The sequence below is a fragment of the Podarcis filfolensis genome (genome assembly GCF_964270895.1).
Source record: "Podarcis filfolensis genome assembly, chromosome: 5".
NCBI lineage: Eukaryota > Metazoa > Chordata > Lepidosauria > Squamata > Lacertidae > Podarcis > Podarcis filfolensis.
This window is the reverse complement of record NC_139608.1, coordinates 97,081,842-97,370,199: the sequence shown is the minus strand read 5'-3', so window position 1 is coordinate 97,370,199 and position 288,358 is coordinate 97,081,842. Positions and strand designations below refer to the sequence as shown.

At 43.3% G+C, this 288,358-nt stretch overlaps 4 protein-coding genes and 1 long non-coding RNA gene across 25 annotated transcripts in view; 3 read left to right on the top strand and 2 right to left on the bottom strand.

Moving 5' to 3' along the window:
- PHF21B (PHD finger protein 21B) overlaps positions 1 to 56,883 on the top strand; it is a 176,860-nt gene extending 119,977 nt beyond the window's left edge. For 6 of the 10 annotated variants that reach the window (XM_083615695.1, XM_083615696.1, XM_083615698.1 and 3 more), the window contains 11 exons: positions 19,283 to 19,375; positions 27,316 to 27,669; positions 30,173 to 30,295; positions 36,016 to 36,067; positions 40,480 to 40,556; positions 41,792 to 41,846; positions 44,266 to 44,288; positions 45,539 to 45,697; positions 49,641 to 49,716; positions 50,423 to 50,526; positions 53,737 to 56,883. In XM_083615695.1, coding sequence (XP_083471821.1) covers positions 19,283 to 19,375; positions 27,316 to 27,669; positions 30,173 to 30,295; positions 36,016 to 36,067; positions 40,480 to 40,556; positions 41,792 to 41,846; positions 44,266 to 44,288; positions 45,539 to 45,697; positions 49,641 to 49,716; positions 50,423 to 50,526; positions 53,737 to 53,964 — 1,344 coding nt within the window. In that variant the 3' untranslated portion in view covers positions 53,965 to 56,883. Of the gene's footprint in view, positions 1 to 19,282; positions 19,376 to 27,315; positions 27,670 to 30,172; positions 30,296 to 33,427; positions 33,456 to 36,015; positions 36,068 to 40,479; positions 40,557 to 41,791; positions 41,847 to 44,186; positions 44,289 to 45,538; positions 45,698 to 49,640; positions 49,717 to 50,422; positions 50,527 to 53,736 lie in introns of those variants that run through there. The other 4 variants (XR_014548625.1, XR_014548626.1, XR_014548627.1 and 1 more) reach the window with 4 other exon arrangements.
- Positions 56,884 to 83,983: 27,100 nt separating this feature from the next.
- On the bottom strand, positions 83,984 to 125,251 carry ARHGAP8 (Rho GTPase activating protein 8). Of its 3 annotated transcripts, none has more exons than XM_083615871.1 (13): positions 124,843 to 125,251; positions 112,900 to 113,004; positions 111,479 to 111,619; positions 109,836 to 109,923; positions 109,372 to 109,503; positions 107,736 to 107,822; positions 104,124 to 104,222; positions 100,199 to 100,309; positions 98,901 to 98,974; positions 93,738 to 93,815; positions 91,871 to 91,999; positions 90,429 to 90,532; positions 83,984 to 86,397 (listed from the first exon to the last, which is right to left on the bottom strand). In XM_083615871.1, the coding sequence occupies exons 2-13, from the start codon at positions 112,943 to 112,945 to the stop codon at positions 86,206 to 86,208; spliced, it is 1,281 nt and encodes a 426-aa protein (XP_083471997.1). In that variant the 5' UTR covers positions 112,946 to 113,004; positions 124,843 to 125,251; the 3' UTR covers positions 83,984 to 86,205. The 3 variants fall into 3 exon arrangements, with proteins under 3 accessions (XP_083471997.1, XP_083471998.1, XP_083471999.1); XM_083615872.1 differs by lacking the exon at positions 124,843 to 125,251 and adding an exon at positions 123,890 to 124,024; XM_083615873.1 differs by lacking the exon at positions 91,871 to 91,999.
- Positions 125,252 to 127,955: 2,704 nt separating this feature from the next.
- On the top strand, positions 127,956 to 173,979 carry LOC310763563 (uncharacterized protein). Of its 4 annotated transcripts, XR_014548643.1 has the most exons (8): positions 127,956 to 128,573; positions 130,591 to 130,666; positions 135,790 to 135,908; positions 139,747 to 140,659; positions 158,214 to 158,392; positions 162,803 to 162,965; positions 172,378 to 172,497; positions 173,464 to 173,979. XR_014548643.1 is itself a non-coding variant. In XM_083616071.1 (7 exons), exons 5-7 carry the CDS (start codon positions 158,227 to 158,229, stop codon positions 172,439 to 172,441), a joined length of 393 nt encoding a protein of 130 aa, XP_083472197.1. In that variant the 5' UTR covers positions 127,956 to 128,573; positions 130,591 to 130,666; positions 135,790 to 135,908; positions 139,747 to 140,659; positions 157,826 to 158,226; the 3' UTR covers positions 172,442 to 172,926. The 4 variants fall into 4 exon arrangements, 1 of the variants encoding a protein (XP_083472197.1); XM_083616071.1 differs by lacking the exon at positions 173,464 to 173,979 and having other exon boundaries at positions 157,826 to 158,392; positions 172,378 to 172,926; XR_014548645.1 differs by lacking the exons at positions 158,214 to 158,392; positions 162,803 to 162,965; positions 172,378 to 172,497; positions 173,464 to 173,979 and adding an exon at positions 160,998 to 161,609.
- On the bottom strand, positions 140,922 to 211,449 carry PRR5 (proline rich 5). Of its 7 annotated transcripts, none has more exons than XM_083615911.1 (10): positions 211,284 to 211,449; positions 190,341 to 190,463; positions 178,983 to 179,096; positions 166,270 to 166,350; positions 163,439 to 163,487; positions 161,519 to 161,576; positions 160,276 to 160,367; positions 158,469 to 158,609; positions 145,359 to 145,497; positions 140,922 to 143,211 (listed from the first exon to the last, which is right to left on the bottom strand). In XM_083615911.1, exons 3-10 carry the CDS (start codon positions 179,084 to 179,086, stop codon positions 142,658 to 142,660), a joined length of 1,218 nt encoding a protein of 405 aa, XP_083472037.1. In that variant the 5' UTR covers positions 179,087 to 179,096; positions 190,341 to 190,463; positions 211,284 to 211,449; the 3' UTR covers positions 140,922 to 142,657. The 7 variants fall into 7 exon arrangements, with proteins under 7 accessions (XP_083472037.1, XP_083472034.1, XP_083472038.1 ...); XM_083615908.1 differs by having other exon boundaries at positions 178,983 to 179,223; positions 211,284 to 211,446; XM_083615912.1 differs by lacking the exon at positions 211,284 to 211,449 and adding an exon at positions 211,006 to 211,098.
- A 51,747-nt stretch (positions 211,450 to 263,196) lies between these two features.
- On the top strand, positions 263,197 to 269,708 carry LOC310763125. Its single transcript, XR_014548502.1, has 3 exons — positions 263,197 to 263,436; positions 263,873 to 263,982; positions 269,427 to 269,708. It is a non-coding gene; the product is annotated as an uncharacterized lncRNA (long non-coding RNA).
- Positions 269,709 to 288,358: the final 18,650 nt, after the last annotated feature.

Below are 288,358 nucleotides of genomic sequence, written 5' to 3'. Positions count from 1 at the left end.
AATACTCACATTAAACACATGCCCCAGACCCTATTTTCCACCTCCAAATTTGTTAGTATAAACAACCAGCTCCCTCTTCACAAGGACTTTCCTTTCCCTGCTACCCAAACTCCCACCTTCAACTTCCTGCATTTCAGTTGCTGTTAGTGTTCAATAGGCACTGAAATATCTGTTTACATAGAACCAGCACCTACCACTGTATTCCAAATTGTTTTTACCTAAATCTCCATGGATCCCATATTCACTGGGTGCCTTCTCTCTACACCATAGCATAGTTTATGTTTTCAGAATTTAAGCTGTTTGTAGATGGTGTTTCTTTGAGCTGTCCATAGACAAGTATGGTTCAAGATTGCATAATTCAGTAAGGTTGCTTAAGGAATCTGGATTTACTATATTCCTGGAAATGTCTCCTGGATTGGAATGTAATTATTTGGAATCTGCTCCCACCCAATAATTTGGTTTGGGGCTATGGAGCTCTTGACTCCCCTGTGCACGTGTCTCCATTGAATTGTATGGGGGGCCGCAGCCCCCAAAACTACTAGTGAAGAGGAAACGTAATCCTCCTGCTGAAAACCCTGAAGACTGGAGGGTTTTTTAGTAGGGAGATTTTCCCCGTTGCTAGTTTGGGGGCTGCACCCTTTTTAAATCTTCATATGCAATTCACTTGAAGACACAAATCTCCATAGCAGGATTGAAAAAGATTGTACCATGAAATCATAGAATCATCGAATCATAGAGTTGGAAGAGACCACAAGGGCCATCGAGTCCAACCCCCTGCCAAGCAGGAAACACCATCAGAGCACTCCTGACATATGGCTGTCAAGCCTCTGCTTAAAGACCTCCAAAGAAGGAGACTCCACCACACTCCTTGGCAGCAAATTCCACTGTCGAACAGCTCTTACTGTCAGGAAGTTCTTCCTAATGCTTAGGTGGAATCTTCTTTCTTGTAGTTAGGTGGAATCTTGTTGATGTGAGGAGGAATCTTCCCCACTGTAAATCCTCTTTCTCCAAGTGTCCTTTGTTGAGGGGGGGGTTGCATCTCCTGCTCCCCCCACCCCACTGCCCCCCTTTGTTTGCCTATTTACTCCACCTGAGTTGCACAAGGCTTCTTTGCAAAGAATAGTTTTCCTTTGCAGCCCACAATGTCCAGCCTGTAAAACAGCCCCTTGCAACCCAGGAGTGTTTGTGTCCCTAATTCTCAGTGCGTGGACCCAGGACAGTTCCCCTCACCTGTGCCAGGGTATTCCATTTGGAGATTCTGGAATGCAGAATTCTGTTCAAAGTTCAATTAGAGTGGACTTTGCCAGATGTTGGAATCCCAAACCAACAATGGAATGCGAACTGTTGTGCCCATCCCTATAAATTAGTGGTAGACTCCAACATCTAAGTCAGGTAAGACCTTCTCAAAATGGAATAGAAGTGTTTCTCTTTAGACAGAAGGATATTGCACTATTCTTATGGTCTCTAATGTTGTAACTCTACAATTTTCCAAAAAAATTACATTGTCCTTGGTTTTAATTAGAGTTTTCAAAGATTACAAAATGTCTTTGGTTTTTATTTATGTATCATTTATTGAGTAGATTTTATAAACCACAATCAAATAAACCCTAAAGAAGATACATGGAATTAAGTTCCCACCTTTTCAGAAGGCCTCAATACTCCTGTTTTGTTTGTTTGAAGGAGATTTTTTACACAAGAGAAGGAATTAACATACTCTCGCTTTGCTACCTTTTGTGCCTGTTACTTGGCTAATTTGCATTCAGGATCATATCATATCACCTTTTGGGACAGAAGGATAAAAATGTGCTATTAAAAGATCTGAGGCTGTGTCCATATTTGTTGAGCTGTGGCTTTTAAGTGAGGGGAAGACAGCTCTCAATCTAATAGGCAAGGAGACTGTGGTTGTTGCTGCTGCTGCTGCTGCTGCTGGGAGAACTTTGATTGCCCTTTTACTCTAGGAATGCAATGACAAACTAAAAAAAAGGGAGGTGAAGCATGTGTCAGGACTCAAATGTAACAGTATTTTCTTCATCTTTCTATGAACATTGTTATGCATCATTGTTATAGAGCACTGTTATCTGAGCAGCTCACAAGCCTCAAAGAGTGAAATACAATCGGAATGCAATATGTTCTCATTGGCTCTTAAAGGCTAAAAACAATTCCTTACTGGAATCTAAAGTGCCCCTGCGATTTAACATTTCATAGTTTAATTTACATAACATTTCCAGCAAGCTGAGAGACAAATTGACAGCGAATGTTTAGATTTTATAAGTGAAGAACTGCCGTCCTTCCCTTGTTGCTATTTGTATGAATGCTGAAGCAACCAGCCTTCACTATAGTAAATTAAGGTGGCTGTTCTTAAGACTTTGAGACATGTTGACATTACTCCAGACAGAAATGGAGAAATATTTGGCATTTTTGGTGAAAAATATAAATTAGTTATTAACATGGAAATAGGGCCTGTGTCCCAAACACTGATAACTAGACCATTTCATTTATATGGCAGAGCTTATTTGCTCAGGATTATCATTTAACTTCCTATGAACTACCCAATACCTGACTCTCCTATGGGCTGCCCTCCGGCCTTTAACTGCAGAGAAGTTCCAGCCATTGTAAGCTGGCATTCAAATTTCATCAGTGCCTGACTCCAAGAAACTATTTAATATTTATGTAAAAGTGCAAGGACATTCTTTCTGTAACTGAGAATTCCAACCTGCTGTCTACACTGACAAAGTGGAGAGGATACCTCTCCTGTGTCTGAAATTACTGGTTGTCATGGTTCTGTGTAAGTACACTGCTAGGTGAGAGTTTCAAAAGAATTAAAATCAAAAATTTAGGTCCTTTGTTGTTAAAATAACCACACTAGGTAGCAAGTCTTTGAATATTAGAATGATGTAATTTTTTGAACAATAGTTAACTGCCAAAGAAATTAATTCTAAATGTGGATTACTACTGTCCTCATGGGACGCGGGTGGCGCTGTGGGTTAAACCACAGAGTCTAGGACTGGCGGAAAGGTAAACGGTGTTTCCATGCGCTGCTCTGGTTCGCCAGAAGCGGCTTAGTCCTGCTGGCCACATGACCCGGAAGCTGTATGCCGGCTCCCTTGGCCAATAAAGCAAGATGAGCGCCGCAACCCCAGAGTCGGCCCCGACTGGACCTAATGGTCAGGGGTCCCTTTACCTTTACCTTTACTGTTCTCACAGGACAGAGTTGAATCATAAAGGAAACTTCATTCTCCAAATAGTCTATGCCCTACAATTCTTAGCAAGAAGACATTTCCAGTTAGTGATGGACAGGTTCAAAAATAATGGATTTGGAGTATGAACTTTCCAAGCTTGTAATTCAAATATATATTCCAAGGAAAAGTGTCACATCCCAAAATGTATCACTTCAAATTTCAATTGGGAATGTTATATGGTTATATGCTGATTTTTCACCTGTACCATCCAAATTCATCATACTAGACGCTCAAAGCAATGAGTCATTGCTGGCGCATGTTCAGATGATGATTAGCTTTTAAGTTTTGACTAAGCTGCCTGGCCCTGGCAAAAATGACCTACAAGAAGCAGGTATGGCAGATAGGAAGAGCAGCAGGCCTATAGGTTAGAGCAGCTTTTCTCAACCTTGGGTCCCTGTATGTTGTTGGACTACATCTCCTGTCACCCCTGACCACTGGTCCTGCTAGCTATGGATGGTAGTTGCAGTATAACAATATCCGAGGACCCAAGGTTGAGAGAGGCTGAGCTAGATTGTGTATCAAATTGGAGACTGAGAAGCAGAAACAAGGGTAATCAAAGAGAGCCCTTCAGAATCCTGCACTAGTCCTAGGGAACAAGCAACTTGCCCGAACATGCGCAGAATGTTAATTGATTCTGGAGCTCCCGCACTCCTGGCAAACCACTTTGACAGATGGGTGGGGCCTGTCAATCATCAGGTGCTCCCCTTTCCTGTGCAGCGTGGCTTAAGTACACGCAAAGGAAGAAGATCCCTGCTGATCCAAGTGGGGATTGGAGTCTCTGCCAGTCAGTGGATTGGCACCGACCTCAAGCCCTGTTTCTGGCAGGGATCAGCTCCACTTGGGAGTCATGAGTGGGAACCATTCCTGGCTGGCCTTGCATTTGGCACCAAATTTAAAGGCATCAAATACAAGTTCCACTTGCCAATCAACAATTAGGAGTGCATTTTAAGTCTCCCTCTTGTTCCTTTGCAGCCACATCTCCACTTGCCCTACAACTGACACCATATATTTATTTATATGTACTTAAATAACACTTAATATTCAGAGTATCTGGTGCACAGAAAATGGTGCTGCTGGTGTTTTTTTGAAAGAGGTGGCTGTAGCATGGGTAAAATGGGAGTGCCGCTGTCTCTGCCAGCCTTCACTATCCCACTGTGATAGAGGCCCAAGCTCTGCTGAAGTAGTTTGCAGGAAGGTCCAAAACAGGGTGTCATGGGTGTATGGCCCTGGAAGCTTCAGATCCCCAGGGTGCAAAGTGCTGGGGATCCTCGAAAGGCACGATTGGTGGCTGTGCTGGTCCATTCATCCCTGGTTCCAGTTGGGATTCCTCTGTAGGTCCAGTCTCCTTTGCATTGCCAAAGCTCCCTGTTAGTCAGATGAATTATGACATACAAATTATGTAAAATTTGACCCGCAACTAGAGACAGAGAAATAGCAAGGGATCAGGTGGCGCTGTGGTCTAAACCACTGATCCTCTTGGACTTGCTGATCAGAAGGTCGATGGTTCGAATCTGCGCAACAGGGTGAGATCCCATTGCTCTGTCCCAGCTCCTGTCCACCTAGCAGTTCGAAAGCACACCAGTGCAAGCAGATAAATAGGTACCATTGCGGCAGGAAGGTAAACGATGTTTCCGTGTGTTCTGGCACTCATCACTTTCTTCTGTGAACCAGTAGTCATGCTGGCCACATGACCCAGAAAGCTGTCTGTGGGCAGACTCCGGCTCTGTAGCCTGAAAAGCGAGAGTAACACAGCTACCCCACAGTTGATTTTGGCTGGACTTAACTGTCCAGGGGGACGCGGGTGGCGCTGTGGGTTAAACCACAGAGCCTAGGACTTGCCAATCTGAAGGTTGGGGGTTCGAATCCCCTCGACGGGGTGAGCTCCCGTTGCTCGGTCCCTGCTCCTGCCAACCTAGCAGTTTGAAAGCACATCAAAGTGCCAGTAGATAAATAGGTACCACTCTGGCAGGAAGGTAAACGGCATTTCTGTGTGCATGCTGGCCACATGATCCGGAAGCTGTACCCCGGCTCCCTCGGCCAGTAAAGCGAGATGAGCACCGCAACCCCAGAGTCGGCCACGACTGGACCTAATGGTCAGGGGTCCCTTTACCTTTTTTAACTGTCCAGGGGTCCTTTACCTTCACCTTTACAGAGAAAGAAACAAAACTGTATTCAGTGCAGTCCCTTAAAGTTCCATTTGCATGGGTTCAGAACAAAATCAGTTGGCTTTCTTAATTCAAGAGGACAGTGATTTGTGTCGGGAAGTTGCAAATACTTCCATGTTGAAATAATCTAGTATTTTTTTTTTCCTGACAGTGGTTTTAAACCACAGCTCTTGAATTAACAGTTACAGAAGTGTAAGAGTGAAGGTGGAATGGGCGTGTTTCCCCCCATGAAGCATTTTATACTCAAAAACAAAACACATACCTAAAAGGAAACCCCATAAACAGAAAGTTAGGATTTTTCTGCTCAAATGAATCCTAGGAATGGCTCTTCATTGTGTTGGTGCCAATCAAAATAACCCCCATGGAGAGCTTTGATTCACTTCAGAAAATAAAAGAGCCCTCTTTAAAATGGTAATGCACTGCAGCTGTTTCATTGTACTTGGAGGTTGTTTTATGCCTCATGTAAATTGCCAGGCTAGCATTCATGAAAATGTCAATGTTTTTAAAAGTTAGCTCTGTTTACAACTCTGGAGGCAATGACAGAAGGGGAATAAATCAACTATATGAAGACTGATTCTGGATGGCTGGAATCTCTAGTAATGCTTTTTGGTTTGTGGCAGGGTGGGGAATCTCTTGAGCATGATCCAGTCATACACATACACTTTTAGGCTGCAATCCTGTTCGTGATTGTTCAGATGTAAGCTCCAGTAAGTTTAGTGGGGCTTACTTCCAGATGAATGTGTACAGCATTACAGCCAATTGATCTGGATAGGTTTATTAATCACATTTAAATCTTTCCCACTGAAAATAACTTGTTAGATGAACCCTCCCCCACCTCTTATTAAGAGCAACAGAGAATGAGATATGCTTATCCTTATTATTCTTAGTTGAATTTATATACTGACCTATAGGGACGCGGGTGGTGCAGGGACGCGGGTGGTGCTGTGGGTAAAAGCCTCAGCGCCTAGGGCTTGCCGATCGAAAGGTCGGCGGTTCGAATCCCCGCGGCGGGGTGCGCTCCCGTTGCTCGGTCCCAGCGCCTGCCAACCTAGCAGTTCGAAAGCACCCCCAGGTGCAAGTAGATAAATAGGGACCGCTTACTGGCGGGAAGGTAAACGGCGTTTCCGTGTGCTGCGCTGGCTCGCCAGATGCAGCTTTGTCACGCTGGCCACGTGACCCGGAAGTGTCTTTGGACAGCGCTGGCCCTCGGCCTCTTAAGTGAGATGGGCGCACAACCCTAGAGTCTGTCAAGACTGGCCCGTACAGGCAGGGGTACCTTTACCTTTACCTTTTACTGACCTATACCCAGAGGTCTCAGGGCAGTTCACATAAAAAGATCACAGTATATAAAAGCAATAACCTAATAATGCCCCCCCAAAAGAGCCACATTTTAAAAGGGTATGGGATGCTGATCACGTCAACCAAAGGCCTGGTTAAAAGGAACGTTTTTGCCTGGTGCTTAAAGGTGTATAATGATGGTGCCAGGTGAACTTCCCTGGGGAGAGCATTCCACAGATGGGGAGCCACTGCAGAGAAGGCCTGTTCTCGTGTTGCCACGTTCCGGACCTCTCGAGGAGGAGGCACACGTAGGAGGGCTTCAGAAGATGATCTCAGGGTCCGAATAGGTTCATATGGAAAGAGGCGGTCTTTGAGGTATTGCGGTCCTGAGCCGTTTAGGGCTTTATAGGTCAAAACCAGCACTTTGAACTGGCCCCAGTGAAGTCAGACCAGGATTGGTTTAATATGCTCAAGACTGTCTTGCTCCGGTGAGCAACCTGGCCACTGAATTCTGCACCAGCTGAAGTTTCCGAACTGTCTTCAGAGGCAGCCCTACGTATAACACATTGCAGTAATCTAACCTTGAGGTTACCAGAGCATAGACAACAGTAGTTAGGCTATCTCTGTCCAGATAGGGGCGTAGCTGGGCCACCAGTGAAGCTGATGGAAGGCACTCGGGGCCACTGAGGCCACCTGAGCCTTGAGTGACAGCAAAGGATCCAGGAGTACCCCCAAGCTACAAACCTGATCCTTCAGGAGAAGTGTAACCCCATCAAGAGCAGGCAACCTCCCACCCATCTGGTCTAGGGTGCCTCCGTCTTATCTGGATTGAGCTTCAGTCTGTTGGCTCTCATCCAGTCCATTACCGAGGCAAGACACTGGTCCAGCACTTCCACTGCCTCATCTGCAGATGCAAAGGAGAAATAGAGCTGAGTGTCATCAGCATACTTCTGACAATGTACTCCAAACCTCCAGATAACCCCACCCAGCAGTTTCATGTAGATGTTAAACAACGTGGGGGGATAGGATTGAGCCCTGCGGAACCCCACATTGAAGGTTCCATGGGGCTGAAAAGCATTCCCCAAGTAATACCCTCTGGGAACCACCATCCAAGTAGGACTGGAACCACTGCAAAGCGGTGCCACCCACCCCTAGTTCGGAGAGTCGCTCCAGAAGGATACACAATTTTCAGAAATGAAAAGCTTTGGAATTTCCTTGGTTGCCTTAATTTTATTGAAGAAGAAGAAGGAGAAGAAGAATATTGCCCTTCATCTATAGATCTCATGGAAAAGGGAAAAAACAAATCAATGATCCCCCTCCCCTTATCCAGTAGAGGCCACCATATACCTGCTGGAGAAGGTTGTAAGGCATTTGAATGATTCATAACTGGAATATTGAACCCTGGGTGCATTTTGGGGGAATTGCAGACATTTCTACTAACTTCTAAGATTTCTTTTGAAAATAGAGGTGGAAGAAACACCAATCCTGATTCAGCAGTAGTGTGTTAAATGGCTTTGTTTCTGAAGCTCTACAATGGTGTTGAAAAACATATTTAAGTTAATTGTACAATTGTAGTGGAAAACAGACTTTGGGGCACTTGGGAGCCAAAAGGCAGTATCTAAATTATTTTATAAATAAATATAAATTACAATCTTCTGTTTAAATTTCATTTTAACACATTACTAGCTGATAAGGGGGCCAAGCTACATAGTGCATGTTATAATCCTCCATGTTTTACAATACTCTGTGCTTTTAAATTTTACTTATTTATTTTATTAAATTTACACCCCTCTTGATTGTTAAGAAAAACCTCAATGCAATTTACAAAAGGATAAAAACAATAACTTTGAGAGAGAAAACCACAACCCTGCTTTTAAACATACAAAAGTTAAAATACTAAAGCAGGTTAAAATTACCTCAGCTTTCTAAGCATCTGGGTAGGCTTGTCTAAACAATGTTTTAGCAGGCACCAAAAAGAGCACATTACTGCTTGATCTCAATAGGTAGGGAGTTCCAAAGTTTAGTGTGTGCTGACATACTAAATGATCAAGTTCTTAGAAATGCGGAACCGGTATTATGTGGCACCTGTAGTAGCATCCATTACAAATCAAAAGCAGCCTCATTAGACTATGAAACTGAGCAGGAGGAGGGTGGACATGGAAAAGCTTCAGTCTGGGAGTTGCCTTGTACAATTTACGTCACAGAACAAACCACCTGTTCCCATCATGAGGGGGGAAAGTGCATGAGCAAAAGAGCGCTACATAGGCAAGTATGATGGGGCAGACAAAATGCAGTACAGCAGTACCTTGGTTTACGAAATTAATCCATTCTGGAAGTCCGTTCTTAAACCAAAGCGTTCTTAAACCAAAGCGTGCTTTCCCATAGCAGTGGGGGACTTAATTTACAAATGGAACACACTCAACATGTTCTGCTTCTAAGGCAAATTTCAAAAACCAAAACACCTACTTCTGGGTTTGCAGCATTCTTAATCCAAGTTGTTCATAAACTAAGCTGTTCTTAAACCAAGGTACCACTGTACTGAGATGCTGGGTGATAGTTGTTCAGAGATACGTTGCCTAATTGAGGCTTGGTGGAGGCATTAAACCAGTAAAAGAGAGAGATCCCAGTGTGTTCGTTGAGAGTTTGGCAATTCTTTCATGGAAACCGATTTAGATTGTATGGTTATTGACAGCAGCATCTTTGCAGATAAAGAATGGAAGTGTAAAGTTCTGTACAATTCCTTTGTTGAGGAGAACTGTACCTCATTTGAACCACAGGGAAAATTGCATCTCTTCTGTATGCCAAGAATGGTGGTGATAAAAATGCTAACTTCAAGTACCTGAAGAAAAATGTTCAACTGTTTTCAAGGCTTATGGTGAATTGGAATCGTGACTGTGGCTATTAACCAAGCAGTTCTTTAAATATGGGAACTGACCTTTTCTTACGGTGCTCTCCAGTTTTGGTGAAGAAGTAGCTAGTGTCACTTTTAGCAAGGAAGCACATATGATCAGAATCAACCGATCCATTGAAGTTACTGAGATACCATTGTGTACAAGGGAGCAACTCCTATTCATGCTTTGAGTCACACAAGCCACACAGAGAGTTGCCTTTGACATTTTCCAGCTTCATATCTGCAAAAACATCATGGAAGCATCTTGACAAGTTGATCATAATATTTCCATCCTCGGCTCCCAAAGGGGTTTCCTGCCCATGTTCTCGGATATTGGGAATGCTACTCAAAAGCTCCTGGGGTTCTAGCCCAATCACAGAGACAGTAATGGCGGTCACAGAAGCTGTAGGGGCCACCACAGCCCCACTGGGTTGTGTGCTGCTGCCCCACTGGAATACACAAAGCCTTGAGATGAGAGCAGAGCTCCTGAGGGAGGGAGGACCTGAAACATAAACATACTATAAAGCAGTGGTTCTCAGACTTTTTTCTCTGGGCCACATTTTCAGAAGAAAAACTTGCTTGTGCCACACTGAATTTTGAAAGAAGAGGAAACCACTCCTAGCAGAGCTTCATTTATAACATAGTGCACAACTATTTTATCATATGATCACAGGACATAGAGAAATTATGAAACAATGGCTGAGCATGAATCATTCCCAAAATGTAATCACAGTTGTAACTTCGATCCCTGACGCCTTGCGACCCAAACATTTTGGCTCCCAATTGCCACAAACCCAGAAGTGAGTGTTCTGGTTTGCGAACGTTCTTTGGAAACCAAATGTCCGACGCGGCTTCCGATTGGCTGCAGGAAACGCCTACAGCCAATCGGAAGCCGCGCCTTGGTTGCCGAATGTTTTCGGAAGTCGAGCAAACTTCTGGAATGGATTCCATTCAACAACCAAGGTATGACTGTATAAACAAGCCTCTTACATATGTACGCAAACTCAATGAGAGAAGCAAGCTTGCTTTGGCCAGGTAATCTTACTTATATAGATCTAATTTGAAACAAATGAGGTCTCATCTCTTCAACACTTTCTCTTTTCTGATCTTTCATATTTGTCAGAGTTGAAAATCCCCATTCACAACAATAAGCCATGGGGAACTGTAAAAGAATAGCTAGCTGTGATGTAATTTGTGATATAATCAGCTAATGCTCCTGAAGAGAGGCGTGGATATTATACTACACTACACTGAAATGTTTAAATGTTTCTTTGATTGCCCTTGAATCTTCTTGCCACACCTTTTGATAACCACTGCTGTAAAGAATTTCAACCCTCAATAGACTCCAAATTAGTATTGGAACAACATAAATCTTAACATATAAAAAGGGTTTAAGTAGAAAGCAAACTACAGTGGTACCTCTGGATGCGAACGGGATCCGTTCGCACCCTGAGCAGAACGCAACCCACGCATGCGCGGGTCGCAATTCGCCGCGCATGCACATGATGTCATTTTGAGCGTCTGTGCGAGCAGCAAAACCTGGAAGTAACCCGTTCCATTACTTCCGGGTCGCTGCAGGACACAACCTGAAAAGATTTAACCTGAAGCTACCTTAACCTGAGGTATGACTATATACATAAGATTGAATAGTAACATGGAAACTTTCAATCCAAAAATTAGCAAATGATCGTGTTTCTATAAATTTATCAGTTTGAATTTTGCTTAATCACTCAGATTCCATAAGTCTCCATGGGTGGATCAACCTTACTCCTATGTAAGGAGTACATAGGGGAGTTGGGAACTATCACCACCAAATCAAACCTTGCCAAGAAAAGTAAGCTCACAAACTTACAGAAACATGTTCCTTTGTAAACTTTTGAAATGAAAATTTCCATAATATTTAACTTTATGTCCTGTGAAAATGCATAGTTTGCTTTTTATTTAAATCCCCGTATAAGTTATAATATAAGTAATATAAATTGAAAATCAACACACTAAAAAGTTTTTTGTCTGATGCAGATTGCTGTAGTATGTAGCAAATTTCTTTTAAATCTTTGAAAAGGCCTGGGTTAAATTCTTTTCAGAATTGGGGCCTGAACTGGTGATTTCTTTTAAGAGACATCGATATGTTAGCTAAAACTTGAAAATCATATTCACATTTGTGATAAAGAGGAGGGAAATGTGGCTTTCCATGTGTTTTTCTTCTGTGAATAAAAATAGTTGCAATGTTTGTGGAAAATAAAGCTTTCAAAACAAAGGGTGATCACTGAGTTCAGTTCCTCAAGTTTTTAAAAGTCAGCTTACATTTAAAGGTTGCATTTAGCACTTGGCATTTATATAAATCAAGCTCAAGGTTGAATTCTGTGTTCGTTGTAAAATGAATGTAGAATGGGTTTTTTTAAATAAAAAAAAACCACAACAAAACCAAACACCCTGCAATTACTTCAGTGAATATCCATTCAGGTTAAGAATTTTCATCTTTGCTGTTGCCATAGTAATCTGTTCCCCTGTCAGTACCACATTACAATCCATTCTGTTTCCAATGTTGAACATGTAGCAGACAAAAACATCTTTAAAATAGCTTTAGGTGTCTTTGCAGCAGGAAGCAGTATTTGCTTGTAGAAATGTATACATACTTTGAGAAAATGATTAGCGGTCACAACATCAGATTTTTACTACAGTTATTCATGAAAGGTAATTTTAACAATCTCATTTTATTTTTACTGTGGGGAAACACCCTCAGAGAAAGCAGATTCATATACCGGTATATATTTTCAGTAACGGGCTGATAATGAAAAAGTTTGGGAACTAACAGCCCCTTAACCGTTTGGCAGGGAACTGTTTTCTTACACCATTGCTGATTATTATTTGGTGCAGTTTGAGGAGCACACGGCTTTTTCCTTGAAATGGATTAGGTTTAAGCAAAAGAGGCACACTAAAATTTATCTACTGTTGCCTTCAGCCATGACTTGAATTTCCATCTTGTAACTGTAGAGAATACATAATCAGTACTAAGTTATTGCTCTTTTTTTGCACCTGATACTAAGTTTATTCTTGAAGTAACTGGAAATTTTAGGATGAGAAGGAATTTTTTCCATTGTATTCTGATATCTGCCTTTTTTATATGTCTGGGTACATTTTTGTATTTGCTTAAATTTTAAGAACATTCATAATTTAAAAAACTTGAACTGGGCAGTATTCAAGTGCTCAATTTTTTAATGTCTATGAACAAGTAAGCATGCTGTTGGAAAGAATAATAGAATCAAATGAGTTTTAGTTTAGTTTCGCTTTGTTACACAATATAAAACATTTCCTTTATATTCCGTATATTCAGATATTTTGAATTTTTTTAACCTGTAGTTGCAGTCATTTTAGTGTTTTTATCAACTATGGCTGTAATACTGATGTTGAATCAGCTACACTGAACTCACTGGAACTTGCTTCTAGGAAGACATGCATTGGATCACACTTTGATTTTCGTGCTTTTATGTTTTGTTAGCTGCCCTAGGAGCTGAACTTGTGTTGTGTAAATGTAATAAACAGATAAAAAACAAATTAACCTAGAGTAGCATTCTGCCATTTGTGAAGTGTTTGCTTCTTTCCCCTTTCTTTTTCTTTGAGGGATTTGCACTGACTTGAAGGAGCTGGTGCTGTCTATAGCACCAAAGTCCCTTCCTTCCAATTCCAGTACACTGATGACACCCAGCTCCGTTTCTCCTTTCCACCTACATTCAAGGACTCTGTTCTGAACCTGTGTCTGCCATCAGTAATGGGCTGGATGAAGGGGAGCCAGTTGAAACTTCAGACAAGGCAAAGGTCTCTTGGTCATTTGGAAGGCAGAACAGGGAACGGGGATTCAGCCTGGGCTGGATGGGGGAACTGACTCACATGCTGAAGACTGACTCCCATGGGCTTGCTCCTGGACCCTGAGCATGGATGCTGAGCTCTCTGCCGGGGCCAGGAGTGCATTTGCACAGGGAAAGCTAGGGTGCTAGCCTTGAGATGTCTGATTTGGGCACAGTGAAACACGCCTTTGTTTGTTTGTTTGTTTAATGTCTATCCCACCCTTCATCTAAGGATCCCAGTGCAGTTTACAATATAAAAACATAAAAATACAGTAACAAACAAAATAGTAACAAACAAAAACAATACCGCCCCCCACCCTAGTTAAAATGGCCTTAGATCAGTGATGTCCAAACTTTTTTCAAAGAGGGCCAGATTTGATGAAGTGAAGGGCCATGAGGGCCAACCAAAGGGCCAACCAAAGTTGTTAACCTTTTCTTAGGATTTTACCCCAAAGATCTTGAGCTTTTTTTAGGATTGAACTTTTTGGGATTTTACCCCAGGAAATAAACTGCCACAGGGGCTGGGTTAAACCAACCCAGACTTTGGACATGGCTGCCGGCCCTGTTCTTCATGTAAATAATTTCCTGGGGTAAAATCCCAAAAAGCCCTCAACAAGTTCAATCCTAAACTCAACAAGTTGATTGTTGAATTAGCCCAAGGCCTGGGAGAATGTTTTTGCCTAGTGCAAACGAAGGCACCCGGAAGAGCCTTCCACAAGCTCTCTAGTTACATCCCGTTTGGATTACTGTAATGCACTCTACGTTGGGCTCCCAGAAACTTCAACAGCCTCAAAGAGCTACAGTCAGACTGCTGACCAGGGCTGGTTACAGGGCATATATTTTGACTCCCTTGCCAGAAGAGCTCCACTGACTACCAGGCAGTTTCCAGGCACAATTCAAAGTGCTGGTTATGACTTATAAAGCCCCACACAGCCTAGGTCCACGCTATCTGAAAGACCATATTCCCTCATGTGTACCTGCCCAGGTTTTGAGATCTTCAGGGGAGGCCCTTTTGGCTGCTCCCAGACAAATTTGGAACTCCCTTCCTGTGGTCTTTCTTCCAGCAGGTGAAGATTTTCTTATTCCAACAGGCTTTTGGAAATCGACTGCTCCTAATGAAAGGGCTGGTGCTTGTTGTAATTGTATGGTTTTAACATATTTTATAGATAGATAGTTTTAATTATCTTGGCGTTTAATTGTTTTTAAATTATCATTTCCCCTTTATTTTTATCTGGAAGCTGCCTCAAGTTCCTGTTAGGGAAAAAGTTGAGGTATAAATAAATATATGAAAAATATAATGGCAACAACAGGAGGAGGGGAAGGAAATCATGCTACTGGCACAAGATTGTGGTTAGCAGAGGTCTAAAGGTGTAATGCAGGTTTTTAAAAAATAATATATTTAGGCAAGGCTCCAAGCTGTTAGTTTCAGCTCAGATATATTTATGTTTTGAAAAATCTTAAGTACGTCTTAAAACCAATGTATTAAAATATGTATGGGGGAAATATTTTATATATACTCCTTTTTTATAGTTTCTCAGTTTTGACACCTGCAGTTTCCAAACAGTTTCTGCTTGGGATTATTTTGATAGTGTCCTCCTACCCTCCACTCCCATTCCCCCTTCTATCTTTAAAGTGCACAGCGATGTAGACACTTCAAGGGGTCAGTATTGACTGCATGTAGGCTGCAGATAGAGAAGAGATTTGAAGTTATCTTTTGATTTTTATAGTCCTTTTTTATTAAAATGCTTAGTGCCGTAAATGTAGTAATAAGAAACTCATTTATCTTGACGAAAGTGCTGCTATAAACTATTCTGCACTCATAAAATAACCTTTTAAATTATTGTTTCTGCTGGTATCAATAAATTCATACAAAGTGCTTAAAGGTCAGGCGTTGCCAGAAAAATGTCTTTTCAGCTTGTTAATTAAAGGTTCATAAGAATGTGCACAAGTTTGCTCCCTTTGACAAATGGAGAGGAGAGGAAAAATATGCCTATTTTCAGAAATGTAAAACAGAGGTGGAATGGCAGCAAGGAATAGCAAAAAAGCCGCAGTTGATATGACTGACATGAGGGAAGTGCCTACATTATTCAGGTTGCCAGGTGGGGGTCAGGCAAGACGATGGGTGATAACACTCTCCACTTCCTTCTGGGGATGGGACATGACTTGACGTTCTGTTTGATTGCATTCAGATATTGCCAAATGCTCTCTTAACTTAAGAATGCCTGTGTAGGTGTTGTGTTCCAGACATCATATACCTTGGGCAATGATGTCTATGGAAATGGGTCAGCAGGACCGCATCTGAGAGTAGCCTGAGATCCAGTCTGAGCAAGGGCACTCCGTAGAGCACCCTGAAGAAGAGGGTCTGACACCAGATTGAGGCTGGAGGCTCAGACTTTTTAGATGATGGCGCAGGCTCACTGTGTTAGGCTGCCTTGATGGTGTTGTGTAGCCTTTTTCTGTATGCATCCCAGGAATTCTTGGGACCAGTGATGATTGAGAGTATGCTTGTATGTGTGGATGAAAGTGTGTGGGTGTAGATTGATGGAGGTATGGATATGTTAGTGCAGGGATAGCCCATGGGGTCCCAGCTCCTGTCATTCCTGACCATTGGCCATGCTGGCTGGGACTGAGGTCTCATCCTCTGATGGTTCCACTGCGGAAAAGGCATTTAGTTGATAAGAAGTTAGTTGCTTGATCTTTCTGATATATTTAGTGCGCAAGGTACTGTTGTAGGTAATGTTCAGTGTTATTGGTGTGTTTGATTTGCTTCTTTCATGATGTTATTGGAGTTTGCTGCCCAGCTCTCTCTGTTCTTTGCTATTAATAATTTTATTGAGGTACTATTGGTTTTAAATGTGCTAGCTGTCTTGAACATTGCTTATGGAAGGGTGGGGTACAAATTGTTTAAATAATAAACAAGTAAAGAAGGGGGACTGGAGGGGTTCAGTCACACCTACCCCAAAAGGGACACGCACAAATGCTGGGTGCTCACCTTCTCTCACCCCAGATGGTTCTCCTTTCATGCTGACTTTTTGCTGCTTCTCTGCCCCTTCAAAGTATTATCAACCTGTTGTGTCTGTTTTGGACAAATGTAGGACTATAGAGCTTATTATGCTTGGGGTGGGGGGGATCAACCATAGTGGTACAAAAAAGAAATAAAGGTGATTTGGACTGTGCAGTCATGGTTAGCACTACACACAGAAAAGGGTTTGTTGTGTTTGCTGTTCTACCAGCAATAAATGATGCTGTATTCCTATTTCTAGAGATAGGGTACAATTAAGTCCACATTTCCAGGTGACGCCACTCAAAAACGGACCCTGCAGGAGTTGGTGTGAAGAGCAATCCGGGTCTCATGACTTTGTAATGGTTTTCCTGAATATAATCTCTTCCTTATCCTGTGAGGGAGTGGGATTGAAAAAAGATTATATTTCAAATTTCAGCATGCAGCTTCAGTGTATATTTTCAGAGTGCTGCAGTATAAAAATGGTGGCATCTTATCCCATAATTTTAGTTTTTTAATGTTGCATTCTGGGCAACTTCAATGCAATGTGGGAGTGCATTAATTCAGAGTTCTGGCCCTTTTGTCTTTACTCTTTTTCCTTTGACCCTATGTATTGAGGACTTTTGTTTCCTCAATAAAATAAAGTGAGTTAAGCTAACACGTTGCAGCAAAAACTGCTTTGAAATTCTTATGGGAGACTAACTGTATCTGCACTCCCTGTTCCTCATGTAAATAATTTATTTAGTGCTGCCAGAATGCTGACAAATGAATTATTTTGAAAGAAATATGAAAAAACTAAATCCCAGCACACAAACTAAATCTAGTTGGCCCAGAAAGCAGCAGCACAGCTTTTCTCTGGTACTAAACTTAAGGAACATCACACCGACATTAGAACTCTGCTAGGTATCAGTTGGGTTCCGCAAAACATTTAAAATACGGGTTTAAACCCAAAAAATAAACCCTAGACAACCTTGGAAATACCATAGGAAATGCCTCCTTTACACTTACGGTAAGTCTCACCCCTCACTGAGTTGAGATCCGTAAATGAGCCTCTGAAGTAAGACTAGCTTGATACTAGAAATAGAGCTTTGGGGGTAGTGGATCCTTTTTATGGAAATCTCCCTTGTGGGAAGAACACCAAGTCCACTCCATGGATTTTTTTTTTAAACCAACAACAGCCAGTAAATACTATTGTCTTCTGTCAGGTTTTGTTACCTACTTCAAGGTATTGTTCTAACCCCTCTGTGCTTACATTGTTTTCATCAGGGGCGAGTCCGAACGTGGCGCTGTGTAGGGCATCCCATGTCCCAGGTTTCATTGGTTCTCAACTCAAAATACTCTTAGGATTGGATCAAGCCCCTGAGTCCAGTCCAGTCCTAAATGGGGCCCACACACCCCATAATATTATCTGTATCACTGTCTACCTTTTCCCAAACTTACCTCGGTGGAGAATAAAACTAGAGAGGGCTTCAGAGCGCCACTCTTCTATCAAGGTGTGAAGATTTTATTATATAGAATCCAGATACTGTAGCCAAATTAAGGCAGGTAACATTAAAAATAAAGAGAACATGGGATTTCCACTTTTGCAGCATTTCATTGTTTCAACGTGGGCTTGCATTGCCTTTGAAAAATTTAAACCATCAAGCTTTAATATTAAGAGGCTGATAAACATTAAGCATGTATCGTTTGGTACTAAAAATTTCATAACTGAAGAATACCATAATTTGTTTTCATTCTCCTGAGAGGCAGCTACAGTACTCTGAACTTCTTCAGGGAAATAAATCGACAGTGTTTTCTGAAAGCGTAGGTGACAGGACTAATGATAGCTTCATTGGAAAACACAGCCAGCACTCCTAGTCCACAGATACTAAGAGAAATGAACTTGGCAGTACAATGAAGCTGTCTGGCTGTTCCTATCCCCTTCAGCTCCCCTTTTTTATTATTTTTGGCCTCTGTGTGTGTGTTTAACAAACAAGCAAAGCTTTTTCTGTTTTATAGAGCTAACCCGTGGATGCAACTCATGATAGAACAGTTTCTAGAGTTATGAGTTGTGCCAGATAAATGCAACATGGTATTGGGGAAAGGAGGCAACTGAAGAATAGATAGAGGAGATTTGATACATTTTCTGCTTTTTATTAAAACTATTAAATATTGGTAATTTCTTCTGATCAGATGTGAAACAAGGAAAGGTGGTATGTGTCTCTTAGGGTTGCAGTACACAAAATATTTATTATGTGGATATCACTTTTGTGTTCTGTGCCATTGCATTAGGTGAATTAACACAAGTCTGTTATGTTGTACAGTGGTATCTCGGTTTACAAACTTAATCAGTTCTGGAAGTCTGTTCTGAAACCAAAACCGTTCTTAAACCGAGGCGCACTTTCCCTAATGAGGCTTCCCGCCGCCAGTGCCCTTCCATGGTGTACGGTGGTACCTCGGGTTACATACACTTCAAGTTACAGATGCTTCAGGTTACAGACTCCGCTAACCCAGAAATAGTACCTCGGGTTAAGAACTTTGCTTCAGGATGAGAACAGAAATTGTGCAGTAGGAGGCCGCATTAGCTAAAGTGGTGCTTCAGGTTAAGAACAGTTTCAGGTTAAGAACGGACTTCCAGAACGAATTAAGTTCTTAACCCGAGGTACCACTGTATTTTTATTGCTGTGACCTTCCCTGGGATCACTTGATGATAAGGGTGGAATATAATAAAATAAATATCCTTTTTATGTTCCCAACAACCCTATGAAGCAGGCCAGACCCTGAGCAGCGGTAGCTGGCCCAAAGCTGCAGTGAGACGAAAACAGGCGTGCATGACAACTCTCTCTGGACCATTTCAAATCCTGAAAATTCATTTCTTCTGGCAGGCTTTGGGAACCATTGCAGCTGTGCCGATTACAGTTCCTCAGGTGAGCTCCTTGCAGAGGTTGGCAGGACAAAGACCAGCAGTGCTACCTCAGGTAAAAATACTGTTTCCGTGAATTGTCTGCTTTTATTCATGGGCTGTGTGTTCTCATATTCAGAGAGTAAATCATTTGTTTAGGTACCAGCAAGTCAACCCACTTAATCGTCCTGGTGGCCATACACCCAAGGAAGCAAGCGTCAAACACAAATAGTCCTAGCCATAATCACAAATAGTATCTCTCTGTGTGTGTATTAAAGCAAGAAAAGTGACTGAAAGCAAACAGGGGCCAACATCATCATCATCAACAACAACAAATGTACACAACAGGCTAGCACAACAAAAATAGAAGACTGAGTATGCTTTTAAACACAGAATGAAATAAAACCCATTTGTGCCATGGGTGGGGTGAATCTTAGAGAAGAATATCATTGATAAGCAGAGGGGGGTGGCAGAATGTTTTTCCTTATTGACGTATGTCATAAAATCAATCCAAACTTCTTCCAATCTTTTACATGGTCCCTTGGAAATATGTAACTGGTTGCTCAACTTTTCTAATAAACCAAGTTCCCAAATTTTGGAATACTAAAAAGAAATGCTGCTTCCTTTCAGATCTCTCCAGAAACAAGCCAATGCTAATAACATTCATCTGTCATTCTGGAGAGGTTTGGATTTAAGTGTGCGTGTGCCCCTGAAGAAAAATTGCTTGGTATGATTGTCAAGTATCTGAGAGGCCTGCGTCCAAGCCACTTGCCAGCTGAATTTTTCCATTGTTGCACTTGGGCCAGTAAGGGGTCTTTTGGTAAATCACTGCATTTTCCTAAACTTCTGGCGGTTGTAGAGTTGAGAATGGTCAGGCCTTCCTGACTGGAAAGCCATCACTTAAGCAGCAGTTCAGTTACTATTTAATAGAAATGGCCTTACTTTTGCATTTTCTCTGTAATATGGTTGTGTGACCATTGCATCCACCTTTTCAGTAATGCCTGTAACCGCTGGAGAAACACTATGTGCTTTTAATGCTCTGCATCCTGCCAACCTAGCAGTTCGAAAGCACATCAAAATGCAAGTAGATAAATAGGTACCACTCCAGTGGGGAGGTAGTCGCCGTTTCCGTGCGCTGCTCTGGTTCGCCAGAAGCGGCTTAGTCCTGCTGGCCACATGACCCGGAAGCTGTACGCCGGCTCCCTCGGCCAATAAAGCGAGATTAGCACCGCAACCCCAGAGTCGGCCACAACTGGACCTAGTGGTCAGGGGTCCCTTTACCTTTACCTTTTTTTATCGCTGCAGAGGCAGCAGCCGTCTGGGTTTTTGGTGCTTCTTTTTCTGACCTCCTCGCCCCTCCTGGGCACATTTCTCAGCAGTAAGGGATAGTCAGACAAGACAACAAAGAGGAGGGGGAAAGCCATAAGTGTTTCATGAGGCCTCATCCTGAAAGATGCAGGTTCAATGGCAGTTCCTTTTGTGAGATAGGCAGCCTGCCACAGGAGGATTTTCAGACCCCTTTGCCACGCTTACCTGAAAACGATGCAATTTGCCCTATGCAAAGCCATGGAGATTCACGGCCAAGCAATGTCCTGCTTAGGGCCTCTGCCTCATTCTGGGCTGCAGGGGAAGTTTGGGTGCATCTCTGCACACATGGCAGGAATGTAGCTCACAACTGTCAGCATAGGCTCCCCACAATTTCAAAAATGGTGGTGAGTGGTTCAGTGATGATCAGCGCATGGCAGGCTTTAAGAGCATCATTTCTCAACCTGTGAGTTGTGACCTGCCATAGGGTGACTGGCTTTATAAGTAAACCCAAATATTAATCCCTTAACTGCTATGATTGTTTGTTTGTTTATAAACTCACATCCAATATTTCATCATGCAGGCCTCAGAGCAGCTCATTTTAATAAAATATTGCAGAAATTTAAAACATAAATTAAAGCTACAAAATTTAGAATCTCGAGAATTTAAAAGAAGAATCAGTTGGTTCTGAAAATACCTTTGGTGGAGTTTTACTAGTATTCTACTAGCCATTTCTGCATTTATAGTTCCACTGCCACTCTTAAAACTGTGGCCACTTTTGCAGCAACTTGTGCAAATACATTGAAGGTTCAGCATAGGATCAGCTCCCTAATAGCCCCTTAGTTAGCAATGGCAAGGATTGTCAGAAGGAAATGTGGGTTGCAATTAAGGTTCAGTCTTTAGAGGAGGCTGTAAGATCTTCTGTAACAATTAGTTTTGGGTTGTAGAGCCTGTTTGTATGATAACGAGCAATTCCTTTTCATAAGATGTGAAGGGAAAATATTGTGGCTAATTAGATTCCAGTCATAACATTCAAGAGTCATACAAGAGGTACATTCTTTTAACATTCAGTTAGAAGTTTTGCGCTTGTATTCAAAAGACTTGGGTCTGGACCCTTTGTAGCAACCTGAGACATCTGCATCAGTGGTTATAAAAAGCCGGACTATTTCTGTTGTAGTGCGCTTCCTATGAGTTGCCTTGCTTTGAAAATTTAACATAGGCATCTCTTTGGAGTCTTTTGAGTAATTGGTAAAACTCAACCTCTTTAGAAAAGCTTTTATATCTTTGAGGACAGTGGATGACACTGATATTGATGTTACCTGGCTTTTTGGTTCTTACCTTGTTCTGTAGGTGTGATGTTTTGCTCTAATGTGTAGATTAAGCGTGCTCACCCCCATGAGAATATATAATAGGTTGATTTTGAAAAGATAGACATTCTAATGTAAATAGATGTTGTGATAAACCATGGCTTACCACGCATAAATGGATCTCATCCACTTTGTTCTTCCCTAATAGATCTGGGGTGAAACAAACCACAGTGCCTGATTTAGTGTTAATAAATCATGGTATGTACCCAAGTTTGTACGTTCATGGTTTGATCATGGTTTGTTTGAGTAAAACAAACCACAGTCTGTGGTTTAGACAGGATCATGAGTGCAGGATCATGGTCTCATTCCTCTGCATGCTAGAAGCCCAGATAGGTAGATTCACATAAAACCATTAACTATAGTTTACTGTGATGTGTGAATTGAGCCAATTCTCTGCAGCTATACAGCACATGCCCCTCCATAGAAACAAACAAACAAACAAACAAAAGCTCAGTTTAGGAAAGCTCTGCTTCGAATGTGCTCTTTCCCGCTGGGCATCAAAATATAGATATTGTTGAGATTTTGATCATTTTCAGCTTCTGAGGCATCAAAACAAATTGAGCTACAACATACTATGTTTGAAATCATTATATACATAAATTCAATAGAGGTTTGACATCTGTCATATACTAATGAAATGATACTTTGCTTTCTCCAGAAAAGCAAAACCCACACTAATTGCATTATGTTCAGCAGTTGTAAGAACACATTTCTATTTATTGCTGTCCCTTCTCTCCCAATCCTTACGATGCCCTCCTGGGGTATATACAGTGGCAGAGCTTCATGCTCCAGAGCTAGGGGCGGAGAGCAGGCGGGGACGGGGCTGGCACGCGCCACCCAAAGGGGCGTGGGGTGTGTCCTGGAGGCGTGGCGCGCTGCCTGCGGGGCCTAGGCACCCGGCATGGAGGGGCAGCCACGATGGAACCCCACTGGGATCATGCTGCCAGGGGTGGGGTGTGCTCCCCCCGCCCCCCTCTTCCTCCACCAGTGGGTATATAGGGTGCCACTTACCATATATACTCAAGTATAAGCCGACCTGAATATAAGCCGAGGCACCTAATTTTAGCACAAAAAACTGGGAAAACTTATTGACTCAAGTATAAGCTGGTTCACCACACCACAAACCTGGTGGTGGCGGCAACGGCAGAGGAAGAACAAGCAGCCCGAAAGGGCTCCTTTCTCGGTGCTCGTCCCTCCGCCGCCTCTGCCGCTGCCTGCCTCTGCCGCTCGCAAGAGCAGGCATAGGAGTCATGGTTGGGAGAGGCGCAGCGCAGCGGCTCCTGTGCCTGCCCTTGCGAGAGGTGGGCGGCGGCAGAGGGACGAGCAGCGAAAAAGGGCTGCTTTCGGGCCGCTCATCCCTCCACCGCTGCCGCCCGCCTCACTCGTGTATAAGCCAAGGGGGGCTTTTTCAGCATAAAAATGTACTGAAAATAGGAAGGAATGTACTTCCAATAGGAAGGAAGAATTTTGACGTGAAATTAGATGTTAGGAGCGAATCAGTGTGCAAACCCAAGGGCTCTTCATTTAATGCCCATCTGTGATTTGGCATCACATCTGAACTCAGCCTGAAAGTTGATGTCAGGTAAAATTTGGGTAAAATTGTATGATTGTATCGAAAACTAATAAAATTTATTATAAAAAAGAGAAAGTTGATGTTAGTAAGAAGTATTTAATAATATGAGAGGTTACCATATAACACAATTTTATCTAGGAATAAAATTTTGTTGGATTGCCAACTTTCTGTTATCAAAGTGTTTTGGACTTGTGCATGTTGCTGTAGATACAAGCTCTCTTGGTGTGTAAGGAATATTTGTCTGACCCCCTAATTGTTGCAAATAATTTGTTCCAGGAATGGTAATGGTTGGTGCTATGTACTTAACCTGTACTTTGTATTTTATCATCATCTAGCACATTTTTGCAGTATATACTGCTTAGCATTTTTTCTGTATTTTTTTTAAAATAAAAAACTCTAATCCTTTAATTGTCTGTTTTAATGCTTAATGTTTTGCTGGAGAATGTGGAGATTAAAGCAGTGTGTGGGATAATGGTTTCTTGTTCTATGTTCTGTCAGGGGTTCATTTCTTGTGGCCTGTAGGCAACTGTTTAATTGTTTCTTTAACTTGTGCATTGGGCACAGTTAGAAAGGCAGTATTATTTTTTATTTGTAAAAATGAATTAACTTCCACATTAAGTGAGTTTGAGATTAGGTTAGGGCAGAAGCCTGTGAGGGCTACGTAATTCTGCTGAGTTATCACAAGGGGGCAGAAAAGACCCAGTGTTGCCTTAGCTTAATCCTTCATTTTGAATAAGAACACTTAATTTGGCATTGTTTAACACTGGTATGAAATCATGCTATGTACATTTAGTATACAGTGGCACATGGTGAAATGCTGTGCATTAAAACAGGCTACAACAAAAGTAACTTTAAGTCAAACCTAATTGCAACGCTCACAGTGCTTTGCTATAAATGCAGCTTAATGCAGAATTAATTGTTCTATTATCTCTAATGGAATTTTAAATTCATACTATACTGCACCGAGGCAAGGAAGTCAAAGGTTAAGGCTTCCATGCTGACTACTGAGGGCAGGATTTGATTGTTTTGCACATTCCTGATATGTCACATTTAAACTGAACTCTGCCTTTGCTCTGCACTCAGCCAAGAATTTTTGCCATCAATTTTTGTTATTTATATAGTGCTGCTTTAAGAGAGTTTCACAAGCAGAAAAGACAGGCTCTTATCTCCAGGGATCTTGGAATCTACATGTTGGCAGTAGGGAAGACAGTCAAGCGAAGGAAGGGCAGAAAGGTATAGAGGTTTGAAGAGGGAGTCTTGTTTATTAAAAGGGCAACAGGAGAGAATAAGAAAAGTCATTTAAGAGAGGAGCTGTCCGGTGGCTTTGAACAGTAGAACTGTATGAGACAAAGTTGAGAGCACGGACATAGTGGGAGATAAAATAGGAAAAACTGTGGCAAGAACTTTGGTGGTAAGGATAACACAAAATTAATAAAGAATGACAGCCCGTGGATGCCACCATCTTTTTATTTTTACCATGCCAAAACCGTTTTTGGGCGATGGGTTACTGGAATCACCTACCTGCTGTAGCGTTAGGCCACTGCAAAAAGGCCCTCCAGCTGCATGGTGGCCTGGAACATCATCTTTTGCTTATTTTCTTCAAGCTTCAGCAGCTGAAAGCTGCTTTTGCTTGCTGAAATTCAAAGCCTTTGGGGTAATGACACGGACAGCTGTTTTCAATACCAGATTATTGGGAAATGACAGGGCTGAGAGCTTTATTCCCAAAGAATGGGAGTGCAAGAACTGACAAGTGCAATATGGCAGCTGGAATGGAAGGAATAGAAGTTGAGCTAACTATGTAACACATTAAATTATTTATGCTTAATCTTGAGGCGATGCTTAACACATTGTTAATTTAGAGCCATGTTGACAGGATGGCATTAATTACACCAGTAGAAGGTATCATATCATCAGAATGCTGTCCTTGGAGACCTTCATTTTAATGTCTCATTTGTAGAATGCAGGCTGCTGCTGCTGCTGCTACTGCTGCTGCTGCTGCTACTACTACTAGGCACATTCTCAAATTTTGGCAAAGTCCCCCCCCACCTTTTTCTGGAAGGCCATCTTGCATTAAAGACTCCTAACTCCAGCGGTCTCAGAAGTGGCTTGTAACTTGCAACAAATAAAAAGTGAAATCCAGCACCCATTTACTACACTTCAAACCGAAGCAATCTGCTTTTTGTCATAAACTCATAACATGCATAAAGGAAAGATCTTTGCTTAGTATCCTTGTGGCTTAAGGGGTGGGAGAAATCCTGCAGCTGATTTGTACATTCGTGAGGATCAAGTTTTAAATTCATTCCTAGACCATACAACTTTTAAGTGGCAGGAATGGGATACAATGTCTGGATGCTTCCCCAGGTGGAAAAATCTCAATGCATTAGCAGAACCTATCAGTGAGATAAATGCAATCTTCTCTTAGATATGTTGGTTTTCTGTGGGCAAGGAAACTCTCCTCTTCCCCGCAGTGAGGAACATTCAAATTGCTTGTAGGTCAAGGCAGGAGCAGAATTGGTGCTTTCAGGAGCAATACAAACTCAAGATCTGATGGGATGAGCAGAGTTTGGAATAGGTGTATTTCTGGCTGAGCATGGGGTCAGCCAGTGCCACGCCAGCTGAAGTCACTCATCCCAGCTCAGCCAGAGATACACTGGCATATGTCCTCCATCCCAGCTCAGCAGGAGCTAATCCCGCTCTGCCGAGGCTGGGGTAAGTCATGGACAGGGAGTATTCCAGTATAGTGGAGGGAGTGGGAAAGGGCAGGAAGAGACTTACCCCTATTCTAAACTCTGTTCAGCTTAATCATATGACCCAGTGAACACAGCAGAAATTGCACTGGCAGAAAGGGTGCTGTAAGTCAAACTATTTCAAAGGCTTGTTTTTCCTCTACCAGATTTGGGGGCTCAGCCAGCAGTACCCCTGCTTCTGAACGGAACTTGGGACAGGGGTAGATTATGCCAGAATAATTTGTCCCATAGTTTGGATTGCTGTGCCCGTGAGCGATTGGAGAGGATACTGCCTGAACCATAATCTCTAAAAACCAAACTGAATGTGACACAGAGTTCCCTGTCTTGCTTCGCTTTAGTAAGATTGCTGTGGTCAATAATAGCAGCGCCTAGGTGGGTGGGTGACTTGTTATTATTAAAATTTCTATATTGCCTTTCATCCGAAGATCACAGGGCAATTTACAATATAAAAACACAAAAAATACACACTATAATAGCAAAAGCAAACATAGGTTTAAAGGCCATAGATTGCTCTTCTCCCAGGCCTTTGGCTAATAAAACAATATTTTCGTCTGGCACCTAAAGCTATGTAATGCAGGCACCAGGTGAGCCTCCCTGGGAAGAGAGTCCCACAAGCAGGGTGCCAATGCAGAAAAGGTCCGCTCTCGTTGTGTTGCCACCCTCTGGACCTCTTACAGAGGAGGTACGTGAAGAAGGGCCTCAGATGACGATTGCAGGGGCCATGGGGAAAGGCAGTCCTTGAGATATTGCAGTCTTGAGCCGTTTAAGATTTTATCTGTCAAAACCAGCGCTTTGAATTGGGCCCGGAAACTATTTGGTAGGAGAAAAGCACAGCTGAAAGGGATAGAGCACTCCTCCCCAATTTCACTTCCTGAATCAAAGTAGTAACTCTGTGCTGCTGCTGCTTTGATATTAAAAACAACCACAACCACTGCCATGGGCCCAGATCACCTGCACTATTTCTTAGGGTTTTCTTCCCTATTCTTTTAAAACTGAATTGAACATTGTCTTTTCTTCCCTGCAGGTTAGGCCAAAGACCCTGATTCCAGACAGCCTCCCTATATCTCCATGCAGAGACCAACCTTCCAAACAACCTTCTGCGTTCCAAAAGGCAACTGTAGTCAGCATCAAAAACCCCACACCCGCCCTCCCCACTGCCAATAATACTGTTAGCCATGTACAGACACCCAACAGCCAATCGCAAAGTGTCACTGAGTCTACAACAACCGTGTCAGCGCCCCTGAGCACCACAGGTGTGGCCTATGCCATCATCTCCACACACCCCAACAATGCAGCTCCTATCAACACCAGTGCCACTGTTTCAGTGGTCAATGACGGCATTAAAGTGCAACCACTCCTCATCAGCGCTGACAGCAAGGTAAGTTTCATTATTGAACTGCCGTTCTTATTGCAGGTTTACTAACTGCATGAAGAACACAGGTCTGATATATTTAGCTGCATTTCAAAAACTATGCCGTTTCCCCACCACTCTTCTAGTGCAAGTACAGGAAGCTGTGTGAACTCTTCAGGAAACACATGGAAAATAATAGCTATTTAAATTATCCATGTACTAGTGCAGGATTGGATGTTTGTTTGGGAGACAAGATGATAGAAATATCAGAGACCAGCTCTATAGCCATAGGCTTGGCTATTTGGTTCAAATGTACAGGGTGTGATGCTGCTTTGTGGGCATGGTTCCTCTGTCAGCTCAAAATGCTGCAGGCACAATAGGCAGAATTCTTCCCGGGGTCTAGATACTAAACTTAGCCATTGCATCTCTTGTGCATCATCCTTAGTCCTTCTGTAGCTCCCTTACTTTATGTACCATATATTCCCTTATGACCTTAACTGCTATAATGTTTCTTCAGAGCTCACCATCTGAGTAACTCAGTTTTGTGTCAGTTTTCCAACACAAATGTGCCTTTCTCAAGCATTTTTCTCACCTCACCTTCCTTTTAGATTTCTCTTTCTCAATACCCTTCCTTCAGCCCAATTGCCCATGGTTTCATTCTTGCAATCTGGTCTCAGTATTCACCTTTCCCTTTGTGAAGTTTAATTTCAGCTAGTCTGACAGCTTTCCTTTCTGCATTTTAAGCTAGACTGCAAAGTATTTAGTTCTCTGAGCAGCAGAACATGCTGTACCTCAACATCAGTTCAGTCAATCAGTTGCACAATGTAGATTAATATATATATAACAACAGTATCTTTTTACACAAATTTCCCTTAGGTTGTTAACATAGAAAGTCAAACTTTTTAAATCAAACAATTAATTACTTCAGTATAATGGTTGATTTTCAGTATAATGGTTGATTTTCAACTTTACACTCCTGAAGGCAGCATCAAGTAAAAGTTTAAACCAGTGAAATCAAGTAAAACTATACAACAGTAAAACAATAACAATTTCTGTATTTCCCTCCAAGGGAATAGTGGCTGATTACCAGCGAGTGAAAATACTGTTCTGCCCTGTGGTGGGACCCCATAATCAGGCCTCCTCAATAAACCTTAGTTCTCTGACAGGTCCACATGGGTATATCCAAGACCCATGCCATTTAAGTGGAAGCGACTGGAGCTCGTGAGTGCCTCACTAGACAACCATCAGACTAACTTATTCTACATTAACGGAATGCTCTGAGTTGTCTTTGAGTGCAAACCCACGATGTACACATTGCAGTAGACAAGTCAAGAAGCTACCAAAGCAGCAAGGTCCTTCTCATCAGTGTGTGCAGCTGACATGCCAGCCAAAGTTGATGACACACACTCTTGGTCATAGGCACTACATGAGCTGGCTCCTAAGCTCTGCATCTTGGGTGACTTCCAGTGATGCCCATACACTTGTTGAATGGCAATTGGCTCGGGCAATGGAACTTCCAGTCTCTCTTCTTCCCTGTCCTGCCTCCTTCTCTGTGTGCCTCCAAAAATTTATCCAGAAGGTCTCTTAATTCTCCACAGCAGATTTTGGGAGTGTTTGGGGAGCTGGAGGAGGGTGGAGAGCAACGAGAAGCCCACTTGTAGCTTCATGTTACATTGGCTCTCAACCCTTGTTTTCCATATGGAATGTGATTGCATGTAGCCATCGTGTAAACATAGAATGTGTTCCACCTTTGCTAGATGGAGGCAGGGTTTTGGTTGCTTTTTTCACCCTCATCTAGTCCATTACTGACTGTTGCACTGGTGTCTGGTGGAAAGGAAAAACAGAGCAAAGTCCCGTCTTCCTGGTGGCACCCACCTCATCACTCTAGATGACCTCTCTTAGCAGTTTTTTCATACTTGGTATAGAAGGTCCTGTTAATGCTAGAGGAGTAATAATTGTCTTTCTCAAACAGAGATAAATTTGCACTCCTGTGTAGCTCTGCTGAACTCAGTGAGACTTGCTTCTGAGTAAACAAGCAAAGGATAAACTGAAATTGTGTTGTTGTTGTGGACCATGCCATGGAATTGTGTTATTGTGGACCAGGACATAATTAATAGGCTAGAAAAAGAGGGACCTGAGAGAGATTGAGATGCTAGATTTAAAAAGGAAACTTTTCTACCATTTCCTTTTGGAATATTAAAAATCAGGCTGGAGATCCCAGTTTTGGCAACTTCTGTGTTGCGGGGAGACCACGTGGACCACAATTCTGAGACGTGCCAAGCGATTGAATCAACTAGGTGTAAGTGAACAGTCTCTGAGAACGGTGTCTCTTTCGTTTATAATATTTGTAAAGATTCTGACAAGAGAGTCTCCAGATCGTAATATGCCAGCTGTATGATTTTATTGTCTCTGCAAGAAAGTAGTTGACAAAGGAGCCCTTTATTTGAAGATTCTGTTTCTCTGTTTGAAAAATTGAATCCCTTTCAGACTGTGGAGCAATCTTCTTTTCATTCACCCATTTGTTTTGCAGGTCATCATCATTCAGCCTCAAGTTCAAACCCAAACAGAGAATAAAGTGGAGACAAAGAAAGCTCCTGAAGAGTCAGCTCAGGGACCCCCTGCTACCAAAAAGAAAAAAGAGGAAAGTCCAGAGGTTAACAAAATCTTATTTTCTTTATAAACGTGATATTTCATATACATAGAGATGCTCACAGAAGTCTCCTCAGTCCAAAGGTTAAGCTGCTGCTTTTAGAGCATACATCCCCTTATTTACTGACTGGGGGGGGGGGGGAGCTGCAACATGCTTGCCTTAGTTTTATTTATAACTTTTGCAAAATACAGTTTGTTACAAGATCCACAAAATATGCCCAGAGCACTTTGTCCTTACTAGCCTTAGTTAAGTGTTATAGTTCTGTGTAATGAAAGTAATGAAAGTGCCCATTTGATCTGTGTTTATTTACATATTTGTGTAAAACACATTTTTAAAATCCAGTGTGATTAACAATAATAATAATATTCAAATAATTTGTAAAATCAACCTAAAACATGAATACAATAACATCTACAGAACCAGAGTAATGTGCAAGACTGAGTATTAATAATCAGAAAAAGTTTGGGCAAGCAAGTATCTTTTTAGCCAGTGCCTAAAATTAATTACGTTTCCGCTTCCCTCATTTTGGAGGGGCGGCTTTTTTGCAAGCCAGGTGTCTCCACAGAAAAGGTCGTCTGGGTTGCTGAGGACCTCTTCTGAAGACCTTAGTGCGTGGGCAGGCCTGTACAGGGACTTTTAAGGTGTTTTATGAACTTGTGCAGCACCAAGGAGAATTGGCTACAAAAAAGAATAAGCAATCAGTTTCTACTTACTGTATGACAAATGGTTCATGTCACACTCTTATCGTTATAAGAAGCAAGGGGAAGCAAGTGCAAGGATAAATGCGCTTCTTTTTCATTGTTCACTGAGAATTTTCTGTAATATTGATTATTTGCAAGCCATCTCGATGGATAAGACAAGGTTGGATGAATAGCTTGCAAATGCGGACAGGAGGGTAGGACCTGATTATTAACATAATAATAATATCAAGCTTTAAGTGACGCTTTAGGTCGGAGATGCGAAACCTGTGACTCCCCACCCCATGCCAGGTGTTACCAAACTGCAGTTCCCCTCAGTCCTGATCGTTGGCCAGACTAAGTGGGGCTGATGGGAGTTGGAGCCCAACAACATTTTGATGGCTATAGGTTCCCCATGCCTGCTTCCTGTGATGTAGCCAACGTGGCTGCATACATATAGACCTGGTGTTATAACTATTAATGCCACTTCCGTTTCCCTGCAAGATGTTCCATACACCTGATTTTTAGTGTAGAGTTCACTGCAAGCTAATAAGCTTGTGGCAAAACAATTCACCTGCTCTTAGAAAACAGACCTGTAGAACTTCTTGGAAATAATACTTTTAAAATTGCAGGTAGTAAATAGTAAAATGGGACCTAATGCTATGAGATATGCAAGAGCATTTCAGAGTACTCTAGAAGATAGTAGAATTGAACCCAATTGTCATTACTCAAGTTGAATAATATTAATAGCTGTCTTTGGAACATCGCCTAGACAGAACAGACTTGTGCTCATTTTTTCCTCTGTCAGCAAAAAATACTTTACACATAAGACTTGTCCATAAAATTGGGACGACTGCATTTGTTGTCCAACACCAACAATTTATTCTTATTTTTTTCATGGAACAGTAATAGCAGAAATGACTATAATACAGGATTTATTGCTTACCGTCTTGGGTAACTCTTTGTTCTTTATGTTCTTCTGATGGCAGTGGTGGCTGACCTGTGACCCTGCCAATGGCGTTGGCCTGCAGCGCTCATAATTCCTGACCATTGGCCCTGCTGGCTGATGGGAGTTGGACTAAAACAACATCTGAAGGGGCCACAGGTTAGCCACCCTGGTCTTGTGGATTGTAAACTCTGTTCTATTATTTTCATTATTAGTAAAAATTCTTAATAGATGATGCTCAGCACTGCATGAGCAGACACCGGGGTGATCATAGGATTGTAGAGTTGGAAGGGACCCTGAGGGTCATCTAGTCCAGCCCCCTGCAATGTAGGACTTTCAACTAAAGCATCCCTGACAGATGACCATCCAACCTTTGCTTAAAAATCTCCAAGATCCAAGGGAGCTCTTAATGTGAAAAGTATTCCTGCAACATAACTTCCCTTTCCTTCTGCCACCTCCCCAGATTTGCTGCAGAGGGTCCCCCAACTCTCTGGAGTAGTTTTTTTGGGGGCATGTGGGGAGGCTGCAGGATAGAGAAGGGGAAGCTGAGTTCCACCCTCAGACAATCACAGTAAAGTATTACCCAGTGTTTATCTAGAGCTTTATGGCTGTTCAAAACACTTCATTTAGTCCTCAAAGCAACCTTCCTTCAGATGGTTGCCTGCCTTCTTACATGCACAACCTTGCTGTTTCAGCACTTCTTCCAGTTTTTACATAGCCATTCGCTGTAGATTTATACCTCTTACAGGATACTGACACTGTTGCTGTTTTGAATGGCGCATCACTGGGCCCCTTCTCAACTGCTTCACTAAAGTAAAATATTGCATTTGGTGAAGAGTTATCAAATATAAAAGAGCACACAAAAGGACATGCCTCATGTAACGTGACTCACTTAATTTAAGTCCATTAGATATATGTAATATGCTCAGCCTTGATCTTCAGTCCACACTGGTACAGAGCCTCAACACCTCTTTTTTCTGCCCACAGCAGCTATTTTTTGCTGGCATCCAAGGCACTTTTCTCCATATCTGAATACTAGCACCTCACTTTTTAAAAAACCCAAAAATGCACTGCTTATATATCATTTCCCCTTGAGTTGATGTCAAATTCTACTTACATATGTATTTCAAAATGAACTGCCCCCGATATATTCTGTTACATGATTGCTTATCTGAACATTAAAAATCTCCAAGTCTTGAGCTTTGATTTCCTGTTATTTCTGTAAACAAAGCCACTGGGGGATGAGTTGTGTGGCTGTTCATCTTGAAAGAACTGGTTGTGTTAGAGAGATACAAGTTGTTCAGTGTGGGAGACCAGAGGATTTGCATAGTACTTATGCAATCATGGTATAAATGGAACCTCAACAAACAAACACAGCCAACCTACCCATCACATGTTGCCATAACGATGCTCATCTTCACCCACCTTTCTGAAAATCAGCCTTCCCCCTCATTGTAGTTTAAGTAAGTAAACCATTTCCCTCATATTTGCCTTTGTGTTTTTGATCCCTAGACCCCTTCAGTTCATTCACTCGCATCAGGTATGAGATGTATTTTTCACTGAGATGCCATTCTTTTTTGTGTGGATCACCAGTCTGTGTTGATTTAATAGTCATTTTAAAGAATACATATTTTCTGGCCTTGCATGAAATAGCATTCCAGGGTGTGGTTGGGAGACACAACTGGAGATTAAGAAGGTATTTTAATATCAGTTTTATTTTCAAATTAGTTTTTTATTCCTTTCTGCATATTAGAGTAGAACTGATGACTTAACAGGAACAGTTCTGCTAGAAGGACCATACGGTTATCAGGCAGTGCAGACTTGGGGCATAAGCATGAGGTCTGCTTCTGTCTTGCTTTCTTTGTGCACTAAAGAAAAAGTATGTAATATAAGGCTCTGGGTTAATTTATTTTGTTCTTTGGGTAAGCTTTAGTTGATTAACATGCATTTATGCAATTAGTGTAATTAGAACTAACTGTGTAATTAGTGTAAATGCATGTAACGACAACTAGAACATATAATTACAATGTGAAATGTTGTTGTCTTTTTTTTTAAAAAAAAATCCTTATTGAACTATGCAAAGAGAGAAGTACTGCAGATTCCTTAAGGCATTTATTGATATATTTAGTATGAACAGAATTCAGAAATATAGATCAAGAAAGCTTGGCATTCAAAAGCAAAAGAATAGGTAAGCAGTAACCTTGTTTGAAAACAGCAAAGCAGCTAATGTAGGAGTTTGAGTTGGATTTGGAGGAAGACGGTGGATCCAGGGCCTCGTAGGCATCCGCCCAGGGACTGTGGTATTGCAGCCCAAGTGCTAGGTGATCCTTTAATTGGTGTAATGAATGACATTTTTATTTAATTAGGTTGTTAAGTCTTCCTTTCCCCTTGAGTAGTGGAGGGCTAGGTCCAGACCGTAGGCTGGCTCCTCTTTGGCCATTGAGAAAGATGTGCCAGGCATGTTGGGTTCTGCTGCCCCTCCGTCAAGCAAAGAAAGTGCACAAGTGGTGCTTCCTTTTGCCCCTGACTTGCAGTATCAGGTCAGGGACAAAACCCCCACCACAAAAGACAGAGACAGGCAGACACTCTGCCAAGTGTCAGCTTTACCCCCACCTGAGTTTTTTTCTGTTGTGTCATTAACCTTCCATAGAAAAATCCTTCCTCATCTGTGCTTTAATCTCACTTTATTAAAGGCACGGTGACTTGATGCAGTCAATACAGAGAGGCAGTTCTTTGGGCAATGCATGTTTGCAGAAATAGATTTTCCATAAAGTTGGTTCAAGGCAGCAAATGTTCAGATTTTGCCATGGTTATAACACCATCCTGAGTCTTTTGATTTTTGCAAAAAAAAGGTCATAGCTCTTCACACATTAATCCATAGTCCAGAACCACAGGGTATGTTCTACTGAGTCACTGAGTGCAGGTTACAATTGTTTCTCCATCTTCATTAGATGGCTGGATCAATAGGTTGGTTGCCCTTAACTGGCTGCACATTTTGCTTTATAACTTTATTTTGAGGAGGGTTAGAGACTCATTCCTCCCCCTGCCCCCAAAATGAAAGCTCAGAATCCAGAGGTCTTGCAAGTACATTAGCACCTACCTCTCAGTGACCTCGGCCACCATCTTCTTTCCCCCTCATGGACCAGTTTGTGGCCATTCGCCAGTGTTGGAACTGGTGCTTATTCTATGTACTCTGGACATAGAACCAATTTCTTTGGTATACCTTCATATGAGACGTGAGCTGTAATGTCCAAAAACAGCAAGTCAAGTTCTTGCTTTCTGAGAAGGCTCATGTTGAACTTCACCAAAAGTGCTTGTCAATTATCCAGTGACATAAATGTCTAGACTCAGATTTTCATATTCCATTCTGCAATAGAGAATATGTAAAACAAGTCTCGCTAGGGTTGCCATATGTCCTCTTTTTCATGGGTAGAGTCGTCATAGCGATCCACAGTTAAAAGTAGAAATCAGCAAATGTGTCTTCTTGTTTGCTTTTCAAAATATGGCAACCCAACAGCTGGTGGTTGGGGTGAGGTCAGATTTTTGAATGCTCCTCTTAAATAAAAATCTCTCCACACTTAATTCAATAGGCAGCAGGTTATGCTTCAGCTTTTCTCCCTGATGTGCCAGTCTTTCATGTTTCTTCATGGGTTTTTTTTTTTAGGGGGGGGGGGTTAGAATTGTCACCCCTCACATCCAGTCTGAAGCAGTTACATTCCATTTGACTACTTCATTCTGTTACATGTATAGGCCAGACTCTGTCCACTGTAATTGGGATCAGACAGAGAGTTTATTTTCCATACTGCTCACTTTTAAACATAGAAACAGGAAACCAATGAAACCGTATGCACAAATGCAGTACAGTACAAATCAAACTTTCGCAAAAACAAAACTCTGGCCCACCTGCACAGGTTTGACTTCTTTGAGGAATTCATCTGAACATAGATGTTGTGGGTTTTTTTATAGAGGACTGAAGGTCCTGAGTTATTAAAGTGTTCATGCTGTTAGTCTTCAAATGGAGGAATTTGTAAAGCCCTATGGTGCAACTGGAGTTCTTTCAGCAGTAATCAAAGTAATGTATTTTTTTATTTCTTCTCTAGAAAATTGCCTTTATGGTAGCATTAGGCCTGGTTACGACAGAATACTTGGAAGGTAAGAACGCTTTTATTACTACAAAAATGTTTTCTGTTTTGGAGGGAAAGCAACTTCTCAATGAAGGTTGGAAACTTGGACTCTTTATTATTAAAAGTGGGGGGGGACGGGACTGGTCCTCATGAAGTAAAGTATTGTGTGTTCTTTGCCAGCTGAAGATCTTGCTCTGATGTTCAGTAATGTAACTTACATATACCAACAAAATGCCATGACTGGAATGTGTAGAGTATACTGCAAAGAGCTACAGCCAAGATATACTATATAACAAATCCAAGATGGCATTTCATGTGACCGATTTTTAAAAAATAAATAAATAGCATCCATGTGTGTCAGTCAAGATCAAGACTGTTGTAAAGGGGGCTTAATCCTTTCCCCTCATACCATGATCTCAATGATACTCATTTCTCAAAGCTTCATCGGGACCATAACACAAGAAAAAGGGTGACCATTGTGATCTCGTCCCATGCTGGTGATTAAATATCCACCTCTGTCACATACTCAGCATATTGTGTAACTTCTCTTTTAAAATATCACTTACATTTTCTAGAATGTGAAGAAGCTGGGGTAATAGAGCACTTCAGAATGCAGTCATATCTTTTGTGAGGATCCCCTCCTATTGGTCTTGCTGTTTGTTTGTTTGTTTGTTTGTTTGTTTGTTTGTTTGTTTTCCCCAGAAAGGCTCAGAACTTTATAGCTGCATTTTGGAAAATGATTTCATGCCTTGATGAATGGAAATCTAAAAGCAGTTTACAGAAAGTTCTAAGTCATCAGCATCCCTAATCCTTTAATGGCAAGAGATTGAAATGGAACTTACAAAGCAACAGTTTTACCAAGAGGCTTGCGTAATACAAATCATGTAGATAATAATCCCACAACTTGCCCGTCTAATCTTTTTTTATGTCAGGAAAGTAAGAATAATAATTTAAAGCTTGAGCACCTCTGAATAATATCACTGACTATTGCTACATTGAAAATACCAGCAATCATCCAGGACAATTTTTCTCTTCTGCCAGTAGTTTATTAAGATGTTTCAGTATCAATAACAATAAATAGGAATGGGAATGGATATGGATTTTAAATATAACATTAGAACAAAGATGTTTTTTAAAATATATTCTTCCTTTAGGAGATACAAAACTATCTGGAAGTAAAGAGGCGTCTAAACTGGTTACTAGAGGGGTTGCTTTAAATGGGCAGGAGTCAGATTATCAGGTCACAGCAATTGTGGCCAAAACTCCATATGCCTTTAAATTTGTGCAAGATGCTCCTTCATATGTTGAGATATGTATAGAGATGGAAAGGCCTGGGGGAAAAAACGGAAAAATTTGAAAAAACAACAATCCATGTTCCCCCCCCCCTTTTTCCGTTTCCCCCCCCAAAGCCGTTTCCCCCCAGAAAATTTGGGAAAAACAGTTTGATATAGTTTGAATATTCAGCACACTTTTTTCTCTCCATTTTTTCTGGGGGGAAAAAGGGCTTTGGATAATTAAAAAAAACCAGGGGAAACCTTGGTTTGTTTGTTTTTCCAATTTTTCCAGTTTTTTCCCCAGGCCTTCCCATCTCTAGCTATGTATCACTGGTTCTCAAGATACCACTACCCAGTCATCAATATCAGGTGGAGAATGGGATTTCCAAGCTCATGTAGCCAGTCACTTAGTAACTCTCTAAATCCAAGATACATCAAACTTATTTAAGACCCATGGAACGGAGTAACCAAACCAAGCACCATATGAAGAAAGCGAATGCAGAAACTAAATTCACCAAGTTCTCCCCTGAAGAGGCACAAAGCATAGAAACGCTCTAGTTCTTAAAATCTGAGAGGCTTCGGGGAAACCAGAGGGACCTGCTATTTGGGCAAATCCTTTGAGACTTCACTTGTCCCTGGGAAGCCCTGACATTTCTTGCAGCAAGTCCACATTCTGTGAAATCAAGGAAACAGGCGGCAGTCGTTCAGCAGAGTCTTCAGGAGACCATCAGCACAAGCATTTCTGCTTGTCTGGTGGAACCATCTTTCCTCTCCTCGCCCCACATGCTGTCCTATGGGTTCTGCCAACCCTCTAGAGCAGCTTTGGGGGAGTTGTGGGGAGAAAAGAGGAGGGGGAAGCCCACTAGTGAAATGGGTTGGTTGAATCTGGCCACATCATGTGTTTTTCCTCACAAGGCAAGTGCTGGGGGAGACACTTGCTGGGGAGGAATTAGCAGGAAGGCGGGAGCACCTAACTTGTTGCTCACTCACTGATTCTCCCCTGCAAATGTCCCCCCCCCCCCCGTAATAAAATTTCCCCAGTCAGATTTTGAAACTGGAAGAAACCCAGCTAAGAGGAAGTGCCTAGTGGGTACATAACATCTGCACTGAAGACTTGGCAGGTGTGGGAGGCGTTTAGCACCTCCTGCCAGTTTGCCTTACAAATGTCCCCTCCATCCCTGCATTTGTATCATCATCATCATCATCATTTGTTTATACATACATACATACATACATACATACATACATACATACATACTTACCTATCCTTTTTCCCTGACAGGGGCTCAGGGAGGCTTAAAGATTTTTTTAAAAATTAGGTACTTGAACAGCAGCAGCAGCAGCTGTTGACATCTGCCAGCTGCCATACATTCTGATGACAACATGCATATGAATGCAGCTTTTGCAAGAGGGATAGCCATTGCTACCTATAGAAATCTGAACTCTTTTTGTACTTTTACAACTAGAATACACAAACACTGTGACTCCTCAAAACATGACAACTCTCCTACACACTGCTTCAAAGAAGAAAGCAAAGCAACTCCTCAAAGTTAGCCTGTGTTAATATTATATTTTAATGATGTAAGTTGGGGGCATAAATCTGGGTTTCTTCACCTTTTTCTAAGCGAGGTTTTGAACCAAATACGTCTACAAATTCAGCTTTGATATTTATAGTCTTTCTTTCCCCTTCTCTATGAGGGAAACAAAGAAAACCTGCAGTGCCTTTTGCAACAGCCGAGATACAAAACTGTGAGAAGGATGTGTTTGTTAATGGGCATAGAGGCTTGAGTGTTAATGAAGCTTTTCATTCTGACCTTGTTGTCCAAAACATTAAAAAGCTTATAACTAACTTAATAGCTCTGATCACTGAATTCTTTTGTCTGGATGCCCCTTTAATAGGATACTAGTTGGGCTCTTAGTGTGATTTGTTATTGGGGTATTGCTGGTTTTTGTTTAAAGAAACGAATCCTTGTAAGATTGCAAGCTGCTATGGCTCCAGGAATATAAGGATTGCCTTGGTAAATTAAAACAAGGATTGAAGGGCCCAGTAGGCTGTCTCCAACCATGGTTGACCAAATGCTTCTGGGTGCTCAAGAGCAGTGCCTGATGGTGAGGGCCCTCCGCTGCTGTTTACCCCAGTGTCTGGTATTCAGAGGTATATAGCCTCTGATATAGTTGTCTAGTCAGGTCTTCGCTGTCTTGTCTTCAGGAGAAGAAAAGGCTAAAGGGTAAACCCTACATAAATCTGGATTGTAGTCTCCAAGACGGTTGTATGGCGCCTTTTCTACCTCCTTCCGTCAACTCCTGCAGCCAAGCTGGTGCCAAACGTCTTCCACTGCTTTCCTTTGGACCACATCAGTGGGGCTGAGATGAGGCCTTGTTGTCTGGGTAGCCCAGGACCTCCATACACACTGCCCAGGATTGCTCCCCAGGGTGCAATATTTGGTGCTGCTAATGCAGCAGTTTGACTTCACCCCCAGAGGTGCAGTCCATTGTCTCTCGAGACAGACAGATGCCAGCAACAACAATTTAGGTATTGAGCTATGCCAGTTGTTATTAGACATCTGTGAATCTGTCTGATAATCAAAGGATTCTCATTTAGTAGCCATTATACCAGAAGTGTGGAATCTTTTTTCATCCCAAAGGCCACAGTCCTTCGTGGGTGACCTCCTGGGGGGCACAACAGCCATGGATGGGGCCAGGGACAAAAAGTGGGGAGAGCAAGAGGTGCAACACTTACCTTTGAGTGTAGGTGGCATTCCAGCCTTACAAAATGCCCACCCCTCCATCCATCTCAAGGACACAGTCTAGCCAGGCAAAAGCACTTGAGGGTGCAGAGCAGGCTGGTGAAGGGGGTGACCTGGCGGCAGGGGTGGCCCTGGGAAAGCTGCAAGGCCCAGATAAAGAAGGCTTCAGGGCCATATTTGGCTTCAGGCCTGAGGTTCCAGACTGCTGCATTAAACCATATTGTGAATTTCAGAAATAACTTCAAACACAAAATCTGACAAATTATCAGGGCCGCTGCCCAGACAAGCAGTAGAAACTAAACATAAGGTCTAAGCAGACCACAAGCCAAAAGTCATCTGACTAATGAGTTGTATCTGAAAAAAATTGTTTTCAAATGATCACACACATACAGAGATAATGTTTCATAAATTGATTACAGAAATCCAAAGCAAGCGTCAGGAGAGGAAAAGAAGAAGCACAGCCAACCCAGCCTACAGTGGGCTTTTGGAAACAGAGGTAAGTCTCTTGTCTTGTCGCTTTTTCATTCCGCTTCACTTCTGGTCCTTATTCACGTGACGCTAGAGTGACCACAGTAGTTTCCCATTACAAAATAAAAGCACGTCCCTATTACAAAACAAGACTTTAAAACAGCATAGTTGCCATGGTTTATTGTATTATGAAGCAGTTGAGAGAAACACTTACATTGTCAGTGTTTCCCTGGTTGGGAGCGTGACAGTCTGATCAGTTTCCTACTGGCTTAAATGTATAGGATAGACATGGATTTCTAAACCCAGTAGCATCTTGACATTAGCTCTGTGCATTTACCACCCACAACTCAAGCTTATTTCATGGGGAAGGAAAGGCTAAATCTATCCCACCATCTACTGTTTAGGAAAAGTGAGATTTAGGGGGGAAGGGAGACTTCATTGTTTTGATTCGCCAAGGAATGGTTCAAATTGGGATTGGCAATTGCAAGTGAAAGTAGAAAACACTTTAAAAAGCCCCCCCCCAGCCCAGTAGTTTCTGACGAATGTTGCATGTTCAATAAAGCAACCTCAATAAATGTTTCCTGTGATGCCGGTTTTATCTAATTCAGTTACAGCTAATGAACTAGTAATGGGATCACTTATTTCTTTTGTATGCGACTGACATAAATTTAATCTTAGCAGTTTTGGAGAAGTGGAAATACAAATTATGTACATTTCTTCTTTTCATGCTTCTGGCATAACATATGGTGAAATACGTTGTGGACTTTAAAAATACAATTTCGTTAAAAATCCACTTTTGAAAAGAACACATTTATGCCAGGAACTTGGGAAGATGAAGCACAAGGCACTGTTTCTTTAGGCTATTTAAAGCTGACATTTGATAATGACGTTAGCTGACATTCATTGAAATATTTATTTATAGCAGTATATATTGCCTTTTCTTTTGTAAAAGGCCCTGATTCTCACATCAGCATATATATATATTCTCTTGCATGGAATTCCTTGCTAGAAAGGGAATGCTCCTGAAGGAAGTTGTGTTTAACCCACAGATTTAACACAGAATACCACAACTGCTCCAGGAAATGTTCATTTTATTATGGGATCTCCCCAACACTCTGATATAGAATCCCCTTTTTTAAAAGTATGTATGTGCATATTATTGACACCCATGTGTGGATAGCTCCTGAACATGCCCTCTCAGTTGGACCTGGTTGTTGTTGGAAGAAATGTCTTAGTCAATGCTATTCATGTTATCTTTTGCAGAGGAAACGTCTTGCATCAAATTATTTGAACAATCCCTTGTTTCTGTCCGCAAGAGGTAAGAGCTCTGAATTATTGGAATGGAAATATAGGTTAGTACTCCACACTTGAAATAATTACAGTAAAATTGGTTTTTTAGCATCAATAAACAACAGGAAAAATAAAATTAATTTTACATTATATATCTGTATCCCCTCCAGAAGGAGTTCTGAGAGGTCAGAGGGAACACCTCCTCTTTATGACAATTTACATGAGTCAAAAAAGGGAGCTGCACTTTGTAAAATTTACCCTATTGAAGTTTAGCCCTAACTACTAGATATGTATGCCAGCTTTTCAGCTAACAAGGCAGAAATTATTTTGAGCTAAAATATATGAATATTTGAGAATTGGACTCTAGCCTATGAGAGCTCATGTCATAAAAGTTGTTGATCTTTAAGGTGCCCCAGAACACCTGCTTCCTGGGGAAAAAAATCATTCTTGCTTCACTTTTGTAAATCCATTTCTTTGGACAAGAAATTCTATTAGGTGTCTTATTGGCCAAAGTACATATATTCTGCACCTTGTTCTAGAACATGTAGGTTTGTTTAATATTTGAGCTTTTAATGCAAATTATACAGTAAATCATCCTGAAAAATTAGAAAGGAAAAAACCCCCTGAAAACTATGAAATGCACTGTATATTTAAATAATAATTTTATGTGCTCCTTAGCTTAGATAAAGCCTGAGTTTTTAAGATCTAACTTCATTCAGTCTAATGAAACTGTTACCTGTTTTGAAAATGCATATGATATTGTTGTAGTATCATAGTGGGACTGGGCTTTACAACTGACTAGTAGAAAATTATGGCTGACTACCAACACTGATGAAAATGGATGTGCCACTGCTTTGGTCTATCTACCCCAATTCTGTGCGCTCTTGACTGGAGGCAGCACTGTATGGTCTTAGGTAGAAATTTTCCCAAGCTCTGTTACCTGAAACCCTTTTAGCAAACTCATGAAAATTGAACCCAAGATTCTATGTATGCAAAGCATGCACTGTACCCATGGTATTAACAGCAGCAGCAGCAGCAACAACATCATACTGGAGTACCTAGACCAGCACAATGTTTGAGCATTGTGCAGCACTAAATAGCAAATTACTATTTACCTCTTTCTTGCTAATTTACAGGATAAACCCAGTTTTTCTGTTCAGCCGCTGAAAATATGTACACAATGCTAGTATAGTCTGCACTTCATTCCCATTTTTGCCCCAGATTAATATTGTGGTAATGGGATGCGGGTTGTGGCAATGGGACGTGGGTGGCGCTGTGGTCTAAACCACTGAGCCTTGGGCTTGCCGATCGGAAGGTCGGCGGTTCAAATCCCTGTGATGGGGTGAGCTCCCGTTGCTCGGTCCCTGCTCCTGCCAACCTAGCAGTTCGAAAGCACGTCAAAGTGCAAGTAGATAAATAGGTACCGCTCCGGCGGGAAGGTAAACGGCTTTTTCATGCACCTGCTCTGGTTTCGCCAGAAGCAGCTTAGTCATGCTGGCCACATGACCCGGAAAAACTGTCTGCGGATAAACGCCGGCTCCCTCGGCCACTTAAGCGAGATGATCGCTGCAACCCCAGAGTCGTTCACGACTGGACTTATCTGTCAGGGATCCTTTACCTTTACCTTTTTAATATTTCTAGTTTCTCGGGGCACTTGCGTACTAATATTTTTTGCAGATGATCTTCTCCCGAAATCAGAATATTGATCAGCTGCAGGTCATGTGTTCAGGGGAGTTATCCCCGTCCTGATTGTTTCTAGCTCACACAAGGGTTGCTATGAAAGACGGAACTAACATTTAAAGCATTGGTAGCTTTACATTCCAGCAGTGGGAGGTATCTCATTAATGAAGCGCTCTTGTTGCACTTCTGGTTATCCCTGCCTTAGATGTGTCCTTAGAGTAAATGTTAGTACCTCATTAAGGTGCTGCTAACCTACTTGGGAATAGGCTGGGCAAGTGTCTGTGTAGTCCTTCTCCTTCTCCTTCTCCATTACCAAACCCTTTTTCATTTGATTGGAAGGCGACTGCATATAGCCACTCATCTTTACTGACATCTCTCTAATTTCTCTTGCTGAGCTCTTTCAGGGAGAGCGTTGTCTCTGATCTTGCACAGCCCTGCCCTGTGAATGTCTTGCATGCATCACTTGAGTTCTTTGTGTGTATGGGCATGTGAGTGCAATTCACACATTCAATGTGAACAAACAAAAAGTGCCACAATCCTGAGAAGAGGAAACATACATGAAGAGGGAATGCAAAAAGCTTAGTATAAGGATAAACTAAAAAGGGGGGAGTGCATGTAGGGTTACTTGGACAGACATAGCCTGACTGATTATAACCTTCTGCTCATACATAGTATCCTTTTATCATAGCCTACCTAAAATCCCACCAAGCTGGGGATCTAAGCCCACTGCTCCTAACCTGTGTTCTGCCCTTCTTTCATAATGCTAGCCAATGAGGATCCATCTTGGCAGGTATGTTTTACCACACCTTGTATATTGCGAGGGAACAGGGTCTTCGTTTAAGCTTTTTTTTTAAAAAAAAGTATTGTGTTGTTGTCTGTCACTCTGGGCCTTTTCAGTTGTCACATACTAGAGTGTACATTTGTAAGTACTATTGTCACTGCCCCACTGCTGTCCAGGGTAGTTTTGCCAAAAATGCAGGGAGTGCAATGGTCAGAGAAATGACTGGAGGAACAATACTTGGGTTCACACGTCCTCTGTCCACTGCAAAGAACAACATTTTGTTTTTATCTGTATGCAGAATCTCCCAGGTTCCATTACTTGTCTCTCCTGGCTTTTTAAATCTAGCAGAGGGGGTCTGACTGATTTGTCCCTGCTCCCTTGAAACAGCCTAAAGACCCCTTTGACAGGAACAACTATTGACCAGTCACAAATACCCCCTTTTTGGGAAAGGTGGTGGAAAGGGTTGTGATGGAGCAGCTGCAAGCATTCTTGGATGACACAGATTATTTGGAGCCATTCCATTCTGGGTTTAGGCCTGGCCATGGAGCTGAGTCAGCCTTGGTCTTCCTCATGGATGACAATTGCAGAGAGGTGGACAGGAGAGTGCAACCTTACTCCAGATTCTTGAATTCTTCTGATACCATTGGCCATGGTATACTCCTGAACAGCCTGAAGATTCACCACTGCAGTCTAGTGATCACACATGGAAAACAAACAGACAGCAAATCGGAGAATGCTAACCTTAGATTTCAGGATCCCATCTATCAACCTAAATGATGCTTCCAGGACCACACAGTTATGTTTTTCACAATCACAGATTCTTCCACAGCACTGTACCTACAATCCTATATAGATTATGTGTGATGTTGACAACCTTCATAACACAGGCAAGTTAACATGCTGACAATATGTCCACCATAAACCAAGAGCCACTGAAGACATATCTTTAGCAAAATCAGTTCATCACCATAGAAACAAATCTCTTCAAAATAATTATTTCCCTTCTGTTTAGAATGATGTCTCCTGTCTCCAAGATTTTCATGCTCAGGAACAATGTGTAATAGTTGGGGTGGTGCTGTCAGGCTTTGATCATTGATATGAAGTAGGAGTGCTACAAATATACTAAGGTCTCATTTTCATCTATTTAACTGGACTTGTTTGGCAAAGTGGTGAGTTTATATCGCCACAGTCCACTTGTGGAGAGCTCCTTCAGTAGATCAGCTGAACAACCTGCCTCCTTATGCTTTTGTGTTTCGCAGAATGAGGTCAGCCATGATGAATATTGTTCAGCATGTAAGCGTGGTGCCAATTTGCAATCCTGTGGATCATGCCCCAGAGCCTATCACCTCAACTGCTTGGACCCTCCCTTGAAGACTGTCCCCAAAGGGGTCTGGGTCTGTCCTAAGTGCCAAGAAAAGGTGAGATGCGCCTTTTACTGTAACTATCCAAACCAGATCTGGGAGTTGAGTTGTGTACAGATACAAATTTGATGAGCTCTATAAAGGTTGACCACCAGTGCAGCTGAAATTAGTCTTCACCAAGTCCCACTAAAAGTAATGGAACTTAAATATCACTTACTTTTTATATTGATTTTTATATTGAGGAACTATGCTGGATTTAGTCCTTTTAGTTGGTACAGTATCCTCCATACCTTATTCATTTTGTAAAAAATCCTAAGTCCATTAGTATTGATTTGCCTAAGGTTACACAGTAAATTCACTATTGCTCCCTGTTCTGTAAATATCCCATTGAAGTAATTTTTGCACAGCAAATCATTCACTTTTGAGTATTCAGGGTAAGAGGAGAGATAATGTCTAAATCTAATCACCTGAGAAATCCCAGGCTGCTCATCTCCTGGAAGAACTTCCAGAAATATGGTCTATGGTGTAGTCAGTGCAACTCAGTATCAAATACCCACCATCTTTATGGTAAGTTGATTTCAATGGAAGAACTTTAAGCACATGCTTAAGTCTCTTCCAATGAAATCATTGAGTGACTTAACACCAGCTTCCTAATGATATCCTTATCCATAGTAGGACAAACTTAGCCCCCCATTCATAGAAAAATTCACTGTTATCGGTCTAATATACCCAAGAAAGCTATAACCAGCACCATTAGTATTAATATTTATATTTTTTTAAATGATATTTATTAAGAGTTTCAAAAATACAAAAAAGAGAAGAAGAAAAAAAGAAGAAAAGAAGAAAAAATACATAAAAACCAATACAACAACACAACAACAACAACAAAAAGAAAAATACAAATCCCATATTACATATCTTTATCTTTCATTTGCTTATTTCCTTGACCTCCTCACACCTCCCTTTTTGTGTTCTAGCTTAATTAGTTGTTTCAGCAAATTCTTTCCATCTTTCTCACTTTTTATTGAATAATTTATCTTAACAGTCAAACCTATTAATTAACTCAGCAAATCCTTTCCATCTTCCACCATATTCTGTTATTCAATTTGCCTTAATTTGTTTAACCTTATCTTACCGTAAAATACCTTAAAACTTAAAACTTAATACTTATGTCATTTCTACTAAAGCCAGATAGTTTCATTCCAACATTTTCCCTAATATTCATTCATTTTACACTAATTCCCAAAATAGAAATTTTTCTTTATAGACATTCTTCCAATTTTCATCCAACGTCTCTTCTTCCTGGTCTCGGGTTATGTCAGTCCTTACTGTCCATTCCATCTAGTCCATCAACCTGGTAATCTTATGTCCGAGGCTCTTAAATCTCTTCCATGCCCCTTCTGCAGATCTTCTTCTTCTTGTTTATACTTGCACTTTTCCTTGTCTTTTGTTGGTCTCTTTCTTAACTTCTTTCCTTTCTCATTGGGGAGTAGGTCTCTGGGGGATTCCAGCCGATAGTTATCTCCATCTCCCCTCATCAGACCAGCCCATTCCCCACAGTCCCACTCCCCACAGTCATCAATGTAATCCAGAAAATAATTAACAGCATATTTCAAAGTCCCTCCAAAGTTAAGAGCCTCCTCAGCTCCAGGCTCCCCCTGGCCCACTCCAAATTCAATCTTCCAAAACAGTGGCTTATGCTCCTGCAGGGCCTCGGATCTCTCCATTTGTATTACTTGAGGTGCAACCGCCACCTCCTCCATTATCATCTGCCCTTGCACTTGCCCAGTCGAACCAGTTTCCTGAGTTGGTCCCTGTATGATTTCTGTGTCAGTATTCCCTGTTTGTCCGCATTTACTGACTACACCAGTCATCAAATCCAACTTCTCATTCATCAGATCCATCTTCTCATGCAACTGCTCCAGCAAAGCATTTGTCTTACAAAAAGCAAGCACCAAGACTTCCTCCCAACACATTTTTATTCAAGGTCAGAAGACTGGTCCCACGATCTTAATCTCGCAGCTGCAAAGTCCCCTAGTAGACTGCAGCAACAATTTAACAAGCTCCCTCTAGAGGAGACAATTTCTATTTGTGTCCATCTTTTTAAAACATATCCAACCAAGGAAAGTTACTTTCATTTTTCAAATATTTTGTTTCTTTAGGATGCAAAAGGCAACATTGGAATCAGTTTGTTTCTCTTTTTTTAGCTATCTGTCAAAATGTTCCATTCACAGTCAATGAACGTCTCCAACAATTTCTGTCTCTGACACCCCGTTCCCAGGTTTGAGACGGTGGAAACTTATTTTTCTTTTACTCCCTCTCCTGCAGGCTTGAACAGTCAAAATCCCCCCCCCTTTTCTCCTGCTTCCAAGGGGGTTTTAGTGGTTATAAATGAAGGAAATTTCGACCTTTACAAATGACTTTCCAGGCTATTAGCTTACAAGGTTTTTGCTTCAGTCTATTTACAAAAAGCGGAAGGCGGACTTCCTGTTTTAAACCTTCCCGCTTCGGTGCCAAATTAGGGTGTTTCTTAATCCAATTTTCCGTTTCTACTCACGGGTACTTGTTTAGAGTCCAATTGTCCACAGGAAAAAGTCAGCGCTCTCCGGCAATGGCTATGCGGCTTCCTTCCGTGAAAGTAACAATCAGTTCGCAGCACCGCGCTTCTTACCCCACTTCGCTCCGGAGCCCCAAAATGGGTTTCCCCGCGAGTAGGGGAGGCGCTCCTGGTGCCCTGCCGAACCCCACATTCCCAGGCTTCCTCCACCTGGGATTTCTAGCGGGTCCCCACCTTCGCCGCGGCGGGAAGACCCAGTTTCCACGGAGCCAGTTCCTCCGGTCGGAGGAACTCCGCCATTCGCCGATGGCGCTAACCCGGAAGTCCTGTATTAATATTTATATTAAGCATAACACCACTTGCAAGTTAAAAATAATGCCTCCACTGATAATTTTCTCTTTTATTTATATAGTATACAGTGGTACCTCTGGATGCGAACGGGATCCATTCCGGAGCCCCGTTCGCATCCTGAGCAGAATGCAACCCGCGTCTGCACGTGCACGGGTCACAATTCACCGCTTCTGCGCATGCGCATGACGTCATTTTGAGCGTATGCGCAAGTGGCGAAACCCGGAAGTAACCTGTTCCGTTACTTCCTGGTCGCCGCGGGAGACAACCTGAAAAGATTTAACCTGAAGTGTCTTTAACCCGAGGTATGACTGTAACTGCAAAGAGAGTCATCAGTGTCAGTAATAGCCTATAGTATAAAGCAGTGCCGACAGCTCAACACTTACTCTCCTTTAAAGACAGAGCAGGTTCTACTCTAGACATAAAGAACAATTAACACAATTAACTGCATTTGATCCCCAGCACCTCATGAGGGGGGATGGACCCCAAAAGCTGTGAGACTGGAAGCATCCGTTTTTTCCTGGATTTGTGATGAGGGGACTGCAATCCCACATAGTAATTCATCATGGTTGAGGAAGACCTAAACATGAAGTTTTGGAAGACTTACACGAACCTTTAATGCATTTTTTCCAGCACTGTCATGGTACACTTGGCTATCACTAGAGGGTTAAGCCATCTTCAGTGATCATGGATGCTAAAGAAACTGCATATGCAATCATATAAATTCCCTACATTTGCTGACCAGTTCATGCAACCTTCTGTTTATATCATTTTGTGACTGTATATGTGAGCATGTGAAGAAATTTGGCGAGGTGAACCAGTCTGGTTGTATTACAGATGCCATTTGCTAGACTTACCTTGACAGAGAGTTTTGTTCTCTCTTTGTGGAAAGGCAAAATATAATTTCTAAATATATTTCCATGCTTTTCATTTTACAAATCGGCAAACTAACTACTCTTACGGAGCTATTACATAGTCCTGATATAATCAGCTTTTGAGGAATAAATTGGAGGGTGGCAATTCTAAACGATTGTATGCATTATAACATAAGTGTGCCCTTGACTTGTTTGAATCCGTTATTTCCTGAAATTGTAGGTGTTAAAGAAAGATGAAAATGTGCCATGGGCTGGAACTCTGGCGATTGTTCAGTCCTACGTTACTCATAAAACAGGTATGAACTGTAGCAATTGATTATAAGAAATGGTTTCTCAAGTGTCAGCAACTTCAAAATGGAGTCGCCTCAGGGGGTGGATTGCAAGGGTCTCGGAAATAAGGCATCATCCGAACACATCTGTACTTGTCTGATGGAAGGGTTTCCCAATTACTGTTCTAACACATCTGAATTGAGAGTTCACAAACTCGGAGGTGGACTAGGGCTGTGTGTGTGTGTGTGTTTCACATAGGAGACAAATACCGTTTTTCGTTTGTGGGTCAGAGGAGGGAATTCTCACTGTAACCTTTCTACTTGAAAGAGAGAAGGTCACAGTGAATTGAGGCCGTCTGCTAGCCCATTCATGCAACGGCATTCTAATTAGGTGGGTGCTTTCTGTTCATTGATGACTTTGCTTTTTGTCCTTAGCACATGAAAACCCCTTGAGTCCTTGAGCTCAGTGTAAAATATGCACATCCGCCACCACCCATTATGAATATTTTACTTGTGTCCTGTGACTTTTGTTGTTTTTACTGTACCTCCTTCAGACTGAGTTGTTAGCACTGTGTGCACTTGTTTATCAGCTTAACATATTTGACAGTATCACCAAATGCTTCTTCACTAGATGGGTCGAAAGGGGCCCTCCCAAGGCATCTCTTACACTCCTCTGTTACATTTTCCATCTTAACAGCCATTCATTGCCTGCTTTCTTGCCTTTGCTTCACAGTCAAAGAAGAGGAGAAGAGGAAGTTATTAAAGAGAAGCAGTGAACTGAGGGGAGAACACAGGAAGCTAGAGGAAAAAGAACACTTTCTCAATAATGCAATGAAGGTATCGTTTCTGGCTTATGGCTTATCCTGAAAAATTGCCCAGGCACTTGCTACTTTTCAAATCAAGAGAAATTAGCACAAGTGGACAAATCTGAATGTTTCTTTAAATTTCTGGACAGCAGGTCACTGAAACCTTACCTCCTTAAACTTGACCTATGGGTGTGTGACAGATGGGTGGGGCATCTCAACTGTTAAGTCACATGGCATCACAGTGGCATCAGGTGGTATTTATTTCGCCTTTGTGGTTTGAAATCCTACTGCACAGGCAGAAGATGTGTGTGGTGCTTTGCGAGCCTGACCATCAGCTGATTTGTAAGGCTTGTGTGCTCAGTGCCCAGGGAGAGCTGGGTACAAGGCTGGCAAAGCTCCATGATTGGCGCTTCCCAAGCACCAACAAGCAGCGCATCAGTGGTGCCTGAAAAGCCCCCTTTTGCCCGAGCTCTGTCTTTACCTTCCCCATAGCTGGCATCAGGTGTGGGGCAGGTGGCCATGGCTTGGCTGAACCTGCCTCATGGCCCAAATGGGGGGAGCTCCGCGAGGCTTCCCTGTCCTTGTTCCACAGAGAGTAAAGAGAACTTAAGCCCAACTACCTTTTCGTGCATGCACACGAAAGCTTATACCAAACTTAGCTGGTCTCTAAGGTGCTACTGGACAATTTTTAAATATATTTCGACTGCGTCAGACCAACACGGCTACCTACCTGAATCTTAAGCCCACTAATTTATTTGGACGCATATGGTGGATTGTGGCTACTTTCTTCTTGTGAGTAAGCGGGCCCCAGTTGGCTAAATCCAGCTGTGTTGGCTAGCAGGCTATTAGGAAGGTGTAGTGCAGCAGCTGTGCTAGTCCACCATCAAGGAAGTCATTATGCCACAGGATCATTGGCAGATTCTCTGATCTTGAACTTTTGCATCCTAGTGACTTTCTCTGAAACATGAGCTTTGCACTGGTTTACAGCCTAAGGCTGCAGTCCTGTGTGAACTTATGTGAGAGTAAGTCCTGTGGAACTCGGCGACACTTTACAGTTAAACTGCATAGGATTGTGGTGTAAATAAATCCTTGTTCTTTGGAAGGTAGACCTGAGGTCTTTTCTTCCTCCTCCCATCTTCATTGTTTGTTCTCTGTTACTCCAGTGGTCACTTGAACCTTAATCCCAAATGCTATACATTCAGCAAACCATATTCTACAACACTTTGAAAACATGTTTAAATATTTGCCCATGAACATGGGGGGAAAGTAGTATGGGGGGCCATTGTGACTTTTGCACAGATTTTCAAAGAGCTAAGCCCAAAGCACGTTCCAAAATAAAGAAGCTAAGCAGTATTACAAAGGGGACTTCAGTGTTGCAGATTCTTGCAGATAATTAATTACGAATAACACAGATTAGGAAAACGCTAAATTTCTACAATAACAGCAAACATGCTTTAAGGTAGATCAGCCCTAATATTGGAGTTGTTGTTCTTGCTCAAATGGGAATTTAGAAGGGCTACATTTATAGCATTGGTGCACCCCACAATTCAGAAGACCAGTGAGCAATGTATGAGGTTTGATCATCTGGTGTGTGTCTATATGTATTACATTTATTTTGAAAATTAGAAGTAGCATTTGCATCTGTAGCTAGTCACATTTTGTTCAACTGCTGCTCTCATTCAGGAGGGACACCCATCAATTTTTCATGACATTTAAAAGAAAATGGGAGGCAAAGTAATAATTTTTTAGAAGGCAACTTAGTGGGGTGTGTTCCTTTTAACTGTGCAGACTTAGTAATATAACCATGTACATGCCTGAGTCCATAACGGCATGGACTGAAGACTCAATAGATTCCTCTGTATGTGCGACTGTGTTATGTTAGGTAGAGAGTAGAATTAGAAAATGAAAAGGATGCATACTTCATTGTTCAGATAGAAGTTTTGGCTGTTGACTGCAGCAATGCAATTCCACATAAAGACCTCAACTGATGAGAGCAATCAAAAATATTATGCTACAAAATGGCTTGGTTCCTGAGGTTTTCATTAAATTAAAATGGAGCAATTGAGAGCCTAGATCCAATAAAATGGAGAATTAAATTAAAAAGCAATTGAATTAAGTGGGACACATAGAGACCGAAAGGTAATGGGCCCTGCACTTTGCAGTGTGAAATATTACATTGCAAAATTTTATATTAAAGTATAAAATGAAAGATAACGTATTCAAGGAAGCTTGTGGGAGATTGTGCCTGGATTGTGCCTGGAGATTGTGCCTTAGTGTTAAGAGGGGATGCCTGTATTATATTTAAAGTTAATGCGTGCAGATAATTCCCATTTTCACTGATACTACAACTTTTGTGCTCATATAACATGTAAAAGTGATGCAAGATAAGAACTTCTGTCGATGCATCCAAGAGCATGCACAGTGTAACCAGTGTTAAACTAAATAAAGTTTAAACGGAGGATATTTCTGACTGGATCTAATAACAGGAGGAATATGTTTGTCAATTACATGCACGTGTTTTCGTATGAGGGTGTCATGTCCATTTCACTTGCTAAAAATACTCCTCCTCCTCCATAAGGGTCAACCAATATTCATGCCGAAGTGTGTGGACTATATTAAATAAATTCCATTTGTATGTAAACCGACATCATCTGTTCAGTCTATCCAGACTGAAGGCACAATCTGCCACAACCTTCCTTGAATACGTTATCTTTCATTTTATACTTCAGTGTAAAATTTTGTAATGTGATATTTCCCCCTGCCCAACCCTTAGAACAGCAAGTCTCCGTGCCATATCCCTAACTGCTTCTGAAGGTCTCTTCGCTTTCAGAAGTGATTTGTCATCCGGTGTTGAGAGTAGTGGGCAAGAGAAGCGGCCTTTTGAGAAATCCCTCTGGGCATGTAGAATTAATAGTGCGGGTCTTTGGATTCCAGCCAGTGGAAATAAATAAAATCATAAATCTTTGTAGATTGTGCATTAATTCAGATTTGAGAGTGGCTTTGACTAGAATCCCCCTCTTCAATCAACATAAGCATGCATTCAGGCAGGGCTGGGGAGGGGCGAACGTATCCTTAAGCTCTACCCTTCAAGCCCCCGGCTTGCGATTCCGACAGGATGCTTCAAGGGGGGCCACGGTGCAACTCATTTATTTGAGCTTGCCCACACAAAAGCATGTTTGCAGGGAGAGTGTTTTGACACCCAATGGAATGTGTTCTTACTCTTTCTTTCCGCCTTTGACAGAAGTGCTTAGAGCGAAAAAACAGCCTATTGGCCCAGCAGAAAGGGGTTCAATCATCGCTGGAACGCCTCAAAACTCTCATTAGACTGATACAGAATGAGCAGATGATTCAGGTTACCATGACAACCACCACCACCTCCTCCCTGCTAACCGTCCCCTGGATCAAACCGTCTTCTGCCTCAGCTGCTGCCGTACACAAAGCCTTGCAGCCGACACAGGGGAACAACTGACAGGGGCTGCCTGAAAACCTGGTTTTTCTTTTTTGAAAGAAAACAAAAGGTGAACTTTAGATAGATGCAAACACAATAGCTGTGGAAACACTGCAACTGCATCGAGAAGGAGACTTGAGGGGAGGCAGGGGAACAGAAAGACTTTGTTGTCAATTTTTATTACACCAGGATGTTGGGTGAACCACCCGGTTGACTTCGTTGGTGTCATGGCAACTTTCTACAAAGCAGATCCTGCTGCAGTTTTCTATTGCTGAGATATTCTGTACTTAGGATATTCTTTCTTTCTTTTGTTGCATTGGCCTTAAAGTATTTAATGGATAAGGAAAATGAAGCGGCATATGTTGGCCAATGAGGGGAGTGCGGTGGTGGAATGGAATGGAGCATCCTTGGGGAGGGAAGGTGGACTTTAAAAAGTTCTCATTTTGAAGGGAAAATAGTTTTAAAAGCAAAGAGATAGTTAGCTAGTATGCAGGTAGTTGGTAGGGGGGTGCAGGAATGGTTAATTGGTGACAGTGAAAAATGGAATAGCTTGGAAATCAACATGGATTCCTGATATTTTTCTTTTAAATGAACAAGGTCTGCCACATTGATTCAGGTTGAACTGGACAAGGGGCTATTTGAGAAGAATTGCATTTGTGGGACACTCACAGAGCCTTCAAAATCAAATCATTTTTTCAGTATTATAGTTGAGAATTACAGATATTTAAATAAAAATGTATGAAATTAGCATTTCTAGTGAAATATTGAAGTATTTTCATGCTGATGCTTCTTGTATATGCGTTCTGAAGTATTTAAAGAGGTATGCCTGTAAAACCCCTTAATTTTGCAGGACCTTTCAACTTATTTTGCTATTGATGTATTTTTCTCATGGAGTTTTTTGTGCAAGGTTTAGCATAAACCATAATAGTGACAAATATCTTCAGCAGGTTGGATCTTTATTATTATTTTGAGCGGGGACGGGGTCAGATTTTTTTTTTAAAGAAAGAAAGCAAATAATCTTTTTTGCTGCTGCTTTTTTTTCCTGTCAAGACAGTACAAATGATATGCCAAAAAACTTTACACTTTTGTACTGCATTTTTATTGTAAAATAGGGAATGTGAAAAATGATTATTCTTTATTTTGTTTTATTTCACTTGCAGAAGTATCTGCTAAATAGTACAGGAAATAAACTGCCTCAAGGGGTTGTTTCATTTATTGGATGTATCAGGAGCTGCGGGGGAGGGGTGGGCTGTCACATTCTAAGTAATCGGTTGCTTTTTGGAAAACCTTTCCTTTTTATATTGTTTGTTGATTTTTACCACATGTGACATGTTTAGCACTAGCCTGAGAAAATACTGGAGAAACTGCTTTATTCCCCCTCCCCTCTAGCTAGTCTTCCGATGCAGCAAGCTCAGTCTGGCCCCATCCGGCCAAGCGGCCTCTGCTGGTGCCCTGAGGCCTACCTCAGAAGTTAGTGGTGGACAAACCAGTTTCCCCTTAGCATAACTTTCCCATCCTGTAACCCTGTGAGGAGCACCATATCGGATTCCAGGGGTTGGGGGATTCACTCTTGAATATTCAGGATGCAATCTTATACATGTCTACTCAAAAGCTGGTGCCATTGATTCCCATGGTACCTTTTCCTAGGTAAATTTACATAGCAGAAGTGATAACCTCTGGTTTGGGGGGCCTAATCTGGCCTCCAAGACAGTTTTTCTGCACCCCAAAGATTTTGCCAATTTTTTCAGCAGTGACAAACAGAGAGAGGGAGTGTGTGTGTGCTGGGGTGGGCAGAGCCCAACATGGAGGAGGATGCAAAAACCCCTCCCCAGGGAGGGGCAGCAGCCTCTTTCCTCAGCTGATCTGCATGGATTAGCTGAGGAGGGAGGCTGCAAGTGTGTAGGACTGCAAAGAGGCCACACTGACGGCTGGCATGCAGCCCCTGAAGGATTGGCTATGAGGAAATGTGGCCCTCGGTCACGAAGGATTAGCCAACTCTGGTGTATAGGATTTGAAGTCCTATATTACAAAGTAGCAGTGTATTTTAACAGCATTTGTTGCATTACTTTTAGTAATTCACAATTATAGCATCTTTCTCAATACTAACACAGCCTTGTTTGTTTGTTTGTTTGTTTGTTTGTTTGTTTTAAACAAATGGATTTGTGCCTTTGGCATGCATACCTAAGACGCAGACCCATTTTAAATATATATATGACAATAGCAAGTCAGCCTGTAGAACCAGCGATTTGGCCAGAAATATAAGTGCTCCTGAGAAATAATTTGAGTGGGGTCAAAACCTCAAGGAAGGGCGTAGGGTACTCTGCCCACCGGCCCTCTCTAAATGTTGCCCCTGTGTTTAAGTAGGTCTGAAGCAAGAATCCATTTCTGCATTCCACAGGTGAAGCATCTCACAATGGCCTATCACACGGTGCCAATAAATCAAGGGATTTGGCTTTTTATTAATTGATTGGGGGGTCACCCAGCACTAGGCAGCACACGGTCCCTTCAACCATTTTCACAACTCCGGGAGAAACTGTGCAGTACTATACAAATCTATTTTAATACACTTAACACTCTGTTGAACAAGATTTTTATATTCTTTTATTGACAAACAAAAGTGAACTAAGTAAAACACGGTTGTGATACATTGGTTATTGTATGCCAATTTATGCATTCGAACGTGGCTTGCAATGTAAATGTTTTCAGGTTCAATGGTTCTTTTTCTCCTTCTAAGACGAATTTAAAGAAAAGGGGAAAGCACAGAAAGTTGATTTAATGTGAAAACTTTCTGAAGTGTTTTTCTGGGACTGTTAAAAGTAGTTATTTTGGAAAAGGGACTGTCCCGTGGATAGTGTGCATAGAAAACAAAAGTGTTTGTCTTAAATATACCAATGTAGTTTACTTCTTTATGATGAATTAAAACTTGACTGACAGATTTAATACTGGTGTGGTCCCTGGAATGTACGTGCAGCTTCCAAGCACAGCCTGTGCCACCCTGAACAAGGCCAAAGTGTGTTGCTGGGGCCCCTCATTCCTGCTTCCCCTCACCATCCATGGCAACCCCCTCCAACAGTCCGCATGGGAACTCTGCCCACACGGCATCATAGGTAATAATTTCTTGTTCAATAGAAATGCCATTGTCAAGATTTGGTTCTTCATTCACCAATTTACACACCAGAATCAAAATGGTCTCAAAAATAAACTGTATGCCTTAATTTGCCCTCACATTTAATTGCAGTCAAAAATGTTGCCCGAGGGGACTTCAATCCTAAAGACAATAAAGAAAGGGATAAAAATGAAAACTCTCATTATTACAATACCTTTACATAAATCTGTGCTGCAACCACACTGTACACTCTGACAACCAGAACTGTGCACAGTATTTCATCATCACATCTCAAAAAAAGATAATGTAGCACTACAAAGGGTAACCAGAATGATCAGGGGACATTAAAGCCACTTGTCATCTCCTGGGCAAGTAGCTCGAGCAGATGTTGACTGTTCAGCTCATGAGGAGATATGACAGCCATCTTCAAATATCTCAAGGAATGTCACATGGAAGATGGCATAAGCTTGTTTTCTCCTGCTCTGGAGGCTAAGACTCAAACCAATGACTTCAAGTTACAAGAAAGAAGATTCCAGCTATACATCTGGAAGAACCTTCTGACAGTAAGAGCTGTTTGAGGGTGTAGCAGACTCCTTTGGAAGATTGCAGACTCGCCTTCCTTGGAAACTTTTAAGCAGAGGTTGGATGGCCACCTATCATTTCGTGGATGCTTAGCTGAAATTCCTGCATTGCAGGGAACTGGACTAGATGGCCCTTGTGTGCCCTTAAGAGCCAGTATGTGCCCTTAACAGCCAGTGTGGTGTAGTGGTTAAGAGCAGTGGACTCGTAATCTGGTGAACTGGGTTCGATTCTCCACATGCAACTGCTGGGTGACCTTGGACTCGTCACACTTCTCTGAAGTCTCTCAGCCCCACTCATCTCACAGAGTGTTTGTTGTGGGGGAGGAAGGGAAAGGAGAATGTTAGCCGCTTTGAGACTCCTTAGGGTAGTGATAAAGCGGGATATCAAACCCAAACTCCTCTTCTTCCAACTTCCAAGTTCAATGAGACTTAAGACACACGAAAGTAAGTTTCTGTTTTGCTATTGCAGTGTCCAGCAGCTTGAGGCACACATTCAGCAGCTAAATGTAGATTCTTTAAGGTTCCAGGAGGTTCACCAGGAGAAGCATCATGAACCAGCTCTTAACTCTCACCTTTGATAAAGAATTGCTTGCTGCTATTAGCATTCCCAGAATGAAGGGCAAGAGGATGCCCTTCCTTTTACATACTCTTTTGCCAGTTCTTTTTAATTTCAGAGTGTTGTAACTATAAGCTATGATAACCCATCACCACCCATCCTATCTGTGTATGGATTTTATCGCGGGTGGGTGGGCATCATTTATGACATCATGTCAAATTCTGCCTTGCCTCAATATTTTTTTAAAAGCAAAGAGCCTGCTGTTGTTGAGGCCTATGGAAATCTCTTTGCCGTAGAAAGAGACAGGGAGCCCATTGCAATACTCTGCGTGATGCCTTGGTGATGAATATGGACACAGGGATGTTCCGGCTTATGCTAGCCTTTCATCATCGGCAGTATGTTGCACTATGCTTCTCCTGAGGTGATTTGGGGACCCAAAAACAGCTACTGTGGTCCAAGACATCTGTGGTCCCAAATGCATCCTTTGAAAGGCAACAAACACCAGCTCTGCCCCCCTGGAAAGATTCCGCTTCGGCCGGCCACCTTCCATCCCTGTGAGGTCTTTGCTTGCTTGTTGTCAGTCAACAGAAAAATCCTGGCTGTCAGCTTTTGAATCTTTATGCGTGCTCTTCGTAAGTAAGCACTTTGGGGCAGGGACCAATCTTTTAAAAAATATTTATATTTTATTAAGGTGATTTCAGTTAAAGGAAATAAAGTGATACAGGCAATAAAAGGAGGGAAAGTGTTTATATTGCTCTGTAATGCTGACAGTGTTGTATAAATAAGGCTCCATTGCAGGAGGGGGAGGGCAGGAATTGCAAGAAAGAAATGGTTGATCCTTCAGAATTAATGTGATGACAAAACATTGCTAAAAAGATGTATTTATTGTAAATGGCAGTTTTTATTCTATGATTCTTTTCATGTCTCTGCTTACTGGTTGATTTCATCTCCCAAACAATCAGGTTGTTGAATTGCACACCTTGCAGCCCTGCCCCCAACCAGACAAGGATATGTGTGTAAAAACCTTTTTACAGCTCTTATTTTTGCCCCCACCCCAGTCTCTGAGCAGTGCAAGATTGCAGGGGTCCAGGTGCTGACTCAGGGTTCAGGTTTCCTTTGGAAATGAGATATTCAGAGGGTGAAATAGGATAAATTCTATGACCACGTTGCTGTGCAACACCTGAGAAGCTGTTGAATGCCTTTGCTTCTCTGGTTTGTTAACACATTGGAGAGGTTTGCACATTCAAGCAATGAGATGCATGTATGAAGAATCGCTAATGATGAACTACTGGGGAAAAAATCCCCACATCAAGTCAAAAATGATGCAAGTTCACCCTGAACAGAGACTCATCTGTTCTGCAGCCAACCAGCCATCATGTCAAGAGCTTCATTGCTAATTCTATAGGCAGAATGATTATTTCCTGACTTTGATAATACAGTTTTAAAAAAATAAAAAGTCTGCCTAACTTTTTACTTTCTTCTTCAGAGAGTGTGTTTACAAAAAGGGACATTATTCTGAAATGAAGCAGAAACAGCTACATCAGATGGAATAGCATTTGCTTTAATCAATTTTTCCCCACCGTGGCTGCTTTCTCCCTATGAAATGAAGCCTCAGCTCCAGGAGAGATGGATTGGTGTAAACAGAAGCCACTAGACTGCCTCTCAAGCGACTTTTAACTTAACCAGGGTGAATCCCATTAAAGCCTGAGAATGAGTTGCTTACATTAAAATTGTCATGATGAGAAACTACTTGCAAGACTTTGAAGGAACTCCCAGCAATAAATAAATAAATAAATTTAAAATTGCTTGTGTTGGGTGTTTTTGGAGTACAGAAATACATCAGGTCTTTGATCATTGGTATTCATCAGAAAGATTTTACAGTTTGTGTTTTCCTTCACTTTACCATTTCATCTATGTAATTTAGACAAAACTTTCATCTCCTTTTCAGGCTTTGACACAGAGAGTCTTTGAAAGAATTTACGAGTTTTGATATTAGACAAAGTAGCCACATGCTGTTCTGTATTCTAAACGCTGCTGTGCCAGCAATTTTATACTCCTAATGCCATCCCAAATAATGTCCAAATTATCACTTAAGGATACATAGCACTTTCTTTGATTATGCTTTAAAAATAACACCTTAAAGGATATATAGATAAAATAAAGTTATTCTTAAAAGCTCACACAACTAGAGGCCTGAAACATGCTGTGTTATATACCCAGTAAAAAACCCCAGTAGACTTACAGTGAAGTAAGGTGGATGGGAGCCAAAGAATAGCATAATTTCAATGTAGAACTAATAAGTACCTGTCAAGGCTGCCCAAGGTCCCAGCTCACAAAGGACCAACGCTGCTTTCTAATTAAATACAAAAGTCTTTATTGAAGTTCAGTTTCACTTCCAGAGCCGCAGCGCGCAGCCCCACGTCTCAACTGTCAGACCGCTGATGACCCTTCTGAATCTCCTCCCCCTGTACACCAATTTAAGACCCTCGCCTTGCTCCACCTTTTCCGCTGCTCCTTCCTCCTCTGGGTCCGCCTGCCCGCCGGGGTCTCGCCCTTCCTAGCCTCTTCTGACGCTGATTCCCCTGAGCCTTCTCCCTCCCTCCGGCGGGCTTTAGGAGCTGGTTCCCCATCCGGGTCTCCTGCTGTCCCGCGCGCCTGTACATTTGAACTTGGCGCGCGTGCCCAGCCAGCAGTTTTCCTTCTAACCGTTTCACTGCTGCTGTCACTGCTTCCCCCTTCGGGTGGGCTAGCTGCAACTGACCTCCCCTCCATTCCCCCACTCTCCGATGGAGGCGTGGTCAGCCCTGACTTACTCTCCCTCCCCTCCGGAGGAGACGCTGGCCCTGACACATGTGACTCTTCCCCCCCACTACGCTCTGGTGGGGAAACTGGTCCCGATCCTCCACTGCTGCTTTGGGGTTCCCCTCTGGCTCCTTGTTTCTGGTGCGTCCCCCCTGGGACCCCCCTTGCCCTGACCATCGGAGCCCCCTTCTGGGAATCTTCTGATTCGCTGGAGAAGCTCATGGAATCTCTCGGGCCACTGTCATAGTCCCCTACGCTTCCCTCGGATTCTTCCCCTTCGCTCTCCAATTCCTCTCTCCCCAGTGCTCCTGCTCCTGATTCCCTGACAGTACCCTTACCGTGGTACCTCGGGTTACATACGCTTCAGGTTACAGACTCCGCTTACCTGGAAGTAGTACCTCGGGTTAAGAACTTTGCTTCAGGATGAGAACAGAAATCGTGCAGCGGGAGGCCCCATTAGCTAAAGTGGCACCTCAGGTACCACTTTAAGTCACCTGCCGACGGCTTAGAAAATAGCTGCCCAATTCCCTCTAATGCCATTAGGGGGGAATGCTAAGTTAAACTGTTGTTGTCAGGACAGCTGGCCATTTTGCAGATTCACCAGGCTTCGTGAAGAATCATAGAATCATAGAATTATAGAGTTGGAAGAGACCACAAGGGCCATCGAGTCCAACCCCCTGCCAAGCAGGAAACAAGTAAGAATGTGCACTTCATCTATGAAGTGGGAGCTGTGCACATTCCTGCACATTGTACGCAATTTCTAACAGACCTTGGAGAATGTGCATATCTGAACTACATTCTGGGCATTCTCCAGCCCATTAGCTTAGTCCCCTGTGTACATTCTCTAGGTAACAGTCACATTCTCTGGCCAGCGTGCATTGTCTCCGAGAAAATGCATTTCCCCGTTTCTAGTTCAGGGATGTGCAGTCTCCCCACCTCAATTGCTTCTGACTCCCTGCTTAAGCTTACATGGCCCACAACGTATTACCCAAAAGATAAAATTTTCAGTCTCCTTTTCACCACTCGTAATTGTATCCTACAGTCATCTCCGTAGCACAAGGAGGTCTCTTGCCCTCCTACAATCCAGATGGAAATAGTACCCAGCCCCACCGAGGACACCTGGCTGCTATCAAGCTGAGGAGCGGGGGGGGGGGGTGGAGAGAAGAAGAGCACGAAGCCCCTCTGGTCCCACTCAGAACCATTTCTGTCCTTGTCCACTGCTGGCAGCTCACCTCCAAGAAAACAGCACTTGATAGAAAAGAATGGCTGTCAACTTCTCTGAGGTATTTTCAAGGCTCAAAGATTAGATGTTGGTATGTTAGAAACACTGGCTATGTACGCATAGTCCAAGCTGAATACAAAGCATGCCTTATTTTAAAAAATCATAGGTAAGCTGCATATGCAATGCGCTCTAAGCAGCAAACAACAAGATGCAGAAATTAACAGATGCAGAAAGTGGCTTATAGCCATACTGTTCTCCAAACAAGTTTCGAACATGCCTGTGCTTCCTCCACAATAACCACAAAACTGCAATCTCAACAACAATATGCTAAATCCATTAGCACAGAAACAGTAATACATAGTCGTCACGTTATACACTCCACTTAGGATGGACCGATTTAAATCAAAACGATTTAAAACCAGTTACTTAATTCAGTCCACTCAGAGTGCAATTACATAAGCAGGCAGTATGTGTTACAGTTTCTATGCAAATGGGCTTGTCATATTGTTGAATTTGCAGTTTCGTAGTTCCCCAGAGGAAGGATTGCTGTGCTGTGTCAGGAGCTAGTTAATTTACATTATTATGATCAGCATAGACAAAATATCAGTTCAAATCATTGGTTTTAATTACTTTTCCCACTGTGTAATTCACACATTTCCTAAAGAGAAATGAATACCGAAATCCTTGGATGTACAGTCCACATGTTTTGCTGAGAGACAAAAAAGGGCAATTGTGAAATTAACAGCTCATTATTTGACTCCCAAGTCCATCATACGCACTCAATGTACTCAGGCAACTCCGGGCCCCCTACACCCGGACATTTCTCCCAGCATCCCGTTTCCCACAGCATGTGGCCATCATGACTAGCAGCTATTGAACAGACAGACTGATCTCACTCAATGTGTCCCATCGCCTCTTTAAAGTCTTCCAAGTTGATTACCATCACCAAACTTTGTGGCAGGAAATAGTTTGGCTTGGCTGTGTACTGCATGAAAGGCTCCACAGGTAGGATCCACAAGGGTGAATCAGAGTAAGTAAAGGTAAAGGGACCCCCGACCATTAGGTCCAGTCGTGACCGACTCTGGGGGTGCGGTGCTCATCTCGCTTTACTGGCCGAGGGAGCCGGCGTACAGCTTCCGGGTCATGTGGCCAGCATGACTAAGCTGCTTCTGGCAAACCAGAGCAGCGCACAGAAATGCCGTTTACCTTTCCGCTGGAGTGGTACCTATTTATCTACTTGCACTTTGATGTGCTTTCGAACTGCTAGGTTGGCAGGAGCAGGGACCGAGCAACGGGAGCTCACCCCATTGCGGGGTTTCGAACCGCTGACCTTCTGATCAGCAAGTCCTAGGTTTAACCCACAGCGCCACCCGCGTCTCAAATCAGAATAAACTAAGCCCCAAATTCAGAAGTAAGGCAGTTGCTTATAAAGTTTATTTGAAATTAGTTCTAATTTCACAACACTTGGCCCCAGCTCTGACCAATACTCTGTGCTGCTGTTTGATTAACTGGATGCTTTCATATATGACATCAAGGACCAAACTGGACAGGATGTGAAGAGATGTCCTCTCACAGCTTAGGAACATAGGAAGCTGCCTTATGTTGAATTGGCCCATCTTGTCCAGTGTTTCCTATGCTGACCGGTAATGGCTCTCCAGAGTTTCAGGTGATTCTCTCCCAGCTTTACATCAATAGCATGGTTTCTGCCTGGGCTTCTAGAGGGAAGTGAGGTGCAGGTGGGGCTCATCCACCTGGGAAGGTAGCACATCTAGGAGAAGAAAGACTCTGCCCCTAAACCTCCACTGCCTTGCAGGTCATCTTTGGGAGAAGAAAAGGCTAAGGAGTAAACCCAACACAAATCCAGAGTCCCTAAGACGGTTGGATGGTGCCTTGTATGCCTCCTTGTGGCAACTCCTGCAGCCAAGCTGGTGCCAAATGTATTGCTCTCCTTTCCTTTGGACCACATCAGGGTGGTCTTGTCATCTGGACAACCCAGGACCTCCTTACACACTGCCCAGGTTTGCACCCTGGGGAGGTCACTTTGGTGCTGCAAACGCAGCATAAACAATGTGGGAGGCAGCAGTTACAAGCGACTGGTCTCTGCAGCCACAGCTGGTGTTGAGATTCTCCAGTAGTTTGACTTCACCCCTAGAGGTGCACTCCATTGTCTCTCAAGACAGACGAATGCCAAGGATGATGACAACGATGACAATAACAATCTTGAGATGCTGGGGATTGAACCTTTGGCATGCAAAGCAGATGCTCTGTCACTGAGGTATGGCTCTTCCCATAGCATTGTTGCATGTGTCTGGGGGAGGGTATCAAATGAGTAGCATCACAAGGTGAGATGCAGAGCCTTTCCTTCAGTCTGTCAGTCCTCTGGAAGGGTAGTTACTCAGTTACCTTGTTCTGGGTTGCGAGACACTCAGAAGCCATGAGGAAGTTTCTTGCTGCTTCTGAATGTGTCCCAACTGCACATGAGATGAAAGGAGGACTGTGGTCCTGGTCTGAGGGGTGGGCTCAACATCTCACCTGGTACTGATCTGGGAGGCACTAGGTATTCTATAACCCCAGCTTCTCAGTTTTCCTTTCAAACCATGTGATGGAGGTGACTCTGCTTCCTCTCCTCCCGACACTCATCCATTCTCCACAGCTGCTGCTCCCCTTGGGTCCCTTCCAGCTCTAAGACTCTATGATTCCCTCATCCCCATGCCTGATCTCCAGTTTCAGACATTGTTATGTATCAGAATATTATTATTATGAGTAGTAGTAGTAGTAGTATTAGAATTTATATACCCGGAGGTCTCAGGGCGGTCACAGAACAAAATCAAAATACAAAACCACAAAATACACACAACACCCCAATAACACCCCCCCTCCCCATATTGTGATGTTTAGCTGATGATATATCACAATGTTGAAAACCATATATCACTCAGCCTTAGTCTGTTTTTTTTTAGTTACAGATAGGTAGCCATGTTGGTCTGCCATAGTCAAAACACACAAAAAAAATTTTATTTCCAGTAGCACCTTAAAGACCAACTAAGTTAGTTCTTGGTATGAGCTTTCGTGTGCATGCACACTTCTTCAGATACACTGAAACAGAAGTTGCCAGATCCTTCTATATAGTGAGAAGGTGGGGATGGGTATTACTCAGAAGGGTGGTGGGAATGGGTGATTGGCAGATAGCTGTGATGAGCCTGTTGACGACTCTTAACGACTGCAATAGGTCTTCTGAAGAAGTGTGCATGCACACGAAAGCTCATACCAAGAACTAACTTAGTTGGTCTTTAAGGTGCTACTGGAAAGAAAAAAAAATTTTTTTGTTCTGTTTTTTTTAGTACACCTAAAATCATTTGCTTATTAGGGGCTACCCCACATTTTGCTCAAAAAATTGCTTTGCAGAGGTAACTATCTTAGAGTTATCAAAATTTTCAAAAGTAGGGGGTCCGTGGCTTGGCTTTTGAAAATTAGGGGGTCCTCAGTAGTTAGCTAATAGGGAACCACTGTGCGGGGGGACTGGGGGAAGGTGGAAGTGACCACAAATAGGGAGTTGGCTCCTGAAGCTCGCCCAGATGGTGGAGCCCATGCTGATCTCAGCACTTTCATAGTTGACATATAATGCTATTTAGTACTGAAAGTTGGCAGTTTAGGAGATTTAATAGGTGATTAATTCCCATTTCCTGCAAAGAATGAAGATATCAGCAAGTCTGAATGACTTTGAGTCTGAAGTTTGAAATATAGCATCACATCCAATATGCTATTTCAGATTTTGAGTTCGGACTCATTTAAAATTTGAGGCGCAAGATTGGAAGCAAAGCAAATTCTAGATATTGGTGGATAGTTCACAATTCAGTCCTAATTAGAAACAGCACTGATACTATAAGCACACTCAAGTAGAAAAAAGTGTGTGATTTTTAATGCTATTGGCACATAGGGATGCTTATATACCAATTAACAGTGTCATCGAAATCTCACATCAGTCAAGTCAACTGTTTCAGCTTCTGCAGTTCAGAGGTTGACTCCCAGATGTGCTGCAGTGTGGATCATTATTGGAAATATATGCCAAAGTTCACCAGGTTAACACCTGCCTGCCCAAGGTAACAGCAGCCCTCTGGACCTTGTGGGTCTATAATGACTTTCAAATGCTGTTTCAGCTCTTTGTGGAGCAAACCTGAGCAACCTATTTTTAAAATAAGAATAATGATAATTCTGCTGTGAAAATAAGCAGATATGGTTCTGGAGGTAGCACAGGGATAGAAAAGAACGAACAAGCTGAAACTTAATCCACACAAGATGGGGAAACCAGAATCTCTGAATGGAGGTTTACAAGTCATCTTGAAGGTCTCACGTTCCCTAAAAGACCAAGCTCAGAGTTTGGGAGGTTCAGGTGGTGGCAGCAGTCAGTCACGGGCCCTTTCTTTTTTTTTCTTTTCTAGAATAATATTTATTAAAGTTTCAAAGAAATTACAAAAGTAAAAAAAAAGAAAAGAAAAAATAAGAAAAAGAACAAAAAGTACAAAATACAGAAAAATAAAAACAGTTAAAAACAAATCAGTCTTTCCATCACTTATCTTTCATTTACTTATTTCCCTGACCTCCTCTCACCTCCCTTTTTTGTATTCTAGTTCAGTAGTTGTTTCAGCAAATCCTTACCCTTTCTGCTTTTATCTTAAAATTTTATCTTAATATATTATAACTTTACATTTTCACCTGTTATCAATTCCTCTTTACTTAATTCTTTATATCTTTTCTGCTAAAACCACATAGCTTAATTCCAACATCTTTCTAACATTTCTTAATTTTACAATATTTCTGTAGATAGACTTTAAATTTCTTCCACTCTTCTTCCACCGACTCTTCTCCTTGGTCTCGGATTCTGCCAGTCATCTCAGCCAGTTCCATGTAGTCCATCACCTTCATCTGCCATTCTTCCCGGGTGGGTAAATCTTGTGTTTTCCAGTACTTTGCGATAAGTATTCTTGCTGCTGTCGTAGCATACATAAAGAAAGTTCTATCCTCCTTTAACACCAACTGACCGACCATGCCCAAGAGAAAGGCCTCTGGTTTCTTTTGGAAGGTATATTTAAACACCTTTTTCATTTCATTATAAATCATCTCCCAGAAGGTCTTAATCTTTGGGCACTTGCTGTTAAGACCAAGTCATCAGCGAATGCTTTCAATTTATACTGTTTGGCTCCGACTTGTATGCCCTTTACCAATTGATCCCTTCTAATCATGTTGAGCAAAACCTCCAGATATAAAAAGCAATGGGGAAATTGGGCAGCCCTGTCGTGTTCCTTTCTCAATCTTAAATTCTTCTGAAATTACATTGTTCACAATTAATTTTGCTTTTTGTTCTGAATAAATTGCACCTATACCGTTTTCAAAACCTTGGCCTACCCCCATTCCCTGTAAATTTTTCTTCATAAAGCTCCAAGAGATATTATCAAAGGCTTTCTCCGCGTCCACAAATATCAAAACTGCTTTAGTATTAATGTTCACTTGTAATTTTTCTAAAATATTAATTATATTCCTTGTATTGTCTGACAAGTGCCTCCCCGGGAGGAAGCCCACTTGGTCTTTATGAATTTCTTCTACCAATACCTTTTTTAATCTTTTAGCCATAATTTCAGCAAAAATTTTGTAATCCACGTTAAGTAGAGATATGGGACGATAGTTCTTAAGCTGTGTCTTTTCAGACTCTGTTTTCGGTATAAGTGTAATATAAGCTTCTTTCCACGACTCTGGAGCTTTTTTCCTCTCCAATATTTCATTACAAACTTCCTTCAAAGGCTGTACTAACAAATCTTTCAAGGATCTATAATATCTTGAGGTCAAACCATCCGGCCCTGGGGATTTGCCCAATTTCATATTCTGAATGGCTCCTTCCACCTCTTGGTCTGTTATTTTATAGTTCAGCATTAACTTATTATCTTGAGAGATTTTTTGTAATCCATTTATTTTCAAAAATCAATCAATGTCCATTTCCTTCTGGGTCTCCTGTGTGTATAGCTGTTTAAAATATTCCTGGAAGCACTTCCTAATCTCCACAGGATTCTGTATATTTTTTCCCTCCACTTCCAGATTGGTAATTGTATTAAGTTTTTGTCTTTTTTTCATTTGCCAAGCCAACAGTTTCCCACATTTGTTAGCCAATTCAAATGTCTTTTGTCTCATCTGTTTAATCTTCCATTCTATTTCCTGATTCATCAATTTCATGTATTGTACTTGATATAACTTTCAGAATCTCCTGTGATTTTGGTTTTGCTCTCAGTCTCTTTTCTCCTTCCTTTATTTTCTCCAGAATTTTATCTCTTTTCTCCTTCCTTTATTTTCTCCAGAATTTTATCCTTTTTTTCATTTTGAGCCCTCCTTTTAATAGCATTCTGTTGAATCAGAAACCCTCTCATTACTGCTTTGCTTGCGTCCCATATTACTCTTTTTTCAACCATAGTATTCATGTTTATCTCAAAATAGTCTCTCAAGGTTTTTTGGGCCTTCTTAATCACTCCTTCATTCCTAAACAAGGTGTCATTCATCCTCCATCTAAAGGAACCGACTGGTGTTAATTTCATTTCCATCTTCACCGCATTGTGATCGGAGCAAGTTTTAGGGCAAATTTCCACTTTTTTGGTCTTCGGGGCCAGCCCCCTAGTTATCCAAATTTGGTCAATTCTTGTCCATGTCATTTTGGCTTCAGAAAGGAACGTTCCTTCTCTTCCCAAGGGGTTCTTAGTTCTCCAAATATCAACAAGGTCCATATTGTCAACCATATCAAAAAACGTCTTTGGTAATCTGCCATTATTTGTGACCACCTGTCTCTGGGCCTTATCCATATTTGTAGACACCACTCCATTCATATCTCCCATCAAGATCATATTATAGTCCAAATAATCCAGCAGGATTTCATGCAACTTCTTAAAAAATTCTGATTTCCCCTCATTTGGTGCATAAACACCTACTATCAAAAACTTCTCTCCTTGTGATTGAATTTCAATTGCAACAAATCTTCCTTGGTCATCTTTAAATAAGAATTTCGGTGACAGGCTCTCCTTTGCATAAAGTACCACTCCTCTTTTCTTGACTTTATCTGATGAAACAAATTCCTGGCCTAATCTTTTATTACTCAGAATCTTCCGATGTAGCCTTGTCACATGTGTTTCTTGTAAACAAATCAAATCCAATTGTTCTTTTTTTAATAAATGAAAGACTCTCCGTCTTCTTTCCGGGGAGTTCAGTCCATTCACATTCCAGCTTAATACTTGCAGTGTCATGATGTGATTATTCTGTTGTTCCTCCACCTGCGCCCAGTACTTTGTCTATCTCAGTCAGTGGTGCCGGTTTCCCTCTTTTTGGTGAGTTCTTATCCAAAACTCCTGGCTCTTTTCCAAGTTCTTTCTGCAGATCTTCTCCGTGGTTTCCCAAAAACTTGTCTTTTTCCTCAACTGATCTTATTTTTATCTTTCTTCCTTTATAGCCAAAAGATAGGCCTTGGGGAAATTCCCACCTGAAAACAATTTTGTTCCTTCTCAGGAGGGCAACCAAATCTCCAAAATTGGATCTAAGATCCAAAAGATGTTTCGGTATATCTTTAAAAATTTCCACTCTTGATTGCAGAATTGTCAAAGGATTCTGGAAGTGTAACCCCAAAATTTTATCTCTCTCTTCTTTGGATCGGAGGGTAATCAGACAATCCCTTATTTTAATCTTCTTTCCTCCTTTTCCTAGTCTGAAGGCCCTCACGATTTTAAATTCCTCTTGTTTCAAATCCGCCTTCCAGAACTCTGCAAATTCCTTTGTCAAAAAGTCTATCAGGGTGGATTCCTGTAACAATTTCTGGATAGATTCTGTATTAGTATTCACTTTTTGTCCCAAACTGTTTAAAGTTTCAGTGTTTAGGTCAATTTTAGTAGTTGCATTATCAACCTTCACTTTGGTCTCATCTACAATCGTTTTTGTCTCTTCGACGCTCTTATTTGTCTCCTCAACCCTCGTGCTGAGTTGCACCAGAGATTCATTGATCTTTGCCAATGTGTTCGCTAAAACATCTTCTGAAGACATTCCACTAGACTTAGGTTGCAATGGTACCGTCACAGATAAGGTAGTAAGACCAGCAACTGATTGCCTTCACTGCCCCAAGGTCTTCCCAGACCTTGTTGTTCTTTCTGAAAGTGGCGCATCTACTTTTTCTTTCCCATCTGCCATAACACTTTAACAATAGAAGAACCAAGGTCACCCAGCTGCACTGTTTCTGTTTACCAGTGGAAAATTCCCCTTGTAGCAATTTCTAAAGCTCCCTCTAGGTGGAAACAGTTACAATAGTCCAAGAAAGAAACAACCCTTTAGAACTCCATCCGAGAAGAATAAACAGTTCCAATTTTTTGTTACTTTTTTGTTACTTTCCAATTACTTTCTCTCTTTCTTGCAAACAGGAAAAAAAAGGTGCCTAGTCGCAGTGTATCTCTCTTGCTATTTGCAAGCCTTCTGTTAACAGTTAAAACACAGACAGTCTCTATCAGCTGGCAGACCGTTCCCAAGTTTGAGCAGTGGATTTTAAGTTCTTTCCTTCTCTCTTGCAGGTATGTACAGTCCAAAAACGTCCCCCCTCCTTCCCTGCTTCCTAGGAAGGGGGTTCAAAACTTTATCGTGTCAGAAATCAGTCCTTTCCAGACGAAATCCCAAAAGCTTTGGCTTAAAGTCTCTTTGCTTTGATCTATTTACAAAAAGCGGAAGGCGGACTTCCTGTTTAAGCCTCCCTTCTTCGGTATCCAATTAAGCCTTTTTCCCCTCCCTTTTTCAGTAAATCCAATTTCCCCTACTCACGGGTAGTTACTTTTTGTGACCGAATTGTCCAGGAAAAAGTCAGCGCTCTCCGGCAACGGCTGTGCGGCTTCGCTCTGTGAAAAGAGCAGTCGACTCACAGCACCGCGCCACTCACCCCTTTTCGCTCCGGAGCCCGTAAGTGGGTTCCCTTGCGGTTTGGGGGGGCGCAAAAGGTGCCCGCCGAGTCCCACGCTCACAGGCTTCACCCGCCTGTGATTCTTGAAGGGTCCCCGCTTCGCCGTAGCGGTGCAGACCCGATTTCCACAGAGCTTGTCCCTCAGAGTCAGAGGGAATCCGCCATTTGCCGATGGCGCTAACCCGGAAGCTCAGTCACGGGCCCTTTCTTAACCCCTTCAGCTGGTACACCAGCAGCGATCCTGTCACTTGGCAGGAACAGCCTCACCCTCGTCATCCATGCCCTGGTCATATCCAGACTAGACTCCTGTAATGCATTCTTTGGAGACTGTCATAAAAATGGCAGGTGGTATTGTGGCAGTGTGAATGCACTCAGAATACCCACAGTATTGCTTTATGGCTCTTGTTATCACTGAGTTTTAGGAGAGATGGCTTGTATTGTGCCCCAGCACCCCAAGTCTAAAGAAACTCCTCAGCTCAATACCCTGGAGAAATGTTGTGTGTGTGTGTGTGTGTGTGTGTGTATTCTAATAGAAGTGCTGATTGTAAATAATAATAATAGCCAGCAGAGGTTCCCACTTGAATAAAATATTTGGGGTGGGGGCAGATAAGCCCTGCTCTACATAACCGATCACATGATGAGGTGCACCCATACCATTTCAATTGAAATGCCGATCAGCTTGGGGGGCAGCCCCCTAAATTTTTTGGGTGGGATGAAGGGAGTTGGCTTCTATGGTAGCCAGATGGTGCAGTTTTTTGTTCTCGATAAAAGACGGTGTTTGGAATCTTGCAGCCTGCGTCTCCCCCCAGCCAAGTACCCATGTTGCTCTCTGGGTGCTCATTCATATCCTAGAGGGAGCGGGGATAATGAGTTTGCTCATCCAGCGCATGAGAAGCAGAGGATGTACAAAGTATGGCAGTAAGGGACAGCAGAACAGAAAGTGTGTAAAAGTATCAATTTACATCATAAATGTTTTAAGAGAACTGCTGCAATGGGGAGATAAAACTGTTGTTTTGCTTTCTGACTACTGGTGGTCTTCTGTCCAAACTGGGGCAGGTTGTTGTTCGGTTGGCAAAGCCCCTTCTCTGAATTAAACCTGACAGCTGAACTGAAGTGTTGCTTACTGTAAGCTGTTTAGAGAAAAGTGAAGAAAAAAATCTTAAGAGTGAAAAAGATTTTGCCAGGCTTCAGAGTAACAGCAGGATTCTAAGCTAAATGCTCTTGTTGTTCTACTGTTTTATTGCATGTTAGAATAAAAATGATAGTTCTAATGCAGCTTTCTTGCCATCAAGGAAAACGTTTTAATACAACATTATACTTCCTGCATCAGCTGTGGCTGAAATACACATTAAGAATCAGTGTGGTGTATTTTCCAAGACATTGAGCCCTTTGAAGTCAGAGAGAGAGAGAGAGAGAGAGAGAGAGAGAGAGAGAGAGAGAAGCAGCACTCCACTTTTCACACTCATCATAACAGTACTGGGATACTATTACAATAAAAAGTGTAACCTATTTCTCAGAATCACAACCCAACTATTTATTTCAGGGATGGTGGAAATGTGTTCTGGGGCAATTTCATACTCACTCGAACACTGTGGTAGGAAATTTCCTGACAAATTCAAAGCTCTTGAGGTTTTGGGTTCAATTTATTCAAAAATGTGCAATGATAGGAAGGCGTGGGGCGTGGGGGGGGGGAGAGCCAGAGTGATGCCTTCTCCCTCTCTCCATGGAAATTGCAGCAAATTAATTGAGTGACAACATAAGGAAAGTGAAAGAAAGTGGAATTAGCAGGACTACTGTTAAATAAATAAATGTTTTGCCTATAAGGAGGATTCATGAAAATTCAAGAAATACTTTGGAGTGCAAAGATTCATGCAACATACAAGATACTGCACCCACGGAATGCATGGTGGGGGAGTGTAATTGCACACCTGTGCCCTTTAGCCCTATCTGCCCCCTCCCCAGGGCTTACCCACACCTTTCTTCCACTTTTTCCAAGCACAGGCCACAATTTACAGCTCCGTGTCCAAGCATCCTTTTTTCACTCCAGAAAATTCCCTACAAAAATCCATCAATTAAAGCTCCATTGAAGCAAACGTCAGTTTGTGTGGGAAATGGATTGATTTTTGCTCTGATTCAGCTTTAAAGAGCGGGTTTTCATGGGTAAACAAACAAAAATCCTAAGATATGGAGCATTAAAGCACAGACCTCTGCCTGGAAAGAGCTGGGCAAAAGGTATGGGTGGAAAAACCCAAACGTTCACATATGTTTCCTAGCACCTCAAAGCCTGTTCAAGCACGGATGCTCAGGCCTTTCTTGTTTCTCAGCACTTGGTGATTCACTGCCGAATGTGTGCAGTGGCTCTGTGGACAAAGACATCATTTTACAAAGGTCTGTCATCCCTTGTTGCTGAAGTTATCAAGTCATAAGCAGGCAGGTGAAAGGTTAGGCTAATATACAGAGGATGATTTGTGATCTGATTTAGCATGTTCATATTATCTGTAAACAAAGCTAAAATATTTGAAATTTCATGAGGTGGCCTAGCGTTGTATTTACCGAAGGCATCCATTCACTAATGAATCTAGGAAACAGAAGAATAAAACACTGGAAAAAGCCCCCTCTCCATCACCGGAGTACATGCAGACATTCAAAGACACACAGGCCCCAGGTCCCCAATCATGAGCCTCATGCCATTGGATATGGGCAAGGCGCATGCCATTAGATATGGGCAAGGCACATGTTGCCACTGAGGCCATAGAATAAAGGTGGCCCTGGGCAGTGTTATGTACTGAAGTTCTCACCCTGGGCCAGCAGGGGGATACTGTAGATAGTTATGCAAATGAAGGATCGAAAGTGACGTTCAGTGATTGGATAGTTTTAGAAAGTTGTTACAGTAACGTGGTACTGGAGCTCTATATAACCAGGCTGACTGAGCCCTTCAGTTCAGTTCTGTTCTGGCCCGTGAATAAACAAGAGCTGTTTGAAGAATCGCTGTGTCGTCTGATATGTTCACCCACAACTTAACATGCAGTTTCCACATTCCTGCATTTGATGTGTTCCAGTGTTTACTGCTTGTGAATCTGTGAAAAGGCCTTAACTGGAGACCATTCTGAGAAAGTGTGTAGAGGACACAAGGAACTTTCTCAGCACAGACTGAATAACTACAAATGTTTGTGTGTGTGGATCTCCTTGTTAGTGCAGGTGAGAGGAGAGAGACTTTCTGCTGGACATCAGGCAATGGCTTCTTCTACCTGCCTTGCCCCCCCCTTCAGCCCCAGGAGCCTTCAGAACAGAGCTGTTCTACTTATTTGTAATTGTTTTACTGCTGATTTCTTGATTAGTCTATACAATTTATGTTATAATGGTGATCTTCTATTATGTTATTGTTATTATTTGTGAGCTGCTTTGTGTCTTGTGTGACTGAAAAGCGGCATAGAAATATAATAAATGAAATGAAATGAATGGTAGCAGCAATGCTGGGCCTGGGTTTCTTTTGTTGCTGTTATTGGTATTGTTATGAGCTTGTGGGGTGCCTGGACTCCCCTTCCAATTTCTGGGTGCCAAGTGCAGGATTTAGTGTGTTAAAATACAAGCCAGGAGCCAGCCTGGTAATGGTCTGCTAAATATGAGTTTGTTAGGCAGTGGTTTTCAACTTTTTTGAGTCTAATGCTCCCTTGACCAACCACCTTCTTTCAGTGGCTTCCCTATGGGATACGCAGAATCCATATGTGTGTTCCATACGAGGCCCATTCTGCCCTCCCCTTCTGCCCTTGCCCATTTTTGGCACGCATGTAAGCGGAAGCACACAAATGGGGATTCCCCTTTCACTTCTTTTTACTAGCACTTGCCAAACTAAAGCATCTTCCCATATTGCTTCATTTTAAATTTAAGTGTGGGACACGGCTGCAAGAAATTCAGGAAGAAGAAGGAATAAAATAGCAGGCAACATTAGGCCAACAGAGACCCTGGGAAACTGCCTGGAGCTCCCTGAAATCTCACACTGCTCAGAGATTGGGAGGGGCATGTAACAATATTAATGTGGAAATAGTTCAATTTGTCTGTGTACTTTTTCATGTGTTTTGTTTATTGTTTTCAACTGCTTTTGTTATGTTTGTAGTTTTGTAAATCGTCTCCTGTTGTAAGGTGCCTTGAGCACGGTTTTATCAATGGGAAGGCAGCATACAGATAAAATGGTAATGGCAATGAGCCACAGTGGCCCAAGACAGCCTGAATCACACACACCAGCACAGCTCATGCCTTCTGTTAATGGAATGACTTTATTTGTTACATGCATAAATACTTTTAGTTCACCACTAAGGGCAAAAGTCCTCTCATGGTGTCTTATATCTGTAAGTCAGTGTTTAAATCAACACCAGTGCAATTAAATGAAAAAGACCAGCCCAGTTGCTGCTAGACCAAAACAAACAGCTCAGTCTCAAAATAATCCACCATACCATGAAACACTGAAAAATATATGCTAAGCTGACATCCCTATTAATGATTTGGAAGAGCAAGAAGCAGCGGAGAACGGAGCAAATATTTAAATGCAGTACATTTTACAAATAACATGAGTTGTGCAGCATGGTGGCAGCCATAGAAAAAGCTGAATCTGGATCTGAAAGAGGCAACAGACATTTGGATATCGTATGGTGACTCCTCTAACCCCAAACATCTCTCCACCTTGAACTGCAACAGCACAGCAGGATTCTAAATGCACCTTTTCAAAACATTTTCACTTGGTTAGCTAATGCTGCCACTGGATTTTCAGTTCTGTTTTATCAATATTATTGTGTTTTCACTCTCCCATAGTCTTATCATTTTAATTTGTATGCTGCTTTGAAACGGATTTTGACAGGCACCAAATAAACATATACCTCATTTTGGGGAAGGCAATTCAAGAGATGAGGGTTGGTTGGAGTGGCTGGCAGGCAAAGTGTTAAGCACCCCTTCCTGGTCAAAATTTCAGCTTCCTTGCGCAGCTTTTCATTAAAAAGAAATGCTTCATTACACACATTTGCATGTAATGGTTAGTTTGCCCCAGAGTTCAGGAATTACAGTGTTTGAAGTGAGGATCACCATCAGCCGTTCTATATGGATGTACGCTTTGTCACAGGACACCACAGAGCAGGTGTGCAGGTGTGGACTTGTCACATATGATGAGCAAGCATCTCTCTCTTTCACCTCCCATGCCAGGAGGCCCTGTGGCAGCAGCCGCATCCCTCAGTGGGTACACACAAAACCAAACGTGTTTCTATACACATGCATGGAGAAAGAGTGATAGCGGTTCGGTGGGGGCTGGGGGATTTTGTTAGAAGTAGGTCTGTGGACCCACAACCTCACCCCACCCCAAAGCTGCCTGTTAACTGCCTGATTCGAAGCCTGTGCTGGGGGGCGGGAGAGGTGGGGGCTGGCAGGAGAAGTAAGAGCTGCTTTGGGCCTTTTGAAAGCTTCGTATTGGGGGTGCCAGATGGCGAAGCAATGATTTTACCCAGTCCAATCATGGTAGGAATGTTTAAGATCAGGCATTAAAGATGATGCAATGTGGTAGATTTTACTGCTTCTTTTTATTGCCCCATTAATTAACAGGATAATGTTTGCAGGAGGGGAATATGAGGCAATAAACTGCTTTTGTGGGTGATTAAACATTTGAATGAAACTAAGACATTTGATGGTGCAAAAGCAGTTTATTGAAAAGCACATTTCCACTACGTATTAAACAAAGACCAGATTGCAAAGGCGAGGTGGGACGAGGAGGAACAAATTCTGAACCACAGGCACTTTCAGCATTTTCTGGACAAGCAATAAGGGAACAGATTATTTTATATATGAATTTACTATCAATCACATGGTATATGCAAGTAATGGGAGACGGGAAGGATCACATAAGCACTCCATAAACAAATCAGAGTGAATGCTTAATAAAGCCCGGACACGGTCAAACTGCTGTGTAGGCTTTGTGCCAGCAAATCAGGAGGAATGCTCAATAAACAGAGCTAGGGGAGCCCAAAGATAAGAAGAAACCACCGTTTAGATAATTTAAACTTGCAGAACAAAACTGAAAGCTGCCATTGACTTTAGCTCAATAGGATTCCGCCCCCCCCCATTACATACAGTACATTGAAATTTACATTTTAGAGTTGCAACCAGAAGTTAATGTCTAAATTTGAAAGTCACCCTGCAAATCCAGGAGGTGTGTTGGGGCAGCTGTGGCTCCGCAATGGTGAAGATGAGGCAATTCTGCATCTGGTCATGGAATTTTCTTCTTCATTTTAACACCACACATTCTAGAGTAGATTAGCGGCACCAAAACTATGTTCTCACTTGCTATTAGATGTGCTTTAATGTGTGGGCAAATAACAAGCAATTCAGGATATGTTTTCAGTGCTTTGTATAGCTCTGTATTGCATATGACTTCATAGATGCCAGGAAAGTTCTAATGGAAATAAATGCATCAAACCTTGGAGAAAAAAGAGCCTTGGTCCATGGTCCATGTACAAGTACGTATAAATCACAATAAATTTCAGATATATCTTTAAAAAATCTGTAATTATTTCAGGAATTAAATATTGCTGATTCAAGTCTTCTATTTTTACTACCTATATTAATTACAATTCTTTATCCAAATATATTATATTAAACTTTACGATTGCAATACTAAGTTTATTTATTCCAACATTTTATACAGTGCTAATACTGTAGTATTGATATGGCATCCATAATTAATCTATTTCCTACTATCTTAGCATTTTTTTGGGGGGAAATACCTCAATTCAATTTTTTCTTTTGGCAATCTCACCAAATATATCTAAATTTGGTGTTATCTTGCCCATTTTGGTGCATGGCTGAGCAAAAGAGGTGAGCAGAGCCTTTCTTTGGTAGGGTAAAAGATTTCCTCCTCTTTCAAATATTCTGATTATTTCTACTTTTAGTTAAGCATTTTTATTTATTTACTTGATTACGGGGGAGGACAGCTGCCCCCCTCCCCCCGGCTACGCCCAGGAGCCCAACCCTACACTTAGTTACACAGATGAAAGTCCGGCTGTGGTCAGCAGGCTACAAGCTCAGACACTGTAAAGACTAACGTATTTATCGTGACAAGCTTTTATGAACTCTGTCCAGAACTCTTGATGAAACCATGACTATTTCTTGCATTTGCTTGGCCTTTAGGCCCTACTGTGTAAAAAACTGCTTCTTACCCCCCTCCCCCACATCTGCCCCCCTCAGTCTGCCATCTTTCTAGATCATGTCATGCTTTTTACCAATGGCTGGTGGGTGAGGCACACGATTCCCTTTCATTTCTACTGCAACATACTACTTCAGGAATCACATTTCTGTCTACCCTATTTGAACTCACAACACAAAAAAACCCACTACCATTTTGGTTCTAGTCTTTTCTATCTGCAGACACAGGTTTTGAAAAGACTGCCTTTTGTTTTCCTTCAGAGAATAGTAAAAGTGTGTGATGTTTTTCCTTGCTGGAAGCATTTGAGGAACAGACAACTCTTGTGAACAATTTAAAAGCTGCAACAGTTCAACTGAACTGCAGTATTTAACCCATTTTATTCTCTGCCTATCACCAACATTAAAGGCAAAGCTTTGATTCCACATTTTATGATTCCATTTGTTATTGTCTTAAGCCTGATTGCAGCCTGTGTGTTTCCAGCAGATTATCTCTGGTAATCACTTTCTTTTCTGCAATGGAAATGATCTGAAAATTGCTCTTTGATAACCAGGGATGGGTTCATTGAGGCCACGATGCACAAAAGCAAGAATTGTGCAATAATCATTTGTAAAGAGAAACCGTTATCAAAGGAACTGTGGGGGACACCTCCAGGACTTCTCCGGCGAGTTGTTGAAATTTGAAAAATATATTTCTCACACAGGAATTTCGCTGTAAACTCTTCTGAATAATGCATGAGACTTGATTTAACATCACAGTTAATCCTGGCATTTGCCGCTGGAAAATAGTACTCTTAGGGTACATCAGATTGGGGGTAGGGGAGAGGAGACGGGAGCAGCGCAGAACTAAAATCTGTTAAGATAGTTGTGGCGGAATTCCAGGCAGCTTGATAGGAAGATGCTTTTTGTTGGTAAGAACCTTCCTTAATGAAGCACAATAACCAGCTGCTCCCATAACAGGCAGGAGAAAAGGGCAATGCCCACTCAAGTCTGGCTTTGCTGCTGACTGCACCAACTCAACAAGGTTCTGCTGTCTCCCTGACTAGAGACTGTGTATAAAAAACACAACTGTCATATTCACATATTTTTAAGAGTGACTATTGATGCTTTGCATCCACGGAGTACTTTTCTGAGTTCAAAGCACATGTACCTTCACAACAGTCTTGCATTTGTTTATTGTGCCGCAACACATCCATTGGGTGCACCACTTCTGGCCACAATACAGTATGTATTATTATTTTCATGATGCAGGTTGGGAGCTAAGGGTAACAGACACAGCCTTGTCTGAGCTCTGCAAAGGCGTCCGTGGTTGAAATGAGACTGCCTATCCACAAACAGGACAGACTTCAGCTCTTGCAAAGAGACTTCCCCTGGTGTATCCTCACTTCCTTGTTCCATGCGTCTCCCCCCAACATGTTCTAGTGGGTTGGGCGACCCTCTGGAGCAGATTGGGGGGGGGGGCATGTTGGAGTGCAAGGGGAAGCAGACATTCCACCGTGTGAGCAGAAATTGGCTCAGGTGTTGTTGGATATCACACATGGAGCATAAATGCACTAGGGACTTTCTGCTACCCCAGAGTAATGCTGCTGCTTTGATTATGTTGAATTTAATTTATTCACATTTTGGTTTTGTTTTTAAGAAATATTTATTAAAGTTTTACAAAAACATATATACAAAAACATATAATAAAAGAAAAAAGAAAAATAAAGATAAAAGCACAGAAAAAAATAAGAAAAATTAAAAACAATTCCATTTTTCATAACTTAAAACTCATTTGCTTGTTTCTTTGACCTCCTCACACCTCCCCTTCTTGTATTCCCATTTGAATAATCAAATCAGCAAATCCTTACCCTCTTTCATTTATCTAAGCTCTATATCTTAACATTTTATAACTCTGTATTTTCATCCATTATCAATTCATTTTTGCATATTCTTATTAACTTTGTTGCTAATACCACTTATTTCCAATCCAGCATCATTTTAACATTCATTAATTTTACAGTGTTTCTGCAAATAATCTTTAAATTTCTTCCAATCTTCTTCCACCAACTCTTCTCCCAGGTCTCGGATTCTGCCAGTCATTTCCGCCAATTCCATAAAGTCCATCACTTTCATCTGCCACTCTTCCAGGGTGGGTAGATCTTGTGTCTTCCAATACTTTGCAATAAGTATTCTTGCTGCTGTTGTTGCATACATAAATAACATTCTATCCTTCTTCGGCACCAATTGGCCGACTATGCCCAGGAGAAAGGCCTCTGGCTTCTTCAGAAAGGTATATTTAAATACCTTTTTCATTTCATTATAGATCATCTCCCAGAAAGCCTTGATCTTTGGGCACGTCCACCAAAGGTGAAAGAATGTACCTTCATTCTCTTTACATTTCCAACATTTGTTATCGGGCAGATGATATATTTTTGCAAGCTTGACTGGTGTCATGTACCACCTATATATCATTTTCATAATATTCTCTCTCAAGGCATTACATGCCGTAAATTTCATACCGGTGGTCCACAACTGTTCCCAGTCAGCAAACATAATGTTATGTCCAACATCTTGTGCCCATTTAATCACAGCAGATTTAACCGTTTCATCCTGCGTATTCCATTTTAACAGCAAGTTATACATTCTTGAAAGTATCTTAGTTTTGGGATCTAACAGTTCTGTTTCCAATTTTGATTTTTCCACCTGGAAGCCATTTTTTTTGTCCATATTATAGGCCTCTCTTATTTGATAATAATGAAGCCAGTCTCGCACTTTATCTTTTAATTTCTCGAAACTCTGCAATTTCAATTTATCTCCTTCTTGTTCCAATATTTCCCAATATTTCGGCCATTTGGCCTCCATATTGAGCTTTTTCTGAGCCTTCGCTTCCATTGGTGACAACCACCTTGGGGTTTTATTTTCCAGTAAGTCTTTGTATCTTATCCAGACATTAAACAATGCTTTCCTGACAATATGGTTTTTAAATGCTTTATGTGCTTTCACCTTGTCATACCACAAATATGCATGCCACCCAAAAACATTATTAAAACCTTCTAAGTCCAAAATGTCCGTGTTCTCAAGAAGCAGCCAGTCTTTCAACCAGCAGAATGCTGCTGATTCATAGTAAAGTTTAAGGTCTGGCAGGGCAAATCCGCCTCTTTCCTTTGCATCAGTTAATATTTTAAATTTTATTCTGGGCTTCTTGCCCTGCCAGACAAATCTAGAAATATCTCTCTGCCACTTCTTGAAACAGTCCATCTTGTCCAAAATTTGCAATGATTGAAATAAAAATAACATCTCCGTAGTTAGTTCTAAGATCCAATAAGTATTTCGGAATATCCTTGAATATCTCCACTCTTGAATCGTTTATTTCCAAGGTCTTCTGGAAGTGCAGACTCAGTATTTTATCTCTCTCTTCTTTCGTTCGGAGGGTAACCAAACAGTCTCTCACTCTGTTTTTTCTCCCTCCTCTTCCAAGTCTAAAAGCACTTACTATCTTGAAGTCTTGCTTAGCATCCAAATTCCAAAATTCTGCAAATTCCTTCGTAAGAAAGTCAGTCAAACTGTCTTTTTCCAATTCAGGGACTGCCCTGATTCTCAGATTAATCTGTTTTTCCTTAAGTTCGATCATAGACAGAAGCGACCGGTGGTCCTTTAGCTCTTTGCATATAGGTGGAATCTTTTCCTCTACAGCCAGCACTTTTTCCTTTGCTTCCTCAACTGCCTTTTGGTTCGAAGCGGATTCTTGCAACAGTCTTTCGATAGCTTCTGTATTTGAGTTCACCTTCTGCCCCAAATTGTTGATGCTAGTAGTATTTTGATCAATTTTGGTAGTCGCTTCAGTGACTTGGTTACTTAATTTTTCCAAACTTTCAAAAATTTTATTTAATACTGAAGTGAATCCCTCTTCAGTAGCCATTCCTTTAGGCCCAACTTGTGCAGGATCTTTCCCTTGTGCAGAGTCTTTTCCTTGTGATGCAGAAGGGGCAGATACAGATGCAGAGGCAGATACGGATGCTCTACGTTGCTGCGTTACACTAGTCTGCTGCTGTCTAACCTTTCCCGATCTTGTTGTCTTTTCCTGAAGCAAGTCTGCCATGCCACTTTATCTAGGAATCTGAAAGTCAAGGTCAATCCCACAGTCAAAACTTGTTTTGCTACGGAAGTTTCCCAGGCCAGTCGAGAGTGGAAAATCCCCTGGCTAGTTGCAACAATTTCAAAGTTCATCTAGGGGGACACAGTAGCGATCAATGGTGTTACAATAAAGTCTCTTTTCCGATTTTCCAAAGTCCCCCTTTTACAAAGGAGAAAAGCAACAGTTCCAAATTCAAAGTAACCCTCAGAGTAAAAGTGTCTCACTTGCAGAGTTAGCTGTCACAAAGTTACATTGTCCATAAATAGTGCGATTCTCAGTACAGCAATTTTATTAATCTGGCAGTCCGTTCCCAAGGATTAAGTGGTGGTCTTTTACTCCTTTTCCCTCCACTTTTCTTGCAGGCAAAATATATTTTCTCCTCTTCCCTCCCCTCTCGGGTAGTTGTCTGTTAGCCGAATTGTCCCAGGAAAAAGGTCAGCGCTCTCCGGCAACGGCTGTGCGGCTTCGCTCCACGGAAGAAGCAGTTGGCTCTCAGCACCGCGCCTGTCTCCCCGCTTCGCTCCGGGAGCCCTTACGGGGTTCCCTCGCAGTTAGGGGGGTGCTAAAGGTGCCCGCTGAGTCCCACGAACACAGGCTTCTCCCGCCTGTAGTTTTCTAAAGGGTCCCCGCGTCGCCGTCGCGGTTAGACCCAATTCCTGTGGAGTTATTCCCTCACAGCTGGAGGGAATCCGCCATTACCGATGGCGCCGCCTCCGGAAGTTAATTTATTCACATTTTGATCCTGATCTATTCCTTTGCTGTCTGCTACGTATTAATTCATGAAAGCTTTGTTAGTTAAGCAAACATGAATATTTTTTTCATTATAGTCATTCTTAATTTATGAAAGGAATTGCTTTTTTATCTATTCAGAAGAAGTTTAACTGGAATGTTTGCTAGCTAGTTAACGTGGATATACATTTACAGAATGTATCTAATCAGCTGAGTATATTTATGTGTTGTTTTGCTGCATCTACATGTTGATTTGTTTTACTCTTTCCATGAGCTGCTTTGAGTATATTTATGGGAAAGCAGCAAATAAAGACATAAATATAATTAATAGCAAACAGGCACCTGATTCCTGCACTGCTTTGCTGAAATCAGAAGCTCTTGGCCACACGGAAGACCCTGCAGGAGATGTCTCCTATGCCAGCATTACTCAAGTTTTGAGCAATGAGTGCAAGCCATAGCATGGGCTTTTCACATTACCCAATAGCATGGGAAAGAATCACATTGCAAATTGCTTTTTCCACCTTACAAACATGAGCAATGGGCCCTAAATTACCCCTAAAGATGTAACATGTGAAGTGGCCCTGTATTTACAGCTGATGCAGTAAAAGGATGAAGTTCATCTTAATCAGAAGTTCTACTTATTCCTGCTCCCATCTCCTACATGGGATCAAATTGGAGCAATTCTCAAAGAACAAATCTAATGTCTTCTTGTAAAAGATTTAGAAATGGTAGGAAAATCCAATATATCACTGTAACTTTGCAAACACAAAACGCAAACCCTCACAAAGATTAATGTGTGGTCAAAGTATATCAATCAATTTTTTATTGCAGTCCAAAGACTCACCAATAGATTCCAGTACATAAAAAGACATAAAACATACTTACTACTTGGACATCAGATAAAACTAAGCTTCTTTCAGACCTTTAACTAATACAAAGTGCTCTCTGATCCTGTCCGCCTTAGAATGAAACTTGGCAACTGCCAAAGATACACTGGGAAACCTATCCTCTAATAGGTACCTAACATAAAATTGTGCAGGTCTTCCTGGAAGGTTTGCAATTAAAGAAATTACCTTTTGTTGTCGGACCTGCTTGTATAGTCTGCAGGACAGTAGAATATGCTGCATAGATTTTACTTCCTGAATTGTACAGGGGCATAATCTAGCAGAGTAAGGAAATACCCGCAAATCTGCCTTGGAGCATTTTAGAAGGAAACACATTCAGTCTGGCCTCGGTAAAAAGTCTGCGGTAGTTGACCACTGTCAAGTTCTTTAGATATTCAGCTATGTGAAATGTCCCGACATACTGTAAACTCACAGCTCTTGGAGAGCAGGATGAGTATGAACAGGTCTGCAGATCACCATAGGCAACGGCCCACAGTCTTTGCTTTAGTGATTTAAAAGCTATGTTGAAGCTCAAGTGTTCAAGAAGAAATGGGGACAGCCCAATTGAGGGAGCTTTTTGGGCGTTGCGCTTGGACCAGAAACTAACATACTCATTCTGAGCTAGATGTTGTAGTACTCCTGTCCCCAATATGAAAACACTGACTTTAAGCCAGTATCTGAAGGCTGCCCACCAGGCCCAGGTCAGAAGAGGGCATTCCCAAGTTTCCAAGAAATGACTGAGGTAGGCACATCTGGGGATCTGGAGGACAGCCCTCAAGAATTTAGCCTGGAGATCATCCAACTCAGATGTTAATCCTCCACTCCAGATATTAGAGGCATATAGTAATTTGGCAGCTGTCCTGAATATTTTGATGGCAGGTGGAATATACTGGCCCCCTTTAGTAAAGTGGCCGATTGACTAAGTTGTGCTTTCTGGAGGGCTGCAGATCTATGGGTGATCCATGTCGTTATGTGATGGAATGTCAGCCCCAGGTATTGGAAGCTTCTAATCAGATTGAGGGCGTGCTCATCTAGTGACCATTTGCAGTGGGAAAGATTCTTTTCAAAAACCCAAATTTTAGATTTCCCAAAGGTAATTTTTAGGCCATTCTGTACACAATAAGGCATGAACCTCTTTAGCTGATAATTTAGACCTGGTCTGGAACATGAGAGAATGGCTGCATTGTCAGCATACAATAATAATGGAGTCCTCCTGACCCCAAGTTTGGGCGGGTGGCCAAGTGGCTCTAGGTCATTTATAAATATGGTAAACAATGAGGGTGCCAGGATACATTTATAATTATCTAGTGGCAGCTAAAATAGCAGTATGTACTTGTTGCTAGGCGCCAGTCAGTAGGCTGTCAGCCATCAGTTTCTGAGCCACATGATGAGAGATCAACTGAATTTAGATTTAGACCAAATCCATCTTTCTAGAGGAGGACTCATGTGACTCCCCTCTATCAACCCATGCCCATGAACCCTTGGAGGAGGGATTTCACATACAATAAGGGATTTCACATACAATAAACACTCTACAAAAATCCATATATACACAGTTTATACAGCATTGCATTCATAAATGTATAAAGTGTTCCTGAGAAAACATAGCAAAAAATATTACTTATTAAATTTATATAATGTCCTTCATCCAAAGATCACAGGTGGGCTACAGTATAAGTAATTTAAGACTGTTTGTAACTTAAATGCTTTAAAAGGCAGACATTACTAAAGGAATGAAATCTAAATCAACTGTTACACCTTGCTTCCTCAAAATTACTTTCTAAGATTTTTTTGTACTGATAGCTTTGTAGATGTTACACAGTCATGTATTTTGAAAAATTTAAGAGAAATTTGACTGGGAGCACAGCTCAGTGGAAAAGTGCCCTGTCTTGTATGTTAGTGGTCCCAGATCCAATCTCTAGCATCAACCAAGGGAACAGAGGTAGCAGATTTGGAAGACACACACACCTGGCACCTGGAGTTGCCAGTAGGAATAAGCCTATTTTGTATAAGGCTTCTTCATGTGAAGCAATTCATTTCTGTATGCACTGAAAATAGATTCAGTGGAGTCTAGCGCAGAATAATGAGTGTCCTTCCTAGGGGGGCATCCCCATACTGTATGTGTTTTCAAGGTACACCAGGTACACTTCGAGAACTGAAGATTGTGGGGTAGAAATCTATCAGTAACCCAATGAAAATATTTATCGGTACCAGAGTACTGAAAGAAGGAGTGCCTTTGGGTGACCAGATTAAATTCAGGCCGAAGACGCAAGCCAGGTTGGAACCAGTCATTTTGTTGAAAATGCTTTCCTGTGACACCTGGAAAGAGGCAACACACGCAGATCATTAAGCACAAAACACACAGAGGACCAAACTGCTAACTATTCAGAACTGGAGGCACAGCTGCCTCCAGTTTAAAGATTTCATTCTACACTCTGCATCCCTGCCAAGAAGTCTGTCCAGCCTCTGAACTGGCTTGCAATAAAATAAGATAAACAATTGATGCAGCATTTGTTTACTAGCAGGTACAGTGGAGTTGGTATACATAACTCTGATTCCAACTCTGAACAGCAAAGTAGAGATTGAGTTAGGGGAGTTTGACCAGTTTGCCTGCCCATGAGGGCACTGCAGGGAGCACCACAACAATGACAAACAATGGAAGGCGGGGGGGGGCACTGAATTTTGGTGTTGCCCGGGATGCTACTGAAATTTGGAAACCCAAAGCACCACAGCCAGGATACGAACTCCGCAGATTAAGCCAAACCCAATTCCAGCCCTGCCCACCTGCCCAAGGCCAGTCCTGAGAAGGTTGGCTCATGGAGCCCAAAAGGTTCCTTAGACTATGGGGATAGAGAGCAGGGTCGGCCTACGTGAGCCAGGTCCAGGGGTGTGTACAGCAAGCAGAATCCATATTCACAAGGGAGTAAGTTGCTGAAATGCCAAGGAGCTCTTTGGGTTCACAAGAGACGAAGAGACATGTGGTGTTATGTGAGACACCAGGGGAAGGCTCCTTCAGAAGCATCAAGCTGCCTCATCCCTTCTCCTCCTTGGGGGCCAGGGATGGAGGCCAGAGCCAGGCCCTCAGCTTTCTCCTATCCCAGGGGTTCTCAAAGTGGGGGTCCACGGACCACGAGTGGCCTGCTAGCTTTATTCAGGTAGTCTGCAGTGGCGATTCCCAGGGCTGGGAGTCCCTGGGATAACTTAAGTCAGTAGAGTTTAAGATTCTTAATCTCAGGGTCATGGGCTGAGCAAGAAGATTCCTGCACTGCAGAGGGCTGGACTAGATGACTTTCGTGGTAGCGTCCAACTCTACCATTCTATGCTTCTATGCTGGTTATACTTTTATGTTGTCTGTTTAAAATTTAGTAAATTGTGGTGGCAGTGGATGTTTACTTTTCAGTGTGCCTGCCAATAAAATATATTCATTACAAGCCAGATGTGCTTGTATCAATCTCATTTGTAGCCATGCTCACAGAGGTAAGAATGAGATTTATTAGTAGGCTCTAGGACTTGTGGGATGGCAGTTGTCTTTGGAGCAAGAGACACTCCTAAGTAGGTGAAATCCTTTTCTGAACTGAGACAGTGTCCAACGTTTCCATCATAAATATCAGGAACATTCCGCCCCCCCCCCACCTGAGTCCACTGCAGGGGACTTGCAGCTCTTCATTTCAAACAGCTGTGCAAGAGAGGCTCCCTCTCTCTCAAGCCTTCCCACACGAGCACCTTCACAGAGTCCCTTTTGCCTGCCTCAGACTTTCCCAAGAGCCCTGCTTAAAGCAATAAGGCCCACGGTGCTGGTGCGATGGCGTCCATACCCATCCTTTGGCTTGAAATGTCTAACTTTATTGACCACCAATGTTGCTGGCCACAAGCTGAACTGCACAAAGCTGCCTGTTGTTTATGTCAACTGGAAATCTTCAGCTGCCCTCCCAAGATGTTCACACTACCTTGACCTTTCCAAATGTAAAGTGTTCCCTCAGACAGTGAAGATGAAAAAACAAGGATCAGCAAAAACTGCAGATCTGAGCACCAAAATCAACTCAAGTCTGCACTTTACATAATAAGGGACACTCAAAAATAATTCTATGTTCTGTTATCCAATTACCAGAGACATCACAGAGTACTTTTGCACACCTCATTAACACCTTGAGCGTTGAGAAGTGTGTTGAAACGGCATGTCTATTACTGGAACAAAAAGTCACTTAGATCCATAATGCTGAGGAGAGATATTTGTAGCTAAAATAATAGCAAATGAGGTGAGGATTTTCATAATAGCTTCTGGAGATTATATTAAGCAATGACAGATGAAGGTATCTGATGCATTCTGTAGTACTGTGTAAGCAGAAGTGGCTCTATTATAAGGGAAACTGAGGCAGAATGAAAGAATCACCTTGCTGCGTCACAGGGGCCACTTAAGTCTAGTTTTATATATGTTTTATATATGTTGTGAGCCACCCAGAGTGGCTGGGGAAACCCAGCCAGATGGGCAAGGTATAAATAATAAAATTATTAGTAGTAGTAACCCATCTGCAACATGGTTCAGGCACTTCTGCTTTTTAAAAAGCTGCAGCCTCTCTGGGCTCAACAAAAGCAGAGGTCATTACAGAATTTGGGCTGGCGTTCAATGAAGGAACTGTGAATGCCAGCAAGACAACTGCCTTAGGAGGCAGGTTTCACTTATCATTACAGGCAACAGAGTGAGTGATGGATATTTTTGATCTATGGGGCACCAATATGTTTTCTGGAGCAGCTCTCACTTGAAATGAATGGTGGCTCTTCTCAGTGAGGCCTGCACATTAGAGATTCCAGATAGACTGTGCTCCAGCTTATTAGCTTCCCCCCATTAACAACAGAGAGACAAACCCCTCAAAGCGATGTTAATATTATATCACATGCAGCTGAATAAATGTGTATAGAAATGGTGTGCATGCTCTGGGCAACTGTGACGAACTGGAGCTTCACAGCCATGTGTATTTGCAGCAAAACTGTCCCTTGCTATGATCAACATGTGGATGTCATTCTTTTTTGAATGTGAAAAGACTTCCCACGCTGGAAAAAGTGGTCAGAGTGCAGCAGATTTAAAAGTAAAGCACACATACTTCAGTAGGTGCCACTGGAAATTGGATGGTTGCAGGTCTCCAGACTGCTGTTATTTTGTTATTTGGCTAGATATGGCTTTGAAGCTGGATTAAATATACGTTATAGTGGTCACAAGGAGGTTGCTGAAAATGATAACCACACTGTGGGTTAGTTCTCCACCCACCACTAGCAGGTGACTTGCTGTGCAGTTGGCCACTGTCCCATGGGAAGACAGCACACTCCTTTTGCCACCTGAAGCTTAGGTTTTAGGAGGAAATATCTTGCCACAGAGACACTTTTCCTTGTGGCACCCTTGCAGCAACTTTAACATGCATTCCAGATCTTCTGAACATACTTAACAGTAGAGAGTAAGTTAAGGCAAGGCAAGGTACACCTGGCCATACTTTGCATTGTATAATTTAGGCTGCAGCATCCTTTGACAGACTTTGTAGTTTTGTTTTCACAGTGGAAAAAAGTAATATTTATGTTCACACGTTTAAGGATCTAGCCTACAAATCAAGGGAAAGCTTTAAGAAGTAAATAAGAGAGTGTAATGGCTTTAGGGGTTGCTTGTGCGTAAGTTACCGCCGCTCTGGGCTAGGTTGCCTGGTTAAACCGTTTCTTGCTGGACAGCCATCCACTCCGTGGCTGTTCAGTCGCTGGCAGAATCCGTCAGTGGGCGTTTCTTGAACCTCTTCCAGCAAAGAAGTTCTTTGACGCCAAGTCGCCGCCTACTTTCCCTGCGCCGAAGTCTTCTGCGCAGGGTGGGTGTGGGCAGCGGAGGACCTGTGCTCTCCTCGCTGGTCTCCTGCGAAGAGTCCTGGAGCCTCCTCTCTGCTTCCCCCATCGGCCCCCCTCTATCCCTGGTGTTGCGCTGATTTTCTTCCCCAGCCGGAGACCTGCCTCTCTCCCTGCTTGGCCCCTCTCCAGCATCGCTGTGGAGCCTCGCCTCCTCCGCTAGTTCCGATGGCAGTTCCCTGACAGAGAGGCTTGCAAATGCTTCTTTTAAGTGGTTCAGTGGATTATTTGATTTTATTTGGATTTACATGGCACTATGGGTTATTTATGAAAGGGGTTTATACTAAAGTTATCATTGGGGTCATTAGTCTGCTCTGACTTTTATTATTACTGGAGACAGCAGCAGTTTGTAACTGCTGTTTTGGCAATTAATGTTTCACAGCCTCCTTGCAATTTTTAGAATTAAAACCAGTTGTTACACAACAGCTTCAGAATTAAACAGCAGCAATCATGAGGATTTAATTCCTACTCACCATATGGAGAAAGCATATAAGAAACTTCAGAACAGCATAATTTTGCTCAGGAAGTCCATGTACAATTTCTCTGCAGTTCATCACCTGTAAGCTACTTTCTACACCTGCAAGAACACAGAATTTATTATAACTAATGTTGATAAAGAGTCAAAGAGGTGCATTGCCAGAGAGGAACAGTATGTCTTTGTTTGATCCCAAATGATCTTATCTGTCAAGGCTTTTGTCTGGTACAGGCTAATAAAGGAGGACAAAATGCACTCGCAGTTCCAGTTTACAGCCTCTAATGAAACTGCCTGGGAACCCTTTGTCCAAACCCAAATCTCTTCCATATCCAAACTCAATCTAAACAAGACTGCACCACTTATCCATTAGCTAGTGGGAACCTGAGTTCTAATGTGATCTTACCAAAACACACACAAACACAAGCTGCAACCCAACACACCCCTCACCCTACTTCTCCACACAATGCAGAAGAGCCACAGGTTCACTTCATGCCAAGCAAGAGTGACATATGACATTCTTTCCCCTAATCATTTGGCAGATGCAGAGCACTTGGCACCAAGGAAGGATCAGCTTCTAATTTTGTACCACCCTTTGCAAACACTTCGAAACAGCAGGGATAGAGTTTGGTAATCTTTTGTAATATGGCGCCCTTTGTGAGGCCAAAATTTGGTGTCCCCAAATGTCTCTTCTCCATTTTGTGCCCCCTTGGCTTGGCACCCTGTGCAGGGAAAGCATTTGCACTGCTCTAAATCCAGCACTGGAAACAGCAGAATATTCTTGCTTCTTCTCAGTGTCTGCACAGTCCAGTGTGAAATGGTTGACTCCTTGCCTGTATCAAGTTCCACAACACTTGAGGGAGGATCAGGGCTGACTATAAAGCCCAACCAAAATATGTGAACCGCTGCAATGGGAACTTTGATTTCACTTGTAGGCCTGCAAAGTCTTGAAAATTCTAGGTGTCTGTAAAAGAAAAGCATGTGTCTAACTCTCATGGTTCATGTAGACAGATTTGAATACTGCATCGCATGTCAACTCTTCCACAGAAATCCATGGGACTTGCAAGTGCTCAGTTCTGGCAGTGTTTTTTGGACGGCAGAAATCACAGATAAATCAGAAGCACATTATTTATTATTATTATTACTACACTGGTACCTCGGGTTACATACGCTTCAGGTTACACACTCCGCTAACCCAGAAATAGTGCTTCAGGTCAGGTTAAGAACTTTGCTTCAGGATGAGAACAGAAATTGTGCTCTGGCGGCGCAGCAGCAGCAGGAGGCCCCATTAGCTAAAGTGATGCTTCAGGTTAAGAATAGTTTCAGGTTAAGAATGGACCTCCGGAATGAATTAAGTACTTAACCCGAGGTACCACTGTATTATTATTATTATTATTATTATTATTATTATTATTATTATTATTATTATTATTATCTACTCACTGGTAATTCCAATGATTTGATCATAGGGTTCAAAGGTCAGTAAAGGCTCTGGGAGTTCCCTGAGTAAAGTCTTAAGTATGACAGCAGGAATATGGATATCTCCATAATCATCGAAATTAACAGATTTTCCTACGTTAAAAAAAAAAAAGCCAAATTAGCAATATAGTTTTACAACCTATTTACGGCCTGTAGGCAGACCAACATTGCATTATGAAGATGTCTGCAAACATAACATGAAGGCTGGCAACATTAACCCTGCCCCGTGGTAATTTCTTGCAGAGGATCACAGCACCTGAAAACAGTCAGGTCGTATATCCACAGCAGTGACCAGAGGAAGAATAATCGCTGGGAGGAATGCAGAGAGAAGAAACCAGCTGCAATAAAACATGTCTCTCCTGTATTGGTCTCTACGGCCACAATATGCGCTGTAACTCTCCAACCAATTGATTTCACCCCTTTCATGCCATCAGGTAATTATTCAGTATTCAAAACATTTCAAATGCCTCCTGTTATTTCACAGGTTGTTGCTGCCTATCTTAATGTTAGGATGACATATTGCCCTTACTTCAACCAGTAGATTTGTCAGCTATGGCCTGGACCCACAGAACAGCTCTTCCCAATTCCCAAAGAGTCTTTCGATTTGTGTTTATGCAAAAGCAGCCCTCAAGAAACATAGAGGACCTTCAAATGGGTTTGTGATATGGAATGTAACTTTGCCATTCAAAGGCGGAGTGAGTCAAGATAGAGAACTGCCTTATAGTCAGACAACTGATTCATCCAGAACAGTGCTGTCTACTCCAGGGCTAGCCAGCATCTTGTTGGGCTACAACTGCCATCATCCCTGACCATTGGCCATGCTCACTGTTGCAGTCAAACATTTCGAATTAGCTAGTCTGTGAAGTAAGGGATCCTCTTAAGTGACGATTCTAGGGACCGAGCCTGGGACTTCATGGATGCAAATCTTGTGCCCTAGCAAGAGGCTGCCTAAATCCAACTGAGTACACCCATTGTAATTCTTTTGAGCTTGGCTAAAAGTTTCAGTTGATTAACTAGCATGGACCAATTTCAATCGGTAAGGCTAAAAATTAAGATCCTGCTAGTTTATCTATTAATTGTTTATTATTATGCTTCTGGTAAAAGGTAAAGGTAAAGGTACCCCTGCCCGTACGGGCCAGTCGTGTCCGACTCTAGGGTTGCATGCTCATCTCGCTCAAGAGGCCATGAGCCAGCGCCGTCCGAAGACACTTCCGGGTCACGTGGCCAGCGTGACGAAGCTGCTCTGGCGAGCCAGCACCAGCGCCACACACGGAAACGCCGTTTACCTTCCCGCTATAAAGCGGTACCTATTTATCTACTTGCACTTAAGGGTGCTTTCGAACTGCTAGGTGGGCAGGAGCTGGGACCGAACGACGGGAGCTCACCCCGCCGCAGGGATTCAAACCGCCGACCACGCGATCAGCAAGTCCTAGGCACTGAGGTTTTACCCACAGCGCCACCCGCGTCCGTGGTTCTGGTAGGTTAGTGTAATAGCGAATGGGAAAAATAATTAAAGGTAGCCTTTACTCATAACAATGAGCTATAATTTATCATTAATTTATCATTTACTATACAAACACAATCTCAAATTTCTTTCAATTTCCCCAAAGGAATCCATATCTGGTAATATGCACATCTATTTAAATGTCATCAATTAAAAGGAAGATGATTAATCAACTACTCACTGAAGACAGCCTTACACAACGTGACATTTCAGGTTACAAATCAGCTTATCATTAACCAATAGAGTAATAAGGAATCCATGCTCACCAACATAAACAATGTTTTAAAAATCATTATTATCTTTTGATTATAGCAGATGAAAACTTACCCTGATTATAAAGTTTCTGGATCTCCTTAATACTTTGTATGCTAGCTGACCGTCTAAACAGTCCTTCTGCTTTGAGTCCTGTAAGGAGGTGGGGGTGGGGAAGCATAAATAGGATTCCTCATAAAATTGCTGTTCACAAACATCTTTCTGCTGGTTCAGATCCCTAACTCTCCAGTGCAAAGAGAAAGGGATGTCTGACTAAGTATGCTCACAGACACAGGAGCTGCACCCTGGTGGTGGTTCACGTGAGTACAGGAGTGTATTTTTCAGTTGCTCTGCTTATGTACACACTGCTGTCAGGAAGGGTCAGGTTTATTTATTATGACCTGGTTTTTTGGATATGTACCCTCCCAAGAAAGTTTGCAACATAATCACATAGCAACGATACCCTAAAATTCTGAATTCTAACAGTTAAAATGATGTTAAAAGATGGCAGCAAGAGATAAAACATTTGTTAAAACACAGCATCATAAAATTACTCAGCTGGATGAAAGAACTCTTTAAAGCTTTCCTAAAGGCCAAATATACAGGATCAAACCTATTTCCGGTGTGGTGGCGCCTGTGTTCTGCAAATGTGGGGTTGTCACGGAAAAGGCACCGTCCCTGGTACTCACTAATATGACAGCTCTCAATTGTTGTTGTTGTTTAGTCGTTTAGTCGTGTCCGACTCTTCGTGACCCCCTGGACCAGAGCACGCCAGGCACGTCTGTCCTCCACTGCCTCCCGCAGTTTGGTCAAACCCATGCTGGTAGCTTCAAGAACACCATCCAACCATCTCATCCTCTGTCGTCCCCTTCTCCTTGTGCCCTCCATCTTTCCCAACATCAGGGTCTCAATGGTGGACTACAAAGCAATGTCTCAGATGCTAATATTAAGGCAGGGTCATAAGGGTGAAGATGGTCCTTCAGAGAGGCTGCCCCAAACTTTAGGGTATTCATAGGATAATGCCAGTACCTTAAAATGAACCTGCGAGTGGGTCAGATTTAGCTGGGGAATTGTTGAATCGGCATGCCATGCGCTGCCCACCAAAGCCTTGCTTACCTGGGTTGTGCAACTGCAACTTCCAGGTTCCAGTGAGATCCAGTGGCACCATCTCTGCAGGGCCGTGGGTGCCAAGGCAGCCACAAAATTTTCAATGAGGGGGCCAGGCCTCCTCAATATTCCTCAGCTACATGGGCTCCAGTGGGCCCTGCCCTGGCTGCACCAGGCTCCCTCTACTGTGAGGAGGGCAGCTGTAGCAGGCCCCTCTGGGCTTTTTGGAGGGCACGCCAGGGCTCCTCCCAGTGTGTGACATCATGTGCAGCGTGCGTGACTTTGTGTGCACCAGGCACCCACAATATTGGGTGGAACCCGGCGCTCCTGGCAAGATCACACAAGAGCCCCATGAGATCACACGGAGGCTTCAGTTTGATTGGGTGGGGCTGAAGTCTTGCCACAACCCAGAAGCTGTCATAGCTGTTTCTCCTCACTTCTGTGGTAGTGGCAGCAGTGGGCATGCCTGCGTAGGCACCCCTTCAATGTTGCAGTCTGATACAGCTGCCTCAGTCTGCTTCATGGATGGGATGGCCCTGACTGGGAGTTGTCTCCACGTAGTTGTCTCACTGGGCTACTCTAAATGGGCATCTGAGTTGACCCATAAATACAAGAGCATTTCCATTGGTCCTTAAAAGATTGTGAACTGATTCTGATGAGCATGAGAAGATTCAGTTGCATGAAGAAGCCACTCACACAATCCATCTATTCATGTGAGCTGTGCAGCACTGGAACCATGAGCTTAGCAACATTGCGGCTCCACCATGCATCTTTTAAAAAGTAGAAATGGGAAGTGATTTTGTCACCAACACACAGCTTGTGTTGTTGTTGTTGTACAAATGAGTTCTCTTTCAGATTTCCTTGCTCGGGTCCAAGCTTTCTTCTTTCCCAACTATCTGGAAAATGTGGCCTTATTCTTTTTCCTGTCCCAAATGACAACTTTCATTCTCATTCTCCCAATTTTGTTGTGGGCTGAATAGTTTGCCCTTATCTTCTACAGCCTAGACAAGTTTCACTTGGGATAGATTTTCAAGCAGTCAGTCCTTCGGTTCACGAGAGTTTATTTAACAGTTAATGCTCTTGTCTGTTGAAGATCTCCTTGTGTAAAGTGCTGCATAATAAATGTTTCCTTTTAGCAGGCTGGGTTTTTGTTTTGTTTTTCCCGGTATGCTTTAGTTTAAAGTGACTTGCAGCAAGCCTTAATTGAAGACATTAATCTGAATTACAGACAGCAGCTGTGCTTGTCTGGAACGGTTGTTTGAGACTCACATCTTTCTTACTTTAGCAGTGCCATAGCACCAAACCTTTGCCGGGTAGCCTTCCTGCCAGTCTTGAGGACAGAGCAACATTTAACTACAGCATAGAAATATGAAATAATGGTCTGACCTATTATTCATATCAGAGATACAAAATGGTTGATTGGTTATCTGAACACGAGCTTTTCTGGGTGTGGATTTTAGAGGTCTGTGTTCAAATTCCTGGCTAGAGATACAGAATAGCCTTGGGTAGTTCAGTCTTCTGCCTTAGCATTATACGTATTCCAACAAACCCAAGGTAGCTGAAACTATCAACAGAACTGTATGGAACAACCTTACATTTACAGAGCAAAATATCCTCTTGAATATTCCAGCACATGGAACCTTACAAAAGGACAATACGAGTGGACTCTCTGTGCAATTACCACAGCAAAAAGACTGATACTGATGAATTGGAAAAATAAAACTGCAGCTCCCTTCTACGATTGGATTGAAGACTTATACAAACTCACAACATTTGAACAATGTGCATATAAACACAGACTTGCCATGGACAAGTTCAATGATATTTTGAATCCATTCTTACAAATATTGTAATAGCTTAAGATCTGGTGAGGCACAATAACAACTTTGTAAAGTATACAGTTTTCGGTTCCCCCTTTATTTTCCCTCCTCCTCCTCCTCCTCCTCCTCTGGGTGCTATTTCTTTTTGTCTCATCATGTTTCGTGCACATATAATGATGTACTTTTTGAACTTCCAATAAAGAAGTCTGGGGGAAAACAAAACAAAAAACCCTACAAACACACCCAAACATTGAAATCCTGTTGAGCTCAGTGTGATTTACTCTCAACTGCATGTTCTAGTTCCAGCTCTGGATACGGACAGAATACTGGCATAAGTTCTCACACATTCAAAGATCATAAGGAATTTTCAAAATGTACATTTAAGAATGTAATTTCAAATGCTTACCTCCCCCTCCCCAATCCTTGACACAGGAAAGGAAAATAAATATTTACGTATATGCAATCCAAATCCAGCCTGCTCTAAGACTGGACTTGGATGAGAGTGGATGAGGCTTGAATCTCCCCTCTGGCCAAAAGCTCACTGGGTGACCTCTCTGCTTCTCTCTCTCTCTCTCTCTCTCTCTCCCTAGCCTACTTAAAAGGAGTGATGTGAGAATAAAATAAGCCCATGTTTACCACTATGATTAAGTATCTGAAACATAATGGGAGCAATCTAATACCTGCTTCACCTTTGCTGCTTTTCTGTATGTCAGTTTAACCCACATTCAAAGGTGAAATACAAATACCGTACACAGTATACACCGCGTATACACAGCGGTTCTGAGTTGTATCTATAACAGGACTTTGCTGGCTGAGCAGCTAACAAATGCACCAAATAAAGAAATAAATCACCACTGTGGATGTCTGAAAACAAGCAAATGACATTTGCATGTTGACAATCCCAGATGAAATTTGTGACGGTCCAAATACTTAAACGATGCACCAGTGAACACTGACAGCCACATAAGCTTTTGAGGGCTATCCCAACAAATGAAGACAAACACCAGGGAATGCTAACGCTCACAAAATTTGCCCGAGATTGCCAATTTTCAGGTATGAATGTTGATATTTGCCACATTTTGGATACTCAAAGCATTGAGTGGTAAGGCAGCATCCCCCTACACCCTTGGCGGGGGAGGGTAACTGCTGAGCTGAGTGATGCCCTGGGATTTCACCTTGATAGCAAAGGGATGGAAGGATTCTGTGAGATTGGCAGAAGGTTGACTGAAACTGCTGATATGCTGGAGGCAGGGTTTTCAGAAGTATGAAAGGGTAGCAGAGAAAGAATGACAGTGTTGCCTCTGAGAAGGAAGGCTCAAGGAGGATACAAGCACCTTTCTAAATAACCAGCGGTGGTCAGTGGGTGTAGTAGTCCCTGCTCCTTTCTAAGACAAATTTTGTGGCTTGGATGCAAGGGCCAAGAGAAGAATGAAAGCAAGGGTGTGCTACTTAATAGCACATGAGCAGAAACTAACGACTTGGGAATGGCTCCTGTGTTTAATCAGCAATATGCACATGAAAAACACATATACAGTGGTACCTCGGGTTACAGACGCTTCAGGTTACAGATGCTTCAGGTTACAGACGTTTCAGGTTACAGACTCTGCTAACCCAGAAATAGTACCTCGGGTTAAGAACTTTGCTTCAGGATGAGAACAGAAATTGTGCTCTGGCGGCGCGGCAACAGCAGGAGGCCCCATTAGCTAAAGTGGTACTTCATGTTAAAAACAGTTTCAGGTTAAGAGCAGACCTCCGGAACGAATTAAGTTCTTAACCCGAGGTACCACTGTACATATTTTACAATACTGCATTAACAGAGTAGCCAGGAACCACAGTCCTAAGTCCAACTGACAGGTATGTGTATGTAACTCTTTTATTTAAAAGCATATGCAAAGGGAAGGGAGAGTTGGCTACAGACATTTCTATTTTGGAAGCAGAGTTCCTCATTGATTCTTACGGGAAGTTCTACTTAATAATCAATGGAACAATTTAGCCCAGGATGTGAAGAGAGCTTCACTTGCCATTTCCTGACCTTATAAGCAAAAAGTCACTAGTGCATGGTGTGTGGGTAATTGTGTTGTATAAATATTCAGACCACTGTAAATACAGGGCCTTTATTCAAGGAAGCAGTGAAGCTAGATGCTTAGAACAGAATTTTGGGTTCTTTCATTTCACCCACGTGGCTCTGTGGTTTGATCCACTCCATCCCTATAGCTGCTTTTCACCCTGGAAACTTACTGCTGGAATTCCCTCCCCATCCCAGATATTTATCACAAAATCTTTTTTGTCTAAAGCCAAAGTAAATCCTTACCTTTCCTTTTTAGATAAGACACCGTCTGCTTCATTACTGGTGGGATTAATTCACCTTTGTTTTTAGCTTTGAGACTGTTGGAGGAAAGAAAAACAAATCTGAACAATTTTCTCACAGGGTTTCCATACCATTTTCTTACATGGACAACTCGTATTTGAATCAACTGATTACTGCGACATTGTGTCCTGTGTGAATAAGCCATCTCAAATAAATTACAAATGAATGAAAATTCAGAGCATTTCCAAGCACCATGCTGCTCAATGGAGTCTGTTCACACGCTCAGCCGTGACTCAGCAAGCGATGAGTAATCAAACTATAACCCAGCTCATCTCTGAAATGTTCCTGATCCGTTCTGTAGTATCCAGATACCAGGAACATTTCTGTAGTTAACTAATCTTGTATTCCACAGGGGTCCATAAACGTCTTTCCAAGAAAGCAAATCTTTACTACCACCTTGCGGTAAAAAAGAATGAATAGGAAGGAAAGGGGTTTTTATCCAGTGTGGCGTATGAATTGTGGCAGTCCTAGATGAAGACAGAGGTAAGCTCCCTCATCAGTGATGGATTTCTGTGGCTGATTCAAACCTGCAAAACAGCATCTGTTTTCTGGTTCTTTACAATAAAAAGAAATTTGGTTCTGTATAAGGAATGCAGGGGCAGATCTACCTTGAAACTAATGAAGCTTAAGCTTCAGTGCCCCAGAAGTGACGATTCCACGTTGTTTACAAATTTTGGGTCTAGTAGACCCAGTTAGTTGCATGACTCAATTTGATAGGTTCCTCAGCAGATAAGTCCATGTGGAAAGGCTGCTTTCAGGATCTGGCAATGTGGCATCAAAGCCAGGAACCCAATCCAAACACAGTCTGAAATCCAGTTAGGCCAGGCCAGTTCCAAAGTCAGCTGGGGTTGGTCCACACATAATTAACAAAATATACTAGTGTAAAAATGATTTTGCCTCACATACAAATGCATGGGATTTCTCATTCCTATAGATTGTATTCTACAGATTACTGAATGATTTCATTCAGTATGTAGTCATTTCACAATAATTAAGAACAGTCTTCCTTATCCTTCCTTTCTTTAACGTCTCAAAAATAAATGTGTTTCTGAGAAACCGTAGACCATGAATGTTCTGAGTTCTCTGTTGTAATGTAGGCACTCATAACTGAAGGAGTTTTAAGCATTGTGAGGAAGAGAGACTGAGAAAGAGAACAAAGAAACACATGGCGACTCATCCAGATTGAGTAAAAAGAAAACTCCTTTTTTCCAAGAACATATGAAAGAAATTGTGTGGCTTACTATTGGAGGCTGACACCAAACTGCTGGGTTGGAAGAGGGGGTCTTGGTGGAGGGATCTTCACTGCAGTAGGTGGCTTTTTCTTTTGTTTAGTCCGAAGATTTTCATCATGTCTAGTGGAGAAAAGTACACTTAATATTCAAGAATGATGTTTGAATCACTCATGTTTCTCAAGAAAAACTTACAAAGATGTATAACAAGTTCTAGAAGTTCAATCACATTGAAATCTTAATTTCAGACTGCAATCTCTTCACAGAATATTAAAACATAAAATATCAACAAAATGTACCACTTGCTATTCTCAATTCCCCACTTGCTGGAGTACACTTCATCTTATCCGATAGCTGACATAACTTGGTATTCTTCTGTATTGCACCAATATGGAATACCTTAACATTGCTGTTTATCTTCAGGTTAGGGTTTTTATTTTTTGTTTAAAGAACATATTTTAAGGAATATTTGTGAGACACACCTTAGATTAGGGCTGCCATATTTCAAAAGTGAAAATCTCTGGACACCAAAGTTGTTGAGCTTTTTTTGATTTTAATCTCAACAAAAAAATGAAACTTCTGACATGGGTTGCCATACGTCCAGATTTTCCTGGACATTGAAGAGATTCCTGCCCAGACACTGTTTCTGATGGCCGAATCCCAGTTATGTCTGGGAAATTCTGTACGTATGATAACCCTACCTTAGATGAGATTAACCACCTAAAGCATGCAAAAGTGCAGCCATATTGGGTCTATATGGATTCAAGGCCTAGGTGAACTCTGCTAGAAGACTTTTCTCATGGGTACTTCAGGTCTAAATAATGTTTTTGTTTTACAGTGGTACCTTGGGTTACATACTCTTCAGGTTACATACGCTTCAGGTTACAGACTCCGCTAACCCAGAAATAGTACCTCGGGTTAAGAACTTTGCTTCAGGATGAGAACAGAAATCGTGCTCCGGCAGCGCAGTGGCAGCAGGAGGCCCCATTAGCTAAAGTGGTGCTTCAGGTTAAGAACAGTTTCAGGTTAAGTATGGACCTCCGGAACGAATTAAGTACTTAACCCGAGGTAACCACTGTAGTTTGAAAGCTGCAGCAATAATGCTGGAATCTTGGTTCTCGCAATGACCTTGAGGAGGGAGAGTGTTGTATTTTGCCTGTTTATTTTGACATCCATTGCCCTGAGCTCTTTTAAAAGGGGGAAGATCTATAAATATTCTGAGTCAATAAAAATAAAAATAAATAAATAAATGCCTTTAGCCCTTTAAGATCATGAGAAAGAGAGCACCAGGAATGCAACAGCACAACAGTGTCCTGCTTCTCTGGTTGTATGGCAACTGCGTGTGTCCTGCCCTCCCTCTTTTCTGTCATTAAAGCTACACAAGAGTAAGATGAGAAAGAATTTAAGAAGAGCCCTGCTAGATCAGACAAAAGCCGCATCTCCTCCATCATCCTGTACTCAGGGTGACCCACCAGCTGCCCACAAGCAGGATATGAGCACAACAGCTGGTGCTCTTCAGGAACTGATATTCAGAAGCATATTGCCATTGATCCTGGAGGTAAGGATTAGAGGCAGTGGCCTAGCATGGGGGGTGCAGGGGGGGCGGGCCGCACCGGGCGCAACATCTGGGGTTAGGGCAAATCCATGGGTTAGGGGGCACAAATCCACGGGTTAGGGGGCACAAATCCACGGGTTAGGGGGCGCAAATTACTTGCCTTGCCCCGGGTGCTGACAACCCACGCTACACCACTGATTAGAGGCCACTGATAGCCCCCACCCTTTAAAAGCCATCCTGGTTGTCCACCATAATCACATCTTGCAGGAGCAAATTCTTTTGTTTAACTAGGCTTAACTAGTCAGCTTGTGCATCTTGGTTCAGAGACTTCTAGTGCTGGATTAAACCCTGTGGAGGCCCCAAGGCAGACAAAATCTTGGGCTGGGGGGCTGCCAAATTATCTCCTGATATATTTTTGTAATTTTCTGTCAATATCAAATCAATATTCTTTGGATTTTTTGTCACAGGGCCCCTAAAACGCTGGTGCCTACTCTGGCAACCCGGCACTGGAGGCTTCTAACATCAATACATTCCAACTCTCCTCCAAATGCAGTACCATGGCAGCTGCAACTGCAATTCTTTGACTCTATTCCTCTGACTTTATGCCCTTCATACACCTCACACTTTTGAACATCAAGAAGAGTGAACCTCTGGACTGCACACGGCTCTCTCATTTCCTCAGTTGTGGGAGGTCAGCTTCTGGGCAGAAAACCTGGGAAGGTGACCACTGTGCAAGGCTGGACCAAAGGGCCATATCATACACCGCCATTGTTTAAGTGGACAGCTAAGATACTGTACACATACATTTGAATATTTAAAGTCGTAACAACAAGCATGCATGGGCATACTTGTATTTACAAATACACTTAGCATACATAGACACAACGCTTGCTAGGGAACCAGATTGGCAGCCTCTGTTTGCAAAACAGCTCTGAGTTAAAATCGTAATTCTGTCACTTTTACAAGATGGAAGTATAACTCCTCCTGTACATTAACTGCATGGTTATTTATTAGGCAGGGAGGCATATATGAACGTTTAATTGTTATATATTTACGTACTGATGTACAAAACCCATTTATATAACAGTGATGCAGCACCAGTACATTTTGTTTTGTTTTATTGCTATGGCTAGTGGCTGATGAAAATAAAGATTCTTCTGATCTGATCTGCAACACCAGCTTCTGTCAGTCAACCAAAGCATGTAAAATACTGTCATGAAGCATTTTATAGCTACTTCCCTCATCTGGAGATTCAAAGTACTTTAAGGAAAATAACAGTGGCTGCAACTGGGAGTTCTGGTGACATGAGAATTGCTGGAACACTCCACTGGTAATCTATTGAGGCTTCTGGCCTTTATGGCTGGATAGGCTTGAAAGCGTGAGCAATCCCTGCTGAAAAACCAGAAGTCAGAGAAGAAGCTGGTTGCCAGTGGTTTAATGCAGGGGTTTAGTGTGCTCTGCAACTCCCCTACAAGGAAAAGTTGCTGCATTTGGGACTTTTTAGTTTAGAGAGAAGACAAGTCAGAGGTGACAGGATAGAAGTTTATAAAACTATGCATGGCATAGTGAGAGTGGTTAGAGGAAAGTCATTAGCATTAGAACTTGTGAAGCTGATGGCTGGAAGATTCAGGACAGATAAAATAAAGTATTTCTTCACCCAGTGCAGTGTTGAACTAATGGAAGATAAGGCTGTCCACAGCTACTAGCCACGGTGGCTATGTTCTGCCTCCAGGGTCAGAACCATTATACGTCTGAGCACCAGTTGCTAGCGACTGCAGGTGCGCAGAGTACTGTCATGCTCATGCCCTGCTTGTGGGCCCCCCAGAGGCATCCATCCAGTCAGCCATTGCAAGAACAGGATGCTGGACTAAATGGGCCATTGGTCTGATCCAGCAGGCTCATCTTACATTCATATGTTATCATAATGAAGTAAAATAAGTAAAGTAGGAACACATTTCACATAATGTTCACATAATTTGAAGAAGTTCACATAATTTGAAGAAGTTGCAAAAACCAGCTTTTCTCGGTGCACAGTTTGGATTACTGGGGGCAGAATTTCCTTTTCCTTTTCAACGCAGAATAAATACAGCCCAAATGAAATTCTGGTGCATAACTTACAAGGCTGGTCCACGTGTAACCCCTGCAGATACCTATTTACTTTCTCTGTGGTGAATCATTCAACATTTCTTAGATGTTATTACTGGTGACAATGCACTTTGTCCGATAACATGTAGCCAATAATAGATCAGGTATATCAAACATTTAATCAGACAGAAATTTAGTGAAGTTGTCTGAAAAAGGAAAACAATTTAATATAAGACCTCTCCCCCCCCCCCCTTTTTAAAGAAGAACCTTAAGGACTGTTTTGAACGTGTTACATACCGAATAACTTCTTGAGGGATCTTAAGTTGGTCGTATTTAAGATGGTCTCTCAGGTCACTCAGGTAATTCAGATAGATTACCTTTTTTCCAAACTTGTGACTAAAAATATAAGAAAATTTATACAAACACAGGAATTAGGAATATTTCCTGAAAGTGTTACTTTAATATTATGAAACCTAAATGTCAACATGAGTGCCAAAAGTGGACTATGATTAAAGCAGCCAAGGCACAAGATGCATTCATTTTCATTTGATCAAACATAAACATACCATGCTTGAGTCCAATTTGAATAAAAATGACTGTCTTCCATCCTAATGTAACTGCTATTTGCATAGATATAGAAACCATTGTTTTGAGAGGGAAACAAAAACCTTTATTTTAATGCAGCATTAAAAATGTATGGAAAGAGTATGTTCTGTTAAGCTTTCTATGTCAATAGTTAATTGAAAAAAATAGACCTTATTGCTGGCAAAGCAATTTGTGCCTTGCTTTATATGGAAAGATTAAACTGTATGGCAGCAGTTTCCATAGGTCCAATTCTTCACTGCCTTGACAGAATGGAAACCCCCTTCCTGCTCCTGCTAATATCTGGATGTAGGTGTCAGTGCTGGTTGTGTAGTTTCCATTCTGCTGCAGCTCGGATTCCAATGAAAACCAATTAATGTTGCTATTATTAGGATATTCCACACTATTCTTTTCAATGCAAAGGAAACCCAATGCAAATTAGGGGGGAGGGGAATTACCAATTATATATCATTTGTGGAATGAAAACAGCAATGAATACCAACTGTATTCACTGGATTGATTTCTGGTCCAGATGCATGATGAATAAGTAAACACTGGGAATTTCCACTCCCATTTCCATTGGAATTCTCTGACAATCCCACATGCGTTGCAAGAATAATTTGATGTTGTTGTTTTTCTGGCGAGAACTTTGATCAATACAAAGGGTTACATTTCCCAAACAGAAATGATCTCATCTGCCCCTTCCACATGGTTCCTGCAGTCAGAGGGGCATGGGAAAGAAGCTTGGAAGCTTTTCCTGTATTGCTGTGATAACATACGCTACAGACGAACTTGGTGCAGCACAAAACAGTCTTCTCTCTTTTTTAAAGATAGTGTCAGAAGCAGTTCGTCCAATATTCAACGGGCCTCAGCTGAAATTGTTCCTAGAAAGATGATTAAGGGTCTGGAAACCAAGCCTTATGAGGAACAGTTGAGAGAGTTGGGTGTGTTTAGTTTGGGAAAGGGGAGACTGACAGGAGATATGACAGCCATCTTCAAATATCTCAAGGAATGTCACATGGAAGATGGAATAAGCTTGTTTTCTCCTGCTGTAGAGGGTAGGAGCTGAACCAAAGGTTTCAAGTTGCAAGAAATGAGATTCTGACTAAAGATCAGGAAGAACTTTCTGACAGCAAGAGCTGTTCAACAGTGGAACAGTCTCCCTCGGGAGGTGGCGGACTCTTCTTCCTTGGAGGTTTTTAAGCAGAGGATGGATGGCCATCTGTCATGAATGCTTTAGCAGAGATTCCTGTATTGAGGGGCTGGACCAGATGACTCTTGTGGTGCCTTCCAATTCTACAATTCTATGATACTGGGATGATTCACATCAAAATTTGACAAGATGTTTGCCTGTTTGTTTCCATTACATTCACTCAGGACAATAATAGCCTCAGCACTCCACTCCTGTATGGTGTGTGCTCACTAACTAGACATTTACTCACTGATATTTGGGGTCTGTAAATCAGCAGAATTGGCTCCCACTGCTTTTGGGATCAATATCCCAAATTATCATGATGCTTTGTCCCTCCCACAGTTGTCCCTATGCGCATGGGACTCTGCGGCTGGCAGTCTGTGCAAAAGCATTTCACACAGGGAAGTACAAATCTCGTTGTCTCTTGAACTACACGTCCTAGATTAACGGCACACTCTCCCTTTTGTAGGAGAAGGATTTGGGCCAGAAACTCACTGTTCAAAATATTGATCATTCTGTTCAAACTCTGCTTCTGATTGGCTCCAGCACACCTTACAAGATCCAAACACTATGAACATAGGATAGGATATCCATAAACATAATCAAGCAAGATCTAGAACTTAATGGTAATGGGGGTAAAGTCTCAGATCTCTGGGCCCCAGAGAGAGTACCCTTTCATGTATCCCTTACTTGGACCCTGAAAATAAGACACAAATTGGGCTAGCATACTGTTAATATTATTCCCATTTCTGTAAATTATTCTGCAGAATAACATTGAAAGCCCAGCTCTGCATGCACCAGCACCCTCTAGTGGAAGACAGCAGAATTTTTAATTAGAAGAAATTAATTAACGCAAAGAGTTGGCTTCTGCTGTCAAGGAAGTACTTTTACAGAATTAACACACTTGATCCTCAATGTGTACAAACCTAGTTATGCCTTCCAGGATGCTCTTCCATGATAAAATGAAGCAATTGTGCCAGCCTATTAGCGAATTCCAAAAGAAAAACATACACGAACAACCTAAAACAGATTGTGTTGCCCATGGAAGCAGTGCCTTAAATAGTTTGCTCTTCACCTCAGGAGGGCTTCCTGTTCTGCAGAATCTGCTACCTTGACATCAACGTTTTATGGTTTTGCTGCTTTCTAATGGCATGGAACCCAGCCCTTTCACTCCCTCCCTGACTGGAAAAAGCCAACTTCAAGGATGGGGTGGAGATAAACATGAGTGTTTCCAATCGCTACTTCTGGAAAAGGCACCCAACACCTACTCCTACGCCCATGAACCTCTAAACTATTCTTCCTCTCAGCTTGAAACAGAAGAAAGAAAGCAGTTCTTCTCAGGTGCCTTGTAAGTTCTTGGATTTGGAAACTTCTTGAACATTAAACACACAAACACACACACACAAATGTTCTCTGAATCTCAGCCCACCAGCTGCAATCTAAGGGAGGGGACTTTTAGCAAAAGGAGCTCTGAAGACAAAAAGAACTCCACTAGATCCCATATGTACCTAAGCACCACACTAAGGGAGAGGATCTAGACCAGAGTGGTCCATGTTTCCATACCAAGTGGGCTGCAAGAGTACTTTGACATAGGACCTGTGGGCCACACACTGCCTTGTTGTGTGGGAGGCATTATCTGATGCCCCAGGGCTTTGGGAAGGAGGTGCAAGGCTCTGGCAGGGTCCTAGAGCCCTCTCACCTCCCCCCCCCCCCAGCTAGGAAAGTGCTAACTAGGCTTTGGGAAGGAGGCAGGTGTACTCTAGGATGCTGGGAAGTTAAGTCTTATGAACTCACTGAGATTTAGTTCCATCAACACATGCTTAGGATCAGACAGCAAGTAACAGAGGAGAAAGTATCTGACATCAACACAGTGAGCACAATGGAACAGAGTGGGAAGAGTGAGAACTCTGAACACAGTAGACAGCAAAGTTAGGAGGAAACATAAAATAAAATAATTTCACGTACTCATGCCAAGTCCTCATCACCCATAATATATTTCATTGGCAGGCTCCCCAAGTATTTTTACCTTGTGATTTCTATAACACAGATGTTTCTAGAAATCCACTTAACAATAACAAAAAAGCAAACTACCCTGCAGCTAAGCACAAAATTGTCTTCAGCAAACCAATATGTACCTGATTAGAGGTTTAAAAATGTTCCAAATAATTTTTATGAAATTGGTTGGATGTACAATGTAGAGCGCTTTCAGATTTTTCTTATACCTGCAGAAAAGAAAATTAAATTGTTAGGAGACTTCTGAACGTTACATGCTGTAGTGGAGTGGAGCTGCAATTGAATGTGGGGGGAGTTTTTATTACTGGAACATTATACAGTATTCATTTCAAGTACATCTAATTCAGAGGAATTGAATGTAAAATGAAAAGAAGAAATGGTCAGTCCTGATGGAACTGAAGTAGGTGAAGATTATACAGCGATTACATTACAAACCAGTATCTGAATTGTTTTGTGGGTATAATAATGGTGGGGAAAATCTCTCTAAATGGAAAAAGTGTGTGGGAAATGGAGAAAGAAAAAAGGTAGCAAGAAGGGAGAAGATCTTTAGAAATTCAAGAGATGGAAACCATTATTTGATTCCAATTTCTGTTATTCATTCATTAAAAAAGAAAGTTTCACACTGAAATGAATTTCCAACTTAATCATTTTCCTTTAAGTATTTTACTTCGCATTCTTAAAGATACCTGGAATATGGCATTGACCATAATGATATATGATCAGCACAGCCCCTGGTGGAAGACCTTTCTCAAGGTCTCAAGACCTTTCTTTATAGTAACATGTTGGAGGCAGCCAGAGGAGCTCGTTAGGATGCCCACACATCCATATGAGGAGCAAGTTTAACAAGTGCCCTTCCTTGCCCTGCCCAGTGCTGCTACTATCTCCCAAAGTATTTTTAAACCAAGTTCATAGTAGTCACAGGGGTTGCTGGGTGGGCTAGGTGCACCCCCACCCTGAATATCCTTTGTTTTACCCCTCTTCTGTCTAGACCTGTCACTCCTGAGCTATGCAAGATGTACTGACAGTTGAGCTGTGGGTGGTTGGAGGCAGGAAAAATTAGGTTAAAACTGTTATTGATGTGGTGCTATGCCAGTGCGAAAGATTTCCAGGACTTTGTAGCACTGCAAGGCAAATCGAAAGGAGTGAATACTCCTTTGTGCATTCTAAGTTCATGGTGGTCGGGATTCTAATAACAGGTGCAGGTTGCCTTAGAGCTTGACCAATTAGCCAGGCATATGGAGCTTCCTGCTTGTTCACTACTTTCCTGCATGAGGACAGGGACAAACAGGTGAATTTCTTGCAGAAGTGAAAACATCACTATGGGATCCAGCAGCTTGCACTCCATCAACCCAGGGAGACTAAAGACAGCAATTCTCCCTCTACTCGCAATGTTATTTCTATCCCGTGCAACAATTGTAAAGTCAGAATGCTTCTGATATGCCAAAAGCCTGGAAAATATTGTTAAGCCGTTTTAAATCATGCCACCCTCAATCATATAGGACAAAGTTCATCTAGATCTCCTCCCTTCTGTGAATGAGTGCCACAGGCCTTTCTGCAAAGGCAGCTTAAGCTCTAGGTTATTGTGATGACAAAAATAGGAAGACCAAGTATGTGCTATGAGGTGCCCCAGGAAGGGGCGGGCAGGATGGAAATGCAATCAATTTTTAATTAAAAGTGGGAAAAACCTGGCCAAACTATGCCTTTATAATGGTGATTTTTTAATTTTTATTTTTAAAAAGCATAATTTAGAAAACATACTTCCTGTCAAATTCTTTGTAGGCGCTTTGTAACCAACTCAGGGAGGGTTTATTCTTACTGTTCAGTCCATAGTGAAAGTAGACCACTGTGTAATCATTTTCCACATACTGGTCCAGTGCATACTTTAAATATCTGGAATAAAAGCAGCATAGAACACACCAATAAATACACTGTATTTTCACTGTGGTTCTTTAGCTCTAAAGAAGAGAAGGAATACAGATGCCCAATGGCCTGATACATACTATTTTCATGGTATGCTCAAGCCCAAACATTGAACATCCCCCACAGGACTTGCTAGTATTAAAAACTTGTTCAGAGATCATTCAAATACAAAGAAAGAGCATAATTCAATGATGAAGTGAATGATGCTTGATTTTACGGCTGACGATTGGAAAGCTATAATGGATGTAGCCCCCACCCTGCCCTGCCTGTTGACACATGAGTGAAAATAAGAAAAGACTTACTCTAATAACCGTCTGTGATTAAGTTGATGGGAAGGAGGCAAACGGCAGCAACTGAAAGCAATCACTTTTCTCCCCAAATTATCATCACCTGGTAAACCAACAAGAGTTTAGTTATCAGGGTGATAATTTCACTCTAAATGCACATGTTTTAAATGCAAAGCTTTACATGCTGGAGGACAAAAATTTAATAGGAGGATGTAAGATAAATTGAGAGTGGATCAGCAATTATTAAAAACAAGCTGTTGTGGGGAGCTACTTCTCCCCCAACTCCTCTCCCAAATATCATGCAGATAACCATGTTCACAAATGGGGCTTCTGGGCTGCACTGACACAAAACCACTTGTTGCTAGAGCTTCTGAATCTATTGAATGGGCCCCTGCACTCCCAGCCTGGTTTGCTCCTCCTTTGGGGTGGGATGAGGAGAGGGAGGAGAAAAAAGGAAGTGAAAGAAGTGAGAGGTGGTTTCTCCCAATGCATGCCCTATAGGAGCAGGGGCGGGCATTTGGAGAGGATCCCTAACTTGGGGGGGGGGGGGAGAGGGTAGCAGAACAAACTGTGTTCAATAATCAATACAGGAAAACAGCATTTTACACTGAAATATGGGAAGATGCCATATTATACAGGATGAGTGGCAACCCTACATCTGAATATCTGAGCAAGGATTGATGAGCCAGAAAGACTGCTGACTTACACACATGTAAGCTGGGAAACCTTCAATAGGATCTTTAGCCCACTCCTCTGTGTGTGAACAACTTGAGATGCTCTCCTCTGTTTACACACTTGCATAAGCCAAAATATATACATACATAAACACATGCGTGAACAGCTGAACCTCAAAATAAGGGACTGCTCCTGCCAAAGCTTCTCTCAGTACTCACACTGTGGGCAGGGACGGAGAGGGTGTGACAAAATACCGTGGGGCCTGCAGCGCACCCGAGTCATGCATGTCTCCTGGGAGAGATGCGGTGACTTGGGCACACGCAGGCTCCATGCTGCCCAAACAGTCCGCCTGCTGCCTCCCCCCCCCCCAGCTGTAGGGCGGCTTAGTGGGAGGAGGCAGGCAGACTCCAGAGGCCCCACCCCTATGGGCAGCTTGTCCTGCCCCTGGGTGCGCAGCCCCAGGCACCTGAGCGGCTTCCTCTGCCGCTGACCGTGGGAAAGATGAGCCCTTCGTCTGTGCCTTATCACCACATGAGAAAAAGCTACACAAAGTGGGAAGATCCTTGGGTATTGTTACTGTTGTTAATTTGTATCCCACCTTTTCTCCAAAGTGTTCAGGGTTTGTTTTTCACACATTTCTCCCCTTCTCCATTCTATCATGAGAACATCCCTGTGTGGTAGTTAGGCAAACAGACAGTGACTGGCCCAAAGCTACTGAGTGCGCTTCATGGCTGAGGGATTTGAACCCTGGTCTCCCAAGCCCCAGTCCGACACTCGGATTGGAAGCAAAATGCCAGAGATCAGTCCGTGTGAGGGGCTGATCTGGTCACCCATTTGCTTTCCCCTCTATTTGCAGGCTTCTGTTTTTGCCCTAATCCTCCAAGTACTGTATTTCTTTATTACAGGTTAAATAACTTAAAGCAGGAAAATTAAATGATTTGCAAATACAAAGAAGATGCCAAAGAGGTTTTCAGCAAACATACCTACAAGGTGAAGTATATTATGTCTGGCCACATCATAATATGGGTGTGTTGGGCTTATTTCAGCATCACCATTTGACACAGCTGCAAATGATACCTGGCTCCCTTCAAGATCTGCATTTTCTGCCTCATCTTTCCTTAATTCTGAAGCAAAAAACATATTTAGGTACATTTACCAAAAAACAACAACAACCCAGTAACTCAGGACCAAATAATTAAAAAAAGAATACTGTTCTTTATTAATATATTCCAGTTATTCAGATGCCAAGTACTTCTATCTGGTGAACAGGCCCTCTAAAAATTTTTGGAAGGAGATGGTTAGCATTAACAGCACTAATGCTATTGGGACATCACATTTATTAGAAAGTTTAAAGAGCAGTGTAAAGATCCTGGATAACAAATTAATCATTAACTTTTAATTAATAATTCATATAATTATTAATACAGCAATAGTTAACTATAACAATGCCAATTTTCACATTGCATAAAGCATAAGCCATTGCACTTGTGTTAAAAGTGACATATTTTAATAGCAAGGAAGAAACAGTTTTATACAGACACTATTTTGTAAAGTTAAAATGTAAAAATGATCAGGCATTAACTCTAATGGAAATCTACTCATATTAAATATTAGCTTATGTCATCATTTATCGAAGTGAATAGGCAATGCTTTCTTAATGGACCGGTAAACACTATTAGTATGTTTAAAAAGTAAGAATTATATTATTTCCGCGTCACATTAAGCATCCCTCTAGTCCAGCAGCCAACCAGATGCTTCTGGAAGTTCATGAGCAGGGTAAGGTGGGGGTGGCAACCTGCTGCCATTTGTTCCAGGCATCCAAGCACTCAAAGGTATACTGCTTCCAACTACAGAGGATTGTTCTTACATGCAATGATTTGTGTGCAATTTTCTCCCTTTTATGTATAAGTGGTGAGATACAATTTATGTTTTCTGAATAAACAGGGTTTTCAAAAGTCAAATTTCTATATTATTCTATGTTAGAATTGATTCCCCCCCCCCCAAAAAAATGATGGGCCCCCTAATGAGTTGGCCATATGGTTATGTTCATTGGAACATCTTCAAAAGATAACACACAATCAGGAGGTCTCTAGCCTCATTCAATACTTGTCTGTTTAGAGTAATGACTCCCATTTGTGCCACAATATGTGATGATAGCATTATTCCAATAGCCTAGAATTTCACTGGGAACACATGCCAATAATTCATTTAAACTGTGTGTATTAAACTAACCTTCAACCTTAATAGCTTTTGATAATAAGGTACATGCCAGTGCAGCGGTTGTAACTCAAAAATATTACACTATCCTGGCAAAAGTTTTTCACTTAGGGAAGAATGTCTTCTAAATCATCTGGAAATATATAGAAGATACCACTTGATGGGCAGTAATAGATCTATAATTTACCTATTTCAGCTAACTTTTCAAAATCGATTTCTGACATGCCTTCCATATACAAAGCTATCCAATGCAGACAATGTTGTCTTCTAGTTCTTCAGTCCTTGATCAACCCTAAAAAGCAATACGGAAATTCTTAGAATCAGAGAGAAGGAGAAAGCTTCACCAGAGCATATTTTTAGGGCTCAGTTCCAGAGACATCTTGTTGCAGCTGTGCTAGGCACTCAGCATTGCATGACCTTTCTGTAAGTTTTTCTTGTAATAAAAAGAAGGCACCTATCTGCTTATTTCTTATTAAATTCATCAAACACCTTTCCAAGAGTGGGCAGATCAGTATGGATCTTCAGGAAACTGTCTGAGTGATCTGCAGTGGATAAGCAACTGTTTCCAGCTCACAATGCTTTTAGCAGTGGTGATGAGAAAAAGCATTATTTTCTCTCTCTCTCTCTGCTAAATTAGGCTGCTGGAAACTGGGGCAGGAGAACAGAAGAGTTCTGGTGTTGCAAGGAAACTCCTGGGCTGACAATGGGCTCTGAAGCAACTTGTTCTTCCATTCTATGTCTCCCTTCCTGATCCACTTGTTGTAACTCAGAATTCTAGTGGGAAAACAAAATAGATTCTGCAATCCTAAAGTCTGCCCAGTCCTGATAAAAATATCATTAAAACCCTAAGCTGCAGCAAAAAGAGAGCAGGTATGGGAACAGCAGAAAAATCAAATATCTAGATCACAGCCCAAAGTGGACTTAAAACAGAAATGTTCTTGCTTGCCTCCTTGTAGTGGGATGACAAGGCTAGGCAAATGGGAGGTTAGTTTTGCCAACCCACATGGGAATAGACTCTGGAAGAGTCAGGAAATGGGTCTTTTCCTCAGCACCAAATTGACCCTGTGTGAGTAATAAGCAACAGGCAGATAGGCGGGCCGAGCCCCCTTTCTGAATAACTGCCCCCACCCACTCTGCCCCACCAAAGGTCTAGGTAAGCACATCCTTCAGCCCAAGTTTATTTCCCAGATTTTCTAAACAGTGCCAGAATGCACCTGCAAAAAAATCAGAAACAAGTTAAAACACGAAGGGAGATGGGATCATGAAAAGAGAACATCTGCCCAGTTTTCAGCATATTGTTCCTGAGGGGCTCCAATTAGAAAGTTTCCATTTACAAGAAAAAAATTACTGTAGCACCCTAGGAAATTAATTTACCCCTGACCATAGCATTCTCTGTTCCTAAGAGATAACATAATCTCCTTAATAGCATTTGACGCCAAGTATTACTGTTTATAGTGAACTGCCAGAATTAACTCTTCCTCAATGCCTAATGAAGGGAAATGTTCCACAATAAAAATTTGGAAACCTTCTACAATAAAGCCCAATTTGTATCATTCATGAGTACTACCTTTTGACAGCCTAGAAAGATTGTTGCCATGTACACATGGAAAAAAAAATGAAACTGCAAACACAACAGTTAAAAAAAATAGAAGAACCTGCATCAATGGATAGATGAAAGAAAGCCAAAGGATTCCTTGCAATGTTTGTTAACTCTTTGATGCTTTCCCTTTGTTCCTCTGGCTGTCAGCTACACCTCTTATTTAAATGTAAAGCAGAAAGCTATTGATCTGGATCTTTAAAAGGGAGGGAGATCCCTATCTCCACATGCATCTGCCCTCCACCACCAACTCTTTGTTTCTTCTGAGATGCAACATGAAATATCAGGCTACTTTAATATGCAAAGTACATTTTGCATTCTTGTAACATCTTGAGAGAAGCTAAAGTTTCAGAGAACTTTTTTTAAAAGATAAAAATATCAATATTAAATTAAACTTGCATGCTTACTATAGGGTACCAAGAAAAGGAAAATGCAGCCAGTAACAGTTGGGAGAGAGCAAAAGAGCTTGCATATCATTTTTATGAATTCTCTAATTAATGTCTAGGTTTTCTGTGCTGTGATCCTCTGGCCCCCATGGCAGTTTATTTCCTGAGGGAAAAAGGTTAACAACTTTGGTCAGCCCCTTTCACTTCAGCAAATCCGGCCCTCTTTGAAAAAAATTTGGACACCAGTGCTCTAGATCTCCCACTCAAAGGTTAGGCAGAGAAGAGAGAAAGGCAGCTCTGGAAGGCCTCTCCCTGCCCCAGGGAAACCTCTGTGACACTTGCCTCACTGGCGCTGGAGCTCCCTGAAACCTCACTTCTCACACTGAGGGAACCCCCAGAAGGCTCTCGGAGCTGGACCTCAGAGTCTGGGCTCAATGACATGCTCCTTTAGGTATGCAGGGCCAAAGCCGTTTGGGGTGTTAAAGGTCAGCACCAGCATTTTGAATTGTGCTTGGAAACATACTGGGAGCCAGTGAAGATCCTTTGTTATATGGTCCCAGCAGTGCTCAGTCACCAGTTCCGACTTAGTTGTAGTTTCTGGATCACTTTCAAAGGTAGCCCCACGTAGAGCGCATTGCAGTAGTCCAAGCGGGAGATAACCAGAGCATGAACCACTCTGGCGACACAGAGCACAGGCAGGTAGGGTCTCAGCCTGCGAACCAGATGGAACCGGTAGACAGCTGCCCTGGACACAGAATTGACCTGTGCCTCCATGGACTGCTGTGAGTCCAAAATGACTCCCAGGCTGAGCACCTGTTCCTTCAGAGGCACAGTTACCCCATTCAGGACCAGGGAGTCCTCCACACCAGCCCACCCACTGTTCCCTCAGGTTTCTGAGGTGTGCAACCAGGTGCCCCCATGACAGGCTTCCTCATTGAGGCTGGAGCTGCAGGGAACCAAGCCACGCCTGGGCCTTCGAGGCTGGCACTGTGCTTCTTTCTCCTTGTGGTCAGCAAAGGGACGCATACCCCTGGGCCAGTTGAGAGGGAGGGAGGGAGAGCTCAAGTGACCGCCATTTTACGCAGACTCCTGCCATATTCTCAGGACACGCTGAGGGAGCAAAGAAGGGGCAGCTCTGCAACTCCGCACCCCTGCACCATCCTCCGCGCCAGAGCCCTTTTGCACATCATTCATCATTCCTCCCCTGGCGCCACCAGCCAGTCACCCCCTACACAGGTCAGCAGGCACCGGGGCTCCCCAGGCTGTGTGGGAAAGGGAGGAGAGAGAGAGAGAGAGAGAGAGAGAGAGAGAGAGAGAGAGAAAGAAAGATAGAAAGAAGAAAGGGAAAGTCAGTCAGGGGGGCAAAGAAGGGACCCTAAGAGAAGGTTCTCCTGAGTAGAAGGGAGCAGGCAGGGAGAAATAGGGGGAGAGTGGGAGGCTGCCTGGTGCCCAGCTGGTTCTTGTGGGGTGGGAGCTTGGATCAAAAAAAGAGGCAGATGGCAGCGGGCAGCAAGAAGCTGGCAGGGTGCTTCTCCTGGCCATTAACCACTCTGCACGGCAGGAGCTCCTAGTCCCATGGAGTAGAGGGAAGCAAGGAGAGACCCCATAACTCGTGCAGCCCTGCTCGCTGCCAGCCCTCTCCTGCTAGGGGCTCAAGCTGCCTCATTGTCCATGTGGCAGTGCCATTCATTGGCCACGAGACGCCGCTGGGGTGGGGTGGGACAAGTTGGAGAGGAGGAGAGGAAGGAGCAGGGCAGCCGCCAATGCCAATGTGGCTGCCCAGTGTGTGCCTCTACCCCAGCTGCCTAGTCCAACACTTGCCCCACCCTGGCAGCCAGCAACCCACATTATACCCCTGATGCATAGGTGTAGTCAAGGGGGGGGCAGGGGGCAACTCCCCTCCCCCAGATCAAGTAAAATATAAATAACTAACTGACCAATCATGTTGGTTCTGCCCCCCCAACCAAAGTCCTGCCCCCCCATGCCCATGCCCTGATGCCAGGTGTTGGTTGGGCATGGATCCCAGGGGACAGAGCAAGGTGTAGCCTCCTCAGTCCTCTGATACACCCTCCCCTTGGAGGCTGGTTGTTTTCCCTCTGGGTGGGGCTGATGGCAGCTATAGTTCAACATCTGGAGGACACCAGGTTTTGAAGACATATGTACCAATTGCTTCAAGGTCCTATTGATTTAAATGAAGAGTTAACTATATGCTTACATTTCTTCTATTGAAATCAGTGGGATTTAAGTGCTTATCTTTGACTTTTGAGGACCCTTTATTATTATTTTAAAAGCAGAAATTTCACATTACACCAGAGAAAGATAGCAGGTTTCTTTCCTTTTTAAAAAAAAATTATGTTCTTTAAAAGCATCATGTTAGATATTTTGTGGATTCTAAGCTTTGGCTTTTGGTGATAAGATACAGGACAGAGAGGGGCACACAGAAAGGTTAATTTCTGAGATGGACTGAGATGTAGCCTTGGGAAAGTCAGGATGAAAGCAAGACAGACGAGCTTTTGTGTGCTATCATTCCAGGTTACACACTGATCAGACAGAGCAGATATTTTGGAAACCAATTTTCTCCCAGTCTCATTCATTCAACATTTGAGGAGAGAGAGAGAGAGAGAGAGAGAGAGAGAGAGAGAGAGAGAAAGAAAGAGAGAGAATGTTGTTTTATTTTCAAGAAATATATACTATCCAGAGGCAAGGAAGAAATCTAGCTTGGGCATTGATATTTCAGAGTTTAAACTCAAGCAGTTACAGACACCATCCTGAAATGCTTTCTAAATTATTCAACGCTGAAACAAGAGCTTCTTAAAGTTACATTAATATCCCTCCAGGATGGTGTACACCTAGAGACACATTTTCCTTAATGCTTGAGGTAGAGGACACATACTGTAAGAGTGTGAAGCTAATGTACCACAGTGTCCCAATGCAAGCACATTCTAAAGCATGGGTAGGCAAACTAAGGCCCAGGGGCCGGATCCAGCCCAACTGGCTTCTCAATCCGGCCTACGGATGGTCCGGGAATCAGCATGTTTTTACCTGAGTAGAATGTGTGCTTTTACTTAAAATGCATCTCTGGGTTCTTTGTGGGGCCTGCCTGGTGTTTTGACATGAGTAGAATGTGTGCTTGTATTGAAAATGCACCTCTGGGTTATTTGTGGGGCACAGGAATTTGTTCATTAATTTTTTTCAAAATATAGTCCGGCCCCCCACAAGGTCTGAGGGACAGTGGACCGGCCCCCTGCAGAAAAAGTTTGCTGACCCCTGCTAAAGTCATATCATATTATTGTTGTTGTTATTATTACTATTATTCCAAAGTTTAAAATGGAAAGATTGGGGGACGGCATCGTGGTATCACAACAAATGACCAATAGGAACAGCCAATTAAAAAAACCACCAATTTTAGTCACTGCTCACAGGCTATATACTTTTTTATTATTTGTTCTTATTCCTCATTTCTGCTGACATAAAGTCTTTTATGCTACAAACTGTGATTTTATAATATTAGTTTATGTGGACCACACAGAAAACAATAGTACTGAGCAGTCTTATATAAATAGAGTAAATAAATAATGAAATAAACCATGTATTGTATTAAAATGGTATATGTGAAGTGGTCTTCATAGAGAAAAACGACAGTTCAAAGATTTTCAGGGAAGACCAAGGTGATGGCATTAACTCTCCCAAGGGCTCCTCAAAGCATCCTAGTAATGGGGGTGGGGGGAGGTTAGGGAGAGAAAGGAGTTGGGGAAAGTGTTAGGCAACTCATTCTATCAACTGTTTACTCCCTGGTTCAGACTGGGAGACTCCTCTTACTTTACCCTCTGATGCACTTTGAAAAGTGAGAGAGCTGCAGGCTACTATTTCAGCTGTTCTGTCATGTTGTCATGTGTCTCCTAATGGTGCAGCAATAAAACTGCTAGCACCTTTGCAAAGCTAAGCAGGGTCCAGAATCGTTTCAAATTGGATGGGATTCCTGTACCGCAGAGGATTAGATTAGATGTCCCTTGAGGTCCTTTCCAACTCTATGAATCTAGTTCAGCTCACAAAAGTTAGCAGTGTACTGGTCATTTCTGGCACACAGACACTCCAGCGACTTTCAAAACCATCTCTGCCTTGTCATCTAGAAGCAATTTTATTTGCCACAGGCAAGCAGGATAGTAGCTACTGGTACTACCTAGCCTGCTCTATTCTAGTTTGAGTCTGCAGAGTTGTGGATAAAAACAGTTGCCTCTTCATAGAATCATAGAATCATAGAATCATAGAATCATAGAGTTGGAAGAGACCACAAGGGCCATCGAGTCCAACCCCCTGCCAAGCAGGAAACACCATCAGAGCACTCCTGACATATGGTTGTCAAGCCTCTGCTTAAAGACCTCCAAAGAAGGAGACTCCACCACACTCCTTGGCAGCAAATTCCACTGTCGAACAGCTCTTACTGTCAGGAAGTTCTTCCTAATGTTTAGGTGGAATCTTCTTTCTTGTAGTTTGGATCCATTGCTCCGTGTCCGCTTCTCTGGAGCAGCAGAAAACAACCTTTCTCCCTCCTCTATGTGACATCCTTTTATATATTTGAACATGGCTATCATATCACCCCTTAACCTCCTCTTCTCCAGGCTAAACATGCCCAGCTCCCTTAGCCGTTCCTCATAAGGCATCGTTTCCAGGCCTTTGACCATTTTGGTTGCCCTCCTCTGGACACGTTCCAGTTTGTCAGTGTCCTTCTTGAACTGTGGTGCCCAGAACTGGACACAGTACTCCAGGTGAGGTCTGACCAGAGCAGAATACAGTGGCACTATTACTTCCCTTGATCTAGACGCTTCTGAAAGGTGATCCCTCCTGGTCACAAGACCAAGTATCAGTGCCACTTTTATTTTTATTTCACTAAGTTTTTGGGTCATGTGAATGGGCTCTTAAATAAGTCTAAATGGTGGCTGGATTACAGCCAGAGCTTGGCATAAAACAGACAGCAAAATCTTATATTTAATTGAAGCAGTGTACGTGTTTATTGGGTAAGGATGATTAGCTGTTAATCACAATAAACATTAATGATCAACCGCTTTATGACATCTGCTTTCTATTAAATTAACTAACTGTAAAAGGAAGCAACAACAAAGAATTATGTTAGGCTAAATCCACACTCAAGCAGAGATTATATCCCAAGAGTAGAATGCTTTGGATCTTAGACTGAAATATATTTTAAGATGGCAGCTTTAATTGAATTAAGCTGGCAAGCTACTGGACAACAGTCTGTTGTGTAGTAACTACATATTTTTAACTGCAAGAATGATCCACAGGGAATCATTCAGCTCAAATAAATTAGCTCTTCATAAAGAATATTAATATATTAAATAACACAGGCTCGAGTTTCTTAAGCATAGCACACAATAGCAGCAAAGAAACACAGAGCAAATGAGACAACAATGGCAATCAGCACATTGAAACAATGCGGATTCCCACATCAACAAGGACATGGAGAGGTTCACCCAGTTCCCAGTGCACACTATGAGATGAATTACATGTGGGTGGGAACAGGTACCTTGGTCCAGGGCTACAAATTACCCACAACATAGTGTGACTACAGCTAGATCAAGACCCTTACCTTTATTTCAATCAAGTGCTGTTTAAAATGGTAAAATGATTCTAAAATTGTGGAAAGACCTTCATGCAGCTTGCCTGCTCAGGAAAGGAACCAAAGAGAGCCAGTGTGCAAAGTCACAGTGTTTCCTCTGGGTTTCCCATGACCTTCACAAAGCTATGCAGATAGAAAATTTAAGTACCAAAATGGAAGAAGTGAACTGAAGCAGAAACACACAACTCAACCCAACCAAGAAGAAACTAGTACTGATCTTAACAGGACTTCAAGTATGTGTAGGAATCTAGTTTTAATGAGATAACAAACACAATAAAACTTCAACCGGCTGTTCAGTCAAAAAGCAGGAAATGTTTGTCAGCACCACACAGGCACCATGTAAAGCTGTTGTGTTGCAGAGAACAGGGAAGAAAACGCAAACACAGTGGAGTCATTCTTTTAGTAAAGGGTACAAAATAAGGGTCTCCCGCTTGCTGGTAAGCATGAGGAGAGAGCAGGAGGGTACTTGCCCTCCAAATCTCCTCTGGGGTGTCAGCTACCCAAGGACATTTTTAATTTGCTTTCTTTCCAAGTCCTTGGAGGAAATCCTGCTGGACAGGTAGAGGGGGTGTGTATATGTGTGGAATCAGCATACATGGTTAGAGGTTAAGCACATCCCTTGCACACACCCCTTGCACTTCCTATGTAAATACCCACCCCACCCTTGTAGTTGTCTGATGTCCACACACCTCCCACTGTCACTCCTTCCCTCTCCTTCATCTTACACAATACAGGAGATGAAGGTTTGAGAATACCTTATTTGCTCCATTAATTATGAAAAATCAAAAATTTTAGTTCTCGAAAGAAGCTTCTCCTGGTCTAAATGGGTGCTGGATGGCCATAACCTTGAACAGATCAAATACTTCAGTTATCTAGGGCTCACACTCCATCATACAGGATCTTGGAAGCACCACTGGCAAACCTCCCTTCAAAAGGCGGGGATCACAAAGCTAGCCATACTCAGATTCTTTTTCACAAAGGGCGGCAAATATGTTCCAGCAGCCTTAAGGGTTTTCAACGCAAAACCCGTTTCCCAACTCCTGTACGCTGCAAATGTCTGGCATAATGGGGACCTCCCAAAGCTAGATGGCTTTCAGGCAAAATTTCTACGATCTCTGCTGCAGGTACCCAACTGTGTCCCCAACTCCATACTTCTGTTAAAAGCTGGTGAATGCCCAATTTCAACTAAAGCGTGGTGGGCTGCCCTAAAACATTGGCTCAGGATTTCAGTGTTTGATCTAGGGAAGTGTTTGTACCAACACCTGACCAATGAGGAATTTGTCAGCAAATGGCAGAAAACCATGACTAAAAAAGCCATCTCTATTGGTCCGTCACCCCCCAACTGTATTACCTGAGTTATGAAGGCGCCCAAAAGGGACGCGGGTGGCGCTGTGGGTAAAACCTCAGCGCCTAGGACTTGCTGATCGCATGGTCGGCAGTTCGAATCCCCGCGGCGGGATGAGCTCCCGTCGTTCGGTCCCAGCTCCTGCCCACCTAGCAGTTTGAAAGCACCCTTAAGTGCAAGTAGATAAATAGGTACCGCTTTATAGCGGGAAGGTAAACGGCGTTTCCGTGTGCTGCTCTGGTGCCGGTTCGCCAGAGCAGCTTCGTCACGCTGGCCACGTGACCCGGAAGTGTCTGCAGACAGCGCTGGCTCCCGGCCTCTAGAGTGAGATGAGCGCACAACCCTAGAGTCTGTCAAGACTGGCCCGTACGGGCAGGGGTACCTTTACCTTTACCTTTAAAAGATGTTAAAGCAAAGATTATGGGATAATGCACACAGTGACTTGCGATCTCGATCATACGCAGTCTGTAGTCCGCTGGCAGTAGGAGTACAATATGGGCATGTCTTTAAGTTAACATCTTACATTAAAAACCTGACAGTACCAAACTATCGAAGGCTTTTCACCAAAGCCAGACTAAACATCTTTCCTCCTGCAGTGTTGGATGGCAGGTTGAGAGGAGTTCCCTACCAGGACAGACTTTGCTCGTGTGCTCAGGACATCGATTCCATAAAACATATTTTGTTGCACTGTGCAAAATATGAGCAAGCCAGGGCTGAACTGATAATACCCTTGCTGGTACCCTTCCCAGGAAAATCAGAGGCTCACTATGTCAGGTTCCTATCGGAAGACCGGACAAATGCTAGAACATTAGCAGCGGCAAAGTTTTTATCGGAGGTTGCAAGAACCAATGATCCCTATATTCTGAACAAAATGCTTGTTTAACCTGGAGGTAGGTTGTATGAATTGTGTATTGCTTTGTAACGATTTGTTGGGTCTCTGGCCCGTAATAAAGATTGTTGTTGTTGTATTTGCTCAGGTAACATATAATTATTTTCTCAGTGCCAAGCTAACTGATAAATATGTGTATGCATTCCGATGTCTTGTTTTTACTTTGAAAACAAGAGCTCGGGGATAACCCAGACTGGGACCATGGCAGTCAAGAAGGAAGGGTTTAACCTTCTTTACCTATAGCACAGTAAAAGCACCCCCCTGAGCTGCTGCTTTTCCTGGGAGAGAAGCAGGTACAACACTCCTATGCTATATTCAGCTATATCTCACCTAAAGCTAAATTGAGTAGGCTGTTCAGTGTTTACAGGCCTTGGGGTTGTTACAGGAGGACAAAGTTTTACCTTTCAAAGTGTCCTTTTTCCTCTTATTCTCAACCCCTTTTTGCCTGCCTAGAACCCTCCTTGACAGGCTCTCCAGTTAGGATCACCACCTACATGGTTCTCCCTTGCAACTCCAAATACGAGTTCACACTGCATGTGATTCCTCATGTGTTTTGTTTACCCAATCACACAAGCAGCACCTGGCCTCTTGGGACGTATGTTTCTTGTGTGGTAAGGAAATCGTGACATCAGAGGAACCAGAAGCCTTTCAGTGTACTGAACTGGTACACAGCAAACACTAAGGTAGTAACAGTGGTGGACTTGGGGCTTTAAAATTTCAGCAGTGTCCTGTGCAATGCCAAAATTTGGCGCGTGCCCTACCTCTTGCCTTCAATTACTCACCACTGTTGCAGTGTTACCTGCGGCACCCTCTCGGCTTGGCACCCAGTGTGGGCAATTGGGTTGCACTCCCCTAAATCCGCCACTGGTGGTAATAAATCAGAGTGGTTTGGGCAAGAATGATGGGTCTTTTGCACAGTTAAGAATTTCAGCAGCCATGCATCATCATGGAGGTCTGACAAACACCACCTCTGTTGAATTTTTCTCATTCACACCACCAGTAAGTGTATACGAAGCCCTGTCCTCCTTTCCATCCAGGCCCTCTAAAATAGACACGAATCTGATTATCAAAGGATCCAACTTCCAAGTAAGTATGCATAGGTTTACAACCTTACAGCACAAACTGAACATATTTAGACAGAAATCTTGCAGGTCAAGGGGACTTATTTGCAAGTAAATTTGGAAGTAAGTCATGTTGAACTCAGTGGGACTTGCTTCTAAGTAAACTTGCATTACAGACAAATTCAGACACTGAGGGAAACACCACTGCAGTTTACCACAACCAAAGGATAAGTCTGCAGTCTTATAGCTCTGATTAGTAGTTACCTGGAAGTTAAGTGCCATTAACTTTGATGCAACTTGCTTCTGAGTACCTTGAGGGCCGCTTACTCTGAAATAACTCCCAAGTAAGTTCAACAGGGCTTATTCTGAAGCAGAGGCCTACAGGATGACAGCCTCGTGGGCTAGTCATATAAATGTTAACTAGTTGACTTTAGTGTGACTTTCTCCTACTTGAAGCCCAGGTTATCCTGAAGGAGATTCCAGAGGGTCAGCTGTGTTTGCCAGAAGGAATGGAGAGCAGTCTGTAGCCGCCCTGGTTGAGTTCTGGGCTGGACCCAGACTTGAGAAGAGACACACGGACATCAACTGGGTTTAAGTTAGCCATAACTCTTATTTTATTCCAATGGTTCTACTCTAAGCAGTCAACCTCCTTGGAGGTGCAATGGCCATCTGTCATGGATGATCTAGCTGAGATTCCTGCCTCGAAGTGGGTTGGACTAGTGGGTTCCAATTCTACCATTCTGTGGTTCTATTGTCCCTAAGGAAGAGCGGAGTTGATTCCCCTCGCTCGTGCGCGCAGCAATTCTCAGCGCGCATCCCGGGTTCGGGAAAAGCCTTTCCCAGAATATTGGAGGACGGGCTCAACCCCAAAGCACAGATTCCTTATAAATTGTGGCGCTGCTGCTCCCAAGACGTTGGCGGCAAAGGCGGCGACCCACATTAAAGCCAGCCTCCTCCTCCCCCCGCAAACAACCACCACCCACTCTCGGTGAGGAAACCCAGGTCAGGTCCCAAGGCCTACGGAGGCCTACAGAGGAGTAAGCCCCGTGCCCTGAGTGGGACTTCCTCCCCGGCCTCCATTCCTACCCCGGGGACTTGGGGCGGGAAGGTCCTCCGCTCGCCCACCTGAGGAGGAGGAGAGCGGGGCGCGCGGCCGCCGTCCCTCCCTCGTCTCCCCGCTTTGGGGGCGCGCGGCAGAGGCGACCCTCCCTGCTCACCTGGCGTCTCCGGCTCCGCGCCTTCCTCTGGCGCCGCTCCTCCTTCCGCCTCTCCCGGGCTGCAGGAACCGGCTGGGACGGGCCTGGTCCCTCGGGCAGGAGGAAGCAGCCTCGCCGCTCCCTTCTGGGGAGGAGGCCCGGCAGCGCCGAAAGAAAGGGAGCTCTTCTTCGCGCCTCAGGGAGGACTCGACTCCTCACCCCTGGGGGGCCTCGCCGCAAAACCCTGCCCGTGGGACTCGCGACCAGGCGCATCTTTGCAGGATAGGAACCACCCCTTTGCAGGATACTTGCTAGAAGCTGCTTGGGGCTCTTCCCCCCTCGATACCCTTCATGTCCTGTGTGCTCCTTGGTCGTGGCCAGGCTCCTTTGGGGACAACAGAATTTACAAGTTACTATAATTCTGATTCTCCATATGTTTTTTTGGGACTACAATTCCCATCATCCCTGACCACTGGTCTTGTTAGCTAGGGATTGTAGCAGGAACCCCCCCACCCCAATCACTCTGTTTGTACAAACTTCACACACACACACTCACACACTACATTTGCCACATTTCTGTTATAAATTCATAGAAAATCAACCATACATCGGATTTGCACTGTTCCATTTTATTTTACTCCATATGACAAGAACTATCAAAGGGGGGTGGCTTGGTCCTGGTCAGCCATAATCCCTTCACCGTCTCAGCACATCCACAGGAGCCCTGCCCAGTTGCTATGCCAACCCTGATGATCCCAGACAGAAGACAATCAAGATCACAAAGAAGTTGCATATGGGAGTGGATTCAGCATGGACTGAAACAAAGGACAATGATCAGATCTTCCCTCTGGGGGCAGGAAACTGCAAACTCCCCTTTGTCTCCTGGAAGTGACTCATGGGGAGGGGGGAAAGGAGGAACTAGCCAGGTGACAAGACACTCAGGTTACCACCAACTCCTCCCTCAACCCCTCCTTTCTGTAATGTATGCATGATGTTTCTGGGGGTGGGCTTGACCTAGAGGAGGGGAATTTCAAAAAGTTTTTATAAGACCTTGCACACTATTTTTCTGGGTCTTTCCTCTCTCTTGCAAGTGAGGGGAACACCCTGTTGCAACAGTTCAATAAAGGCCAAGCCTACAGGCTGCTGTTTTGCTCCAAGTTATCCTGGTTGGTGTCTTTACTTTTTGTCCAAGGGAGCCCTCGGATATTTCCGGCAACAGTATGATGGGAGTTGTAGTCCGAAAACATCTGGAGGGCCCAGTTTGCCTGCGCCTGGATTATTGTGTAGGAAATGCTGCCTTGTTTTTAGGTGGGACAGTTTTGGTTCCAGGTTGTTAGGTACTCAGCCATCGCAGTTCACTGTGATGCCTTTTCTAAAAGGGTCAGTTTCTTTTTCCTGTATCAGCAGTTGTGTTTCGGGGGGGGGGCGCTGTTACAGGATACACTGGAGATGGGTCTGATGAACTAAGATTAAGGGGGCACTATGTATGATTAGCATGTTCTTAATACCAGAATGCCAACAAATACTCCTTGCCAACAAAGGTCCGTAAAGTTAAAGCCATGGTTTTCCCAGGAGTGATGTATGGAAGTGAGAGCTGGACCATAAAGAAGGCTGATCGCCAAAGAATTGATGCTTTTGAATTACGGTGCTGGAGGAGACTCTTGAGAGTCCCATGGACTGCAAGAAGATCAAACCTCTCCATTCTGAAGGAAATCAGCCCTGAGTGCTCACTGGAAGGACAGATCCTGAAGCTGAGGCTCCAATACTTTGGCCACCTCATGAGAAGAGAAGACTCCCTGGAAAAGACCCTGATGTTGGGAAAGATGGAGGGCAGAAGGAGAAGGGGACGACAGAGGACAAGATGGTTGGACAGTGTTCTCAAAGCTACAAACATGAGTCTGACCAAACTGCGGGAGGCCGTGGAAGACAGGAGTGCCTGGCGTGCTCTGGTCCATGGGGTCACGAAGAGTCAGACACGACTAAACGACTAAACAACAACAACAACAAATATCAGAATGAAGTTTATCACAGGTGCACCAGCTGACCCCTCACAGGAAGCAACATGTTTAACATGTTTTGCTGAAAGAAAAATGGCCTCTGCACAGCCACATGCATACCAGCTTCCCAACCTATTCGTTCACAGCATCAAAGAACCAGGCTTTGAGCAAAGTTTCAGCCTTGGGGCCTGTAGGAATTGTAGAGTGTAATTTACTCTGTTAGGGGTGGCAAAGAGGGAAAGTACGACTCTCCAGAGAGGGAGTTTTACCCCCAGAGGTGTCTTGAAACAGAATAAATCAAATAAGCTGTGACATTTTTTAGAACTTATTCTGCTGTGTGTGGTTTTTTCCAGCTGAGAAAAGTCTAGCAAAAGGGTGTAAGAATTTGCCTTACATAATCCACCATTTTGAAAAATCCCCTAGCTGCGTGCATAATAACAAAACACTTAAACATAGGGTGATTCTTATGCGTTGTCACAGCCAGCTCTCCAGGCAGGTAAAGACGGGGTGCTGAGGCCCATGAAGGAGAATTCAAGCAAATTGTCTCCACCCATGCCCACTAGCACCATCAAGTGATAAAGTGCTTGTTGGACTCTGCCCATGAGTGTACATTGGATAGCAAGGTGCAGCGAAGCCACATGTTTGTCACATTCATGCTTTAGTTTATTTATTTAATACCATTTTATATCTTCATAATATCACAGTGAAGTTTAACGCAACAAATACATTAAGGCAGAAACAAGTGCAGGTTCATGAAGCACTAAAAACTCAGCCATATGTGACCTTCGATGAGTTGACACCTCTCAGCTGAATGTGCCTCACTGGGATGGATGTTGTGAGGATAAAATGGGGAGGCCACTTAGAGCTCCTTAGAGAGAAGGTGCAATATAAAATACATAAATAAAAATGTACTTGTGAAAAGGCTTCTTTTCATTTCTATTGACTGAGTGCTACCTTTTTGCTTCATAAACAGAAATGTTTATGAAGTTACATTTTACTAGATTTACTCAAGAAGAAAATTCTGCAGTAGCTAAACTTTAAAAAGGAAAAGCAGCCCAATTAGGCCCAGAGTGTGATGTCTCTTTCTTTTGTCACAAGCTTAGACCCTCTTACCTATTACATACCCTCTTACCAGACCCTCTTACCTATTACATACCCTGAGGAGAATTCTGAGTTCCTCTAAAACTTTGCAGCTTCATTTGCTTTAATTCCCTCAGATGAGCAACATGAGAAGATAAATCTATGTTGTGTTCTCAAAATAGGTTTTATGGGAAAGAATAGGGTAAGCAATAACAAGACAGTAACCCACCAGCAATCTATGCTGATCAATGTAGCCCAAAGCCAACCCCTGCCCGCTGCAAAAAAATAAAATAAAAAATCATTGTGGTGGCTAAGGCAGGACCTTCAGCTTATCTCATGATTTGGCCAGGCCAGCAAGTGACAACAGTTCATTGCTCTTTGGGTCACTGCTGGGCTCATTTCATGGGACTTGTGCATGAAAATACCAATGATGTTTAATTAACTTTGCCTCATATCTCATTCTTTGCACACAGTTAAGCTACAGAGAGAAACTGGTCTTTCTCCTCTCTGTGATCATATAAAATCTTAAGCACGTCATGTAAATGAGCAAAGGTTCCTGTCCAGCTGGTTGGGGAAATGGCAAGGATCCAAGAAGGCCTGCAAGGAGTGATAAAAGAAACTGATTGCAGCCGTCAAATGCAATGCTGTTCATCTTTCCTGCTGGCCCATCAAACAGTAAGTATCCTTTCTGAAAGAAAAGATAAACACAGAATGCTCATATTTTTCCTTTCCCTAAATAGACTTCTGCATGGGCTCACAGGCAGGCGTGCACACACACGCACACCACACACACACACACACACACACATATCCCAGCATCCTGGCACGTGTTGTTATTTGAAGATCCCCAAATGCAGGGGCTTTTTTTTCCTCCTTGAGCAAAGGCAGCTGGTGAACTATAGGAAAAATATTAAAACTTTTCACAGAAAGGGCTTAATCCACAATCTGAAATTCACAGAAGCATTAAGTCATTATTCAAATGAAAAGCTGCATTTGCCCATTAACATATTTTCATCAACCAAAAAGCAAGATGCTGATACGAGGGATGATCTATGCATTCCTATTTATATGGTAATTGACTGGTTAGGGAGTTTTCTCTGTTATTTTCCTAGGATGTGCTACGTGTCAATTAAAACAATGTTTTTAGCTACCGTTCTAATGAAACCAGACATCGTTAAGAAACCATTTCTTATGTGTAACCACTGATGAAGAAGTGGGGGACATCTAAAGTCAAGCATTTTGTGCAACCTTCATAACGATCAGCTTTTGACTTAACTATGAAGGAAAATGGCTAATTATTATTTTTGCCCGGTCAATGTTTTCTGCCTGTCAAATTTGCTGTAAATAAGCATAAGAACATTGTCTCCCCTCCTCTGCATTTACATACTGAGAACATTTATTTCATTGAGAAACCCCCCAACTCCCCCCTCCCACAAAAACAAACAAACCCCCCTCCTATCCAAGATGTAATAGTTCAGTGGCTTGAGTTCTTTTGCTGTTGTCAATCAGGCTTCATTTCAAGAGGGGAAACATCTTTTGAGAACAGATTTGCAAGTGAAATTCCATCATGTTCAAAGCTTTGCTTCAACTCATCATCATGCAAGAGATGAAACATAGCATCCAACATTAATTAAAGTGGGCACATTTTATCAGTGTCATACTACTGAGGAATGTGGCTCAAGCATGACCAGGAGTGATGCGTGGCACAGGGCAAGGAGGATGCCTGGATGCTGCCTCTGAGTGCCCATCCAGGAGTTACTCAGAAATGAAAGGGGTGGGGTACATATCAGGCACAGATCGTCTTCCAGAACTTCTCTGCTGTTGGAAGCCACAGTCTTTTCCTCCTCTTTGCTTCATATGTGGGTACATGTTTCTATCCTATTCTGCATGTATTTTTTTCTAAATAAATAGATTCTACAATAAAACACTACATGCTTCTAAAACACTCTTCACCTATGGAAATTAGAATTAAGTTCTTTTAACTTCACTTAAATAAACAAGACAGAATTATATTATAACTTCTTGTAATGTGGATGAGGTTTCCTATAGTTCATGCTGAAATATGTGCTTAATATGTGAGCCCCAAAGCGGACTAGAAACCCCACTCAATTCTTTGTCTGTCACCTTGCAACGATAAATGAAGCACTCCATTTCTAAGTGGAAAGGTACTGGTACATGTTTTTAATAAAAACCATCACCATTTAAACTTAAAGTACTGATCAATTACATTTCTTGCTGCATTGCCACATATCCAAAACATTATGGCCTGATTTCCATATGCATGCATATCACTTAATATGGGCAAGATGAGGCCATACAAAAGTTCTGTCTGTGATGTAATATCTATGACAGCCCATTCATATGTGCAGATCATCATAAATGCTGCAATCATCCAAATGTGACCAGCTGTGAGCTGTATAGGCCTTGCTATAATGCTACAGCGACCAATCATTTTAAGAGTCACAGCATTTATCTTCCCATGCAATGCAAACAAGTCTAGTCACTTCCAGCGCAGGCGGTGTTTTGATAGACGCAGAAATTTAACCCCAAGAGTTAGGTTAAGGTTTATGCTGTCTTGATATGCATTCTGTCAAATTCCAAGGTGTAGTTGGAACTCAAAATTACTTTAAGTGCTGCTTATTGAGTTTAAACACTGTTCTGTAGACTGGTTTTTTTACTATCCTCATTGCAGCGATGAATGCTGAACAGAAAAACTGACAAACAGATGAAAAGACTAACAGAACCTAGGAGTCAGTGAAAGCAAGCTGGTAATTGATGGTCTGATTGATATACACTTGAGTAGTCCAGGCTGTTAATAGGAACTGCAATCACAACAAATTGGCTTTGTGACCAGCCAAAAATAATCTGCTGGTCTCAGCAAAGCAAGCTCATTGAATTTCCCTCCACATGCCTAGGAACTTGTGCCAAACACAAGTATACATACCAAGAATTGTGGGTGGTTGTTAAAGAAAGTGCAGAGCTGCAAGTCTCGCACACTTATGAGGAAATTATGCCTTTCGCTAAGGTTGTCACCTTTTGTTTCTGGCAGGTTTTGTGCCCTAAAGTGCTGCACATCTGACAGAAATTCAGTAGCTGCAGATTTCCCTGCAGGGATATGCAGGGATGGGGAAAGCTTTCTTTGTTGAACTTCTGCCTGTTGGAACTGCATACTCTACCCTGCCAGAGAGAGGGGTGGTAGTCCCATTCCATTGCACTAAACAGACAACTACTCATTGTGTAACAAGAGCTACTCGGCTAGGGAAAAAACCAACAACCCCTGTGGGAATAGAATGGACAGCAGTTGACAAAAGGTCTGGATGTATGCTGGAAATCTTCAAGAGGGGTGTAAGTGGCATTCCATGGTAGACAGGAAATGGGACTTGTTTTAGTCTGTGGAAGGTGCCATAAACCAGTCTTCTCCAACCTGGTGCTCCCAGATGTTTTGGATGACAGCTCCCACCAGCCCCAGCTAGCATAGCCACTGATCAGGAATGATGCAAGTTGCAGTCTAAAACATCTGGAAGGCACCAGGTTGCTGTAGATAGGGCAGTGGGAAATGCTTAGCTACACTTTGATGTGCTCAGCAGCTGGATGGCATCCAAAACTTGTGGTTTGCCTAAACCACAAGTACCAATTATCAAATATCCAACTGGGAATGGCTGTTTGATGGCAAACATACCGTTTCCCAAGACTTCCCCAGTGGAAGGAGAAACAAGCATGAATGAAAATGAACAGTAGGTTATGACTGTAGCATTATCTTTGCTGCCAACTCTGCTTTGTGATGCCATTCAGTCTGCTTGTTGATTTAGAGCAGTTTCTTCATTTATCAGCAGCAAAGTGCTGTTCACCCTGTTGAGAAGTAACTTGTGCTATTTATGCAAGAATGCAAATGTAGACAGGAACTATTTATCAAGCCAAAATAGTAGCTTTGTTTGGGACCATGGGAGTTGGATATTAGCCACACAACTGTAATTGCAAAAACCCACTGAAGAGCCTGTCTTTTTGAAATGATTGATGTTCATCATAAACCAGCAAAAAAATTTTTTCCTTCCAGTAGCACCTTAAAGACCAACTAAGTTAGTTCTTGGTATGAGCTTTCGTGTGCATGCACACTTCTTCAGATACACTGAAACAGAAGTTGCCAGATCCTTCTATATAGTGAGAAGGTGGGGAGGGGTATTACTCAGAAGGGTGGTGGGAATGGGTGGTTGGCAGATAGCTGTGATGAGCCTGTTGACGACTCTTAACGACTGCAATAGGTCTTACAGGAAAAAGCAAGGGGTGAGAAGGTGAAAATGGCTTTGTCATGTATAAACCAGCAGCTTGAGAAAGCTGGACCAAACCAGACACAGTCAGGAATACCACCCGGTCCCGTGGTCGACAATGTAGCAGCAGGAGAGGAGCATTGAGGGAGTGGGAACTGCAGCAACAGGGTGTGCCATCCACTCGGGGCATAGGTGGGGCTGTGACTCCCCATTCTCCATTCCTTCCTGAAAATGGCTCTCACCTAAATCTAGCTGCTGATGAATACCATAAACCAGGAGCTACAGTTCAACAATATCTGGAGGGACACAGATTAGCCCCCCCGTGTCTTGAATTGAACGTGTGCATTGGGGTAGTGAAGGTGTACTAAGCACTGTTCAAGGCAAGAGGAAGGCTGTTCTGGGTTCACATCCAGGGCTAGGCTGAGATTTGTGGGCCTGCAAAGGAATAGATCTTCACTAGGACCTCTCATTGAGCCAGCAGTTTGAAATACAGTGTCATAAAGAACAACTATGGGCCATCTAGAACCAAGGTTCTTGCAAAAAATGTTGGACTAAGTAGACCTTGGTCGGATCGATGAAGGCACTCCTTGTGTTCTTGAACACATACTCAGGATCTCTTAGCACTTTGTAATTGTGTCTTTAGCTCTGAGAAATCCTGATTATTCACTCCTGCTTTGCAAATTCAAAACATACAAGTAGACCACAGAAGAATTCTAATAAAACCAAAAGCCAAACAAGTAGGCCACCACTAACTTAACACACCAACTGAAATATCTTTTGATGGTACTTTCATTGCACAAACTATTGTGTTCACTGGCAGCTCTTTCAGCCAAAGGAGAGAATGAGCTGGCTTTGAATACGAACTTCCCAGGCTGAACCACAGCATAGGAGGGACACTGGCAGTTCAGCTGCAGTTACCTTGCCTGCACTATCTTTGTGCTGTAGATAAAATAGCTCAGTCTCCAGGGAGTCTTCAATTTTTATACTTCTCCAGCATTACATTCGCTCTAAGAAAGAAAGCAAAGCACGATATACCCTTCTTTCCCATGAGATCACCTTCTGCCAGCACACTCCTGGATGCTATTTTGCTAATAAAATGCTTAGACAATCGTTCTCTTCCAGACCATTCTTGAGCCAGGCTATTCCTCAGTCATGTTTTGATATACACTCATTTCATCCAAAAGGAAGCTGTACACCAGGGATCCAGCCTGTACAATGAGACCATCACACATAGTTTGCTGACAGAGACAGAAGAGGTCACAAAAATCATGTGCAGCTTTACACACCTCATCTCACTTTTTGCATTGCTTCTTCCTGACAGCATTGCTATGCGCAACCAACTTCAAATGGTTCCACAGTTGCAACTTTCACTTGGGTTTGGTTTCCTTTGGAAAGGGGTCACTGGAGGCTTATGGCATTTTGTAAAAATATGACTTTATTGACAAATAGGCAAGTTGAGCATAAACTTAAACAAACCAAAAGACAGCCTAACCTACCGTTCCACTTCAGATTGCAGGTATCCCCAGCCATCTTCTCTCTCCAAAACTGTACTTTTTGTCAGGAGCACAGCCTACCCTCGAGTAGGACCCTGGCAGAGACACACGCCTGACTGGCATGTTCTTTCATCCAGGAGCTTCAAAAACTTTCTTCTGCCTGAACATCACAGCGACCGATGCCAACAGACACCAGCACTCTTAGGGATCCGCAGAGTCTTCGCAGCTTGTGTGACAGACCTCAGCAACTCAGCATTTTGGCTAATCTACTTTATTTAAATATAAACACACACGGAGCACTGCAACATGGCTCCCTCTCTCTATCATCAGACAGCAAAGAGAAAGAACAAAGGACAATAGTCCCACTTCACAGAACACAGTAACACAAACATCCTGTCTCTGCCACTTCCCACTTTGTGTAGTCAAAACATACACCGTCATGTGACAGACAAAAATCCCATGACTGTAGTCATGGAGCAGGAATTCTAACACTTTTGTTCCTGTCACACACCCTTAAGATTGCAGCGTACAGTGGTACCTCTGGATACGAACGGGATCCGTTCCGGAACCCCGTTCGCATCCAGAATCGAACGCAACCCGCATCTGCGTGTGCGCGGATCGCGATTCGCTGCTTCCGCGCATGCGTGTGACATCATTTTGACTGTCTGCGCATGCGCGAGCAACGAAACCCGGAAGTAACGCATTCCGTTACTTCTGGGTCGCCGTGGAGCGCAACCTGAAAGCACTCAACCTGAAGCAACTTCAACCCAAGGTGTGACTGCATTTAACTAGGGAACAGGAAAGGTCTGGTTTTGCCATATTCAGAAGATACAGTGAAGATCCGGCTATGAAAGGAATCATCTAATGATTAGCTTCCATGGAAACACATCATGTAAATATCCCAGGCTGTTATTTGTTAAGTGCCAGAATCTGGCCAGGTTTTGTCCTAAAGCAACCCACACTGATAGCTCTATTCACATAAATGTGATAGTAAAACCCATTACAATATAATATCACCTATTGAAGCACCCTTAGTAGAAATGACTGAGGGATTGCTTCAACGTGCCTCATTTAGAATACCTGCTACACTAAGTAGGCTGGACCACTCTCCTTTTGTACTCTGGAATAATTTATACAACCAGTAGAATCCAATCTTTTTTGGACAGTACTGCTTCAGGAGAGGCTATTAAATGTACCCCCACATCAAAACCTTGTTGGCAGAAAACTTACTTGCTGGGGAGAAAGTTGAGCTTAATTTCACTCAGTGAGATGCACACACAGTGGGAGCAATGGATGTGGCACACTCTTTGGAGGCCAGATCTGCTGCTTCCTCCGCAGCCTCCCTCCCAATGCCGTCTCTACAGCGGGCTCCCTGCAGATCGGAGGCCCTGCTGGTCTCCTCCCAACCCAGGGAGGAAAAGGCAGGGAATGCCCTCTGGGGTCTCCTGGGCTCTGCACCCACGCAGGAGGGTTCAGATCTGGCCCACGATGACCTTTGATTCCTCACCATGTTCTCGATGTGGAGCTTTATTCCCCCCTTGTTTCCCATCTTCACTCACCCTTTCTTCCATGGCAGGGGCAGGGAGCATACTACGGTTCACCTCAGGTGCTAACATGTATTGAGCCACCCCTGATGGGAGAGCTGAGGGTGGTGCAGTCCAGAAAAGAAGCCTGCCTTCTTGATCTGCTGATTCTATAAACTAGTTCTCTGAGTTGCCTTTAGGTAAGACAATTCTACATGACTGAGGGCTTGTCCACACACCCACTTCTCCCATGCTTTCGTGGCCTGCGTCTGAGTGGTTTTGCCTTTGCCTTGCCACTTCCCCCCAGAAAATTTGCTTTTTGCACTAAACTGGAATGAACGGCGATCAGTAGGAAACCCAGCTGCCGTTTGTTTCAATTCAGTGCTAAACCATGGCTTTTCCTTGGAGAAAGTGGTGGGGAAAACAGAAGTGTGCATGAGTCCTGAGTCTTAGGTTGTGTACACACCATTTACTCTGGCTCCAGTGCACTCCCACCATGGGCACTTGATCCTTTATACACTTGGTGTGAGCTACAATTCATATCTATTCTGCAGTTTCTTGATAAATAATGCTGTTTGATGTGTTTTTCCTCAAACCAGCTTCCATCCAGTTAGAAAACGCAAGTCGCAGTTAAGCTCCATTTGAGACAGCTGTTGCCTATGTGCATGCACAGATGACATCTTCGTGACAGTTTGGAGGAGGGGTTGCAAGCGTGGAGGAACCGAGCAGGTGATGTGCCCCTTTCTTTTTCTTTTTTATGATGTGCCCCTTTCTGGTGTGTACAGCAACATGCAAATGTGACTTCAAACACAGCACGGAAAAGCGACCTTGCTGTATTTAAAGCAGCTAATGCGTACATAGCCTCAGTCATTTCTGTTGCTGCCTGCTGCTTTTGTTTGGAGCTATGGTGCATTCCAGTGGCCAATATGGCTAGCAGCAATGTGCTGCCTCTTGGAGAGGCTTAAAAGAGTTGTAGTCTCAGTATTTCTGATGAAGGTCTATGGACAAGTCTAAGGAAGGCAGGATTCCAAGATAAGCTGAATGAAGGAGAAATGCAGAAGATCATTAGACATTGATAGAACAGGCAGAGACTAAGGGCAGCCGGTAATTGGAATCAATACGTATTAGCATTTTAAAAGCCATAATTTCATAGCACTTCAATTAGCTGAAACTGAAACAGGAAAGAAAACAGATTAGTTCAATCCACAGAAACATAGCAGATTGAAGATTGATGGGTAGAAACAGGCAGGTTGTGACAGTGTTGATTCATCTGTCAAAGTAAGCAAAGAGGAATCACATATTCATAAGAGAACATTTGCCATGGCCTTAAAGGACAGTTTGTCTGTGGCGGGAAGGTAAGTTGGATAGACTCAGAATGGCAGTTTTCAGGCCAAAGAAACTGATTAACTTTCGAAATTTGCATTCACAGCTTGTGTTGTTGACAATAACCTAGATTACTTGAAAAGAATTAGTCAGATTAATGGAGTGATAGAACCTCTATGTTTATGTGCAGTGTACCTCTGAATATCAGGTGATGGAGACAAACACTCACTCCTGGGAAGCCCACAAGCAAAGAAGGTGGGGGTCCCAGAAGCAAGTGTGCATCTGAGTGTGCAAAGAATTTTTGTAAAGGCCAAAACAGTCACTTTTGAACCTCCCCCCCCCATTTTTATGATTTTTATTTTAAAATATGTTATCCTTTTCTAGTACAAAATATAACTGATTAATACATTAACGTGATTATCATCAGGATAGAAGTAAAGGTAAAGGGACCCCTGACCATTAGGACCAGTCATGACCGACTCTGGGGTTGCGGTGCTCATCTCGCTTTACTGGCTGAGGGAGCCAGCGTACAGCTTCCGGGTCATGTGGCCAGCAGGACTAAGCCGCTTCTGGCGAACCAGAGCAGCGCACGGAAATGCCGTTTGCCTTCCCGCCAGAGTGGTGCCTATTTATCTACTTGCACTTTGATGTGCTTTCGAACAGCTAGGTGGGCAGGAGCAGGGACCGAGCAGCGGGAGCTTGCGGGGATTTGAACCGCTGATCTTCTGATCGGCAAGTCCTAGGCTCTGTGGTTTAACCCACAGCGCCACCCACGTCCCTCAGGATAGAAGAGGCAAAGTCAATTTTTCTTGTGATGATGCTATGATTTAAGTGATCCCTGTAAGACCATGAAGTCTACCTAGTTGCACCACTGAGGGAGGGACCATCTTGGTTTTCACATTCATTTAGGGCAGGGTGTGAAAAACCCTCAGCCCTCCAAGTAGAATGGTAGAATTGGAAGGGACCCTGTGGGTCCCCCAGCAATGCTGAATCCCATCATCCTTAGACATTGACTGTGCTTGTACTTGTAGTTCAGCAACTTCTGAAGGGCCAGAGATTCCCCACATCTGGTTTAGGGAAAAGCCTTCTCCCATCTGGGTCTCCCTCCCTGTCTCCTTCTCTGATGTGTGTCTCAATTCTGATGCTCTTCTGCTCTATATCCTAATTAAACCGTACTTCACACACTTACAGTTTCTATTATTTGATGCCTCCCATTTGTGCATTTAAATCAACCTCCCCCAACCTTGTGCCCTCCAGATGTTGTTGGACTACAACTCCCATAAGCCCAGACAGCATGACTAATTGGCAGGAATGATGGGAGTTGTTGGAGGGGTTTGTGCTGCTTTGGATTATTTGCTTCAGTTTCAAGGCACAATTTCCGCTACCTGCTTCCTCAACATTCTTGGACCCCAGCCTTGAGATGGCAACTCATATTTGTTAGGAAGGCACTCTGCTTTGCTGTCGTCCTGAGCATGTGTCTTGTGCCTTACTCTGCACACTGCTAGGCAGTCACACAGCATGTATTGGAAATTTGCTTATCCTCATTACCTAAGAGGTATAAGGACTCTGGATGTACTGTATCAAATGCCTTATTCTGCACTTGACTCTTTGCCATATGTAGACCCCACAGGGGCTGGCCTCTTGTTTAGTTGTTCAGTAGCCCTGAGAAAAAAAGCAGCCTCAGCTGGTAAATTAGTCAGTCATCATTTACATTAGTAAAGGTTAGGATCCCCACACCCAGGTCTGCACACTGAACCCCTTTTGCACCCAGCCCATTTGCATGAGATGAACCAGAACCTAGTCTTCCTATTCTCCTTTGTATATGGTACCTTCCCCTTTCCACTCGTCACCAATGCCTGAAATGTGTGTCCTCAGTGAGCTTCCTGAATGCACCTATCTTTTCTCCTCCTTTTTAAAAGAGCATGCAACTTCCATGATAGGTCACCCCTCTCCTCATGAAACAGTCTGTTCTCCAGGAGACCATGCCGCTCAGTCTTGCAGTCCTCTCCTAGGACAGACTGCTCCATCGTCAGCTTGTTCCCACCTCCTCTGCCCCTTGCCTCCTCCCCATGTTTGTTGTTTTATTTTGCTTTAGGTAGGACCCAAAGGCAACAGAAAACCTTGTGCTCTCCCTTGAAGACATTTTCCTGTGTTTGCACCAAATTGTTTGCCCAAAGGCTTGCTTACCTTCCCAGAGCACTCTGGGCTCCTGTTTTTTGTTTTGAAAAATGCTTCCATTGATGGCACACTAACATTCATGTTTGTGTATAACATGTGACTGGGGATAAAGTTAACACATTCCACCCCAATATACTGATAATGACATCCAGTACCTTTGGGCCTTAGCATTTATTCCTGGCTGCTGCAGCTGAAAAGCTCTGGCAGAAAAGTTGCCCTCCCCCAACTTCAAATACTAAACCTGAGGCAAGAAGGAGCCTCACAAAACACTCGTTTGTGATGACCCCTGCTTCACCCGCCTTCTGAGAGCATCTTTGAATATATGGACGGATGAAGGGAGCCAAGGAAGGGGGCTGGTTCGTTCCTGGTCTTTCCCAATACAAATGTTGGCAGCTTCTGCATTCCCAGGACTATTCTCTTCTCCAGGTGATAGTGGACATGTAATCAGGTTCTGTAATTAAGTTGGTGCCTTCTAGCAGCAAATGTTTCCCACTTACGAAGCACATGTGCTGAGGTGCAGCTTCAACATGGCCTACGAAGTCCTAAAGAGAGACAAGAACGTTAAGTAAACAATGTCTCTTGTTTCTTTGAACCAGACAACACTGCATCTTTTCCTTACAAATGAAAATTGCAGGAAGCTTTATATTTCACTCTGATGAAAATTAGATAGGACTGCAGATAGACAAACCAAATAGTTGTTTAATGAGAGGGGGTGTGCAGATCTGACCTCTGAGACTTCTCAGGGTCCATCTTCACTCCTTCTCTCGTATAAACTTGGTCTACTTTATTACTCCAACAGTCAGTGGCTTTCCATGGTGTTGGACAGAGACTTCTTGCAGCCTTGCTAGTTGAGATCCTAGCTAGTTGAGATGTTGGGGCTTTAACCTGGAACAGTCTGCACACAAAGGATGCAATCTAGTATCAAGCTGTAGCTCTTTTCACTGCATCCCCTTGCTCCTAAGGCCCAGTTTCATGACCTATGCACTCCTCTTCAAAATGCTAAGATAGATTCCTATCACACCTCTTTAAAAATCTTGGTGAACTTCTTCCCTATTCACGTTTTTAGGTTGGCCAAGACTCTTCTTCTGCCAGAAACATGAATGTTGTACAAACTGTGTGTTTGCAATAAGTATTCAGTTCACTTTAAAATTATTCCACAAAGGTCTGTAAAGTTATGCTACATTAATTTGTGTATAGAATTTCCTCTGTGTATCATTTTAAGACATATCTGGAGTTCAGTTCCTAATGTGGAGGGGGGTTGGGTGAAAGGTGGAAAGTCTGGTGATGAAAATAAAGTCTGGGTAGTACTTGAAGGTTTATCCCACAGATCTCTGAGGGTGTATTATGTTTTCAGTGTAATTCAAATGGCATTCTTGTTATTGGTTAAATGAAGCCAAGTTGAGAGGGGGTGTGCAGCCATCAGTGTGGAACCTGTGGCCCTTCAGATGATACTGGACTCCAGTTTCCATCAGCATGGCTAATGGTCAAGAATGATGAGTGTTGTGGTTCAGCATCTAGAGGGCTACAGGTTTCCAGCCGCTTACCTAGACAATATGTCGTAACCTGGTTCATTCAGTACACACAAATTATGAAAGCACGGGAGTTCTCAATCACTTTGCAAAACACTTCTTTCTTAGGATGTGTGTACACTGGCTCAATTATTGAAGGGAGGAAGAGTGCAGGCTGCATGGGATTTACATATATCCAGCATCCAAATTGCGGAATAGCGGAGCAGAAAATGGGGTGAAGGAAAAAAGGAATCTCTCTCTCTCTCCTTTCTACTTATGAGCGTGATTCAGAGGAAGAAATGGGAAGAATAGCTTCAGGAGATGAGCTCTATCATGCCTCTCGCTTTGCTCCCACCTTGCTAGTGTGGAAGGGCCAAAGATCCTCAAGATACTTGTTTGGACTTCTTGAGGAACACTGTGAGAAAAGGAAGCACACCCAGCAGAGCTCTTGACAACTTCATACAGTTGCAGGTATGGCTACCCATCATTCCCACTAACGGGGGACCAAAGAGAGTTTTCCTGAAGCCCAGTTTCCCAACACACAGTACATACAAATCAGGAATGGGATGGGTTTCTATATATAGATTGGCAGCGAGGACTTAACTTAGCTTCCATTAGCACAAGTGAAATACAGTTTCTGGCAGTGCTTCATGAGACGCATCTGGCTATTATTTCAAGAATTACGCTTTAAAAAATTATTGGTTTTGTAAGAAAAAACACACAGGAAGCGGTCTCTCAACGGTGCTATTCATACAGCACGCTATTTATTTAAATTTTGTTTAGAACTTTCACTCACTGATTGGTAAAGGGAGTGCTGATGTAGTGAGAAAAACAACCAAAATGGTCATGATAAATCATAAGATTTTACTATTATCTGGCACAATCTTTATAAAATTAAAACAAACTTTGCTGACTTTTGAATCCTAAATAAATGTTTTTCTTCAAAGAACCTAGCTTTTGCTTTTATGGAAGTGTTTGTAAGTAACCCCAAAAGTACGTGTGGCAGGCGGTGGCGGTGGCTGTTGCCATCCAAAAGGATTTAATAGCAGGGGTGGGAAATGTGTACTTAACAACAGTGTTTGATGAAGGAGACAAAGACAGCAAGAAGTCTAAGGGCATAGTCACATGGTGCATTCTCAGGTTTGTGTTGCAGGCCGGTTCACACATGCATGCTCAGGATGACCGCAACATTAGATGATGACTTCAGAACTATGAATGGGCCTTCACAAATCAAGGACCACAGATACCTCCTCACTTTACTTCAAATTTAATGGCCCCAATCCAATTAATATGAACGAGGCTTAGGTTAATTGTCACTAATTTGGCACAGGTTTCCAAAGAGTTGTCAGCTAGGCACTATGAGGTGTGAGTAATCCAGCAATAAGCCAAGTGGTGCACATGAGCCCACAAACCCGCCCCTGGTTTGCTTTTCCAGGGCATCAGATTCACGGTGTTTGGTCCACACTGCTTTGCTGCTTGTTTGCGCCACAGACGGGTCAGCCATTGAGGATGCGTCCCTTCTCCCCTTTGCAATGCTGGCATGGAATTCTCCCACACCTCAAATACCCTGTTTCTTCTGAAACTTCTTCCTACAGCTTTATGTTAAAGCATAAAATTGGAAAACGTGGAGATTCTCATGCACTCAAATCCTCCAGCCCAATTCATACGCTTTCCATTTGTTGCAAGAACCACTTCCATCTACTTAGACCCCAAACCACATTGATAACCTCCAGCAATAGGAATCACATAGGCTAGAGGAATGACATAATTATTTTCCAAACCAGTAATCGCAGCTGCGATTTTTTACTTTTTACTGATGCTATCGCTGAACTGTGGAACGCAACCATGCGGAAGGAGCTTTGATGGCAGGGAGGCAATGCACACATGCCAGGCCTAAGTGGTGGAAGAATGGGAAGAGGGCAGGATTCCTTTAAGGAAAGTGTGCCACAAGTCCAGTCCAGAGAATGAGAGAATACTAGTTTTGTGTGCACTACAGCACGTGGACACAGCTACCCAGCCCACTATTCCACCAGGTCCTTCACTGTGGGTTTTCCTCTGGTCTCTTGATCCAGGGCAGCAGCAGTATAACAGGGCAGAGGCAGACTGGAGACCCAAGGTTCGTGCTCCCTTGCCTGCCCCCCATGTAGCACCTTTGCCCCCAGGCTGGCCTCTGATGGAATGGTGTTGCTTTCACAGGTTTGACCAGCAGCTGGTGCAATCTGCCCAAGCGCCACTGAAGTCTGTGGAATAGACAGAGACACTTTCCCACAACTGAGGTTCAGTGGTATTACCATTATCTAAACCACAATGATCCATTCCCCCCCCCACGTGACCCTCCTATGTCATTCTGGTCTGAGGGCACTGCCTTTATCTGAATTTCTAGCTGCTCAAGAATTTCATATGACCCCCTCGCACCCTTCAGTTATCCTGTGTTCCTAAGCACAAACTAGGATTCTTATCAAGAGTGCTTCAGACAAGGCTCTGCCTGCTCACATCCACATTGTACCCTGATGAACTTGAGCAGCTCTGGCTGAAATCAATGAAAATCCCATCAGAATCTGACTCGATAGACTCCAGAATTTGGTCCACTATATTTTCAGGGCTGGCTGTAGGGGCTATGGCAATCAAGTCTGAGTCCCTGGCCAGCTCAAATGCTCTCTTTTGGTCATCTCTTGCGTAAAAGAGTCCCTTCTGTTGCTCAGGTGCATTGAGGTTGCTGGCAGAAAGCGCTGAGCTGGCAGAAAGCCTCTCTGACTCTCCTGACTGCGAATTCTTCATGGTGATCATGGAGGTCTTGGAACCATTGTCTGTGATGGTTGTGAGGTTGGAGTAGCCCTGCATCTCTGTGCAGGAAGTCATTTCGGAAACAGAGTGCCTTCGGATGCCAGTGCCATTGGGGGCCACACCCTCCGTTTCGTACTCAGCTACTGGAGTCAGCAAAGGATTGTTGTAACTTTTGGATCTCACCACAGGGTTCTTGGTCAGGATGTCCCCCGATTTGGATCGCCGGAAGAAACGTTTTTCTGTTAACAAACATGAAGACCAGTTAAAACCTGTACACAACCCTACACTTTTCTTGTGAGCATCCGTTACCATCACTGCTCCTACCACCACGAGAGGCCTGTGGTCAAGTATTTGGACAGTTGCTTCAAATCAATATGTAAACATCAGGCTTAGCCTCACCTCTGTCATGTGCACCTCTTCTCCCACCCCACCCCCCAATTCCCCCCTACACATTTGGACTCTTCCCCTTTTCTTCCTCACTCTTCAAACCCATTCTTTCCTAAACTTGCCTGGCCAGGTTCAGACACTTGGCTGTATCTGCTTGATGAGTTGCCATTTCAGGTCTCTGCCTCCTTCCCTTCTTGGCCTCAGCATCTTCTGCTTCCCTCTCTAGGGCATGTGCAGCAGCAGCAGCAGCAACAAAAACCTTTCTGCCCCCCCTCCCCCTGCCATTATGGCAGATCAGCCTGGAGACTCTCAGCCTGGAGATGGCCACAGCATCTCACAGTGCCTTACCATATAGATTATTTGGACACAGAGATCCCAAATTGGATGGGGGGGGGACTGCATGTTGAGATTCCTGCATTGAGGGGGTTGGATTATTTGACCCCAGGGGTTCCTTCCAACTCTACAATTCCATAACTCTACAATTCCATGAGAGCCAGTGTGGTGTAGTGGTTAAGAGTGGTAGACTCGTAATCTGGGGAACTGGGTTCGCTTCCCCGCTCCTCCACATGCAGCTGCAGGGTGACCTTGGGCTAGTCACACTTCTCTGAAGTCTCTCGGCCTCACTCACCCCACAGAGTGTTTGTTGTGGAGGAGGAAGGGAAAGGAGAATGTTAGCCGCTTTGAGACTCCTTCGGGTAGTGATAAAGCGGGATATCAAATCCAAAAACAATAAAATGACTCCAGGCCTTCTCAGACTAAGGTCAAGTGATCTCTCAATCAGTTTCAGAGAAGTTTCTAACTTCTATTATCAATTTCCTCTTTGGAGAAAAAAAGTATATTCAGTCCTGTTCTTCCTTGAAGAGCTTAGGTGAGTGAGATGACAGTGGTCACAACTTTCAGGCAGCTGAGGCTGTTCAGCTGAGTGCTGTTTCATCAAATAGCCACAAGGAGGCAGCAGTTTAAAGCTGTCACATGCAAAGGAGCAAATGCCAGCTCCTTCTCTTGCAGGTGAAATTATTTTCAAAAAGGGTATAGAGTAACCAGCATCTTTTCCATAACCAGAATCTGCCTTTAAATAGAAGAGCTGACATAGGAGCCCTCTTCTGTTTAAGCGTCTTTTACTTCCTTCTGCATCCTGTCTAGCTAGGATGTTTGTAGGTTTATTTCTGTAAATTACTTTGGAATCTATCTTAACAAATGGCAAATAAGAAAAAAGCTGATGATGTTGTAGATTCACCTTTCTGACTCTTTTTCTATGTATCCCTAATATTTACCTGACAATCAGTGGCAGAAAAGGGGAAAAGGAAATGCAGCAGCGCTACTGGTTTGCCATGTCAGAGGTCACAGCCCCCAAATTAAAGGCCAACCGCGGGCAAAATTATTATGGAAACTTTGTCCAGCAGACAGCTTCCCAAACTTGCCCCAGTCTGAGAGAAGGGGAAGTGTCTTGTGGAAAAGAAGGTTCATTTCCTCTCAGGCTTCTCTCTGGTAGTCAACCGCATAGACAGAACAGTCCATTGCTCTTCATGGGCTGGAAGCACTCTGCATGTCTGAACCACGGAGGCACCGCAGTGCCATTCTCACATCCTTCTACCAGTGTCAGAAAATATCTGAGGCTCTTTTCCAGCCCCCACTGAATGTTAGCCCTAGTTTGGCATGAAGTTCTCTAGCCTAACCTACTCTACCAACTTGAAGTTGGGAAACCTCTGGCTTGGTCCTGGGCCAAGTTCATGGAGTGAGATTTTATGATGCATATTTTGCTTACCTCAGACAACCTCTGCCGTCTTCCAGCAAAGAAGTTGCATTGGCACAAAGGCCCTGCCCCTAGTTTATCATCCAAGCGAAATCTCTTAGGTAAGCTGGTTATGGAGGACATTTTACACAGATGCCTAACTTTGGTATAGTTGTGCAGTCCCAGCCAGAAAATGATACCATGTTTTGTGGACAAAAAAGCACTTCAACAGACATATTGTGTTTTAGAAGACGGTGTGAACGTTACCTAAAATGCAGGATGAGTGTGGGATAGGCCCATCGCTGGAATACAAGCCATAGGTGCCCAAGTAAGGAGAAACAACCTTCTGCAACAGGGCTTCCAGTTTCAAATAGTCTTCAGTCACCCCTTTTGATTCATGAACACCCTGAGAAACACATGGGGGGGGGGGGAACACAAACGTCAACATTTCAGACTTAAGCTATCAATCATTGCAAAGTGAGGCTGGTGTACTTAATTGCTGTCAGGGACATGCATTGTTTAATTACAGCTTGTGTGTCACATTCTGCAGGATTTGAATGAGAAACCTTGTGGATTCTGTTCTGGTTCCTTGTGATCCTCGGATGAAGGACGGGATAGAAATTAAATGAATGAATGCTGGTGCAGGAAATGAATGGAGGGAGGAAATGCAAAGAGTTCCAGCCTGGTCTGTGGATAGCAGTGAGCCAATCCCTTGTTTCTGCTTGATCTAAATCTGCACTCCCTAGTCTTGACACAATAGCTCACTCAGTAGAGCACGAGACTCTTAATCTCAGCAATGTGGGTTTGAGCCCCATGTTGGGCAAAAAGATTCCTGCACTGCAGGGGGTTGGACTAGATGACCCTCGTGGTCCCTTCCTACTCTACAACCCTGTGATTCCATGACATTCGTAGCCAGGATAGTGCAGTGGCACTGGAGTCCTGGATAAGGGCATGAGAGACCCAGGTCTGAATCCCCACTAAGCCACAATGCTCATGGGGTGATTTTGGAGCAGTCATTCCTCTCAGCCTACTTTACCTCCTAAGTCTGTGCAAGGGTAAAAAGGGGGAGGGGGAGTACCATGTCTGCCCCCCAGAGCTCCTTGAAAGGAACACATGTTCACAAACTCACTCACACAAGAGGCCCCCATTTGAAGATAAGCCCATGTTCCAGCCCAATAGTCTCACTGTGTAGGAGACAACCCTATATTCCAGACACTTCCACATTTTGTACAGAACGCAATGCCCCATCATAGTTCTCAGGATGTTGCACTATTGCCATGGACCACTAGGTGTCAGTGCAACGCAAGAGTTTGGGTTTGTGCTAATTCGGATAAAGTTATAACCATAGAAATCCGCCTTCCCAGTTATTGGCTAGAGCAAAGTTTTTTTACTTGTGGCAACCATATTAAGGATGACAATTTTACATTTTCAGGGATGCCCTGAAACACTTCCAGTAAACTAAACAATTACTTTGTCTTATTCCTTTTTGTGAAGATCAGTAGTAAAGTGAGATAATCATAGAATTGCAGAGCTGGAAGGGACCACCGAACCCAACCCCCTACAATGCAGGAATATGCAGCTGTCTCATACGGGGATCGAACCTGCAACCTTGGGGTTATCAGCAGCACACTCTAACCAGCTGAGCTATCCTGTGCCTTTAACAGCAGCCTGACACGCAGAAATGAAGCTGGCAAACCTTTTCCCAGCCCAGAGACAAAAGGACGGGAAAAGCTTTCAAAAAGAGTCACAGCCTTTCTTGTCTCATTGCAATCTACTGCCACAACCACCTGCACAATTCCTTTCTGGCCAACTATTGCCACAGATCTTCCAGAATTTCCTGGGAATGGATTGCTCCTCTAAAATTTTAAATGTGGAAAATTGGTAGCCGTTTGTATAAACACCACTTGCAAGTTGTTTAAGGGTGCCAGTGCACGGTTTCCCCATGATGACTATTTCAGGTCCAACTGCCGCACGGGAGTACGCAGACTCTAAATGAATAATGTGGACTTTTAAATCCAGAAACTGAGGGATTACCTCAGGTCTGTAAATAGCCACTTGCCTGGTTGTTTGTACCAAGGAAGAACCTGCCTGCAGAGACTGCTTTCAAAGTGAGAGTTGGTTCCACCTTACTTAGGGAAATCTAAGCAAACGTTTTCCCTCTTTAATGTTTTATTGATTCTTTCACACAATGTGGCAACAGACTTGCAGGTGATAAGGAGCTGTAACAAGTGCTTTAAATGTGCAATGAAAACACTCACAAACTGTTTACAGCTATTCAGAATGATAGCTCTGTTAAAAACAAAGCACACATGCATCATTGCTGTGGCATACAGGAATGATAAAAAATACCTGTAATCTGCTATATATAGTCTTACTCCTCCCTCCATCCCAAGCTGATGTTTTGTCAAAATTAGAACTTGCTGGGTCTCATAGTTTAGCTGGAAGCTGCAGGTCAGGGGGCCCAGCAGGAAGGAGTTAAATTACTCTACCCAAATGCAAAGTGCTGCCTCTCCAAGTCCTTTGCTAGACACAGTTCTATGATTTGACCTGATCTCAGGTAAGATGCTTGGAAGTTTTGCAGAAGGCAGGGCTCACCTGCTTATTCTCTGCCATTTGCTTTATTTAGTAGGGGGAGTCAACAGCTTTCTGGTGCCTGAGGCGGAAAATCTCAAAGACGTACTAATACCAGACATACCAAATCAGTTCAAGACAGCTTTTTCTAACCAGCATTAGCTCTTTATTTATTCAAGATCATTTTTATTCTTCCTTAACACGTGCATGTACACAGAAGGCATTGTATCTAAAAATATAAAAGCATAAGAGACTATGCTAGATTTAAAAACCACGGAGTCAAAAACTTATAGCGGCTAATGGAAAGCTCACCTAAAACAAAATGGCCCAGGCTGAGGTTTTTGCCAATCTTGTGATACAAGACCTTAAACTGGGATGCCAGGGGCTGAGACCTTCTGCATTCAAACCACGTGCTCTGCCCCTGGTGTTTTCCCTAAAACTTGCTTTATACTGCGTCAGACCACTGGGCCAGCAAGCTCAGGATGATGCACTTTACACCTTGTTAATTTAGAGATGGCCGTGACCCTGAGGGTCATCTGGCCTGACCCCCTGCAATGCTGGAGTCTCAGCTATGGCATCCATGGCAGATAGGGCACAATGTCACAGGAAGTTCTCCTCTGCAAGTTCCACTGAAATGTAGCTGCACAAAAGAAACAGCTCCAAAAGCTTAAAATCACTATTTAGGGGGGAGGTTTCCCCAGAAAAGCTCTACGATTTGGCAACCCTAAGAATTAACAAAGCTATGCTAGAAGCTTTAGAAAGCACGTTTAAAGAAAAAACCACCAATGTACCTATTTCTGCACACCTAGGGAGTCCCCTGAGTATGGGCACGCCCTTATTTTTGGGTGGCCCTGTTTCACTTCCAAACTGAGATGTGCTTAACTACCTGAGTTTAATGTGTGTATATCTCCAAGCAGGAAACGGAGGGATTGGCAAGAATCTACTTTAAACGGCTAAGTTTGGCTTCCTTAAGTTTCTTTGAAGAGATATCCTATGCAGTGCTTTGAAGAAGTATGAATGCTGGCTTGACTGCTATCGAGCGCTTATGAGGATAACACCCTCCCACCCTTTCACACCTATGTTCCCAGACTAAAACATTCATGAGTTTTTCATTTTGATGGATTTCAGCTTTCAAAGGCATTTCCACAGCCTTATCCTCTGTGAATAACTAAATCAGTTTGACTGGTTTTTTTTCTTGCTTTTGAAGTATGACTAAAGAAGCGGATAGGAAATCTCCGTAAGGTTGTAAAGAGCAACTTTTTCTGGTATCTTAATAATTAGGTTACTACCTTTTAAGCTAACACCTTCAATTATTTTTATTAAGAATACAGTGATGTTTGCTAAGGGCAAATTCTTCTCTGTCACATAGAAGCCTGGGTGTTTTTTAAATATGCAATACATGCTACTATTCACAGAAGTGTACATTTAAAGGCACAATTTCCTTGCAGCCAATTCTCCATGGTGTGTTCAACCCATGCGACTCCCACAATCACTTGGGAAGTGCATGTTTAAAATTACATTAATGTCCCTTTAAACACTCAGGGCCAAACCACGCAAGGCACCACACATGAAAATAAATGCTTAACATTGAGGCACCAATAGCAGATTTTTTAAAAAAAAGATGCATAGGGTACCGTGGGACCACAGTGCACCCAGGAGTCCTAACCTTTCCTCCTGATGTCATGATCCTGATGAAAACTGCCACCTGCACCCTACTCTTGGTGTCAGTGGGAGTTCCCCCGGCTCAAGGCTAACAGCAGCAAGGAAAGGGCTGGGATCAGAACTTGTAAGAGTTAAACTTCTCCTGCCCGTGCACTGGTGGTTCCAGGGAAAACCGCTTGTCCCTCATGACTATTATTTGTTGTTTTTTCAAACATCCTTGATGAACTTCCAAGTGACACATTTAGCATCATGTCTTGTTTGATCCTCAGAAGAGACAACTAGGGAAGTCTTTGGCCCTTGCTTCTAAGTATTTCATAACAGCAGGCAAATGTACAAAAACAGTTGATCTGAGTCCTACCCATGCACCTTTGATTGAAAGGAGGCCCCAGACTTCCGGGTTAGCGCCATCAGTAATGGCGGAATTCCTCTGACTAGGAGGAATTTGCTCTGTGGGAACCGGTCTGGCCGCCACAGCGAAGGCGGAGACCCCTCAAAAATCACAGGCGGGTGAAGCCTGCGAACGTGGGATTCGGCTGGCACCTTTTGCGCCTCCCCTACTTGCGGGGAAACCCGATTTCGGAGCTCCGGAGCGAAGTGGGGTGAGCGGCGCGGTGCTGTGAATCGACTGCTTTTTCCACGGAGTGAAGCCGCACAGCCGTTGCCGGAGAGCGCTGACTTTTTCCTGTGGACAATTTGATTTTAAAAGCAACTACCCGTGAGTAGAATAAATTGGAAGTTTTTAAAGGAAAAAAAGACTTAATTTGGCACTGAAGCGGGGAGGCTCAAACAGGAAGTCCACCTTCCACTTTTGTAAATAGATCAAAGCAAAGAGGCTGCAAGCTAAAGTCTTGGAAAGCCGATCGGAAAGGACTAATTCCAGCACTAAAAAATAGTGAACCCCCCCCCCCTTGGAAGCAGGAGAAGGGGGGGTAAGTTTGGACTATATACACCTGCAAGAGAGAGGGAAGGAAGTTAAAATTCCATCGCTCAGAACCTGGGAACGGGCTGCCAATAGGACAATAAGAGTGCCGTACTTTGGAATGTGCATTGACTGAGAATAGACTGTTCGCTGACAGCTAGCTGAGTAAGAGAGATACATTGTTTTTAGCTGTCCCCTTCTGAACTTAAAAAGGAGGAAAAGTAACTGAAAATTGAAACTAACTTTCTTGTTTGAGCTGTGTTTTAAAAGGCGTTATTTTGGATTAATACAAGTACAGATAGCAACTGTTCCCCCTAGAGGAAGTTTCTGAAACTGTTACAAGAGTTGGATCAGGGGAATTTTCCACTTGTAAGATAAAACTGTGTGACTGTGGGACTGACCTTGCATTTTTTTAAGTGTTATGGCAGATGGGAAAGAAAAAGTAGATCCGTCACTCCCAGACAAAACAACAAGGTCTGGGAAGTCTTGGCAGCGAAGAGCGTCAGCATCTGGCCCTTCTGCCCTATCTGCGGCTGTACCAACACAATCTAAACCAAGAGGAATGTCATCAGAGGAAGCTTTAGCGCTTGCATTAAGTAAGATAAATGAATCATTGGAACAACTTAACAAGAAAGCAGACACCACAAATGCAAAAGTGGATGCTGTAGTTACTAAAATTGATTTAAATAAAGAAAGCATAAATAGTTTGGGCCAAAAGGTGAATACTAACACAGAAACCATTGAGAAACTGATACAGGAATCTAATTCGACACGACAGACCGCAGAGGAAGCCAAGGAAAAAGTTGCTGCTGTGGAATTTAAGGTAACACAATTGGAAACAGAGAGTGTCCCAGACCTACAGAGGCAACTTCTGGACCATAAGCTGACGCTTTCTATGATCGAGCTTAACGAAAAACAGACAAATTTGAGGATCAGAGCTGTACCTGAACTGGAGAAGGACAGTTTGATAGACTTTCTCACGCAGGAACTTGCAGAATTTTGGGAGCTGGATTTGGAACAAGAGGAATTTAAAATTGTGAGGGCCTTTAGATTGGGAAGAGGAGGGAAGAAAGAGAAGAACAGAATAAGAGACTGTTTGATTACCCTCCGATCTAAAGAAGAGAGAGACAGAATTTTGGGTTGTCATTACCAGAAGACTTTGGTAATACAACAGTCAAGAGTGGAAATATTTAAAGATATCCCGAAACATCTTTTGGACCTTAGGTCCAATTACGGAGATTTGGCTGCCCTGCTGAGAAGGAACAAAATTATCTTCAGGTGGGAATTTCCCCAAGGCCTATCCTTCAGTTTCAAAGGAAGGAAAATAAAAATAAGATCAGTAGAATATAAAGTAAAGTTTTTGAATAACTACGAAGAAGATCTGCAGAAGGAACTTGGAAAAGAGTCAAGCGCATCGGACAGAAGATCACCAGACAGAGGACTGGAGCAAAGAGCATTGGACAGAAGATCACCAAAAGGAGGAATAGTTGACATTGCAACATTACCTTTTGGACTGGACCACCTAGTGAATGTGACACCGACACTACCAACAGAAGAAGAGCAGGCATTGGGTGCAGTTGGAGGAAAATCAGAGTAATTACATAATGGCACTGCAAGTACTAAGCTGAAATGTGAATGGACTGAACTCCCCGGAAAAAAGGCGGAGAGTCTTTCATTTACTGAAAAAAGAACAATTGGACTTGATTTGTCTGCAAGAAACACATGTGATAAGGCTACACAGGAAGATATTGAGTAACAAAAGATTGGGCCAAGAATTTATTTCATCGGATTAAGTTAAAAAAAGAGGAGTAGTCCTATATGCAAAGGAGAGCCTATCACCGAAATTTATATTTAAAGATGACCAAGGAAGATTTGTCGCAATTGAAATTCAATCACAAGGAGAGAAATTTTTGATAGTAGGTATTTATGCACCAAATGAAGGAAAATCGGAATTTTTCAAGAAGTTACATGAGATTCTGATGGACTATATGGATTACAATATGATTCTGATGGGAGATATGAATGGAGTGGTGTCTACAAATATGGACAAGGCACTGAGACAGGTAGTCACCAAGGATGGTAGACTACCAAAAACTTTTTTTGACATGATTGAAAATATGGATTTAGTTGACATCTGGAGAACAAAGAATCCTATGGGAAGAGAGGGAACTTTCTTCTCTGAGGCTAAAATGACATGGACAAGAATTGACCAAATTTGGGTAACTAGAGGACTGGCTCCGAAGATTAGTAAAGTGGAAATCTGCCCCAAAACTTGCTCCGACCATAATGCTGTGAAGATGGTAATGAAACTGACGCCAATTGGCTCCTTTAGATGGAGGATGAATGATACTTTGTTTAGGAATGAAGAAGTGACGAAGAAGGCCCAAAAAACTCTGAGAGACTATTTTGAGATAAACATGAATACTACTGTGGAAAAAGGAGTAATCTGGGACGCAAGCAAAGCGGTTATGAGAGGATTTCTGATACAACAGAATGCAATTAAGAAGAGAATTCAAAATGAGAAAAAAGATAAAATCCTGGAAAAAATAAAGGAAGGAGAGAAGAAACTGAGAGCGAAACCAAAGTCGCAGGAGATCCTGAAAGAGATAAAGTTATATCAAGTACAATATATGAAAATGATGAATCAGGAAATAGAATGGAAGATTAAACAGATGAGACAAAAGACATTTGAATCAGCAAATAAGTGCGGAAAATTGTTGGCTTGGCAAATGAAAAAAAGACAAAAACTTAATACCATTACGAATTTGGAAGTGGAAGAAAAGAATATACAGAATCCAGTGGAGATTAGAAAGTGCTTCCAGAGGTATTTTAAACAATTATATACACAGGAGACGCAGAAAGAAATGGACATTGATAGATTTTTGGAAACTAATGGATTACAAAAAATCTCTCAGGAAAATAAGTTAATGCTGAATTACAAAATAACGGAACAGGAAGTAGAAGGGGCCATTCAGAACATGCAATTAGGTAAATCCCCAGGACCGGATGGTTTGACTTCAAAATATTACAGATCTCTGAAAGAATGGTTAATACAACCTTTAAAGGAAGTCTGTAATGAAATACTGGAAGGGAAAAGGGCACCAGAGTCGTAGAAGGAAGCTTATATTACACTTATACCGAAAACAGAGACTGAAAAGACACAGCTTAAGAACTACCGCCCCATATCACTGCTTAATGTGGATTATAAAATTTTTGCAGATATTTTGGCTAAAAGATTAAAAAAGGTGCTAGCAGAAGAAATTCATAAAGATCAAGCGGGCTTTCTCCCAGGCAGACATTTGTCTGACAATACGAGGAACATAATTAATATTTTAGAAAAACTACAAGTGAAGATTAATACTAAAGCAGTTCTGATATTTGTGGACGCGGAGAAAGCCTTTGACAACATTTCTTGGAGTTTTATGAAGAAGAATTTACAGGGGATGGGGGTTGGTCAAGGTTTTGGAAATGGTATAGGTGCAATTTATTCAGAACAAAAGGCTAAATTAATTGTGAATAATGTAGTGACGGAAGAATTTAAGATTGAGAAAGGAACATGACAAGGTTGCCCAATCTCTCCATTGCTTTTCATATCGGTCCTGGAGGTTTTGTTAAATATGATTAGAAGGGACCAATTGGTTAAAGGTATACAAGTGGGAGCTAAACAGTACAAACTGAAAGCATTTGCTGATGATTTAGTATTGACTTTACAGGAGCCAGAATCTAGTACTAAAAGAGTACTGGAGCTGATTCAAGAATTTGGCCAGGTAGCAGGCTTTAAGTTGAACAAGATGAAAACTAAGGTCGAAGACACAAGATTTACCCACCCTGGAAGAGTGGCAGATGAAGGTGATGGACTATATGGAACTGGCGGAAATGACTGGCAGAATCCGAGACCAGGGAGAAGAGTTGGTGGAAGAAGATTGGAAGAAATTTAAAGACTATCTACAGAAATATTGTAAAATTAATGAATGTTAAAATGATGATTGGATTGAATAGGGGGTATTAGCAACAAAGTTAATAAGAATATGCAAAAATGAATTGATAATGGATGAAAATACAGAGTTATAATATGTTAAGATATAGAGTTAAGATAAATGAAAGAGGGTAAGGATTTGCTGATTTGATTATCTAAATGAGAATACAAAAAGGGGAGGTGTGAGGAGGTCAAGGAAACAAGTTAATGAGCATAAAGTTATAAAAAATGGATTTGTTTTTAAATCTCTTTTACCTATTCGTTTTTTGTATATTGTATTTTTATTTGTATTTCTTCTTTTTTATGTATTTTTTTTAGGTTTTCTTTTTTTTATTTTGTTCTTTTCATATGTTCTTTTTTGTATTTTGTAAACTGATGTTTTTGTAAAATTCCAATAAATATTATATGAAAAAAAGAAAAGAAAACTAAGGTCTTAGAGAAAAATTTAACTGTGATTGAGAGAGATAAGTTTCAGAAGGAGACAGGATTAACACTGGTTAAGAAAGTGAAATATTTAGGGGTTAATATGACTGCTAAGAATGTGAACTTATTTAAAGACAACTACAAAAAATGTTGGACGGAAGTGAAAAAGGACCTAGAAATATGGTCAAATTTGAAGTTATCACTGTTAGGCCGAATTGCTGTGATAAAAATGAACGTATTGCCAAGGATGCTGTTTCTGTTTCAAACATTGCAAATTTTGGACAAAATGGACTGTTTCAAGAAGTGGCAGAGAGATATTTCTAGATTTGTCTGGCAGGGCAAGAAGCCTCGAATAAAATTTAAGATATTAACTGATGCTAAAGAAAGAGGTGGATTTGCCCTGCCAGACCTTAAACTTTATTATGAATCAGCCGCCTTTTGTTGGCTGAGAGAATGGCTGCTTCTTGAAAATACTGATGTGTTGGACTTGGAAGGTTTTAACAATGTATTTGGTTGGCATGCATATCTGTGGTATAAGGTTAAAGCACATAAAGCGTTTAAAAACCATATTGTCAGAAAAGCATTGTTTAATGTCTGGATAAGATAGAAGGATTTGCTAGAAAATAAAACCCCAAGATGGCTGTCACCAATGGAAACAAAGGCTCAGAAAAAACTCAATATGGAGGCCAAATGGCCGAAGTATTGGGAAATTCTGGAACAAGAGGGAGATAGATTAAAACTGCAGAGTTTTGAAAAATTAAAAAATAAAGTGAGAGACTGGCTCCATTATTATCAAATAATGGAGGCATATAATTTGGACAAAAAACTAGGCTTCCAGGTGGAAAAATCAAAATTGGAAACAGAATTGTTAGATCCCAAAGTTAAGAATTTGTCAAGAATGTATAACTTGCTGTTGAAATGGAATACGCAGGATGAAACAGTGAAATCTGCTATGATTAAATGGGCACAAGATGTTGGACACAACATTATGATGGCTGACTGGGAACAGTTATGGACCACAGGTATGAAGTTTACAGCATGTAATGCCTTAAAAGAGAATCTAATGAAAATGATCTACAGGTGGTACATAACACCAGTCAAGCTTGCAAAAATTTATAATTTGCCCGATAATAAATGCTGGAAATGTAATGAGACTGAAGGTACATTCTTCCACCTTTGGTGGACATGCCCAAGGATTAAGACTTTCTGGGAGATGATTTATAATGAGATGAAAAAGGTATTTAAATATACCTTCTTGAAGAAACCAGAGGCCTTTCTCCTGGGCATGGTCGGCCAATTGGTGCCAAAGAAGGATAGAACGTTATTTATGTATGCAACAACAGCAGCAAGAATACTTATTGCAAAGCATTGGAAGACACAAGATTTACCCACCCGGGAAGAATGGCAGATGAAGTTGATGGACTACATGGAACTGGCGGAAATGACTGGCAGAATCCGAGACCAGGGAGAAGAGTCGGTGGAAGAAGATTGGAAAAAATTTAAAGTTTATTTACAGAAATACTGTAAAATTAAGAAATGTTAGAAGGATGCTGGAATGAAGTTACATGGCTTTAGCAGAAATGTTATAAAGAATTAAGTAAAAATAGATTGTTAATGGATCAAAGTGGAAAATTTAAGGTTAGATTGGGTTAAGATAAATTATGGAACAAAAATTGAGTAAGATGGAAAGGATTTGCTGAAACAGCTAATTGAACTAGAATACAAAAAAAGGGAGGTGTGAGGAGGTCGATGAAACAAGTAAATGAAAGATAAAGATAGGGAAACATTGGATGTGTTTTTAAATGCTTGTTTTTCTTTTTTTTTTGTTTTACTGTATTGTTTTTTGTTTTTTATGTATTTAATTTTTCATTTTTTCATTCTTCTTTTTTCTGTAATCTTTAAACCCTTAATAAATATTATTTTTTTAAAAAAGAAAGAAAGTAGGCCCTACTTATATTTGTCTGGGGGGAAAGGCAGACAGATGTATTAGGTGCAACAGAGGGAACTCTATGCCTGCCTTGCCACATCCGCACACACAGATTGGAATTGCCTTCTAAGGAGCAAGTGCCACTGAATGCCAGTCCCTGGCAAAGGCTTCCAAGTAAATATGCATAGGTTTGGGCTAGTAAATTTATATGACAAAAGGTTATTATAGGATGACCTCTCCATTAAGAAGTTTCTTGCAAAAAAGCACACCTTGACGTGTGCTTTATATATTGTAATTTTATGTTGTGAACTGCCCTAAGATCTACGGATGAAGGGTGGTGTTCAAAATGAATGAATGAATGAATGAATGAATAAATAAATACATTTCCAGTTTATGGTTTCATGGGATAGCCTCTGAAGGGGAAAACAATGCCTTGAGGTGTCATTAGCTTGGTATGAGTGACTACAAACTCAACCCTCCCTACTAGGAATGAGCTCAGGATCGGAGTGAGGTTTCCTTATTGTACAACTAGCACTTTCCATCCTCTTGAACTTTCAGTGCTGTCGGGGGACTTCTGTGGCTGGCTATGGAGCTGGAAATTGCCCTTGGAAGTGAAATCCCTTCCAGCTTGACCTCGTCCTCTCCTGAGCTGTTCCTGGCCCACTTCCAGGCATTCACAATGCAGGATTCTTGCATTCTTTTACACTGTGAACAGAGCTTCCAGTGTTCTCCAAGCATGTTATCTATAATCAGGGTTTACTCTGATGCCACCGGTGACAGGCCTCTTCACTGGCCTAATGGGAAAGAACTCTAGCTTCGTGTTCTGCCTTCATTCATGCCCAGTTGCACAAACAGCCCTTGCTATTTAATACAAGGCTCAGTTAGCAGAGGAGAGCATTCAAAATTAGGAACTCCCATGTGCAGTCTCAAATAGTACAGAACATCCTACCACTTCAGGAGTGAATCCCACCTCCTCCTGTTGCAGGTGGCCCCACCCAAAAAGGATGTTGTTGGTATAGTATGGAACAGGAAACTTTGACTGAAATTGAACTGTGAAACTAAAAAATGTAACTTTTATTGACTCCTCCATTAGGATTTACAGAAGAGTCACCACCATTGTTTTTTCCATACACAAGACTGAACACAATGGTGGTAATTGCTGACATGACATTTCTCCCTGATAATCTTATAAAGCCGAGGTGAATACATACAAAGGGCCCCAAAAAGCTTTTGATATGGTCTCCTCTCTATTACAGGCCACACACAGCTGTTTTAAAAGTACAAGCCTACAACAATGACAGAGCCCAGTGTTGGTTGTAATAAAGTTCTCCTCCTGCCACCAGGCAAGATAAGAGCAGATCATGAGCAGCTCGCTTGCCATGCCTGCCCGCCTCTGTGGTATGCCACCATATAGTAAATGGCCTCCTATGTCCACATTTTTTTGTTCATGTAAAGCAGAGGAATAAAAGAGCATGGCGTTCCTGTAGCCATTTGGCTTCCTTTAATCTAGGGGCCAGGTATGGTCAGTTTCTGTATTCTCCACAAAGTGGTTTATAAGACAAGTGTATTTTGTGTGATAAACCAACTTTATCACTAACCAACTTTTTCTGTTTGCAAACCATGCCTTCTCTGATTACTTAATAGTAATAATTACATCATGGGCCACCACATACATGGGTTCTGGCTGTGCTATGTGGTGCAGGTGGTCCATCTTGCCCCAAGAGTCAACATACACGATGCCCTTCTCAATGAATGGCTTCTTGCTGCGCGGAGAGTCACCAAACGGAGTAAACGAAAGCATCTTCTAAGAGGTATCAATACCAGTAAGTCCTTTTGAATAGTGTGTTACGCTAAAGTCATGCACAAACACAGATTTATATATTTGAGAAAAATCCATACCTGTAGGATAAGTAACATCTGAATAATGGAAGGAGGAACCCTCGCTCGGGAACGGGACAAGGCATCTTCCAATTTAATATTGAGAGTTATAATATTCCTGAAGTGCAGCAGAGACAGTTGTCGGACAGAGGGCTCCTTTCCCTAAAGAGACAACCGAATGAAAGTTGTTTTCAACACTTGTCGTTTGCTTGCTTTCAGATTTATTTGTGGAACCCAGTCAAGCCTGCTTAAGTCCTTTTGACTTAATGGAAGATTCCCTAATTTAGTCTCAGCAGTAAGGAACACAAACTTTATGTACAATCAGGACAAAATGGAGATTCATAAGCTGAAGAACAATGAACAGATTCTGCCTTTATAATATTCCAAATAATTATGGGGAAATTACCATAGGAACCTTTGTGATGGTATTTACTTTCATTTTTAAAATTTATATAGTCCATCAAAATGGCTGATTTCTGCCATATATGTTTCATAATGTAAAAATTAATGCAAAGATGATGTAAAATATCAAGACTGGTTATATCAATTCCATTTCTAGTTTTCAATTTTTGGGAGGGCATATGAATTATGGAGCAACTATAATTTCAGCCACAAGAAATACATTGGCTCCCAGTACGTTTCCGAGCACAATTCAAAGTGCTGGTGTTGACCTTTAAAGCCCTAAACGGCCTCGGCCCAGTATACCTGAAGGAGCGTCTCCACCCCCATCGTTCAGCACGGACACTGAGGTCCAGCTCTGAGGGTCTTCTGGCGGTTCCCTCACTGACAGAAGTGAAGCTACGGGGAACCAGACAGAGGTGCCCTCCCTGCCGAATGTCCTTCCTTCACATGTCAAGGGGACCAAGAACTACATAACTTTTAGAAGACACCTGAAGGCAGCCTTGTATAGGGAAGTTTTTAATGTTTGACATTTAACTATGTTTTTATATGTGCTGTAAGCTGGCCAGAGTGGCTGGGGAAACCCAGCCGGATGGGTGACGTATAAATAATAAAATTGCTATTGCTGCTACTACTACTACTACTATTACTACTACTACTTTGGGTAAGAGTTTGGTTAAGGAGATGGATATATATAATAATAAATATTTGGTTTTGCATGGAATGTGATGACATTGGAAATGCAACAGAAGTATTTTGGGCCCTCCAAGAGTTATTGTCCTGATCTATTAATCCTTAGTACTTGACTTTCTGTACTTCTATAAAAATCCTATAACTGACTAATTCTATGAAAATTTCTGCCATTATAATCTGGATCATTTTATGTGGGGATAGAGGTTTATCGAAATAATATTAACCACAGTGGTGAATTTAACTCATGTTTCTTAGGATATTGTATTTAGGAATATTTTGTTTGCAAACCTCTCTAAAGTTACAAACTTATTTGACACTCCTCTTAGTTTCGAAAGTGGCTTGTGATAGTCATAGGATTGATGAGTGGTGGTGTAGAAAGCTAATCCCCAAACCTCATAACTCCAAATGGCCCATGGGAATGCAAAACAAATCACCTGATTCTCTGGATCCTAGCCAGTTATTTTGGAGGTACTGGACACATCTAGGCTGAGAAAGTGGTGGGACTTTTTGAAAGTTCAAGCTATAATTTTCTAGTGACACTGTGAACATCATGCTATGAAGAGAGACACGCCTACACAGGCAATTCTCCGTAATGAAAACACCCCCCCCCCATGTGTTTGGCAGAAGCATTTCCTCATCTGTTGTCCCGCTGTGATGTCTGGCTCTTGGCTGATCAACCTGCAGAGTAGCTTCTTCTGGTTTTTCCTGATTCTAAAGTAACAGAGCAATATTTTACCTGCACAGGATAGAATATAGCCTGGAGCATGGGCAGGACATCACTGAAAAAGAAATCCCACGTTTCAGCCAAGGTATCCAGAAGTTTCTGTCCTACAAATTAGGAGGGGGGGGGGTTAGTCCAAGGGCTCATAGTGAAGAGTTCTTTTTAAAAAGGTATTTTGTACAAAGGTGGAAAAGCAAACTACCAAACATATGCATTATGTGCCACATCAGAGCTGTGCATACGTTGAGGTTCTTGTTTCTTTAAAATACACGTGAGGGAGGGAGCTCTTTTCCATTTTCCCTTTGCATACATTTGAAAGACAAACAGCTAAACACACAGATGAGCTTTGTGCGGCACAACTATTTAGTTCGTGGGTACCATGGATGCGCGAGATGGTATATGGCATACTCATTGTAGAGTCTTGTGTTCATACCACTGGGAATCTCCTTCAAACATGAGAGGAAAGTTCATGCAGAGATACGGGAGATTTATTTGCTGTGCAAACTGTGAATCGGGCTTAATAAGAGCAAGCCCTGCCTCTTGAATCAGGCAGATTTTGTTCAAGCTCCATTTGGTGAGGCTCGAATAATTTTGTACCAGTTCAACAAAGTGTGCATGAATTAACGACTGTTTGTGTGTATCCTCCTTTTTAAAAAGCAATAAAACCAAGCCCCTGAAGGGCAGCTGATTAACACCCTCTCCTAAATTAATAAGATTCAAACTTACTTTTTTTGCAGGTGTGTGAGGGGAGGGGAGATTTATGTGCAGCCCCAGATATGTGCAACCCCTGAGACAGCCCCCCCCCGCTGCGCTTTAAAGCCCCAGAGAATGGCCTTAAGTCACAGAATGGAGTTCCAGTGCAGAAGCTAAGCAGACCTGGCCCCGAGCGCTGCCTGGATGGGAGACTGCCAGGGAAACATATAGAAATGGCTATGAGCTCTTTGACAGAAGAGTGGAGTCCAAGGGAAGGAACATTCTCAGTGAATTGGCTTTTGCAGTTTTTCACCGATGTTCACAGGACTATTTAATCATAAAGAGGTTTATAATTTGAGGGGAAAGGTAAACAGCCACACGGGAGGCTGCCGTTTCCTCAGCTGATGTGCCAGACCAACTTCATTTCCTTGTTCAGCAGGCAGGAACATTAAACGACTGCTGGGGCAGAAGCAGGCGGCTGTTCTGGTCTGAAGCCAGTTGAAGAGTTTTGATTTGGATGCGCTTTTGGATCAAGCTCCGCAGGCACAATTGATGCCTCAATTACCTTCATAAAACCGGATCTTGTCCCTCAGGATCACCATGCCTTTTGTAAGCAGCTGGTTCTGCAAATACAACATAAAACAACTTTCCATTTATGTTATGCTGCTTCCCTTGAATCGTTGATAGATTATTACTTCCATATTTTAACCACAAGGTATTTTGGTTTTTTTAAAATGGCAGTTCATTAGAGGAGGGTTGCTCACAGCTTCTACTGGGATACGTGTATAGTAATTGCAATGTATGGGATGCCCCATCTTAATATTTATGGTGCTGTGAAAGCAGGAAAATTAAACCTGGAAACAGACAATATGCAAAGAAACTAGAATGATATAGTGTGGATTTTACTGGACTGCATAGCCTGGGTCAGATCCTGCTTTCCTTTCAACCCCTCACATTACTCACTGGGGAACATTTAGTGTAGGATTGTTTTAAAAACCTTGTGCTAACTCACATGACTGGGCTGGCTTAGAAATCACACGCTTGTATGGTTTTTTTTGTCACTTTCTAATTTTCGAGCTTGTAGAAAAACAACCACATATTCTTGCAGTTCTGAGGTGCAATAGCAGAAGATGCCACTAGCCACTGGCGCAGCTCCCTTGGCAGAGTCTGCTGAAGCCAGCAGCTGCAGAGCTGTAGAAACAGTTGCCAAGGCAAAAGGGAGGCAACCCGCAAGCATGCAAGCTCCGGATGTCTTATGAGGAAGTTGCAGGGGGATGAGATCCGTGAAGCTTGCTGCTAGGTATTTAGTAGCCAGCAAGCTAGGGAGGATTCCTCTGCAACTGTCTCAGCTGCAATCCACACAGAGCTCAGGGAAAGTGAGGGGGAGGAGTTAGCCAAGGATAAATCCTGTTTTCTTTGACTGAGCATCAAACCACAATTTATGGGAGGAATTCACCACAGCGCTAAGGAGATTGCTCCATCAGTGCAAGCCCCATTGAGCTCGTGGAAGTCCTTGCACGAGCTTCTACTATTGGGATTAGCTAGTTGAACCCAGCCCTATGGCTAGCAGCCGTGTCAGGGTCCCAAAACATTCCTTAACCTTAGGTGTGGGGCTCCCCTAGTTTTCATTGCAGCCACAGTGTGTAGGGAGAGGAGGTTAAACTCCTCTGGCCTGAGCCAGGATCCCTACAAAAGTGCCCCCCGTTAATCTTTCAATGTTATGTTGGCCATCTTTATATCATAATTTTGAAAACGTCCTTCAAATTTTACCCCCCTAAATTTTAGATACATGACTTGAATAAATAAAACGGAACTAATTTATAGCAGCATCTTCTGCATGTCTATTCAGGCCCCTCAGCTGTGCCAGACTGGAGCTGGTGCACCAAGAGTGACAAAGCTCCTACCTGCACCTTCAGCCCCGGCCAGCATGAGCCGACAGGACTTCTGCTACGGTGGTGGATCTGCTGCTCTGCTCCGCCCTGCTGCTCCCTGACCTCCATCGGAATTGTTCCGTAAGTCCTATTAAGTTCAATGGGACTGACTCCCTGCTAAGTGTATATGAGATTGCAACCTTGCTTGCTTTTGCAGTTACTCTGATATGAAGCCACATTTTTAGTGGGCTGGCACTAGTGTGCTTTGTGCAGGTCTCCTTCCCCTTAATGGAAAGGGCACTCAGCCATGTAAGCTGCCAGCTGCTGCCTCAGTTGACACAGGTTCACCACCCCTGTGAGGATTAGGTCTCGGACCCTGCCGTCTATATAAGCAAACCGAGGTCCCTCAATATTCTTTTTGAAAACACTTATTTTAGAAGTGAAATGTCTTCAGGTCAGGTCCAGTGTGAACAGGCAAACAAACTCTCATGCAAAGTTTTCATATTAAAACCTCTTAGGTTGGAAGCGTCTGCTGTCAATAGTTTTGTTCAGCAGACTGCTTCAGTGAACAGCGTGAGGGAAAAGTAAAAGACTAAAAAGCAGACTATACCAACCTGTAAATATTCAGTAAAAAATGATCCCAACTCAGTTTTCAGTAGTTGCCTGTTCCAAAGAGAATAATAATAATAATAATAATACTAAAAAATCATGTGACCATCACATTGTGCTATACATGCAGCGTACTTTATGGCCAGTGAATGTACATGCAAGAGTAAATGTGTTCGTCTATCAAAAATGGCACAATACCTTGTTAGATCATAGTTGAACCACATAACACTTACTGAAATAGTGGCACTGGACAAAATGAGCAATTCCATATGGGAATGCTTGTTCTGAAGTAAAAACAAACAACAAAAACCTACAGATTGCATCCCATCTAGTTTGTCCCTCAGTATTGTTGTTGTTGTTGTTTAGTCGTTTAGTCGTGTCCAACTCTTCATGACCCCATGGAGCAGAGCACGCCAGGCACTCCTGTCTTCCACGGCCTCCCACAGTTTGGTCAAACTCATGTTTGTAGCTTCGAGAATACTGTCCCACCATCTCGTCCTCTGTCGTCCCCTTCTCCTTGTGCCCTCCATCTTTCCCAACATCAGGGTCTTTTCCAGGGAGTCTTCTCTTCTCATGAGGTGGCCAAAGTATTGGAGCCTCAGCTTCACGATCTGTCCTTCCAGTGAGCACTCAGGGCTGATTTCCTTCAGAATGGATAGGTTTGATCTTCTTGCAGTCCATGGGACTCTCAGGAGTCTCCTCCAGCACCATAATTCAACAGCATCAATTCTTTGGCGATCAGCCTTCTTTATGGTCCAGCTCTCACTTCCATACATCACTACTGGGAAAACCATAGCTTTTACTATACGGACCTTTGTTGGCAAGGTGATGGGAGGCTTAAAAAGTAAGCCGAGCCTAACTTTCCTGGTGCCTTCAATTTTAATTCAGAAAAACAAAAATAGCTTAGGTATTCAAAACTGCCATATACAAAAACCCTTATGGAAGAGGCAGGAGCTGTCTTTGTATTGGGCAACAGCCACAGCAGAGGTTAGCAAAGCAATTCTGTGATGTGCTTTGTCTGTTACCAGCATCTGGAAGCAGCTAAAAATACCTCAAAGCTTGAGTCACTGATATCCTGCTTTATCACAATTTCCTCTCTCTTCTTGTCTTCCTCAATTTTTCAGCAGGCTGCTCACTCCCACTTGACTTACTCTTCCAGCTCCATTCCTCACCCCCTACAGTCTAGCTTCCACCCTTTGCACTCCACCAAAATGTCCTTGCTAAGTTCACGGACAATCTTCTTGTTGGCAAGCCCAAAGGTCTCTTCTCTCTCTTGCTCTGCTTCCTTTGTTGTCTTTGACACAACTGATCCCTCTCTCATGTGTGGCCCTCTATGCCTTAGACTTCCACCACTCTGACAGCTGTTTTTCCTATCCATCAGCTCATTCATTCAACAATGTTAAAAGCATATTTGTTATAAAATTCTGTTCTTCTTATACAGCAAATATCTGAAATTCTTACCAACATAATCAGTGCAGGGGGGAAGATACGTCTGCTCCAAAAAATACAGCACAGGAAAGAACAACAATTCCAACTAGCCCTTAGGAAATGCAGCAAAGACCTTCAAAGGACAGGCTTGTTTCTGCTTTACCAGCCATGGAAAGCTTTTCATGGTCTTATCTTCCTTTCCTTTTACCCCACCCATACAAAGTCAACCCTAGACTACAAATAATAAAAAATAAAATATACCAGATTTGTTTAACTCCTAAAAGTGGCCCAGTAGAGGATGAATAGAGTGTTCTTCAGTTCTTTGCCAGCCTCTCTTATAAGTAGAAAACAGACTAGGAAAAATATAGAGCAAATATAGCAACCTGGTGAAGGAGACATGGAGCGACCGACACCCTTCCTGCCAGCTCTTGGCTTTTATGCTGTACCCACAGGAGGGAACATAGCCCTTATCTAGAGCCAGGGTAGAAATGCAGCGGGCTGGCAGGGGAAGAACAGGGGCATGCAGCGCTCCAGGCTTTTGCTGCAAGCCTGCTTGCTTTGATGCTGGGCAGGGCGAAGGCACAGCATCTTTGTCCACAGCCAGCAGATAAACAAAGAAGGCTGCTGGAGGAGGGGCATCAAGAAAAGGATAAAAGGCATTATCGCTTATAGCAACCACATAATGGATTTGACTGTAAATATGTCTCCTTTACCTACAGCTAGGGCTAGCCAGCCCACCCATGAGGCAGCCTGAGGCAGCTGCTTTGGGTGGTGAATACCTTGGGGCAGCACCCTTGGCTTGCCTGCCCCTGCTGCCCGAGACAGGAGGAGAAGCAGCGAGATCTTGCAACCCCAGTAAGTGAGGCTTCAGCCAAGGGGCAACAGCTCCTTGTCATTTCGCCTCAGGCGGCGAAACAGGACTGGCTGCTGCTGTCTAAAGGAGGGTTGATGATTAGCCCTGCTGTTTTCTGGCACCTCTGAAAAGTTGCAGGGCTTGTATGAAAAGGGAAAAGCACAGTGAGGTGAAGGAGGAAGCTAGAAAGAGCATTGCATCATCCTCTCTTCAACTGTATGAACTTTTCAGGGGCAAAAATATGGTAACTACCCTCTTGCACCCCAGGGAGGCCACTTTGGTGCTGCTAACACAGCCGTTTGGCTTCACCCTTGGAGGCACACTCCATTGTCTCTCAAGTAAGATGGAAGCCAACAACAACAACTGCAGAACCTACGTTAATTCCTTGAGGAGGGCTTGCCTTTGTGGACATCTCTGCACACTGTCATTAACACCAGTGCCACCATCTCAATGGTTGGAATAAAGTAAAATGGTACAGATCACTTATGAAATAATGACCCTCCGTGGTGATGACTGTGTCTTGGGACAGGTGTATAATCTGATGATCTGGCTCACCTGACTCCTTCATTCAGATTGTAGAGCTCGTGTTCTGCAAGACCTTTTCGCTGGAACACAGCTATGACTCCATTATGGATACTGCAAGAAAAAGGCACATTTGTGACAAGCTGCACAACCTTTAACTTAAGATTTCACAACATTTAGTTTTTAGGCATTCCTAACAATTACTTCCAAAGAACAGAAAGTGAGGGGTAACCCACAAACCTGCTGAAAGCAGCATGGTGAAGAAGACAGAACAGATGGAAATCAGGCTGGAAGAAAAGTTCTAACTTCTAGTTCTTTTTGATAAAGCATGTAATGGATAGAATACTGGACTAGATCAGGGAAAACTTGGGTTCAAATCCCTGCCCAACAATGACAAAACTGAGTGACGATTTGAAAATCCCTCTGTACAGACATAACCATCAACTATGGCTGGGTACACATTACGAGCTTAAAACTCAGCTAGATTATAGAATAAGTGTAGAGTTGGAAGAGACCCTGAGGATCTTCTAGTCCAGGCATGGGCAAACTCAGCCCTCCAGATGTTTTGAGACTATAATTCCCATCATCCCTGACCACTGGTCCTGTTAGGGATGGTGGGAGTTGTAGTCCCAAAACATCTGGAGGGCCGAGTTTGCCTATGCCTGTTCTAGTCCAACCCACCTTGGATCAAACCTGCAACCTTGGGTGTTATCAGCACCATGCTCTAACCAGCTGAGCTATTGTTGTTGTTCTCCATTCAGATTGAAGCTGCTTTAAGGAAAAAATACAGGATAGATATAGATTGAGCTTGCTTGATATTTTATTAATGGTAATATTGCAATACAGTATTTGATGAAATATATAAAAGATGCAATCATGAACAGAAAGCAGTCTTTGGCAGAGCTTTCCCCTTGTTTGCCTCAGACAGACCCAGGGAGACAGCAGGTGAGATGATGATAATGTGAGGGCCCTATTCAAGCCTCTAGCTGCTCTTTGGCAGACGTGCCAAAGAAGTCTTTCCCTTAATCTCTGCTGGCACAGGAGAAAGGATCTGAGATGCATTGGGGGGAATACAGGATCAAGGGCGAGACAGGAAGCTGGGCTGAAACCCCTGGATGGATTGCCAACCACCTCTCCTATTCTATGCTTTAAGGGGAAATAGACTGCAGAGTGTTTAGTCTGTTATGCTACTGTATTGCCATTCGTATTTTGCACAGTAGAGAAAGTCAGCACTTCAATCATGCCGCACACCTTAAAGGACAAAAAAGAGTTACTGCGTGTAGAGGAAAGTGGTGGGATTCTTTGCTTCAATAATTGCTGTGTTTGCATGACCTTTTGCCGCGGTCACAGCAGCTCATCACCAAAACATGCTTCCAGTTTCATGTTGAGCCTCACTGTTGAGCAGCAAGTCCGGCCTCATCATCCCATTTACAGGAAACTATAGCTGGCAAACCCAGGCAATGAGGCCACTACCTAACCATGCATGAACAGATAAAAATAGAAGATATTGCTTGGTTTTTCTCTTCTCTCCCCATTCTTCTTTCAGCTGATAAGCGTTTCAAAGCTGGTTCAGTAGCTCTTTGTCTGAACTCCTCTCTCAGAGACACACAGAATGGAAACACTGGTCAGCAGGTTTGGGACAGAATGTAGATACACTCAAAGGACAATTTGAAAGATTTGAGGCTAGATGTCTCTGCAGACAGCAGTACAACTCAGGCGCAATTCAGTTCAGAGAGAAAATGAAATACATTCAGAATATGAAATATACTTTCTGCCACCATCTTGCAAGCATTTGTTAATTTTAATGGAGGTACTCAGATTTGTTTGAAGACAAAAGGGTTTGTTTCCACCAACAAATTATAGTAGGACATCTGGGGTACGCAATTAGGCCAACTAATTATAAGTTACTCCACTGCATTCCATCCTTTGTGCAAAGAAGCCATTTTAGTCTAGGTTGAGAGAGTTCAACTTGCCCAAGGCCGCCTCATCAGCTTCATGAGTAAGAAAGGATCTGAAACTGGGTCTTCAAGTCCAAAGCACTCGCTCAATTCTTTTGCTTTGGATGAATCAACAGGACTACAGTTCTCTTTGTTGTTGTTGCTCATCCTGTCTGTCAGATTTAAATAACAACCTAGGTAACAGAATTCTGCTTCTGAAGCTTATAGGATTATAATTTTCTGGTCTGTGATGCTTTGCATTGCATATTCCTGCTCTATAAATGACCCAGTGAAACACTTTCGATTCATTTGCTTTGGGAGAACAAAGTCCTCCTTCCAAGGAGGGATATAATCTGCTCTGGATATGTAATAGTCACAGCATCATAGAATTGTGGAGTTGGAAGGGACCCCTGAGGGTCATCTAGTCCAACCCCTTGCAATGAAGGAATCTCGTTTAAATCATAGTCCAGTCAAAAGCTGATCTAACTATTTAGCAGGTAAAGTTAGTCTGCAGGTAGAGGTTAGCATTTTTGAAAGTCCTTCACACCCCAAGCGAAAAATTCGCTGCACACATAAAACTAGTACAAAATGTGGGAGAACATTAAAGTAAAATTGTCTTTCTTCTCCAACTTAAAAGGAACTCTTCTTTGTGTTTCTTGCTGAACATAAGCCAGCTCAAAATAACAATGATGGGAGGTTGTGTTGCTTAAATGCCAGGTCAGGTCACAATCCAAAGGTCTTCACAGCCAATTCCATGAGAGGAGTGCAGCTTCTAAGTCCCCTTTCAAGAAGCAGCCCCTAAAATTCAGGGATCTTCAGAAGTGATCCCCATGCAGTCTGAAAAGCTCTTCTGGAAGAGAAAAGATCTCGAGACACCCCCACTACTCAGGCACAAATTCTTTGGACCAAGGACATAGGATTAGGATCTCTGTCACCATTGAACAATTTCAATATCCTTTTCTTATTTCTTCCACCAGCAAAATGTTCCTCATCATAATGTGTGGGTTATGTATTATATTATTATGTACATATAATACATCTTTATGCATTACAAAGATGGCATAATTACTGTAAAGCATCAGATGAAACACTGCTCAGGCCCTCCTAACTATTATTACATAATAAATTAATGGGAGGGGAAACAAAAGAGTCTTGGTGTCATTTGTCCCCCACTTGTTCTAAATTAATCGGGACCTTAAATGGCTCTCTAGCTCTCTGGGGAAGTAGTGAAATGCTTCAAGGCAGAAGTTTGTTCTCTCTCTCTCTCTCTAATGAAAACTCTGATTTCAAGGAACACATTTCAAGGAACCATGGGCCATGCAGGCAGACTCTTCTCAAACTGGCCCAGACACCAAAATCCCTGTCCTACCACCACACTTCATGAAAACCAAGCCATCTACCATACAGTACAGGTGTGGTTTGTTTGTGAGCAGTACCTGAGCTGGGGTACCATCCCAAGGCAGCATGGTGAGCAATGGGTGTCACTCAAGTAAACTTTTCTTCTTGAATTACCAGCTTGGCTTTAGTTTTCAGAGCAGAAGGGAATGGAAAATCCCTGCCCCACTCCTCCTAAAGCAGGTCTGCGTCTATCTACAGAACCTACAGGTTTTTCTGCTAAATGGGGATTATACAACTCTGCCTCAAACTGCTGGACATATTTTTTAGCTGATTTTGCACCCACCCCCTTGCCTGCGTCCCTGGTGGGGGCCCACCGCACCATCCCCTAGCTACGGCCCTGGCTGGATCCTGAGCTAGTCCTGCTACCATTGTGTGATGGAAACAGTCCAAATCCAAGCATGTCCACTGTGCAAGCTTGTGAGCTGGTGTAGCAAATCAGCATTCCTTGCCCTCTCAAGCAGGGTCCAGGGTCTTTGAAAGACGGCATTTCCTCATACAAACCTATCTGAGTTCTGAGATCTTTGGGAGAGACCCTTCTCTCAGTCCCACAACCCTCAGAGGCAGGGCCGGCTCTGTGATGAGGCAGAGTGAGGCAGTTAATATAATGATGATGATGATGATGATGATGCTTAAGCCCTATTGCTGCTGGCTCCCAGTTTCAACTGCTTTGTCCCCACCCTTATTTCTGCTCCCTGGGAGACCACTCTCCCCGCATGCGCTGGCTCCCCCCTTCCCTCCCTGCAGACAATGTTGGGCAAGTTGAACCAGCTGACTGTGGAAACTCTCATTAGCCATACAGAGCTATCAAAAAGTGAGTGGGACAAATTTGCAAAAGGAGTAAGGGAACAAGAACTCCCAAAAGTAATGGCATTCTTCAGCTTTAATAACTGCCACTTATTCATAATTGATCAGAACTGCGTAAGAGTAAGATACTGCGCAACACTTGACATCTTCTCAAGAAACTATACACTAATTATGGTAATGTGAAGATGCTGAAGTCAGCAAATTAGCCCCCCCAGCTCATTTATATGCACAAGACTTGTGATTAACATACTTTGCAAATCTTTTCTGCCGTGGACCCCAGTAAATGACTTGCAACCCAAGATCTAAGCTAGGGGTGCTCTGACGCCCGCACAAACTTAAAATGGCTGCAGCTACGACATGAAGTGTTGATAAGGATTCCTTGCAGTCTCTGCTTACAGTTTTTCATCAAGTAGGACTCAAGCCTGCTGCTATCTGCATAGTCCCCATTCTTACGGACACTAAAGTATGAAGGAATGGAGGGAACTGCCTTTCTATGCAATATATGCACACACAAAAGATGAAGATCTCACATAAAAGTAATGTTGCATAGCTTTCTTGTGCTTTGAGGGAAAGAACTGACAGAAAAACTATTTTGATTTCACTTCTGCTGATCCAGGCCTGGTTTCTTTTGAATGGGTCATGTCCTTTGCTCCTATGGTGTGTTTCTTTGTTTAGGGAAGCTTTTAATGTTTGACAGACCACTGTATTTTAATACAGTGGTACATCGGGTTACAGACGCTTCAGGTTACAGACGCTTCAGGTTACAGACTCCGCTAACCCAGAAATAGTGCTTCAGGTTAAGAACTTTGCTTCAGGATGAGAACAGAAATCATGCAGCGGCGGCAGTGGGAGGCCCCATTAGCTAAAGTGGTACCTCAGGTTAAGAACAGTTTCAGGTTAAGAACGGACCTTCAGAACGAATTAAGTTCTTTACCCGAGGTACCACTGTACTTTGTTGGAAGCCACCCAGAGTGGCTGCGGTATAAATAATAATAAATAATAATAATAATAATAATAATAATAATAATTATTATTATTATTATTATTATTATTATTATTATTATTATTATGCTCTCTTCTCATTTGTTTTAACCTTGTACAGTGGATTATTCTGTTTCCTTGAACTGTAAAGAAATAACCAAACTAAGGATGTCTTTCTCTATAAGGACCTGGAGTTTGGATCCCATGAATACATAGGTTGCAGAGCTTTTTAAACCGAGGTACCCAGTTAAGGAATATCCATTTAAAACTGGCTTTGCAGACCTTTTAAGCAAAGGTCTGATTTTACAAGACTATTTCATACACTTCTTCAGAATCCATGAAATGCAGGATATCATATATAAACAAATGCCCTAAGTAACATGGTCATACTTGGGTACGTTGCTGTCAATTGTTTTGCGGAAAGGGAGGAAACTGGTTTTCCAGGACTGGGGGAAGAGGTTAGAGGTTCCAGCGATAATCCTGCTCTCCTAACGTCCAACAACAAGCCCTTGTCCCAGTCAACTCACAAGAGAAGCAGGGAAAGAAACGTGTTGTTTGTGACAGGGAAATCCAGGACTCTGTCATAGAGAACTTGGGGAACTGGGTGAAGGTTTGAGGCATCACTGAAGAGTCTCAGTGGCAAGGAAGTTGAGTGGTTAGACCAGGTACCTGTGGCAGCTCCTTCCCTCAGATCCTGTTCTTCACATGCAGTTCAGCAGCGAGGGCGGATTTTGGCCTACATGATGTGTAAAATGTCTACTTACTTGCACTGCTGATCAATTTCACCATTTTAAGACACTTGTATTTATTCAGGTTTATATTCCCCTTCTTTCTACATCATTGTCTCTTCCTTCCCCCCAACCTCCAACACTACCAGTTAATCCTACAAGCAGCCACTGTTTTCTAAGGGGCACAAAAAAGGAAAACAAACAAATATCCTGTCCTTTTAGTCTTAGAAATTAGGCCAAAGATCAGAAAGCCAGGAATTCATTTTTGCTATTATTATCTGTTCTGTTTTCAGCACTCTAGAGCTTATTCCAGTCTTGCCCCACTTCAACGAGCAGCTAAAGACTCCACAAAGATAGTAAAGAATCGAAGTTATTTTAATCCTATGCAAATTTTGAGTGATTAAATGAAACTGGTAGGTAACGTAATTTATGCTTATGTTTGCTGTTAGCTTGGTTTGCTTGTGTAGGCTGTGAAGCAGGCAATGTAAGCTGTTTTGAGGATTCATGGGAAAGCTGAAGAGGCCATGAAATTATAAAGTATAAATTTGCACAGCAGAAAGTAGGCAGAAGGCTTGCTTTGATCTGACAGTTTCACATTAGCTTTGGAATCAAAGGGAAATCCCTGCAGAGAATGAAAGCATGCTAGGAATTCCAAAAGCGGAGACCAATTGTGAATCTTAGGCAGGCCTGGGGAAGGGACAGGTGCCAAAGCAGCTGCCAATCACCTGGTGTCAATCTTGTCACAACTAGAACTGGTGTGAAGTCAAGCCACAGCTGCAAAAGAAGGCTTGGGAACTTGAGAACTCAAGAGTGTGAAGGAAGATGTCAGGTGGGGGCTCTGAGCTGGATCAGTGCCTGCGGGGAAGGTTCATCATCACTGCATTTAATGCATTTATTTTATAAAATTTATATGCCACTTCACTGTAAAAAACCAAACAAACCTCCAAGTGGTCTTTGCATCAAACCCCCCCAATTTCTGAACCAGGTCTGCCAAAAATTCACATTCTGGTCCTTGATCTGCCAAAGCTTGTCCTTGGCTCTGCCTACGGACCAGGAATTTTCAGTCACAAGCTCACATCCTTAATTGCAGCCAAGAGTGCAACTTTTTTTAAGATTACTGAAAAGAAGTGGAGAGATGAAGCACTTGCAGAACAGCATTGACGGTCAACAGGATTTTTTTTAAAATTCTAAATGATTTAGAGAACTTTTCAATTTTGGGTCATTTGCAGTTCTGAAAATCGATATATTTTAACTGTATCGTCTTGTTGATGTATTGCAATTTATAATGAAATGGCCATTGGCCATAAACAATAAAAGTCTGACTGACTGAAGCAGTTGCAGCTCCTCTCCACTTTATCCTTATGTTCTTTTCTCCCCAGAGGGTGGCTGGATTCAAAAGAAGACAGAAGTTGATCAGCAGACAACAAAAGCTGTTGGAATTTGCTCTTCCATTTAACAATACAGGTGCAGGAGCCCTGTGTGATTTTACAGCTGACCAGCCAATGGCTACAGGGTGATAGGACAAGTAAAAGAAACAAGTGGATTCCATAGACTATATTGCACTTTAACTTTCTGAGAAGACTGCCCAAAAGACAGACATATTGAGGTCTACTTGCTGAAAAGCTTTTAGTGTGCTTGTATTTTCTGTCAAGTAACTTTTAAAATCAAAAGTTAGTATCTGAAGAAGTATGCATGCACACGAAAGCTTATACCCAGAACAAATTTAGTTGGTCTCCAAGGTGCTACTGGACAATTGTTTAATTTATTTTAAAATAAAAGTTTGCTTTCAATTGGAAACTCGGTTTGTCCAGAAAGACTATCTTATGGCTTCTAGGAATACTACTGCATAGAGATAGTGAAATGAATAGTTGACAAACTGGGACATTTCCTAGGAAACCACTGCTTGTTAGTATCTCTCTCAAGTTTTGAACTGGATTTTATGTACAGATAATCTAGTCAATATAATAAATATATTTATTAGGTCTGCAATATTGAGTTAAACATTTTTAAAGGTCCCCTGGATTAATCAGGCGACAATCTGGCTTTTTTTTTTTTACAAAATGACTTTTTATAGCAGATGTACACAAATGTCGAGAGGCACTTTAAGGAGTAGCATTGCCTCTTCTCTGCTGTACAAGACAGAACGTCTCTTCTAAGACTGTGCTTGCTGTGGCCTGGGTGTGCATTGGGTAAAAACAAAGTATGTTTCTCCCCTTCCTCAAAACTCATATGCACACACATTTAATTAATTTAAGCCATTTTTTCTGTAACAAATAGCATGCTATTTTTTGCTGCAACAACAGGCTATCCTAGCACCTGGGCACATATATGCCCAATATCCGCCTGGATGCAAATTAAGTGAGCAAAGGTCTTGCATCTGACAAGTCAGTGTCACTTCAGGTGGCTAATCGAAACAGCTAAGTAGTGACATATGCCAGGGGGCATTAGAGCAGCTTACCTACAAGGCAAGAGAAAAAATAGACCCCGAGTCCAAATATGGAAAGGCTGGCCACTGAGGTCAAGGCATTACCATGGTGTTTGTGTGTGATTAAGGAGTTTGTCAAGGTGGATTCACAGACTAGGGAACAGCAAGCAGTAGCTCCAGGGCCAAATCAAGTCCGCTATCAGTAATGCTAATTCTTGCCCCCTTTAGTTGCCTATGCCTACCCCTGACCTGTTATGCTCCATCTCATCCTTAAATTGGCCCACCAATGAGAGGCTCAGAGTAAAGGAAAGCAGAGCGAGTATATTGATTTCAGCCACTGGTTCTTGCTAACCTCTGCAGGGCTGAAGGACCAGACAGCTCTGCAAGGGTGTCTAGTTGATTTGGTTGGTGCACAAACTGATGCCCTGGTTGAACTCCAGAAACCAGAGATGACCCAGACAACCAACACAATCACTTCTTATTCTCAGATCTGCTAAGACAATGAAATAGTTGGGTTGATGACTAGGACTTAAAAAAGTATTAACAGTGGCTAGAAACAGGTGGGCAGATTCTTCTAAAAAAGACCTTCCTGGACCCTGGTGATTTCACCAGCTATCACTGAGTTGCAAATCTCCTTTTCTTGGGTCAAAGTGTGTAGATGTGAGGCTCCAGATATCCTGAATGGCGCTCATTTTCTGGAGCCATTTTTGTCTGCCTTCTTCTAGGCAGATTGGGAACTGAAGTGGCTTTGGTCAGCCACTGGTCAAACGGTAATAGGAGAGTGACAGAAGGCATGTGTCCATTCCCTGACACCTCACATCAGCATATAATCAGCCACAATATTTTTCAGAAATGCCTGTCTGGTTTGGGTACAATGATTTACACTTATTGCTACCTGATGATCATTTGCAGAATGTTGGGCTGGGTGGCTGCAGTTTGGCACCGGGGCAGCTATGCTACAGTGCTCCACAAACTTCTGCACTGCCCCCCAGGCTACCTATCAATTATCTGAAACCACTGAAAGAAGTCATCAGAGGAGCTGGAGGTGGATTTCATTATGGAGATAACACCCATCTCTCTCTCTTACATGTGGTCCAGATGTAATCATGGATACTCTGTGAAGATGCCTAGAGTTAGTAACAGGCTAGATGAGAGCCAAGAAACTGAAGTTCAATCCCCAAACAGATTTGCTGCTAATATTACCAATCTAGGAAAGTAGTTGTCAGAGCTACCCTAGGTCCCAGCTCACAAAGGACCAACGCTGCTTCGTTGTTAAGTATAAAAGTCTTTATTGAAGTTCAGATTCACTTCCAGAGCCGCAGCGCGCAGCTCCACGTCTCAAGTGTCAGACCACTGATGCTCCGTCTGAGTCTCCTCCCCCTTGACACCAATTTAAGATTCTAGCCTTGCTCCACCTTCTCCGCTGCTCCTTCCTCCTCTGGGTCCGCCTGCCCGCCGGGGTTCCGCCCTTTCTAGCCTCTTCTCCCGCTGATTCCCCTGAGCCTTCTCCCTCCCTCCGGCGGGCTTTAGGAGCTGGTTCCCCATCCGGGTCTCCTGCTGTTCCGCGCGCCTGCACATTTGAACTTGGCGCGCGCGCCCAGCCAGCAGCTTTCCTCCTGACCGTTCCACTGCTGCTGTCACTGCTTCCCCCTTCGGGGGGGCTAGCTGCAACTGACCTCCCCTCCGTTGGAGGCGTAGTCAGCCCTGACTCCCTCTCTGGAGGAGACACTGCCCCTGACACATGTGACTCTTCCCCCCCACTACGCTCTGGTGGGGAAACTGGTCCCGATCCTCCACTGCTGCTTTGGGGTTCCCCTCTGGCTCCTTGTTTCTGGTGCGTCCCCCCTGGGACCCCCCTTGCCCTGACCATCGGCGCCCCCTTCTGGGAATCTTCTGATTCGCTGGAGAAGCTCATGGAATCTCTCGGGCCACTGTCATACTCCCCTACGCTGCCCTCGGATTCTTCCCCTTCGCTCTCCCAATCCTCTCTCCCCAGTGCTCCTGCTCCTGATTCCCTGACAGTAGTATTCAGCCTATTCCTTATGGGGACCACCCCCTCTTAAAGACTAGGCGTATTAACAACTACTGCCCTGTCACAAATCCCCCCCCCCCCTTTTGGGCAAGGTACTTGAAAAGGTCATGGTGACACAGCTGCAGGCTTAAAGGGGAGTGAAGGGATAGCGTAGATGTGACCCTGTGACTCTTAATAAATCTGTCATTGGCTTCTGATACCATCGATTATGATATCCTTCTAGGTTGTCTATGGAAGGTGGGATTTGGGTGGCACTGTTATACAGAGCTTCCTGTCTTATCTCCAGGGATGGTTACGGCACTGGCTGAGTGCTTCTCAGTCCCCTGGGTCTTGAGCTATGGGGTACTACAAGGTGCTATGCCATCTCCAATGCTACTGAACACTACATGAAGCTGCTAGGAGTGGTCACTACGAGATCTGGCACGAGGTGGCATCAGTACACCAATGATACCCAACACTGTTTCTCTGTAACATATGAATTGGGGATGCCTGAGAAGATGACTGGATGCAGCAGTGGGCATGAAGAAAAGCAAGTGTGAATCCTGGCAAGATGGAGGCTTTGTGGATGTTTCCTGCCTCTGAAAATTTGGTAAGTTGCTTGCCTTGGATGGGGTCACACTCTCCCTGAAGGAGCAGGTGTGTAATCTGAGGGCACTCCTGGATCCACCCATCCCTGGATGCACAGGTGTCTGTGTTGGCTAGGAGTGCCTTTTACCAACTGTTCCTGGATTGGGACAGCTTGGCCACCGTTGTCCATGCATTGGTAGTGCCACAGTTGGACCACTGCCATGTGCTCTATGTGGGGCTGCCCTTCAGGTTGGTGAAGAGACTGTAGCTGCAGTGGCCAGGTTGCTTGTGGGAACCTGCATATAACATCTTGCTTCTGGGAGTTCCACTGGTTGGCAATTTAAGAATAAGAGCATGTGGCCTGTCTAGCCAAGCAGGACCTGAGCGCAACAGCACTCTCCCCTCTTAAGGTTTCCTGACCATGGAAGCCGAGTAGACCCATTGGAGTGAGCAGCCACTAATTGTCTTCTCTGCTACCAGACTAAGACAAAGGTGCTGGTACTAACATATAAGGCCCAATACAGCTCAGGCTAATTTAGAGACTGTGTTATCCATTATTTATCCAGCAGGTCACTGCAGTCTGCAGAAGAGCTTCTCCTACAAGTTCCAAAAGATCAGAAGCCCACTCCATGGCAACTCAAAACAGGGCTTTCGGCATGGCTACCTGTTCTGTGGAACAGCATTCCTGTCGAGATTTGACAGGTGACCACTACTTGCACTTTCTAGAAACGGTTTAATACATTTTTTTTTCATGATGTGGTTTGCCACCTGGATGAATGGGTCTCTGCCATCGCTGTCTATTTTTTTTAAAAAAAAAATCTGCTGATTTTTATTGCACATGGCCTTGAGAGACTTGCGTAAAGAGGATGAGTAAATTCATGCTCCTCCTCCTCCTCCTCCTCCAGGCTCAATTAAAGGTGCTGTTTTTGGCCTTCAAAATCCTAAACATCCAGGGATTTGGGTTCCCAAGGGACTGCATTATTCCACACAAGCCTGCCCATTGGAGGCCCTTTGCCCCTGCATTCAGCGCCCAGGAGAGTGGCTAAAAAAGAGAAGGCCTTTTCAGGGGGGGACGGACAATTTAGAGTTCCTCCTTCCTTTCCTAGACCACCACTTCTCTGCTTTCAACTGAACGCCACCCCCACCACAGTGTTTCTAGTCAAAAATATTTTTAAAAGTCTTTTGAGGTTTCATTTCACACACGTGCATATAACATTTAGTAAGGCCCAGATTAAGATTATAGTCGTAACTTGGTCTGCTTCTCTCTTTTTTCTTCTTCAAACGCCAACATCAATAATGGTTAAACCTTAGTGATAATACATGGAACTCTGGCATTTTTTATTTGTATTTTTTTTTAAATGGCAGAGATTCCTTCAGTAAATCTCTCTCCCCGTGATTTATTTCTAGCTACAAATACATTTAACAACCCACTTCAAGTGCTTCTCTCCCCCGCCCCAATCATCAAGACACATGCAGTTTTTCCTGTTCCATAAACAAACCACCCTCCCCTGGGAAAGGAGAAACTACACCTACTTTCTCAACAAGCAAAGCAACCAGGAGACATAGTAGCCAGCAAAAAAAAAGGGTTCCCTAGATCTTAACAGTCATTGCCAGTGAGAATGAAATGAGAGAAAACTGTGTATGTCAGCACTAACAGAAGGGCTAGAAGCATGAAAAACCTGGAAGTTTCCTCTCATATGAAAATCAGACCAAGAATTCAAACTGTGTTGTGCCTTGTTGCTCTGCACACACACATGCTTAAAAATCTGAGCCAGAAGTGATTGTTTGCAGTGTTGGCTGCGTTGGCTCTTGTGGAAGAAATTCCTGGTGCCTGCCTGCCTGCCTGTGTGCGTGGGGGATGTGCAAGACCGTACCTGTTCCAGGTAGCGTTGGAGCAGGCCCGTCGCTGCTGGGTCCCCCGCTCATCCAAGGATGCCGGCTCTCTCTTGCCCAGATCACTGAGGCTGGGCGAACTCATGAACTTCAACCTGCGAAGAGTCCTCATGGTCAAATGTGTTGTTTTGTGCGTGGCAGCTAGAGAAACACCATCCTTTTTACAACACACACACACGCAGCTGGAGCAGCAGCTTCTCCGTTTGCTGTTCAAAAATGAAACTTAAAAAAACAAAACAAAAAACAAAGAAGAGAGAACCAGTCTCTACAGAACACACCTCTGCCAGCAAGAAAACAAACCTTTAATCAGATCAACTCTGACGTCATAAATTGTGGTTAATAATTTCTCCAGGCTTTTTTTTTTTTTTTTTAAAGCTGAACTCCTCATTGCTGTCCTTTACATATTAAGGGGCCCTTTAAACCGGAAGGTTGTGCAAAACTTTTTCTCATCCCCATTGTAAAAAAACCTGAGAATCTCATTCCGCATGCATGTTCCACCTGCCATAGTAAAAGCTTCACTGAATTCTCAAGAGGTTTTTCCCCCCTTCTCTTGTAACCGGAGCCAATAAGGGGATTGCATAGGGAAGTTTCGTAACCACTGATTCTTTGCCACATTACAACACACAAACTCTCTCTCTCTCTCTCTCTCTCTCTCTGTGTGTGTGTGTGTGTCTAAGAGGTTGCTTAAGCTGAAAGCACAAGATAAGCCTCCTGGGCAAAAGAGGAGGTCGCTTTAAGGAGATGGGGGTGCTTTTGAAAAAGCATTTCAAAGATGTCCTGCAGTGCTGGTTGCTGGGGGCGTTTCCACCTCATAACAGCTTCAAAAGCAAAGTTTTACAAGGGGGGGGGGCATATTTGGTCTCAAAACACCACAACCTGGAGAAACAGACAGAGATGAGTCAGCTTGAAATTTTAAAAAGTGGGAGGAGCTCAGCAGCATATATGACAGAGCAAAGCCGTTTGCAGTTGAAATAGCCTAACAAGAGCCTCCGCTCTTACTCTAAGGCAGGGGTCAGCAATCTTTTTCAGTCGTGGGCTGGTCCACTGTCCCTCAGACCATGTGGGGGGCCCGACTATATTTTTTTGGGGGGGGGGGGAATGAACAAATTCCTATGCCCCACAAATAACCCAGAGATGCATTTTAAATAAAAGGACAAATTCTACTCCTGTAAAAACACGCTGGTTCCCGGAACGTCCATGGGCCGGATTGAGAAGGCGATTGGGCCGCATCCGGCCCCCAGGCCTTAGGTTGCCTACCCCCTGCTCTAAGGCAGGCCGCATATCCACCCAAAGCAGGAATTTAAGTATCCTGGCATCCTGAGATTTTCCATTCTCTTGTAAAAATATTCTACAACTCTCTAGGTACACTGAAGAGAGCCTATAGGCAGTTATCTGGTCACAATACTCCCCTAACCCCAAATCACAAAAGAAATGCACAGTATTAGGGGCCCCTCTGCCCCCAAACCACTCACGTTGAACAGATCTCTTGCAAGAACAGTTTATTTTGGTAGGTAAGTGCCAAAAACATCTGCCCCTTCCTCTCAGCCCGGATTTGCATGTTACAGTTTAACAAACACATCATATGTCAACCATGTGCTTTTGCGGTAAACTCCAGTTGTCTAATCCACTCAATTTACTATACAGTGTCTAATGCTTATAATAATGATATTAATCACTATGAACAAACACCCCATGACATGTAAAGAAGCTACTGGGATTTATTTCAAACAAAAAGAAAACCATAATTTATAATCTAGAAACAAATGCAAACAACTGAACGAAGAAGCCCCCAAATGAGAGCCCATAATAAGCGGGGTTGTTAAGGGAGGCTGACCTGTGTCTTTGGAAGATGCAGGAGGGGAGAAGGAATTCTAAGTTTCATGTTCAAAACTCTCCACCCCAAGGCGGACTTCACTAAATATGATTTTGAGTGGGCACATTGAGCACTACCTGCCAGGCCAAAGAATGTGCTCCCCAAACCCCACGCCATTACGTGTTTTGTGAGAGTCACAAAAATGGATTGAGATTCCTGCACTGCAGGGGGTGGACTCGATGACCCTTGGGGGATCCCTTCTAACTACATGATTCTATGAAATTCTAGGATTCCATAAAAGGAGGAGATCTGGCAGTGGCCTCGCCCATTAAGGAACATTACATATAACGTACAACGGTGATGGTGCTCCCAGAAACTGGAATATGTTTAGGAGGAAAGGATCTACTATAGATGGGGCTTCCTATTTTAGCTATGGTTGGCAAATAGACAAAGGATGTATTTTCTGCTGTTTGGATTGATTTTAGTAAATGCACTAATCGAAGTCACAACGCCAGATCGTATCTGTCTATGATCATATATGGCTGAGAGAGAACAAATGACATGTGACCAATGGGCTCAAAGACAGCATAAATACCCCTGGAGACTAACAATAAAACACTTCAGTAAAAAACAAACAAACAAAAACAAAAAACCATTTTGCAAGCTGCAGTACAATAAAGAACAGTAACAAAGCAAACAGTGACTGGTCTCTCATGCGTCATTATTCCAGTATTTGACTGGAAAGAAGTGGTATCCATTGAAATCAGGTTAGCGATAATACAGCCCCTCCAAAACCCAGCGTGGGTAGTTGAGAGGTGATGAACTCTCAAGAAGTATTTATGAAAGTTAGAAACGGAAACCACACCATGTCAAATATAGCCTGGCTCCTTGCTTTCCACATATCATGTGCTAATATTTCCATGACAGCAAGACACAAAACATGCTTAAACCAACTTGCAACTAAAAAAAATCAGAGGACATTTCCCAGCCTCTACCTTTTGCTAATCTGCCTACAACCCCTAGTGGTGCAGCAACAAAACTGCTAGCACATTTGCAAAGCTAAGCAGGCTCTGCTAAGTTTCAAATTAGATGAGGGACTGTGTGTTGAGATCTCAGAGTCCTGAAAGTTCCCAGGGGTTCCAGGCACTTACCCTGAGTTTGGTTTCCTTGGATTGAGTTTGCTGTATGATAAACAGTGGTACCTCAGGTTAAGTATTTAATTCATTCCTGAGTTCCGTTCTTAAGCTGAAACTGTTCTTAACCTGAAGCACCACTTTAGCTAATGGGGCCTCCTGCTGCTGCTGCGGCACAATTTGTTCTCATCCTGAAGCAAAGTTCTTAACCCGAGGTACTATTTCTGGGTTAGCGGAGTCTGTAACCTGAAGCATATGTAACCTGAGGTACCACTGTATGGGTTATGTGAGTTAATGATATATGGTTTATTTATTCATATATACCATCTAGCTTGGGACGCGGGTGGCGCTGTGGGTTAAACCACAGAGCCTAGGACTTGCCGATTGTCTCCCTGTGACAGGGTGAGCTCCCGTTGCTCGGTCCCTGCTCCTGCCCACCTAGCAGTTCAAAAGCACGTCAAAGTGCAAGTAGATAAATACCGGTAGGTACCGCTCCGGCGGGAAGGTAAACGGCATTTCGGTGCGCTGCTCTGGTTCACCAGAAGCAGCTTAGTCATGCTGGCCACATGACCCAGAAGCTGTACACCGGCCCCCTCGGCCAATAAAGCAAGATGAGCACCGCAACCCCAGAGTCGGCCACGACTGGACCTAATGGTCAGGGGTCCCTTTACCTTTACCATCTAGCTTATTTACTCATCTAGATCACCTGAGTCTACAATTGAGGGGCTCACATAATACCCCAAGAGGGTCTTGATTCTCCCACAGCCACAGCCTTGGATCCCAGCAAGAATCAGGCATGACTCTGTTTCCCAGCTGCCCAGCCTACAGCCTGCAGTTCTGCCCAGCCTGCTTCTAGCTTCACACACAACTCTGCTTTTGTTTTTCTAACTAGCGGACAGCTATTCTCTGGTACAGAGCCACTTCCTTTGTTACCTTAATGACCCACACTTTGAAGGCCCTTATGGTCCTTGCCTGGCTAATTCAGCAATTGAATCCCTGCTGGATCCAGGAATGGGGAAGGGATCCAGGCAAACAGCCTACCCCACCCCCAAATTCACAACACCAAGTTCTTTATGGACGAGGCTGGGGCAAGTGAAAATATAGAAAGGAGAGCTAAAGGGGCTGCTTTTGGGACCACCTGATTAGTTAATTTAGAAAAATTATCTCAGAATTGTGCCAGATGCTATTGAATATGACTGTTGGTGATTTCCAAGGTCTGCAGAGTGAGAGACAGATCTGGGAGAAACGTTTTCTGATTCAACCTGAGAAAGGAACTCTTTGGCACTGTGTACCATACCAAGCAATCTCAGCATCACTGAAGCCTCTCTGAAACTAATTTGCTGTTGGTACTTCACTCTGCCAGAATTAAGTCATGCTAACCCATCCCTATCGCCTGCATGCTTAGAGGAAGACGAATAAAATGAATCTGGATCTTGGGAAGACAACGGGTGCTGTGGGTAGATGGTTCCTATGCCTGTTCTGGACAGAGCTATACTCTCTCTAAAGGAGCAGTGACATATCTTGGGGGTAGTCCTGGATTCATCCTTGTCTACCATTGCATTCAGGGATGGCTCTAGGCTACTTCCATTCCAGATGTTATGGAGAAACAGCCGCAGGTCATCAGCGTAACTGGGTCCTTCTGGACAGAAAGAAGAACAAGAGACATTCCAGTTCAACTTGAGGTTTGCTTGAGGAGGACACACTTCCTGGGCTCTAAAGACATGGAGGTGAGGGTGGGGGTGGCAGTGCTCACGTGACCCCCAGTGCCCTTCCATGACATCAATAAGCAGTGAGGGGCTTGAGGAGGTGAATCCACACCTTCCCCTCATTTTCTGTTTTTCTTCTCCAACTGACGCAACACCCCAAGGCTCCTGGAGGCAGCTGAGCATGCTCAGTTCTTCCTGGGTTCTTTGAGGGGGGGGGTGCCCCACTTTGGTTTGTCAACGTTTGGTGTTTCTGCATACCTCGCGCCCTAAGCAGTCATCCTCCTGCATCTTTCTCCTGCCCCTGGGTGCCTTCAAAATTCCACCTCACAGGGAGGGAAATGTGCATGCTTGGCTCTCATTGAGCTTTCGGTTTTTTTCTTTATCGTTTTCTGCCAAGTATGCAGAAATCCCTGCCTAGTCTGGTCCCGTTTCACTGCCTTGATGACAGTTACAGGACCACCAAGTTTGCTATTAGAAGGGATGGTGATAAGGAAGAAGATGATTTAACACTTCAGAAACTCTGTCCAATGTGCAGATACATTTAAACTGATGTATAAGATCAGGGAAAGTTCATCTAATAACAACTGATAATGAAACAGTTGAAACTCCCTGCTCACCTCTGTGCTGTGTAAATTGTTCCTTAGCTTGCCTACCTTGCAGAATGTTAATTGGCTCTCTGAACAGGGCGACCTTGAAGTATCAGCCGGAGAATCACAGAACTGTCTCCTATGCTTATATATGGTGCGGGGCCTGCCATTGCCTGGGAAATCAGAGCTGTGGGTTGTTCAGAACTATACTTTCCCACAGCCCTATTTCACAACTCAAGATTCTTCCTCTTAACTGTCTTGATTTTAAAAACCACACACACAAGTACCCACACGGCAAGATAAAGATAGGCCACGAAAACGGCCTGCCAGAAGGGGATGGAGCCAGAACTTTGGGAGGGAGAATAAAAGGAGCCGTTTCAGAGAGAGGATTCTGATGGGGTGATGGTCTAAGAGAGAGCAGGAGGGAGAGAAAGAGAGTTGGTCCTGGTCTGCGTGTGTAACATCCACCCTGGGCAAATAGCTACAGCTAGAGAAAGGAGTCTCTGAGCTTAGAAAGGAAGACTGTGTTGAGTGTCTTGGGAGAGCATTCAGACAGGAGTTAACCGGAGGGCTGAGTTGGAGCCAGGAGAAGGAGAAGCTGTGAGGATACCGTCTCCTTGGGTCTCCTTCCCGTCAGGAGGGGAGAGATCTTCCAGAAAGAGAAGACTCCCAAACCAGGAAAAAAAGGGGTGCGTGGGGATCCCCTGGGGCTGTTATACTGCCAGAGGTATCTCAGGAGTATGACTGATCAAAGGCTGGGAAACGGACAGAAAGAACCACCTCCTTGTTTAAGAACCAAAGTATTAAGCTGTAACACCTGCACAACAACTAAGTTTAGGAACTGAAGTGAAAGAAGTGGAAGTAAACTTTTGTCTAGGAACCTGTAACATCTAACTGAGGAGTAAAAACTGAATTAAAGCAGCTGACATTTAAAAGAAGCTGTGCATTTATTACCTTGTTTAGAAGCCGGTATCATCCACTAGATTAAGTATAATTATTAATAAGTTAACTGTTTCCTGAAAGAACATTATATCCTGACACATCCTTTGTTTTATCAACTTCGTTCTGTAAACTAAATCTTTCTTTATTGGTTCAGCTCCTGCCTGAGTCTTCAAGGATCTAAGTTTACCCTCACACAAAAACCAAGATATACCTTGTGGTGGTTATACAGGGTCTACAGAGAGGGGATCTGCCTCCCTGCCTCCCTTAGGGAGAGAGGAGGAAAGGGGAATCGGCGAGAGCTACCTCTTCCCTCTCCACACTTTTCTGCTGGTTGGAGGGTCAGGGCATGGTCCCAATTGTGCCAGCAAACAGGACCTCAACCACTAATATTACATTTAACGTTTGCAAGCCTGTTTGCAGAATATGGGATGGTGTTAAAAAGCAGCCACGCCTGAAGTCACCTTTTTATCCTTTGAGCTTCCTGTTATCTCGTTTTCAGCAACCTCCTATGCAAGACCTCAGCTGCTATGTGGTCTTCAGCGCATGAAGGAAATGCAACCCTAACACCTACACACACTTGAAAAGGACATGCCATTCTTGGCACATCCTGTCCTTTTGCTTCCAGGAAAAATGTCTCCTTATTTTGTTTTCAAGTATGAGCAATCTGGACTGCATGTACACTTATGGATTTAAAGGAAGATGAGAGCAGTTCTCAGGGGAGAGGGCTATGGCTGGCTACCAGCTGTGATGGCTCTGCTCTGCCTCCACAGTTTGAGGCAGCCATGTTTCTGAATCCCCGTGACTGGAAACCACAAGTGCTGCTCTTGTGCTCAGATCCTGCCTGCTGGTCTGGTCAGCCACCGTGAGCACAGGATGCTGGACTAGTTGGGCCATGGGCCTGATCCAACAGGCTCTTGTGTTCTTATGCTCATGATCTCCAGATATCGGGTTTAGGGTTTTCTTGTGGAAAATGCCTCCCTCTACTGGAAGGATGGCTTTGAAGCAACTGAGACCCATGGAAAAACCCACACCTTTCAACATGAGAAATTATATACACTTGAATTGTTATAGGCTCTCAGCACCGAGAAAATGAAGAGTACATTTTAATGTATCTCAAGAGTATACTGAGTGTATGAGTCTTCTGGGCCAGATTCAACTAATGTGATGTGTCAGCAGAGGGCAGTGCAAGGACTCCCGCTAGGGCAGAATGAGACCCTGTCATCATATAACACCTCTACTCAAGAGATCTGAACTGGATGCCCATTTGATAACAGGCCAAGTCAAAGGCGTATATAAAGCAACCAGTTTACCTGAGGGATTGCCTTAGCTCAGACATGGCCACTTGACCACTTTAACAGAAACATGGAATCACAGAGTTGGGCTCCACTGGTCATCTAGCCCAAGCCCCGGCAATGCAAAAACTGGCACACTTACAGGTGCCACATAATATTCATTCCATGCTTGTAGGAAGTTAATATTTTAATGTAGCAGCATCTGCACTTTGGAACTCACTGCTTATTGACATCAGACAGGAACCTCCACTGCCTGCTTAAAACAGTTTTGTTTAGGCAAGCCTACGCAGTCATATGGAGTTTACATGTTTTATTTCTTGCTAGCTACTGTTGATTTTAATCACCTTTTGAATATTTTAAATATCTGCTTTTATCAATAAATTTTTTTTCATATTAAGCAGTATGAATTTTGGACACCCACCCACTTTATATGTAAATTTATAGGCCTCTTAACCTGCCATATGACCCTCAAAGAAGCTTAAAATAAAAGCAACCATAAACACAATTTTGATGCAGCAGTATCACAGAAAAAAAAGCTACGGTTTAGAAAAGAAAACCCACTCCTGAGAATGCAGAAACCCGCAAATTGAGCGGATGAGACAAATGTTGGTCGAACAGTAAACAGGGCGCTTCCTGCATGTGCTCTAGAGGGAAGTGAGGGGCAGATGGGGCTCATCTACCTGGGGAGGTGGCACATCTAGGAGAAGGAAAACTCATCCTAAACCTCTGCTACCTTGTGGCCATACCCATTCATGAGTCTGGCCTTCCACCTTAAGTCTCTTCTCCCCTCCCTCATGGCTCCCTGCCCCCATCCCAGTGCACAGGCTTCTCCCACAACACCCTCACTTTCTCCCCCACCCCAGGCTGCCAAATGTCTGGCTGAAAGGCAGCAAGAGTGTTTGCAACTCCGCTGCTTCCCAGAGCCACACTCCAAAGGTCTCCCATTTCTCTTGCTCCTGAGCCTAGTGAAACATTAACAAATGCAATGCTTCCTGTTGTGGAAGCCAGAAAGCGGGGGGGGGGGGGTGGATCTGATAGGCTGGCAAGCAATCCCAGTAACTTCCCACCCCCTCTGCAGATGGCAAAAAGGAAGCCCCGCAGCCTGCAGAGCAGTGCAGGAAGAGAGAGAAGAAGTCTCACATCGCCTAGGTAACCAGGCAACTCTCTATCTTTCTGTGCTGTGTTGCAGCAAAGTATGGGGTGGAGGGGGAGAAACAAAACAGCATTGACGCGCATATGCCACATCAGTTGTGGAAAGCACGCGTGTGTAAATTGGTGCCCTTCTTTTCAAAACGCACAAAAGAGACCAAGAACTGGAGTTCTCACTTCTGTGTATCTAAGAAGGGAAAATATCAAACTGTACGCATGTATTTTTTGGAGGACAACCATTTCAGTATTATCCAGAGCACAGGGTCAAACATGCTGCCCCTTGTGTCCCTTGAAAGCCCCGTCTCCCACTGTCCATACCCTGCAAGAGGAGAGGAGCCTTCTCTGAGCACAGAGTCCCTTGGGATTTAGGCTGCACCCACACCAAACATCCAGAACGCTATCAAGCACCTCACAGAGCTACAATCAATCTCTCTTCCTATGGAACTCTAGGGATTGAGGGCTCTCTTAACAACTTTCAGCAGCCACAACCAACTACAGTTCCCAGAGTTATTTGACATGGCTGTTAAAGTGGCATAATAATGCGTGTATTGTGTCAGTGCAGCCTTGGAACTCTTAGTAAGTCAAGGCCATTTATCTCTTACTGTGAAAATGCCATTTTAGCTTAGAAGTTTTCCAGCTAGGGTCCGGGCAACTGTTGGAAACTTACAGGGATTTCTTAATTAAAAATATCAGTAATGGCAAGTGAAACTCCCTTATAATAATAATTTTATTATTTATACCCCGCCAATCTGGCTGGGTTTCCCCAGCCTTGTAATAGTGTGACAATGAATTCCGCCCTTTGAGAGTAGGTTATAGATTGCCAGTTTAGAATTGGAACAGAAAATAGAGTCTAGGGTCACTATACATAATTCTGTGTCACACTCTGCTCAAGGCAAAGACATGCACACATACACATGTTTTGGGAGGTTACACCATGAAGCAGACGAACACCAAGAAACCTTTGAAAACAACAACTAAGCCCTATTAGGTTTGCACTGCTCATGAAAACTATGAGAAAGATGGAGCTGGTTTCAGGAACCAAAGTCCCTCGGGCAACAAAAAGAATCTTTTCTTAAAGTGTAAAGTACTGTATTTGTTATCCAAAGCAAGCCTCTATTCTGCTTTACAAAAATAAAATAAAAAATTAGCTGTTATCCACTGGCCAAGGCATTCATGCTAGAGGTGAGAGAAAATGGTCTCCCCAAATTATCTGCCCTACCCTACTACAGTATTTTGGTAGTGAAACCGAGGGTGTTACTTGGATTAATATTCTCAGGGAATTTGTGGGCAAGAGGGGTGGAGAATAAATTTTCCAACAGTTTTTTGGGGGAGTGAGACTGTTTAGCAGCAGAAGCAGAAACCACTGTGTCAGCATCCGGCCAAGCTGCATGACCCACAACACCCCAAATCATGTTGGCGTAGTGTAGTGGGGTAGCCAGCAGAAAGAAAGAAAAAGCCACCCGGTGCAGAATTTTTAGAGAATCTGTAGAATGCGGCAGGGCAAAAAAGAAAATTATCTGACATTTTATTCTTCTTTTTTTTTTTTGGCATACCTCCATTCACAACAGTAGTAAATGTTTACATCAGTGTTGTTGTTGTTGTAGTTTGCATACTGCCCTCTACCCACAGGCACAGAGGTCAGGTCTGAGGCAGAGACTGAGGGGCAGCAAACCACACAAAAGTGTTCATTCTGCTATTCCCTAATGCGGGTCTGCCCAACTCATGACCCATCAAGACGGATACAGCCCCCCAGTGACATATACCATGCCCTGCCAACACACACATTCCGGCCCCACATATGCAGCCCCAGGAAAAGAGCCAAAAGAGATTTACTAGCAGGCATCGTGCATTTGCTATATCTGCTCAGCATGGTGAGTCATGAGTTGTGCAGGTGTGTCCTGCTAGCTCAAAAGCAGGAGCTGAGGCATTTTTGAAAGTCAGGCTACATCCTGGACCTTCCTTTCAACCATGCAGGCTGGCTCTTGATATTCTGCTGCTGGAGGCAGCAATGCCTTTTGCCATTCTATTTTCTCCTGGCTGCAACTCCTTTTCCAATTCTGAAGGGAAGAGACTGTCACTCTGCCGCTGGCTTTATGCTGCCCTTAAGATTTTAGGACTACTGCTTTTATTTTATGGGGAATGAATTTGTCGTTTCCTGTAAGCCACCCGGATGACATGTTGTTATTGGGTAGAATACAAAGGCAGAAAGAAAAAAATAGATCAATTCATTCCATTTACAGTGGTACCTCGGGTTACATACGCTTCAGGTTACATACACTTCAGGTTACAGACTCCGCTAACCCAGAAATAGTACCTAGGGTTAAGAACTTTGCTTCAGGGTGAGAACAGAAATCGTGCTCCGGCGGCGCGGCAGCAGCAGGAGGCCCCATTAGCTAAAGTGGTGCTTCAGGTTAAGAACAGTTTCAGGTTAAGAATGGACCTCCGGAACGAATTAAGTACTTAACCCGAGGTACCACTGTATGTACTTGCAACAAGGGCTGCAATCAGGGCAGCTGCTTGCACACTACAGGCCATCATGTCCAAAGGTTTGGGGGCAGGTGGAAAATGGTGCCCCCGAGAGGATTATCATTTTCCTGGAACCCCCAAGACAGAATTCTGCTGCTTACAGAGTTGGGCTGTCCCTGCACAAATACAAAGCTCCTCTCAGGAGCATCACATCTGAATAAACTGCGTCAGAACTTTAAGAAACAACTTACCTGCTGAAGAGTTCAGAGCAAGGGACTGAATTGAAGTGATCAAAAAATGTAGTAGTTCACTATATCCATGTCACAACTGGAGATTTCTGGGAGTCTAAAGAAGTTGCATGAAGCAACGTAGCTCTGCAAGAGAAGATTTAACATGTTACATTGCAGAAAATTCACTTGCTAATGACATACCTTTGAGCCTTTGCCCAACTACTTTGTTTCTGAACCCTGATCAGTAACTCAGCCCAGACCTGCAACCAAAACAACTGTATATCACTTGCCTGTTTACCCCTGCCTCTACCAAGCTCCCTTCTGCTATCGTTTCTCTTGTAATGAATTTTAGACTGCAAGCTCCTTGGGACAGTGATCTGTCCTCTTTCACTCCGTAAGATACTATTAATATTACTTATATGTTGCCAAATACAAAGCATTTCTAGGCAACTTACAAGCACAACTGAAAAGCAACCATAAAGGTAAATGATAAACAATACCCCCCTCCTCATCAAAAACACATCCAGATCCACACCCACCCACTCCAGGTGTTATCACAATCAGTCAAAATGCTGGGAGAAAAGGTACTGCATTTTTCGCCCTATAGGACGCACCGGCCCATAGGACGCACCTAGGTTTTTTTTTGGGGGGGGGGAAATAAAGAAAAAAAAATTATTCCCTCCCCCAGCCGCGGGGCTGGGGCGGGGGAAGCCCGAGCTTTTAAAAACGCATCTACCGTAGTTTTTAGAGGAGAAAAGGATATCTGCCCGAAGCATGGGGCGCTCTGCTTCAGCGTGCCCCGTGCCCCGTGCTCCGGGCAGCAGGCTGCTATCCGCAGCCTAGGGAGCCCTGTGGGAACTCCCGCAGGCTCCCCAGGCTTGCTGATAGCTTCCTGAAGCCTGGAGAGCGAGAGGGGTCGGTGCGCACCGACGCCTCTCGCTCTCCAAGCTTCAGCAAAAGCCTGCATTCACCCCATAGGATGCGCACAGATTTCCCCTTCATTTTTGGAGGGGGAAAAGTGCGTCCTATAGGGCGAAAAATACGGTATGTCTTGACCTGGTGTCAAAAGCATGTGAAAGCTGCTGCCAGGTAGCCTTCCCTGGGTAAAGCATTCCATATACACACCTAATTATTCTGATGTTAACACCACCACCAGCAGCATTTGTGTTATTTTTGAACATTCAAAGCACTTCCTATACATTATCCCAGGGATCATATAGCCATCCTGTAAGGTAGGTTTGAGTTGCTATCCACACATTGCAGCAGTAAGGCTGAGGGTGAGAGAATGTGCCCAAGGCCACAGGAAAGACACAACAAACATTTCCAAATGTACCTGAAAACTAGGTCTACCAGCTTCAACTCACAGTTGAGGAATCTCTGGTCTGTGGCTCAAATTAGACCAGCCAGCAGTTCCAGTTTTCCCCCAAGGACCACCTATATGACATCAGGTGTGAGGCAGGTACAGTACAGTAACAGCTGCAAAGGAACAACCGGGAGCGTTAGAGCGCATTCTTGATTCTTCCTTTGCCAGCATGGCTTACATCTGTGATGGTTAAATTTGGCATAAAATACAAGCCCTGCTAGGTTCAGCTACATTCAATTTCGATCCAACAAAGTGAAATTCAAAAGTAGACCCACTAATATCCATCAACAGACTCACTGTCCCCAGGGCAGAAATCAGTGGTTGCATCTAATGTTAGTCCTGCTCAAAGCAGACCTACTGAAAACAATGGGCATAAGTAACTTAGGCCCATTAGCCACAATGGCTCAATCCTGAGCACAGATCTAGAAATCCCAAGGGTTTTACTCTGGCATTAATGTGGGACAGAAACTTTTCCAGGTTAGCTGCAAAGGACACCCTCTCCTTTTCAGGGACTGCAGAGAAGAAGAAATGGCCTTGAAGAAGATGCTTTCCTCACATCCACTCTCCTCCCACTATAGGCAAGGGGTCTGGAATTCAATCTACTAGAGCACCTCCACAAGACTGCCATTAGCTGAGCAGCTGCACACTTAGTCTATGGAGCAGATGGCGCAAAATTTCTGTGATCTCTCCCCACCCTCCACGTTACTTGGACTTAGGCATGCACAAAAGAGCTAAAGAAATCCTTTCCTGGGGTCTTGTGCATTAGAAGCAGCAGCAACAACAACAGGTCTCTAGGATGACAGATTTACCATCAAACAGCTGTTTTGGTGATGTCAAGCCTGCCAGATTTGTGACAAGAACCATGGATGTTCAACTAAAACACAGTGAAGCACAGTTGTTGAAGGAACAACTGAATATCATCAGCTGACACTCAAGCAGTAACTGAGTTGACAGTAAGAAAGCTGATAATATCAGACCCACTGCTGACAAAACTTGTATTTTTTTAAAGGCCACTTCCCAGCATCCCATCACGCTTCAGGAGGATAGAGTCCTGCACATAAACAGGCAAGGTTATGAAGACAGAGATAAGCTTATATTTTCAAATTCTGGGCTCTCCCAATGCTAAGGGAAAAGGTTGGCCTCCACCTCAGCTGTGTCCCTGAATGCAGCTCACTCATTCACTCATGGAGCAAAAAGATGTATTTGAGGAGAGCTTTGTTGTGAGGAACTTCCAACCTAGTGCCAGGGAACCTGGCCTTCACTGGCAGATCTGCCAGTGCAGACATAGGCAAACTCGGCCCTCCAGATGTTTTGGGATTACAACTCCCAACATCCCTAGCTAACAGGGCCAGTGGTCAGGGATGATGGAAACTGTAGTCTCAAAACATCTGGAGGGCCGAGTTTGCCTGTGCCTGTGCCAGTGTATTGGTAGACATGGACTGTCACATCTGCTTGAAGGTTGGTTACAAGCTGTATCTTCTGTGCAGGAGAATCCCTGGGCTGTTGTAATGATCTCAGGCAGGCAAGCAGGTCTCTGGCAGTTTTATGTACGTTTATTTACAATTTACATCCAGAGAGTGGTGCCAGACCTGCCGCCATTAGCTACAAGTTGGCCACTCTAAGTCTCCGTCCCATCACAACATGTAGGGCACCAAAGTCCAGTCCTTCCTCTTTTGTACTTCCGTTGCATCTTAACCCTTTCGGTTCTTTTGGTTTGAAGAGAAGGTGGGTGAACTCCCCCCACCACCCCCCGCTATCAAATGACAATTCCTCCAATTGCTGTCTCCCTCCTGGTTGCATAGCAACCCCCTCAATGTCTTCTATCTCCTCCCCTTCCTCTGCCTGTGAGCTCTCCAAGTCTGGGAACACTTGTTAAACGGGGGCTGAACTATCCCACTCCTGCTCTGACTGTGGCTGCAAACTCTCGCTTCCAGAGTCAGACTCTGTCTCCCTTTGTACAGGCATCCCTTCATCTCGAGACTGTCTCTTCCCAGGTATTCAAGTCAAACACGTCCCTGACAGCTGTTAAGGATATGCAAAAGGGAGTCTGAACTGAAGGCAGGAAAGGGGGCTAGTGCTGGTGGCTTGTGGAAGTCAGCTGGTAGTTCATTACCCCTCATATCAGCAGAGTCCTCAGATATTTCCTGCTCCCAACAGACAGCTTCTTCCAGAGTCCCCGGTTAAGGGGAAACTCCTCTCCCACACAGTTCAAAGTAGCAAAGTCTTTAATGTCTCCAGACACAAGATAAAACTAAGCACTGCTATCTCCTAGATACGGTTCTTCTGGCCTTCGAAGTAAAGATACATATGTACAAAGAGAGCCACTAACACTATCAACATGCTAGCTAATGCTGTGTAAATCATGCAGCCTCTTCCCTTGACTCTCCCAGATTCAGAGTCAGATCCTGACAGCAAACAGGATAGCAAAAGGGCCTGAAGCAGGGCAGGGACAACAGGAGAGGACGCACATAAGGAAAGCAATGCCCTGGAGACTATTATACCTGTCTCTACACATAGGCATATTTCCTGAACCAATGGGAGGGCGAATGACTCAGCAAGTCATACACTCAACCTCACTGGTGTTGCTATGGTAACCCAGTGCCCCTGGCACCCTTATCTCAGAATACCCAGATGTGGAGGATGTGCTCCTCAAGTCATGAGACCAAGCACTGTGTAGGTCAACCCACTGTCCTCATGACACCAACAGATGGCTACACAGAAGACACAACAGATTGGCTGGAACAGCTGCCAATAAACTAAAGAGGCATCAATGTCATGGACTGGCTGGATGCAGAGGAGTTGGGGGGGACCAGCTGGGGATTCCCTAAGGGAACCCCCAGGGGAAGAAGGCTTAGAGCCAAGGGGTGACAGTTAGTGGTCAGAGGGAGAAGAGGGGGCAGACTGGGAGAAGAGGGGGCAGAAGAGGTAAACAGGTGAGCAGGAAGAGGCTGGGGAATGGAGAAGTCCTGACTCAGAGGCAGATGAGGACGGGGGCCAGGAGACCGAGAAGCGGCTGAAGAAATCAGGGAGTCTCCCCCTCCTGCTGCAAACAGCTCACCTCTGCCCTGGTCTCACAGAACATTCAAAGGAACAAGGGCAGAGCAAAAAGAGACAGAGCAAAAAGGGCAGAGCAAAAAGATGAAGGGTCCTGAGATTGCTTGGGAAGGATGGGGGGGGAGTCTTAGGAAGCGTTGGGAAGGCTCCTAGCAAATGCTTCACTGGGGCAAGACCTACTGGAAAGAGGTGCTGGGGTCTCCAGGTCTGCACTGTTTTGGTTGCTTTCAATAAAGAGTTAAGTTTCCAGACACTGGTGTTTTTATTGCTGACTTGCTCCTGACTCCAGCTGCTGACAATCAAGGACTTTCACAGTAATATCATAGTGTCAGACCAAAGATCACGACCCTGGCTGTGTTTGTTTGCATGGAGCAGCTTCTAAGGGAAAGGGGGGCTGAGCAAGGAAAGCAGGCTTCTTGACCCAGCAGTGGGGAACCACTGACCCACAGGCCTAACAAGACTGTTTTGGCCAAGCCGCATCCACCAGCCCTATTCCAGTTGAAATATTCCATGCTGTGCCTTTGGCTGCATGGTTTGAGGGACGTGGGTGGCGCTGTGGGTAAAACCTCAGCGCCTAGGACTTGCCGATCGTCAGGTCGGCGGTTTGAATCCCCGCGGCGGGGTGCGCTCCTGTAGCTCGGTCCCAGCGCCTGCCAACCTAGCAGTTCGAAAGCACCCCCGGGTGCAAGCAGATAAATAGGGACCGCTTACTAGCGGGAAGGTAAACGGCGTTTCTGTGTGCTGCGCTGGCTCGCCAGATGCAGCTTGTCACGCTGGCCACGTGACCCGGAAGTGTCTGCGGACAGCGCTGGCTCCCGGCCTATAGAGTGAGATGAGCGCACAACCCTAGAGTCTGTCAAGACTGGCCCGTACGGGCAGGGGTACCTTTACCTTTACTTTACTTGATTTCAAAGGAAAATGGACAGAGGAAGACTGTCCACCTGCCAACATTGGCCTGCAAAGGTAGCAGATGCAGGGACCTGGATGCAGAAAATTTGAAGGCAGTGAGGGGGAAATGAGCCTGCAACTATATGGACTGTTGCAACACTCCCATGTAAGCTACCAGAGAACAATCAGCTGAGAGGGCTCTCATTGGCTTTAATATAGTCCCATGGAAAATCCCCATGTTAAACCATTTCACCAATACACATTTAGGCATTCTCATTTCGGGGTCAATTAAACCATTATACTTAACATTTCTGTGTCTGCATGTTCTTTTTTTGTTATTATTTCTTTTTCCTTCTCTATTCCTGCCCGCCCCCCCCCCCCACGCCACACCTTTCTGGGTTTTTTGTATAAAAGTCTTGGTTTGGTTATTTCTCTCTATAAACCTTAATAAAATTTATTTTAAAAAAACAAAAGAGGGTGTTTAGTATGAAGATAAGAGAAAATGTGAAGCGTTATTTTCTTCTGTGCATAAGCTTGAGTAAGCCATCATTTTTATTTTGTTAGTTCACCTCCCGTTATTAATATACAGTGGGTTCATTTAATAATGTAAGGCTTCTTAAATAATTCTTCAGTGGGTAATCATTACCATTTAATGTGCCTCACATTCCAAGTCTTGGAATATGAAACACGGAGGCTCAGCTGATAACGGCTCTCTGCATAGTCTTTGCCTGCATAGTCCTTTGAATCTTTTTACACCAGTTATGGTCTATATTTTGCATTCCTGCAGGCACCGCTGCCCCAAGCAGAGAGCAGAATTGACAAAGGCATTTTAAAGGTTTCCATTAATTGAAGACAGTTCTATTTCTACGCCATGCTCCCTGTGGGCTGCGCATGCCAAGTGGCTCAAGCACCACAAGCTCCGGGCAAGCCGCGCGCCCCAAGTGCCACATGCACAACATTGGGAAGAGCCAGGGCCTCTTTCCCCAGCAGCCGCACGTAGGCCCAGCAAAGTCCGTCACAGGCAGCGGAATATTGAGGTTGCCCGGCCCCCTCCAAAGAAAGATGGGGGGCTTTCACACACACCCCAATGTTGCCCCTGCCCCCTGTGCTTGAATATAGGTCCGCTTCTCCCAAGGAGCAAGCCTTTAAGTGTGACAGACCCTCCCATGTAGAACTCCTTGCCAACAGAGGTCCAGCAGAAATCATCCTTGCCATTTCTGAGGCACCTTTTGAAAACTACTGTATTTTTCACTCTATAGGACGCACTTTTTCCCCTCCAAAAATTGAGGGCAAATGTGTGTGTGTCCTATGGGGCGAATGCAGGCTCCTTGGCTTCAGCGATAGCAACCCTAAGCCTCTGAAGCGCAGAGGGAGTGCTCCCTCCGCACTCCGGAGGTTTCGCATTGCTTTCTCTGAAGCCTGGAGGGCGAGAGGCGTCAGTGCGCACCGACCCCTCTCGCTCTCCAGGCATCAGGGATAGCCGCCTGAAGGCCTTCAGAGTGCAGCGCAAGTTCCCGCTGCGTTCTGGAGGCTTCAGGTTCCTTTCACTGAAGCCAGGAGAGTCTTGCTCTCCCGGCTTCAGCAAAAGGAACCCGAAGCCTGAGGAGCGCAGCAGGAACTTGCGCTGTGCTCGGAAGGCTTCAAGGATAGCCGCCCGCAGTCCCTCTGGCAGGGAGAGGTTGCGCAGGGCTACAGAGGAAGCCAAAACAGTGAGCGGGATCCATCCCGCTTGCTGCCTTGGCTTGTGCCATAGCCTCATGCAACCCCTCCGGCAAGAGCGAAAAATACGGTATTATTTAGACAGGTGTTTGAAAGACAAAATTGTTTTTGTCAACCAGTAGTTACGGATGCTTTAATTTATCTTATTGTAATGTTTTGTTTTTATGTTGCGTACTGCTTTGCTGTATTTTTATGGAAGGGCAATATAATTATTTCTTTTAAATTTACATTATCAATTATTTTAATTATGTTATTTTTTAAACAATCCTTCTCGCATATTGTTCTTTACACATATAATTCTGACAAAGGAGATTTCCCATGACTTTTCACAATAAAGAGGCAATAGTGACCAAGCCCATAAACTAACATGCATCTAGCTACCTTAATTAACAAGTATAAATGCTCGCATGTGAAAAACCCAGCTACGGGCATGGAAAAGATGAGCAAATGCACTTATCTTTGCAGAGGATCTATTCACCTTCACCCGTGTTATCTTTCCATCTCTTCTGACTTTCATGGAGGTGCAAACACTATGAACACTTTCATAACACATGAAAAAACCCTGGAAAGTTGCCAAGTTAGTTACCACAAAGGCCTGTTTAAAAATAGTCACACATGCTGGAGACTTTACTGAGAAACCTGCAATGTTTGCAGAGGTAAAACTGCAGCTGCAATTATTGAAAACCCGATGAGAGAATAAAATATGCAATGACTATAGACCCTGGAAGAATTAAACCCTGTAGGAATGTGGTCCTGGATTTATGCCCCTCTGTTGAATTTTTTGCCATATAACCTTTGCCCTGTAACCTCATAATTTCAATTTTAACCAAAGCCACACATTGCTAGCTTTGCTTGCTGAGAAGTTTGCAGAATGCTCAAAGTTTCTGTCAAGCACACAAGGTATCTTAGAATAAATTAGACAAAACAGATTATTGTATTGCTTTTACCCCCACCCCACCCTGCTTCCCCAAACCCTTGTCTTGGCTACAGGTGGCAAAACCACTGGTTGAGAAACTGGGTGCCTGTTAGGAAACATGCTTCTCTCAACTTTCAAACTGTGGTTTATTGTCAAGGTGATCGGTCAACATGGGAGACATGCATTTCTACTGGCTGTGCACTCCAGGAGCATACAGTGGTACCTTGGTTTAAGAACAGCTTAGTTTATGAACAACTTGGATTAAGAATGCTGCAAACCCGGAAGTAGGTGTTTTGGTTTGTGAACTTTGCCGTGGAATAAGAACATGTTCCACTTCCTGTTGAGTGTGTTCCATTTGTAAATTGAGTCCCCCACTGCTATGGGAAAGCACGCCTTGGTTTAAGAACGCTTTGGTTTAAGAATGGACTTCCGGAACGGATTAAGTTCATAAACCAAGGTACCGCTGTATTGGGTTACTGGAGAAATCACAAGGGAGCAGTGCTCACAGAGAAGTGTGATTCACAAAGGAGGTTGCCATTACAGATTAACCAGGCCATTAGCTCTCATACATAGTAAGAACAGCATTCGCTATGTGTAAAACACAAGAATCTGGCCAGGGGAATCTGAAGATAGTCACGTCCAGTCAGGAATAGGAGTGGCAGTTCAGGTTTCTTTAATTCTAGTCTCCTACGCTGTGGGGTAAATCTGAAACCAAAGAAACTTTAAAGCAACAGATTACAATATGGCACGGGGGGAATTTGCTCTTCAAGGTCACAAGTCCACCTGAGCACACCCAAGGGTCTGCGTGTGCATAAAAGCTTGGCCAATGGAACTGGGGCTATAAAACAAACCACCCACAAATGGCCTTTTGATTTGGAAGAGAAACCCGTAGAAAACCAGATCAATCTGCAGCTCAGCTAGCTATGTGAATGGGTAAAAAAGTCCTATTCATAGGCTCAGCACATACAGCAGTCACACCAGTTCCTACTAATATTGTCTTGCAGGTCAAAGCATTACCTGGCAGTGAATTTATTCTGCTACAGGGATGATGCCAGGGCAGAATTCCCAGGGATAGGCTCATTTTGCAAAGATGCATTTAGTTTATGGTCAGACCCCAGAGCCCTCTGTACACAGAGAGTAGAGAACAGATGTGTTACATTAGTTCCTACCATCTGCACACAGTGTAAAGCCACTGGATTGGCCAGGCCAGGTATAAATACTGGGTGCCTACCTTTCTGCCCTTGCCTACTCAACGGATCCATATCCTCCCTCGCTTTGCACTTCAGACTCTAGCTTCCAGCTGAAGCCACTGATCTCTAGCTAGAGAAATATATCCACCTTCCACCCATGGCATACAGTGGTACTTCAGGTTATAGACACGTCAGGTTACAGACTCCGCTAACCCAGAGATAGTGCTTCAGGTTAAGAACAGAAATTGTGCTCCGGCGGCGCGGCAGCAGCAGGAGGCCCCATTAGCTAAAGTGGTGCTTCAGGTTAAGAACAGTTTCAGGTTAAGAACAGGCCTCCGGAACGAATTAAGTTCTTAACCCGAGGTACCACTGTATTTGCAAAGAGAAAGAAACACCAGTTTTAATACTGGGTATTTATGGCTTCCTTGAATAATGATACTTGCATTTCTGTACTGAATTTCCCAGGAAATTCCAAAGTCAATGAAATAAGAATATTGAGGGGTCCATTCAAGGGGTTCAGCTTCTTAAGGAAGACTGGACCTTCAGAGAGAGTGTACCTTTTAAGGCTCAAACCGGTCGGGAAATGAACAGAGACCAGACCAGGATATACGAAAGCAAAGCGGCTATAAGCCTGATCTTTATTAAAGCTGTTGCAACAGGGTGCTCCCCCCGCCCCCACGCACACAGGAGAGAGGAGGAGGACCCAGAGCAAAGGTGTGCAACCCCTTATATAGACTTTGAAATTGCCCACCCCTGTAGCTCAATACCACCCCCCAGATACATCATACCTACAGCATAGAAGGGATGTAGCCCAAGACCACCTTCTTAATACATCAGAGAAGGAGCGGACTACAACAGAAATATGAGCGCATTTTCTTCTTCTTCTTCTCCTGTCTGCTAGATTACCTGATTGGATTACCTGGGCATCCTGGCCACTCTTTTGTTACGATAACTACTCAACTCCTATATCCAGGTCACAGGCTCACCCTATTCATATCTGAAATGTGCCCTTGAGAGAGGATTTGTGAGCAAAGAGACAATGGGGAGCCTCCCCATTTCCTTCGACCTTGCAGAGAAATATTTGAGGTGAATTTGGAAGAGAGAAAATGGTTTCAGGACTTTTCTGTGGGTTTCAGACATGTGGTTTACATATTCGCATGTGTTTGCTTGGTACATTTATGAACATCTACTTTATATATAAAGGTAAAGGGACCCCTGACCATTAGGTCCAGTCGTGACCGACTCTGGGGTTGCGGCGCTCATCTCACTTTATTGGCCGAGGGAGCCGGCGTACAGCTTCCGGGTCACGTGGCCAGCATGACTAAGCTGCTTCTGGTGAACCAGAGCAGCGCACGGAAACACCGTTTACCATCCCGCCAGAGCGGTACCTATTTATCTACTTGCACTTTGACGTGCTTTTGAACTGCTAGGTTGGCAGGAGCAGGGACCGAGCAACGGGAGCTCACCCCATCGCGGGGATTCGAACCGCCGACCTTCTGATCGGCAAGTCCTAGGCTCTGTAGTTTAACCCACAGTGCCATCCGTGTCCCTACTTTATATATATAAGACCTTAAAATTCTTATAACACCAACAAGCTTTTGTGGGCAGAAAAACAGCATACAAGGTAGCTCTTCCATTTAACACTTAAAAGGCCACACGTGCTGACAAAGGAAAACATCTACCTTTGCGTATTCCTCAAAGTAAGTGATAGCACTGTGCCCTCAACAGGATAGCGGAAAGAGATAAAGCATTTGTGGTTTTGGACTATCAGCTCTAAAAGGATTAACCAGTGTGCTACAAATTAGACAGCCAAAACACTGTTGTAGCAAACAGCATTGATTAATGTGCATGTCTGAACCTCTGAGACGTAATGGAACGGCAGGCTTCAGGGCTGGTAAGACCTGAGTTCAAATCCTCCCTCACACGTGGAGATCCTTCGGGTGACATTCACCAATTCACTTCCTCTCCACCAAACATCTATCACAAGGTTGTTGTAAGGCTAAAATGGGAGTGGGGACATGTATAACATCAGCAGCTTATATAATGAAGAACAGGATAAAAACGCAATAAACCAACCAGCCTTAATAAAAGGCGAGTTATTATCATCACGCTCTAGGGCACAAGTCTCCAAGATCGCTGCCTGCGCTGAACAAATTTCCCAGCCCTAATTTAAGACAGAGGACGAGATGGTTGGACAGTGTTCTCGAAGCTACAAACATGAGTCTGACCAAACTGCGGGAGACAGTGGAAGACAGAAGTGCCTGGCGTGCTCTGGTCCAGGGGGTCACAAAGAGTCGGACACGACTAAACGACTAAACAACAACAACAATTTAAGTACTGTATTTTTTGCACCATAACACTCACTTTTTTCCTCCTAGAAAGTAAGGGGAAATGTCTGTGCATGTTATGGAGCGAATGCCTACGGGTGGCAGGGGGGATCTGCTGCAGTCGTGAGCAGAGGATCCATGGTTCCCCTTCCTTCCCTCCTCCGTGGCTCACTTTGAAACAGCAAAGCGGGAGAAGAGCTGCGGAGTGGGGAGGAGAGAGGGACAGAGAGCCTGCTTCTTTAAAGGAGCAAAGCGGGAGGGGAGAGGAGCCTTCTCCCCTTATACCCCTCTCCTGCATTATTAGCAGCATCCTTCTCCACACACCCCACGCGTGTTCCTTGTCCCTTGAGTGCTTTTCCTTCCTTCCCCACTTAAAACGTGGTTACAAAGCACGGATCCACATGGATCCTCAGGATTTTTGCATTGGGCTACTCCAAACTGACTGTCAGATCACATGTCTGTGGCCACAGCATGAACCACAAAAATCATATATCCACTGTTTCGTTTAGAATATTTTTTTTCTTGTTTTCCTCCTCTAAAAACTACGTGCGTGTTATGGTCTGGTGCGTGTTATAGAGCGAAAAATACGGTATATTTCAGAAAGATCCTCCCTCTCTGTATCAGCTAAGAGTAAGACAACAAAGCAATTTGCTACTGCTAAGATGACAAATGCAAACCATCTGTTTAGACTCTCTTGAATTTACAATATTTCAGGTTATACTAACAGGCATTTTTATAAAACTGTAACACTGAGGCAATTTATTTCTGTGTTTGTTTTTCCACCTTAGTGATGAATGACTGTTTAGTTGTACAAGACTTTTATAAGTCCTCCCCAGCTAAGTTTGTAGAGATGCAGAATTACCAGTACAAATAGGGATTTCACTGTACATCAGCTGTCTGTTGAATTATGGAAAGGGGAAAATAAGAGTGGAAGAAGCAAACTTAGCTCAATAACATAAATGTAGAGATGAATAATGCTGATCTCTTCAGTTCATGGGGTTGTTGAAAGAGAATTGTCTTTATATGTGCAAATCTAAACTGAGACATGGTAGTCAAAGAGCTTGAATCATAGCTATTGAGCCGAATTCATTTGATGAGAATGGCTATTAAATAATATTTTAGTGACTAGCAGCTCAACATCATACATGTTTACAGTCATCCCTCGGGTTACAGACGCTTCAGGTTGCACATTTCCGGGTTGCGCACCACGCTGAACTCGGAAGTACTGGAACAGGTTACTTCCGGGTTTCGGCGCTCGCACATGTGCAGAAGCACTAAATAACGCTTTGCGCATAAGCACCAAATCGCGACCCGCACGTGCGCAGATGCCGCGCTGCGGGTTGCGAACGTGCCTCCCACACAGATCACGTTCGCAACCCGAGTGTCCACTGTACTTGCAAGTAAGGTGGATAAAAATCAATGATTTAAAAAATAAATTTTAAAAATCGGATTTTTAATCTTCATTCAAGCTATCCTAAGTTCTATTAGCCATCTTAAGACAGATGGAACAAAAGCTGATCACAACAACTGGCAAGCAAGCATCAAAGCGGAATAGCCAGTCGCCCCCGCCCCCCTCCTGAGCATCCCTGCTCTCTACAGTCATAAATGGAGGCTCTGCTCCAGAACTTGGGAGGTCAGGTGGATGGAAACTGGAGACAGGACCTTTTGAATGAGGACACCCCAGCATCAGAAAACTGCACTCTCCCCAGGGCTGTTTCCACGGAAAAGCAGGCACCAGCTCAAGGCCTCTTAATTTGCCCAAGCTCTTAAGAAACAGCAATTGTGAATTTTTACGGCTCTTCCTTATCTTAAATTTCTTGCATTTCTTTTATTGCTCCTTTACTATTAACTGTAATAATGGTCATTATCAACTGTGCCATTGTAAGCTGCCACCATAGGCACTTCTAAAATCTGAATGTGGGATATAAATATTTAAAGTAACCATTAAAATAAAGTTTGTGGGGGAGAAGTCGTTGGATAAATTTACCCTCCCCCTTTAATCATACGTATATTTACGCCAAGCAAAGTCTAATAGGAGGGGAGGAATTCAACCTAGTTATTCTAGCAGAGGAAGGCTCCAGACAGCTATGAAGCATGTTCTCCAATTTAGCTGTCAGGTTGCATTTAGCATTCAGTGCTGGTCCTAGAGATTTTGCCTGCCTGAAAATGTAAATGCAAATTAATTTGGATTGGTGGCTTAGAACGAGCAGTGAAATATACTTATAACCACAATTCTCTCTTTCAAATCGCTACACCCACAAACCTTTCCACCTACAAAGCAAAATTCCAAAAAATGATTGAACAAGGACCAGATGATTTTTGAACAAGCCAGCCCTTATTTGCAACTGGAATCTGCAGCAGCCTTCAGCAGGCTCTCTGGCTCTCAAAGGGCAGCTCGGATAGGATTGCATCTGTCTTTAAAACAAAACACGGGTGAATTTCTCAGTTGGTTCAGGTTTTCACAAGTGACACTAAAATATTTAATGGTCTTTGTACACTTTGCAAAGCCAGGCATGCAGATTCTCCACTTAATTTTTGGAAATGTATCACCTAGCAGGGAAAGTCACATCATATTCAGATTCTAAGGCAGGGATAGGCAACCTAAGGCCCGGGGGCCAGATGCGGCCCAATCGCCTTCTAAATCCAGCCCGCGGACGATCCAGGAATCAGTGTGTTTTTACATGAGTAGAATGTGTCCTTTTATTTAAAATGCATCTCTGGATTATTTGTGGGGCATAGGAACTTGTTCATCCCCCCCCCCTTCAAAATATAGTCCGGCCCCCCACATGGTCTGAGGGATGGTGGACCGGCCCCCTGCTGAAAAAGGTTGCTGACCCCTGTTCTAAGGGCATCTGCGATTGCCAATGAGCTCCTTCTGTAGCAATACCCAGAGGCATTCTGGGGAAATGAAGGCGGCGCTTGGCTACAGAGTCTCAACCGTGGTTTCAGCCTGAAGCAAGCCTGGCCTCCTGGCAAATACATTGTTTAAAAGCATTTGTTTAATTTCCAGAAGCCTCCCAGGTATCAAGGTCTCCTTGAGAAGGCAACGCTAGAGCCAGCGCACCCTGAGCAATGGGGAGCCTCATAGTTCAGAACATCAGCACTGTGAACATAGCACAGAAATCAGGAGGAGAGAGAGAGAGCGCATTTCAAACCATATTTTGGCCTCATGTATGCGTTTCAGCAGTTGCACCAAATAGGAATAAAGCAAAGGGCTATTTGAGCTACACTTGCTAAGGCAGACCAAGTCAGCGGGAACTTGGGCACTGATTTAAAGGAAGAGAGGAAACCTTCAGATACAAAGAGATATGTTTATTGAACCCAATGCATCTATTAATTAATTAATCTGCAACAAAGTTGGAGACCAAAGAAATCTGAACAGGGTAAAGCATTCTAAACAGGTTCAACACGTTGGCTGATTTTGCAATTAGTTGGTGGTAGCTATAAATAATATCTTACCTTAAGATGGTTCTAAGAAGAAAAAGATGCTAACTTTGCTAACAGTGGGTTCCAACAAACCTGGTGTCATATCCCCCCCCCCCGCATTTCCCCCCATTTTGAGGACCTAAATGCAGCTCTTCCCAGTCAGCTGGTTGTGTTAAAGCAAAGCATTCAAATGGTCAGTGTTTAACCCTCTGGGGTTCTATTCAGCCTATTTGGGGGGGGGGGGGGAATCAAAAGCCCATTTTAAGGCTGACTCTACAGCTTACAACATGTGACAAAGAACACTGCACTAAACACTTTATCAGTTGTTATTTTACAGTACTCCTTCATATTTCCCATAAAGTAAAATGACTACAGACACCTTACTTAACAACTGCAGATAAAGAATATTCTTTATATTCATATAAAGAGAAGGCAAATACAATCCCTCTCCCTCCCCAGTTACACTATTTTGAATTTTGAGAACATTAGGAAGGCTTCTCTCTCTCTCTCTCTCTCATCCCCAAGTACACAATTTTTAAGCCGCTGTACTATCAGAATTAGATTTCTCTCACTGTTATCTCAATATATTGTTGTGATATCTTACTTAGGTGTAGAATGGAATGACATTCAGTGGTACCTCTAGTTGCGGACACGATCCGTTCCGGGGTGCAGTCCGCACCCCGAAAAGTCTGCAACTAGAGCGGCGCTTCTGCGCAAGCACGGAGCACGATAGAGCGCTTCTGCACATGCGGTGAAACCCAGAAGTATACACTTCCAGGTTTGCCGCGTTCGCGGCAACACGAGGTACAACTAACGCAACACGAGGTACAACTGTATTCCACTGCACCTCATTTTTAGACTAACAAGGTCATAACAATGCCACAATGAAGATATGCTTTTGAATGCATTGACAGTGCCAGTCTGGTGAAATCTTAGAAGTCACAAAAAGTCACAAATGTAAATACAGTTTCTAGTGATCTAGAATGCCCTGTATTACTCCTTGTTTCCCCCCTTCACTAGCAAAATTATGGCAATAATTGTACAGTGGTACCTCGGTTTTCGAACATAATCCATTCCGGAAGACCGTTCGAGTTCCGAAACATCCGAAAACTCAATCAGGAAGCCTCAATACAGAAAACTCAATACAAAGTCGTGTGGCATGTTCGACTTCTGAGGCATGTTCAAAAACTGAAGCATTTACTTCCGGGTTTACAGCATTTGAAAACCGAAATGTTCGAAAACAGAGACGTTTGAAAACCAAGGTACCACTGTATTTGTAAACTTTGTGCAGGCTACAGAATTTAGCTTTTCCTGAAGCAGAATTTTTAGTGTGGTGTGCACACAGTTCTGCTTAAAGCCTTTGCAAGCCTAAAATAGAGTTTTTTCCACATCTTGACTTTCAGTTTCAATGTTGAACACAGTTTAGGTGTTTGGTCAACATTTCAACAATGTTTTCCTATGCATTCAAGTCATAGTTTGTTAATCCTGTACATTTTCCACATTAAATTATTAGAGGTAATTTAGATATCTTTCACAGGAATTATATTTTACTTCCACAATATTGCCAAGTGAAAAGAACAGAACAGAATGGAACGGAAAACCATTCTATCAGAATATAAAGAATGTAAGCAGAATGAGCCAAGGAATAATTGTGGGTTTAGGTTTCAAGACAGGAACCCAGCCAGATTTTCAAATACATACTGCCGCAAATTGGGCCAACAATTTCTAGTGCTATATTGCCTGCTTGACTATATAAATATCTGCAAGATTTAGAAGAATGTACAGCTCACACAAATACACCCACTCAGCTCCTGGACACCTGAGAGAAAATCCATGGATGTCTTCTGCTTATCCCTCAGAACTAGGAATTCATGAAATGGCTCAGTTAACAACAGAACTAAGAAATGGTCCACTTATAACATGGTGGGTTGTCTATATTCAATGGTGCAGAGCAGGAAAAACAGCAGATCTAAGACTGCAGCTTCAGGCACACTTACTCGGGAGTAAGCCTCACTGTACCTAATGGGACATAATTTCCATAGACAGGATTGAGCTGAACATAATATATGCCCTGTTGCAACAGACAATTGGGGTTTATGTTAATAATTCATTTTATGTATCAGAATTCAACCTGTAATACGGCAATAATACTGACCTACTTTACAAAGTTGTTGATTGGAACACTCTAGAAAGCATTAGGGGAGATCTACACTTAGGCTGGGAATGTGGGTTCTGCCCACAGAGTTAGCCTGCATAGAGAACATCACATCTGGCCTATATAGCAATGATTGCATGCTCATACACATCATATTTCCTTTTCTAGTTCAAATTCCTGCTCTAGCTAAAATTTGTCAGTTCCCTCTATAATAAGATTTGTTATCAATTTGTTACTAAAACTCTTATTCAGACCTTAGGTTTTCCTCAGTTATTGTAAAGCAATTGTCATCATGGTTTATTTTATTTATTCCTTGCATTGATATCCCATCTTTTTCTCCAAGGAGCTGGAAGTGGCCTGCATGGCTCTCCCACACCCCCTTTAATCCCTGCAACAACCCTGCAATGTAGGTTAGGCTGAGAGGCAGTGATGGGGCCAAGGTCACCCAGTGATCTTCATGGCTGAGTGAGGAGTTGAACCCAGGTCTTAGTCCAACACTCTAACCACTGCACCACACTACCTCTAGTGCGCCTCCACTGCTGCTGTTCTAAGCCTTTTGCACACGGCATTAGCCACAATCCGTATGTGGTTTCTTGAGAAATGCTGCTGTTGCAACTTGCAACATGCAAATACAACTTGAAGCCCAGCAAAAACTCACTGCGTTTTAAGCTGTGAATGGGTATATATCCTAAGCCTCTTCATTGCTGATGGCCATCTAGGTTGCTCTCTTCCACGGTCCCTCCGTTCATCAAACACAACTCCTATTAAAGCTCCACTTCCTCCTGCTATTTCTTGCCTTCTCTCTTGTGGCCCCTTATATATGAAACTCTCCCCTCTGAATATGTGGCTGACCTCTTTTCTATCTCACTTTAAGAAATGACTTAAAAATTCAACTTACGGTAAGTGAGAAGCAAGCTGGTCATTTCTTTTAAGACCATAACTTAAGGCTGATACAATGATAGCTCTTCTGCTCTGCTCACCCTTCCCAATATTTGCCTCTGCTCAGGTGAGGTTTCCCAGGTGAGTAGCGCCAACCTGCATCACAAAGCCAGCTCTTAGATGGGCTTAGTGCTGCATACCTATGAACCCAGGGGCTTCTGACACGAGAAAATTGGGCTGTTTTGAGCTTGTTAAGCAAATGTCCTTTCAGATCCCACTATGTGAGATCCATTTATTTTGCCAAAGCAGGGGGAATTAGATACAGGGGACCAAACATGAATGTCACAGTTGCCTGTATTCAGCATATAGCATATAAATAAAGGCACCTTTGCTTACAGGTGTATGCATCCGACCCCATTTTGCTTGCACATCATGAATGAGAGGGGCCACCTGTGTGAAACAATGACACTGACTTTAAACTGAAAAGTAATTAGATAAGTTTTGAAGAAGCAACACACAAGCATTTACAAACGGATCAACAAAAACGACTGCTCCATAAAGACACTGTCAGGAAAGACTGAATCCACTTCAGCCACCCTTTCCATACCCAACAACAAATATTTAAAAACTCAGCAGGAGGAATAGTAAATAAGAATGCAGTTTGGTGAAAGTATTTCTAAAAAGCTTCATCTGAGGCTAGAGCTGCTCACTATGTGCAACACAGTCAAGGCATCCCCATGTTGTGTTCTGCTACTCTCCTCTGTGATATTTAGGAAACAGTCACCCCATGTTCATCCCACCAGTATCAACATGGGTGGGAAAACATGCAACACGGCACACATAAATCTCTGGTCAATAAACGTTATGGGGGAGAAGCGGAAAACTTCATGTCACGTGTAATGTGGATTATCAGCCTGACTCTGAAACAGCCTCAAAGCCACTGGACAGCAAGGGTCATGGGGTGTTTTACTCTGAGTAGACCTACTGAACTTAATGAGCAGGACTAAGTTAAGTCCATTAATGTCATTAATTTAAAACGTCACCGAATGCTCAACCCACAGGGTTTTAAGCCTCCTGTACAGCTGTTTCGTGCTTTTTACATTTTCTAACATAAATATATTGGGTGGGGAGGGGAGGATCAAGAAATCTGAAATGGCAAACAGAACAGGAAAAACATATAAATGTAAATTTAATGAATATGTTTTTCTAAATTTGTTATAGCAGTGGTGAGGAACCCCTGGCTTAAAGGCCTAATTTGGGTACCAATTTAGCTTGCAAAACTGTCTTCTTCAAATCACACCTCCCTGCCCTGCACTAGACACCACATAGGGCATCAGATGTGGGGCAGGCGGAAACTTCCAAGCAAGAATTGGGAGCCTTAAATTGCTCCCAGTTTTTCCCTTGGCAAGAGGGGTTTTCTGTCTTTGCCCTGTAAAATGTGAGAGGTGACTGATGATGGGGAGGTGCATCTGATTAAACTGGGGGGGGGGAGATGAGAGAGGGACTACAGTATAATAGCTATAGTACTATTGGAAATGCTAGTTCGGCTCCACCAGTGCCACTCTGACCTTGACCCCACCCTGATAAGAAGCAGCAAAACCACTGCCAAGAGGTCAACTCTGATGTGCTGCCCCGCCAGCCTCTCCTGACCAGCACCACACATTTAACGCAAGGAAAGCGACTAATATAAAACATCCCTACACTGGCGGAGGAAGAGGAGTGCAGAGAGAGAGCACCAATCCCGGCAGGGTGCCATTGCAGCTGCCCCCCTGCACTGGGTGCCCTGCCCCCAGGACGCGCACCAGCCCCGCCCCCACCTGCTCTCTGCCCCCCCCCCCCCGCATGAAGCCACTGTCCCTACAGTAATCATAGGATCATCTGCCCCACATGCAATAAAACAGGGGTCAGCAAACTTTTTCAGCAGGGGGCTGGTCTACTGTCCCTCAGACCTTGTGCTGGGATGGACTATATTTTTTGGGGGGGGGAATGAACGAATTCCTATGCCCCACAAATAACCCAGAGATGCATTTTAAATAAAAGGACACATTCTACTCATGTAAAAACACGCTGATTCCTGGGCCTTCTGCAGGCCGGATTGAGAAGGCGATTGGGCTGGATCTGGCCCCCGGGCCTTAGTTTGCCTTTTCATGCAATAAAACATATCTCTCCCGTATCAGTATCTACAGCCACAGCAGCCAGCAGCTGTTAACTCTCCAACGGTGTGACTTCTCCTGAGCCAGATGGATGCCAGAATTGTAGAGCTGGAAGGGACCCCCTGGGTCATCTAGTCCAACCCCTTGCAATGCAGGAATCCTTTTGCCCAAGGTGGGCCTTGAACCCAGGACCCAGAGATTAAGAGTCTCATGCTCAACCAACCGAGCCACAGAAGATAACCAATTATATTACTATTGTTTCCAGCCGTCAAACTCCTGAGCTGCAGCTCACCTTGGGCCAGCCATTCTCTCTCTCCATCAGCCTCGCTGGGGTTTTCCTCCTGGGAGCAAGAGGGGTGTCAGTGGGACCAGTGAGGATGCGCTGCTCTGAGGATGCTCCGAGAAGAGCCTGCAGGGTCAGGCCAGTGGCAAGGCGGACCGAGGCGCACCAGCCACGCTGCCCCCGCGCTCCGGAGCGCAGCCCGGCAGCGGGAAGCCCGGCCGACAGCCCCCCGGAGGGAGAACCCGACGCACCCCCCGCCCCGAGTCCCGCCTGGCGGTTCCCGCTCAGGTCCGCTTCCTGCACCGAAAGCCTCTCTCCCCCCCGCTGGCTCACCTTGGCCGGCGCGCGAGGCCGGGAAGCCGAAGGACCCCGCGGCCCCCCTGCCGGAGCCCAGCGTGGCTTCCGCCGCAGCAGCAGCCGGGCGGGGGGGGGGGGTCTCTCCGGTTCCCCGCCCCCCCCGGCTCGAGCGCGGAAATCCGCCCAGGAGATCCCGGCCAGGGATCCCCCGGAGCAGGAGACGCCCTCTCCCTCCCAGCCCCCCCCCGCCGCCGCCTCCCCCCTTGCAAAGAACCGGCCCGGCCGCCCTCCCCGAAGGCGCTCTCTCGACTCACCGGGGCGGCGGCGGGGGAAGCCGCTGGGAGGGGGCGCGAGGTGGGTCTCCGGCCGCCGATGCCGCCGCCTCTCGCTGCCGCCATGGGAGCCTCCCGCCCGGCCTGGCCGGCTCCGCCGCCTTCGTGCCTCCTGCCGCCGCCGCCGCCGCTCTGCTGGGGGCTCGGTCCGGCGCGGCGGGCGAGGGCGGTCCGTGCGCGCCGAGGGAGATGCGCTGCGCCCGGCCGGGAGGGAGGGAGGAGGGAGGCGGCTTCTTCCTCGCGCGCAGCGGGGGGAGGCGGGGGGCCAAAGCCCAAGGCGGGGGGAGGGAAAGCCTCGCTCCACTTCGCCCCCGCCCCAAACCAGCTTGTGTGTTTGCAGGATCGCAAGCCTCTGGAGCAGGCAGGGGAGCGGCTGGTGCTGTGTGAAACGCGCATCTTCCCATGGGGGGGGGGCGGATCTGAATCTTGCTGTATTGGCAACTAATAAGAATATTTGCAGAGGGGGAGGCATGTGCCGAAGTCCCCCAGTGGGGAGGAAGGTTTAAAACGGAAGAACAAGACATCCCTGAGCATCTGCAGAGTGCTCGAGGGCGCCAAAAGGGCAGGCGCCTCCCTTCCTCCGATTCTATAATCAATCACAGAACTGCAGAGTTGGAAGAGACCTCAGGGGTCATCTAGTCCAACCCTCTGCAATGCAGGTCCTTTTGCCCGATGCTTCGCTCCAACTCACCACCCTGAGATTCGGTTTCAAGCTTTACTGACCGATTCCTGGAACTTCTGTGGAATATGATTTTCAGTGTATCTTTGTTTCTGCACAAGATTCAGGGCAGCACTACCGGTTCCCCAGCACTGGGCTCTGATGCACAGGCAGAGCAGAAGGCAAGGGGGGTGGGCGCCAGATTTTGGCCTTGCGCAGGCTGTTGCTGAAAATTTGAAAGACCAAAGCGCACCCCCCCCCCAGGAAATGGCATTTAAATCAGTCAGCTGTTTCTGTACAAATATGTGTTTTTTAATATTGTGATTTTATGCTGTGAACTGCCCTAAGATCTACAGGTACAGGGCAGTGTACAGATTTAATAAATAAAACAAAGTCAAACATCTTCATGTTTCCCTGGATGGGAGCGTAAGGCTGTCAGTGCCATGGCAAATGTGTGGCTGTGGCATCTTAACTCGGCACCAGATCATGCTCTCGAAAAACAACAACCCTGCGTTAGAATACTGGTTGACTGTTGGAAGGGGAAGAGAAGGAATGGAATGGGATCCAAAACAGGCCAGCTGCAATCCTGAGCAGGAGCACCCAGCTCTGTCTGCAAGAGTCGGCTAGAGGTGCCATTTGTTATTAACTGCTTGATAAGACGGAGGCTCCACAATGATGCATCCCGGTTCCTGCAAATTCTTTTTATGGTGATGGAAACCACCCAAGTATCTAACATAGGCAGCAATTGTATGGAAAAGCAAGGCTTTCCAAGAGACACCACACTCTCCCATGGATTTCCATGAAAGGTCTTTACATTTGCCCAGGATTTAAAAAAAACTTTTCAGTGTATTATGCTGCTTTCTCAAGTTCTGATATTTTAATGCTGCTTAATATTTGTTGTTTTTAGATTATTTCTTTAATTTCCCAATTGTTTCATCACAATTTTTATATGCAGCCCTGCAAGTGTGTGTATTGAAGAGCAGTTCTTGCATACATACATAATGTGGTGAGGCAAAGTGGAGAACTCTGTGGACTCCCCTAGTTACAAGAATTATGTCTCTACGCAAGTGCATGCATGCAAGAGTTTTTGCTTTTGGTTGTTTATTGCTGTTTTATAAGAGCAATTCCAAAGATCAAGTGTGGTGATTACATTGCTTTCTGCTCTACTGAGCTGTGGCATCGTTGCCACTGGACAAGGTAGAAGGAGGGAGAGAGGGCGGGGAGGAAAGAACACAAGTGAAAATATACCAAATAGTCTGCTAAGAATTTTTTTAGCAGAAATGGATGTGTTTAGCCAGCAGCTTGCTGTGCTCAGTAACCAAGGCACACACGTCTTTTGCTTCCACAGTTTCTGATTTTATCATGAGCTGGGGTATTTTGAGTTAATATTTAAAATGTTTAAAACATTTTCCTGCTTGTGGGTGTTCTGTGCTTACTACAGAGATTCAAATGGTGGGCAAGTTGGGGAAAAGGAACTACAGGATTGCAGCACCTGAATATGAATTGCTTTTCTGCAAGCATATTTAAGTTAGGAGGAAGCGTCAGAAAATCCAATCCAAGCAAACTCCAGAGCCCACTGGGATAAAAAAAGGTGGGATTTATTTAGTTATTTATTTAATCAATCAATCAATCAATCAATCAATCAATCTCCAGGAACATATTTCTTGAGAACCAGAGGAGAGGGCAGAATCCTGAAGAACAACACAGTCACGTACCAGATTAAGTCAGATACTATTTTGCAAAATAAGTCTGAAGGTTTTGTATACTCTTGCATGCTATTATTTTTACTACTATTAGTATTTTTTAATGAAATTAAGTGTAACTTGTATGAATGTGAGATGGTTGAGAGAATCTTTGAAAAGGTGTCTCTGCAAGGAGTCAGGAAAATCAAGCTCCAGCCGTGGACAGCTACAAACATGAATTTGTTTTAAGTAAAACATCAGATTAAAGGAAAACAACATACATTGGAAGAGGAAACTGCATTGCAAGACAGCTGTGCCCATTTGCTTGGACCTCAAAAGTTGTACAGTAAGGCCTTCAAATACAAAATCATAATGATAATGACCCTTCCTTAGTCAAGTGCCAGGCAAAATGTTCTAATGGGGCCCAGTGGGGCAGAAGTGCTACACTACTTTCCTGACAGGTGGGGTCATTGGTGCTTACTGGGAAGAAAACTGGGTAGGGCAAGGCAGTGGGGGGGTTGGCACAGTGTGAACACACCAGCAAAGCCAATCGTGTCCACTGCAACAACCTCCCCACTGCCTTGCCCCTCCCACTTCCAGTAAGCAGCAACTATGCATCTGCTAGGAAGCAACCACAGTGGCTCTGCCCCAATTGGGGAGCCACTTCAGAGAGACGCAGCAAACTGATGTGGAAACTGGGGAAATTGGAAATCCAAACTGACAGATTCATCCATCCAGAGCCAAGGATTTCGCTGCTGCTTCCAAGCCACCTTGGTCATCAGAGAATGAAGGTCAAAGTCTCCAATGAATGACTCTGTGAAATGAAACAAATGGTGAAATTCCTGGTTTGGGCAAGATCCTTTTTGTTTATGCCATTAAAAAATAAAAGCCAGTTCCCAACATTCTTTTCTACCCTTGTGACACAACAAGCAACAGAGATCAGGACCAAAGTGTGCAAACGGGAGCTGATCAGGAAAAGTGAAGTGCCAAACTTGGATGAAGAAGAAACCTTGTCTCTGCTCTTGACAATGTGTGGCCCAGCCCTGGCTGAGAAGGCTCATGCAGGAGGTTGCGTCCCCAGAGAGCCCTTTAATAGACACGCCCTCCCTTTGCACATGTGCTGCATATCAGAAGCACAGGCATTTTGCTGGTTAAGAATAATCTCCAGTTGGCGCTCCTGTTGGTGTTGATAGAGCTGCTTTGTGAGTCCATTTCCCTCCTGGAATCCTTGCTCAGTAATTTTCAATGCTGCATCAGCAGAAAAGGAAAGCGAACAGAAAGGGAGTGAAGGGCACACGCACACTGGCCTCCTGCTGGGAGGGATTTTTGAGCGCTTCATCCCAGAAGCTGGCCAAGCTCCTGAACAATCCCCCCACTCAGGACAGCAGTTCATGCAGCTGATGAATTGAACTGCAGTTCACAAAGGCTCATGCTATCATATATCTGTTAAGTCTCTAAGGTGCCACAAGACTTTTGGTTATTCGTGCTGCAGCAAAGTCCTGTAACGTGGACCTCTGGAAATGTAAACGAGTTTTGACTGCTGTGAAATCCATAGTGCTATCAGTGAGAATGGTGCTGCATGAACAACAATGGATTGAATGCTTAAATATTGTACCTGGATATATGGGATTCTTCCCAAAGTCCTTCCCTACTTCCAAACACCTAGGTGCCAAAGTGAAAGACTGGATATTCTAATTACTTTGGGGGTTGCTGGTAATCTTATCTTTTAGAAATATGTCTAGTCTATTTTGATCTCACCTCATTACTGCTACTGGCTGTTAATACAACCTACTTACTACATATTAATTTTATTGGTTTTATTTAGGCTGGTTAATTGGTTAAATCAACCTGTTTTTAAGTTACATTCTAGCAGATTTACATATTATCAAATCCTTAACCTAAAGTTCTTTTTGAGATACTGCAATTTTATAACTCAAAGTTACCACTAATTCTTACCAAGAAGGCCATTCTTCCCCCTTTCCCCATCACAGTAACACATCAAATCCAAAATACCTAAAAATAAATAAAAAAGTACGAATAATTAAATCCTTCTCATTCTCCTTTCCTGATTTCTAGCAGCTGCCACAAACTGCTCAAGGGAGAAGGGCTGTGGCCATGGAGAGGCCATGGGATGCCCTCATCGCAGCCATTACTGGCGCCACCACAGTTGCTCAGATGAGCACTGACTCCTCCTCATCCCTGAAGTTGGCAGCAGTGGCACTAACTGGAGAAATAGAGACATTCCGGGATCAAACCAGAAGCCAGGACGACTTTCATAATTCTGGGACTGTCCCTGGGAAATAGGGACACTTGGAGGGTATGTAATCGGCTGCTGAACGGAAAATAATGTGGTGCAACTGACTTTCGGGGTTGGTGTGTTGTGTGACAAGGACACAGAGTGCAGTGAGATTGAGTGTTGGGGGGGGAGGCTCGGTTAATTTCATTGTACACAGGCTGTACATTGACAATAAAGGTATTATGATGATGATGATGATGATGATGATGATGATGATGATGATGTGCAGGGGCTCCTTGGCAGGCAAGCTGATGTTGCAAGGGGCTACAAACATTTGGAACCCACTGATGGTGGCAGGCCTCATCAAGCAAAGCGCAACACAAACCTTGTACGTCAAGTTCAGGAAATTGCAGGCAGGCTGAGTACAGATGTGCACCAAAAGAAATGTTCGCTTGCAATCCAACTGCTTATGAGTTGGTGGATTTATGCTGATTTAATGTATCTTGATAACACTACTTTGCAAATTATTTTTAGCTCGCTGTACATTATCTTTCCTTGGCCTGCCACATGGCACTGTTTCATTTTTATGCGTTGTAGCTTAAAGTGCAGGCTTCTTCTTCTTCTTAGTCCTTTTATTTAAATACTTTTATCATTGCTGTAGATCATTCCATGACAGCCGGCCACAGAAGGCACATCTATTATCAGAAGCAATGATAATGAGTGGGTTAAGGGGGGGGTGGCTGGCCTTTTATGTACAAGTCTAATGAGTTTGTCATTTGAATCTCCCAGCTCCCTTATTGCTTTGCTGGCTCCGTTGAGAGCGCTCCGCCACAGGAAAAGTGTTTGTTATATAGCAACAGAACATGGTATCTGCATGAAGCTTATTCACTGATCCACCATGTGGTGGAGGAGGCCCTGCCTTAGCAGGGAAGACGAGGTCTGGGAGGGAGCTAAGTCGGTTGAGGGACGTCAGTGTGTGTGCCATTGGCTCACACAAGCAAAAGAGGATGGTGGGAAATGGAGCATGTGAACACCTTCTTGAGCAGGAGCTACAGTTAGCTGTGAGTAAGGAAAAGGAAACAGCAGGGGAGTCTGGGGAAATACTGATAAAAAGCAGAGGAAAGAAGCAGCTCAAGAGGAAACCCTTATCGCTCTCTCCTGAAATGAAATTAACTGTGAAGGACAATCTCCCTGTTCTTTCTGCGTTACAAAATAAAAATAAAAAGAGCTGTACCCAGCTAGTCAAAATTATGAGCTAAGAACCGCTAAATTCTGCACCATGCATCTTATATGAGCACTTGCTCCCACAGTTTGTTCTGGTTTTGCTAATCATGGGGAGGAACAAGGAGCTATGCAAAGCCATCGACGCCCCACTCCCAAGCACACCCTGTTGCTTCCTCACCAGCAGGTATTGCCTAAAGCACACCTTTGAAAGCGTGTATTTGCAACCAGGCTCTAAGTTCATTCTTTTGTTTAAATGGCCATAGTGGTGGATGGTATTGTGGGATGTGGGGTTCTGCACTTAGTAGCACATTTCCCCTTAGTAGCACATGTCCACAAAGAATTGCCTTGGGCAACTTTCTCGAAATCTCTGTTCACCTTAAGGTGGCTAAAGAGCCCAGTTTGGTGTGATTGAGTCAGTGGGTGAAGGCCGTGTTGCTGACTCTTCAGCCTTTGCTTAAAATGGGGCTATTGGCCTTCATCTACCATCACTCCTGAGTCTGACCTTTCTGACAGGAGCTGGTGGAAGCTTGGAGTCCCACCCGAGTTGGAGGGCTGCCAGCCCCTGGCTTAAAGCAGGCCTCCTGTGCAAGAATACTTGACAACTAGAGTGACAGTTCCCATGTCAAAACAACTGTGGATGTTGCACCTAAAACTATGAATAACATTGATCCCAGACAAGTAAATTTCCTCTGTCTCCATCTGTTCCCTTAACATAAATATTATTGGAGCCAATGCTGTTGACGCACAAATGCCTGCAAATCTGTGCTAGGTGTTCTCCCACCTCTGCCATCTACTTCTAATAATAATAATAATAAATTTTATTTATATCCCACCCTCCCCAGCCGAAGCCGGGCTCAGGGCGGCTAACAACAATAAAACAGTACAACAGTACAACACAACACTCTAAAATCATTCCTTATAAAATTAATTCAAATTAAACCACTGGCAACCATTGGGCCAGAGCTCCGCGAAGATTGCCGAAGGAGGGAGTCAGGCTGTGCCCTGGCCAAAGGCCTGGTGGAACAGCTCTGTCTTGCAGGCCCTGCGGAAGGATGTCAAGTCCCACAGGGCCCTAGTCTCTTGTGACAGAGTGTTCCACCAGATCGGAGCCTTCTGAGGTTCAAAAGCAAATGTTTGTCTTCTGAAGGAAGAATTGGACCCGTCTGTTGCATGCAAGCAATGGGAGAGAAGTGGGGTGGTCTGGTAAAAGGTCATTCAAGCCCACAGAGGGGACAGCTAGAATACAGTAGATGGTCATATCAAATAGGAGAAAGGGAATCATTCTTGCTAGAAAAAACAAGTATTTGCAGAAAAACCACGGAACAATATATGAGATTTTTCTGTATGAAATATGAAAACATGGCAGCTGTGCTGCTGCCCCCTGACACATTCCTGAGTGCAACCCGAGCCATGATTACTCAGAAGTAAGTCAATCAGATCCACTGTGAGGGAAAAAAGGAGAGAGATGCAAGAGGAGGTAACTTGGAGTGGTTGTCACATCTAACATCTGATTTTGAGGATCTGGGGTGAAGATGCCAGCTAACCTGGCAATACCGCAGAGCATCATTTTATAGTTGTACAGTGGTACCTTGGGTTACAGACGCTTCAGGTTACAGACTCCGCTAACCCAGAAATAGTACCTCGGGTTAAGAACTTTGCTTCAGGATGAGAACAGAAATTGCGCAGTGGCTGCGTGGCAGCAGTGGGAGGCCCCATTAGCTAAAGTGGTACCTCAGGTTAAGAACAGTTTCAGGTTAAGAATGGACCTCCAGAACAAATTAAGTTCTTAACCCAAGGTACCACTGTATTGAAGTGGGCTTTGGCCAATGCAAGCTTGTAGCACAACAAATTCGTTATCCTCAAGTTACTACAAGAGTTGTTGATTTTTTAAAAAGATGACAGCAGTTTGCTGTACATTCAGAGCAGAATCTATTTTGGAAAGAAGTAAGCCTCATTCCCATAACTGATCACAAGATGTGGCTCATGTGTACAATGTGAATGGCAATGCCCATAAACAGGGGTGGGTGCTTTAATATTTTATTGGGGTGGCAAAGAGATCTTGGCCCCTAGGACTTGGCTCCTCCCTTAGCAAAGAAGTCTCTAGCATCAGGCTCTGCCCCAGTACATTGAAGAACCGTCAGCTGATTGTGATCCTGAATTTAGATTGCTTAAGTGTGAGGGCTTCTTGATAATGCCACAACAATTTACCACATGGTAGTTTTGAAATGTAAGAAGCAGCCCTTCCATCTTTAGGCTGTAGGCCTCATGTAGCAGAGCTTACTTGCAAGTAATTTTTCTCTTGCCCATTGTGGGCAGATGATATTCACATGGCTGCTGAATATCATTTGATAGGAAGAGGGACAGATTGTCCAAATTCCACCAGATGGAAAAGGACAGAGTATTTTGAATGCACCATGTGTGTTTCTTTCTATCTTACACAGTGGTACCTCAGTTTAAGAACAGTCCTGTTTAGGAACGATTTGGTAGACGAACTCCGCAAAACCGGAAGTAGTGTCCCAGTTTGCGAACTTTACCTTCGTCTATGAACGGAAGCCGAACGGTGGAAGGGCACCAGCGGCAGAAGGCCTCATTAGGGAAAGCGCGCCTTGGTTTAAGAACGACGTTGGTTTAAGAACGGACTTCCAGAACGGATTAAGTTTGTAAACCGAGGTACCACTGTTATTCCTTCCAGTACATGGTAGGCAGGTTTGATGATAGTCAGCTTTATGAAGCAGCCAGGAACCAGTGCTGTGGCTGCGCTTTCCTTCCTCGCCCCTCCTTGCATTCTTTCCAGTTCTGATTTGGAACAATGAATTAGTCTATTTTAAATTTAAATAAATGATGATGATGTTCATGACTGGCAGAAACAGGTACATGTGCAGTTAGCTGAAATCTGCCTCCAACCCTCAGTTTCCTGTCCTGCATCTCCAAGTCCAGAGGACAAACTCATTACACATTGCGCAGCCACAGCACCAGCTAGAATTAACTCAGTCACCACCATCTGTTTTAATGAAAGATTTATTGCTGGTGTCTGTGAAAACCCTGTGGTTCAACAGGTTAATGGCATTTCCTCAGCTTCAAAAACAATAGCCCACCTGTTCCCGATATTCCTCCATGGCACAAGTCTATATCAGTTTACGCAGTTTGCATGAAAAGAGACAACTGCAAATGTCAATTTCCCAAGCACTTCATGGCGGTCAAATATATACTTGGGAATCTAACAGGGCTACCAACTGATTTGGAAAACATCTCCACCTGGCCTGTTCTTTTCCTTTTAACAGCAGTTGTGCTTTTAAAGAAAATACTTTTCACAGCACAGTATTATAATTACTACTCACACCACCAGCAAAGGGGGACAAGACTTGTTATATTGAGGGGAATTTCTTGAGGTGCAGCTTTTCTCACCAGGACGCAATGAGTATGACTAAGGTTGGATTTTAATGGTACATGTGACCCAGGGCTGGCCCAAAACAATCTGGCACCTGAGGCAAACCACAAAATAGCACCCTCCAACAAGGAAGAAGGGGGATAAAGCAGGCTCAGGTTTTGGGGATAAAGATCTACGATAGGAACAAGGGGGGGGGGCAGCAGCATCTCCTATTCACCAAGAGGCTGCTGTAGAGACAGCATTGGCGCGGGGGGGGGGCAGATTTGGCTCCACAGGCAGATCTGGGGCAGCAGGAGCAGCTGTTTCATTTCTTGAAGGCCAGATCTGCTGCCCTGTGGATCCAAGTTGCCTCACCTTGCCTCATGGCTGGGCCAGCCCTAATGTGACCCATTCCTTTGTAAAGGGGGTGTAATTTGATGAAGGATAAAAGTTAAAGACAAACCCTCCTTCCTCCTACCTGCCGCTTTCTGCTCCTCAGCTCCAGCCCCTGCCAGTTATCTTCTAATATCAAGCGACATCTGGAGGAAAAGGACTTCTAGGAATGCACTGCTTGGTGAAAGTGTGTGCTGTGTGTTTGTGAGTGTTCAGTAACCCACCCTTTAAATCACACATCCACCCGCTTTTCACGTGTGTAGGGCAGACCTCCACTTGAAGATGCTGTGCGATGCCGCTGGTGCTGAGTGCAACCCTGACAGCCTGGCTGTGCAGACTAATTAATCCATTCATGTCAAAACTGCTTTGAGCGAAGTATTGCCTGCCACATGTTGATCAGATCGCCTGTGAACAGAATTAGTATGAAAGCCTCTTTTTCGTCAAAGGAGATGCCTTGTGGCATTTAGAGTGAGAAAGCCAGCCCTGTTTGAAGTGCAGAAAATTAATATTCAGTAGACTTTTGAGAAGCAGCAGTTCTTACTATTGAATCATGTCATATCAGTTTCCACATGGCTGTGTACTTCTCTTCTTCATGGAGAAGAGGTCCAGCTCAATGAGCCCTACATCTTCAGATGTTACCACCAGTTACTGTGGAACAAATCACAGGGGAAGACTTTTGAGTGTGGACTTCAGGGCAGCATCTCACTCAATGGATGCTTGGCTTTGTGTTCAGCAAGAATCTTCCTTAGATACTCTCATCTCCCAGATCCTAGGTACGGGTAACAGAAAAATAAAAACAAAGCTGGACTTCCGGTTAGCGCCGGCGCTTAATGGCGGATCTCACCCGGAGCTCCGGGAGAGATCTGCTTCGTGGGTTCGGGTCCTGTCAGCTACGGCGAAGCGGGGACCCTCAAAAATCACAGGCGCGTTGCCTGTGAACCGGAGACTCGGCGGACACCTTTGCGCCCCCCCGACGCTGCGAAATAGCCTTTTTAAAGGCTGCGGAGCAGCGGAGGGGTTTTGGAGCGGTGCTGAGAGTCGTCTTCACCCAGCCTGCGAAGCGAAGCCGCGTCGCCATTAGCGGAGAGCGCTGATTTCTTCCGGTGAAATTGGATTAAAAGAACAACTATCCGTGAGTAGGATTGACCGCTAAAATATAATTGGACTCTAAAATAAAGAAATTGGGCACCGAGACGGACAAGCACTAAAAAGGAAGTCTGCTTTCCGTTCTGTAGCAAGATCAAAGCGAAAGGCACTCTAGCTGTAACTGCTTGAGAGGAAACTTGTGGGAATTAAGAAATCCACCACCAAAGCAAAGAACTCCCTCCCCGAAGGCAGGAGGGGGGGAAAGAAGATTTTAAAGTGTTTCCCTGCCAATTTAAAAGAATTGGATTAAGTACCGCTGCTCTTTAACCTGGGATCGGACTGCCGGAGAAAAGGAACCGGCTAAGGACTGTTGCTATAAGAAGGCTAAAAAGTATCTTAAATTGACTTTGGCTACTTCCAATTTGAAACATTGTTTTTGTGGCATTGCAAAGTTACTTACAGGACACTATTGATTGGGATCCCCTTGAAAGAGAAAAGAAAAATTGGAAGGGACTAGGAAAACTTTTATTTTTTTTTTCTGAAGAGTGTGGGATTATTTTGAGAAGTATAGAATTGACTCTACGCCCTCTAGAGGACCTACAAATTGTTTCAGCAACAAGTGGAGTTTAAAATCTGAGAACTTTTGTTTGATAGCTCCAAAGTGTGGGAATGACCTTGACTAAAAGACTTTGTTATGGCAGATGGTAAAGAGAAAGGGGATTTACAAGAAACAACCTTGAGATCTGGCAGACAATATAAAATTGACCCTTCCATGCAAAGAAGGGCTTCTGTAACAGGAGCCTCTGGAACTATAGTTGCTGCAAAGCCAAAAGTGAAAGCAATGTCTACAGAAGAATCATTTGCTAAGGTATTGGAGAAGATAAATGACTCTTTGGAGGAATTAAAAAAGCAAGGCGCAGAGACTAAATTGCAAGTTGCTGAAACTAAAGTACAAGTTGCTGAAACAAATAAAAAAATTGAAGAAATCTCTGGGAAAATTGACTTAAATACAAAAAGTATAACTGACCTTGGGAACAAAGTGAACTCAAATGCAGAAGCAATTGGGAAATTATTGGAAGATTCATCTACAACACGAAAGATAGCCGAGGAAGCTAAGGAAATTGCAACTGCTGCGGAGGAAAAATTTCCACCAGTTTACAAGAAATTGGACGAGTATGAGTTGGCACTCTCTATGCAGGATATGCAACGCAAGGAGAGGAATTTAAGGATCAGACTTGTGCCGGAAAAGGAAGGAGACAACTTGGTGGACTATTTGACAAAAGAATTTTCTGATTTCTGGAAGCAGGAGTTGGAGAAAGAGGACTTTAAGATAGAAAGTGCATTTAGATTGGGAACAAGACAGAAGAAGAATCGACCCAGAGATTGTCTTATTACTCTAAGATCAAAGGAGGAGCGAGATAAAATACTGAACCTGCATTACCAAACAACCCTTCGAATTGAAGATTTTTTTATTGAGATCTTTAAAGACATCCCTAAGAGTATCTTGGACGCAAGAGGACATTATAAGGACCTGGTGACATTGCTGAAGAGGAACTACATACCATTCAGGTGGGAATTTCCCCAAGGCTTGTCTTTTAAATATAAGGGAAAGAAGAGAAGAATAAAGACTGTAAGTGATAAAGACAAGTTCTTGGGAGAACACGAAGAAGACCTACAGAAAGAGACATTTCCAGGACAAGGGCATCCATCACTGGACACGAACACGGCACCACCGACAGATGAGGAACAAAAACAGGGAGCTGTAGGAGGAAGGAGTAAATAATCCCATCATGGCTCTGCAACTTCTAACCTGGAATTGTAACGGTTTGAACATTCCCAGGAAGAGAAAAAGTATATTTCATGCCTTAAAGAAAGACCAATTGGACTTGATTTGTCTACAAGAGACTCATGTGACAAGAGCACACAGAAAATTACTAATAAATAAAAGACTGGGACAGGAATTTATATCCTCAGACAGAGTAAAAAAGAGAGGAGTGGTGATCTATGCAAAAGAAAAATTGCAACCGAAACAAATTTTTAAAGATGATCAAGGAAGATATTTGGCAATTGAAATTCAATCCCAAGGAGAGAAGTATTTGATAGTGGGAATCTACGCACCAAACGAAGGGAAAGCTGAATTTTTTAAGAAGTTGCATGAAATCTTGATGGACCATATGGATTACAACTTAATTTTGATGGGAGATATGAATGGAGTAGTTTCAACAAATATGGACAAGGCACAAAGACAGATAATAACAAAAGATGGAAGACTACCAAAGACTTTTTTTGAAATGACTGACAATATGGACTTGATTGATATTTGGAGAACAAAACACCCACTAGGAAGAGAGGGAACCTTCTTTTCTGAAGCCAAAATGACATGGACAAGGATTGACCAAATCTGGGTGACTAGCAGTATGGCTCCGAACATAAAAAAAGTAGAAATCTGCCCAAAAACTTTCTCCGACCATAATGCTGTAAAGATGGTGATGAGGCAAACAACAACTGGTTCCTTCAGATGGAGAATGAATGACACTTTATTCAGAGATGAGGAGATCTGTAAGAAGGCCCAAAAAACTTTGAAAGACTACTTTGAAATCAACTTAAGGTCTAAAGTAGAAAAAAGAATAGTATGGGACGCAAGCAAAGCCGTGATGAGAGGATTTTTGATTCAGCAAAATACTTTAAAGAAAAGAAAGCAAAATGAGAAGAAGGAGAGAATTTTGGAAAAGATAAAAGAAGGGGGAAAACAATTAAGATCGAAGCCAAAATCTCAAGAGATTTTAAGAGAAATTAAATTTCACCAAACACAATATATGGAACTGATGAATCAAGAATTAGAGTGGAAAATTAAACAAATGAGACAAAAGACCTTTGAATCTGCTGATAAATGTGGTAAGCTATTGGCTTGGCAAATAAAGAAGAGACAAAAACTCAACACGGTGACAAATATAGAGGTGGAAGGAAAGAATATAAGCAACCCAGCGGAAATTAGGAACTGTTTTCAGAACTACTTTAGACAACTCTACACACAAGGGCCGCAGAATGAAATGGATATACAACAATTCCTCGAGAAAAATGGGCTGAAAAAGGTTTCGCAGGAAAATAGAACAATTTTGAATCAGGAGATATCAGCACAAGAAATAGAAGATGCCATTCAAGGCATGACGCTGGGCAAATCCCCCGGGCCGGATGGACTGACTTCTAAATATTATAAAGTTTTGAAGGAAGGACTGATACAGCCTTTGAAGGAAGTCTGTAATGAGATTATGGAGGGGAAAAGGGCACCTGATACGTGGAGTGAGGCTTATATCACACTTATACCAAAGACAGAGACTGAAAAGACTCAACTTAAAAACTACCGACCCATCTCGTTATTGAATGTGGATTACAAAATCTTTGCTGACATTTTAGCAAAGAGACTGAAAAGAGTTTTGATGGAGGAGATTCATGGGGACCAAGCGGGCTTTCTCCCAAAAAGGCATTTGTCGAACAATGTTAGGAATATAATTGACATTTTGGAAAAGCTGGAAGTGAACATAAACACTAAAGCTGTTTTGATATTTGTGGATGCCGAGAAAGCCTTTGACAACATTTCTTGGAGTTTTATGTTGAAGAACCTCCGGGGGATGGGGGTAGGCCAAGGGTTTGAGAATGGTATAGGTGCAATATACTCTGAACAGAAAGCCAAACTAATTGTAAATAATGTGGTTACAGAAGAGTTCAAGATTGAAAAAGGGACACGTCAGGGGTGCCCTATCTCCCCACTACTTTTTATATCGGTCCTGGAGGTTTTGCTTAAGATGATTAGGAGGGACCAGTTGGTTAAAGGGATTCAGGTCGGAGCTAAACAATATAAACTGAGAGCATTTGCAGATGACTTAGTACTTACATTACAAGAGCCAGAAGCTAGCACGAAAAGAGTTTTGGAAATAATTTAAGAGTTTGGTCAAATGGCAGGATTTAAATTGAATAAGTCTAAGACAAAGGTTTTGGAGAAAAATTTGACACAGATAGAAAAGGAAAGGTTTCAGAACGAGACAGGGTTAACTGTGGTTAAAAAAGTGAAATATTTGGGTATAAATATGACAGCTAAAAATGTGAATTTGTTTAAAGATAATTATGAAAAAACTTGGAGAGAAGTGAAAAAAGATTTGGAGATTTGGTCCAACTTAAAGCTTTCCTTGTTAGGCCGTATTGCAGCTATAAAAATGAATGTATTGCCAAGAATGTTGTTTTTGTTCCAAGCATTGCAAATAATTGATAAAATGGATTGTTTCAAGAGGTGGCAAAAAGACATATCTAAATTTGTCTGGCAGGGCAAAAAGCCCAGAATTAAATTTAAGATATTAACGGATTCAAAGGAAAGAGGGGGGTTTGCCCTGCCAGACTTTAAACTTTACTATGAAGCGGCAGCTTTCTGCTGGCTGAAAGAATGGCTACTTCTTGAAAACACAGACATTTTGGATTTGGAAGGTTTTAATAACATTTTTGGGTGGCATGCATATTTGTGGTATGACAAGGTTAAAGCACATAAAAGTTTCAAAAATCATATTGTCAGAAAAGCACTATTAAATGTCTGGGTCAGATATAAAGACTTGCTGGAAAATAAAACTCCAAGGTGGCTGTCGCCAATGGAAGCTAAGGCAGTAAAAAGTTAAATATGGAGTCCAAGTGGCCAAGATACTGGGAAATTTTGGAAAAGGAAGGGGACAAATTGAGATTGCAGAGTTTTGAGAAATTAAAAGGGAAGGTGAGAGACTGGTTGCACTATCATCAAATAAATGAAGCGTTTAAACTGGACAGTAAAATTGGCTTCCAGGTGGAAAAATCAAAATTGGAGACAGAACTGTTAGAACCCAGTACTAAGAATTTGTCAAAAATGTACAATTTGCTGCTGAAATGGAACACACAAGATGAAACGGTTAAATCGGTCATGATTAAATGGGCTCAGGACATTGGTCATAATATTTTGTTTGCTGATTGGGAAAAGTTGTGGACCACCGGGATGAAATTTACGGCATGTAATGCCTTAAGAGAAAACATTATGAAAATGATATATAGGTGGTACATAACCCCAGTCAAGCTTGCAAAGATTTACCATTTGCCTGACAAGAAATGTTGGAAATGTAAAGAAACTGAAGGTACATTTTTTCATCTTTGGTGGACTTGCCCGAAGATTAAGGCATTCTGGGAAATGATCTATAATGAACTTAAAAAGGTATTTAAATATACTTTCCCCAAGAAACCAGAGGCCTTTCTCTTGGGTATTGTCGGCCAAGGGGTGTTAAAGACGGATATAACTTTCTTTATGTATGCTACAACAGCAGCTAGAATACTCATTGCGAAGTACTGGAAGACGCAAGAACTACCCACACTGGAAGAATGGCAGATGAAGGTGATAGACTACATGGGCTTGGCAGAAATGACGAGCAGAATCCGAAACCAGGGAAGAGAAGCAGCGCAAGAAGAATGGAAAAAATTCAAGGACTATTTAAAGAAATATTACAAAGTTAATGAAAGTTAGAATGATGTTGGACTGGAAAGTAAATGGTTACTATTAGCAATGGTTAAGACAAGGAGAATAAGGAAGAATAGTCTAAATTTAAATTAAAATAAGGGAAGATTCGCTGAACAATCGATAAGAATTTGGAATACAGAAAGGGGAGGCATGAGGAAGTCGGGGAAGAAAGGTATAAGAAATTAGGATATGAAATGATACATGTTTTTTGTTCTGTTTTTGTCTTTGTATGTTTATGTTTGTTGTGTTGTGTTTATATGGAAAAAATAAAAATATTATAAAAAAAAAAGAAAAATAAAAACAAAGCTGTACAATCCCTCCTTTCCCAGAAAGCCAGAAGACACAGAGAGAAGCTGGAGTAGGTCCAACACTGTTATACCCAAGTGCCCAGCGCAGTACTAAGATGGCAGGGACCGCCTAATACTTTATATCTCAGCTCTATCCCCGAGATCACCAGCAGGAGTGTCATTGGTTGTCCCCTGAGTCAACATCAGCACAAAACAGAGCCTTCAGCACCATCAGCCTAGTATGATGGAAGTCTCTGGCCATGAAGTTACAGTAGCACCTTCACATGCCTGCTGACCCCTCTTTTACTCCACCAGGTTTAAGCAGGCAATTAAGAACACATACCGTATTTTTTGCTCTATAAGACTCACTTTTTCCCTCCTAAAAAGTAAGGGGAAATGTGTGTGCATCTTATGGAGCGAATACAGGCTGCGCAGCTATCCCAGAAGCCAGAATAGCAAGAGGGATTGCTGCTTTCACTGTGCAGCGATCCCTCTTGCTGTTCTGGCTTCTGAGATTCAGAATATTTTTTTTTCTTGTTTACCTCCTCCAAAAACTAGGTGCATCTTGTGGTCTGGTGCGTCTTATAGAGCGAAAAATATGGTAGTTCCATCATAGTTAGCTGTTGGTCTCTGATTTTAAATGCTTATGAGTTTTCATAACATATAGATATTATTGTATTATTGAAGTTCTTTTATGATATAGGGGTATGTAAATATCTTTTTCAAATAAATAAATAATATTGATCCAGCAAAGCTCTCTCTACTGGACCTGGACTGGACCAAAAGTGCATGTGGTGTTAAATTTATGGCTCCCACAGAAAACAAACAGCAACCATGTGTTTAATTTCCTCACACCACTCCGTAATGCCTAGGGGATCTTAGCTGTGTCCTGATGTCAGGACCTCAGGCACTTTCCCAAACCGCCAGTGGTGGATGAAGGGGGGTGCGGCCCGCCCTGGATGTCTTCACTGGGGTGTGTGTGACAAAATGAGTTAAAAATAACTCATTGGGCTCACGAAACTTTTTAGGAGTGACGTGGTGGCTTAGGCACCTGCAGGTTCTAACCTGCCTGAAATGGCAGCATGGGACTTGCATCTGCCTACTGCCTCTCCCTACAGCCGAGGGGGATGTGGCGGAGAGGTTCCAAGCACCAGAGAGGCTCGCCCCACCCCCATAGTGGATCACCCCAAGCCCATGGGCAGATCACCCCGCCCCACGGCAGCTCACCCCGCTGCCTTGGGCGCAGATCGCCCTGCCCCTGGCTGCAGGACATGCCCCTGTACCAGGCGCCCGAGCGGCTAGCTATGCCACTGCAATGCGCACCCCACTGGCTGCCACTGGCAGACATGGGGGAAATGGTATCGGGACACTGATAAGCTGACCTAGATGTCACAGAAGAATCAAGTGCATGGTTGCTATTTTCAGCATAGTCATGAATTTAACATAATGTATAATTAGTTCTACTTGAAGACATTTACAGTGCACAGTTGGAAATGAAAAAGTGGGGACAACCTGGTTTTACTGTTGCGCATACTCTCAATGGAGCCAGGGTTAACTGTGGCTTCCTGTGCACTGCACCTCCAGCAACCAGCCCGTGGTTGGTGCTGTGCAATGTTTGCCCAAACGTCAGAGCTAGCCACGGTGATATTGCATTTGGACGACTGTCATGTGCTCTATGTGGGGCTGCCTTTGAAGGGTGCTCAGAATGCCACAGCTGGTTCACAATGACACAGCCAAGCCATTGACCAGAGCTGGTTGCTGGGATCATGGGACTCCTGAGTTACAAGAGCTGCACTGACTACCAATCTGGATTTTTAGGTACAGTTGAAAGGGCTGTTTAGGACATATAAAGCCCTGCATGACTTGGGATGGGATTATCTGAAAGATCATATTCTCCCATCCCACCAACATCTCCAGTGTGCTTGATGGGATCTTGAAAGAGGGATTTCTTGGTGGCTCTAGGGATTCCTGACAAAGGAAGCCCTCCTCCGATCACTTTCTGTTGGCTGGCAAATATATATTTTTATTTAGAGACTCTTTTGGCCTTGTGAACTGACTTGTTATGGCTGTAGTGAATGAGCAGTTTGGCTTTTTTCCTATTGCTTTCATTGATGGTTTACCAACCTGCTGTTATGTTTTGACTTTTATTTTGCCTATTGCCAGCTGCCTTGAGCACCATTTGGTGGAAAGGTGGGATTTTGGATGCTAATTTAACCAACAAATCATTTCTGAAAAGGCTTCCAGATTGCCATGGCGGGTTGGAAGCTGGTAACCAAGGTTACCCGTTTGCTATTACTGCTACTGTGTCTTTAACAGCCACCTGATTTGCTGAAAGCAGAATAAGCCCTTTTCCTATACCAGAAAAATATTACCTCCTTATTTTTGCAGAACAGGCTGCCTGCTAAAAAGTGCAGTTGCATTAAAAAGATATGGGGCCCCTCCTAACAGCTCTTACAAAGCAGACAAAGGAGCCACCTGACAGTCTCTGAGTTCTGGGCATGTGTGGCTCAGGTAATGGGCTGCCTCTCAGGTCCTCTCCTGCGGTCAGCTGCTACTTCATCCAAGCAAGAAGCAGTGCTTTGGGCAACAGCTTTATCTTCACATATTAGCAGGTGTTGCTAATTATTCTTTATACTGTGAAATACTTCACCTGCTTTGTTATTGTTAATTTAACTGTTAATAAAAACATTAAACATTAAAAAGCTTTTCTAAACAGGGCTGCCTTCAGCTGTCTTCTAAATGTTGTATCTCCTTAGATCATATCCTTGGCTTGGGAGTTGCATAAACTCCACACCCTCCAACATTCCTCCATTGAAAATAGGACTTCCCAATATCCCATCCAACATCTCTCTGACGTCCTAAGGAATAGCAGGACATTCCAGGATCAAAGCAGAAACCAGGACAGCTTCTTTATCGGGTTGTTTTTGTTCTTACTTTTATTACGTATTTTGTGTTTTTTATATTGTGATTTTATGTTGCGTACAACCCTGAGATCTATGGGTATAAGGTGGCATGCATACTAACTAACTAAATGAATGAATGAATGCCCAGTTGCTACATGTAATAATAGAGAGAGGGCTATTCTAAACCTTTCCACTTACTGTAGAAATTGCCTACCTGGAGTGAGTCGTGTGAGAGAGGGAGCTGTCAAAAACAAGACTTTATTTGCTGTCTCAAGCAGCAGAGTTCAGAATGCTACGGTGTTAATCCACCACCATTTGCCATAATGTGTAGATCTCTTCAGCTTTGCAGAATCCATCTGGAGGGAAGAATTCAGCCAATCTCCGGACAAGGACAGAAATATATTTGGTCGCCTGAGCAATGTTCAGTTTGTGCACAGATATGTGTGAATATTATACATGCTGGGCCTGCACACAACCTGTATGCACGCAAAGATATATACCCGAAGGCACCCATGCCCTGAGAGTGCCCTCAGCGCCCTGTTTTTTCAGGGTACAGACTGTGCATTGAGAGAGCAAAGCACATGTTTGCCCCATGGATGGGAACTCAGATACGTTGAGGTGGGGTTTGGGCCTGCCCCCACCCTTCAAGCATAGATTTCAGTATGTTTTGACTGCCCACCCAGTGCTTTTTTGTGCACTGAAAATAAACACAGGGAATTGGAAACCTCTGTTTATCCCAAATATTAAACTGTTTTCCTTTGCAGCTGAAAAAAATGCTTCCTGTTCCTCAATAATAATAGAAGCACAGTTGCCTCTAGTCACTGCAAAATGTTACACCACCAGTAATTTATATTTCATGAGATCGCACTCAAGGGGATGAGTAGTAAAAGGGTAGCCTGTGAAATATTTAAGAATCTGCTATATTTCAAAGATCCTTCGGGATCTGGCATGTAGCACCACCTGAAGAGTGATCACTCTGCAGCCAGAATGGAATAAGGGACAAATCCCCCACAACCTGTCACCTACAAAGCCAAATGTCAATCACAAGCCATACAGGATGAGCTCAATAAACAGTCTGTTTTTGCAGCTTTATTGGGAGGGCAAAAGAGGTGTGTCTCTGTGTGTCAAACACATGGCAGCCCACAACACTTGCCTGGTGGGTTGTTTTCTGATTGTCGACCTGAATTTGACACAGAGGAGGAAAGCATAGCATTACTGTGTCTGCTGCCCCGTTCCTTCGTACATAATAGTAGCCCAATATACAGCAATTAAGCTGGTGAATCTTAGCCCATCCTTTTATCTCAGTGCTTGGTGCAAAAGCTTGATCTGCCTAATTTCTGCGTCTCAAAGGATGCTGTGCTTAAAGGCGCAAGTGCAGGATCAAACAGAGAGTTGGGCAGAGTGAATGGAAAGTCACTGGTGTTGCAAATGTTTACTGGCTCCTGATCCTTGGCAGCTTTATCTGCAGACATTAATAGGTGATGGTGCCCATCTCCATGCTATGAGAGGCTGCACCGACTCTTTCATGTAAATCAAGCTGCTGTCCAGGATGTAAGAGCAACTAAGCTGTGCCAAAAAAATTCTCCCACATACGTATTTTGGCAATTGCTGTTAATTAATGAGAAAAGAAATGACATTGAAAATTATCAAAGGGGGGGGGGGCTATTCAGTGAAATTTTCACGGGTGTAGGGGTGTTGACTTGGGCCCCAGATTATGGGTGCCCAGTGGCACCCATGACATAATGTGATGTCATGACGTCGTGACATTGGGGCCTTGGAGGTCACGTCCAGGCCTTGTGAGACCCCCAGCATGGCTTCCAGTTTCTACGAGAAGTCGTGTTTGAGGCTTCACAGGGCCTCGGACGTCACCTCGGAGGTGGCGCCTGGTTGCCTTCTTCTGAAAGTGCCCAGCTGCTTCTCCAGTTAGAGCTAAGCATAAAATGCTGTGTTTGATAAAGAGCTTAGAAGGGTGTCTTATTCCATGGGGGGAGGATAGGAAGAAAGAGCAGAGTAGAAACATCTTGACAGCGTGTCTTGCAATTTGTGTGTAGTGAAAAAGACTCGGGAGCTCTGGAAGCCTTACACACAGGGCAGGGATGACTTGAGATTTGGAAGGAGGGATGAAGATTTATTAGTAATTCTTGGCTTTTTAAGCTTTGTGTTTAAGAATTCTACTCAAGGTGTACAGCTGATTAAACATAGCAGTTTCTATTTCAGTCTCAAAAGTTTGGCGCATCGCCTTGACAACCTTTCCCCTCTTTTAATGCTCCTTAGTTCAGTGATATTTGCAGCATTAATCAGGATATTAACCAGGATATTAATCAGGATATTACATTTCCTGATTACTAAAAGAATTGTTAATTTTTAAAAATGGCTTTTATTGTACCAAGAAATCTAAGTAGGTGAGATGACAGATTTGCTTACCCAAATCTCTCCCTGCCACTTTCCCTCCCCTCGGACGCTGACCTTCCTTCTCCCTCCCAGTTGCTCAATGATGCTGAGAATGTAGCTCTGGAACTCCCTGCCTCAGAGCCAGATATTATTATCTGGGTTGCTTGCTGTGGCAGTGGCAAGCGACTTTTAAAAATACTGCCTAAACTGTAATAATGATTTATTAGTACCTTGCCACTGACATGGCTCAGGGGTGTGCAGGGACACTGCAGGCAGCCTTGTCCCCAGTGAGGAAAAGGAGCAGCTGCACTGGGCAGCCGGTGGGGGGTTATTCTGATTGGCTGGGGGGGGGGAGAAGGAGAAGTGGCTGAGCAGCCCATGGAGGATGCGATGCAAGCAGAGGGACAGAAAAGAGTAGAAAGTGCAGCAGCAGGAGGAAAAGCCATCACAGTCTGCCTGGTGGGAATTGGCAAGAGAATATTGTAGTTCTACTTAATCCTCTAGATTTTGTGGGTTAACAACAAAAGGAAAAATGGCTGGGGCCTGTTTTTAAAATGCAGGGCTTTACGATTTCTCCTACGGGAGAAAATGCCGCCAAGCGAAATTTAATTCCCATTGTTGAGCAGTTTAGTGAAACTTATGAATATAGGCTATTAAACCTCATTTAGTTCATTTGGCTGGCTGAGGCATCTGACCCCCTTTTACCCTCTTTTCAATAAATAAATCACAGCCTGCAGAGTAAGTTTTAAATGCTTTACTTACAGTTTCTTGGTCTCAGACATGCATTTTCCTTATGCAGCAGCAATACAATAATGCAAGTAAACGCAACAAAGCAACCTCAGATATGTTTCTGAGGCTGGGAGCTAAGTTGAGGCACATTTGCCTCTAAGACTTGCACACACACACACACACACAGAGAGAGAGAGAGAGAGAGAGAGAGAGAGAGAGAGAGAGAGAGAGAGAGAGAGAGAGAAAGGAACAGGCATCAGGCATCAGGCATTACTTCCTCCCTCTCAGGAGAAGAAGGGACGTGACATGAGCCTGCTCTAGAACTTTGTGGTCCTTCATCCCTTCATATATTAACTAGCAAATATGCATTGTTAGGTTTGGCTGCAAAAACGTCCCACGCTGCCTGACTCAGGCCATGCTATTCTGCTGGAGACTCGGGTCCCACCTGCACTATATATTGAAAGCAGCATCATACCACTTTAGATAGTCATGGCTTCCCTCTAAAAATCCTGGGAACTGTGGTTTGTTATGGGTGCTGAAAGGTGTTAAAAGGTAAAGGGACCCCTGACCATTTGGTCCAGTCGTTGCTGACTCTGGGGTTGCGGCGCTCATCTCGCTTTACTGGCCGAGGGAGCCGGCGTACAGCTTCCGGGTCATGTGGCCAGCTTCTGGCGAACCAGAGCAGCGCACGGAAACACTGTTTACTTTCCCGCCGGAGTGGTACCTATTTATCTACTTGCACTTTGATGTGCTTTCGAACTGCTAGGTTGGCAGTTAGGTGTTAGGAGACCCCCTATTCCCCCATAGAGCTACAATTCCCAGAGCAGTTTAACAAACAAATCCTTTTTTCATGGCACAATACAGGCAAGGCCAGAGGAATGTAACATCAGCATTCAAATGACCCAATCTCCCTGTAATGATAATAAAAAAGAAACAAGGTATTTTTTTCTTTTATTGTCTCTGCAGTAGAAGATGTTCTACTGTGTTTAATGTTAGTACCCCAAAGTGTGAATTGGTTTTCAGACACATTCAGTTTGGTAGAGCTGACCCTATCAGAATATCACTCAGGAATACAACCTACCCAGAAATTAAGTTAGCCTTCAAAATAATAAGTCTTCTTTTAATCATCAGAGATTATTTTTTTAAATAATCCAAACAGAATTACCGGTATGTGCTTCTGTCTGCATATTTTGTTTTAGCATTGCAAATCTACCACTAGGTGGCATTACAGCAGCAGAAATCATTTGAGGATGGCACTCAGCAATTGTTTTCATATTCTGTTTTTTTAGGGTAAACTTGCCTGTCTTCGGGGTTCCTCCCCCCCCTTCGGGGTCTCGAGGCAAAGAGCCAGAAGCATGGGGTGACCCTGAGGGCCCGTCTTCAGCCTTATCCGCCCCTCCCTCATTCATCCCTCCAGCCTCAGTCTCTTTCTTCTCTGTGGAAGAAAATAATGGTGAGGCCGCCACAAATTACATGCCTTGGTAATACACTAGAAATCAGTTGATAATTCTGTACTGGAGATCATGAGAAGCCGGGAGGGAGGCGTTAAATCACTTTGGAACAAAACGAAACAAGTGTCACTTCTCCCCCAAAAGGAAAACCCCTCTTCTCTAAATTTGGACATTTTCAGCAAATACTTTGACTTATGTGTGTAGGACCTTGTGCAAAGGGGAATTTTGGGCACGGGTTGTTGGGAAGAAACCTGGTATCCCAGGGTAATTTCTACCCTGCCTGGTCCTTTGGTGGGTGGAGTGTGGGAACTCACTTTGACCGTGAGGGGGCAGTGGCTGACTGAAAGTAAAAGAGCACATTGCCAAAATATTGGCAGGAAGATGAATCTTAGGAAACAGCCAGATTGAGGATATTAGTTATTCTGGGAAGAAGAGAGGACGCTCACCTGGGGAAAATTCAATGGATTTTATGTGTTCGTTAACTTCTTTCCTCTGTAATAATAAACTGATACATGCTATGAAATCTTTGACTGTAAGATCAAGATGGCTTTCTTGCCCCAGTAAGATTTTAGTCCAAGAGTCGTTTCAGATCAAACTGTGGCTCTGGCAGCCCAGTGCGACATGTACCCTCCATTTTCCCAAGGTACAGAGTAGGGATTGTGTATGTGTGTGTATGTTTGTGTGTGAAATTCATTCACTTCAAATTTTACTGTGCATCTACGTGATTCATACTTTCCAAACCAATGCATAAGCTGAAACACAGTTATCCCTGGAAATTTGCACTTCTCAGAATTTTGTAATGCAATTCTCAAGTAAAACGATGCACATAAGATTGTATGTATTAGTGAAAATAATGTTCAAAATTACATTATGCTAGGGGGGAATTGCTTGCAAAAATGCAAATATTATTATTTAAAAAGAAACTATTCAGAGAAATCATAATTCTTGTTTCCTAACAGTATGTCCTATTGTCCTTTATCTGACCACTACAGAATTCCCATCTCTCCTCTCCTGCTGCTGCTTCTTTCATTTCCCCTAAAATAAAAACCTGAAACATCCATTGCTCTTAGCACATTATGCCCCTTGTGGTTTGGCTTGTCCTTGCTGGCCAAATTCTGCATCACATGATGTTGTTGTCCATGAGCGGCTGCCTTTTAACAATATCATTTCATCCCCTCCCTCTCTTTCTCAGAATGGTTGTGACATTTCTGGGATGGATACGTTCCTTAAATCAGTGAACTGCAAAACGTCCTCCAACTAGACAAGAGCGCGATCACTTAGACCACTGACCGGAATCACAAGAGGCTGTTGGTGCTGAAAGGCCTGGAGGTTTGTTGCTGTTATCTGAGAAGACTGTGAAGAGCTAGGCTTTCAACCTTATTTTTAAACTTCTCCTTTATCTGAGGCAAGGTCAGAGGAGGGAGCAATGGGGCCAGTTCAGGTGCTGGGACCTGATTCTTCGCATGGAGTAGCTGCTGGGAGATGTGGCGAGAGGCCGGAGGCAAAGGACAGTGCACTCTTCATCACACCCTAGAGCAGCAAGCTAGCTGAGGGGCTGCAGGGCAGACCACCTGGCACACATTTCCAGCCACTTTTGCCGCCTGAAGCAGCTGCCTCACTCTGCCTCAGAGAAGGGCCAGCGCTGGTGAGAGGCTCCACTTCCCAGAGAGAAGGAGGCACCCAAGCAGGTTAGTTGCAAAATGGGCACAGGGATGTGTTCACAGGATACCACTGCAAAGCAACACCTGCATTCCTTACCAATAATGGGGCGGGGGGTGGGAATTACATTGCCCCTTGCTGTGTACTGCAGCCCTGGTGATGATGAGCTCAGCCGCCATGCCTGGTAAGGGCCATTTAACTTTAAAAAAAAACAACAACAACCTGTCCATGCTATTTTAGGCAAGGCCCTTGGCGAAAAAGCATCCATGGAAGGATTTCTGGTGACTTCATGTGCCTGCTATGAAAAGCTTCACCTGCTGAATTTTCACTTGTCACACATCTCTTGAAGATGCAGAGACAATGGCAGAAAAAAATACTTAATATATCCAGGAATATATCTCCTCTCCTTTTCCTACCTTGGTGTGGACACATAGCACATCTGCTACTGTAGTATAAAGAAAATTATTATACAGTGGTACCGCTGGTTACAAACTTACCATGGTACCTTGGGTTACATACGCTTTCAGGTTACAGACTCCGCTAACCCAGAAATATTACCTCGGGTTAAGAACTTTGCTTCAGGATGAGAACAGAAAGCGTGCTCTGGCGGCGCGGCGGCAGCAGGAGGCCCCATTAGCTAAAGTGGTGCTTCAGGTTAAGAACAGTTTCAGGTTAAGAACAGACCTCCGGAACGAGTAGTACCACTGTAATTCATTCCGGAGGTCCGTTCTTAACCTGAAACCATTCTTAACCTGAGGTACCACTTTAGCTAATGGGGCCTCCAGCTGCCGCCGCGCCACCAGCATGCGATTTCTGTTCTCATTTTGAGGTAAAGTTCATAACCTGAGGTACTACTTCTGGGTTAGCGGAGTCTGTAACCTGAAGTGTTTGTAACCCAAGGTGTTTGTAACCCGAGGTACTACTGTATGTCAAAGGAAATCCATACAGTTGCAAATTAAGCTTCATTTTTATTTTTATTTTGTAATTAGCCAGTCACTCCTACAAACAGGTTCTGAAAATGCCATTTGTTGCATTTTGTGATTAATGCAGTTGGTGTTCCCACATGGATGGCAATTTATCATTTGCTCTGTGTTCTGGTCTGGAAGGGATAAGTTATTAGTGTTTGCAGTCATGTTATAATTTCTGTTATGGCTTTAATGTATTTTCAATAAGGGTTAGGATAACAATTGGGCACTTTTGCAGACTGGCAGTCTGAAGCTAAAACATTTCCCCTTCCTCACCATGCAACATCTGCAGTGTGTTTCTCAGTGTGGTTATGAGTTTGTGTTAAGTGTTTGTGGGTGCCAACCGCTTAATCCCTGGACCCAGAAAATGTTAAAAGCTGTGAGGCCCTCCATCATGGGCTCAGGTGGTATGCATGTGTAAATAAACCTTATAGCCCCCACGATGCCTCATTCCTAAAAGGAAACATGGACCCTGGGTCAGCCGCCAGGAGCCCCTGGAATCTCGCATTGCTCAGAGATAGTATATTGCCATGGCAGGCTGAGAAAGCACAACATGGTCAACCTACAAATGAAATCAGACAGAGCAAATGAACCAGGCAAACATCAGCAAGAAGAGAGGTGCAACAAACAGATCTGTCCGTGGCCACTTAAGCAGCTGACACTTTCTCCATCTATAGACCAAATAAAACTTCAACCTCTTAGATTCTTTAGGTCAGGCTATTTAAAAATAATAAATGATACCCCACCTCTGAGTTGAATGGCATGTTTATTTTTATGTTTATATATGAGTGTTTGTATATCACACATGTCAAAAGTGCAGTTTTCAGTATTCAGCTTTCAGTGAATGCTGAAGTCCCACCTTGCCCTTTGACCTTTGAGATGTGCGTTTTCAGGGGGTCCCCATTCATGTGACCACTTTTAATTCTGACTTTCAAATTGCGGTGACCTCCCTGGGACCTACTGGTGAAGAGAAGTCGATAAGATTCACAACAACAGCAGCAGCAATGCAGACCTGCCATTGCTCATGTTTAAACATTTTTTTCTTTTTGCATCCCATAGTGGCACCTGCTTTTTCAAGGACGTCGTATTGTTTCAAGCTCAACTCAGGAAGAGCCAAAACTAGATTTAAAAAATGACTGCAGCAAATATATATAGAGAGAGGGAGGGCGAGAGAGAGAGATGCCAACTGGTTGTTGAGTAGTGCCTGTTAGATGGCGTTAGTTAGTGCCTCAGATGGCTAACATATATTTCTTTGATCTGAAAAAAGTTGGAATATTTGAAACAGAGGTTTAAACCTTTTAAAAATAAAATAAATTAAAATAATATTGTTCTCCCAACATGAAATGATGAGTGTATATCCCCATATAAGCTAAGAAAAAAATGAGGAAGGGTAGAATTTACCCCCTTCCTCTGTATGGGGCTAAGGGAAGAGCTGGAATTCGGAGCAGAGGAACCTTTCCATTTCCCGGGGAAGGGAGGCTTGCCAGGCTCTTCAGCGGGGGGAGCTGGGCTCCCCAGACAGACAACACAGGGGAAGCTGAGGCATTCCCATTTCAAGGCAGAAACCTGGTCAACCCCTAAGCAGAGTGTGAGGGAGTGACAAAAGAAATTGGCTATTGCCATTCTAAGGCAAGATGCTGTAAACATATTATATTGAGAAGGAAATGCCCTAGAACTTATTGTCATCTTTCTAAGCCTTCCAGCTCTGCTCGTTTACTTTGATTGCCATGCTAATTATTCCCCCATATATTTTTGTCAATTTTGATAACATTCCATTAAAACCCAATTTAAAAGCTTTCATTTCCACCTGCAAATTCTATTTCAAACCCAAGGGATTACAATGCAATTTCTGCAATTTCAAGTCCTTCTATTTCTGATTAACTACTTGTTCCAAGAGAGGCCAGGGAAATTAAATGTACATCACCCATCACTACAGCAAAACTGTTCCATTTAATCCAGAAACAACAGGTAGCAGAGATCAAATTTAATGCAAGTTGGTGAAGCTTAGCTAGAATCCATTAAGTCCAGAATGGGGTAATAAAAGTCTCATTTAAACACAGCAGCCTGTTTGACTTTTGAGCTCTCTGTTTTCCAAATATATTTGTTCTCTCAGAACTTCAGTTCAGCTGGACGTGATTCAACGTGTCTTTGCTACATCACATTCTCGTTATGTTTAATAATTGCAAAATGAAATAAATACTTGAACACTCATTTCCACATGACATTGTGCATGGCTGTTTACTCCAGATTTAGGGGGAAATGTCCTGTGTGAAACAGGTCCCATTCTGATTTTCCTTGAAGTGCACAACTGAGCGTTTTCATCCCTGATTATATTGTTGCAAATAACCTTGGCTCAACCTTTGGTTCAGGCAGTGTGTCTGAATCATTTCCCTCCTCCCCCAAAGTGTGATTAGCATATATTATTTAGTCAAGATGAGTTAAATTTACTGGGAAGTCTATAGGCAGGGGGCAAGACTAGATGACCCTCATGGTCTCTTTCAAGTCTACAATTCTATGATTCTATGAAAGAGGCTTGAAATTAGATAATGGCAAATTTAGAGATACCATCTAACAATGTTGGGAACCTGCTGTCTTGTTGGGATCTGAGTTTTTTTGTCCCAGGAATATGCAAATATTTTTCCAGTTATTTTGCACATGGATGTCTTGACAAGCACTGGTACCTCACGTTGCAATGCAGTTTCTGTGATGGAGGGATTTTCTGCACTGTCGGCTCACACCCTAGCAATAAGGGTGTGACTATTTCTTACTGGAAGTGTTGACTTGCTTGCTATTTCACACGGTGCCAGGTCCTTGTGCAAAACTCCCTTTAATTGTGCTTCCTCCCCCTTCTTTTCCAGTTCTACGGAAACAGGTTAGGGTTTCTTCTCCAATCATTGTAGTCCTCAGCTGCATGTCTTCTGTTACAAATCACAGTGTTTCTTCTTCGCTGATTTATGATAACTGCTCAGAAACTTGTCGGTCTCTTCCGCACATATATGTGCAGCTACAAATATATGGCTTTCACTTTGGAAACTAAGACTCATGGATATTTGTTGCATTTCTAATTTGGCCTATAACAGCTACCCAAACCTGATGCAGCATCCATTCCTTCTATTACCGTACACTCAAGTCCAAGGAATATCCGCCTGGCACATCTGACATATTCTGTGCATTTGATTCCTCCAAGCCATCTCTGCTTAGTGAGAGAGGCCTTTTAGTTTTTCCTGTGAAACCAATCAGATATCTAAAAGTTTTACAATTAATAGAATTTGCCTCAGGAGTTGCTCAGGTGGGTAACTTCAACTACAGGTTGAAGAGCTTGATCAATGTTTTCTGTGACTGGAGTTTACCTGCACACAGTTTGAACAATAGCAAGGAAGCTCATTATGTTGGGTAATTTCTTGATTGCAATATAGACAATGGCTCATGATGACTGACCAAGAGATAGCTATTATAGCAATTTTGTACATTCATGAGATCAAGTGGTAACTGCAGATACAGTTATGAATAAAATGTGTGGCTACATTCACATAATTGATAAGGCTTCTTCAACAAGCACATGTACAGAGGTGCTTAATGCTCCATTAATGGCAAAGATGGCGTCAGCATGGAAAGGTGTTGCTATTTCAGAGCTATGGTGGAAATCTGGTGAAAACCTTCAAGCATTAACACATTTATGGAATCTAGCTGGATGGGTCAGAGGTGTGATAAACACATAATTGAAGAATGGAGTGTTGCCTGCTGCCCTTAAATTCATGGCTGGCCCAAGACATTTTGGCACCTGAGGCGAACCACAAAATGAGCCACCAGTGAAGAAGGGGCGAGTGAAGATCTCTATCGGGAACAAGGATGGGAAGAGACCAGCAGTGCCTCCTATTCAAAAGAGACCACACAGAGGTGGCATGGTGGAAGTTTGCTGGTGAGGTGGCAGACCTGGCTTCCCAGGAACACACTGCAGCCATTGGCAGCAGTGGCAGAAGCAGTGGGCGATGCATTCCTTGGAGACATGATCTGCTGCCCCTGTAGATCCTGCCACCTGAGGCGGTTGCTTCACCTTGCCTCATGGGTAGGCCGGCCCTGCTTACAGTGACGGTGGGGCATCCACTTCTTAAGAAGCCCACTGTAGACTTAATGGTGTGTAATAACCATGGACCAGTCAGCAACACCCTTTTCTGGGCAAAGGTGGGTGGTTGTGGAGCAATTGCAGGTATTGCTGGATGTGACTGCTACAATCTGTGTTCAGACCCAGCTTTGGAACTGAATCAGCCTTGGTGGCGCTTATTGTGAGAGGGACAGCGGGGGGGGGGGAGAGACCCTGTTATTTTGCTATACTTGTTATCTCAGTGACTTTTGATTCCTTAGACCATGATACCCACTTGGATCATCTCAGTGGGATGGGAATCAGAAGCCCTGTATTACAATGTTCTGTTCTTATCTTTAGGGCTGTGTTCAGAGAGTAGCACTGGTTGAGTGGTACTATTCACTCCCCCCAATGGTATTTAACATTTATATGAAGTCAAATAAAGTGGAGCTGTACTGTACATTTATATGAATCCAAATAAAGTTAAGAGTACTAGTGATACTTTGCCCCCTCCCCCAATTCATGACCACCACCCACAAATTCATATAGATGTTGAACAGCGTTGGCAACAGAACTGTGCTTTGCAGTACACCATAGCGCAAGAACCCTGGGACTGAGACACAATCCCCCAGCACTACTTTCTGAACACGGCTCCAAAGGTAAATGGAACCACTGCAAAACAATGCCCCAACCCCTGTACCACTTGACACCTCTGGTTCGGGGAAGGTTCTGTGGTCGGGTGTTTCAAAAGCAGCTGGGAGAACGAGAAGCAAGAGAAGAGTTGCCCTCCCCATGTCTTGCTCTCAATGCTGTGTCCCCATCAGGGCCGCCAAGGCCATGACAGGAAGGGCTGGATGAGTGCTTTGCAGATTTCAGTGTGTCCAGAGAATGAGCGAAGCCCTCTGAGCCTATCATGCAACTCGTCTCTGTTCAGTGAAAAAGCCCTAACAGTGCAGTCTTCTTCTTTCTTTATTTTTTAAAAAATGTGTTAACTGTACAGCAACCCATTTCTATACTCAGGACACTTCTCTACGGCTGTGCATGTGGTTTCTTTTACTTTAGACAGCTGAAACCATGGGTGCTCACTGCACCCCTCAGGGCATGCGGTTGCTTCCATGTTCCAGAGGCCAGTCTTCCACAGCTGGTGCCATGCCACTGTTCCATCTGCCAAGACACAGAAAGCGAAGACGTGAGACTTTGGTTGCGGCCGAGTGAATTTGGCTTAAAACAAACGATGGCAGCCCTCTTGCATCTGGTACACTAGTGCAGCAACTTCAAGGGATCTGAGTGACAGTAATGAGCTCTGTTTGTATACCTCCAGGAAACCTGTCGGTATGCTTTGAAAACACAGTAATTGGAGAATTACATACTGAATGTGAGCACTGTCATGGCTCTTGTCAAAGCTGACAAGTTTCTTTCGGGCAACATGCAGTGTGATCCCATGCATGGCTACGCAGCAGTAAGCCCTGTTGTGTTCAATTGCTCAGTCCCAGGTAAGTGTGTATAGGATGGCAGCCTTATTTATCTGTTTGCCTCACTCAAGGAAATTAGGTTTCCTCTTATCCCTCTTGTTTCGCATCAGAGATGTAGTCCAGGTGGTTGAGCTGAAGCAGGGATGGGAATTAAGTGGGATAGAATACTGAGTGTCGGTTGGCAGCGCCTCCGCAAACGTCTGCTGTGACAGGCCGGCAGCAGCTCCCAGGGATGATTAGAAGAAGCCTGCCTCCAAAAGCAGAAGCTGAAGGCTACAGAAAACCAGCCCAACAATGGAAGAGGGAGGCCATGCATGATTACTGCTCCTGTCCTGGTTTTCTCTTGCCCTGCCTTTGCCCAGGGCCTTGGAGTGCATAACGGAGAATCTGCTAGTAGGAATAGAAGGTTCTGTCAATTTTGGTCCCTTCAGTTTTTTCATTTCCCCGTTTTTAAAAATAAAAAAATATTAATTTTTCATTTGCAGATTTAACAAGCAGAAGACAAAGAGAAAGGGAAAGAGAGGAAATAAAATTTAAGTGGAAAAAGAGGGAAGAGAAATAACAAAGACAACAACTATATATATAAAAAAACAATATAAACAATAATTATAGACCGCTCCCAGATCACATTGCAGATACAGTGACCATCAGTACAGTAAGATTTTTCAAATTTCCACATTTCTGCAGCAATTTGCAATTTTACCTTTTAAAAAATCCTCATGAAAATTCATCAACATTTTAGAGCAAATTTCTCCCAACAGGCGCATTTTGTGTCTGCAGTTTTGACGAATGTAAGCATTTTTTAAAGCAATTTCTCCTAATAGGATGCATCTTTGTATATATTTTTTCACCAATATAATATTTTTATGCACATTTTTGCCCACATTATGCATTTCTTTAAAGATTGCTTGGTTGGTTAGAGAACTGCATTGCAGGATGTGAATAAGCCCACATTCTGAAGGAGGGTCGTGTTTCATTTCCCATATAGTTTAGGAAACTGCAAATTTGATAAATTCTGCTTTACATGTGAGCGGAACTTTATTTCATTCCCAGCCCTCTCTACCAGGACTTGGAGATTCACTCCCCCTTTTTTGCTCCAGATCTCTGTCAGCTACATTGGCAGAGATGATGCTGGCAGAACAGACATCCTGATTTAGGAAACCTCCGACTCCCCTGGCTACATAGCTACAATTCTTGGAGTAGTTTAAAACCAATCTGTATTCCCAGGGAACTCCGGCATCTGTAGCTAAAGTTTCCAGGATTCTTTAGGGGAAGCCATGGCTGTTTACTATGGCCTGATTCTGCTTTGAATGTATAGTCATGCTCCCCCAAATCCGCCTCTGAGGGAAGTCTGGCACCCACAAAATCATGACAGCATAAAATATTGGAAGCGGAATGAGGTTTGTGCAGGAACAAATGGACCCCTACAAACTCATCCAGGTCTTCATTTGTTTTCAGCTATTGTTGCCCAGGTTGACAGGGATGGGGATGATTATTGTACAGCCAGAGAACTGACAGCCCTGTCAAAAGTAAGTTCTGGAAGTCTTCCTTTCCCTTCTGCTCCATGATGCCCCCCAAATGCAATGAGAGCAGCTGCTTCCTAGTTCAGACTTCTGTGATCGAGGAGTCGGCTTTGATCTCTCACCAATAAACAAATAAAGGAAAAGCTGCTTCAGTGGATGGAAACAGTTTCGTATCCAGGTAACCATGTCCTTTCCTCATTGATCACTATGGTAACCCGACTCCCTCCTTCTGCTCCCTCGAAATGAGACAAGCATGTTTCACAGATAACAGGGAGGGAGAATCTTTGATTTTGCTAATCCATTCCTTGACTCCTCAGCAGTGAACGGTCAACCTCTGTTTCTAATAAGGGGTTTGAACTGAAATCACTTCAAAACAAACACATGCGCCACACACAGTTCAGGCGAAAAGGAATCAAAGTGACTGAGAATGTTGTTTGGTGAACATTAGGTCTGTCACACAGACATCGGTATCGTACACTTGACATCTACTTGAGGACAGGCTCCTGAATGTGCAAATTGGCTCCAGAAGAAGAAGAAGGAGGAGGAGGAGGAGGAGGAGGAGGAGGGCAACAACAAGAACGTTTCTGAGACCATGGGAAAGTTTTGTCCTTTGTGCGTGCATGCAGAAAACATGCAGCTCTATCACTTGCTGTCCAGCATTGTCACAGACAATTAGGCACAGGCACACAAGCTCAGATAACTTGGAAAGTTTGCAATGAACTAAAGATGAGCTTGCATGATCATCAGAATCATGTGGTCACTCAATAAATTTATTCTTGGATCTGCTGCCCATTGGGCAGGAAAGAGAATTTTTCCAAACGATACCTGATGTGGTGGTGGTGGTGTTGTTGTTGCTGCTGCTGCTGCTGCTGATGCCAAACAAAACAATAACCCCCCACCCACCCCAGTTTAACAGACTATAGATTGCTTAATAAGCCAAAGGTTTGGTTATAGAGAGATGTTTTCACCCGGCACCTAAATATATAAAATGATGGTGCCAGGCACAGTGGCGTAGCGTGGGGGGTGCAGGGGGGGCCGGCCGCACCAGGCGCAACATCTGGGGTTAGGGCAAATCCATGGGTTAGGGGGCGCAAATCCACGGGTTAGGGGGCGCAAATTACTTGCCTTGCCCCAGGTGCTGACAACCCATGCTACGCCACTGGCCAGGCAAGCCTCCTTGTAGAGAGAGAGACCATGGAAAACACACACCCCCACACACTTCTGGGGGCCCTTATAATGGAGTTTGATGCCACAGGACACATTGACAGCCATTGACACAGATGAATGAAAGAATGCCTCTCAGCGGCAGTTAGTCTTCATGATGGGGAAATGGAACCTCCAAGTTCACAGGTAATATTTCTCTCTGAATACCAGACACTGGGCTGCCCTTTTCATGTCCTGCTTGTGGGCTTCTGGGAGCTTCTGCCTGGCCACTTTTTTTTAAAAAAAATAATATTTATTAAATTTTCCATTTTAACATTCCAATCAAATCACATCATATATTCCGAATTATACAAATTATTCAATAACTAAACAACCCAAATATTATGCCAAATTATAAATTTTTCGGGAAGACTTCACCATTCTCTGAGGTCAGAGGGATTCTGATCATCTCATACTTCTACTGCTTCTCATATTCATTTCCGATGGTTCCCATAAGTCATTCTGATGGTAATCCTCATTGTTTTCCACAGCCTCTGAGTTCTTCCAACAAGCGAGATTAATCAAACAATATGTTTCTGTGTGGTTTTATGTCCAGGATTCCCCTATATAGGTTCGCAGCCTCTCTTCACAGGCTGGTGTTTCTGCCAAATCAGTCCAAGAATCCTCCCATTACATGCAGATGCAGATGTCCAGTCTATTCCGTCCAGATAAAATCCAATCAAGGCATCCACCCCATACTTTCCCCAAACCAGTTGTCATTCAAACGTTAGCCTTTGCAGGGAAGGGTTTTAGTTAAAAATACAAACATAGAATATTGAACACTCACCTCCCCCTATACACTTTAACAACAAACTGGTCTGCATTTCTGTCCATAATGGCGGCCAGTTAAGATTGCATCACAAATCCCAGGCAGTCATCCTGAGTTCTTTGGCATCTCTCCAGTTGTTAATGAGATGTTGCTTCTATGCCAATATCGTAAATCAAACCAGGAAATCTTTTTCCAACAAGCCAAAAGTCAAAATCCTTAGTTTTTTGTTTAAAATAATTGTTGTCTCCACACAGTTGATAATTGTTAAACCCATATTATATCAATAAATACCAAACTTTTTCAGTCTCACTTGCTTCATAGTTAATCAAGTAGCCGGACCTTCTAGAGGGGATTTTGCTGAGTAGCATAGTAAAATAAAGTATAATGAAAACAACAAGGCTCACACACACACCCTTTCTGTTCCAGCATGCCTCCAAGCAGATAATAGTCCTTCTTCCGATCAAATCCTTTTTTAGCACTTCAGTGGCTGGTAATTAGAAGAATATTTCCCCCCTCCTCGCTCAGAGCATGTCCATAACTTAAATCCATTTTTTCATCTTAAGAAATGGAAGTTTGTCGCTCATGGAGACAGCTTTGGAGAGTTGCCAGGAAACTCACTGTGCTATGCATCCAGCGCCCCCTGGCCCCTCGTCCCTTCCAAATTTGGGGCCAGGTGTTGGACGAACTGAGGATGAGAAGGCCCTCCGAACCTGGAGGGGGGGGAGGTTGGAAGGCTGATTACTCTCATCTCAGCCTCTAACGACCAGTGCGAGCGGCTGCGATGGAATTTCAGCCATCTTGGTGGCGACAAGCAGGAAGTCTCTGTCTTCTGCCTGGCCATTTTTGGAAGCCACGGCGCTGGGCTACATGGACCTTTGGCTTGATATAGCAGGAATCTATTTATGCAGCATTTTAGATGCAGGAGAGGGAATTCCATGTTTAAATGTTCTCCTACAGAAAACAATCTTCCTGCATATGGAAGACCAGCATCTTGAGAAGAAACTAGTCAGCAACCCAACTGCCTTGACTTCTGGACATTGTCTTAACTTCTGTTATATGGGAACCACTCTGGAAACAGTTATAAACAGAAACATAGAAATGCCTTAAATGAGATGTTGTTTGTGTGTTGGGTAGGGGAATAGTTTAACAATATCTTCTCATATACCAGAAGGCAGCACGTCTTCATTAAGCTCTGACTCAACAAGGAATTGATAACCTGATGCAAAGTAGGATATACAGTACATATATTTACTACTTTTTTGAAAGTAAAGTGCTGTGTTTTCAGCTGGGATCTCTTTGACCGGAATGTCGATGATGCTGTGCTTGATCTTGTAGCAGCTGACCTGACTTTTACAGACCTATCGCTTTTTGTGTTGTAAACCACCATGATCTACAGATGAATAGAAAGAAAGAAAGTGACAGAATACTTATATTTTGGCCAGTTCCTGTTTCAAATGCAGCTTTATAGGGTCAGATGAAATCTTATTGGTCCTCATGTAATTTCAATTCTGCGGGACCAAGAACTATAAGAACTCATTAGTTATCTGCAGTGTTGTTGTTGCTTATTAAATTTATATACTGTCCTCCATCCGAAGATCACAAGGCAGTTTACAATATAAAAACACAAAATGAAACCACAAAACACATAAAGTAAAGGTAAAGGGACCCCTGACCATTAGGTCCAGTCGTGGCCGGCTCGGGTTGCGGCGCTCCCTCGCTTTATTGGCCGAGGGAGCCGGCGTACAGCTTCCGGGTCATGTGGCCAGCATGACTAAGCCGCTTCTGGAGAACCAGAGCAGCTCACAGAAATGCCGTTTACCTTCCCGCCGGAGCGGTACCTATTTATCTACTTGCACTTTGACGTGCTTTCAAACTGCTAGGTTGGCAGCTCACCCCGTTGCGGGGATTCGAATCGCTGACCTTCTGATCGGCAAGTCCTAGGCTCTGTGGTTTAGCCCACAGTGCCACCTGCGTCCCTAAAAAACACATACAGTAACATAATAGTAAAACAAAAAACATAATACAAAAAGCCCCCACCATATCTCCAACACATTCAAAAGGCCATAGGTTGTTTAATCAGCCAAAGGCCTGGGTGAAGAAAAACGTTTTCACATGGTGTTTAAAGATAAATAGTGAAGGTTTCAGGTGAGCGTCCCTGGGGAGAGCACTCCACAAATGGGGAGCCACTGCAGAAAAGGCCCTGTTCTTGTGCTGTCACTCTCTGGACCACTTGTGCAGGAGGCACCTGAAGAAGGTTAGTTTATCTGGGGTTTAAGGCATTATCTGGTTAGGTAGTTTATCTGGGTTTTAAGGTTAGTTTATCTGGGATTTAAGGCTGGTTTTAGGTCAAAACCAGCAATTTGAATGGGGCCTGGAAACTGATTGGCAGATAATGCAGTTGGGCCAGGATCGGTGTAACATGCTCAAATTATGTTGCCCCGGTGAGCAACCTGGCTGCTGAATTCTGCACCAGGTGAAGTTTCTAGACCGTCTTCAGAGGCAGCCCCATGTGTTGCAGTAATCTAATCTAGAGGTTACCTTGTGTTATTGCTGTAGCACAAGAGCAAACAGGGCAGCAGTTCGCTCTCCTTGCATCCTGCATGGGGAGGCCAGTGGCATGCTGAATAAAGTGCCTAAGAGCATTGATTTTAAAATGTAATACTAATGCAGCAGCAGCAGCAACAACAGTACTACCAGCAGTGATGGTATGATGTCACAATTCAGAATGTGCAAAGTGCTTTACGTGCATTTTGTCAGCAATCCTGGCAACAGCCTGGAAAGATGAGTCGCTATTCCCATTTCCTTATTGTGAGCAGTGAGATGTGTGTGTGTATCAAGAGATCTTGCCTAAGGCTTTGTGCATCCACAACTCTTGTCTTTTAGTTCTGTGTTGCACTAGCCATATAAAACGCATGAGCGTTGTGTAAATAAAATACTGCTCAGCTAAGGTGGCCAATTATGCACTGCCAAAAAGGGGGCACAAATTGGCAGAACATTTGCATATGGTACTTTGTACAGAAAGACACAATTTTCCAAGAATTATTATAATTTAGACAGTGATGCAATACATCTCACCACAACGGAAGAGCAGACTCCGGTGCCTGCTCAGTGTTTTGACTGTTCATGGGCTCCAGCTCTACCTTTTTATGGCATAGTAATAATAATAATAATAATTTATTATTTGTACCCCGCCCATCTGGCTGGGTTTACCCAGCCACTCTGGGCGGCTTCCATAGAAACCAAAAATACACTAAAATATCACAGATTAAAAACTTCCCTGAACAGGGCTGCCTTAAGATGTCTTCTGAATGTCAGGTAATTATTTATCGCTTTGACATCTGATGGGAGCGCGTTCCACAGGGCGGGCACCACTACAGAGAAGGCCCTCTGCCTGGTTCCCTGTAGCTTTGCTTCTCGCAATGAGGGAACCGCCAGAAGGCCCTCGGCGCTGGACCTCATTGTCCAGGCAGAACGATGGGGGTGGAGACACTCCTTCAGGTATACTGGGCCGAGGCCATTTAGGGCTTTAAAGGTCAACACCAGCACTTTGAATTGTGCTCGGAAACGTACTGGGAGCCAATGTAGGTCTTTCAAGACCGGTGTTATGTGGTCTCGGCGACCGCCCCCAGTCACCCGTCTAGCTGCCGCATTCTGGATTAGTTGTAGTTTCCGAGTCACCTTCAAAGGTAGCCCCACGTAGAGCGCATTGCAGTAGTCCAAGCGGGTGATAACCAGAACATGCACCACTCTGGCGAGACAGTCCGTGGGCAGGTAGGGTCTCAGCCTGCGTACCAGGTGGAGTTCATAGACAGCTGCCCTGGATACAGAATTGACCTGCACCTCCATGGACAGCTGTGAGTCCAAAATGACTCCCAGGCTGCGCACCTGGTCCTTCAGGGGCACAGTTACCCTATTCAGGACCAGGGAGTCCTCCACACCAGCCCGCCCCCTGTCCCCCCAAAACAGTACTTCTGTCTTGTCAGGATTCAACCTCAATCCATTAGCCACCATCCATCCTCCAACCGCCTCCAGGCACTCACACAGGACCTTCACCGCCTTCACTGGTTCTGATTTGAAAGAGAGGTAGAGCTGGGTATCATCTGCATATTGATGGACACCCAGTCCAAACCCCTGATGATCTCTCCCAGCGGCTTCATATAGATGTTAAAAAGCATGGGGGAGAGGACGGAACCCTGAGGCACCCCACAAGTGAGGGCCCAGGGGTCTGAACACTTATCCCCCACCACCACTTTCTGAACACGGCCCAGGAGAAAGGACCGAAACCACTGTATAACAGTGCCCCCAGCTCCCAGCCCCTCTAGACGGCCCAGAAGGATGTTATGGTCGATTATATCAAAGGCCGCTGAGAGATCCAGCAGAACTAGGAAACAACTCTCACCTTTGTCCCTAGCTCGCCGGAGATCATCAACCAGCGCGACCAAGGCAGTTTCAGTCCCATGATGAGGCCTGAATCCCGATTGGAAGGGATCCAAATGGTCCGCATCCTCCAGGCGTGCCTGGAGTTGTTCAGCAACCACACGCTCAATCACCTTGCCCAAGAATGGAAGATTTGAGACTGGGTGATAGTTGGCCATACTGGCTGGGTCTAAAGATGGTTTTTAAAGAAGCGGTTTAATGACCGCCTCTTTCAGCGGATCTGGGAATGTTCCCTCACAGAGGGAAGCATTCACCACCCCGCAGAGCCCATTGCCCAGCCCTTCCCGGCTTGCTTTTATTAGCCAGGATGGGCAAGGATCAAGGAGACAGGTGGTTGGTTTCACGCGTCCAAGCAGCCTGTCCACATCCTCGGGGATAACGGATTGAAATTGATTCCATGCAACTTGACCAGACAGAGCTCTAGCACTCTCCCACCCCAGCCCTGCTCCCACGGTGGTGTCTAGCTCCTTCGTTGCAGGAGATCTTGGGGTCTTTACAAGGCCCCGGTGGTAAAGGTGGTTCCATTAAATTGCGAACCACCTGAAAGAGTCTCCTGCTACTATTTTCTGCAGATGCAATAGAGGCGGTGAAGAAAGTCTTCTTCGCCGTCGCTATCGCCACTTGTTAGGCTCGACGTTGAGCTGTAACCTGTGTCCGGTCAGATTCGGAGTGAGTTTTTTGCCACCGATGCTCTAGCCGTCTCAGCGATTGTTTCATCGCCCTCAGCTCCGAAGAAAACCACGGGGCTGTCCGGGCTCCATGCAATCGGAGAGGGCGCTTCGGAGCCAGACAGTCGATAGCCCTGGTTAACGCCGCATTCCAGCAGGCCACCAGGGAATCAGCTGAAAGGCCATCAACATGGGATAAAGCATCCCCTACCACTCTCTGGAAACCATTTGGATCCATTAAGTGGCGGGGGCGGACCATCCGAATTGGTCCCACCTCCCTGCAGAGGGGAAGGGTCACGGAGAAGTCCAGTTGCACCAGGAAGTGATCTGACCATGGCATTTCTTTTGTTTCACTTTTACTTAGTGTCAGATCACCCACGTCACTAGAAGTGAACACCAGGTCTAAGGCATGTCCATGACTATGAGTTGGGCCAAACTTATTCAGGGACAGCCCCATGGAGGCCATGCTTTCCATGAAGTCCCGAGCAGCCCCTTGTAAGGTCGTGTTGGCATGGATGTTAAAACCCCCTAGGACAACCAAACTAGGTGTCTCCAGGAGAAAATCCGCCACGACCTGAAGCAGCTCAGAGAGGGAATCCTTGGTGCAGCGGGGAGGCCGGTACACCAAAAGGAATCCTGTACTGCCCCTATTGCCCAACTTCCAGAACATGCACTCAGAAAACTGGATCTTCCCAGTAGGACGCCTGGTGCAAGCTAGTGTCTTCCTAAAAATCACTGCAACCCCCCCCCTCCCCGCCCACATGACCTGGGTTGCTGTGTGTAAGAGAAACCTGGTGGGCAAGCAGCGGCAAGGACAGGCCCATCTGCTTCCTCCAACCAGGTCTCTGTCACACATGCCAGGTCAAATCCTCCATCCACAATCAGGTCGTGGATGGCAGTGGTTTTATTCATCATTGACCTGGCATTACACAGCAACACCTTCAGGTCATGTAGGTTTCCCCTGTTGATTCCAGTATCCATCTGGTCAAGGAAAGACCCGGAGGCAGGGATAGTCTTCTTTTTTTTTTTTTAAGAAATATTTATTAAGATTTTACAAAGACAAATATACAAAAACACATAATAATAAAAGAGAAAAAATAAAAAATAAAAAGATAAATAAAACATACAGAAACAACAAGAAAAATTAAAAACAATTATTTTTCATAACATAAAACTTGTTTCTTTGACTTCCTCACACCTCCCCTTCTTGTATTCCCATTTAAATAATCAAATCAGCAAATCCTTACCCTCTTTCATTTATCTTGTCTCTATAGCTTAACATTTTATAACTCAATATTTTCATACATTATCAATTCATTTTTGCATATTCTTATTAACTTTGTTGCCAATACCACTTATTTCCAATCCAACACCATTTTAGTTATTTTTTTTTACCTAATTATACCCTTCTTCCATATTCTTAAAGCATTACAGCTGGAAACCACTTAATTTCTATCCAACATCATTCTAACATTCATTAATTTTGCAATATTTCTGTAAATAGTCTTTAAATTTCTTCCAATCTTCTTCCACCGCCTCTTCTTTCTGGTCCCGGATTCTGCCAGTCATTTCTGCCAGGCCCAAATAGTCCATCATCTTCATCTGCCATTCTTCCAAAGTGGGTAAATCTTGTGTCTTCCAATACTTTGCAATAAGTATTCTTGCTGCTGTTGTAGCGTACATAAAGAAAGTTCTGTCCTTCTTTGGCACCAATTGGCCAACAATGCCCAGAAGAAAGGCCTCTGGTTTCTTCAGAAAGGTATATTTAAATACCTTTTTCATTTCATTATAAATCATTTCCCAGAAGGCCTTAATTCTTGGGCACGTCCACCAAAGGTGAAAGAATGTACCTTCAGTCTCTTTACATTTCCAACATTTATTATCGGGCAGGTGATATATTTTTGCAAGCTTGACTGGGGTCATGTACCACCTGTATATCATTTTCATAATATTCTCTCTTAAGGCATTACATGCCGTAAATTTCATACCGGTGGTCCACAACTGTTCCCAGTCCGCAAACATAATGTTATGTCCAACATCTTGTGCCCATGGAGGCAGGGATAGTCTTCAAACAACGACTAAACCTGCCTCCTCAGTAATGACATGGTCTGGTCTTAGCGTAACTCCGCCTCCTGCCCATGATCACCGAGATCGGATGTCCCAATGCTTCTCCCCCTGTGGAACTTGTCCCAGCCATCGTGTTGGCTGGGGCCCCACTCCCAGGCAGCCCTGATCCCGCCCCTTAAAAACAAAACACAAACTATACAGAACCAATAAAACAACAACAACAACAAAAAGGAACAGAACAATTATACTAAAATTAATCCCCAACCAAATATCCATCCCACCCACCCCCAACAAAGTAAAAAAGGAAAAAAAGAAATAAAAATTTAAATTGCCACCGACTGCTTGAGGACATTTTAAAGCACATTAACCACCTGGAACAGGGAAGCAATGGCAGAACACTTCCCACCCTTCCCAAAAAGTTTGTTCCAAATAAGGGCCTGGGCCACGCTCCCTGGGCCAGTTGGAAAAGGCCCTGGAAGGGAGCAGGCCCTGCAGTCCTCACCCAGCCGATGGTCCGCAAAGCCAGTGCTTTCCCCCCTAAAAAAATGTTTAGGGGTACTCTTATTCTGACTCAGGAAAATCACCATTTTATAGTTCAAATCGGGGAAAATAAATACAGTAAATGGACAAAAGTACTAAGATTCACAAAATGTTTAGGGGTATGCGTACCCCCCGGAAAAAAAGCACTGGGTATAGCCATTTAAACTCGCCATTCAAATAGGGTACATCTTCACAGAGAGGACTGTTCTCTGAAATCCCTGCAAAATAGAGGACGGTCATGTGCAAAATAGGGCACATGGCCACTCTTTGCTGGGGCAAATCTGTGCTACCAACTTAAATTGGTTTAACCGTTAATAAATATATTAGGAATCCTGGAAATTGAAGTTCCCGTATAAGGATGAGCATAGGAGCCAACTCCTAGGAGCCAAGGTCCCTTCAGCCCCCAATGAGGCATCTGATCAAGATCTGTATTATGAGGCATTTGATCAAGATCTGTATTTTAAAATGAGCTTAAAAATATATATTTGCAAATGTTTGTATCTCTCATGCCAGGCATAAATCAGGTGGCTGAATACTCTGGCAGCTGTTTATCTTCCTGTTCAAGGGCCCCATTATCTATAGCAGTATTTCAGGGTTGTAAAAGGAAATTGCAGGCTGGGAGCAAAAGGTCACACTGACCATACAAATTATAGAATACAATCAAGCTACAAAAAACACAATTAAGAATTGGTAAATAGTAATAATTATTGTGCCTCCCATTAAACTTGAGCCACATCTTCCTAAGGCTAAAAGGGAAAGAGCTAATAGAAACAGCAGCTGACTTGAAAAGGGGGGTGTAGATCTAAGGGGTTGCTTTCAAAACTGTTTTTATTAAGTTCCGTTTTTACTTTGAAAAGGCCTTTCCTTTCCTTCTAAAAAGCTATATATGTTAATGTATGAAATATATTGGCTTAAATGCAATTATGCAAAAGATTTAGAAAGTAAGAAATGTTAGATTCTTATGTTAGATTCTTATTTCATAGAATCATAGAATCATAGAATCATGGAGTTGGAAGAGACCACAAGGGCCATCGAGTCCAACCCCCTGCCAAACAGGAAACACCATCAGAGCACTCCTGACATATGGTTGTCAAGCCTCTGCTTAAAGACCTCCAAAGAAGGAGATCTTTCATTGATAATGTGTGAGAGGAGAACCCAAGATCCTTTTAAGATAAAAAATTAAAAAACCATGCACCATCTGTTTTAGCCATCTGTTTTGCAGTGAATAGGGCAATAGGGCAAAAGGTGAAATGTTAATTAAGGTATAATAATTAAGGTATAATAATGTTAATCTAAGATATATGACTACTTATTTGCCATTTATAGATAGAAGGAAATATAGCTCTTTGTCTCCCATAAAAGGCAATAGGAAATGGGTGTATCTTTTATGATTGGTTCTAGCAAACAGCCAATAGGAATTTCAACCAGGCTGATTGGACAGAGGCAGCCAAAGGAGGAGCAAGGGGGCTGAGCTGAGGAAATATAAGTGCTGACCATCAGGGCTGGAGTGGGCAGAGCTTTGGTAACCATATACCACTGTGTCTCTCATTTATTTGTCTGACAAATAAATTATTATTTTAATTTCTCTATTGCTGCATTGAATATTTCATTCCAGCTAAGCGTTAACCACAAGCAGGGTGCTACACCATAAAATATTTGAGGGGGCTGCACCCCACAAGTTGATGGGCATTGCCATTCAAATGGTGTCTGCATGCTGCACCTTGTGGTCACTTATACCTGCCCCCCAAATATTTTATTCATTGTGGCACCCTGGAGTGTTAGTGATCTCTCACAGAAGTCTCAGCAATCTACAGCATCCCCAAGATACGGGGGGATTATTAGGGGGGAGCCTGAAAACATAAACAGGTGTAAATCCCATATAATTTGGAGGTCTACAAACATATGATGCATTCTGTGGACAGCCCTTAACTTCCTTCTTCCTTCTTCTGGCTTCAAATCTATTTTGAGGAATACCACCGCTGGCTTTGCTGAAGACTGGCACAGTATGGTGCTTTCAGCCCACCTTTTAAATAAGGCAAGACAATGATTTGCTTTTTAAAATAAAGTAAGGAGCCCATATTCTTTATAGCCAGTTTATTGCTTTTGCAAAGTATTGATCTCTCACAAGGGATGGCAAATGCTTCCGTAGGCAAGGTGGAGTTACTATTGAGCTGTTTTACCGTTGGTAAAAGAGATGCCATTAAGATGAGTGTAAGAAAATAGGAACATGGGGGCATTTTAAGCAGAAATAATAAAGCTCTTTAATGCCTCCAATGCAACTCTAAAGATAATACGAAGTGATGAGCTCTGCAGTCAATGAATTTTATGATCTGTGCAATGCTACTGAAAGCATTAATATGGAAACTAATAGTGTAGCAGAGAGCAATCAAATCTACAGCTGCTGTAAAGTTTCACAGAAGCCAATGTAGTGCTGGTGATGTGCTACAGCTATAGAATGAATTTTTTCTTCCATTGGCAACACTCAGAGGTGCTGTGGGGAGCTTGACCAGCCCCCCCCCCCGACCTCTTTCTCAGATCTCAAGGCCACAGCACTTCCTCACTATCTACAGACAGGAGTGGCTGGGATGTCAATAACCACTTGCTTTCACCTATGGTGACAAAAACAAGTCTTCTGGACTGGACATGTACGGCTATGCCATACAGATGGGCTGGTTACATATATTTGGACCAGTATATATTTACCACTATTGATTTATCGTTACATTTATATCCCACCTTTCGTCCAAGCAGCTCAAGGTGGCACATGTGGTTCTCCCCTCATTTAATCCCCACAACAACTTTGCGAGGTAGGTTAGGCTGAGAGAATATGACTGGCCCGAGGTCACCCAGTGTGATCCATGGCTGAGTGGGGATTCAAACCCTGGTCTCCTGGTCTCCTTGTCTGACACGCTAACCATGACACTACGTACTTCTTTGCAAGGTTGCCATACAGATGCATTTGGGCCAGGACCATTCATTACAGATCCCACCCAAAGTGTCCCATCTTAAGTTTGGTCCACATTTGTTAGAGAGAATTGTCTTCTGATGCCTCTGAATCCCCCCCCCCCCCCGCCTGCTGTTCTTTGCTTCCTGTTCCCTGTTTGCTTGATCATGCATAGCTTTCTCAGGCACCTCCGAAGGTGATGTGTTAACCAGAATAATTTGACTTCCCTAATTCAATATTAGAATTGCCATGGAAACCTCTTAGCAACACGGAGGAATAACATGGCTCCAAAAGATAACCACAGGAAGCTCACATGGGGATGCTTGGAGGGGAGGGGGAAGAAATGTTACTTATACATTCCAGCCTCTGGGCAACAAAAACAGCAATTGCAACCCTCAGTATCCTTTTTTTTGCTTTACAGCAAAATGGCTCTCTTTTAGATTCCTCATACTCCCTCAGCAACTTTTTGCAATGAAATTTTGCGTCTGCAATTAATTAATAATATTAATAGTATTAACTGTTAACTCTACCTCATTTTCTGATATTGACAAAGAAGCATGTTTTCTTGTCTCTGGTCATCAGGCAGGCACCATACACACAAATTACCCTGCTAATTGTCTTAGTAATTATGCCTTCTAAAAATTTTTTAAGAAAGCATGTTACTGGGAGAGACCAGGGAGGGACCAGGGATGGAGCCTGGTCTGGGAGAGATAGCAGAGGCTCTGGGCTAATAGGATAGATCTGCTCCTGTGAATGATAATAGCAGGCAGGCTGGGTTGAGCCAGAAGAACCATAGTTTTTTTATGAGTCAGACCATCGTTCCAGCTCGCTCAATATTGACCACACTGTTCTCTGGGACTTTGGGCAGGAGTCTCTCCCAGTCTCCACCTGGAGATGCCAGTGGGGATTATTATCACTGTCAAGGAGAGGTCTGAAACGTCTTTTACTCTGACTTACTTAAATCCAGATGGATCCAACTCTTACATAGCAAAATCAGATCTGTTGGCATTGACTTGTTGGAACTCTTTTATAATTCAAGTGAGCAATATATTTCTCTCAATATTCATATTGAAAAACAAAACATTGAGTCAGCTGTAAATAAAATTTGCTCCCCCAAGTTCTATGGTTTAAATACAACAGATAACAGGGTCACTTATATCTCAAAATTAGTAATTCCAGTCCAACGCAAGGCCTTTATGTCGGCCCACTGAAATATTTCCCCCTCAGCTTTTGTCAAGGGCAGATATTCAAACACCCCCAAAATGATATATATTGCGGATGTTCTTTGAATGTGCCAGACACTGTAGAACATATCATTTTCTACTGTCCATTGTACAACCAGCTGTGTAAACACGTGTTATCCCCCTTTTTGGGGTAGTCTAACATCACAACACAGTGAAAATACAGTGGTACCTCTGGTTAAGAACTTAATTTGTTCTGGAGGTCCATTCTTAACCTGAAACTGCTAATGGGGCCTCCTCCTGCTGCCGTGCGATTCCTGTTCTCATCCTGAAGCAAAGTTCTTAACCCGAGGTACTATTTTTGGGTTAGCTGAGTCTGTAATATGTAACCTGAAGCATCTGTAACCCGAGGTACCACTGTATAAGATTCTATCTGTCTGACATTAACCTAGAAGTTACTGCAAGGGTGGTTTGGTTTTTGTCAATAGTATCTCTTAGAGTAGCAAATGGCACCATATAGCGGGGGGAAATTCCAATGAAAATCCTCGTTATTACATATTTTACATGGCTGTTTATTTGTATATATTTTAATTTTTATATATACTGTATGGATGTTTTATGATGGCCTATATTTGTAATGCCTAATAAAGGTTTGGCTAAGTAAGTAAGCAAGCAAGCAAGCAAGCAAGCAAGCCAGCCAGTGGGAATTAAACCTGCGACCTCCTGCATGTACCCACTGCCAATGCCACCTCCATTTCCTTCCAGCCATTGGAGATTTCGCTTTGCTCTCTGAGGGGGAGCAAGCAAGGACTTCAGACGTGGCTGCTTACCTTGCACTAGAGGGTGAAATGGCTCACTGTTACTGTGCTCGGTGACCTAGGCATCTTACATACATGCGTGGGCTACACAGATCAAGAACAGGGCCGTCTTAAGCATATCCGGCTCCGTGGTGCAAAGCTCCCTTCGGTGCCCCCCTTTCCCAGAGTTTTTTAGGTGAGGACGGCGGCTGGAGGCTAGCGGCCGGAGGGCGGCTCCTCCTGGCTCAGCTGGCCGCTTCGTGCCGTGGTGGCCATGGCAGACGGAGGCTCCGGGTGCAGCGCTGCTTCGGTGCGGCATGGCTGAGGTGGGCGAGGGCGGCGAGCTGATGCCGGGTGGCGCCGCGTCCAGCCTCCGCCTTTTCCCTGGCGTCCTCCAGAACTTGGCGCCCTGCGCCACTAGCCTCTGTGGGGAAGATGCCCCAGCTCAAGAACGTGCACTAAATGAAAAAGTAGAAGCTGACTTTAAAAATAATAATCCTTCAACCAACTCAGATTTCTAGACTTTGCACACAAAAAATCTGGCAAGTGGCCCAGACATCAAAATAAAACAAAAAACAAACCCTGAACAGTCAGTGACCTTTTTTCTGGCTGATGGACAACCCTATTTTCAGATTTTGTTCTAATGCTCGCACACACACACACACACACACCACACACACAACACACATACACGTATCCTTAACACCTTCTTTCCAGCATGCTAGGTGCTACATCTGATATTTTAGGAAAACATGGTGCTATGCATTTAAAGAGCCATTGTTTCAGGTGCATCTCACACAGGAGAATTGGGAAAGAAACCATTTGATTTTTAACATGCTAAAAACAGGTTAAAACATTGAGGGTGGCCACCTCAGTTCTAGATATTAGTAGCCAGTAGTTGCCCATGCAATACATGTGTTTAGTCCTTACTGTTCTGAAGTAGGTAACATAACAGGTGATTAATAATAATAATAATAATATGAATAATAATAATAATATGAATAATAATAATAATATGAATAATAATAATATTGGGCAATGTTTAAGTAGGCAAATGTATTGTGTGAATAAAACAACATATGATGTCAGCCTACTTGGAGGACCATGACCGTCCTTCTTGATTACATACCATCCCATTCACATGTTATATTTCTAGCAGAAGCTGCTAGCACTCTTGAATCTGCTTTCAGCTGTAAGACCTCTGCATGTTAAAAGCATACAGAAAGGAGCAATTCCCTGTGTGCATGGAGATTACAAGACACTTTTATTTCAAAACATCAGTGCCACAGGCACTCATTCCCTTTTGTCTCTTTCCTTGCACTCCATTTGTCAAGCATTGGTTGATCTGTATGCATTATTAGTAGTTCTCACTTCATCATGTCTTTTAGAGAAGGATTTTATAGACATTTAAGGTAATTGAATTAGGTTTCTCTTTAGCTGTGTACACTAAACAGATGCATATATGGCCAGGTGGTTGCAGGCTGCCTTCTTATGGATGGAAATAAGTTAGAGATGGAACGGAAGTTCAGGAACGCCCTTGGCCAGTGCTGCTTGGCTCTCTCCCATCTTTTCCACTCTGGGCGGGTTTCCTCCTGGTTTCTCTCCTGGACTTCTTTGCCACTTTTGAAACTTAGCAGAAACTTAGTAGTAAAAAAGTCCAAATGGTCTGCTAGGAGAGCAGTGCTGCCAGCTCCAGCAATGATTAGTTAGTCCGTTGCTGTTATTATCAAATACTGTTAAGTGATCAGGAGTTCTTTGGACTACAGTATCGGTTGGGTTGGGATGGCATTGGCTTCTCAGTCACCTGGCACGGGGTACTTGCCAGAACACAGTTTTACTGACAAGTTCAGTAGCATAATGGCCAGTTAGTGGATGACGTGTCCTAGGCATAGAAACATAAAATTGTAGAGTCATCTTGTCCAACCCCTGTAATACAAGAATCTCAACTAAATCGGACATGACAGGTGGCCATCCAAAATCCTCCAGGGTGGGAGAGCCTACCACCTTCTGAGGGCTGTGGTCCCAACGCATTTTTGAGGGGGTGTGACCAGGTGCCCCCACGACAGGCTCCCTCATCAGAGCCTGACTCTTGCACGGGAGGGAGCTGTGGGGGCAACTTCCTCATGCAACAGCCCAATGCCACCAGCCTCAGCTGCCACCCACTCTCCTGGGCTGTGGCACTCGAGCCTGGCCACAGCTCCGCTCCCGGGTCAGGTCTGACCTGGGGGCAGAGAGCAGGAGGAGGGTCGGCGGCAGCTTCTCGTGCCTCTGCTCACCTGGACTGTGGTGCAGGAGAGAGCTGCATGAGATCTTGCTGGAAGCTGTTGCCTCTACCACTTCTCTGTCTCCAGTGGGGCGTCCACAGGGGAACTGTCTCTTGGGCTTCCACTTCATGAAGCAGCTGCCTCCACCTGCCTCATGGGTGGGCCGGCCCTGCTGTGCATGCTTCACATTAGAAGCTCTCCACTTCATCAAACACCCTCCATACACTTGTAGGGATTCAGTGCCCACCAGAGGAATCTGCTACTATCAGGTTTACCATGTTCAGCCCCTGACTTCTAAAGTAGCTCCTCTCTTCTATGGGGTGGGTGGGCTGCGGACTCTGCCCGGAGGCTGCTCATTGCACAGCACTCTACAGGTTCCCAGTTTAACCAGCCAAGAAGCCCCCCTGGGGAAGCCTCTGTTCCATTTCTTCTGCAGCCATTGCTGGAACCGCTTTCTTTCCCCCAACAATTGCAACCCTGCTGCCTTTGCAGAAGGCAAGCCAGAGCAGATTTCAGTCTCTGGATGATTTCCCTTCTCGCATTTCCTGACAGCAAAGGATAACATTTTATGCTACATGAGAACAGAATAGGTGGTATAGGCTGTGACTGATCACAAGAACTGTGCAGCTAATGATCATGAAGCTGATGGAAGAAGGGGCCAGGGAGGGTGGTTGTTCCTTCTTCTCTTTTACCTTTTCCTAATGTGAGGCAGAAGAGCAATGAAAGCAAGGCAGAGTGCTCAATAATAGAAAACTGGTACTGGCCACCCTGAAGCAAACTGTCACACATCCAATCAGAGGCAGCAGATGTCACTGAAATATATGTCACTTATCTGCCAGGGCTTCTCTGTGCCAGGGTGATTTGTCAAAAAAAAACCGCTACAAAAACCTGACAGCAGTACAAAGCACACTATATGGCAGTTTGATCATAAATAGCTTCTTTTGTGACAACAAGTTCCCAAAGCAAGGTGGAGGAAAAAACAACACCCATATTGTATGACAAATCAGCTTGCGTTGTGTTTGCCTCGTTCTAATTAGCAGCCTTGTCCTAAGGCAAAAGGAACCTCCAGCCCATGAGCAGAGAAATCCTGTTCTAGTTTTTTCTCTCATTACTGCTTCCTTCTCAGCAGAAGAGATGGGTTTCACTCTTCCATAGCAGGCAGATCAAACCAACCAATATGAACAAAACACTTTCAGCTCACAGGGGCTCCAAAGATCCAGTGGCGGAGCTTCATGCTCTGGCACTGGGGTGGGGTGGAGAGCGGGCAGGGGCGGGGCTGGCGTGCGTCCCAGGGACGTGGCACGCCGCCCGCAGGGGTGTGGTGCGTGTCCTGGGGGGCGGGCAGCCCTGATGGCACCCCACCAGGATTGCTCTGCCGGGGGTGGTGTGCTCCCCCCCCACTCCTCTTCCTCCACCAGTGCAAAGATCCCACCCAAATGGTGTACAGTTTTCCATTGGTGCGCACTTTTCTTTAGTTACGTAAAGAATTGAAGCTGTTCTTCCTAACAAGAAATGTGCATTGAAGGAAACTTGTGAGAGGAAGTGAAAAGCAAGGGCACCATTTCAGGTGTGCTGAGGGAAGAGACTTTGGGGGCGAGAGGAGATTCCAAATTCCATTCTTTGATCATATCATGAAGGTGAAATTGCAACACACACGGCATTTGCTGCAGTTACTTTAAAACTTACACACGCTAACAGCAACATTTTAAGCACAAACAAGACACAAAACCCTTTTGGTTTTGAAGCCAAGGTTGCCTGCTCACTATACATTTAAGGCACACCCTCGCTCCAAAGAATTCTGGAAACTGTCATTCATCCCCTCACAGAGCTATGACTCCCAGCATTCTTAACAAACTTCAGTTCCCATGGTCCTTTGTGCCCTGCATGTGCTTTAAATGTGCTTTAACTGTACGGTGAACATGGAGCCAAAGTGATTTTTGCCTTCTGTGTGCATCTCAAAAGTATGAGCAGAGCTGTGCATGCTCAAAAAAATGTTTTAAATCTGCACTCCGAACATATTAGTTCATTCTGCTTTTGCCTAACTTATTCTTCCATTTTTACTGTTCTGTGTAGTTCGTTTCACGTTGCCAAACTTGGGGTTCAGGCAGGAGCCATAATCCACTTCAGGGATTCCAACAGGCAGTGCTCATGCAGTTCCAAGCATCTATTCACAACCCAAAAGTGTAAGTTAACATGCTCTAGAAGGAAGGAAGGAAAAGCTTTCGCTCCTGAATTCTGCACATGCTGTGGTAATTCTGCGGAACGGTGGCATATGTGTCTCCTGTTATTCAACATCTATACAAAACTGCCGGGAGAGCTGTCAGTCGGGCATCTGGAGCGTATTACCATCAGGACGCTGATGGCTCTCCGTTCCATCACAAGCAGGAGAGGCTGTGAAGGGGCTGGATTGGTGATGGGCTGGATGGGGGCTAAGAAACAGAGGCAGAAGCCTGACAAAATGGAGCTGCTGCGGGTGGGTGGTTACCAGGTCTGGGGATTAACTGTACAAGCTCGTATTGCAGGGGTTCTACTCCCCCTGAAGGAACAGGCCCACCCTGTGAAATGGGAAGGTGTTGCCTGCCCCCATCACATCCTTGCTTACCGCAGCTGCCACTTCTCCGTACTTGTCTGGTAGTGGCGGAGGCGGGGGGCACCCTTGGGATTCTTCTGCCCCCAGCAGCTGCATCACTTCACCTCATGGGCCCTGAGATTTGCCACAGAGATTGGCGCGCTCACTGGCTTTAATTTTGAAATGAAGTTTCACAACGAATAGTTTTCAGGCACACAGCAGGCCACCTCCTTATAGAAAAGGCCAGCCATGCATGTCATGGGCTTTTTAGGAAATATGGACACCAGGGAAGACTGCAGAGTGTAGACAACCAGAGAGCTGATTTGCAGACACTGACCAATGCTCCAGCCGCCTTGAAAGTAAGGCAACAAAGACCCTCCAACCCCCTATCAGAATTCCATAAAAATTATCCCCCACCTTTTGATACTTTTTGAATGCATTTTCTTTTCTCATTAATTGATGGAGAATGGTGGGGGTAAAAAACGCAGTTGAAATTTTCAACACAGCACTAACGGTTTGCCTTCTCAGCAGTCTCAGTGAGCAGGGAAGATAACAGCCTTGGTGTAATCACTTTACCGTCTAAAATATGAAAAATGCTTCAATCAAAAGCAGAAAACATCTCACCAGTCATCCTTTAAAGTTTCCAAAATTAATTAGAGCAGACGACTAATTAGTCACTAAGTATATTTACTGCCTTATGCTCCAAATAATTAGGTAACATTTTATCTAGCCAGAACAACCATGGAATTTTCAGCCCTGCTTCATTAGTTAAATTGCAATATAACTATTTATGTGAGCTGAAATTGCAATCCATTCTCTTGTCACTTTTATTACTTATTGCATTAAAACTACAGAAGATCTTCTTTGTCCTCATGACTACCTTGTTAAGTAGGGCAATTATTATTATTGTATTCTTTTTACAGTGACTGAGAGAATAATTTGCACAAAGCATTGGTAAAGCTGAACACTGGTTTTCCTGGTGCTAAGTTTATGGTGTGCTAATATATGTAAGATACCGATTAAGAGAGTCTCAATTTGAGAGGCAGGATGTGCGTGGTGAGAGGTTGTTGCAAGGATCCCTGGAGGTAGAGGCAAAACACCTTCCTCCCATCATGGGGTTAATTTGAAGGAGGTCCACTCCAACCTGTGTTGAGGGGGGAAGGTTAATTCTCTGTGAGTCAGCAGAAATCCCCCCCCCCTGCCCTTCGGTACAGCTTCAGGCATCTTGTGACTGTCTTATCTGGGTTTCTGGACAAACTAGCTCAGGACCTAGAGCAGCGGTCAGCAAACTTTTTCAGCAGAGGGCCGGTCCACTGTCCCTCAGACCTCGTGGGGGACCGGACTATATTTTGTGGGGGGGAATGAACGAATTCCTAAGCCCCACAAATAACCCAGAGCTGCATTTGAAATAAAAGCACACATTCTACTCATGTAAAAACACGCTGATTCCCAGACCGTCCGCGGGCCGGATTGAGAAGGCGATTGGGCTGGATCCGGCCCCCGGGCCTTAGTTTGCCTACCCATGACCTAGAGCATCATGGCTAAAACAATGTGGGTCACAACAGGAGCACTACCACCATGAAAATATATGGCAAAAGATTACAAAAGGTCCCCAGATGCATATTTGGGTTCAGATTGGATCCTGGGTTTGGAAAGGTTGAAGATACCTGCTGTAGAATGAACTTTCTGCCAGTGAAAGCATGACCCAACCTCATTATAACAATTCCTTAGGCCAGGGCATAGTGGGACATTATAAGTGATGGATGGCTTTCCCAATAAGTGCATAGCTAGAGGTGGGCAGTGGGTAAGGTGCCAAAGCAGTCACAAGGGCCGGTGAGTCCTGCAGGTGTTGAAGCTCTAGCTAATAGGAATCAGAGAACCTAAGTATCCTTGTTTTTCAGGAATAATGTATGGGAGCGATGCTTCGGAGGCACCTGTTGGTACCATTTACCGTAAATACATATGCCACTCTGATCCACTGCAAATTAGCCTAATCAAAGTCCCCAATTTTCCAAGAAATAAATATGATTTGAAAAATCAAAATATTAAATAAATATAAATCTAAGCTTTGGTACTCACACCCTGAAGCATCTTGTATATTGCTTTGCTTTCCACAAGAGCGGGCAAGCAGCAAAGAACAGGCAAAAGGAATCAGTATCCTGATATTTTAGTGTCATGATTTCTGTGGGGACCTGCTGTACCTCTTTCATTTATAATACAAGGTTTCAGTATTCTTTCTGTGTTTGCTTGTATGAAAGTAGAATTCCCTCTTGCCATTGATTTAAAAGCATACATTTCTTGATTACTCAAAACTTAAATGTCTAGCAGCTGATGTGTGAACTCAATTTTAAAAATACTCTGTTTGAAAAGATGAGAATTCTCATAACATATGAGGACCTGGTTGAGTTTTTCTAAAAGTTTGTTTCAGACCAACTGCTCTGTCTGCAACAGAGCACTCATAGCGTTAGTAAAACTAAGCAAAGCAAGTGGTGTGAGGAGATATGAAGCACCTCTTTGTGTTGTAGTGGTTTATCAGAATGGGCCATTCACACATGCAAGTCCTCATGTAATACACGTCATGAACACTCTGGTGTGACCCAGGGGGAATCTAAACACATATAAAAAAGTTTTGAAAATGCTTTTTTAAAAAAAGTTTTGAAAAATATATTGAATTTCCCATAGCTCACCATTGCCATCTAGTGTCACATTTGTATAATGCACTTTACAACACACTTGAAAAGTTTTATTTGCAGCTGTATAGCTGAGTCCCCAGTCCTTGGTTCAAAGTGCACTTAGAATGTTAGGACTGAATTTAGTATCTTTTCACATTGTAATAATGAGCAGTGATCACATGTTCACTATACAGTGGTACCTCAGGTTAAGTACTTAATTCGTGCCGGAGGTCCATTCTTAACCTGAAACTGTTCTTAACCTGAAGCACCACTTTAGCTAATGGGGCCTCCTGCTGCCGCCACGCCACCAGAGCACGATTTCTGTTCTCATCCTGAAGCAAAGTTCTTAATCTGAAGCACTATTTCTGGGTTAGTGGAGTCTGTAACCTGAAGCGTATGTAACCTGAAGCGTATGTAACCCGAGGTACCACTGTATATGAATGTGTATAGCACATATAGGTCTTAATTGACTATTTCAGCTATTCGTGGGAATGCACTTCCTTCAAAGAGCCCGTTGGAGTCCTTTCATTAGGCAGGAGTACATTAATGCTGATTACATAAACCAGAGCATATCAATGCCCTGAGGCTCTCCCAGAAGAATCAAGAAACACTGAATTCTTCTAGAAATAAATTCAGTATTTGGAGTAGAGGAAACAGAATGCCAATAAAGAAATCAAACATCATGGGCTTTTGAATTTTAAGGCAATAAATACCTTTTAAGCAATATAGGTTTGAAGAGATCAGCCTCATTCTAAGGCAATCATATTTATGGTGGCCTCAGTTCTGATGTCATGGAACAGTGTGAGTGTATTGTTCAAAAACGGTTTTATCTTTGCTTCTTGCACTGTGGCAATTCCATGGCATTCTTCATTTAATTTGAAGCATTACAGCTTTTTGTGGATTAGATACTTTGAAAAGCAATTAGAGTTGTATCGCTTCCTTCTCTTTGGATAAATTACCTTCAACAGCTGTACTGATTAGGTTGCATTTTGGAAAGCTGCCATTTTGATTGTCAAAGGACGAGCAAATAACTGTGTGTATTCTCACAGTGGCAACTTCAGAGACGCTTTGTAAGCCTCTTTGAGGAAAGTGGAATATGAATGTGATATATATGACGCAATAAGGTTGCATCATTTATTTATCTCCCTCCTCCCTCCTCCCCTGGTTCCTCCACTCAGCCTCCTTATCTCCCAAAATTCTCCCCTAGAATTCTGAGTGAAAATTTGGTAACACGTTTCATTCCTTCCTTATTTTTTTCTACTGGGAGGACTGGCTGGGAGCTGTACATGTTCATGGTTGGTAGAATGTGTCCAGGGTTTGTTAATGAGAGCAACAAGTTTTCCACGTTTCACAGCCATTATATTATTAATTATCTGCCCTTCACCCTAAAGTGGGTTACAGCAACTTAAAAGACAACATTAAAAACTGTTTTAAAACTTAATAATTTTTTAAAAATACAATCACAAAATGCAAGGCAAGTCCTGGAAATATCTATTTCATCCTTGCAATGTAATCTAGGTTAGGCTGAGAGATGTGCCCAAGGCTGTCCAGTGAGCTTTATGGCTGAGTGGGGGCTTAAACCCTGGTTTCCAAGGTCCTAGTATGACACTCTAAGCACTATACCATACTTTTTCCACACAAAAATGCAAAGTTTGCTTCTCTGGGTTCTGACCTGGGAAACTAAGCAGGCACCTCAGATTTTGATCAGTAAAATTTATGATTTTTACCCATGATGTTGTTATGTATTCTTCCTTCAGTAAGTGTATAAATGGTCTTCTTCATTCATCAAACTAGATGTAAGATTTGTCATGTAGTTTGTGTAACTGATTCTATGTATATATTCAGAATTCCCCACCCAGAACTTCATCTGAAGCCTTAGCCCACTGAACTTGCTATTCGTAATGGGATAAAATCATCCCAGTCCATCTCAGGGCTTTGTGCTGGCCACTTGCTAAAGAGAAATCAATCTCCATACTAGCAAGTGAAAGCCCCCCACCCTGAATTTGAGTGGAAATGCTGTTTGTTTATGACAAATGCACTTTAATTATTCTAGATCAGGTTCTTGTAGTCTAAGCTACAGCATCAATTGGGAACAAGTGCCAGGAGTTAACATACCATCTGTGTTACATATGAATCAATTGAGCCTGAATTGTGATAGATAACCTAGCTACAGAGTTATGTTAAGAGCAGAAAATTGAATCCTGAGGGTAGTCAAAATATTGATGGAAGCTGTAGATTTATTGAAGCCAGCTGGTTTCATAATAGAATCATTTGCAAGGCATTTCATTTACATTTCTCTCATACCCCCCCCAGCATTAGTATTACAACTGAGTATTTATTTGCCAGCTCAGGGCATTCGTGAGTCTACTTAATTTCTCATTTGCAGGCAATTAGATTCCAGTTTACATCTTATGGCTTCACGACCTCCTGCTTGTGGTGCCGTCCTTGGAGATATGAGGATACAGGGAAAGTATCAATTGCTTTTCCAATTGCAGGTGGATTCAAGAAGCAAACCATGCTGTCCCCATCTGTAAGGTCTGGGCTGTCAAAAAGTTGAAAAAAACACCACTTGGGTCAAGCCGGCAAGCAGCGCAGTCACAAGCAGGTGCAGGGAAAACCTGAATGGAATTGCCATTAAGTGAAAAAGGACATTGGAACAGCAGTCCTGCTGAAACAAAGCTGTCTTAACCGGATGCCGGGAGCTCCAAATGTGAAAATGAGCACCTTCAGAGGGGCCCAAGGACACACTCTCATTTCAAGGAAGGACCCAAGGTCCCTTTGGCCCCCCCAATAAAAGATTTAAGGGGGATGCCTCCCCAGTTGATGGGCATTGCCATTCAAGTGTGTGTGTGTGTGCTGCATCATGTGATCGATTATGTGGGGTGTTGTTTACCTGTCCCTCCAATATTTTATTCAAGTTGACACCCCTGCCTATTATCTTAATGTTTCTTTCCTCCATCTTCTCTGCAGTCCCAAAGTAGGAAGTGTTTTCTCTCTCTCTCTCTCTCTCTCTCCCCCCCCCCCCCGAAGTGTCAGTAGTGACAGCTAGATGGAACGCACAGTACTGTTGTCAACTCAGTACCTTCAGAGACCTTCCCATCACCTCATTAGCGTGGGAATCTATATTTTAGGCTTTGCAATTAACCCAGCGATGCCTCCAATTTCCATGCTGAGCTTTCTTGATGAAGGCAAGAGTGAGTGCCAGGGCCACTCTCTTCTCTTCTGTCATGTAGCTCTTTAGACGTGTGATACTTAATAGGAAGGCCTGGTAGAATCAGTTTGGATTAACAGTAGCTCTTGTGCCATGAAATGCTCTCGGGAGGCAGGTCTCCTTAGAGCTGGGCAGAAAAGGCTTCCCAAAAGTTTTTGCCTTATTGGTGAAAAGCGGGCAGGCGGGGGGGGGGGGGACTCATCAAGTACCCTTGAGGAGGAGAGCAGAATTGTCCAACATTTGAGAGGAAAGGGGGCTGGAGAAGAACCTTCTTGGAAAATGCAACAGACAATACTCTTCTGAGAAATGTCAGTGCAGTTAATATTGAATGAAACTACACTGTGGGCTGGCACTTCTGAAGCCCACCCCATAGAGCTGTGTTAACCTATCTTTTAATTTTTCTTATCAATTTTTACTCACTCATTATCTATGCTTAATTAGTATTCTATGTATATGTTTATGTATATGTAGGTATATGTATATGTTTAAATCTACGTTTGGTTCTTGTTCCCATTTATTTAATAATTATTTGTTTAGATTCATATTGTTATGCTATTTATTTAGATGTTTTGCTTATGCTGGTCTGTGACCATAATAAAGTACTTGACTTGATTGTTGGTTCATGCTGATGATTCAATAGGTAAAAGAAGAGATTTGGAAGGAAGAGGGGCCAAGCCCATAGATTTATTAAGTTCTATTAATATAATTTAAACATTATTAAAGTGGATTCATAGTTGTGCTCATAATTCTCTACCCTATTTTCAGATGGTGAAATGGAGGGGCAATGACTAAAATTCTCCTTCAGCTCATGGGAAACCTGAAAAAGAAAAAGGATATTTTCTGGGAAATTTTTGGCTAACTTTAGTTCTGCATATGAATGTCAAGTTTGTAATGCTGAGCCGGTACTGAGCTACACCACCTGCATCCAGGCACTGCTACCTTGATTCTCCTACCCCATAGGAGCCAACTCCTAGGGGCCTTGGGGGCTTCAATACCTGCAATAAAATATTTGAGGGGGCCAGGCCCCCACAAAGTTGATGGGCATTCCCATTCAAATGGTGCATGTGCACTGCGTCACGTGATCGATTATATGGGGTGGGGCTTTCCTGGGCCCCCACAATATTTTATTCAAGTTGACACCCCTGTCCTACCCATGTTCAGCTTGCAACAAGCAGAAATGCATCAAGGGAGAATAGGGACTGCCCAGGACTGCTATACTGAGTTTTTGTGGGAAGCAGAATAAAATAATTCCACTCCCCAAGATTTTAAAGTAGATTGCTGAAGTTAAAACATAAAGTAGATTGCTGAAGTTAAAACATATTCCAAAATTGTCTTTGCAGCACATGTTATTCTCTGCATATTATAAAATTGTAAAGATCTTTAACCTATCCATCTATCCATGCAAATTGTAAAATTGTAAAGATCCTTAACCTATCCGTCCGCATTTTGGAGTGCATTTCTACATATATACACATTTTGCAATCATTTTTCCTTAATAAAAGCCAGTTTTGCATGTTATTTGCACTAATATACTAAAACTCTCAATATATTAATTTTTCTATACAATTTTTCATTGGAGAACCTATTGCAACATTTAGAGAAGTGCACCTTTCAAAAGATAGTTGTGTTTCAGTTCACACATTGTTTGTGGAAGTGCAAATTAGGTAGGTTTAAAACAGAATTTCTTTCCTACCCCTAGTTATGAGGGGGGGTGCTTTTACCTACCTCTTGGTGCATCCAAAAACCTTTGCAATGTTGGGCATGGAGAAAAAACCCAAATAAGCCCCTGTATTTGCAAGCAGACGTGGTAACTACTAGAAAGTGCTGGTGACAGTGGACCCGCTTCACAGATATTTCTGTCTCCTCCAGAAGCCATGTTTCTGCCCCCGTCCTCTGATTGTAGATATTTGTGAGATTGTATAATGCTTAAATCCACAAAACAGGGGTGTTGTGCTGCTGTTGATTTCTGGCACAAATGTGAACTTCATCACTCAAGATCAAAGTAGAAAATCAGATTCAATTATTGGGAGAATGTACCCCATAGTCCCCACCCCCACGCCCCTGCTGGAAAAGGACAGGTCTAAACTTGACACCCGTCTAGCATGAAGGCTTTCTTTCTCAAGTTGACTTGCAGGTGATAATTGGATCAAACTAGGTAACGGAGGTTAGTGCCACACTTTATGCTCTATGCAAGCAAGAATCAATGTGTGACCCAATCAGTCGCCATTTGCCACCATTCTTTCACATCCCTCTTGTGGCAGAGACTTCAGCCTCTCCTAATCTGGGTCTCTCAAAATATTTTGGACTATAACCCTTATCCGCCCAACCAGCAGGGTTGATGGGAGTTGCAGTCCAGGATATTTGAAGCCTATTTTCATTTGTCAAGTGTTTCATTTCATGCTCTGAAACCAGGGGCTCCTGAATAATATACATATACATCCAGACTTCAAAGGGTTGAAATAGACATTGCCGTGCCCCACTGAATTCCAGAAACTCAAAAGTCTGATCAGGGTTAAATATCTTCATCACAGAGTTCACAGCCTCAGTACAAGTGGTATAAAACCAACACGAGTTTGTACTGCACTGCATTGCCTACAATTTATAACACTGAATTGCCTATTACGGTACTTGAATTGCCTGCTCTGGAATAAATGGTTTCAGAACAGCAGCCTTATAAGTGATGACACTTAATTAGGTTTGTCCCAGGACTTTCAATGACACCACTAAGATGGAAAACACTCAAGTACTACTAATGATGGTTCTTCATTAGTTCATATATTAGAGCTTTGTCTCCAAATCAAGGTTTTCTCCCTGGCCTTTTAGCTTTGACCTTGCATCCCGAGTTGGTGGTGTGTTGACTTTGGGACCGAAAACACTGGATTCACATTGTTTCTTGCCACTTTAGGAGAAAATGTCTTCTAACTCATCTCTGTGTGAAGGTGAGGGTGTTTAGTCGGGAGCAATAGAGGCCAGGGCTGCTATATATTTCATGGAACAATTCCTAAACCTCTATGCCCCATGGGGAAACAAGAGGGGCTGACGTGTGCTTTTTTGGTGGGGTAGGGGGAGAGATCACATCAGGTTTGACACATGCACCACTGTATGTCTCTCAGCCAAGGAATCAGTGATTCTGCTCCTTATCTACCGATGGTGCAGCACTACCCAAAGCGAAGGATTTTCTGATGCACCTTAAACTATATAGAAATAACCAGCGAGTGCAGGAAAGACCCAGAAAGCATGGTCTTACCATGGAACCCTATCTGATTAGGTGAGAATCTGGGAGGGAGTACTAATGAGGTGATTCTAGAACTTGAGGATGCCCTGCCCATTATTCTGCAACCTGACTGAAGCACACGCAGACACACTACCTCTTTGAGCCTGGAAAGAAGTGGTGCTCTAATTTTTATCCAGAACTGTGACACTTCTATCAACACTTGCAAACACAATTTTAATAAGTGTGTAGAAGAGGGAGTTTCAGGAGGCCCATCCTTTCGTCACAGGTTGCACTGCCAACACTTCCTTTTTTATACCACTAGTAATAGTAACGACCCCCCTTTTTTGCATGTGGCTGGAGGCTTTTCCAAACTTCACATCCATTCACAATAATTTACAAAAGTAATGGAACACATAAACATCAGCCAGAAAAGGAATCCATATCCACTCTATTTGCTGCACAACCCAACTCAGTTAAAATCATTTAAAAACTCATTAAAAACATGCACGTAATTATTGACAACTGTGGCAAATACTGCTATCATATAAATAACAAAAATTATAGTTTCATCCTAATTCTTCCTTATCTTGGGCTATTTTACCTAGGTACGGTGAAATATAATTAAATTTTTATAAAATTAATTGGGTTAGCAAATAATGGGCATTATTATAAATAGTGGATTCAATTTTCAACATAGTTGCATCCAAACAGACATTTTCCATTCCTGCAGCACTGCTAGATCCCTTTCGATCCCTTCAGGATATGAGAACGGCGTTACTCGGAACCTAAGTTCCATAATATTCCCTATATAACTGGGGGAAGGTCAGTATTTGAAAATAATATGTCCTGGTATGATATTTCATGATCTTAGCATAACACTGAGAGCAACTCGTAAGACTGAGATGGTTGTGTGTCTCTTAAAAAATGTCCCAGCCTGATTGGGCCAGGAATCCTTCAATGGTTGCATTGAAAACGTTACATCTTGTCAACTAGTAGTTGTAAGTCATGTTGATGGAGAAGAAAGCCTCATGGCATTATTCACTCTAGTAAGTACTGGGTAAGTGTGCTCAGGACTGCAGCCTGAAAGGTACACTAGTCCTGTGTTTTGTGGGCGCTCTGGACCTCCAAACTGCCCCAAGCCCTGCTGAAATCAACCAAGTCTTGAATAAGCAGGATTGGTGAGGACTGGAGCCCTCCTCCTTTTGAAATTCAAAGCTAGTGCCTTCCGTACAGCGCATGCAGGGTTACTCGACTAGCGTCTGTTTATTAACATTGCCATCACTTTATCTGAAGCATCATGAACCACAATCTGTTGTCAGGAAAAGCGATTTGAATAAAACATGCAATCAGAAGTCAAAAGCAAATCTGTTTTGCCTTCTGAAAGCTTTGGAGTGTGAGATAGCTGTCTTTGCAATGAAGCTCTTGGAATTTTAAAAAGCAATGTAGGTTCTATTTATCAAGTTGAACAGAGAAATGCAAACTACAGTATAAGTTCGGATCCCTCAACCTGAAGCTGTTCGGCTGACCTAGTTTTCGCATGCATGTTGTTGTTTTGCAGAGTTGGTTCTGTTCTCTATGTGCTTCTGTTCTAGGTGGAATAAATTAACTCAGTCAATGTACTTCTCATTAGTTAAAAACTCCATAATGAGAACTCCAATTAGTGTCCTGATTTGGGGGAAATCCATAGTGCCATCTCCCAATGCAGGCTCTGGTTACTGCATATTTATGCCCTGCATGATTTAATTAGAACTTGGACCCTTGTTTTATTACCTTCACATTATATTGGCAAGGTTAATGAGAGCATGTAGAAATAATATGGCTGAGTGATACTATCAAGCATATTTTTTTTTAGAAGCTGCTGCTTTTATTTAGGGCAGGGGTGACTAGCCTGTGGCTTTCCAGATGCTGTCAGACTCCAACTCATATCAGCTCCAGCCAGCATGGCTGTTAGTAAGAGATTATGGAGCTATAGTCCTCTCTAGCTCTAGCTCCTGCCTTGGGGAAGGACTCTGTGGTATAGCAGGTTGGAAGCTGCAACCTTGTAGATGTTTTTAGACCACAGCAGCTCCCATGATCCAGGACCATTGGTCCTTCTGCCTAGGCCTGATGGAGGCCCCACAACACCAGAAGCGCCACAGGTTCCTCATCCATGAAGCAGAATATTGGACCTGCTATGAACCTCACTGCAAGGAACCCTCTTTCACGTGATCCTACCTCACTGGGTTGCTGTGAGGAGAAATGTATCGTTTTTATCAGCTGTGTGGATTCGAGGTGGGGTCGGGTGTTTCTGCTTTGCCATCCTACTGATTGATGCAGCGTTGCTGCTAAGCAAGACCTCTTTGGTAATTTTTGGTAATATGGTACCCTGAGCAAGGCCAAAATTGGCATTTCCGAATGAATCTTTTCAGTTATGGAGCTCCTCAACTATGGAGCAGGGCTCTGTGCTGGGGAACGGCCTGCACCACCCTAAATCCAATGCTAGCATTACATGTTCTCCCAAGCAGAAGAAATGCCTGTTTGAAGAGGGTGCATGGCGTTGGCTGATATGGAATGATGTTCCACAGGTGTCGCAGCTGACATCACTGTAGAAGAGGCACCTCTTGACTCATTTAGGACATTTATACTGCACCCGTCCTCCAAGTTGCTCAGAGCATCATATGTGGCTCTAACTCCACTCTATCATAGCAGGTGACGTAGGCTAGGCTGAGAGGCGGCAACTGGCCCAGTGTCACCCACCGAGACCCCTCTCTCCCATTTCGATAGTTGCAATTGGTTTGGGAAATCTCTCTTTCACTCCTCAGCATGTCCATTTCATCCCAGGACACCCTCCTGGAATTTTGGGGTACGCGGAGCCTTGCTTCCTCCTTAATTCCTCCACTACCGAACGCGTCCCCCCTCCACAGTGGGAGAGTGAAGAACATGCCTCTGTCTGTAGAGAGTGACCAAACCGAAAGGTCATCACCCACTGAGTTTCATGGCTGGATGGGGATTTGAACCCTGCTCTCCGGTCCACACAGCAGAATGCCTCTCCCACTACAGCACATTCTCTTTATGTGAGAGAACAGGGGTTGGGATTTTTGTAAGCCCTTGCTGTTTGTTTTTGTTTTCTTTTAAAAAGAACCTGCTGACAAATTAATCAGAGGTATCTTATTATTTGCTCAGATGGCTTTTCGTTGTTCAGTCAAGCCAAGGGGGAGAGATGGACTGTTGAGGATTCATTTTTAGGGGTGTCAAAGGCAGTTTAAAAAGTGGTGAGTTCTCTAAAATGCAACCTTGCAACCCTATTGCTCTATGTTCATTTATATGTGCAGAATCCCAGAATTTTTATTCCCTTCTGTGTGTTGGGAGCCATTACTATTAATTAAAACATAACAGACAGGCAAAACCTTTGACTCCATATCAGTAAGGGCTCATCCACACTTCCCTTTGCCCTGCTGCTTTCCCCAGGAAAACATGCTCTTTACCACTAAATCGGAACAAATGGCAATGGGTTTTCTGTAGTTTGGGTTTCTTCTGATTCAGCAGTGAAGAGTGTGCTTTCTAGGGGAAAGCTGCAGTGCATATGGAAAACCGCCTAGAAAGTGCAGGGCAAGCCGAAAACTGCTTGGACCCAGGGGGTTTCTAGGCACAAGACAAATGGACGTGTCGACCACCAGCTGTAAGCCTACTCACTGATGTACTTTGAAGCCTGATAAAACTTCACTACACAAATATTAAAAGAAAGAAACACAAACACAAGTATTTCATTTCAACTGAGAATGCTATACATGGATTTTGTAAAATGTCACGGGACCCCAGAATCCCAAAGAACTAGTTTCCAGGGCTTAATAGACTTATGATGGGGATTACACTGGGATGTGTTTGGATTTAAGAGGGAGACTTAAAAATAAAAATAAATAGCCTGAAACAGTCTGTTGAAATCACCAGGACATCTTGGATGAGTAAGCCAGACAGGAAATGAAGCATTGTATTCAACTTCTCACCTGGGAACACAAATCAATACAAAAAAATGGCTGCTACAAAATGACCCAAGCTGCAAAATGCCAGAGCCAGTGAATGCTAAGATGAAAAACGTATGTCCTTCTGCTTTCTATTTTAAGGCTGCCAGCAGGAAAAGCATCCTCGGGGCAACATATCACAATAGGAGATCCTCAGGGAAGCGTTTTGTGACCAGTCACTTTCACCTCCAGCCAGGGAAAGCAAAGCTACTTGAGAGAGGAACAATTCCATACTTGAAGATCAACAGCCCAATAATGATCCAGACTTTTGTTCATTGTTAGCATCCATTTGTCTCGAGGGACAATGAAGTGCAGCTCTGCGGGTAAAGTCAAACCCCAACGTTAGAAAGAGGTGCCAGAATTCACCATGAACACCTTCCTTGTGCCTGAGGTGAACTAATATGGTCTCAGAAGAGTTTTAGCACATGATGAGCTGTTGGTGTAGACCCAGCCTTAGTAAAGGATGTGCAGCCGCTCTTCCTGCTTTACCTCTGCAAACATTAGTGCACCTGTGGCAAACACAAATGCTAAAGAAAGCGCAAAGCACCTCTGAGGCAAAGCTCACCTGTCGTCTGATAACTCTGATGGTTCTATGGCTTAGTTTGGTTTTCATACGCAAAGGGTGAGGCTTGCTTCATTAACCTCAGACAGAAACTGTTCTATTTACTATGCTGATCTTGTAATCACTGAACTAGTAAATGATGTATCAGCTGAAAATTGAATTACCCAAATGCATTATGACAACAAGGATCACTTTTCCTCACCTGTTGGTTACAATCTGTTCCCCTGGCAGGAGGAATCCGCTGGCATAAAACAGTGTTACTGGCTGCCCATTTTTAACCATATGGTTCAGGCGGATCTAATTGATTTGTGCATTAAGGAGAGGAGAAAAGAGCAGTCTGGCTTTACATACGGATTGAGGGTGATTTGTCCTTATGCTTTCTTTCTGAAGCTCCAAAGACCAAAATTACATGCCTATCACTGACACCAAAGGGATCTGCTGCTTTTGTTTTGCCCAAGCCTCATGGAAAGATTATTTTAAGCATGGGTGGTGAACACTGTATATTGATTAGGCCATCTCGGAACAGCATAGTAGAAATGATTACCAGATCTTAAATAAGAACATAGGAAGAGCCCTGCTGAATCACATCATCCAGAGTGGCCAATCAGATGGCTATGCGAAGCCCACAAGTGGCGCATGAGCCTGTTATATATGTTACTATTTGTACCCCACCCATCTGACTGGTTTGCCCCAGCCACTCTGTTAGTGGCCGTCAACACATTTAAGGTAGGGCTGCCATATTTCAAAAAGTGAAAATCCGGATACAAAAGTTGTTGAGCTTCTTTTGGCTAAATCGCTTTTAAAAGAAAAAAAAAAGCTTTAAAGCTGTTTTTCAGGAAAATTGCCTAAAACGACACTGCCGACATGGGTTTCCATACATCCAGATTTTCCCGGACATTTTTGCAATTTCTGCCCGGACACTGCTTCCAACTGCAGTATTCTTGCTATGTCTGGGAAATTCAGGATGTATGGCAACCCTAATTTAAGGGCCATAAATTCTACAAACCAGTTGTTTGAAAAAGTACTTTCTTCTGTCTACTGCCCATCAATTTCCTGGGATGACCCTGGTCCCAATATCATGAGAATGGGAGAAAACCTTCTCTCCAGTTTTCCCACACTGTGCATAATTGTACAATACTTTATAATGTAGTTTTTCCTTGTAGAGAAAGTATTCTAAGCCCCTGGCAATTGTCTCTGCCCTCTTTCACGGGACATTTCCAGGGCTATGATATCCCTTTTGAGATTAGGCAATCACAGCTATAGACAATACTCCAAATACATTTGCACTAGAGTTTTACATAAATGCATTTCAATATTTTTCCTAATGATCCCTAGAATATAATTTACCTTTTTTATTGAGGTATTCACCCACAATATTCAGTGCACCTCTAATTTTAGACATGACTCTTTGTTTTGCAAAGTCAGTGCCTGACATGGTCTTGGTGATGGCATGGAGAATCTTGCTAGCATAACTAACCTGGGTGCTTGGAGGGAATGTATATTCCCCATACTGAAAGATTCCATTGCGAGACCACTTCCTGGTGAAACTTTCTCTCACTACATACAACAAATGTCTTGAGGAAAACAGCTGGCCACTGTTCCAACACCGGGCAGCTGAATATGTGAGCCAACTGGATTGTTCCCCGGCACTGCCAACTGGCATTGATCAGCAGTGACAGTTTGTGCTAATTATTTTGGCATCCAAGTTTCTCCCTGAACCCACACAATGTCTCAAAGATTGGCACTTAGGAGCTCTTGAGCAAATTGTAGGCAGCTCACAAAACGAAAAGGCATTTCTGGTTCCAGCTGCTCAGCAAGCAAGCAGTGCAAAAATGTCCCCTTTCAAAGATCTGTGCCCACAGGTGTCACTCTTTTCAATGCACTGTTAAAGCACGCTTTTGACAGCTAAGTTGGCATTAGAGTTGTAAAAGAAACGAGCGTATAGCACAATACGCAGTTTGGGTTTGAGATTTTTCCCCTCCTTCCCTGGTTCAAGAGGTATTTTTAAAATAAATTGAGGTTTTAGTGCACAAATGGTAAAGAACTGGCAAGGCTTAATCAAAGCTAGAAATCATCAGTGGAACATGAGGTTGCACTCATTAAGTGGGGAACAGGCAAGTGGGGGAGCCTCTGTGACAGAGCTGTCAAAAATTAAATGTCACAGATGGAGATTTCTCACCTGGCATATTCCCTTGGAGTTAGTTCACACATCAAGATGCAAGTTGTTGAATGAGAAGCTTCTAAGGGCAAGTTCTCTTCACATATGCATGTGCACAATTTGATTTCACTTCAGCAGATTACTGCATTTTGGTCTTGTTCATTATTTGATAGCAATGTCATGAACGGGCCACTGTAGAATGGATAGAATTTGCATACATTCTCAGCTGCAAAGCATTTTAATGAATTCATTTCACACATTCATAAAGTGTGCAACAATAAAGAGTAGTGAATTCTCGTCACACGTATGCTAGGGATGTGCACTTTGGGTACCCTGAATTAGGAGGAAAACACCCAATAACCACAACAGGAGTAACAAGGTCCTTGCTGAGGTGTGTGTAGCTTCCTTCCCCAGCCTTTCAGGGGAATCCATTTCTTCTCTCTCTCTCACCCACCCACCCACCCCAGGAATCCTACTGCAGACACCTTAAAATGGTGAAGCCCGCCTTTCCATGGAAACCATTATAGCTATCATTCCAACATTTGCTAAGCTTCACCCCCTGAGAAGGGGTGACTACGCCTGCAAACTGCATTCAGTTCTGGCATAAAATCAGAAGGTGACAGGCTTTCATTGTTCTCTGTGCCTGCCATTCACCTTAGATAGAAGAGGTCTCATTCATGCCACTCCCATGAGCAGATGACAGCCCCATGCAATCCAGACTGGGACTTCAGTGAGTTAAAGTTCATCAACACTCTCTCTGTCGCTCTCTCTTTTGCTATTGACTTTTTAAAAGCAATCCACACATTTGGTAATTGTACAGATGGCACCTGTTCAGGCCCATGCAGCCCTGGGCCTCCGAGGGCTAAGCAGGTGGGGGGGAGGGGCTCTGCTAGGCGCCTGCTGGACTTATGCTGTTATGCCAGGAATGCCCCGTGCCTTCCAGCTGACTGGAAACTGAATGGGCGAAATGGCCATGCCTGTTTATATGCATACTAGCATGTAATGCCAGATCAGAATAGACAGCAGCGGTGTGGTGGCTCATCTCATGGACAAGACTCCTGCTCTGGGCCTCAGACAAGCTTTGCAAGGGCTTGCATCCCATCTAGCTTGGTCTTTAGGTTCTGAGATGTTGGAGACCTGGCAGTCCTAACTAGAACTGCCATCTATGGCATGCTTGGTGGCAAGTCCTCTTGAGCTTTTTTATTTTTATTTTTTACCAGTATTACTATTAGAAATGAGGATCATACAACTATAGAGTTGGAAGGAAACCCGAGGGTCATCTAGTCCAACCCCCTGCAGTACAGGACTCAACTCAACTCAAGCATCCATGACAGATGGCCACCCAACCTCTGCTGAAAAACCTCCAAGGAAAGAGAGTCCACTGTCATTGCTGAGCAGTTCTTACTGCCAGAAAGTTCTTCCTGATGTTTAGTCGGAATCTCCTTTCTTGTAACTTGAATCTATTGGTTCAAGTCCTTCCCTCCAGAGCAGGAGAAAACAAGCTTGCTCCTTCTGCCATGTGACAGCCCTTGAGATATTTGAAGGTGGCTCTCATATCTCCTCTCAGTCTCCTCTTAATCAAGTTAAACATACCCAACTCCCTCAACTGTCCCTCATAAGACTTAGCTTCCAGATGCTTTGGGTATTGACTCTGAAGAAAAGATATAGAGAGACAACTGCATAAGACTTAAAGTTTAAATGAAGCTGCTGAGGTATTCAAAAAGAGAACCTGTGTTCATCCTATTACACCCCAGAAATTATTAATTACAAGTTTGGATGAGCCAAATGATCTCTCGGGCATGCAGGAAAGCTGCTTCTGCTTCTCAGAGATGAGAGAATTTCCAATTAAAATATGGCAGTGAATTGTACCGGAAAGCTTTGACTGTATGCAATTAGGTGTTAAATTTGTAGAATCCGGAACAAACGCCATTAAAATGTAGACTGTTCATATGTGAATTGCCAAGAATCCATCTGAGTTTGCTTAAGAGAAGAAGGCAGTTATGCTTGTGTTCCTTCTTAGTAGTTTTCTTTTTTCAATACCTTGAATGCTCCAAGTGATATGGAAACATCAGTGTCCTGGGCCATATATAAAAAGGGGCTGACTGAATAATTCAGAGATTCTTTGTAAACCTCTTCTGAATAGTCTGAAGCCATGCTCTCTGTATGGCTCTTCTGATAGCTTCCACTCTCGTCCGTTTCTCTGTGCATGGAATTTCCAAACTAAATTATTAATTCCCCTGCTGATGTCTGGCATAGGAGGTGAACTAATATTCTTTGTTTTCCTCTGAATGTGAGAGAGGAAAAAGCTCATTGTCGATCCAAACAGGAGCACCTTGAACCGACATACCATCTCCTTAACTCTTTCTATTTATAACCAAGCTCATTGTTTACTCAATATAGGCAAAAGCTGTGGGAGATTTTAGCAGTGAAACCTAAGAATGCATATTTTGCTAGTTGGTATAGAAAGGGGTTAACAGAGTTCTAATTGCTAGAGTAGGCTCAGTGAGAGCACATCCCCGCTTCCTCCTGAGAGGGAGGAAGTAAAGCTTGTTTCCTGTTCCCCCGCCTCACCGTCTCATCCTGCAGGCAGTGGAGGATGCTTCACCTTAGCCCCCAGCCTCAGGCAGGTGTCTGAGGCTGCTTTGCAGTATTTCAATATTTTACCTGCATTACTTGAATGCTGTTGCATAAGGCAAGATGTATGTCTGAGACCCAGTAACTGTAAGTAAATAATTTTAAACTTACTTCATTGTATGTGGTTTGTTTCATTGAAAAAGGGGTAAAATAGAGGGGTCAGCTGCTTCATGCAGCTGAATGGAAATTAATTAAGAAAGTAATAGTCTATGCCTAACGATGGGATTTAATACTCTGCTATTGGGGTTCTCTGTGAGCTACACCCACATTTTAAAAACAAGCACCTGCCATTCCCCCCATTGTTCATTAACCCACACATATAATTAATTAATTATAATTATAATATAATTAATATTTCCTCTAATCCATACCCATCAAGTGCTAGGATGGAACCATGTCAACAAGAGCACTTTGGCAAAACTCCCGGGTAAAATTCTACAATATTTTATAAACAAAACATCAAGGGGGTGCTGTTGTGAGAGGAAACAGAATATAAAAATATGTCATCTTACCAGGCTCTGGGAAGGCCATATGAGGCCTCCCTAGAGATCTTGGGTGGCCCTTTTGGGGTTGATTCCTCACTCTCCCACCCCTTTTTATTAATTTTAAATTTTTTTCTGCAATCCGTGTCAAGCAGCTGCAATCATGCAAGTGAAATCAGCGTATGATGCGATCTACCTGTATACGGAAAGGAATCCCTCTTGAGGTCAGTGATACTTACTGCTGAATCAGATGTCTGTAGGCTTGTGTCCAGGGGTGACCCAAAACATTTCGTTGCCTGAAAGAGCAGTCAAGGTTGCTCAAGTTGTATGGATACCTGGAGCAGAAAATCTCCTGTCCTTGCCAGTAAAAATATGAGAGTTTAATTAATTATCTACCAATATACAATGAGATCCAAAATCAGCTGCCTGAGGCAGTTGACTCCCTTTGCCTAGAGATAGGGGCAGCCCTATTTGTGTCATTTATACCACATGTTTAGTCTATTTTAATTTATTAAATTTATCAGTCTCTTCCCACAATGCATGGAAATAATGAAGGGATTTACAAAATAAAAAATAAGATAAAATATAAAATAGTAACACATTTATGCAATACAGAACACTTATGTGAAAGTCTTCATCCAGAAGATCATCTGAAAACATTAAAAAAAACCTTCCTCCACCACTGCCCAGCCCAATAGTGAACACCTAAAAAATATACTTAAAGCCATTTACAAATAAGATCTCTGGAAACCAATGGGACCTATAACACAATCCTATGCACATTTACTCAGAAGTAAATCTTTGTTTTCTTTGGGGCAAGTATGTTTGCAATTGCTGCCTTAACTGAGGTTGCAAACCTAAATTTGGATCTTGACCTGGAAATAAATTCCACTTGCACCAAGAAGGGGTTGCTTCCAAGGAGAGATTGTGAGCTCGCTTCCCTTGAGAAGGAAAGCTGGTCTTTTAAAAAACCATTTAGCCTCCCATTGTAAGGAATACAGTTCAGCAAAACATTTCAGGGTTGTAGAATTTTGCCTTAAGAATAAACCAAGGGCTGGAATAAAACCTCTGTTCATAATTGATATATAGAAGTGCATAAAAGCAGTGAAGCAGCCTGTGACTTAGGCAATACATGAAGCAATAAGCAAATGTCAGTCAATGGTTTGATTAATGGACTGAATTATATTGTATTTCTTATCTGCATTTTTCAGGTTTTCTTTCATTTACATTTTCTTTCATTATTCTAGGGTAGCGATACAACTACAAGCCAGCTTAAAACAAATACAGTGGTACCTCGGGTTAAGAACTTCATTCGTTCTGGAGGTCCGTTCTTAACCTGAAACTGTTCCTAACCTGAAGCACCACTTTAGCTAATGGGGCCTCCTGCTGCCGCTGCGCCACCGGAGCACAATTTCTGTTCTCATCCTGAAGCAAAGTTCTTAACCTGAGGTAATATTTCTGGTTTAGCAGAGTCTAACCTGAAGTGCCTATAACCTGAAACGTATGTAACCCGAGGTACCACTGTACATTTCTCTGCTTACTTGGATAGTTTGCTGGATAGCATGTCATTGTTTCAGATAAATGTATTTATTATTTATTTTATTTACTCAATTTCTATACCATCCTGCATCTGAGGATCATAGGGCCGTTTACACTATATAAGCACAATAATAACACATAACATGGTAACAAACAAAAATAATACACCCTGGGGTTGCCATATTTCAAAATGTAAAAAGGAGGAAGACTCAAGATCTACCCACTCTGGAAGAATGGCAGATGAAGTTGATTGACTGTATGGGACTGGCAGAAATGACCGGCAGAATCCGCGACCAGGGAGAAGAGTCGGCAGAAGAAGATTGGAAGAAATTTAAGGACTATTTACAGAAATATTACAAAATTAATGAACTCTGAAAAGATGTTGGATTGAACTTTTGTGGTCTCTAGCTGTTATGATAAAGATAATAGGGATTAAAATTGTTTAAGTCATTAAATTTAAAAAAAAAGTTGAGTGGAAAATAAGGTGTTATTATAAAAGGAATGTTAAGAGATTAGGATTTGCTGGATTAACAAGTTGAATTAGAAAACAAGAAGGGGAGGTATGAGGAAGTCAAAGAATCATGTTATTGAAAAACTGTTATTGAAATTGACTTGTTTTTAATATTTTTCTTTTTCTTTTTCTTTTGTGTTTATATAAAATTGGAAAATCTAATAAATATTCATATATAAAAAAAAACAAAATGTAAAAAGGAGAACACCCCAAAATTGTTTAGCTTTTTAAAGGAAAACCCGAAAGTTGCTGAGTTTTTCTTTACAAAAATGCCAAAAAACCACAATTTTTCAACTGACTTGCCTATGATCCAGGACAAAGCTCTGCCTTTCGGAAATTCCCTCCGGACGTCAATCCCACCTTTGAAATCGCCCTAATATACCCCCCTCACCAGTTTAAAAGGTAATAGATTGTTTTATTAGCCAAAGGACTGGGAGAAGAAGATCCATTGGGCTGAGCTATTTCAATTGCTTTTGTTTGATTTACTCATTGCAAACAACGGAAAGTCTGTAAATTTTAACTGAAACCTGATTTGCATTGGGGGGTAGAATAATTTTGATTGCAGCTGTATATCAGTAGCAGGGAGTGCCTGGTGTATCCCAGAGATCAGTGGAAACCACCAAAATATTGTGAATTTTAAATGGATAGTGTAATTTGTGAGTTTGGTCTGTCACACCAAAAACTGAGTGAAGTCACATTTTGGTCCCCCATCTTGGTTCAAAATGGCACCTGGTATCTGAATGGCAACAAAGTCCACTGCCTCTACCTCACTGCACCCTTGTGCCAAGTTTGGTGACTATATCAAGAGACAGCTGAACTTTTGCCAAAAACCAGGCAAAATCATGCCAACCTGATGTTTCAGTCTGCCATCTTGCTTCAAAATCACGGCTGGCATCCAAATATTGATGGCAACCCCCACTCCTACTGTGGGAACCCTTGAGCTGAGTTTGGCGATGCCAAATCTATATAGAGAACAGACAGATGGAAAAACCATTTGCCAAACTATATAGCAGATCACAGCATTACAAGGTTCACAAATTGTCTGGGCATATGGTGGAGGTTAAAAGAAACAATGGTTTTCAGGAGGATGTTTGTTAAGCTTATTTTGGTTGTGGTGAGATGTGAATCAGAGCTTATTCTATGTTTACCCAGATATAAAACCCCACTGTGCTCAGTGCTCCTCAATATTTTGAAATAGATGTGCGTAGGATTGTGGCTCTACTAACTGCCCTACATGAGCTTCCAATGATTTGAGGAACATATTGGCTGCAAAACAAATATGCAAACAGCCAAAGCAAATGCAGACAAAACACAATGACTTTTTTTATTTAATAAAAGGGGCACCTGAACTTCTTTCATGGAGAAATGAATTTCACTTTTTAATGCAGGGATGTGCATGAAGTAATGTATTTTGAAAGTGGAACAAAAAGCACGTTCACTTGGTCAGTCTATCACTTGTTATGTGAGATAAAAGCTAAGGAAGGATTTCTTCAAAGTGTGAATAATAATAATAATAGAAATATACTCTGAGTCGAGTGTGAATTTCATGCTCTTTATTCAGCTCATAGTAGCAATGAATGAAACTTTCCCCAAAACATCTAGCTATATATACATTATTTACACAATGGGCCCCGCATGACTGGCTAATTCCGGGCTGCTTCTGCAGGCCTATCAGGTTGCTGATTCACTTCATCCAGGAGCCTGATTGGCTGCTCCTGCAGGCCAGTCAGGTCACTGATTCACTTCCACCTGGAGCTGGATTGGATGGCTCCTTGCAGACCAATCAGACTGCTGCATTCTGGATCCTATTGTTCTAGGACTCAGCTCAGTACATAACAACAACAATAATAATTTTATTATTTATAACAATAATAATTATATTATTTATACCCTGCCCATCTGACTGGGTTTCCCCAGCCACTCTGGGCAGCTTTGTTGTTATTTAGTCGTGTCCGACTCTTCGTGACCCCATGGACCAGAGCACTCCAGGCACTCCTATCTTCCACTGCCTCCCACAGTTTGGTCAAACTCATGCTGGTAGCTTTGAGAACACTGTCCAACCATCTCGTCCTCTGTCGTCCCCTTCTCCTTGTGCCCTCCATCTTTCCCAACATCAGGGTCTTTTCCAGGGAGTCTTCTCTTCTCATGAGGTGGCCAAAATATTGCAGCCTCAGCTTCAGGATCTGTCCTTCCAGTGAGCACTCAGGGCTGATTTCCTTCAGAATGCAGAGGTTTGATCTTCTTGCAGTCCATGGGACTCTCAAGAGTCTCCTCCAGCACCAGAATTCAAAAGCATCAGTTCTTCAGCAATCAGCCTTCTTTATGGTCCAGCTCTCATTTCTGTACATCGCTACTGGGAAAACCCTAGCTTTAACTATATGGACCTTTGTTGGCAAGTGATGTCTCTGCTTTTTAAGATGCTGTCTAGGTTTGTCATTGCTTTTCTCCCAAGAAGCAGACGTCTTTTAATTTCATGACTGCTGTCACCATCTGCAGTGATCATGGAGCCCAAGAAAGTAAAATCTTTCACTGCCTCCATTTCTTCCCCTTCTATTTGCCAGGAGGTGATGGGCCCAGTGGCCATGATCTTAAGTTGTTGTTTTTTTGATGTTGAGCTTCAGACCATATTTTGCGCTTGCTGCAAAACATTTGAGCCCCTGAGCCTTTGGCCAACCATTAAATCCATTTGTCTTGCCTACAAAGGGTGAGAAAGGAGACGTTGTACTGCCTACAGAATGTCACCCAAAGAGGGTAGGGCCAGGGTGGGGGTGGGGTCGAGCCTAGTGTTATAAAGTGAAATGCAAAAATAAAGAACGTCACATTGACTCATACTGAAGCAAGCACAGACCTCTCTATCAGTCAACATTTGATAAGGGAGACAGTATGGAGGGTGTGGAGTCAGGATGTCAGCATACTGCATCAGCATCTCTCAAAAGTTTGAGAGTGCCTGCATGTTTGTGAGGATCTATGATCCTGTCAGAATGAAAAATGACTTCTTGATGGAGGAAG

Excerpts from the sequence above, each read along its gene's own strand:
- PRR5 (XM_083615908.1), bottom strand. The coding sequence starts at position 179,113 with ATGAGGACTCTTCGCAGGTTGAAGTTCATGAGTTCGCCCAGCCTCAGT. Across the intron at positions 166,351-178,982 it reads TCCAACGCTACCTGGAACAG|TATCCATAATGGAGTCATAG; the intron begins GTACGGTCTTGC and ends TTTTTCTTGCAG. Across the intron at positions 160,368-161,518 it reads CAAGATCCGGTTTTATGAAG|GACAGAAACTTCTGGATACC; the intron begins GTAATTGAGGCA and ends CCTAATTTGTAG.
- LOC310763563 (XM_083616071.1), top strand. The coding sequence starts at position 158,227 with ATGGGCCACCACATACATGGGTTCTGGCTGTGCTATGTGGTGCAGGTG. Across the intron at positions 158,393-162,802 it reads TCTAAGAGGTATCAATACCA|GCCCCTCAGCTGTGCCAGAC; the intron begins GTAAGTCCTTTT and ends ATGTCTATTCAG. Across the intron at positions 162,966-172,377 it reads ACCTCCATCGGAATTGTTCC|CACTCTAGAGCTTATTCCAG; the intron begins GTAAGTCCTATT and ends TTCTGTTTTCAG.
- ARHGAP8 (XM_083615871.1), bottom strand. The coding sequence starts at position 112,945 with ATGGAAGGCATGTCAGAAATCGATTTTGAAAAGTTAGCTGAAATAG. Across the intron at positions 109,504-109,835 it reads AATCACAGACGGTTATTAGA|ATATTTAAAGTATGCACTGG; the intron begins GTAAGTCTTTTC and ends CTTTTATTCCAG. Across the intron at positions 92,000-93,737 it reads CCAGAAACTTTATAATCAGG|GAAAATCTGTTAATTTCGAT; the intron begins GTAAGTTTTCAT and ends TTTTTAACGTAG.